At 38.6% G+C, this 226,216-nt stretch overlaps 6 protein-coding genes across 6 annotated transcripts; 2 read left to right on the forward strand and 4 right to left on the reverse strand.

Moving 5' to 3' along the window:
* Positions 1 to 19,113: 19,113 nt before the first annotated feature.
* On the forward strand, positions 19,114 to 21,588 carry LOC128711036 (uncharacterized). The gene has a single exon (XM_053805907.1). The coding sequence runs from the start codon at positions 19,114 to 19,116 to the stop codon at positions 21,586 to 21,588; it is 2,475 nt and encodes an 824-aa protein (XP_053661882.1).
* A 5,687-nt stretch (positions 21,589 to 27,275) lies between these two features.
* On the reverse strand, positions 27,276 to 29,766 carry LOC128711047 (uncharacterized). Its single transcript, XM_053805917.1, has 2 exons — positions 27,903 to 29,766; positions 27,276 to 27,280 (listed from the first exon to the last, which is right to left on the reverse strand). Exons 1-2 carry the CDS (start codon positions 29,764 to 29,766, stop codon positions 27,276 to 27,278), a joined length of 1,869 nt encoding a protein of 622 aa, XP_053661892.1.
* Positions 29,767 to 55,086: 25,320 nt separating this feature from the next.
* On the reverse strand, positions 55,087 to 155,128 carry LOC128708094 (uncharacterized). Its single transcript, XM_053803056.1, has 9 exons — positions 155,068 to 155,128; positions 73,769 to 73,878; positions 73,422 to 73,517; positions 72,174 to 72,309; positions 71,957 to 72,090; positions 71,523 to 71,694; positions 70,463 to 70,898; positions 69,637 to 69,851; positions 55,087 to 55,277 (listed from the first exon to the last, which is right to left on the reverse strand). Exons 1-9 carry the CDS (start codon positions 155,126 to 155,128, stop codon positions 55,087 to 55,089), a joined length of 1,551 nt encoding a protein of 516 aa, XP_053659031.1.
* Positions 155,129 to 202,333: 47,205 nt separating this feature from the next.
* Positions 202,334 to 204,360, reverse strand: LOC128714687 (uncharacterized). The gene is made up of 4 exons (XM_053809565.1): positions 204,232 to 204,360; positions 203,945 to 204,155; positions 203,537 to 203,885; positions 202,334 to 203,324 (listed from the first exon to the last, which is right to left on the reverse strand). The coding sequence occupies exons 1-4, from the start codon at positions 204,358 to 204,360 to the stop codon at positions 202,334 to 202,336; spliced, it is 1,680 nt and encodes a 559-aa protein (XP_053665540.1).
* A 9,343-nt stretch (positions 204,361 to 213,703) lies between these two features.
* On the reverse strand, positions 213,704 to 215,761 carry LOC128711058 (uncharacterized). Its single transcript, XM_053805928.1, has 2 exons — positions 215,501 to 215,761; positions 213,704 to 215,419 (listed from the first exon to the last, which is right to left on the reverse strand). The coding sequence occupies exons 1-2, from the start codon at positions 215,759 to 215,761 to the stop codon at positions 213,704 to 213,706; spliced, it is 1,977 nt and encodes a 658-aa protein (XP_053661903.1).
* A 999-nt stretch (positions 215,762 to 216,760) lies between these two features.
* LOC128712963 (uncharacterized) lies at positions 216,761 to 217,278 on the forward strand. The gene is made up of 3 exons (XM_053807832.1): positions 216,761 to 216,869; positions 216,962 to 217,085; positions 217,167 to 217,278. The coding sequence occupies exons 1-3, from the start codon at positions 216,761 to 216,763 to the stop codon at positions 217,276 to 217,278; spliced, it is 345 nt and encodes a 114-aa protein (XP_053663807.1).
* Positions 217,279 to 226,216: the final 8,938 nt, after the last annotated feature.

Below are 226,216 nucleotides of genomic sequence, written 5' to 3' on the forward strand. Positions count from 1 at the left end.
TGGTCCAGAAGGTTGGTAATAGAATTATCACAATCTGGGAAAGGATATGAATGTTGATATGAGCCGGAACTTTAATCGTAGCACAATGATGATTTACAGAGTATTTTTAATTTAAAGAAAGTTTCTATTAGAGTTTGGCTCAATGTTAATATACCCAAATCATTACAAATATGACTTATTAACCATGGCATAAGTTTGATCAGCCTAGGCATCACTTTCCTGCAGCACGATTCACAACTCTAACCTGAAGTATTACAGCCTGGCCGTTCCTTCTAAATAAAAAAAAAACTCTAACCAAGCTAAAGCCAGGATTCCTGACACAAGCTTAGAGATCTTTGAGTGGTCAGCGTATTTTTTTAGTGTCTCATAGATGCCATCTAATCTATTGTTGTCGGTCAACTTCAAGAAAATTCCAAACAATTCTACAACATTAACATGCGGCAATGTGTTACTCCTGAAGACATCGCGATGAACACGTGAATATGTAATCAATAATATCGCTCCTTATTGAAGTAATACAAATTAATGGCTCTCATGCTTTCCACTAACAGCTTCAGAATGCATTTTAATTACTTTAATTATATTATTAATTTCCGGGGCGGCCCGGTGGCCTAATGGTAGCGGCGCCGGTCTTCACACGAACGGACCGGACCAAAATCCCATCCGGGCCAATCCCCCGTAGCAAAGACTGACTATCCGGCCACATGGTAAAATAAGTCGATACTGCCAGGCCGTTCTAACGAAAAAAAAAAATATACGTATATATATATATTATTAATTTTTATAAAATTAGCTTTTTGTTGCAGTTTAAACACAAATTGATCAAAATTTCATGGGGTGCTATTGCTCAGTTTACACGATTATCACGTTGGAGATTTAAAAAACTTTAGAAATACGTTAATTAAACAGTTGTAAAACAAATTTAAATATGATTTTAATCGGAAAACTGCACAATTGGTTAGGTAATTCCAATAATTTTGTCAAAAAATGTAGAGGTGCTATGCTTTTTCGCTCTAAACAGATTGCTTTAAATGATTTAATCCTTAATTCGCTTCAAATTATTTTTTTACAATAAAAATTAAATGAAATCAATCTAAAAATTACAGAAACACACACTCACATTTTTATCTAGTTACTTGATGAATGTTTTCAGGAGAAATTTCAATACATGTTTGCAAAAGTATAGGTGCAGAGACACAAACAATCCGCTTCACATTTAGCACAGTTTTGATGTGACAATAAAATTAGTGCTGGTATGAGCCTTGTTGTATTATTTCTTAAATGTTATTGCAATCAAAATAGATCGCCAGCTGTAGGCTCCGTAATAACGATAAAAATACATGAACGATGAGACCGGAACATTTTTCTTTTACGTTAGACACATACAGTTACGATAGTTACATGTAGGAAAGATAGTAAGATTTTTGTGTTTATGCTGCTGATAAAGTGGCCGTTAACGGTTTGTATCTGCTTATATCCAAATAGCTTTGACCTGTTCCGCTATTTGTTGGTTACACATAAGCACTAAAGATTGCAGTTTGACATTAGCGTTACAAGACATTTTCGTTTGTTGTTTTCTTATCTGTTTTTGTTTGTTTGTTTACTAAAAATAGCAACTATCCTTCATCCTATGGATGTACAACCTATTGAACCGAATTTGATCAGGCAAAGCTCTTGTTACATGCCATTCCAGTGCCTTACGCTTAGAGTAATTAATCAGTTTTTAAACCTCCTTTCTCGGACATTGAATTGAAATGGATCCATTCATCTCGCAACACTCGGGTTACATTCACGCCTAGCTAATAATAGTTTCTTTTAAAGACCATACTTAACTCAACAGTTTGTGCAACTTCATTCATATATGACATCGTTGATAATAGAAGCAAAAATAGAAACAAACATGATTCTCTTAATTGGTTAGCCGTAGGAATAGCTTTTTTCCTGACTGTATCTTATCTGAGATCACATAACAGTACACAGTTACACATCGATTCCTATCCGCATTGCAATTACATTTTACGTTACACTTTCCACTGAGTCTGGATGCTCTAAATCTGGATTGCAAGCTAGTGGTTTTGCACTAACATAGTGTTTGGAAAATGCATGCCGATTTGTAATACTCAGCCAGTCTCAGTATCATGAACTAAATAAAAAAAATCCTTGGCAACTGCTGCTACACATACACATAATTTTTTGCTTAACTGGTATTGCGGCATATACACAGAAACATACAGGGACAAGTAATTCTGCACCGTTGCATATGCGATTGAATTGTTTCTATAATTTCCTTGATCAAAGATGCGACATTTTGGTTGTAACAATAATAATAATAATATTAATAATTTTACTCAAGCAATTTTACCTGTCCTATAGTAAGACTTTGAATTATGCATGTAATAATTGTTTTTTTGTTCGATTATGTATGCACTTTGGGAATGAAGAGTACAATCAAATCTGGGTGTTTTTTTAAGTCCAAATGATTCTCCTTTGTTTTTAATCATACTACAGTCATTTCCCGAGTTACGCAATTTCGAGATACGCGGATATCAAAATTTTGACAGTTTGTGTAATTTTGTGTGCGCTATTAATTTTTTTATTTGTCAAATTTCAAGCTTTAACCAAATACGTATCTTTTTAGTATTATAAATATTAGTTTTTGTAAAAATTTTCTCTGATTTGTCGAAATAAACGAAATATTATTGTGCTTCGTAACGTGAAAAAAAGAATTCGATCACTACTTAATATAAACGATTTCATAAAGGGTATTAGAGTTATGCGAAAATTCAAGTTACGCGAATTTCTCTGGCACGCAATATTCGCGTAACTCGCGAAAAGACTGTATTTCAAACTATTCCATGCAACAGCTTTTCTTTAACATATTCATTCACCGTGATCATTGTTTTTACGTCGCTGTACTTCTATGCTTACTTATTTATGGGGTTTATGATTCTCTCGTGTTTTGGTTTCTTTGTTTTTATTTTTTGCAATGCGCCGTTGACCGTTTGATTTATTCGCAAAATGTATCTCATAATATATAAAATGAATTGTCATCAATTACGCATTCACTCGGGCCTCGGGCGCAACATGTCCATGATTATGTGGCATCTTTCCCAGTTGCCACCGATGTACACCTTTCTTTTTATATGCAACTGATCGATGTAAAATTCGAGTGAAAGTCTTATGTTTTGCTTGCAATGTATAATAAGTATAATGTATGTATATCTGTATAATATACTGTTTTTGTCATACTTTTTTTCTCACGCTCTGCACAAATTCCACTTTCGTTTTTGCTGCAGTATTATATCTCACAAGCAGGATTTCAAATATGCATACTAAACTTTACAGTTACCTTTTTCCAGCCCCCAAACAGGACCCCTACTTTATAGAATAAATATTTACTATCTCTTAATCATTAGTAAATTAACTCCTTCTATTTCGCTGTTTGTAACGGTTGTGTTAATGTGTGGGGTACGCGGTTGTGTATTTCTGTTTTTAATATTCGCTTCAAGTATTCCAGCACAGATGATACAGAAAAAAACTTATGTTGTGTTTGCGGATCGAATCATGAAGACGTGATTGAGAAAATCAATCAATTTTACGAAAATATTGAGTAACAGGGATAGTTTGTTGAGAGCAAAATTTTCTTCAGGTCCTTTTACTGATAATTCAACAAACTATTTATGCTTTTGTTCTTGTGTTAAAGTAAAATACATCTGATTGTTGTTGTGTTACAAGAAGGTTTCATAATATTTGAACTTAGAAGAAACCGTAGGTGAAATCACGAAGTACGCGACAACAGCAGCAATAATCTGTGGAAAGGAGAAGGACAGAAAAGTTAGAGTTAGAATTGGTTTTTGATGTAGAATTATTTAATTTTTAGAGTTAAAACATACATAACAGATGTGACCATTGTATTGATCGAGAGAAATTTATTACCTTTTGTTAGCATATGTCTATTTTTAAGATTAATTATATTTATTCTTTTCTTCAGTCCTTGCTACGTCAGTCCTAGTCAGGATAGTCAGTCCTTGCTACGGGGGATTGGCCCGGATGGGATTTTGGTCCGGTCCGTTCGTGTGAAGACCGGCGCCGCTATCATCATGCCACCGGGCCGCCCCATATTTATTCTAATTTTATTTAAAAAATAATGTTATTTGAGTACTATCCATTGTCTTTTGACATGGGCAATGATTGCTGTTTTTCTGCCAAATTTTGAATTTTTAGTCGATAATAATTGTCCAGCAGTTATGAATCGAAAACTTTTTACTAGTTTTCGCTATAAGTATGCTTTACAATAAAATTTTTACACAAGCAAGATTTTTGCAATTTTTTCCACCTTTCTGGAAAAATTTGAACTTGAGATAAAATCGAACTATCGATACTCACTATTAAAAAAACATATAATGAGTTTGGGATGGCTTGTTGGTGTACTGGGAGCCGCACTGGTTTTCACACGACAGTTTAAAATTCTATCCGGAAGATGGGATCCCTCATTCGCAAGAATGACTATCCAATTATGTGTACATAAATTCACCTAAATCTCTTGCTGGTATTGTGCCGGTAAAGAAGGAGAAAACAGGTTTCTAAACAGTTTTTAACTAAAACAGTATGGTCAAGTACGGCCGTGATGGAAAATTGCAGACTCGTGTCTAGTCCCATATTCCGACTGTTTTTCATCCAATTGAATTCAATTCACTTTAAAGGTATTAGATGGGACTGATACCGTTCTTTACTGATGGTGAAGCAGCAGTTTCTAATAGATGACACTCATCTGTTCCATGTGCAGAGCATAACATTTTGCGAGTGAATATTGCGCGATGATGTCGATTGAGCCTACTCATTGGACTTGCCAGTGGACTGTTCTTGAGATTTTCATAACAGATCTACTTTTCGTCACCAATTACAATACGATGAACGTGTAGTGAACGTAAAAGCCGGTTTACACAATCATGTCTTTTGCACAAATCGGTTTGCACCAGCGATTTGTGCCAAATGAACTAAACAACTTGGTCGTGTTTACACGCTCATACCATTTCCGCATACTGGTCAGCAAATGCAAATGTGTACAAATTGAAAAACTGTGATCTAAACTAGTGTTGTGCCCAATAATTTTTTTTTGCGAAAAGTCATTAATATCAGTTTATAACGAGGAGTCATTCAAATCAGGAGTTGACTTTTAACAGATTCATGAATCTGAATCTGATTTACCCAACATTAATCTAAATTTCAGAAAAGAAAAAAATCACCGGGCAGATTTGTTAATTTGTTAATTTCATTGGTATGGTATGGCGAACGAATATTGGTTTATTTTTAATGCAAGTACATTGTGTGACAACGTTTTGAACATGTTTTATTCTTCAATTGATGCTTTTCAAGTGAAATACCATTTATAAATTAAGTTCCTGTAACCAATAAAATGATGAGTTAATTTTGAATTCATAAACGACAATTTGTTTGACGATATTGTCCACAGAATTAGGACAAACAAAATATAAACAAGTAATAAAAATACATGAAAAACATTTTACTCGTCACTAACAGTGTGTTATCAACGTCAAATCCAGTATGACTAAACTGAAAATGAGGGAAATCTTAAGACGCTACGGAGACTTTGGTTTTGAGTGACTTTATGAGCTAAAGGAGTGATTGACAAGGTTTGAGAAAAAGTCTCGAGAAAAAAACGCTCATAGCCCCGTAGTTTAAGATTTTAAATAAATTTAATGCATTGAAAAAGCCATATATAAACCATAAAATCAACTTGTTGCGTAACAAACCCAGCACATTCTTTTTTTGTGTCCGGCACGGATACAGGTACGGAATATAATACGCCGACAATAATTACAAATTACTATCTTTTAATGATATTGGCAGCTGTATTTTTTTAAATATCAAGGTACCTGACATTTAACTTTAAACTTTTGTTATAATTAGGAACATTACATTGATTGGGGGCAGCAAACGAAGAACGTTACAGCGGCACTTGTCGGGTCTATTTCTGGCATAATTCATACACTTTACCTTTACCTTTATACACTAAACAGATTTTTCATGGCCCCCACACGGCGGATCAGCCGCCTACTCTGCCTACCTCTAGATCTACCACTGGTACCAAGTCCATACTAGAAGTTTAGAGTCTTCAAGTTTTTTTGGAGCTCAGTTGCACATTTTGTTACCAGTATTAAATGTATATGTATCGGCCTAGTACACCCGGGATAAGGTGACATTTCACTCTTTGGAAAAGGAAATATCTTTAAACGAATGTGAATTGTATCGTAGATTAAGTTACCTTTAATGTACGCTAACTATAAGCAAGCAAGTATATGCAATACAGCATGGTCGTTTTTCTTGAATAAAAAAAATGTATTTGTATAAAACTGGCGTCATTTTTGGCTGAAAAGTCTACAACCATATTTGTAGAATTTCTGCATTAGAATTTAAAAATTCTAAATTAAAACCAGATTTGTATACTACCAACATTTTCGATAAATATTAAAATGTTCCTAACCCACTAGTTGAAGTCTCATATATACCGTGGCAATTTAGATCTTATATCATCAAAGCCGCATGCTAACTCGGAAAGGATTTCTATAGAGCCTCAGGAAACCGATTTAAAATCAATAATCTTTTGCTATTTCGTACGTACCTCCTCCCTAAGGCATTGCTTTTAACCTCACACCATGCGAATGTGAACGTTGCTAGTCATAATCAACATGTGAGTCACTCGTTTAAAAAACCCCGTTTTTATGCTTTTAGTGCTCACCTACTGTGAAGGGAATGCCATTTATCATCCTTATAAGGCCTGCTGATGATTGCCGGAACCAACGTCATAGACGTTCTTTTCGTTTTCGTGATCTTGTTTGCCTCGATCAATATCGTCTATCTCTTTCGTTAGTTCTTTTCTTTTCCTTCTAACTCAGCTCTCTCACCTTCCAGCCCGATGTTACGGGTTGCTTAACCCGATATCGTAAAAAAGAAGCGTGTTGCTATCGTAATAATAAGAACAACCAGCTATGATATAGTACTTACGATTTTTTTTATACTGTCAACTTTCCACTCCTTACTTGGTTTGTCTCATTTTATTTTCTTACTCCACATTTTATCTCATTGTGGAATACTTACGCTGGGCAATACAAACGCTTCAATAAGTGATGAAAGGATTGCATACCGTGGCAAAAAGCTTAATAAAACAAATAATCTGCCGCATTGTTCATGCTTATGCTTTGGAGTATAAGGAAAAAAATCCACCATCACTTTCTATATACAGACGTACAGGCGATAAACGGGCATATCAAATTTATTGCTTCTGAAAACGATATCTTGTAGTATATACCGACTACAGTAGAGCTGATATTAAATGGACGATTGTTCAATGATTGAAGATCTGGATGTGATTGTTTTTCTTAAGATTGTCAGTAGCAATGGTCTGTGGCAAGAACAAGTGCTCAAACAATTGTAATGCTCTCATTGGATAAGTTTAATATATCTTAACAGGTAATGAATATTCCATATTGATAAGATGAGCCATACTTAAAAAGAATGCGTTAAGATAAAATAGTACTCAACAAAAATTAAAATTACAGTTGTACTCTGAATATATATATTTGTTATACTACTACTTTCTTTTTTTATGAAGTGTGCAATATGCATTATTTAGCAAATCTTAAAGCCATATTAAAGCCATAAGTATTAAAATATAGGTGCACAATTACATCCCGAACGATTAGTCCAGATTTTTGAAGTCCAGTAAAGACAACCATTGATTATCTTCATTTATGAAATTCAACTGTTAATCTGCTGTTCTCTTTGCACGGTGTTTTCACGTAATACATGGTGTGTGTTCTGTATTAAATTTCATAGAAAGCAATGACTTAATAAACATTAGAAATGCATTTTTCATATTAAGATCTTATTCTGACGATTCGATGGCATAGGACGGATTTCGTTACGTACGCATAACAATAAAAAGGCCTGTTTTCTCGTTTATCCACATCAACGTAGAAACGCTTGCCACATATTGAGGGCAACAAGCGACATGTCGAAAATGTGGCATGGCTGTGCCTCATGGTATGACATGTGTAAAAAATGGAATGCAAAGGCATAAAAGTCTAACATCAAAGATCGACTACATACAAATGCAAGTATTACTGCTGCAGATAGCGAAAATAGTGTGATAGAAGTAGCAAAACGCAGATAAACACTACACCACCATCTCCACAACCCGGTAGTCTAGATAGAATCCTGACATCAATTCGACTTTAAACAAGGCGAAATCACCAACACTACAAAGAAACACAAAGCAGATATGACAGAGTCTTGATCACTGTCTGCAAAAAGATCAACCGACAAAAAATTAACCGATTGCATTGGAATAGTCACGAAGAAAGGAAGATTGCGATACACGAACTGGCTAGCTTCAGACGCAGGGATTTAAAAAGGTAGAAGAGAAAGTGCTTAAGTGATTTTTATTAGCAAAATAGAAAAATGAACTTCTTCTTTAACAGCACAACACCCAAGAGGTCTAGACCTGTCATTTTTGGCTTTCTTTGACTTTATTTACTCGTAGCTGGATAGTCAGTCCCGCGTACGGGTCCGGATTGGTCCGGATGGGATTCTGGTCTGGTTCGTTCATGTGAAGACCGGCGCCGCTACCATCATGCCACCGAGCCGCCCCAAGAAAAATGAACACTAACATCAATATATCATATTCGATCGCCGCCATAAATATTGCATACATCTCTAACTGACAAAAAGTGAAAGCCTGATGATTACTGCTCAAAAAATAGATTTAGACGTTATTTGCACTAAACGAAAACTATCATACGAAAGTATCACAGGTTACAACCATTAGACACTTGGAGTATTCTTAAAAAAGAGGTCGATTTCACATATGTCATATCTAATACGGCTTTTAGATTAGACAGAATATATAGTTATAGGTGGTATAATTACATTATATGTAATATAATGAAATGTCATACCCGTACCACATAACCATGCCCAACTGACAGCTACACTAATGAGGTAGATCACGGTCTAAGCCAGTTTTTTTGTATGCGTTTTGACGTTTCCAGGCTTATCCGCTTACAGCTCGCCATACAAATGGTAAGCCAAGTTAAGCCTAGGAAAGAAGGATTAGATTGGTTTCTCAATGAAAGTACCCTAGTACCCAAAACCCAAACTCGACAAATGTCAAAACAAAGAATTTTGCTAGCTGGTCTGAGCCAGGTTAGGCCATGTTTCCCGTGTGCGAAAAAGGTAAACAAATTTTTTTAACGAAAACAACTAAAAAAAGATTATTTTAATAATCAGACTTGTATATTATTTCATTGCATTGAAATTATAATTAAATTACTAAACTTATCGATATCGATACTAAATCGATTTTCCTCAAATTGTAGTTTACAAAAATGATCCCTTGTGTCATTCTTTATGTCAAAATGCTATGTCCTTTATGAATCCGTACAGAATGATACAGCCCGGTACCTGGATGATTTGACAGATACAGGCTTAAAGCTTAACCTTTCTAACTTTTGGGATGATCTACCCCAATGTCAGTTGGATGAGCCGCGCAAGGCCCTAGAAAGTCACTCCGAATCTGATCTTCAAAGAATAAAGAGCTGATTTAGAAAAAGGGACCCCTACGACTTATTATTATATATTTCAAATTAAGCATCAGTCATTGACCCGGTAGTGTATCGGAATCGGCGCAGGTCTCTTGTCCTAAATCCCACTCGGACCAATCCCCACCGTACGCAGAAGTGACTTTCTGGCTTCGGGTAAATAAAGTCAAAGAAAGGGAGAAATGACAGGTCTAGACCTCTTGGGTGTTGTGCCCATAAAAGAAGGAATGAAATTCTAAAAAATGATTCATAAGACAATGGAGCTTGGAGCTTGGAGGGCTTGAAGAAATTATGGTTGCATCAGATGCACTATATATAAGTTTTTGCAGGTAATACCAACACTGTTGCTAATTGTAAGCCTTTTGTTTTAAATTTGTATATTCAAAAACCGTAGTGAATGGCGAACAGTCGGCCTTGCCTCTTATATAACTAACTTATTAGGCTAAGAGAAACAGAACAGTGACATGGATATCGCAGAACAAATTACTTAATTAAACACTAGTCCCAGTCGAAGCAGAACAATTTTTTATTAAACCTAGAACCCATAGCAGCCATAGGATCATTATCACTATATGTACGTCTGCCTTGGTCACTTTTCAAAAGTCTATAGCGTTTTAGAGTGCGATCAGGTACATTGGAATTGACTTTACTCAGTAGTTCCGGAGAATCGGTCTTTCCTACGAGAATTTTTCATAAGGTATATTGCGTACTTGCACGACGAGTATCGAGACCAAAAATCAAGCACCGCGTTTGATGACAAGGATGAACGGCGACGCTACGCCAAGGTGTGTGGTATAAAATGAGACACGTCAACTTTTTTTTAACCGTATCTATCTTTTTTGACCACAAAACAAACGACGGGCACCAAACTGCTGAACAGATTTCAAGATAAGATCTTACAAGTGTTTTATACAAAGAGATTAGAATGTTGGTCAGAGAACTCTCTCGACTTCGAATAAAACCAAACATTTTATAAGCATTATCGATGATTTCGTTATGGTACAGACGTTTGTACAAGTTTACGGTCAAGTGTAACTCTTTTGTCCTTAATGGCATTGCAGTGCTGCAATTTTATGCATTATATACTGTAGTTGAAAACAAAGGGAAAGTTAGAACGATGAAACGACATCGATAATTCTTAGACTTTTTCTCCGAGACTTTTTGAGTTAGCTCAATCCAGCAAAAAAAAATCGTTTCTCCAAGACATTTGTGCGCTCATTTGTTTGTTTATATACCACTTGTGGGTGTTTATTTTGTTTATGTATGCAGTTAATATTAGTTTTATTTGAAGTTTGAAATGACTTGTTTTTGTGGATTAAACTTGTATTTATGAACAAATGACAACAGAACACCAGTCAAAATAGAGCCACTTCAAACATCGGTAAATAGGAAGCCGTTTTTTATATATGGACTTTTCATGGCATTTCATCGAAAAGTCTCGGAGAAAAAGTCTCCGAGATAATTGTCACCGTCTAATTGCACGGTAATTGCATGGTTACAGTAAGAAAAAGCTTTAGATCATCCGCATATAACAAACATTCAGATTCCCTGACTACAGTGGTAACGTCATTAATAAACAGAGACAGTAAGGGGCCCAAATGCTGCCCTGTGGAACACCTGAAGAACTCATGAACTCCATGGATATATTACAGGGTCTGGCGATAAATAATAAACAGCGTGTCCAACTTATTGAATCGCGCAAGCGAATAAGAAAAAACGGTGAGATTGATAGTGAAATCCAAAACACTCGCAAAAACTGGATATGGAATCGCGCGCACAATTTAGAGAATGTCAATTCGGTCAGGCGCACATACGGATTCAAGAGTTGAGATATAAAATGAAATTTTTGAAGATTAAATTAGATAAAAACTAAACACAATTATTTATCATTATTTAACATAATTTTTAACTTTTATTCTGCACATCATTTGTTTACAGGGTCTGGCGATAGATAATAAGTGGCGTGCCAAACTTATTGAATCGCGCAAGCGAATAAGAAAAAAACGGTGAGATTGACAGTGAAACACAAAATACACACTTCTTAGAGGATAACATCCACAAACACTATCCTTAAAGCAGATTTAGGAATCTCATTTAAGATTTAAGAGAATCCCAGTTGTGCAGGCTTCGCCAACAGTAGCCGGTGATTCACTCGATCAAAAACGGTTTTGAGATCAGTGTATATGACATCTATTTGGAATCCAAAGGCAAATGTAGCATGACTTTTATATACGAATTCAACAAGATTTGTGGTAACACTACGTCTTGGGAAGAAACCATGTTGACGTGTTGAGATCAACAAGCGGCAGTGGTCTAAGAGCGAGTTATGAACAATAACTTCAAAGATCTTGGTACCTGCCGGGAATGTAGTAATTCCACGGCAGGTTTCAACAGATCTCTTACCATCGTTGTTGTGTACAGGAATCATCAGGGACGATTTCTACGCAGCAGAAAGCGTACGATGGTCGAAAGAAAGTGTGAAGATACGAGCCAAAATTCCAGCCAAAGCATCACTGCAGTTGGTATGCCATCAGGCTGTACTGTAAGATGGTTTGACTTCTTTTTTTTTTTTGCTTGTAGTACGGAGTTTCTGGGTACGTTAATGTCGCGTACATCGATATCAAGAGCATCGACGGGCACGTTGTTAAGAGATACAATGATTTGTTGGCAGCATCGGTAGCGAAGGCTCTGATTCATGGTCAGCAAGTAAATTGCAACAGTCTTCAGTTAATCAATACCAGTGAACAAGAATAACAGTAAACTTCTCTAGATCATTAGCTAACATCGTTAAAATACCAGCCTTTAAGGACTAGGTACCCGCACTAGCTCAGCCAGTGCACAACGGGAGATAAAAATATTTTTCAAAACTATTTGTGTTATCGATCTGTTGGTCTGTCTGTATAGGGTAGACAATAGGTATAATATACAAAAATGTACAATACGAGATCCTTGCATCAAGAGCCTGAATGAACATTCAACTTATACGTTTTAATTATATGTGTTCGACGAGTGAAAAAGTCAGCCATTTGTGAAATGTAAAAAAATCCAACTTAGCAGTAAAAAATTATTGCACTCCTTGAAATAGAAAAGAAAATCAAAGGATACTCAATTCAATAAACCATTCAAACCCAAAAAGAGAGCTTGAATATCTTACAACCGAAGAATGTTTTAATTGACAGCAGGAAACTTATAAAAAGCGTTCGTAAATGTACGAGCTATGTTTAAAAAGATTTGGTTTATCTCCTTTAATAGTAATCGATAAAAGATGGCAATTTCCAAAAAAGAAACAAAATTTATCCCGAAATCAATTAATAACCCACTGTGTATTGGAGGGAATTCAAACTGCTAGGCACGAAAATGTATTGAAATTTGAAATACGACAGTGACGATATCTCTCACAGCTGCTGACATTTCTATACTCCTTGTGGCTAGTGGTTTATTTCGACGAACTGAAGGAGAGTCCTTGTGCTGTATTTTTAAGTGGTGCTAGTTTCACACAACAGGACTGGGGAAAATCCCATCCGGACCCCGTAGGATCAATCAATCCAATCCGGACCATACGCAGGACTGGTTATCCAGCTACGGGTAAATCAGGCAACAATAAAATTGCTTTTTAAGGTTGTTGTGCCGCTAGTAGAAGTTAAAGCTAGGATGCTACTCTGCGTGGTCTGTTACTCTCGATTATTGTCTTGTATAGCATTGTTGTTCAGCTAAAAAACCGTCCACCCGAAGGTTTTTAAAAGTAATCTTACAAAACTAAACTAAAATAATAGGAAAATTTCATATCTTGCAATAAGTACGAATGGGGGGAGAAATTGTGATTCATAATGGCTGAACTAAATGATGCATATTGATTCATATTTATCAGATGCACTTATGCAAAAGGAAGGAATGATTTTAAATAATAAATAGGGTCAGAAGCTTTCTGACGATTATAAACAAAATTGCTTAGGTTATCTATGTACAATTTATAAACATGCAAGCTATTTCGCCAGAAACAAGTGATAAAATCTCTTTAAAATAAAATACCTGAGAGCCATCGGGAATGGTATTATAGGCACTTTTTCCTACTTGTAAGCTAAACCTTTAGTTACACTTTGGCTCTTACCGACAGCAGGTTCGTCTTTCTATCGAGCAACCGTGGTTTGTAATTGTTAAGTATAAATTATAAAGGAAATGACTAATTTATGGTTTTGGGTGGTTGCATGCCTTCAATATAATATCGCCATATTTAATCAAAAGTAGCCACACCGTGTTCAAAACGACACGTCAAGGATTGAGGTGTGACGTTAATTCCACACAGGCACGAAAGTGCCTGGCATCTTCCGAAACCTTTTAATATACGATTTCCCTCTCATTGGGTTTCTTTCCCTTTCTGAGCCAAGACTCAGCGAGGTTCCCTGCTATGTTGGTGCACCTAGGATTGCGTCGTTATCGGTTGTATTATGTCTCGAATGCACGGAACTGCAAACGTTCCACTCTTGACTAGCTGCTGGCCGGTTTGATGTTGTAAGCAGGGTACTAAAAGCGCAGTTAATAACATTTATTCATGAGACTTATTTATATTAATAACCAATGGTTCTCGCTAGCAGGCATCAGTTTGATGCTAGTTTGCATTTAAATGAAGCGTTGAACGCGTATATATTTCGAAATATTTGCTTGCACGTACGTTCATCGAAAACCATCATAAACGGAAACCACATGGATTGACGTGGGTGCATGCGTAGACTTGTGTTTATTGTCAACAATTTATTACGGCAGGGCTACGAAAATGTTATGCATGCGAGATGAGGAAAATGACACACCGAACGGTGGCTTCTACAAGTGTATGAAACAATGTGCGCGAATAATGTAATTAAAAAGTATTGTGCTACTGATACCAAAAAGGTTCAACATTCCAAATCTTTTATAATTAACTAGCATAAGTGTTATATATATATCTGGTAGAGTGCTTACTGTTCGGTTGATAGCGTCAGGTAAATATGGTTCATTGTACAACTTAGATTGTAGGATAACAATAAACTTAATGTACTGCAACACTGTGTTCACATGGAAGCAAAATGACAATACACGAAATTTTTTAATACAAAATAGGTCTGGGCTAGCGTTGTAGTCAATCTCCCCTGCGTAGTTGACAGCTGAGTCGTTGGAGGAAGATTTGAATGGAAAATTATAATTTTTAATGTTAAATTGTGGAAATATTTATGTAAATTCTTGTACAAAATAATTTTGGAAAATCTTTTTCTTCAACAGGCTGTAGTTCTGTTGGCAGTGTAGTAGCGATATCCCATTGATACGGGGATGGATGCAAAGGATGGATGGATCATCTTTAAAAGAATGACATAGACTCTCCATTCCTTACCCAAACTCTTGGGAGGATGGATGATATGGCAAAATTGTGGGGAAGGAGAATAGTCAGTGAATGCTCTCCATGTCAAGGGTGATTGGCTCTCGCTTTCGTTCTGGATTGCTACTGGATTTTTAACAAATAGGATGCGTACACCCACCGACGAGACTGGGGATTAGGGCACAGGCCTTGCAAGCCACAATACAAACGTAATGTATGGAAACCAAAAAGATTTGAATTGAAATAACAGGAAACGACACTCGCTACGAACAAGGGCTATGGATTGGGAATTCAGAAGTGAAACTGCATCCCTTGCATCACTAGAAAGTAACTTCAAACTTTCGAAAGGAGTAAAAGCCCGCAGCTTCGGAGTATTAATTTTAGAAGTTAATCAGATGTTAGAAAGTAAGGCATTTGAAAACTTAATTTCAAATCATTCACGACAGTGTAAAATGCGACTATTTCACATCTTTGAGTGTTCATACAATGGCATCGTTGGAAAGTATGAACTTGTGTTTCACCTGATGTTGATGTTGCTCTATTTGCAATATATTCGATTCTATAATTTAATTGTTGAAATATTCAAGATGTTTATTAAGCATTATGAAAAGACATAACTGTGGTGTAGGGAATATATAGGTATTCTTGTCTAAATGCTTTAAATAAATAATATATCGAAATTAGGAAAATGAGTTCTGAAATGGACCACGTCAGCAAGACGTGTTTAAAAATGATAAAAATTGATAAAAAAAAAGATAAATAAAAATTAAAAATGTAGAATTGACTTTGGTTACAGTTAAAAAAGGCTTCGAATCAGCGTTAAGTATCATTTTTGTTGTTGCACTTTTGATATAGTTTCCGAAACTGACCCTCTCAAACACCCAAACAATGGATGATAGGGAAAAGGGATGTATGTAAAATACGAGAATACGAGTCTCTAAATACAGCAGATGCGTTTGCGAACGGCGGATAAAGTCAATGCTGTGAACGAACGCGAACCAGACGTGAACTTGTGGTCACGGTTTTGTATTGTGTGGTATACAAAGATATCTGTTAACCTATGTCTAGAAGTATGCAGGCAAACAGGAAGAAATTCTGGTATGTTGTTAGCAAAAATTAAGTTGCACACATAAGGAATTTTACACAAACATGACAATAAACGTTTATATTTTAAACCTAGCGCCATTCTACCGGAAATAGACACGAATGTTTTTTTAAATGTGTTGACGAACGTGGGAGAGTGTGAGGAAGGAGGAACAATAATGTGCATCGGTGTAGTATACTCTGCTAAGGAAGATGGGAATTTAATTAATTTAATACAACAATAGTCATGCAATATCTTCGAGTTGGTTGGTTTGCTCGAGATAAAAGCGCGTATTGCAAAAGAACAAAACAAAAATTTATAATGTTATCATAGATACGAAATGAATACAGAAAGAGAAAAAGCGCTCTTAAATAGTGCATGGGTGTATGAAATGCAGGTTATTTATATGCAGCACAAGTTTATAAATGCAATTGGATGTTTGAAATTTGTGTGCAATTTTTAGGAAGTACAGCTTGCTGCATTGACATGGTTGTCAGAATGGGCAGATCAAAGATAGTTCAAAATGTTTGGTTTCATGTTTCAACATCTATGAATAATTCTTGTCTGACTATATATAGTCTCTTGTCCGTAAAAACTGACCATTTTTTAAATACGATTTTAAGCACAGTTCTAGACTTTGATAGTTTTACTCGTATGTGAAAAAAATGACCATCTACTGACCGTTTTTACTAAAACCGAACCGTGTATAGAAATCCCCTTTTATTGATCTGTTTGCTACTGTTTATTTGCTTGTTAAGAGAGCTCATTTACATGGTTCTGTATCGATTGTCAAAGCATCTTGTCCAATAATAAAACAGTTCTTCTTAAATTTATCGTTTCTTATTACACGCTGTCAGTAATGTAAAGTAATGTGTCAGTAGATTTCTAATCCCAATCTATTCTTTTTTCCTATTCTTTTTTTGTAAGGGTTAGGATTTTAGTAAAATAAGTTAATTTTTGCACATTCTTAAAGGTAATCAATTAAAACGGAAAAAGATCATGAAACAGTTCCCAATATTACTGCAATTAATTTCATGAAAAAGTTTGGGTCTATTCTATTTGTATTTTCTAACCGTAACTGAACCGAATCGTAGCATGGCTATTCGGCCTGGCGATCTAGCTAAAAAAGGATGGAAACCACAAAAAAAATTTGAGCAATTGTGTGCGGATTTTATTGGATAGGAATGTAGTCAAAACTCAAACAACATCCTATGATCAAATAAAATATTAGTACAATACTGTCGTGATTGTTACAAGGTTGGCAAAATAAATTTTATCTTATCTATCGGCCGGGTCCAACACAAAGACATCAGATATGAGATTTTCTTATTTCCTCTCCTTATTTCTCTCTTAAAAGAAATTTCTTTCGAGACTTTGGATCCGGAGAAAGTATTGAGTCAATATTGTTATCTAATAAGCACGGTGTTTTTTCAGCATACAATGCTAAGCAGTCGGTAAACATATGTCTCACTGTGACTTGAACACCACAGCTTAAACATGTTGGAGGAGGGTCTTTGCCCAATCGATAGCTGTGTGTTAATCTTGAGTGAGCTATTCGTAATATAGAAAGGATTTGTTGGTTCTTTTGGCAAGGATGGTTTTCCAAAGGAAGGACATTTTGATTGATCTTAGAAATCGGTTCAACTCGTTTTACCAACACTTTTGCCATGAATTATAGATTTGGAGCACCATTTGATTGCATTTCATAAATGCATATTTATTGCATTTTTGGAGATGCACCAAAGATATCCGATGATGGTCAACATTATTGGATCTCCAGCCTTCGTTTGCTACTTTATCAGCTATCTCATTACCCGGTATTCTAACGGTTTGGTCCAACGGTGGTTTGGAATCCAGCAATAAGATACGTTATGGAGTTTGTAAGATGAGTATATAGCTTGTATGTGGGGGTCTTTTGCGCATCCTTGTTCTAAAGCTATTAGAACACTAGCACTGTCGGAGAAAATCACATATCAGTGTTTTCATGTGTTTCCTCCCTAACAACTAGACCCAAGGCAATTGCTTCAGCCGAAAAATTGAAGTATTATCTAGGAGCTTTATGGCACAGTTCGATTTTTCGGAGTGAATCTCGCAACCATGTGACAAACTAGTACTGGCCGTGTAAAGTACCAGCTTGTCAACTGTACACTTTCACTCGCGAGAACTTTGATACTATCGGACTTCGCGTTTCGGATTTTGGACCTAACAGTAGGAGATACATTGAGGCCTTACCGTGGGTTGGGGGACTCTCAATGATCGGAAATAAAAGACGACACGAGTATGACTTTACTGATGACAGTCCAGATTAAGTCTGCGTGCTGCCTACGGATTTTGGCTTTATTTTATATTATTATTTCTGGGTGTGACGTGTTTTGGGTTTGACGCCTTTGCGCCTTCTTTTGGCGGAGCCTACTTTCTCCTATCCTACTTTCTCACGCTAGAAGCGGAAGAGTTCTTGTTACAGTTTACACGAATGCGAACCCTGCAACGGGGCGAAATCGGTCGTCGGAAATAAAGGATCCGACAGTCGCCCGGATAAAGAGTGCGTAGAGAACAGCGAGAGAGAAAGAGGAAGAGAGAGTAAATGCGTAGCCGCACGCGGTTGCGTAAAAAAAGGTTAGTACAGGTTAGGACACAGGAGCCAGGCTAGCGAAGGCGGACCTTTTCTGAAGTTATTTTTTTATTTCATTTAATTTTCCCTATTTCATTATTCATCATTCTCTATTGACGTGAATTAGTGTGATAATAAAGAAATTACTATCTAAACGCATTTCGCGCTCAGTGTGCCTACAGCTTTGCCTTCAGAAAAGCGTGCATTTGTGCGTCTTAAGTACCGGGAAAACGTAAAAATCATGGGACCGAAAAAACGTGGTTGCCAAGCGTGTGGCGATAATAGTGAAGATACTCTTTACGTGCAGTGCGATGCGTGTGATAAGTGGTGGCACTTTACATGCGTTGGGATAACGGTACCTCTCGAATCCGTGCAAGAGTGTGCGTGGATATGCGACGGGTGCGTAAAAAAAGCACAAAAGGAACAATCCACACGGCAAGCGGTCGAGACCATGCCAGGTACATCGAAAGGAGTTGCTAAGGCGAAAACGAAAGTGGACATTGTAGGTGAGCAAGGGACGCGTTCGGCGATCTCGAAGCGGCCAGATCGTTTATCAATCGAAGGGGCCGACGAGTTGAGTACGCAGGACGGAGCTGACCACATGGCAAGGAAAGCCGTACCTAACCTCAACAATGACCCTGCCAGTGATGACGTGGCACGTCGGCTAGTCATGCTGAAGCAACGACAGGATTTGGAGAAAAGGCGTTTGGAACTGGAACTTCAGCTGAAATTCGTGTGTGAAGAAGAGGAGTTGTTAAGGGTTGGTAAAGTTGAGTTTTCGACTGTTTCACCCCAGTTTAATTCTTTTCAGCCGGAAGAGAGTGCGGCGAAAACCAGTAAAGAAGACTCAGATGTAACTCCTCGTCAAGCGGTCGCTAGGAAGAATGTCCCAAAAGAGCTCCCGACCTTCACAGGTGATCCGGCTGAGTGGCCGATATTTATTTCTCACTACGAGAATACCACCAGGCGATGTGGATACTCCAATTGGGAAAACATGCTGCGGCTGCAAAAGTGCTTGAAGGGACCTGCGTTGGAAGCGGTGAGCAGTCGTTTAATGTTGCCGGAATCGGTGCCGCAAGTTATCGAAAAGCTCCGGTCAAGATATGGTCGACCAGTGCACCTGAAAAAGACTCTAATAGCGAAGGTACGCAAGATCCCAGCTCCGCAGGTTGACAAGCTGGAGAGCATCATAGAGTACGGTGAGGCGGTGCAAAGTATGGTAGATCACATGGAGGCAGCAGGCGCTCGGGCACATTTGACAAATCCGATCCTATTGAAAGAGGTGGTCGGCAAGCTGCCGAACGACCAGCAGTTGCTTTGGGCACACCACATCCGAGGGGTGGATGAGGATTCATTGGACCTTGTGATGTTCAGTGATTATATGGAGAAACTGGCGGAAGATGCTGCTAGGTTGACGACAGTGGATTCTCCGTCAATGCGTGGGTCCCACAAGGGTAAAAGGAGCTATGTAAATACGCATTTGGAGGCAGACGGTAATGCGACGTCGATAGCAGCGGATAGAAGTTGTTTGTTTTGTCATGGAACGGGGTACGGATTGACCACGTGCTACAAGTTTAAAAATCTGCCAGTGAAGGACCGATGGCAAAAGGCACGAGAGTTGTCGGTGTGCTTCAGTTGTCTAGGGAAGCACAACTGGCGGAATTGTCGAAACAGAGCCGTTTGCGGGATCGGTGGTTGTACGTATCGACACCATGCGTTGTTGCACGATAAGGCGGAATCGAGTGGTGGCGCTGGAGAAGGGCGATCGGAAGGTGGAGTTGTTGCTGAGAGCAACCATCACCAATACACATCATCGACGGCGATATTCCGCATTGTACCAGTGACTTTGTATGGTCCGGCTAGGAACGTATCAACATTTGCCTTCCTGGATGAAGGATCGTCTGTGACGTTAATGGATGAGGACGTAGCGGTGCAGCTTGGTGTTGAGGGGGTGGTGGAACCACTTTGTATGAGATGGACCGGTAACACCCAGCGTATTGAAATGGGATCCAGGCGTGTCGACCTCAAGGTGGGACCGTCCGGATCATTGAAAAAGTTTGCCATGAACTCGGTACGAACGGTACCTAATCTGAACCTGCCAAAAAAGACGTTCCAGCTGGGTGTCGGAATGGGAAAGCATCTTCAACGTTTACCGCTACGACAATATCGGGAGGCGGAACCGAAACTGCTCATAGGGTTGGATAATCTGCGGTTGGCGGTCCCTCTCAGGACTAAAGAGGGAAAGGAAGGGGAACCTATCGCAGTGAAGACGCGCCTTGGATGGTGCATTTATGGAAAACCATTTAATGGTTTGAGCGAACAACTATTGCATATATGTGAGTGCAACAGTGAGGACAGCATCCATCAAGTGATGCGTAAGTTCTGCGAAACCGAGCAATTAGGGGTATCGCGCGTTGTGGAAGTTCATCCGGATGATCAACGCGCGCAAAAAATACTAGATGAAACCACTGTTCGTGTTGGAAACCATTTCGAGTCAGGATTACTATGGAAGACGGACAGTGTCGAGCTTCCTCCCAGCAGAGAAATGGCGCAACGTAGACACGTTTGCTTAGAAAGGCGCATGGAACGGGATAATGTTCTCAAAGAGCAAGTGCATCGACAGATTGGCGACCTCGCCAGCAAGGGATATATCCACAAGGCTTCGGAACAGGAGCTCGTGGATTGTGATGAGAAACGTGTATGGTATCTACCAATAGGAGTGGTTACAAATCCAAATAAACCAGGGAAGGTTCGGTTGATTTGGGACGCTGCAGCAAAGGCGCATGGGAAGTCGCTTAATGATCATCTGCTAAAGGGTCCGGACGATCTGTTGCTTTTGCCTGGAGTACTCTATCGGTTTCGGTTGTATGGGGTGGCCACCTGCGCGGACGTGAAAGAAATGTTTCTGCAGATAAGGATCCGTTAGGAGGATCGGCAAGCACAGCGTTTCTTGTGGCGGAATGATCCGTCAGCCGAGTTGGATACGTATGTGGTAGACGTCGTTACGTTTGGTTCTGCTTGTTCACCAGCAACAGCTCAGTATGTGAAGAACAGGAACGCCAGGGAGCATGCGACACGATTTCCAAGAGCGGCGGAGGGAATACTGCAGAGTACATATGTGGACGATTTCATTGATAGTTTTGAAACTGTGGAAGAAGCATGTCAAACATCGGTGCAGGTGAGAGAGATATTTCGAAACGGTGGTTTTGAGCTGCGAAATTGGACCTCCAACAGTATGAAAGTAATAAACCACCTTGGGGAGGCTAGTGCCGACGATATTAAACGCCTATCTTCGGACGGTGAGGCGGAACGTGTGCTGGGTATGCGCTGGAATTCGGTTTCTGATGAACTGGGTTTCTGCACTCGGGCATGCACAGCTGCATCAGATTTGTTAAGGTCGCATAAAGTACCAACAAAACGGGACGTATTACGGTGTGTAATGTCTTTGTACGATCCTCTTGGATTGCTTGCGACGTTTGTGATCCACGGCAAAATATTAATACAGGATTTATGGCGATCGGGAACACAGTGGGATGAAGAGGTGAATGATTTCCAATTAAGAGATTGGCGCAGGTGGATTGATTTATTTCCGGTGATTGCGCAAATTCGGATTCCTCGCGCGTACTTTACAGATGCAACGAGGACCTTGTACGACAGCGGTGAGTGGCACGTGTTCGTTGATGCCAGTCAACACGCATATGCTTGTGCGTTATATCTGCGAATAATCGACGCTACGGGTGAACCGCAATGTACGCTTATTGGTGGGAAAGCGAAGGTCGCACCGCTGAAACCACTATCGATCCCTAAACTGGAACTACAAGCTTGCGTGTTGGGCGCACGAATGTTACAGTTTATACAAAACCACCATCCACTCGGAATTAGACGGCGTGTGCTTTGGACGGATAGCACGGTTGCGTTATCATGGATAAGAGCAGATCCGAGGAATTATAAACCCTTCGTAGCCCACAGAGTAGGCGAGATATTAGAAATCACATCTCCGGAGGAGTGGCGGTGGGTGCCAACCGATTGTAATCCGGCAGATGAAGCCACGAAATGGAAAGGAAGGCTGAATTGTGATTGGGACAGCATCTGGTTCCAGGGACCGAACTTTCTGCTTCAACCCGAGGACGAGTGGCCGACACAACGAGGCAATAACAGCGATACGGTAGAGGAACAGCGTCGAATATACCTTCACGTGGAGGAATCAAACAACGAGATTCTACCTCTAAAGTTGGAGCGATTCAGCAGATTTGAGAAGCTGCAAAGGACCGTCGGTTGGATTGGATCAGGTATGTGGACAATTTGGAACGGAAGATGCAAGGCAAACCGGAACAAGGTGGAGTTCTAAGGCAGGAAGAACTCGTTAAGGCGAACAATATTCTATGGCGACAAACACAACTGCAATATTATGCAGACGAAGTTCGTGCGTTACGTGTTGATGATGGTGACTCAAAATCGGGAAGACGGGTTACTAAACAGAGTCCAATCTACAAACTATCACCATTCATGGATGAAGACGGCGTGTTACTAATGCGAGGAAGAGTAGGAGCAGCGGTGGGAGTCTCCTATTGCACCAAGTATCCTGTGATACTGCCCAGAACCTCCAAGCTTGGCGAACTGATAGTTGAACGATACCATCGAATATATCGTCATGCGAACAAGGAAACGATAGTGAATGAAGTACGGCAACACTATCAGATACCGAAGCTGAGAATGTTGGTGAACAGAATCGCCAGGAACTGTGTGGTTTGCAAGATACGGCGGTCATTACCACAAGTTCCACCTATGGCACCATTACCAAAAGAAAGGTTAACACCGTTTATTAGACCGTTTAGTTTCACGGGACTGGACTATTTCGGACCAGTCAAGGTAAAACGAGGAAGGACAAACGAAAAGCGATGGGTGGCTTTGTTCACGTGTTTGACAATACGTGCCATTCATTTAGAGGTGGTGCACAATTTGTCAACCGAATCGTGTGTTATGGCTGTCAGACGATTCGTGGCTAGACGAGGAGCACCGGTGGAGATCTTTAGCGACAACGGAACGAACTTCTTGGGGGCAAGTCGGCAACTGCGGAAGGAAATCGAGGAGCGCAATGAAAATCTGGCTACGACTTTCACCAACGCGCACACTCGTTGGACTTTCAACCCACCAGGGGCTCCACACATGGGCGGCGTGTGGGAGCGCATGGTGCGGTCGGTAAAGGCGGCGATCAGCACGGTGATGGAGATAAATAATAAGCCCGATGACGAGACGTTCGAGACGGTTCTGTTGGATGCTGAAGCAATGGTCAACTCGCGACCATTAACGTACATTCCCGTGGATCCGGAGAACCAGGAAGCGCTCACTCCGAATCATTTTTTGCTAGGTAGCTCTTCGGGCGTGAAGCAACGACCAGCGTTGCCTACGTGTTATAGTTCTGGATTGAAGAACAATTATAGGTTAGCGCAACACATATTGGACGGTATGTGGAGGAGATGGCTCAAAGAGTATTTACCAGTGATTACTAGGCAGAGTAAATGGTTTGACAACGTTCGTGAGCTAAAGTTCGTGCGCAAACTTTCCATGTTGTGCATGTGCGCAAACCTTATGTATTTTGCCTATGCGCGCGTTTTCTCCTAGTGTAAGGTGGTTTCCTGGTTTTTCGGGTCTTGTAACCTAACGCTTGTTTATGTTCAGTTATGCCAAATGTTTTGAAGGTTGAGCTGTGCGGTAGGTTATGTTCTTGTGAGGCCTTGGTGTCACATTTTGGGTTCGGGTTTGGTTCTTCTATTCGCCTAATTGGTATGCATGTTTATGTTTAACATATGTTAGCCGATATGCTATAACCAGCAGATTGGTTATGGATAGAACCGACCGTCCGTGGTTTGATTATTGTTGTGCATGTAGTTTAAGAAAATTTGAAAATTTGTTGGGAGTTAAGCCGAGGGTGTTTATGTATAGTCCAGTAAATTTTTGGTTGGATTTGATTCCACAGGCGGCTGGGAAGGGAAGTTCTGGGAAGTTTAAGAATTTTGGGAAGATGAAATCCGGCAAGGTTGAAAAAAGCTATATTAGCTGGTTATATTAGGGAGACTGAACGAAGATCTTTTTCGATACAACGAAGTGCTGAATTTTTTAGGTGTTGTGTGGTGGGAGAAAAGAAGTTGTCCACTTTCGCATAATAACGAGTTGATGGGGCTAGTAATGAAAGCTCCTGAAGGAATATTTAGAGGCTGTGTGGTTTGTAGGAGCTAGAAGCTTGTTGAAACTTTCTTCTTCTAGTGAAAAAAATTTCAGTACCGTATAAGATTGTTTGTAATAATCAACAGTTTAGTAAACGGAAGAGTATAGGTTTGGAAGCTCTAAATTGTCCTCATCCTAGTGTTTTGAATAATTTTGAATTTAAACTGTTTTAGTAGTTCTTTAATATTTTTAAAATGCAAATGGAAAGATAGAAAAGAATCAAAAGTAATTCCTTGGGTTTTGGCTTTTTTCCGGTTCTTGGTATTATTGTTGTGAGAATTTCACACGCAAACACTAGCTGTGATACGGAATTTTATATATTTTCTGCTTCACCAAAAAGACTGTGTGTCTCGGGCGCCGTTCTGTTTGCTACTGTTTATTCACTTGTCAAAGAGTTCAAATTACATTGCTCGGTATCGATTGTCCAAGGTGTCTAGTTCAGTTCTTAGTTTGAATTGTTTCATGAAACTTTTCTTCCTTCAATTATTGTAGATTATTCCCTTTCATTTTACACATTCCCGGCCACCAAAGAAGGAACTTCTTTATATTCTTAAAATCTAATTTTGTAAGTGTCGTGTTGCACCTACCTAGCACTCTTCGTCGGACAAAGTATTAGGATCAGGCAAAATTGCAATTCTAGCTGCCGCTCAAACGATTTCCTTTCCTGCACCTGTACGTAGTGTTACGACCCTAACTACACCGTCCTTTCCTGGTGGTAGGTGGTACCTGGCCATAAGGTAGGTGGTACATTATCTTCCTTGATGACTACCAATTGTCCTTCCTTTAGCTGAACCGGTTGAACCATTAAGTGTTTCGCGCGGGCCTGTTACTGTTGCAGGTATTCCGGATACCAACGCGACCAAATAGATTGGAAGTGTTTCTCTACCAAATCAAACTCCTTCAGTCTATTTGATGATACCTGCCTTCTATCAATTTGAGGAAGTGATGTCATATTTGATCCTACTAAAAAATGACCTGGGGTGAGTGGTTCCGTATCTGATGGGTCACTTGATAGTGGAACCAATGGTCGAGAATTTAAACACTGTTCGACCTGACTTAAAAGTGTGACCATACCTTCCTGAGTAAGGCTCGTGCCTCCTAACGTGCGAATAATGTGTTGTTTCGCTGATCGTACCGCAGCCTCCCACAGCCCGCCAAAGTGTGGTGCCCGAGGTGGAATAAATTTCCACTGAATTTCATCGTTGACACACCAGTTGAAGATCGCGTTGCGCTCGCGATCACTGCACTTAAGCATCTCATAGATACGATGAAGCTCGTGTGCAGCTCCCTTAAATGTGGTGGCGTTATCCGAATGGAGTTCTACGATTTTACCTCTGCGAGACACAAAACGCCTAAGTGCAGCCAGGAAAGCAGCAGTGGTGAGATCACTCACGAGTTCGATGTGGACCGCCCTGGTTGCAAAGCACACGAAAATAGCGATGTATGCTTTTGTGGCACTCCGGTTGCGCACAGTTGATTTGAGGAAAACCGGCCCACAGTAGTCGATGCCACTCACCGCGAATGGCCTTGTTGGTGAAACCCTTGAAACAGGAAGATCAGCTACGGACTGTTTCACTAGTGTGGGTTTGGCCCTGAAGCATCTGTGACATCGATGGAAAACAGATTTCGTCAGATTGCGTCCACCGATTATCCAGAACCGTTGACGCACTATGGATAGCAATAGTTGCGGGCCCGCATGTAAATATTTCTGGTGGTAGGTTTCTGCCAACAATGAAGACAGTTGGTGTTTGGAGGCGAGTAGAATTGGATGTTTCGCAGAATCTGGGAGTTGTGCGTTCCGAAGCCGGCCACCAAACACGCATGATTCCCGCCTGGTCGATGAAGGGCGATAACCATTTCAGCCTCGAATTACGCGGCACATCCTTGCCGCTTGCGATATGATGACGATCCTCCGAAAAAGAATCCTTCTGGGCTAAACGACACAACTGCAGCTCAGATTCCTGTAACTCCTGGTGCTGAATTCGGTCGTGGTTGCCATTGCAGTAACTTGCGGTTGTATAATTCGTTCTTCTTCATTGGAGTCGATTTCTTCTACTTCAAGGCTCTTGGGCCAATCTTTGACCTTGCTGCTAAGCCAGACTGGTCCATGCCACCACCGTTGACAAAATAGTAATTTATCAGGTAGTGAACCGCGCGATACATCGTCTGCCGGATTGTCCACGCCAGGAACATGATTCCAGCAGATTTTGGTTTCTGCTTGAATTTGTGCCACTCTGTTGGCAACGAATGGCTTCCAGCGTCGTGGTGGAGATTTTAGCCAGTATAAAGCTGTCATTGAGTCACTCCAACCGTAAGCTTCGTATGTCCCATTGAGAGCTCGATTGACCTTTCGGAACAGTTGTATTGCCAATTTTACCGCACACAGCTCTAGCCTGGGGATCGAATTGGTGTTGGACAATGATACAACCTTTGATTTTGCTGCCAAAAGCTGCACCGCGATCCCTGCATGAGTTTCTGCCTTGATGTAACAACAAGCACCGTAGGCCAGTTGTGAAGTATCTGCGAACACGTGCAGCTGCACTCTAATTGCTCCTTTGAGTGATGCGAATCGAGGAATGCATATTTCACCAAGCAAGTGTAATTTGGAATGAAACGCCGTCCATTCCCTTTGGAGATGTGATGGTAGCTCACTATCCCAGTCCCAAGGCTTTCCGTTTGCCTTCAAGGACCATAATTGCTGCATAAAGAGCTTGACGATGAGGATGGTTGGGCTGAGCAAGCCTAGTGGGTCGAAGATTTTGGCGATGTAGGACAAAGTTAATCTTTTTGTCAATACTGTCGCAGGAGGAGGCAGGCCAATCCGGAACCTAAACATATCCACCGCTGGTTCCCAAACTAGTCCTAACGTTGATACAAATTGAAGATCTTGCCACTCATGCGTCGGGAGAACTGCCAAATCTTCTGATGGAATGCCAATTAAAGATTCTGGAACGTTGGATGCCCATTTTTTTAAGGAAAAGCCAGCTGACTTGAGCATCCCTGTGATCTGCCTACGCATCTCGATTGCATCCGAAATTTCTTCTGTACCCGTTAATAAGTCGTCTACGTAGAAGTCGTTCAGTACTGCGTTAACTGCTAACGGGTACTGTGTTTGATGATCATGAGCTATTTGCTTCAGTGTTCTAGTTGCCAGGAACGGAGCGGACGCAGTTCCGTATGTAATCGTTTGTAGCTGGTAAGTTTGAATGGGCTCTGTTGGGTCTTCTCTGTATCTTATGCGAAGGTACCGTTGGTCGCGATCATCGTGTAGAATTTGACGGTACATTTTTTCGACGTCCGCTGATAGGGCGATGGAATGTGACCGAAAACGTACAATAATCGAAAACAGGTCGTCTTGGATCACCGGTCCCACCAATAATTTGTCATTTAAGGAAAATCCTGAGGAAGTTTTACAGGATGCATCAAACACTACTCTGACCTTAGTGGTTGTGCTCGTCTCCTTTACTACCGCATGATGAGGCAAATAGTAATGCTCATAGGTATCATCGACCGGTTCGGTAAGTCGCTTCATGTGACCTAAACGCTCGTACTCCTTCATGAATTTGCTGTATTCTTCCTTCATCACATGATTCGATCTTAACCTTCGTTCCACCGCAAGGAGCCGACGATCAGCAATCGCCTTTGATTCTCCTAAAACGATACTGGGATTATTATTTTGTGGCAAACAGACAACATACCTGCCGGATGCCTCTCTGGTTGTGGTGGTCACGAAATGCTTCTCACAGGCATCCTCTTCCGCAGATAAGGCAGTATCATCGCCAATTGTCTCGGTATCCCAGAAACGCTCCATAACCGATTCCAATGAAGGCGTTTCATTGGCAGCCAGATGACACAACTGTGAACCATGCGAAGCACCCGATGACGTGTTTCCAGCGATGACCCAACCGAATGACGTCTCCACTAGCCATGGTTTTCCTCTGCCGAGCGAACGTTTTCTACCGGAATGAAGCTCCCAGTACGTATCTCCGCCAATGATGATGTCGATCTTGTCAGGAACAAAGAACGATGGGTCTGCTAGTGGCAATTCCGGAAGCTTCCACGACGATGTATCAATGGGCGACGTTGGGATTTCCATAAATGGAGAATCCAAGATGAGTAGCTCCAGCTGAGAAGCATGTGTAAGGTTTCGGGATTCCACAGTTGCAAAGATTGATCCCTTCATCAACTGTAATGAATTGCCGATGCCCAGGATCGATACGTGAACCTTGTTCCGAGGTATCCCCAGAAGCTTCCGAGCCAGCGAATCACAGATGAAATTTGACATAGAGCCCGAATCGAGGAGAGCCCTTGCCTCATGACGGTTTCCGTAGCCATCTAGGATGTACAACCGCACCGTTTCCAAAAACACCATTCCATGGTTGTTTTGCACTGCCATAGCGATTGTTGAGTTGAAAGTAGGAGTATGTAGCAGTGTATGGTGACGCTGGTGACAGGTACGACATGTATAGTCCGACTTGCAAGCTTTTGCCTGATGGGAATCACTCAAGCAATTCCAACACAGCTGCTTTGATGCTACCATTTCCCGACGCTGTTGTACGTCCTTTCCAGAGAACACTGGACAGTTTGGAAGAAGGTGACTATCTACGCACTTTAAAGGACACTTGTAATTTGGCGTAATGGGAGATGATCGCGAAGACGCTGCGTTGGCGATCGATCGACGCGGTGGTGATGAGCGCAAGGTGCCGGCCACCTTTCTCGAACCATCGACTATATCACTCGCGAAATTGTTAGTCGACTTTAAGATTTGAATCCGGTCTTGTACAAAATGTACCACGTCCATGTACTTGTCCGTCGTAAAGTGCACTGAATGTTTCTCCCATGCTAGAAATGTGGCACGATCCAACTTCATAAGTAGCATGTTTGATAACGGCGTGTCCCATGAATCCACCGGTTGATTTAGTTTCACAAAACCGCTCACATACCGCAAAAATTCGTTCACTAAAGTGGTCAGACTATCCACACTCTCCGATTGCACGCCAGGAAGATGATGTAGTTTTCGGTAATACTCACGAACGAGTGCACGCGGATTGTCATACTGTTTGAGAAGCGCTGACCACGTAACCGAATAATTGTCCGCCGTCAACGGTGTATGTTCGAAAGGAACCGCCGCGTTCCCTTTCAATGACGACAATAAATATTCGAGCTTCGCAATCGACGGAAGATCCGGCAAAGCATCAATCATCGCAATGAAGCGATCACGAAACGATAGCCATTTCGTCTGATCTCCGTCGAACGTTGGCAATTCGACCTTCGGAAGGCGGATGTGTGGAGCGTTTGGCCTACCAAAAGCAAGAGTTGAAGAAGCCAAATCAGTGGTCACGTTTAGAGCACCTTCCTCCCTCCGATGCTTTCGAAAGAAAGATCTTAGTTTTCTGCACCGCTCTTCGACGCTGATCCTTTCCAGGATACATGCCTCGATCCCCTCGTTACCATCGTCGAGTTCCTCCAACTTCGCCACCGCGGCGAAGTAATCTGCCTTGTGCTTATCCAGGTCTTCTAAGGCCTCCGGGATTTGATCGACGTCGTCTCCGGCAAATTGGGCTTGAAAGCGTTCGAGGGCACTAATATTTTCCACTGCAATCCTCCTCTTCTACTGAACGGCTTTGATTTTTTTGTCCATGGCACAGTTAATTTACACACTCACGAAACGAACAAGCGAAGCCGATAAAAAAAAAAACGAAACAAACGAAGCGACGCTAACAACAAAATTTGGGCGCAAATTTTGTATTGCGATGGCGCACTATCGTCGGCCGTTGCCCCTGATGCAGGGCTATGCGCGATGGCGGTAGAACGACGCGAACGATGATTTGCTAAATGCTCTTGATGCAGAGCGTTTGACCGAGCTCCTGATGCAGAGCGATGGAAGAGAAAAAACTCCGTGAATCACGAATCCGGTTCGAAGGACCAAAAAATGTGAGAATTTCACACGCAAACACTAGCTGTGATACGGAATTTTATATATTTTCTGCTTCACCAAAAAGACTGTGTGTCTCGGGCGCCGTTCTGTTTGCTACTGTTTATTCACTTGTCAAAGAGTTCAAATTACATTGCTCGGTATCGATTGTCCAAGGTGTCTAGTTCAGTTCTTAGTTTGAAATATTTCATGAAACTTTTCTTCCTTCAATTATTGTAGATTATTCCCTTTCATTTTACACAATTGTATTATTCTAAGTACAGGCAGTCCCGAGATACGCGGTACCTCTTATACGCGGATTCGGAGATAAGCGGTTTTTGGAAATTTGATAGCTCAGTTCGTTTATAGCACAAAATCTAAGCAAAAAAGTGTAAAATTGGTCTAAAATAGCTTCCTTTGTCATATAAAACATTTGTTTTTAGCTTATTTTAATTTATTCTGTGAAAAAGTAGCCTGTTTTGCTAATTAAATTAAGTGCAGAGAAGGAAATCAACTATCTAACTTTGAAGTATAAACGATTTTACTACCAGATTCAACTTACGCGGAAATTCGAGATACGCGAATTTTTCCCGAGTTATAGCGGTCCTTTATAATAACGTATCTCGGGGACTGTATGTTAGGGGAATATGTAAAATTTTACATTTATTTGTAGAGGCCTAGAACCTTGTCAGACTACACCACTCTTGTAGTTTATTTATCCCTAACTGGAGTTGGTTGTTGGACTCAAAACATGTGGCTGCCGAAGTTATGAGGACAATTTCATCTGCATATATCACAGGTTTAATCATGAGGGGAATCGAAAGGGATAAGGATTTTTTTATTCAACAACAACGACCAGGCCGTATTGCATATTACTAAAGGAAAAAGGATTGAATGCTAATTAAAAACGAGTGAGAGATAGGATGGCCCCCTGTGGGATCCATTTTCTAAGGTATATTTTTGTAATGAATAAAATCCAATAATGACTAGAATCATACACTAAGTCCATTTTTTGGTTTCCAGGCTTATCCGCTTACAACTCCCCATACAAATAGCAAGCCAAGTTAATTTCTCGGACGATTGTGGCTAATCGACTGTTTTACTTATGCTTTTTCACTGTTCTATTAATTTTGGATGTAAATGATACATTTTGCTTGGTAGCAACTATCCAGTCACGAATAGCTTTAAAAAATCAACCGTCCCCAACGGACTTTCTTTTTTATACTTTATTAATCATTATCATTTCTTCCAATTAAAGTACGAAATTTTGTGTAAATGTAAAACAATAAAATCAAAATAACGAATAATTTTAATCGCAAAGGGATATACCGTTGCAACTCAAATGGTCGGTGTAACATTTCTTACCCTTATGACAAAGTGGTACTATTTCTCATGACGTCTCACTCACTCCATTCTGCTGTCTCCCTGTTCTGGGTCTTGGGTTTTGTGACATGGGATCGCAGTTTGTGTTTACTTTCGGTGGTATAGGATGTACGTGCGATGGCAAGCGAGAAAATTGCGAAAATATCGGACAAATCCTTACAAAAAGTAAGTATATTTGTATAAAAGATCAAAGTTAGGTCAACTCCCTGCTTATTGCAATGCATTTTTCCAGTTTTACATCCTTTTCGTGAAAATCCGAAGCAGAACGCCGCGGCGCCATTATCGGATACACCGTGAACACAACACTGAAGACCATGTAAACATGACCGTGTAAACAGTGCTTTTTGTGTTTTAAAACGAAGTGATAATTAAATGTGAATGGGAAAAGATATTAATAAGTAATGAATGAATCATGTATTTGTTACTGTAATTATTCCGGTATCCGAAAAAATTTGTAACCATATGTAAACAAACACGCGCACACACGCAAATGCACGCCACGCCGCTCGATTCAATTTGGGCTTCTTTTCGAAGTGACGTCATTGACCAACGAGCCTAGAAGAAGCCGAGAAGAAGTCCAACGGTTTTCATTTCCGCTTGGTTTGGTTCCGCTTGCGTCGACTTCTACCAGACAAGTACGCCGCTGCAAGAATCGAATCCGAGTCTCTGATGCAGTTAGGAGTATACCGGCCTTCCTGCAGCAGTTGGGCTAGTCCATTGCACATAGTCAAGAAGGCAGATGGTACCTGGATCCCTGTGGCGACTATCGAGCTCTCAACGCGAACTCTGTTTCTAACCGATATCCGCTTCCGTTTCTGCAGGATTTCACCATGCAGTTACAGGGAAAAACCATTTTTTTCCATTTCAGAAGGCATACCATCAGATAGCCGTCCATCCAGACGGCGATAAATCTTCCTTGTTTATTGTTTAAATTCACGATTATGCCATTCGGTCTATGCAACGCTGTGAAAATGTTCCAATGGATTATCCACAAAGTTTTAGGTGGTTTGCACTTTGTATTTCCATACATCGATCACATCATCGTTGCATCGACGTCTCCGGAGGAACATCGTGAGTATTTAAGACAGCCGTTTGAACGCCTAGAACGACACCGGTTAACCATCAACGTAGTGAATTGTGAGTTTTTTCCTATTGGAGATTTCCTTCCTTGGATATCGCGTTACACCCGAAGGGATCCGTCCACTAGTACTGAAGGAAGGAAGCCATTAACAAATTTCCAAGATCAGACACTGTCATGGGTCTTAAGAAGACGTTTCAACCCTCATGTTTCAGAATCACAAGGACCGCTCTTGGAAATGATTCCAGGTAATAAACGACACGACAAAACGTCGCTTACCTGGACACCGGCAACAGGCACCGCTTTCGAGGAATGTAAACGTCAGCTCGCCCAGGCCGCTCTACAGGCGCATCCTGTTCGAACTGCGGAGTTGTCTTTGTGGTAAGACGCACGTTCCATATAAATATGGACCATAAACCGCTGGTTTACGTATTCAAACAGTCACTGGACAAGGCATCTCCAAGCCAAGCTCGTCACATCGACTTTATAGGCCAGTTTTCCACGGACATCCGTCACATGGAAACGAAGGAAAATGTTGCTGCTTACCTGTTGTTGCGCATCGAAACAGTCCAAAAAGCTTCTATCCGCGATTATGGCGAATTGACAGAAGATCAGTCCCGTGATCTTGAACTTGCTGACGTTCTAAGCGGTTAAATCAGAACGGTACATCAACACATACTATTTCCTGGTAGCACTAAGGCACTGTATTGCGATTATCCAATCAGTATTACTCTTTCTTATATCATGAAACCCCACCGTCAACAACTATTCATGCTGTTCACGACATGAGTCATTCAAGAGCCACGTCTAGACTGATGACGGAAAGTTTCCTCTGGATAAATATTTACCGAGATTCCAGAGACTTCATGCGAAATTGTTTGGCTTGCCAAGCAACCAAAGTACATAGTCACACGCACAGCTCCGCACTGGACATCATTGGACCGTTCCCGCTAGTGATGTGATAATCGAATCCTTACAGAGAATCGAATTTTAAAATCCGAATTCTACATGGGGTTCGAATCCCTGAATCCCAATACCACTCTTACCAACACTATTCCCGATCAGCAAGGGATTTAGTTATTGTTTAACCATCATCGATCGCTTCACCGGTCTGTAGCTATCCCGATAGCTGATGATCTGCCCTGTCTAGCGACTGGGTATCTCGTTTCGGCGTTCCTGAGTTCATCACAATGGACCAAGGATGCCAGTTCGCATCAGCATTATTCATCCAGCTCATGCAGGCTCATGGTACTAAGCATCAGCGAACAACGACCTACCATTCGCAGGCCACCGGTATGATCATCGTTGTCATCGTACCCTCAAGGCAGCTATCTACTGTAAGGATACCACACACTGGGTCGATAACCTGCCTTTAATCCTACTACGGTTGCGACCCTCGTTCAAAGACGACATAAAGGTATCACCAGCAGAACTCGTTTATGGGAGCACGCTCCGGATTCCTGCAGAGTTCTTCCACAACATCCCAATTACGAATTGGCCGAGCACCACTGAATACACACAATCTTTAAGGGAGGCGATGTACAACATTCGACCAACAGAGACTTCCTGGCACAACAAGAGAGCAACATTCGTACATTCGGACTTGCGGACATGTACGCACGTTTTCGTCCGCAATGACATGGTTCGACCAGTGCTCATTCCACCGTATCTGGGGCCGTATAAGGTATTAGGGTGAACTGACAAATCTTTCACAGTTTTAAACAATGGTAGGTCCAACAACAATGCTGTACAGTATGCAACATTAACAACGTTATGCGGTTGTGTAAAAGCTATAGAAATATCCGTCCACGAGAATATGCTCAGAACATCAATAAAATACATCGAGAGTGAACAGCACGGTACCATGACCAAACGTTCCACATCTACAAATTTAGTGCGATTTGTCTCAGAGTGTGTGAAATATATGGACCAGGCCTTGCAAGTTGATTGTATCTACACCGACCTGAAGGCTGCCTTCGATAGTATATCACACGATATACTTTTGCGAAAACTCCAAAGGCTAGGCTTCTCAGAATCAATCCTAGTATGGCTTATCTCTTATCTCCGCAACCGTACATACAGTGTAAAATTAGGAAACCATACCCAGCGTCCATTTGTAGGCACATTAGATGTTCCTCAGGACAGCAACCTGGACTTGGTGTTTTTATTGTCATCAACAACGTATGCTCTCTACTGCCCGATAGTTCATACTTACTTTATGCTGATGATATCACACTATTTATGCCTGTGTCGACGTTCGATGATTGTTCTAAGTTACAATTTGCTGTTAACGTGTTCAAAGATTGGTGCGTCCTCAACTTTTTGTCACTGTGTACAGAAAAGTGCTTCGTTATGTTCTTTACAAGAACGAGTTCTCCTGTGATGTGTGACTTTATAAACAGTGTATGTATGAGCAAACCATAACGCCATTATTTTGGATCACAATTTCTACCATTTACGTGCATTTACGATTTCATATTACTACAAAGCTTTCTATATTTTTCTCGCCAAAAGTACAAGGTTCTCTGGTAATATTCTATCTGATCTGATCTGAACCTTGTACTTTTGGCGAGAAAAATATAGAAAGCTTTGTAGTAATATGAAATCGTAAATGCACGTAAATGGTAGAAATTGTGATCCAAAATAATGGCGTTATGGTTTTCTCATACATACACTGTTTATAAAGTCACACATCATTGGAGTTTCGTAAAGTTCAATTGTATGTTTTAGGCGAGGAACAAAACACGGTTGATTTCTGTCGTGAACTTATACTTAATGAAGTTTTTTGCAATTTACCATATATATCAATTTACCTGCATTCTTCGATCCAACAACATAAATTTCTATCGTTCGCTTGATTTTCACGTAGTAAGTTCGAAAAACCAATTTTAGGTCGGTTTTACGTGCGTTAAAGAAATGCAGAAATGGCCGAATTTCAGGCATGTTATGAACCTCTTCGGTCATCGCAAAGACACTTATGATCATTTCACATTTGCATTTACCCATTTACATCAGTATGAAACACACTCTGTCGGTATTCATATTCAGGCACAATTTGATAGTCAGTAGCAAGAGAAATAGAGAGATAGAGAAACAATTACACAAAGCTTTTTCTAATCGAATTTTTTCTCAAATAAATAAAGTTTTCCATATTAAAAACGATACCTCTTTCAGCACACACGAAATCACCAATACTGTTTTTGCAAGACTACGATGATGGTTTTCCAGGACAGAACCAATGTCGTACTACACCGAGAGATTGTGTTGGTTAAAACATTTTACCGTTAAAATATTTTGGAAACTTGAAATTATTACTACAACTGTACCACGGGAACATGGGAGTGTGGAACTTAACTATTAACAATAAAATTCTTATCAATAAACTATCTCTTGAAATTGTTGTGCCGATAAAGAAGAAGCATACAATAGAACACAATGAATGCTAGAAAAAAAAACTTTTAGCTTTTTTATACTCCTTTATAGATTCAATAATAGTTTCGACAAGGGAAGTCATTTTATCATCGTGAATTCTAGCCTAGAATAAATTGCGGAATAATATAAATAATATTCAGTTGGTCCGGTTTATTTGATTGTCCTACAAAGCTATATAGCACTAAAAACATTACCTGGTTTTTGTTAATCACCAGAGAGATATGCTTAAGTGAAATAAATAGTTTGATTTTTAATATTTAATGTCTTTCAGGCGCGAATGTGCGAATGTTCGAGCATTCATCCTACCAGGTTCTTTATATCTTGTGAACTAAATTCTTCTCAGACGTGGTCCAGGGCTTTAAACGTAACATCAGTTTTATCAGTCCTGGATTGAGTATCGCCTGCATATACTCGATTGGAAATAATATACGGGTTATGTGGAGGTCTTTTTGTGGTTAGATCAGATAGGAATTGATAATGATGTTTACCAAAGTTCATGTTCATGTTCATTTTAGTTCAACAAAAATGTATAAAAAGGTGAAAGCTGATGAAAAATTACAAATTTGAGATTACCATTTGCTTTAGAAAAGTGGTATGATTTTTCGATTTAAAATCTTTTCAGGCACCTTGTTAAAAGCAAACAAAGAAATGTCACAACGTTTATGATATAAATTTTTGCATTGCTCGAATAAAATATGAATTTCTAGTTCAAAGAAACACACGTGCTGAGGATTTAACTTTGAAATCAAATCAAATCAACACAACTTACAACCATGCACATGGATGTATACTAATGAAATAAAACTTTTGTACTCTGTGCACTTTAAAGGTGTAGGAGGACGTTGGTCTACTCTTGAAGAAACTTTTAAAATACAATTTTGATTCGAATTTTCATGGGAGCGCTTTTCATTCGTTTGTTCTTTCTCTAACCGTGACTTGTACAAGTGTTTGAGTTTTAAATATTTCAATTCTGAAAAATACATCGAATCGCGACTACATCGTTTCACTTGCGATTGCTTTGTTTGGTAGTTTTTTTTGCATTTTCGAACTGTAATCGATTGTTGGAAAAAATATTGGTGACAAGAGGGAAACGGTTTGAGCTGGAATACATTTACATAAATGCGTATGTAAATCATTGTGTTGCCGTGTGCAAATGCTTCCACATTGCGAGTAGTACCAGTAGCATTATTTTATTGATTTGTTACTTTTGCAATCATTCTGTCCATTATTTAACGTACGATGAGCTGCCAGTGGTAAATTGGTTGAATATTCAGATATTGAAAAAATAGTGAACATCCTGCTGGTTACACATATTTGGACACATGATTAAAAATTCACAGAGCTGTGATGGTTTTTGTTATAGAATTGTTAGAGGTAAGAAATTTTCACTATCATATATCAATAGTTGCTTGCAACTATGATCAACACAGTGACATTAAATATGATTCAAGTGTTACAGGTGCAGCTTTGCATGAAGTTCGATGTGAACGTGGGTAAGACGTGGACGTCCCGTGTGTGCCCAGCCTATCCGACAAGACGGCGATCAATGATTCATCAGGTGGATCTAGTGATAGGGTTTGGGGAGCGCATCCACGCTTCCGGTTAGTGTGACTCCGGTTCCGATTCCAGAAATAAAAGAACCGCCAGTTCCTCCCGGAAGCGTTTGGAATCGTACGGAACCGTCCGGAATCGTCCGGAACAGTTGGAACTGTCCGGAACGGTCGGAATCGTCCGGAACCATTGGAATCATTTGGATCTAATCGTCCGAAACCGTTGGAATCGTCTATAATCGTTGAAAGCACCGGAACCGTCCGTAACCATTGGAAACGTCGGAATTAGTGTTGGGCAATGAGCAGCTGAGGGCCTCACTCATTCTGCTCATCTGTGTGAGTGATTGAGCATTACTCTCTCTGTTAGATGAGGTACCTCTTTGAAGTTATATTTTTATGCCGAGAAAAGTCAAGATGTTCGCATTTATTAACGTTAGATAACAAAAGATTATTAGAACAAAGCTTCTAGCTAGCAAGTGATCGACAACCAACGCACGATTTGGTGTGGCTACTCGTAAACAAATGTAAGTAGATATGTAAGTAGACAAATGTGACCTGGTGTTAGTGCTCTGAGTAATACTCAAAAAAGAGGATTCACAACTGAGCCTCATCAAAAAGCCTCATCAAATCTCACGAAAGAGCCTCACAACTGAGCCTCAGAACGAATGAGGTGGTTTATGACACTACCTCACTCATTGAGCCAAAGAGGGCCATCTTTTTCTCAGCTCTCAAATGAGCCCCACAACTGAGCGTCACTAAAGCACAGGCAACTGACGACACCACCTCACACAATGAGCAAAATAAGGACCTCATTTCTCAGCTCATTCAATTGAGTATTTTGCTCAGCTCTGCTCATCAAAATGAGGTAGATGGTCACAACACTAGTCGGAATTATCGGAATCATTGGCTTCAGGCGGAATTGTCGGAATCATGGTCGATCTATACCGGCTGGGTACCCACAGATGCTCACGACTAAAATAAAAAAGTCATGTAAAAATAAAATAAAGGTTCCTGGCGTGGACTGATGGCACGGCACTGACTTGTATTGTATTGGTCAACTGATTTTTATGGACTATATCGTACTGATACGTACTACTATGGGCTTATTAGTACTTACTGCTAGGAAGAAAAGATTACGATCTCTAGTCACAAAAATACAATACTGTTAACTTGTACTATCACTTTAGTTGTTGATATCGAACTGATTTGCTTGATTATGTGTCTAGGTACATATATATTTACGAGTTTTCGTTCGAGACGAAGCGAAAAGGCAGGCAGTTTATTTTTGAAACTCGTTGCAGATTTACATTGTACTATTCTTACAGTATTAATTAGCATTAAAACAAAACTTAATGCTCCACACATTTGATATTCATAATTAAACGCCACTCACCAATACATCAGTAAATCTTCATAATTCCAACTAAAACAACTTCTCATAGAACAAAATAAGTGTTGTGCTTTTCTTTGTTTAATTTGGTATATCGTGACAGTTCTGTTAACAGTTTTTTTCAAACAAAAAAATTTTTTAGTTTATTTCCCGCTCAATGGAAAATTCTGAAAAAGTTGTCATAGACTTATGATAAAGCAACCTTTTTATAGATAAATACTTGTGTAATTAGTAGATTCGAAGACAACAGGAGTAACCCTGCTCCGAAACGATAAGATCGGTAAGCGCGAAGTATTTCGTTACGAACAGGGACATTCACGAAACAGCGATATAGAGAGAAGGATGGGCGTATGAGAGATCGGTGAATAAAATGCCGTTACACTTGGTGTAGATGAAAATTATGTAAAATATTTGCAATAAATAAAAGCGATATTTTTTATCATTTGAAAGAAAAGAGCTTCACTAGAAGTCAAATATAACCAAACCGGCTGAAAGTTGAAGCACAATCAAAACTGATTTAGAAACATAAATAGATAACTTCATTTTAGTCCCAGTATATCATTCGAATCAGATTAAGCATTAAAAAGATATTCGACTTTAAAGTTGTGGGCTACCCGGGTAGTCCGGTTGCCAGGAATAGGGGTATTGAGAAAAATAATCTAAATACAGTAATTAAACAATTAAAAAATACAAAACATACATTTCTAGGAAAAATACCGTGAATTTCACATATATTCCAAATTTTAAATAGCTACGATACGTATAAAAAAGTTATAAGCGAATAAAAACGCCTGGGCTACCCGGGTAGCCGGTTGCCAGGAATAGGGTTAAAACTTCAAAGGTCGAACGAAAAATAAATGTTTTCAAACACATACCACCGATTTTATATGAAATCAACTTAAAAGTAAACAATCACATTTCGGACAGATAAACGACTGCCCAAAGCAAATCGGAATCGTGCATGCTCGATTCCGATTTTGGGATTGTCGTTTATGTCTCAAATACGAAATAGCAGATAGACGACAAAACCGCTCGGCAGAATCGGTCTAATCAGGTCTAATAACCCTACTACTTAATTTAGATTTTTAATTTATATGTTTTTTTTTATGCTGAATCATCAGCATTAATTTAATAAAGAGACATATCATTAAATTTTGTCAGATAAAATGCAGTATTCTATTTAGGTTTAAAATATGAAAAGTAGAATTGTATTAGGTTCGTAAATAAGTTGCGCCTGATTTTTCATAATTTTTTTTCACATGTTTCATTTGTATTTTTAAAAACTGGAACAATTAAACTATTACCCATTATTCTGTATTACTTTGTTCCACCATTCCGGTAAATCACGGATTCCTTTTCGAAAAATTAATACGTCCTTGGACCCAATCCAAGTATCCAACCAGCTCTGTGTCTGTGTACGACGAGAACTGCTGGCCAGCCAACCCATGTGCCATGGATAGGTATAGATGAAAACCCAATGGTTCCATGTCCGGTGAGTACGGCAGGTGCGGTAGAACAATCCATTTAAGGGTATTGAGGTAGTTTTTACGGGCTGTGCAACATGTGGCCGAATGTTGTCATGCAGCAGAATCACTTTGTCGTGCATCGATGTTTATTGTAGTCATTTTTCACGCAATACTCGGCTTAAACGCATTAATTGTGTTCGCTAGCGTTCGCTGATGATTGTTTCTCCCAGTTTCAGAAGTTCGGAATAGATGATGCCGAGCTGGTCCAACCAAATACTCAGCAGATTTTTCGAATCATGGAGGTTTGGCCGAACTGACGATGTTGTGGTATGACTAGGGGGTCCCCATGATTTTTTACGTATTGGGTTACTAAACAGAATCCACTTCTCGTCTCCCGTCACGATTCTATACAGAAACCTCTTTCTATTGTATCACTGAACCAGCAATTCACACATGACGAGTCTACGTTCAATGTCTCGCGGCTTCAATTCGTGTGATATCCATGTGCCCTCCTTCTGTATCACGCTTTATGCATTCAGCCATGACGATATGGCCTGACGAGTTACGTCTAGGATGACTAAAAGCTGTTCTTGCGCTTAGTTGTGGTTTTCTTCCAGTAAAACCCTCAATTGTTCGTTGACGAACGTTTTGGGACTTCCTTCGTGTTGAATTCCTTCACGGAGAAATCACCACTTCGAAAGCGTCGAAACCACTCCTGACTCTTTGTTTCGCATCTCCGTAGACATTCACAAGTAGTATTGGATAATTCAGATTCAAATTAATGAATCTGAATCTTTATTCCAAAGATTTATGAACCATAAAATATCCTCCTGATGATTTAATAAATATATGTATAATATTATAATATAATTTTATAATAATAAATAATATTAATTATAAGACTGTCTCTGAACAGTTAGCGATTGTCGCAATTGCGACTGCGACTTTATCAAATTCTATATAAAAAAAATTGCGAAATGTCGCGATGTGTGCATTTTCTGCGACTTTGTGCGACTTCGACGCCATGACAGTTTATCTGTCGTCATAGGTGCAGTTGCCCGATATGCTGTCGATTCAAATGTTTAAATTCAAATTAATGCAGTTGTGAACCAATAAAATGGAATAAAGTAATATTTAATTAGAGTAAGTTTACGAGCTGGAATAAATTAAGCGATTGTATTTAATTTTTATTTATTGATTTTTACATTTTGGTACCATCCGGCGTTACCCGTCGTCGATCTTTCTTGATGTCACTGTTTTCAAACACCATCACTAGCCTCTCGTTTATTAACTCTCGTTCGGCGAAATAATAAATTCATTACACACGGTATATTCTTTTACAACTTAATCGCAACTTTCGCACACGGGAAACATGGTCTAATTTGGCTCAGACCAGCTAGCAAAATTCTTTGTTTTGACATTTGTCGAGCTGCTTTCATTGAAAACCAATCATATCTTTCTTTCCTAGGCTTAACTTGGCTTGTCATTTGTATGGCGAGCTGTAAGCGGAAATGCCAGGAAACGTCAAAACGCATACAAAAAAACTGGCTTAGAGTATGATTACGGCTACTGTTAGCTAAAATAATTAAATAAAGGTTTTAAAAAATCTTTATTTTCTTCGTCAAACTTCTAAAAAGATGCGAATCGTTCATCATGAAAGACTGTTCGAATATGGGATAAAAATAAATGCTGTCGCTGTTTAGTATATTGTTATAATACGGCAAGATTGTTCTTCATGAAATGAAACTGAAAAATATTGGTATGATTATTGGTAACGTGGCAAGCAGCTCATTTTTATACATTTTAATTGGCAGGATAATGAAGCAGCAGAGTAAGACATAATTCGTTAGCATAATTTGGCTATGAACTACTATGTTTCAACGTTAATTATTTATATTTGTATTTATGAAATAAGAGCAACGAACGTGCATATTACGTTGCGGAAGGTCATGTACATAATAGGATGTTTTTTTGCGGAAAATTAATTTTGTTACGCCTTTGCCTCTGTGAAGTTGCGAGTTGCCTTTCCGGGCGTGAAGAAAACCACATGTAGCAAAGTTTCAAACACAGGTAATTAATATTGTGACAGACCCTGGGGTTGTTCGCGTTGACCGAACTTTCAAGCTGGATCAAAAAGTTCACTTAGACCATACTACCATTCATTTCCATCATCACCCTGTTACCCGCTGTTATCCTCCTGCGCGCTGTTCCCAATCCCCGAGGGTTGGACAGGATTTATGAGAGTGATAAGTATTTCACTTTGTGCTTTTTTTCCTCCACAGGGGTCGACTCCTTTTAGTCGGCCCATCACTTTAGCCTTCTTTTCTCTCTCTCTCTCTCTCTCTCTCTCTCTCTCTCTTTTTCTTTGTTAACAGTATGCTATTTGTCAAAATGTCATTCAGTAGAACAACTGTTGCGGTCAGTTATGGCTGATTGTTTTTATTTTATTTTATGTCATTTTGTGTTCACTTTTGGGGCTGTGCAGGGGGGTGTTTGTAATATTTCCCTCTTGTGTTTCCGGCTGTTTCCGGCGAGCATTTTATCGCTCGTTTCATCGCATTTAAGTTCAAAACAGGTGCGGAAAACAGTACTCGCGATGTCAGATCGATAAGGTTTGCTGTATTTACTAACAATGATTGATGTGGTTACCTTTTCCAAATGCTCAACAAGCCAAAATGCAGCGTGCTGCATCTGGCGCGTGGACGGGTACATCGAATTAAAAAGTGACATAAAGGTTCAATGTATAATTCTTTGTTTTTTATTATGTAAAAGAACAGATATTGCAAAAATGTGTTCAGTTATGGTGTTTCAATAATTTGGAAATATTTTTTATACCTTGAACAGGAATTTGTAGTGACAGATGTTTCCATGTAAAATGTTGAAGCTATAATCAAATTTGGGTTCACGGTAGATTCTAAAGAAAAACGCGAAGAACAGTGTAATAAATATCTTACTAAATATAAACTAATTTTGGCTATGACAGGTGTTGGTCAATATTTGCGCATGGTTCTGGTTTTAACCATTATTGTTTTTGTGATTAGACTGTACCTTTGCAATAGGCTTGAAACCCTAGAATGTCTTCAACACGTAGTATGAATATCGATGAATGATTGTCCATGAATGACACCACGTTTTTAATAAAATTGTTGTCAGCAAATCAACATGCCAACGTGTTGCAAAAAAAATTAAATATTTCAAACAAGACAAATATTGTGCTTTGACGCCAAAAAATGTCAATGCTCCAAAGAAGGATGATCGAGTATGAGGGGTATAGGTATGAGAACCTAATTGTGACCCAGAGAACCTTCCAACCCATCAGTTTCGTTAACGTTTCCCGGACCTCGGAGTGATTTCGGATGGACCTGGAAATTCGGAGCGGAGTAGAAGTGGTGCGTAGAAATGGAATCCATTACACAGTGTAAATGAGGTTTTGCTCTCAAGAGAAATAAGATAAGCCTGGCGACGATGGGTAGATTTGGCAAACCTATGTTGAACTGAAAAAAGAAAAACGACTTGAGTGCGATGAGTTCCCGAAAATGAGCTTTGCGTCAAACGACAAAAAATTTTGGCATATAGACTTTAATGCTGTACCGTCGATGCGAAGGCCTGAGGCTGTTGTCACTATTTATTTAAGCAGACGTTGTTTTTTCCAACAAAGCTCAACTATGCAGGTGCTTAAGATCACAAACAAGTACCGGTACAGAAAGGTAGGAATGGCGACGGAAAGGTAGTGAAAACTAATCGAACGAGAAAAATGTCCTCTGTTGGGATGACCGTTTCGAGTACTTTCAGCGATAATGGCATGACTGCTTCAGAATCTCAACAGCCAATAGCTGTTAATACTGGTGCTGTCTCGGTTTTGTTGCGCGGAGGTTCCGGCTTGATTTTGCATTCCCAAGGTGCGAAATAAAAATACAAAGCAAATTTCTTTTATTCGTATTTTATTTTTATTTTCTTTTAATATTTTTTTAGTTTTATTTCTTTTAAACTTCGATGGTCGAACAAAGAAATTTTTGTCTAAAAACATTCAGCCGATTTTATTTGAAAACAACAAAAAAAGTAAACAAATCGGCCCTGTGACAGATAAACAACTGCCCAAAGCAAATCGGAATCATGCTCGATTCCGATTTTCGGATTGTCGTCTATCTATCAAGCGCGGTTTAACAGATAGAGAACAAAATCGTTTGGCAGAATTGATCCGGTCTAATAACCCCAAAAGTTAGAAAGCTTAAGCTTTAAGCCTGTGTCTAATATTCCAGGTACCAGGCGTAACAAACGCGTGCTTAAAGCTCCGATTACATTATGTATTTTTGTGTGGTTTTTCCATGGTGAACTGTGTCAAAATCGGTTTGACAAATTCTACCAAGGCGTGGTAAAAAGAATTCGGTTCGTCCTATGTGTATTCTGTCAACCCATGGAGCAATTTATCGTCGAATGGAAATGCATTTTTAAATCATATCAAAATGAAAAATAAATGACGTTCAATGTAAATTTATTAATTTTGATAATAAATACATATAATTTTATTTGATAATCTCCTACAATTCTTCATTTTACATTATTACGTATGTATAGAAAAAATCAAACTGAATTCCAAGATTGCTATTATACATGTTTTCTGTCAAATATGGCAGTTTCAAGTTATTTTGACACATTCCACCATGAAAAAAAACCACGCAAAAGTACATAATGTAATCGGGGCTTAACGGGCACAAAAAATGTATCTTTCATACAAACACGCGTGACATCATTGATTTGTGGTATGGTATGGTATGGCGAAGGAATTAATACTTTTATTGTTATTTGCTCAATGTTCAATTAATCTCTTTATTCATCATATGAATGAATATATAATTAACTATATATTACAGTCGATACCCAAGGATTTCTCTGGAACGCATTATCCGCGTATCTCAGCTATCGGCTATACTTATTTCCACGTTACGAAGCACATTCAAAATTGATAATTATGCGTTTATTTGAAAAATTACAATAAAGTGTTTTGAAAATTAATTTTCAAAATAATGAAATTTAACGGATTTTTGAAATTTGCAGTTAAAAAATTTAAACTCCGTGAAATGTCAAATTTCTAAAATCGGCGTATTTCCGAATCCACGTAAGTTGAGAACCGCGTAAACCAAATTAACAGGAAGTTGACCGCACAGCACGAATACAGTTGAAAAACGCATAACGCGAAATGTCAGCTTCGTAACGATCACATACAGTATTAAATTCTCGGCACATAATTTAAAACGGATCAGAGGAGCCGAAACGACTATGACTTTCCTCTACGTCAAGTAACATCCTAACACGGATCCTTTTAGCTGGGACATATAGATTTAGTCTGGAGAGCAGCGTCGGCGAGTCAATTCGATAGTCAACCAGCCCAGCAACAAATAGTCTCTACGCATTACAGTTCCGCTGTTTTAGCGACTCCAGGCCAAGTAATGCGCAGCGTTCATCATAGTCCACTTGGACGTTCCGGGAGCGAAGTGCAAACCGCGTAAATTTACGCTGAAAAGACTCTAGACGCGCCAAGGGACGCGCGGCTGTAGGCCACCACACCACAGTTGCATATTCTACTACAGATCGAACAAGCGAACAGTATATCATCTTAGCAGAGACCGGATCGTTGATATCGCGCGGAAGTTTTTTGAGCAGGCCAATTAGCTGGTTACCCTTAGCAGCTGTATGTTCAAGCTGGTCATTGAAGTACTGGAAGAGTAATGGGTTGCGTTTTCTGGCAAATGTTACAACCGCACACTTATCGACGCAGAGCTTAAGGCCGTTCGTGAAGCACCAAGACTGAAACATACTCAATGCCTCCTGGAGAAGCAACTGGTCTGCATGGTTGAGGATAGGAAGAAACCGCTTTGCATCGTCAGCATACAATAGGTGGCTTCCTGGGGGAAGTACCCATTATACGTGGTTGATGTATATCACGAACAGTAGCGGGCCAAGATTGCTACCTTGTGGCACTCCGGAGCAAGCATTGATACGGCGCGAGGTGTGGATTCCCATCTTCACTTGGTAAGTTCGGTCGCTTAGATAGGACCGCATCCAGACCATCATTTGTTCAGGAAGACCCAGAACTTGAAGCTTGGCAAGTAGCAACGAATGCGGAATGTCGGTATACACAGCATCGACCTGGAGACCTGCATCAATGGACCTGTGGCAGACGCTATCAAATTCCAATAAGTTGGTGATAGTCGAGCGCTTGGGGACAAACCTGTGTTGAGCGGCACTAATGTAGTTTGAAGCGCCAGCAAGGAGTGGTTCGTACATTAAAAGCTCGAAGACCTTAACACAGGCGCAAAGCGAAGTGATGCCACGGTAGTTAGAAGCATTCGATAAATCGGCCTTTTTGAATACTGGAACTAGCCACGAAGTTTTTAAGCAAGGAGGATAGACACCCAATCGTAGCGATTCGTCAAAAATTGCAACCAATATGGGGACAACAGTTGCGGCGCAGTGTTTCAAGATTCTTTGGCGATGTGTTCGAGCATGAAGTATGAAGAAAGAGGATGAGCCACGAGCTTTCTGAGCTATTCGACGAACCGGACATGCTGACGGTGGTGAAAGTCGGCAGGATACGATGGCTAGGGCATGTAATGAGGATGCCGGACTCATGCCTTACCAAGAAGTTGTTCGATAACGACCCGGCACGAGGCGCAGGGGGGCAGAGCGAGCTCGTTGGCTAGATTAGGTGAAGCAAAACCTGTCGGAAATCGGGAGTCATGGATCATGGATGGATGGGAAGCTGCAGCCAGAGACCGAGTATCGTGGAAAATAATTGTTGACCGGGCCATGTCACCACGACGTGCTCCATCGTGACCAGGCCAACGAGAGAAAGGGAGAGAGAGAGAGAAACTAACTACTAAATCAAACCAACCCTAAATATAAAACGTCAAAGCACATTGAAATGAAAAAAAAAACCTGTCTACAAAACGTTTTTAATGTATTTATAGATGCCGCGAATCAATATTAGCTATATATCATTACTTATTATAAATAAATCTTGGAAGAATCGCCAAATCATCCACTTGTGTGTATTTTTGCTAGTAACAACTACAAATACCGGTAAGTTCAAACAAACATTCCCCACTTTATACATTATGTAACAATTATCAATAATCCAATAATTGAAGGAAACTTCGCTTGATTGTTTTCTAGTGCATAAAATATTGAATGCTTGATTTGAAAACAGACACGCCCGGTGGTATAATGGTAGCGGCGCCGGTCTTCACACGAACGGACCGGACCAACATCCCATCCGGACCAATCCCTCGTACGCAGGACTGACTATCCAGTTACGGGTAAATAAAGTCACAGAAAGCAAGAAATGACAGGACTAGTCCTCTAGAGGTTGTTGTGCCAATAAAGAAGAAGAAGATATCAAAACACATATGTTCTTTGATATGATATGAAAAATGATGTTTGGCTTTACATCCGATGCCACTCATAGACTTTCCATGCCCTAATCCGACGAATTAGTAAGGTTTTAATTACCCGAAGTTGAGCACTAAACCTGGCCCGGGGCTACTGTTGAGTCGTCTTTACGGTTTGACTAGCTCAGAGTTAGTAGCTGTATATGAGTGAAGGAGTAAAGTAACAGCGAATCAGGGTTAACATACACTTCCAGCAAGTATATCGTCACAAACTCGATGGGTTAAAATTGATGAAGCTAATGAACGTGATACAAGCTAAAAAAAATCAGAGTAAAAAAGAATCTAAACATTCCGCTAAAATTGTATATTCCTGATTGCGTAAATAGGAAAATATGGCAGTATCAGCGTCTATGTCATTCATCACACACATGGTTATTTAGCTAATTCTGATGGTTCAACTCACAGCTTCAGCAAAGGTAGAGTAATTCAATTTCGTGTCCTTGATTGTTAGGATACAGACGAACGTTTTATGGACGACTAAAACATCCCATCCCAATTAATCCCACATCGCAATTAACCAGTTTTGTTCAATCACACAGCTACGAATCATACCCATGTCAAATAAACTATTACCAGCTAATAGATCACCTGGTATATTCTTTGCCAACAGTTCGGATGATCGATTGTGCGTATTATCTTAAACAAGTTGGTATACATATTGGTATTTTTTCTCTCTTACTACCTATTAATTACTGGAAAGGTGAGAAGCTAGTAGTTGAAATGAAGTGTTATTAATGATGTATTTAAAATTTTAATCTTCCTTGTTTGTGATTAATGATGAATGGCATTAAAATCGATATGCTTTTAGCACCTAACATAGAATGTTTTTATCATCTATTGTTTTTCGAGCACCGAAACCGATGTGCCGATAAAGTAGTAGAAGAAGAGGACTATAAACGAAAAAATAATATTGAGCGATATTTAAGCACAATTTTGTGTTGTTTAAAACATTTATAGAGGTTTTATTAAACATTCAGTTAATATGTTCGCTCGCACTGAAAGCAGCTAAAACCATACAATATGATAGCACCAGGCGTTCGAACTATTTCATCACCTCAGCACACATGAAGGCGCTAGCTGCACTAAAAAACGATGGTTTGAACCATCGATCGAAATATGCCATATGATTTTTTGCCATTTCAATTAACTTTGAGCGATATTATGGTGTTTCGGAACTCGTATGTCTACGATCCAGTTTTTGGGTTTCCTTCCAAATTCACTCTTTCTGCATTCTTTTAATTGTACTTTCCATCTACTTTGGTTTTATCGATGGATCATCAACGACACGTGATGGATTGCTTGCGTTATATTAGCAGTAAGAGCGAGTGGAGTGGTATGAAAGGAAAACTCATTTTCACAAAATTAGAATTAAATCGACTGGATAGTGCGTGTGATGGTATTGCTATAAATGCTACGCGCTTTCCCTGCACTATGTTGGTACGGTAGATGACGAGAAAATAGGAGCAATAGAAGAATAGGAATAACGGTACCGGCTCGTGATTTCGGTCGGTAGGTGCTTGAAAGAGCTGCTACCCCTAAGGACACGTGTTGCGATTGGCCCGGCATAGAAGCGTGAAAGGCGGCGTGACGGTGATACCGTCTCAAGCACCCGTAATCAATTTAATTACACCCAGTATTCGCTGCGGTTTTTGATTCCGCTTTAGTAGATGGAAATTTATTCAGCGCTCCATATCGGCCATCGATTGCTTGCAGCAATTTTCGAATTATCCATGTTTCAAACAGCATGTTTTCAAAGAGTTTTTGTGGAGGGAGTTTTATACATTGAATGTGGAGAAAACAAAAAGACTATAACAGAATACAGAATGTAATTAAGTATCGGTTAAATATTAAGCAAAATTAAAATTGATTTCATTAAAACCTTCAAGGATTTAAAGAGCATAGTATAGCTAACACTGTTAATGAAAACAGAATCTCAACTGCGTGCAAATTTTGTTGGTTATATTAATCTTCCCTGAGTTAAACATGTATTTCAAATATGCAGAATGTAACAAGAGCTTGCTTCGTAAAACCTTTAGCGGTACGCAATTTGCAAGGAATTTCCCAGCGCTACGTAATACGTCAAAAACTGGCAAGCTGTTTGACACGGACTTTGTTATGCAATCTTTTTAAATAGCAGCTTATGGGTCGTCACGTTGCATGCCGTCTGTAACGAGAACAATTGTCCTCATGGGAGCAACTTTGCAGCCTTTATGTGTAGAACGTTTGTCACTGGTACCATTTACAGAAAGGAGACGCATTATTGTACATGAAGGGGTATATGCGCGATGAGGGAAGTTAGGGAACCTTTTTTTTCTTTTTTAGGCCGAGAGCTACTCAAGCGGAAAGTAAACATTATCATCCATTGTTGTTAAAAACACCGAGCACATATTTGCACGAATAGGTAGCCGGTTGGGAAAAGATCGTGCTTTTTTGTTTCATTATATGTTTCGCGCAATTATGCTTGTTGTTGTTTAATAGGAGTAAAAATCTGGTAATGAAGAAAGAATGCTGTTCACGACGATTGCTTAAAAGTATTTTAAATCATATTTCAACGATTGAGTAAAATAGTTCCGCTTTTATAAGAAGAACCAAAGTTTTATACCATAGTTTGCTGAAATTTTTTACACGACTACTCTCATGAAACGTCATGATGGTGTATTAAAACGTCGATTAATAACACAAATATATATGGGAACGAATTTTATCATTACACGATTTTTAAACCATTACCGAATCGTCAACTGAGTAATGGTTGGTAGTCATCAAATCAGCCGAGTGCAAGCATTTCAATGTAAACAGTGCCGTAGGTTGAAAATCCACTTGGCAATGTTTTTAATTGTTTCAAGGCTACATGATTTTCATTAATTACATGCTCTTAATTTGTACCGCTCTAATGTACCACTAACCATTATGGAGTCATCGCTTTTTCTCTCCGAAAAGGTTCATTTCACCTGGCATAAGATGAAGGCATGGATTGTTTGTGTGCTGGATTGTTTGTGTCTTGAAATAAACATAGAAGGTTGGAAAGTGGTTGGACAGTTTTTGTAATCGCATTATACCAACATTTTCAACTCTTTGGTCAATTTCTTTAAACAATGCGGCGTATGAAAAAAGGTTCGAAATGGTTCCAAAAACGTGGCAAGACAGTTGGAAGGAGTTCATTTTCAAAAATCCTGAAATACCTTCTACGACGTTCGAACGAATCATTGCTTGGGTCTTATCCATTTTTGTTTCCCATGGGAGCGGCAAACATGTAAGAGCTTAAGTGACAGTCCTTTCCGCTGGACCGGAAGTGACATTGGGAAATTTGGAAATACGATAACCGCACGTAATGAGTCACGAATGGGAACAAAGTTCTGTGTATGATGTGAAAGTAGAGAAAAAAGGAGCCCTTACTATGCATGTGTGATAAAATAAAAGGGGAAATATGCCCTCAAAAAGAATGTAGGGTGCTCAAGGAATGTTGGAGGAGCGAACAACTGGTAGAGCGGATATGAAACCTTTTTCCAATATCTGTGTTTTTGGTTGTTTTCATCTAGTCATTTTTTGTTGTATTGATTGCTTCATATTTTTCTGTAGGCTGTGGACTGCAACCACAATTGCGAATTGCCTTCTGGCGGGTTTGTTGGGTTAAGGATTCGTGTTGAACAATGGAAAATTAATTTTTCGAATCTAAAAGTCCAGTTTTTGAGCACAAGACCCAATGTTACTTTCGGGACTGTTTTTACAGCAAAGCGATTGTGCGGGGATACGATGGGTGCGGTGCTCCTTGATCTGACAACCATGCAACTGATTGCTTCAAATAGTTTTCCAACAATCAGCAATGCAAGTCTTTTAAATATTTTGAAGGTCGGCAGATTTGGAACATTGAAATCTCGGAACCTACCAAGCCGATAATGCAGAATCGGTAGAACTTCAAGTGTTTGGCAGTCACTGTGCTGAGTTTAGTTAAAGGGTTTAGAAAAATGTTATGTCGGGGAATAGTTTATACTGCGGGAAGGACATTGTGGTGTAGAATATCGAATTTCATGCGTAGTTTTTAGAGTGTTATTTGAATTTCCTTCATATGAACAAAGCATTAAACGAAGATGCTGGTAAAAAACACAAACATGGTTAAAGCAACACATATTGACGTTTCATCTGTCCAGACTGTTTAATTTTTAGTTAATCGAAAAACCTGCTCAAGTACAGAAAAAAACTAACCATCTTTGGCCATCCTATCGGCTTTTTCTTGTCTGAAACAGGTAAGCACGATAAAAAAGCAAGCTCTGAATAAATAAATTGAATTCACGCCAAGGGACTTCGGTGTGGATTTCTTAATGTTAGCACTCCATTCATTTATTTGAAATAGAACGAAAAACAAAAAATCTGCGATAATGAACTTTTTAAACGTGCAGGTTTGGCGGGCCTATAGGTATAAACAAGTAACTGCATCGAACTTTAGAAAGTATGATAATCGTGATTGATCATGGTGTTAATGAAACTGAAATAAATGGGTTTGTTTGTATTTTTTATCACCCTGTTAGGTTTCATTAGCATACACAGAAGAGGCAAATGTCGGCCTGTAGGCACAAATCCATAAAATCAAAAAAAAAAAATAGAGAAAATAGGGAACGACAGGCTAGTACCAATTGATCGTTCGTTTACTACAACACACTACATCGTTTAAACGGAATTGAGATAAACAGTTAATCTCTCGGTTGAAGATGTTCTTAACGGATACTTTAAGAAAAAATATTGAGAGGGTAAATCGGTACAACATGAATTAAGAACCATATGTGAAAAGAGGGGTTCTTAAATTTATTGATAGGACTGTATGGAATATACTTGTTTCAAAAACTCTTTAATATTAAAAAGTTTTTGTAATAATGGAAATAATTTTACCTAATTGTATGTGTTTAATAGTACGCTAATTTACCATATGATCAATAGTCTTCATTGTAATGGTGACAACAAAAAGATTATGTCAAGAATGAACATAATTCAAAATGATAGACTAAGAGTCTTAGAGGTAGCTAATTAGTTTATAATTATTCCAAACCGTTTTCTCGATGTTTAATCAATACGAACCAACAATGAAAAAATAATTGAATACAATATTAATTAATTTTCTTTTTTTCTTTCCATCACCTGCCAGTGAACGGAGGGGAGGTTTTGAAGCAAGTACGATTCAGAAGAACAATTCCGTTCTTGCAAGCCGGGTGCGATGCAGCTAATTGGTGGTGCAGATTGCCTTCACCCATGATCGATCCCATCATTAGTTGCAATCAAGTGCAATAAAATCGAGCAAGGTTACCACAAAGACCGCATCAGAAATTGTCACGGCAATCTTGTCGTAAGCCATTTCTGATGAACACAACGGTTTCCGAAATGGTGGTAGAGAAACTTGGCTTATATTGACACCGATCGGTATTGTTTGCTCGTAGCTAGTTCGAAATGATTGAATGTTTGAATGGAGAATTACGCTTTACTTCTCTTGCTTTCACCGTAGAGTTTCAGACGGCAGATGTAAAAAACTTAAACTCTTGTAGTAAAGAACATCATCGGGTTTAGTTGTCCTTATATTTGACTCAAGCATATAAATGTATAACGACGATTTATAATTCACTCCAACCTTACTGTTAAAAAGATTTAAACACTTGAGTGATAGTTTTAAATCGAACACAATGCAGCTTAAACGATGGAAAATTGAAATTCCAACTGATTGTTGTGATGTTGTGATTGTAAGTGAACTAATAACAAGTAAATTGGGCACAATTCTAAAGAGTTATAGCCGGCAGTGTTCGATTAACCGGCAGTAAAAGTGGATAGTTAAGTGACCTTCGAGGTTTGAATGGCAAAATTGACCTTTTGTATGTAGTATGTTAATTGAAGATGCTATTTTTTCGCTTACCTTTCTTTGAATTTGTTTTTGAAAACTTTTATGGTCATGTACCACAAATGAAGTTGTGTAGTTCTGCATCCGTGATTGACACGTATGTGTTTATTGGTGATCGGGAGCATGTTTCCTGAAAGTTGTTGATTGTAGGATGGTGATGGTATTATATATTTCTTTCACTTTTTAATGTTTGTTGTAGTCAACACTATTTCACTCACGCACTGGAATACCATTTTTCTTTATGTTTCAGGAGCTTTTCACAGCCTGATTTGTTTCATAGCGAACGTGGCGTACTATGCGCGTATCGTGTTACGATTGCAATTTGTCTTGTTTTCTGGACCACATAGGTGCTGGCGCGCACACACACTGTTTGTATATAAACTTCATGTGAAAATATATGTCGTACGCTTTTAGTACCACTGTTCAATTCTGTCTGGTTGAACAATGTATGGAAAACGCGAAAAATATTTTATACATACGCTTGTTACAGTTTACACACACAATTGCATACATCGATTCCCACACAAAAACACACTCGCGAAAGCAAACGGATACTGGCATCGGGGCGCGTAGGAAAACTGGAGCTAAATAGCGACATCGTCTGTGGTATCATGATCGCTCACTACAGGCGTATCCTAAGGGATATAGAAGGGATGCGAATTACACAAACTGTGGTCGGCAGCGGCGGAAAGCGATACTCAGGGCCAGCAAAGCACCGATTAGAGCTACGACCGAACGACTGCGCACGGGCACCGAATGGAAGCTGTTTTGTGCTGCGCCGGAATTTCCGAATGCGGCCATTCCGCTCATTGACGGCTGTGGTGATGTTTGATCATTCTGCTCAATATCGACTGAAAGTAGAATGAAAAGATAAAATAAAGTAACCTTATAGTGATTGTGATAATTTCGGAAGTTGTATGTATAATAACAGGTGGGAATGGCCGTCGAATTACGTAAATGGTAGTTGCGTCGATTTTGTACATGACAAGACCGTTAAAAATTCCTATCTGGACCGTAGCAACGATTCGCAGTACTCTAAACGTGTCGAAAATTAAGCTCAGTATGCCATGACCTACATGACCAAGTAGGTCGTTACCCCGAGAAGAAGATGATTAAGAGAAATACATAATCTGTTTTTTTGGTTATATCATATTGTATTGGAGTGAACAGTGTTTAAAGACGTGTGGAAAGAATATGCCTAATTGCTTGTTTAAGAATATAGATAATTTCAAATCAAATGAGGTAAGCTAAAAGAGATAATTTTTTTTCAAGTTAAAAAAATTTAAGATAAATCAAAGAGCAAATTGATACGCAACTCTGTAAGGTATGCTCTGCAAGAATACCAGAGTTCAAGGTTCATATAAAATTTATTCACTATCTATCTACAGTGGATATGCGCCTGAAATAATAGTTGTAAGACATTTCTTAAGTTTTATGAACGGTGCTATGTACTCGTCTATGTTCAAGAAAAGGCTCATGTTTTAAGGTGCTTTGCTATGGATATTTTGGAAGGCACTCCACTGATGAGTTCTGGGGACATTCTAGATTTATTATGAACCTTAAACATGTTCGAGGAACTTAAAAGATCGTTCAGAGAATCCATGAACTTTTCTTAATATTAAATTGCGTTAAATGAAGTGTTCAATGAAGTTTGATTCGAGAAAGATATTTTAAATCTAATATGATTATTACGGAAGCATATGCTTCCATTGGGCATCCAATATGCAGTTCCTAACTTGTAGTCTTGTACAATCGTAGTCTTAGACTTGCACTAGGGAGCATAAAATCTACTCACAACATGTCCCTAGAAAGGATGACCGCAGTGATGCCGCTGAAACTTCGTTTTGAGCTGCTCTCACTTCGTCTTTTAGTGTTTTCTTCAATAGTATGATAGCAAAACCCCTAAACGACATACAACCAAGTATGCCCGGGATTTTGCAAGGAGGAAATACCTTGTAAAATTTGTGTAAATGATAATGATAACAACAATGATAATACGGCAAAATCCGTAATATTGGATCATATTTAATTTAAATAATAAATACCGGAATAAGTAATTAAATTAAAAAAATAATATGATTTTGATATGCCATGATTTAAAACAACCCAAATTCCTAATTGTGTATCAAACATTACCAAGACTTAAATTCATAATTATTGTTTTTATTTTATTTCTTTATACCTTCAATGTGACTGGTTTTGCTGTAGTATCATAACTTCGCAATAATACTGGTATATATATTTTTTTATTTAGTTTCCTATACGATGGCTCTTGTCGTTTTATCAACACCGCTTGTGTTGAGTGTATTACAAATGGTACAAGGCATTTCCTTCTTGCAATTTGCCTAATCCCGGGCATGCTCGGTCATATAATGGTTAACCTGTAAGACTTGTTCATTCTTTTACAAGCTATTTCTCCTGTAACTTAAAATCAATATCTTTGCAGAGGGCATTAAGGCAATTCTCGTAATGGCTTGCACTAAATGGTAGTTCAAATTTGCGTTCTTATTTCCAATTGCTGATTACAGCTAAAAAACCTTATCGCGTTTTTTTCATTGCGCTTGCAAAATACTAGAAAACTATTACCGAACGAAATATTATTACTAAAAATTGGTATAATGAATCCATCTTTTATATTGATTATATTATACTGTACAAATGATAAAGGCAATAGGTATTGAGCGGATGTGTTAGGAGATAATAGATACTGCCAGGTCATAAATTCTCTTGTGTTGTGCAATTTTATTTTGCTCTTCCTTCATACGAGATAAGAGCTGAGTAAATAATTTTTTTTAGTATAATGGGTATCGCAGAAGAGTACGAAAAGCTCGAAAGCAAGATAAAAATAAAAACGAGAAACATAAAGATGATAAAATAGATAACATAGAGGGTATGTTTCGGGACCACGGCATTTAATATAACATGGTTTGCCGCGCTGTTCTACTGACGCTATATTGTTGTACCCAATGTTTTCTAATTGAATTTTCACAGACGGGAGCCGGTTTTCGAAATGAGCTACTTTTCAAAATGACCACCGAACCATTAGGGATAAGGCACGGTTTTAGAGGTAGTAACTTTTTTCCGCCAAAGGCATCAATGGTTTCCAACGCGCAGAGTATGATAGAAAAGGGAAGAGGTAAATTACGTAGGAAGTAAAAGAGCTTTGACAAATGGAAGCTATTAGGGGTTGATTATTTGCTTCACGGTCCTCCGGAAATGCGACAAATAAGGCGAAGAAAATGTGTTTTTTTCTGTTTTAGTTGTTGTGTAAAAAAGCTGAGCTACAATAAGTGATTAGTAGAATTTCATGTTTTTGTTGTTGCCCAAACACGTAAAGAAAGTGTTTATAGATGGTTGCGCATTAAACGGTTTAAGTTTCTATGAAAACAAATTCTGTTTTACAGGATTAGTTTATTGGATAAACGATAAGTTTGCAATAAACGACTTGGGAATACGACTCTAACGGTATAAGAATCATTCGATATAAGAAGTTTAATGCTAAATAAATCCTTTCTGTTGTTTATATGACAATAGAAACGTATATGTATGCGTACTAGAGGAACTTGGTCTTGAGTACCTATTTGTCAACACCAAGATATCGAAGCGTCATTATGGCGGATAGTATCGTTGGGGGTTTTATAGCATCTGCATGTGCTTTAGTAATAGTCGATATGGTAAATCTCACCCGCTTTAGCTCAGATCTTGTCGTTAGTGCTGTCACTACTAGCATGGTGTCTTAGAATAACACCGGGTAACTTAGTCCATAAAATATGTATACATAAATTACAAGAACAAGAACAGCAGCCATGAATAGCTCTAAGAGTGCGACAGATTTAAAACAAATGCCACTAAAATACCAGTTCAGCTCGTTTTACAATAATTGCGACGGAGGATAATATACCCTCAATGTACGGAATCAGTCGAAACTCGTCTTTTTATGCAGGAAATCCTGTTGCGCTTCTAAAGCAACTTATAAACCGTTGTCCTCATGAAACAGGCGTCCTGCTTCTGTGTTGTAACAGCTTGAGGGATAGGACTGAAAAAGGGTAAAATAAACGATGCAAAAAACGACAACACCGAAGACCATGCACCGACGCAAAGCGAAGTAAAGATAAATAAACAATGTTGAATGCCTTCGTTGTCTACTACAAAAGAGGATACTTCATTTCTTTGCTTGCCTTGACTCGCGCGCGGCAATTTTCCGTTCACCTTCCGTTAAACTTTTTTTGTTAATGATGTTGCTTTTGTTTTAGCTTTTGCTGCTAAAAAAATCCGTTAAAAAAAAGAATGGAGTGGAAATGCTAACTTGAATAACAATTTTTTCCTACTTATGTCATCAACTTTTCGTTTTCTCCCATGGGTTATTTTGACTACAGCTGGGGAATGGTCGTTAGAAAATCATAGACTAGAAAAATATTCTATCAAAAATGTGGTGTTTCTTACCACAGATTAGTGGCTGCACATAAAATACAATTTCAACGGATACCTCATATTCTTCTTCTTAATCGGTACAGCAACCTCAAGCTGCATTTCTGGCATTCTTTAACTTTATTTCCCCTTAGCTGAATCGTCAGTCCTGCGTTCAGAGGATTGATGCGGATGGGCTTTTGGACCGGTCATGTCGTATGAAGACCGACGCCGCTACCAATACACCACCGTCTCAAACGTAAGTCAATATATCCTCCATATTTTATCTAATAGTTCAATTTCACGTATACCAAAGAAAGGTTCACTTTTGCTGTGAAAAAGCTGTGAGAATAGATAAGCGAATACTTACAAACGCTTGTACAGCTCCAAATAAAAGATAGAAAGACGAAACCAGTGAATGCTTTAGCCGATAAGTTGTTCTGGATGTGTTGTTATTTTGTGTGTTCAATAATCGAATATGCGTCTGTAGCGCAAACTAATAGAATTGATAGGCTCGAAAGAATAAAAAAAATCATTCGTTTTGCCATACGACTGTTAACTAGACTTATCGACGCCCCAGCTTTTTTGTGATTGCTAAACATTTTTGTAGCAAGTAGAATTTTAAGGTCTCGTCATTGATAAGGTTTTTGCCATTGATTACCGTTCACGTTTGCCAATTTGCCAAATTTATCCAGCGACCTGTTGTTATTGATGTCTAAAACATTTAATACTTGCTTTAAGGTTGTCGATTTGTCCATTAAATGTTATACCACACTTCAATGTAGAATATAGGAAAGGACAGTAGGAATTAATTTTACGGTACATCAATGCCTGCATTATTAACAAATACTGGAGTGGGCAGTACAATTTTGTTTTTCAAAATTTACATACATATGAAATAAAATCAAAGTAAAAAATATATTGTTCCTTATTTCATGGTCGATCGGTGGACCACACTTTAGGCATGGATTCAATAGAAGATAGAAAAATGAAATTAGGAGAATTTCTGTTCTTACGAAGAGAAAACATGTGATGAGCAACACAATTGTTCGACTACAAACTAAGTTTGTTTCAAATGCATTGGCATTTATGAGTTAAAAATCACAAAAATGTGTTATCCCGTTTTAATTCAAGCTTTTATTCTTTGTTGGGGTTTCGTTCACTAGTTTTGTTATTTTTATACAGAGTCTGATGCGTTCACAATTTTATCCTAATTGGTTGGCTGGACGTGGTAGATTTTGTGTTCTTTCTTGCTAGTTTTTTAGTCGACGAAACTAAGGCAACGTCGACATATTAACGCCTCAGAGTTCACTGAGATCATAATCTCGTTTGCCATGTGTTACCAGTGGAACGGATTTCACGGCAACGGCAGTGCTTGTAGGTCACTTGGTTCCATTCGCGAGCATCCTGTTTAACCTCATTTTATCTCGCTTGACAGATTCCAAGTGCGTTTGTTTGTTAGAATTGAAACTATTCAAGAGAGTGACATACACTGGCTGGGATGAACCGTATACCGTATAAAATTGGTGAAAAGTTAGTGAGTGTTGTACAGAGCAACTAAGTAAATCCGGAAATAATGTCACCAAGTCTGATGATAATGGTTATCTTTCGGACCATACACATGGACGCTCATTCTCTATTCTTCTTTAGCTTTTCCATCTCGTGTCCTGCGCAGAGAGTGCACAAAGTTTGACCCAACATTGAGATGGATAAATTGCACTATGGAATGAGGAACATAGAAAAATCTAGTAAACAGATTTCCAAAGTAAAAGTAATTTTAACTACTTACGGAGACCACGCTATTTTTGGTCACAGTTTTGTAATTGGTGAAGTTGTTCTGAAGAGTATAACATTCAATTTAAACCGTGCATTTTCATACAATTGTATGATCTGCTCTTATATATAAAGTATAAGAAGATATATGTATTCCATTACCAAAACAATAAACATATCTTCAAACTAGAAAAAAGTTAGAAGTTCTCAGCTTGGACTTTTCATTTCAATAATTCGGGCTCTAATTATATCTTCTTTACTGTTTTCATAATGTATTGTCAGTGACTGTATAATCAATGTTACTACATTCTACAAAATATCATATCTTCCAGATGGTGTAGATGGTAGTGTCGCTGGTTATTGGTTCCAAAGCGTATCCTGGCCATTCTTCCGTAACAACGACTAACTTACTAACTTATGAATAGATATGCATAGCTAGTTGTTTGTACACCGACGAGATTTGACCGTGGTTTGTCTGAGTTTGGCCCATAGTGTATTTTACCGTTTTTGCACACCCTCGATAGTTGTACAACGAGATGGAGGACAGATGAGCAATTCCAGATGCTGCCATAGGTTGCTCAGCTGACATTACCAGAACGAAATAAATTTATTACATTCTGTAAGCTCCGGGCGCTGCAAAGGATAGCCCGACCAATTGTCATATTTGCCCTTTCGGGTTCGGTAGGACGTATTATGGTCGTTATTCGTTCTTGCGTTTATATTGCTTCTTAGGGTTTATTGTTTCCATATGATTATGCTGTAAGAACACAAAGCATCTAAAGACTGGTGATTAAATAGTATACCGGAAGATTCCCTAAGAAGGTCAACCAGTTCACTTTTTTTTGCTTCGTCGTCGGTTGTAAGCATAACTTAGATATAAAATGTTACAGAAAACGTGACAAAATATTGGCTTTCACTGTGACCCATATCGTGTTCGTTTTGAAGTAGAATAAGTGTTTATTGATTTTTATGCTTGAAATAAATTCCATCAATAAATCCACCTCTAACCATATCGTTACTGATAATTTTATTTTAATGGGAAATTAATGCCCATAGCATTGGGCATTTAAGTTATCGGAAATTAGAGAACCAGAAGGATACAAAATGAGTTACTATATTTTAACAAGGGGACTATGCTTATGGGAGAAGAGAGTAGAAGCAAGGATTAGGAGAGTCAAACAGTCGTCGAATGGTCGATATGGTCGAACAGTTATAATCGATAGTTGAACAGCTGAAGGCGAAAGTTGAATTCTTACCAATAAAGTTTGGCTATTATATACCTACAAAAACAACACACATTCACATCCATACAACATCTTAAGCTTCTTAAACGGCCTTAAGCTCTGTTGCAAAACTATATTACTGTTGGCAAAAGACAAATAGTTTAATGTTTAATGTTAATAAACATATAACGTATAAAGGATACACTGTTCAACCTGTCCAATCAACTATATGTTGATTTCATCTCCTGGTTACAAATGTAAAACGAAGAGACTAAATCCCTGCTTTGTTTAATGCATTATAGATTATCTTCTAGATTCGCATGTAACAATGGACATGAAACAACGCTAAACGAAGAAAAGCAAACAATGCACAAACGATTTTCATATCATTCACTCCGGCATTCATATCTTGACCCCGGCCAAGACAGCATACCGTCAGTTGTCTTAAAAAAACAACGATATGTTCCATTGGGAGGGCTGCTAGTGTATTGGTAGCGATACCGGTTATCACATGCATCACAGCTTTTCGATAAGATCAATTTCGCAATCCCTCGGTGTGACGAATCGGCCCCATACATTAGTAAAGGTATAATGTTTTCAAGCCAGCTAATTTTAGTAATTACAAACCGTTGGTAGTAAAGTAATTATTTTAAAGTAGGTATAAACGTTTACTAACGAATAGGTTGAATGAAAATGTGAAATTATCATATAGCAAATAAAAAAAACTTGCGAAACAGTCGTGATGTGTGTGAAACTATTTAAAAAAATATATTAGCAATAAGCAAAAACTGATACAGCTTAAGCTCTTATCGGTGGTTAATTTTTTATGTTGACCAACCAATAGAGAGTATCATACTTCACATCATGTACCAGCATCTTACTGAAGAAACTCGTAAAAGACATTGCATTGTAAGATAGAGAATGACATAAGGTATTGTTTTTGAGGTATCACAATTCATGGAAAAACTATTAAAGTTTAGTAACTTCAAAATTCTTAAATAACTAACTAAATAACTTAAATAATAATCATTTTGAAATTATTTGTATATCTGATTATTGAAATAACCCGAAATGATTATGTTGTAAAAAAAGCAAGTTGAATGCTCCGCTTTTTCTAATGCAACGTTTGAAGAAAAAAGCGAGTAAAAGCAAATAGCATTTGGATTTTTTTTACATTAAAATGATTACAAGGGTGTTGGACAATCTGGTTATGCAGCGTTTGTAAAAAAAAAAACTTATGAATATATAAAAGAAAAAAAAATGTTTATCTTGAGAGTTAAACCCTGGATCACAAACTTGCAAAGTGTTTGAGGGTTTCTTATGCTTGGAGCATACTGTTGCAAGAAAGTGCAGTCATCGTTCAAAACCATTCCCTAAACTTCCCTTCCCTCCTCTTACCTGTCTTAAGTAACATTAGTTCAAGGAAGAGGACTCTTATCCTACGTTTGTTTGCAAACTACATCATCCACATTGTTGGAAACAACAATGCTGCGATTGATGTAACAATCCTTTAATGTTCTTTGTAAAACTCTGTAAGTCATCCTTTCAATGAAGAGGAAACACTTCATGTTGTTAACTAGGATGTAAGTTATTTTAAATAAACGTTTTACAAAATCAGTAACCAACGTCAAACCAAGACATGACACATCAGATGTAAAAAATCAAAACAAATCAAAGCATTACACCCTTTCTTTTCTCCTGAAAGACTGCAATCAAAGAAGAAGCAAAACAGCAAACAAATGAAATCCATGCTTTAAGGACCGTTGCCGTTGCAAAGAAGGATACTTAAAATATAAAAATATAATATAGATACATAATTATATTATACATGCTACTTACAATAAATAATATTATATGTTATATGCTACTTTCGTATGTAAATGAACATTTTGTAAGTACACATGAAATAAACTAAATTTTGAAATATGTTAAACTTATGTGATTTTTTAAAATATGTTTTACATGTTGGAAATGTGTCCTCATCTGGTTCAGATCAGCTAGAAAAATGTTTTGACATTTGCCGAGCTGTTGTCGAGCAATTTAATTAGCGATATAATCAAACCTTGTGATTCTCAGACATATCTGGTTTGTCAGTTTGTATGTGGAGCCAACAGCGAATAAACCCGAAAGGCATAAAAAACTAGCGTAAAGTATGATTTCAGCCATTGTTTGATTATTAACATATGTGAAAAAAAGAAGTTCTCATCAAGTAGCCGTGGGTAACAGACTTGTTCTGTTTCTGATCCGAGTGCGAGATAACGGTCCTTTTTATCTACAGTGATAACGTAAAAAAAATCGATTGCGTGTGCGTGAACAGCTGAGAGTACGGCAGTGTCCAGAGAAGCGCACCTGGGCAATATGCCGCGCCAGAAAAGACCAAAAACTAAAGTGAAAGAGCAGTGTCGCACTAGCTCTTCCTACGTACAAAATGCTTTCGAAAATATCGCACGTTTCAACCACTAGCGACACAATGTTCACCGGCGAAGACGAAAGTCTAACTTCGAACACAGAGTCCGAAGAGTGCAACGACTTCATCGAAATTGTTTCTAAAAGAACGAAACGTTCTTTACAAAATCAAAACTAGAGGAATCTGTTACAGCATCCTCGATCACTGTACCGGCTACCTCTACAGCCACTAATACCAAGAAGGGTTCTTTGTCCTATAAAAAACTACCACCTGTCGTGGTTAAAAACATGCCTTTTGCCGCTCTTAAGTCAGCGCTTCTAAAGCATAACATCAATGTCCAGTACCAGATCAGCGGTATTGGCACAAAAGTGTTTGTTTCCTCGCCCGAGGACAGGTTCAAGTTAATCGTTCTGCTTGACGAAGCAAAAGCTGAGTATTTCACTCACGACACTAAAGATGAAAAACCATATAAAATGGTAATCCGCGGGCTTCCCCTAATGGACCCCGAAGAAATCAAGAAGGACCTCATGGTCAGACACAACGTACAAGTGTTGAAAGTATTTCGGATGAAGCGAAAAAATGAAGACAACCAAATTTACCCCACACAACTTTACCTAGTGTACATCCTACGTGGTACATGTATGTAAAGTGGAAATACGAGTAGGGCGTCCATGAGCGTGTGAGTGTTTGAGTGGCATGAGCGGGTGAGTGTTGAGAGGTATGAGTGATCGAGAGATGGATGGATGAGTATGTGTGTGAGAAGCGAGGATATAAGTGACATGCGCATGAGAAAAAGGGGTATTCAAATTTTGTACTTGATCGAATAAAGAAACATATTTTTTGTCTTACATGTACTATAGCCGGATTGGAATCAATTCGCTCTATACTGTCGGTGATGATCCGTTGGGAGCGATATAGGAACGGTCAAGTAGGTCCAATTCAATGATCTCGCTGCCAAAACTTCGGCCATGGCACACGGCATTGCAAAATAAATCCGAAGTGCGCCATTTTCGCTTCATTCCATACTACAGATTACTGTCCATCCTCAGATGAAACAACACATTACATTGCGCATTGTGTAAAATGCGCCAACTGCAACGGTGAACACCGTGCGGACGATAAAGCTTGCCCCCACCGAACCAAATACCAGCAAATTTGTCTGCAGGCTAGTATGCATGCTCGCAAGCAGCCTGTAAATCGTCAACTTCTTCTACCATCAGTGAAAACAGTACCATCTCTTCAGTCTGCAAAGGTTTTCCCAAGGCTGCATAGTTCCATGCCGCCCTCTGCTGCCCCCGTCAGTACCGCATGGCGCACTGTTTCAACCAGCGTTCAACCACTGTTCCCACAATTGAATCTAGCCCAACGGCTAGAAGCTGTTTGCGCGCCAACACCCATCGCTGCTCCAGATGAAGAGGCCTCCCTTTATGACCCGTCTACTCTAATGGTCATATTTAAGGACATGGCTACAAAACTTCGTCAGTGCCGCAATAAACAAGATCAAATATCTTTGCTTGCAGAATTTTTTATCAAGTATGCTTAAACTAAGAATTGGACATGGAATTCTCATTCAAATCGAGAAAAAAATCCCAGTATACGACTTCCTTCATCTGCACTGCATAGATGTATTGTTAGTTGTTGAAACCTACCTTAAACCTGCCGCAAGTTTCTCCATCCCAAACTACACCACTCATAGAATGGATGGTACCAATTCTGGCGGTGGAGGAGTAGCCATCATCATCCGGAGTAACATTCGTCACACTCTCCTGCCCCACTACAATACTAGTATTATCGAAGCACTAGGAATCAACATATCATCGTCGCGTCGATCGATTCAACTTATAGTAGCTTATTGCCCTAAGCAATGTACTGGTACAAATGGTCTCAATACAATCTTTCGGCAAGGCCTACAAACCATAACAAGCGTACGATCGAGATACATTCTCGGAGGCGATCTTAATGCGCGCCATGTCCTTTGGGGCAATACACGTAGCAATACTAATGGAAACCTGTTGGAAGATCTATTACAGCACGGCCGCTTCACTGTTGAGTTTCTTGATTGTCCAACGCACATTCCTTCGCGTGGTAGGGCTTCCACAATCGACATCTTCCTCACTAACATTATCATCACGAAACCTCTCACGATGAACGAATTGAACTCAGATCATTTTCCCGTTCTAACGGAGGTTGAAGCAAATACCACCAAAAACGCTCCCACCAAGCGTAAAAACTACTTAGATGCCGATTGGAACCTTTTTGGTTCAGTAGATGATCGGCATATTATATCAACTGTAGTCACGTCATTTGATGAAATCAACAATGCCACATCTCGATTGGAAGGTGCAATCAAAACCGCTGAAAGTGCAATCTGTTCCTGAAATTCAGCACAGGGGTGTTGTCTTCCGTTTAGACAATCAAGCACGCTCCATTATTAAACAACGCTGTGCCCTTCGAAGGCAGTACCAACGCACAAGTGATGTGAGCAATAACCATAAAGCTGCAACCCTAGCCAGAATTATAACAGCGCGCGTCACAGACTTGCAAAACAATAAGTTTGGGGTCCAAATGGCCAATCTCCATCCTCATTCATCATCGTTCTGGAAAGTTAAAAAAATACTTCGTCACAAACCAAGACCCATTCCTCCGTTGATGTCAAACTCATGCCTTCAACTGACCCCAGCAGAAAAAGCAAATGAGCTTTCAGAATAATTCGCAAAATCTCACCGTTTAGGCGATAACGTTCGCAGTCCTTACGAAAATGATGTTGCAGCAAGTATTCGTAACCTTGAGAGTAACCTATCATCCTTCCCCTCATCCAACCTTCTGAGGATCATATATCACCAGAGGAGATACATTCTACTGCAAAAGGTTTAGAAAAGTATGAAAGCCCCAGGTTTTGATGGCATTTTCAATATCCTACTTAAGCGTCTGACTGAGAAAGCATTTATTCTTCTAGCAAACATATTCAACAAATGTTCGGGATTAGGATATTTCCCCCAAACATGGAAATGTGCTAAAGTAATACCTGTCATCAAGCCTGGGAAGGACCCAACACAACCATCCAGCTACAGACCAATCATCCTTCTCTCAGCTCTTGGAAAACTTTTCGAGTCGCTTGTTCTCCGAAGACTAAAAGAAGTGTCAAATGAACTGAACGTTATCCCACCAACACAATTTGGGTTTCGTGAAGGTCACTCGACGACTCATCAACTTCTTAGTTTTGTGAAACACATTAATAATAATTATTATTATAATCATAATAAGCGAGAGAAAAAATCTTCCGCCGTTATTATCCTCGATGTCGAACAAGCATTCGATAATTCGTTTGGCATGAGGGGCTTATCCACAAGATGCCACGCTACAACATGCCTTTTTTTCTCATCAAGTTCCTGCTGAGCTACCTGAAACATAGGACATTCCGTGTAGTACTAGGATCCGTTTGCTCTGAAACCTCAACTGCTCCAGCGGGGGTTCCCCAGGGTAGCATACTCGGTCCTATGCTATACCTACTTTATGTAGCGGATATTCCTAAACTTCCCAACGGGAGTCAGCTTTTCATGTTTGCCGACGACACAGCGATCTCAGCAAAAGGTAGAACATTAGTTGAGTTGCGCAGCTCTGCACAACGTAGCCTTAACATCTTAAGCGACTGGAAAAGTAAGTGGAAAATTAAATTAAACGAAGGAAAGACACAAGCCATCATAATACCACACAAAATGCGACAAAATCTTTTAAAACCAGCTTCCCATTTTCTACAACTCGCCGGGTCTCCCATTCCATGGGTGCCGAGCATAAGGTACTTAGGTGTAATATTCAGTCAAAAACTTATATTTCGTGACCATGTTCATGACCTTGTTAGAAAGTGTGCAATATTGACAAAAATCTCTACCCATTGATTAATCGCAGGTCTAAATTATCAGTTGTAAATAAAATAGCAATTTAAAAACAAGTTTTCGTGGTTGCAACAACATATGCTATATCAGTGTGGCATACTTGTGCGAAAACAAACTTAAAAAAATCAGGTTGCCTTGAACAGGGTGCTTAGAATGGTCATTAAAGCTCCTCCTAGAACGAAGTTAGAAGATTTATATCAACTTAGTAATAGTAAGGCATTAAATCACATGATTGTCATTGCGAACAAAAAAGTAAAAATCAATACACTGTGTTACCGCCATAGTCATTTAAATGATATTTTTCGATTAAGCTAGGTTAAATTAGGTTTAGTGGTTTAGGTAATTTAGGATAAGGTTTAGCATAAAAAAAAAGCAATTAAACAAGAAACAAAAGGAGCTTCGTTATTAAACAATGGCCCTATGGCTATAAGCGGCCAACTTGCCAATCACATTTATTTCGCTGAAAAGCAACTTTTGCTGTAACTCGATATTCCACTAGCTATGTATATAAAGAAACATTATAAATAAATGAATAATATATATATGTTTGTGAAAGTCTAATGTTAACGAAAGTGTACTCTTTATAGTTTGAGCACGAATGGCTCACACATCTAGAAAAGTTTGCTGGTAGCTGGCACATCTAAAAATTTAAAAAACGGATATAGACAAAGCAGGAGAAGTATAAAAAAATACTATCAGCAAAAATATCCATTAATTGTTACGGGTACTGAACAAATATTCTACGGCATACGAATTTTCGAACTTTCTAAAGGCGTGTTATTCTCCGCTGAGAATTCGAGACATTGAAATTAATGCAGGTTCATGAATGGTAAACATTTCTCAACAGAAAGTGACAGAAAAGGTATGCATTCCACACTCCAAACCATGCATTACCACTCAGCACCAAATAATCACTTGGTAAGGATGAGAGCGATAATAAAAAACCGTCGGTGGTCGTCCTCGGTGGATATTTTCACTGGTGCTGGTAAAGATTGCGGTTTGCTTTTAGAAGATAGCAATCTTTTGTTTATTTCCCCTCAGCCTAACCGCTATCTGCACTGGCAACTTTGGCTGCTAGCGCTTGCTTTTGTTCAGGTGTTTATTGAGCTGGAAATAGCGATGCTTTAAGGTTGCAGGAGCGACCGAAGCATAAAAACCGAAATTCCGCCCTCGCTCAACCGTGTATAAGCGGAACAAACGAAAACAAAGTAACAGTACATGAAAAGTGCTTTCCAAGCGGTTCTGCTTGGATGTGTTAAAGCTACCAGCGGGCGATTGTCAACAGTACATTTCATTTAATAAGCAACCAGCAATGAAGTTGCGTTGGATACATTAGGAAGTAGGTGGTATTCGCCTTTCTCGGAGGGTTAATATGTGTGGTTTTTGTTGTTAGATATCGCTTACATTAAATAGCGATAGTTTAAGATAGTTTTTTGCTTTACATCGTTTATTCCAAGGATACGTTTTCTATGGATGTTTGCATTATTGGTCATGATTTGTTTCTTACGTTTGATCAACGAAGTCTTATAGTCAGCGTACTGTTCGCCCGGCTCTACGTGCGCTGGAATTGTTGCTAGGCAGGTGATCTCTATTCGGCCCAAGTTGTTCGTTAAAGCCTCAGTTATGCGGATTGACAGTTGACTGTAGGAGGCAAATACACGATGACTCTTGCGTTGTTCACCCTCATTGACGTGCCGCCGGTATTTGTGCTCGAACGAGGGACTGTAATTTAGCAAAAATATGTAAAGTAGATAATTTTATTTCAAATACTTTTTATAGGCAACCTAACTAAACATGTACGAATTAAGGTATCAATCTACCTATCAACATAAGATAAATTAAGATACATAACAAGCTATCTGGTAGATGCTACTAGCATACGTTTTTTTCTCTTCGTATACTACATCCGGACATATCAATTTGTTCAATATATTGATGCCCTCGTAGCTTCTCACTGACATCTATCATGCAGCTCTGGGATATTCTAGTTAGAAACATAATCGTTTACCATCATCGAACACGCAAGCGTCGTGCAAAGCCTTGACTGATAATTAATTAACTTTTTTTTCGGCTGTGGTTCCTCTAGGGTTACTCAGCAGCTTTTCGAAGGTGGGAGGCATCATCGTCCAGTAAAGCATAGTGAAAGTTATTGTGTCGTGTTTAGCTACTATTGAGAGGCTATAATCAGCTTACTTGGTAACAAAAAAGTTTGGGCATATGGCTCACTGGGGTATATGTTGTGTCTCCGTCGATGTGCAGAGAATCGACACTTGGAAACACTTTTACTGTGGATGCGAAATTGTTTAATGATTTTTTCCTCTTTTTTAACTCACCGATGCTTTCGGTAGCCATTATCATAGTGCTGTTGTTGCTGTTGTAGCTGCTTATTGTCGTAGTACTGGTTATAGTTATAGTTGTAGTCATTTCGCTGCCAAGTCTTTTTATCACTCTCCTCCACGATGATATCAGGCGTTCCAAGGCCAGGCCCAGTACCGAGCGAACCCAGCCCGGCCATACCGCCGAAACTTCCATAAGCGGACCCACCAAATGCCCCGTTCAGTAATCCGATCGTACTACCGCCACTTCGTTCCCGACCGGGATGGTGCATTTTTATACCATAGTTGTAGCCACTTTCGAAACTGTGATAGCCTAAGTTAGGTTGAATCTCGAAGCTACCCGTGTAGCCGCCGTTACCACCGCCGAGTCCACCACCCAGACCCATGGAGCTAGTGGATTTTGTCAGTTTGTCCTGGAAGTCGTTTTCAACCGCTACACCAGTTTAATTAAAAGAGAAAATCGAAATGGAAGAGTAAAAAACAAGGAACAAAAATCGCATATTAATTATAAATCAATTCCACTATTCAAAAAAAAAACAAAATAAAGTGTACAATACGTGTTTATTATAAAAAGGTTAATCTGTTAAGTATGTGGTGAGAATAATTACATGTAGTTTAATTGAAAGGTTTTAATCCCTGTTGTATTCATTTTGATTTAGATTGGACTAAAACGTGTTAAAAAAGACAGGCTTATTAAAATAAATTACCTATACATTTAGAACAAACTTATTGCGACAGTGTTGTACACGCGAAAATACGGTTTTATCTTTTTTTGCAAGATGACTTGCTAAACCATATAATAGCTTACTATTTTTATCGTGTAGCTATATCTCATCGTGCGTCTGTTTCAGCCAAAATTTTATTCATTACTTTGAATGTTTTGAATGACGCGTCATGATAATTATGGGATGCCCGAAAAAAAGTTACATCGTTTGTATTAGTTTATATTAGTTTAACATGACATTTTTGTTCATTAATTAATAACTGTGGTATTAAATGGACGAATTTATGACTTGTTTTACTGGATTTTATTTTAGTCACACTCTCTTGAAGTTACCTTTTGTTCGTTGCTTTAGCTCCTTTAAGCTGCCACTGCCGGATGAACTCGTACCAGAACCGATTACCTTCCCGTGGAAAAGAGTCGTTTGTTGTCCGAGGGCTTGTTGCACCTTTGAGCGATGACTGTTTTTTGAATTATGATGTAATTGCCGGACGTGCGCGTCATCCACCTGAGAGTTTGTCGCATGTTTGAATTTATGTATGAGAATAAAAATAAGTACAAAAAAAATTATGATGAATAATATTATGCTGATCCCATGGTATACCTGTGTCCCTTTACAAAACCCAGATCTGAACAATTGATTAACAGTGTTTAACTTGTGCAAGCGTCAAATAATCACCCAGAAATACATATAATTAAACTTGATACTACAAGAGCACTGTGAGCACAAGTTTGACTGAACATCATAGTTTTTCGGATATTCTTCTTACCTGTTTTCCATTGATCAACCACGTAATGTGCGGTGATGGGCGGGCTCTTGAAGTGGTACAGTTTGCAATGAGCATATCACCATAGTAAAGTTGTTTTTTGGCAAATTCGATTGTTGGTGGTCCTTTCTGTGGCACTACAAAATGAGCGAACATGAAAAAATATCATTTCAGTAGCTGACAGAGTAAACATCACCTTGCGGATGGGTGTGTTACTTACACATCACGTGCAGCATTTCATCGTTTGATGCTTTGGTGAAGATGGGCGTATCGGTCGAAACTTCACAATAGTACGAACCGGATGCATCATAGTCCACATTCTTTAGCGTTAGTGTAGAAGGAGTCACCTTTTTCCACTGCCAGTAGCCAAGTAAAAGAAAACGAAAGCGATGAAAGGCAAGAAATGTGCGAAGAGATGTGAATACGTTTAATTACATGCCAGCAACACCAGGAATTTGGTTAGAAGGAAGTTCATGCTTAAGCTATATGTTTTACGATGCGAATGGTTTATGATTCGGTGCCTAAGCGGTAAGCAAGGAGTTAATGGTTTTAGGCGCTAGGTGGGTAGCCGAAAGAAGCACACCTACTACTCCTACTACCACACCTAGATCGTGGTAATAAAATATATTTTGGCGATTTGGGCTCCCACGACACTCCGTAAACGTATTGACGTCGTTTTTTTTTTCTTCAACAAGCCTAGATTGCCAAGATTGCTAGTGACCCACCGGAATGCCTCGCTAGGTAGGCCCAGGACACCTGGACATGGGAATGCGATTTTTAATGGCACCCGGTAATGGCTTTGCAGCCAATGATTGTCGATAACCGTACAGAGACGGTGCTAAAAGGTCTTAAAAAGTATACGTTAAATATAGGTGTTTATTGAAATTTCCTTCTTTTCCACGTGGAATATTCTCTGCCACTGAAAATAAGGAAGTGCATAAAAACCGCATTGTGACTCATTAAAGAACGTTTTGTCGATTTATCGTTTGTCTGGTCGATTTATTTCAGTACATAAAAAGAAAAAAAATTGATATAACGAAAATTTGCAGAGTTTTGGAGAGAAAGGTGCTTATAAGTATTTTCAAAATTCATCATTCATGAAATTATTAGTAATAAATTTAACAACAAAAAAATTCATCGGGGCTACCCGTTTGTATTTGGTGGCACCAAATTTCGCACAACAGAACCGAGACAAAATTCCATCTCGACCATTCCCCGTAGCAAGGACTGACTATTCCGCTATTAGGGAAAAAATCTAGTAGGTCGTTCCAAGAACGACCAGAAGAAGGGTAAAGAAAATCAATACGGTTTTGCATTTTGTTGTCATACAAGTAATACGAAATTGAATAATTGGATACTATGGATAAACATGGATTGGATAAACCATGCATTGTCATTTTTGAGAAATCAGACGTGTTACAAAACATTGAAAGACAATAGTAATTACCAGTAGCTTCATAAAACTTACATCAATTTCGGCTCCAGGTATACTGTAATTTCGATACGGTGGGCTTCGTCCTTTAATATACTCAAAAATTTTGCTCTCTTCTTTGAGAAAGGTCACCTATGATAACAAGAACACAGTAAGATAAAACGAAAAAAAAAAAAGTTTTCAACGTTAATAAGCTTTTAAAGTTTATTGAATGATTGATAAACATTTTACTTAGTTTTGAAATATTGGGTTTATTTAAATTTCTTCCAGTTCTAAAAAAAAGGAAACAGACATGTTGAATCCCAAAAAAAAAATCATCGAAATGTAATTCCATCAGTTACAGTTAGGAAGTTCGATCGCACCAGAATGACGAAGTATCTTACCTTGTAAAGGATATCTGGTAAAACATCATTTTCGCAATAAAGTGCTACTGCACTTCCTCGCTCGACGTATTTTTTTACCACGAGCTGTACATTCACTGTTGATTGTCCCTCTGAAGGAAAAAAAAAGATGAAGAAGAAAAGCACAGGTGAAGAAATAAGTATACACGATCTTCTTAACGGTGTCCATAAATATTTGCGTTGCATGATAGTGTAAGTGTATTTATGGTTTATTGGTTCTGAGGTAGTGTAGAATACATTTTAGAGTGAATTATACAGGATTCTATGAACTATGGATGTAATACGGTTGAAATGAACGAATACAGAGAAAATTCGAACACTGAAAACAACCACAACGTTCACACAGCAAAGGATACCCATAACTGACAAAAAGAAGGACCTGTTTTCCTAAATGGACATTTTGGATTTTGGAGAGATTGGACAGCGACTTGTCGCAATTTGGTAGACGGGATATAGTGTCAAATCCAATTTTTGAAATGCTGCTGCTTAGACCCCGTGGAAATTATTATTACGCGGATATTATTTATTGACGATGGTTAGTCTTTCTATCTTTTCAACTGATAAACAAGATAGCAAGTAACGAGTATTATTCCAAAACTACTAAAATTTCGAACTAGAAATTGTAGTAAAACCTTTAGAGGATGGTAAGCTTCCTGAGAAAGAATTGTCAAAACATTCAACGCTAAAAAACTCGACACCGATGCTTCCCGAGTTTTTTTTCCATTTTCCACTCATGAACAACATTTAAACGATTTCGAAGCATTGGTTTGATTTGCGCATGTAAAATAGCATGCTGTCTTATTTTTCCCAGTTGTTTTTCAATGAGTCCATGGCGCGAATGTATGCTTCATTTAATTCGATTTCTGCTTGAACGGTAGATTGTTTGGATGATAAAGTTATGTTCCGGAAGGTCTCGAAGCATTACAAATGAACATATAGAGAACATGGGTTCGTAGAGAAATTTCAAAACGTCAAACGAATACGTCTTAACTGATAAGACAATACATTCCCATCCATCAACCGTGTCATACCACCCGCATTGCCTTAAGTACACATAAAGCACTAACCAACAATGTTCCAAATAACCTTAGGGGGAAGCCAATTTGAATTTCAGATGGCCATCTCTCAGAGATCTGGGGTTGTCGTTCGCCGTTCAAAGCCAAATTTGCCGTCACAAGCTTTACGCACAGCTGCCTGCTTTACATAATCTAAATATGTACGCCTTCCTGGGTCAGTGCGTGTAAAGACGTAAGGCCACGCTAGTTTGATGCAATCCGTATCCCCCGCTACCGTTTTGCTAGTAACGAGGGAGAGAATTAAATTCAATTCAAATGGTATAATTCTTCCGATCCAGAGTTGTGACGATGGTGAATGTAGTGTGTACACCCCGCTTGTCATTACCCTTGTGACCAGCCGACGTACGAATATGGGAGTTTGTGCCAAGGTGTTAAAATGAGAACGAAAGTGTGCAGAGAAATAGCAACAGAGAAAGACAGCGAACTCGTCGGTCGTCATCGATTTGACCAAAAAGGATAAACGCAAGTTGGTGTATGTGTAACGCGGAAGGGCTGACCGAGTCCGAATCGTAATGTCAGTACATGGCAATGCTGACGGTTGGACTTCGTCGTTCTGTTCCGTCTATACCAGCGTCAATCATTTACATATCTATCTATTATTCATTTACGGTTTATGGATGTGCAACCCGGCGGCTTTCGGTTATTCTTACGTATCAGCAGCACCACCAGCACAGACGAGTGTCGAAACAGAATGTGAGAAGCCGAGTGTTCCATGCTCCACGTCCTATAGCACCCTGGTCGTAAATCGGTTTCATCTGAAGCGCCCTATTGTAATTGTTTACATGTTTGTGAATTTTCCATCCATCATAGAGGATAGTGTAGGAAATGGAAATGATAGACTACAGAGAAATTTTGAAAACTTTCCGAATTTTGTCTCACACCAATAAAATAAACGGAGTCTAAGTGATGAAAAGTACGAGCAGCAAAAAATTGCGCTTGAATATTGCTACATTCGTTTTGTCGTTAATATATGTTTTTAACGTTTTATAATAAAGCATTAACCATTGACATAGAGAAAAAAAGGTACAATCTCTTTAACCACCAATCAAATTCAAAACCATGACAATCGCAATGACTGGTAGTTGAAGGGCGACTAGAGCACACCGTAGCGTCTACGATGTAGGTATTGTGAAAATTCATCGTATATGAGAGTAAGGAATAACGCATGTTGATTAAGATGGTTTAAAAGTTAAATTTGTTGTTACATCTTTTACCAATGATTATACACAACTAATTATCAAATCGACGATCATGTGAAAACAAAATTCAAAACATTATCGCAAAATATCACAGACGACATATAAACCAGTCAACGATTGCAGCACAGTTCCTTACCATTGATATTGACGCCCCATACTTGTTAGAGAGACTTTATTTATACGCCCCAGAACGGACACTTACGACTAACGAATTATTGAAAATTCCTTTTTTTATGTTTTGTAGTAAATGTTCGTGATATCTTGTGAAACTACTATTCAACCCTATGGACACGTTTGCTTCATGAACTTGATTATATTCAAACATTATCCAGATAAAACGATTGTGGCGCGCGCACACACCAACCAATCGCACCATCACCATAAATCGCATCATGCCGAACCGAATTTTTCAAAACCTTCACATAAACACGTTGACAATTTAACTGTCAATGACGAGCAACTGGTCTATCAGCTTCCAACCTTGGACAGGTAGGATCACAACACCATCCACGAACATGAACTACACTTGTAATGCCCATTGATCGCGATGGGCAAAACATTTAATGAGTTTAGCAGCCAGTACGACTTTCATATAATAAATTATATATTTAAAATTAACGGGTTACTTAGATGGACGAATAGGATAGCATAAAACGTACTTTAAATTGTTACAGGGTCTGGCGATAAATAATAAATGGCGTGCCCAACTTATTGAATCGCGCAAGCGAATAAGAAAAAAAGCGGTGAAATTGATAGTGAAATGCAAAACATTTTACGGTATCGTAAAAGCTGGATATGGAATCGTTTGCACAATTTAGTGAATGCCAATTCGCTGTTCTCTATCGCTCTTGTGCACGCGATTCCATTGTTTTGTATTTCACTATCAATCGCACCGTTTTTTCTTATTCGCTTGCGCGATTCAATAAGTTGGGCGCGCCGCTTATTATCTATCGCCATACCCTCTAAATTGTAAACTGTAAAATGTTTGTGATCTTTGTTCAGTTAAACATTTGTCCATTTAATGAATGAATAAATTAACAAATCATAATAAAACAAAGTCTGTACATGTCTGTAAAAAAGGTGTGAAACAATTACAACAAATGAAATGTTGCATTCATTTGTTAGACTGTCTCTACACAGTTAGCGATGGTCGCAATTGCGACTGCGACTTTGTCAAACTCTATACATGGGTCGTCACATCGCGACATTTCGCTACTCGCCAAATGCTGTTAAGACATAGCACGTATACTTGAGAGGAAATGAAGCAAACTATCAAATTAAATCAGCAGTTGAGTAAGCTGTTGACAAACATAACGAAAAAAAAAACAAAACAATAGCGATGAATGTAGAAGCAGTAAAAGAACGTTGTGGTATTTACACAATGTGTTTGTAGGTATATCTCGACCTAGAGCTATCTTATGTACGTGATGTTTATAATTTTTACAGTTTATTATTATATTGTATTTGTAGAACCAATTGTAGAATAAAAGGTTTTTAATTGCAACAGTAAATATGTTATCAAAGTTTAATTGATTTTTGTACTTGTATGTATTACTTGGTGCTACTCCTTTAATAATATGACATATAGCTTGTTTTGAATGTTAGTGTAACATCATTACTCATAGAGTAGATATTTTTGTCATGATAATTTTGTATTGAAGTTTGCTTCAATTTTAACGTATCACCTTGAAGAAAAATCATCGAGCTGATATTAATGATAGATTTTGAATGACAACCTGAATTACCCAGAAAAATTGGGTCGATAGTCTCGACGGTATGACAGAATATCTTATGGTTTGTACAAATCCTTAATGGAAGATCTTATCTTATGGAACTTTTTCCGGAATAATATTGGTGATGAGACTGTTACCTGGTGGTATCAGTTGCACTTGCAGGACTTATAATTCCTAGTACGAAACATTTCGGAATTCGGACTCGACATTTAAACTCCTAAATCTTATCAAACACATATTTAGCGCATTATTGACAGACACATGCGTTTGAATGATGTGCGCTAAATTTTTGTCCTTTTTCTAAATGGTAGATTTTTGTGAAACATATCAATAATTATAACACAAACCTGCGTAATATATAATTGATATCCATTGATAAGTATTTCAATAATAATAACGTTTTTTGTTACAGAATTTGTTTCAGAAATATTATTCCTTTTTCTAACCTTGCAGTCTGCACGCTACCTACAGAACAGCTCAATTGAATTATTGCAAGTGTATCATATCTAGCTTGTCCTACACTTAAACTATCACAATACGTATATTTGATTCTCTAATCATTCAGATGCAAGTGTTACTATCGAAAAGCAGTTACAGTGCAGATGCGTTCTGCTTGAGCAACTAACATTGATTTTCGGATGCACTTTTGCAGGCATATTAGGTTAGCAGTTGCAGAATGTTTTCTCAATAAGCTTTGCGGTACAATATTGATCCGGAAGCTCTTCCAGAAAATGTTTGTGCTCAACACGTACAATCACACAGTCGGCTGTGTCATATCGGAACGCATAACGCCAGGTTTTCTTCTGGGCAGTAGACCTGCTGTGCATCATTCAATCTCATGTGAAAGGATTTCCGTACATGTGGGAAAGACATTTGGCTTTTTGGTCGAACTTTTCACATCTAGCGAAATGCGTGTTTTTGTAAGCTCAATGTCTCGTAACTTTTACTCCTTGCACCGTGCGGTGCTGCGATGGAGTCTACCAACATGTGAAACTTTCCTTTTACGCAAGTCAGCCATGCACATCTTGAGCTCTTGTTTTAAGAAAATCCGTTAAACAGACCCGGTTCAAGACACTCCTTGGTACATGATCTTTTGCTCTGGATGAAGAATATGGGTCGTACAGGCAGTGGAAGAAAAAGAAAGAAATACAAGAACAAAAATACCGCAGAAAGCAGGCTGCACTACGACCAAAAGCAAGTCTCAGAGACGGAGTGAAAAGCCTCAGCTGTCGGTTATTGCTGTAGTTTTATTATTTGAGATTTTGTTGGCACCTTCCAGCAGCACCAGGATTCATGATAAGGATGCAAAAGCATCAAAGAAGATCAAGTTAAACAAGGAGTTTAAGGGAGGGGTGGGTTTGGAATTGTGAATAAAACGACTTTTTGGGGTTTTGGGAAGGATTCGTGCTAGTGGCGGCATGATGGAATGAAAGAACACTAAAATGTGTTTCCTTTGGTAAAAAGGCATCCCATGGTAAGTTAGACTAAAGCGAAACAACAAAACAAGGCCACAGCATAAGATATATAGAGAAAACGAGTTTGGCCATGAAGATTAGTCTGAGAATCGTGGAATCAGTGAGCCTTGAGGCAATGATGTAAAAATACTGAGCATGACGAACGGGTATCTCAGCCAATCTTTCACCACTTCATCCCATCTTCCCATCTAGAACACACTATGCTTTAAACAATCAAGGGTGGTTTTTCTTTCTGCTGTAAAGAATATGTTAGAGACAACTTTTCTACTTAACTTAAATGTTTTTCCTTACTTAATTTTAAAACTTGAAACTCGTTCGGTGTGGGTCTGTCACATTAAATTTTTAACCTTCAAGCTAAAAACTTACACAATTATCATACAGATTTATAGTCTCACTATAAGCTTAACGATACAATTGCTATCCAACTGTAAATCAACATTGTTCTCACAAAAAATTCGTGTGTCTTAAAAATCCATTACAAAAAACGAAAATAAGAATAGCGTTGAGGCACCCAACAAAAAAGGTAAATGTTATCATACTCTTCAAATCGTTCCTGTGCTAACTGTGAGAACGTCATATTTTAAAACATATAACCTATGATTTATTCTGCGATATGTGTTGTGCGATGGTTCGAGCAAGAGAGGAAAAAATACCCGGATGATGTCGATCGATATTTGCTTTGGCCGGAGAGACTGAGCAAGTAAAAATATTCTAACACATAATCTGGTATAATATTCCTACTATACTATTCTATTCCTAATATTATACTATTCCTAGTATAATATTGGTATTAATACTACACCAGTTATAACTTATATACTACTGTGTCCGAAAAATAAAGTGACTAGTGACGTTAAGTGATGTTTTTTTCTTAAATGGTATTTTTATTAGGCCAAATGAAGGTCATCACCTTCGAAGTAATCCCCTTCCGATGCAATGCACCTCTTCCACCTCTTCTCCCACTCCTCGGAGCAGGTGCAAAACGCGGATGCTGGGATGTCCTATTTGTAGTTCCGCCGTCGCTGCTGCTTCTATCTCCTCAATAGTGTCAAATCGATGTCCCCGAAGCGGCCGTTTTAGCTTGTTCAACAGCCAGAAGTCGGCTGGTGCCAAATCTGGTGAATACGGCGGTTGCGGAACAATATGAGTGCTAGTTGTTGGGAAAAACTTCCTCAAAATGATGGCCGTATGGGAGTGCGCATTATCGTGGTGCAAAAACCAGCTGTTGTTTTTCCACAAATCCGGCCGCTTTCGTCGGATGGAGGTTCGCAACCGCCGCATTACGCTTAGATAGTACTCTTTGGTCATCTTTTGGCCCTTCGGATGAAATTCCTTGTGAACCACTCCACGGTAATCAAAGAATACCGTCAGCTTGATTTTCGACCTGCTTTGGCGCCACTTCTTGGGCCTCGGCTAGTTCGGGAAACGGTACTCGCTGGACTGGTCCGTTGTTTCCGGGTCGTATGCGTAAATCCACGTTTCGTTGCCAGTTATAATCGATTTCAGCTCACCAGCGTAGTCTGCCAGCATCGTTTTGCAGACTTCGACGCGATTCCGCTTTTCGTGCAGGTTCAGGTATTTCGGCACCAGGTGAGACTTCACCTGCTTCAACCCCAAAACATCTTTCAGGATGGTCCGAGGCTTTGGAAATCCCAACACTTTCCGAAAGGTCTCATATCGTCAACCGACGATTGTTGACTACCAAATCCTTGATTTGGACGACGTGGGCGTCGTCGGTCGAGGTGGATGGCCCCGAACGGTTCTCGTCTTCGAACGTCTCACGGCCATTCTTGAAATCACTGTCCAATTTGTACACATTTTTCTTCGACATAGAATGTTTTCGCAGCGTTTATTTCATTGCGCAAACAAAATTTGATACATGCGCGCTGCTCCACAAACGTGGACTTGGTCAATATGGACAAAAAGACTTGGCGCAGCTCCGAAAACAAATTGTCACTCCAAGCCGGGTTGATGTTGTGACTTGAAACGTAGCAGATCTATCAAAAACATACATATTGACAAACGAAAAATAAAAACAAGGGGCTTCTTTTGGCGCGCGAAATTTGACCTCCAATGTTACCTTACTTTTCGGACACAGTAGTATACGTATATTTTTTCGTTAGAACGTTCGACCGTGCCGTGTTGCCTTATTTGTACTACGTAGCCAGTAGGTCAGTTCTTGCTACAGAGGAATGGTCCTTATGGGATTTTGTCTTCGACCTGTTGTGCGAAGACCAAGGCCACTACCAAATATTCCTCCAGACCGTGCACACAAAAACGTAATATTAAAACTAGAAAAATAGATGTTTTTTATTAAACCTTTACTCCTCTTAATCGGTGCTCATACCATTAAATGTATCCACGATTTTCCGTCAGTTGAACATTCAATTATATTTATTTTTTATTGAAATTATCTGATACCATGCCGACGAAATACTGATTACACAATGAACACAATGTAATGTCACCATTTGGGTTTACAACCATACTTCGTATGTTTGCCTATGAAGCGGAAAAAATCACACGCGAATACCATTCCAAATTAACCGCTTCCGAAAACCCGGGACCCTTGCTTTCCTGCTTTTGATAGCTTGTTTTTTACTTCTGTCAGTACACTGGTGCCAATGTTGCTCTCTTACTTTATAATCCCATTAGACGGTCGGAAGAGATGTAATTTTCGCCCTGAAATAACAAGCACCCTCTAACATTCAATAAGCACTCGGAGTTTTCACGAGCGAAATAGAATGCAAACAGCATTAGTACGAAGAATTTAGCCGCAAAGCAAAAAAAAAAGATCGTTGCCAATAAAACATAAAACACATCCGCGATTTTCACAATCCCCGAGCGAGAAGAAAATTATGTTGCTATGAAATTGGCTGCCTACTTTTGCTGATTTTGTGAATCGTGAAAATGGGTTGAGTTTTGTATGTGCGGCCTCATCGTGGATACCAGAAAACCAGAGTGTTGATAACGTTTATTTGCATACAGAAAGCGCAACAGGCCACCGTATAGCACAGGTTTGGAAATGGGCTCATGAACGGAATGCGAATATCTAAAAACGGTGAAAATCTTTCATAATGATTTTTGATTCCTTATTTTATAAAATTCTAACAATCATACTATTACAATTTATAATAACCATTACATTCATAATATTATTCCATTGCGATCTAACTGCTGTTTTCAAATAAATTATCAATCTTGTTTTTGTCCATATTGTGATCCTCGTCATTATTATAAGAAACTAGGGGGAGGGGTGGAGGGGGCTGTCAAGGGGGTTGAAACCTACAATGGTGATTTTAAGTTCGAAGAAAGGAGCACACCAGATGGTCGAAATGCTTGCGCGCGAAATAGGTGCGGCTACAATCACTGTAAAGCATGCATTGCATGAAGATCTTCGCTATGCGTCCTACAAACGCCGCAGGGGTCAGTTTTTGACGCAAAAAGACCGTGAGAAGCGTCTGGCACACGTTCTTTTCTTACGAAAAAAAAAAATTTTCCGGACCAGAAACTGAACGTTTTAAACAACAAACGACTATTGCGCTGCCGCCGTTCCACGGATGCAGCAAACAATGCTTTCACAGACGGTCATGGTGTTCGGGTGCGTGTCATCGGAAGGGGATGTGATGCCATCCCATTTATTTGAGCAGGGCCTGAGGCTGAACGCGGACGGCTATTTGTAGCTGCTGGCCACAGTATTTTTTACAGTCAACATGGTAAGCTAAACTTCGCTAAAAAATTTTTTTTCTTATTTGTTTATTTTAAAAATCTTAATTCAATCCCCACTGGAACTGTCAAATTTATTGTGCACACCATATAGTAATAGCACGGCTCCAAATGTGTTATCTTTGTGCTATAATTATGGATTGTTTTTCAATTCATTAAAATTTGACTTTTTCGGCCAAGTACATCCGGGATAAGGTTAACTTTCACTGTTTGGAGAAGGAAATGTCTTCAAACGAAAATGATAAATATAATATTAGATTAAGCTACCTTTTGTTATAAGCAATACGGCCTGGCCGTTCTTTTTGAATAAAAAAAGTCCTACAAAAATATATTAAATTGACTCTTCAGAACAATCTATTTACTATAGATCGTTTATCGCTTTTCGCTACGGCTCGCGATTCGCTACGGTTGCACCATGTAGCTAGATAGTCAGTCCTGGTCCTGGGCTTGGTTTAGGCCAGGTCTCGGCTACCAATAAGTCACAGGGTCACCGTTCAATATTCATATACGGCTAATTAAACTTTTAAGACATTAGCGGAATTTTGGGCTAATATTCTTTAAGCATCCTTTCGTCGAAGTTTCAACTGCACTCCTAGTAGTAAGCAACGTGTGTGAGACAATTAATCGAGTAGCTTTAGACAATTGCGGTCAGTTATTGTAAGTCAATGACATTTAAGTAACCTAAGCATTTTCCGAGCTTGGTTGGTAATCGTTTGATAGTGAGTATATCAGTGAGATGCACAATCTATCCTTAAGTACTTGGAGTTCAGTTCAGTTTGTTGGTATACATGAATGGTATTGGTAATTGGTACATTCATTTAAAACAAAAATAAAGTGGCCCTAAACTACCGCTTTGAGGTATACTGGATGGGGTGGTATTTATTTATTTATTTATTTCCTCCAATGTGAAGGCATTTGCCATATTATCAACATAATATTGAGTTTGTTCTACAAATTTTACAAGGCATTTCCTCCTTGCAAATAGCCAAATCCCGGGCATATTTGGTTCACTGGAAGGGGTGTTTAAGAAATATAATTATTAGACCTATTAGTCCTAAGAAGTACTTGTTGTTGAGTGAATTGGAACTCAACCAAGAAAAAAAGGATTGGCAAGCAGTTTGGTATGATTTACAATGTTTATTAGGTCAGTTCGCGTTATGAGAGACATAACGAGAGATGTATTTTCGTTTTTGTGAAGCATTTCGTTTCCATTGAAATGTTCTGTTCCGGACTGCGCGGACGTTCCCCGAATGTGCAATGCGAACGTGCTGTCTCTATTGGTACAAACGATTGCCACACAAAAGTTAACCATACTACGAGTAAGATATGTGCACAAATTATGTTGACATTTGGAATTCAGGTTCAGGCGTTTTAAGACAGTTATTAGAATCTGTATAATTCTCTTTTCAGTACCTTTTTCTTAGTATCAAATTTTATGTCCGATCCTAATGAGCGTTATATACACATGGTGGGATTAAAAAATAGATACTTTTGTAATATTCGGGGTACATTATATGATTTGCTCAACCATTGGTGTATCGAATTAGCGCTGGTATTGCTGGAGTGGTTGGTTTGTACCGAAAAGCATATATAGAAATGTTGTTTATAAATGTTCTCACAGGTGTGTCTAACCGAGTTGAAATTTAAAATCACCCCTTAACCTGCATTAGTACATGAGTTACTGGGTGTCTCCATATTTAACTGTTTCTTTTAAATTTCATTTCTTCCTCAATAAATCGAAGAGGCCACTGGGACAAGACGATCTTGTAGTATAAGGGAGAATATTTTGTAGGCGGTATTCAACACCGTAAAACCCCTGTGATTGGTGTACTCTAGCCTATCTTCCTTCATGTATGTGAGGTAGATGATACAAAGATTCCAATCACAAGGCATCGATTCACTATCCCATACCTCAGTAATAATTTGATGAATTGCGTTTTCTAGTACTGCTCCTCCATTTTTTATCAGTTCGGTTACTATTCCGTTGGTGCGTGGTGCCTTGTTATTCTTGAGATAACGGATGGCCTTTCGGGTTTTGTCAATGCTAGGTGGCAGTAGCATGATATCATCTGCTAGTGGAGCCTCTAGCTACTCGTTGAACTAAACGTTTGATAATTCATCAAAACACTAAGAACAACACGCGAGGACCTCTGGGTGATAACTGAACAGATCTCTATCCTTATTTTGATAGCAGGTCAGAGCAGGCAGGTCTTTAGGTCTGAAGTAATTTCGGTGATCTGCTGAGGCGATCTCTTGGTAAAACTTTCTTCCGGGTCTGTAACGCACTCTGATTTCTTGAAGTTCCCGCACCCGCTGTTCCTCCCAGAGTAGTATTTTGGTGCCGTAAACTTTTGTTTTCCCCCTTCTTCCCGCGGTTCGCGTGTATTTTTCTGCGTTTGCCTACGTGCTATGCCGCTGCTGCATTGTGCGGTATGCGCAGTTTTTACGTTCGGTCACTTGTATACATTCTTCGTGGAACCAGCCAGATCTAGTGTTGCCCCGTCGTGATGGGATAGTGGCATTGGCACAGTTGATCATATTCGTTTTTAGAGCGTTCCACCTTTCGCTCGTAGTTGTGTATGCATTTTAGGGAGGCTCTCTGGTAGCAGAGCTTCTCCTATGGCGGTTGCAAAAGCCTGTTGGACATTGGCTTTTGCAACCTTTAGGGAGTCCGTGTTGAGTCGAACCTGCGTGTTTACTTCACCCCCGGCGCGGGGGCGAGCGATTCTGCAATGTGTCACTATGTAACACCCAGCAGTGTTCGGAATCGATGTTGCCATCTCGATATGTTCTGACATTCAACAGGCTCGATTGTCTTCGGCGTCTTATCAACTCGTGGTCGATCTGATTGCTGGTGGCTCCATCCGGGGACACCGTAGGATACAGGTGTCATTGTGGATATCCCGACGTGCAAATTTTGTACTTCCAACAACCAGATTGTTTGCTGTTGTAAACTGGTCAAATTTACTATCATTGTCCGTACTGAGCTCATAATCACAGTAATATAATGGAGACCTACCGAAAGTCACTAAGCAATTGCAATGAAAGCTGTAAACTGTTAAGTTGAAGCATTTTCGAAAATAAATAAATAACTTAAGAATTATTTTTTGGTAAACAAAGCATTATAATTAATTTGAAACAATACAACCAGGTTGATTAACAAGATAACAAAGGATTCTTTATTTTTATTTAATACCTTTGAAACATACGAAATATGAACCCATATAGCCGAACTGGTAAGAAATTAATTGATATAATTCACAATATCTTACCTCACGTTCGGGGAACTAGTTTCAAAGTTTTTTATACATTTTTTAACGCGTTTAGTGCTACTCATCTTTTTAACAACCCTTTGGCCTACCAGAACTCGTTGTAAATCAACGGCGAGCCTATTGATGTAGTATGCATTTATTTATGCTATCCATGCTTTTAAAATTGGTTTTAAAACGTTTAACAACATTTTCTCTACCTGTGGTACATGCTTAGTGAAAGCTTTCACTTAATTTACCGTTTAATTAAGCGGTAAATTAAGTGATTATTAGCATGCCTCAAAGACTCAATGTAAACATGTCAAAACTGCGGCTTCCCTTCATTTACTGTTAAATTTCCCGGTAAATTAAGGGCGATTTAAGCGTAATTTAACGAATTTTGTCTCATTGGGCCGTATGCGACAGCTATTTCGACTCGATTTCGATCGTCAACTTTGCGTCAATTTGTTGGATCGAATTTTGTTTACAACCTTCACGGTTTGAAAAACAAGTTGCATTTTCAAATAATTTACACTATTATGGTATTCAATTTAAGTTGATAGTTTTTCCCTGTTAATGGATTTCCATTAGCTGGTGGGAGTATCCACCATCTGCACCGTTTTTATCACATTCTTTTTGATTACTTCCCAGGTGGCGATTTTCACGCACCTCTTCCTACTATGGTACCCTGTGTTGATGATTGGTAAAAAGCTAGAAAACTGCACGATGTAGCAGGCTATAATAGGTAATGGTAAAGGACCAGGAGAACGACCTTACATATGAACTTGTATCAGTGACTCTGGTGCGAAACTGAGCAAGGTAGGTTGTTTGAGCAGATAGCGTTCAATAAACAGCTTATAATTAAGCAATTATAGCTCACATCGAGCAGCCAAACCAGGTCAGCAAAAGTTCATGGACGATCTCACGTCTAAACGTGACTGAACGAGATCCTTCCCTAGTTCGTGACATTCGATCGTAAGCAGGATGACGAAGGATGGCACTTATACTGGTACCAGCGGTGTGCGTAATTACTTTGCACCGAAGGATAAAAGTCTATTGGATATCTCCAAAAAAGAGGTCATAATCTTCTTAACTGATTATTCGTTGCTATCCGTTATAATATGGTTAAATTTTCTGGCTGGCTACCTCGACTAGCAAACGCTTCGTTGTCGCTACAGGTATCGTGCATCCGTGTTATTAATTGACAACCGTTTATGCTTATACACATCGTTGCATTTTGCAGGACGCAGGAAACATGAAACAAAGTGTCATTATTGTTAGCTTTTCAAACAGGAATATACGTTAAAAGTTTTATGAGTAGGAAGCGATGTATGATTATAAATTGCCTGAAAAAAACTATGTTTTTACATAATTTCTAATTCTCATCCTTCCACCTATAAAAAATTGTTTGTTATGTACAATCAATCAACAGAACTCATAAAAAATCAGAACAACTTCGTATTCGAGTTGGATGACTCGGTAGATATCACTGATAGGTGTTTACTCACAAACAGTTAATTAGATTCGTGTATTGGAGAGTCCAGCAGAGGTTTATGCTCTGTTTCGCCTTGGTTAGAAAATATCATGGGAATGGTCCTTCTGTCAGACTAGCATCATTATTTTATTTTGCCCCCTTCTATTTAGATTTTATCGTTTAACAGTTGGAAGCTAATAACTTTTGGCAGTTGAATTAGTTCCAGTCCTCTGAATCTTTTATATTTTCATCAGAAGATTGAAGAACGTCAAAGGAGGGTAACTTTATATTACAGACAGAAGTTTTCGGCAGGCCTCCTGGCTGTCGTCTTATTGACAAGCTATTATTGAATCCTATATTATTTTAAACCCTTCAGAACGATTTTTTTCCCTGTGAAAAATCAGAGCACATCAACTATTACGCCCAACGCAAACAGAATGACGTGTCCAGTTAAAAGGGAAAATCGCTCCCACTGGAGACCAGCGGTACGAAGTAAATCTTTATTATCATCAAGTATTGGACAACTTCTAAGGTACAGACCGCAGATATCTCCATTGACTTGTTAGCTCATGGAGTCTCATTCCATTGTTCCTTCGGGTTTTGTATGATGGAACTCGTTCTGTTTAAAGCAGCAAAGGTTGGTGTTCGCATTTACGAACTCGTTGATATATTAAACATCCCGAAATATCCCACGATACCTGAGTTAGGCTTGCCTCTCCGGGATACGTCAAATCAGGAGCCCGAAAAAGGGATCATGTACCAGCACAAAATTGTACCGATTGTTCCAGTGTTGCCAACGAACCAGTAACACACTGGAGAGTTCGTTTGATGAGGTGCCTCTGAAGTAACCGATGCGATCCCAAAACAGATCGCTAATTAGATTTGGAAAATTTTGTCCCTGCATACAGAACACATACTATTCGTTACTTTGATTGTAACGTGTTGAACCGGGTGGCGATGATTTGGTCGTATTTCAGTTCTGGTCAACCAGTAACGCCTGAACAATATCCCAACAGGTTTGCTGATCGAAATACTAAAGCATACCATTCAAATTGGCCAGTTACATTATGCTGCCAACCTTCGCAAGCAGCAGCTCAACGATGTCAAGCTGATAGATAGTGGCTGGATGTACAGCGACGTGCTCATGTTACAACTCATCATTCTTCTGTTCAGTCGACCCACAGGGTTCATAATGAAGATATTGAGCGTGTCGATTGAAGCGCTCTGTTGCAAAGACATCGACCTACATGAGATATTAATTATTCACCACAGCACGTTCCCATGTTTCCCCACGCATATAACGTCTCGAACTAATTTCTGGTTGGTAAAACTGGTAATTGCAACTGCAAAACAGTACAAATGGAGATGAGCGTTTGATTCTCGAACTTTTTATGTATGAGCTATGGTCGAAAGAAGTAGTTGTTTTCAAACTCCTACCTTTCTCCAAATCATGCTTATTGAGAATCGGAAAGAACGAAGCATTTGGCTCGGCAGCTAAGGATAACATTCTGTTCATACCCCTCCAATGCACAGCGGCACTACGGTAAAGTTTTCCTAATCCCAACCGGATTAGGTTTGTCGACAGCAATGAAAACAACCGAGATTAAGGGTACGACTCGTAACCCTCGCGGTGTCCAACAAAACAATCATGCGGTTTTGATGTACCGTTCTGTCCGCAACTTTTGTTAGTGTAAGCAATTGTAATTAAACCGGTTTTACTAGGAAACTGTTTTTCAATAATTTAGAGATATTAACCTGCCAAAGTACCAAAATCATCTTTGGCAAAAGAACGATTTATCCCGTGTTAAGGATATCATTTTTTATGTAATGCCTTTATGCAAACATTCGATCGAAACAACAATCTCAATTCATGTATAAATCACTTTATAAATAAAAAAAATGTACACCTACCGGAACGCTGTATGAGTAAACAACCTTTTTCATACGCTGTTATCATCGTGCCCTACGCGATTTCGCCTGTTGCGTTTGAAAATGTACCACTGGTGGAGGCAAAAGTACACTGGTTTTGGTATGCTAATGCGCTTCGGTAATCAAGGGGTTTAGGGAAGGGGAAATGGAAGTAACAAATGGTCATACCATGTATACGAAAAAGCATGAATTGCTATCCACAGCAATGTGCTGGAAAACCTCTCGGCGGATTCGTACTTGAGTAACAAAAGGATATAGACACTGTACCGCGTAGTTCAAAAATCTCCAAAAAGTTGTTCATGGTGTTCATGTTCAAGAGAAAGAATAAGAGAGAGAGAGAGAGATAAAGAAAAAGAAAGAGACATAGAGAAAAAGAGGGAAAATCAGAGAGATATAAGAAATAAACGAGAGAAACTGAAAGTAGAACTTTTCAGTACAAGAACAGCGCATGACAATGACAATCATTAGGACGACGTCGCTTACGATATCAAGCATACTGATGTACAAAAATGTATAAGCTTGGCTGAACGAGTTTTTAAAACAGCTTCGAAGACAGCTTAAAGGGAAATGCTGGAAGAAAATACTGTACAATTGTAAGTTCATCTTTCGCCTCTGAAATTAATAGGACAACCCTGCTTGTATCGGTACTGGGCGAAGCTGCGCTCGATTATGATAGAATAGAAACTACATTATAGCACATGCAAGAGATGCTGCCAACCTGATGCGCCTCAAGTTATTCAAATGGAGTATCATTGTTTGTGCAATAGGTCGAATTGAAGATAGGAGCTTGATTCTTCAACGATACAAAATGGTAAACCGTCACACCGTCAGCTGGAATTGTAGCCAAATACAAATATAAATATCTTTTTATCTCATGCCAGCAAAAACTTTACCATGGAAGGGTTCACCAATATGGTTATCCGCCGACTGCATTTGTCTTGTAGTTGTGCGGATAGGAAGCTTTTCTTCACTCGCTAGTAACCAGTCCTCCAGTCAGACGCTGCTGTACGTACCGACTGTAGTATCCGACGATGGCAAACACCTCGTACGAAAAAAACACATTTGTCACGACACCGTGTTTCGTGTGTTTTGTTCCTAGTAGTGCCTTTAGCTTGGAAAACCATGTAGAGGTGTATGAAACTAGAAGAAAAACGAAAGAGCCAAGCACAGTCTGATACGGTTGACACAAGGCTACGTAGAAGAAACGTGTCTTCGGCAATAAGGAGCTGGTTTGGGGTGAATTAAAATTAGATTTAAAATCACCGAGTGTGTGCTGGTTGTGGGACATCTATGAAACGCACCTTTGGTTGTAGTATGATCGCCTTGATGATTCGGGTGCGGTGTTTTGGACAACATGTTGATTTACTCGCTGATTCCCAGTTCATACCAGCTTGGACAAGTGATTAAACAAATGTACACAATCGAGTTCAACAGACTTTAAATAGGTTATATCTTTGATTTCGGACAGTAGAAACGTATGTAGAAATATTTGTCTTTGAAATTTGAGCAAACTCATTGTAACGTACGTTGTTTAATGCTAGGAATACAAAAAAAAGAATTCTGTTTAAACAAACAAACAAAACGACTTTATGATACATTTCAGCAAAGGTTATATCGTTTGAGGTTTTAATTGAATTTTTTCGAAGCTTGGAGTTTTAGCAACTCGTGGAATCAGGTAAAAATCAATATACCGATAAAAAACGACGTTAAATCGTACACATAACCCCATGATGATTTCGACACCCTAATTTCCAATATTCTAACGTGTTTTCTTAAAGCAACGTGCTAAACATTACTCAGAATTTTTCTGAATCCTGGAAAACCATTAACTTTAATTTCTACCAGTTATTCTTAACACTACTTACGAGAATTTGTCTTTATTATTATTATTCATTTACTATATAATAATATAGTAATACTAATTATAATACTACACAAACGATTTTTAAGCCTAATGATAATTAAACGATCGTCGAGCTTCCAAACTTTCCAGTCTCAAAGCACGGCATCAGGAATCGTATCCAGGTAGGCCAGAGTTCTCCAGGAAGTTTGCATAAAGCAAATTTGGTAAAGGATCTCTGAACCTGTCCGATACAATAGATGTTAATCCTTCCAGAGAGTGTCCTGATTGCTTTGCAGTATTCCAGCCTGGAATTGACCAAATCGATGACCTAATCGATATGATGGCGAAAGGTGAAGCCACAATCAAGCCGGACGCTAAGATCCTTGGCAAGAAAAATTCGATCAAGTGTGCAATAATAGATTTTGATGGTTACGTTGGTATGTAATAATTGGAATTTTGTGTGTGTTTCAAAAGCAATGTTTCCTTGTTACACCATTATTATAGCAATGTTACACCATTATTCTGCTTGAATTAAAAATACACAGTTTTTAGGCGGAAATGTTGTATTCTAGACATATAATATATGAAAATAGTGGTCAGTCCCAGGCACATCAAATATGTTTGTTGTTTCCTTAGGTGTGCAACAATGTGCAATTTACACTACTGCGCGAAAAATGACAACACTCGCTCTTTTAATGTCATCTGTTTGATTGATCGGGGAAAACCTTTATGAAAACGGTAAGGTGTAAGATTACCCTTGTTGCTATATTCTGTACTATCAGATAATCACCTGTTTTGTTTGATGACACATGTTGCTTCTAATACTTCAAGCAAGATGAGCTTTAAACATTGAGTTGATTCGTGGTATTGTTATAAAACAAATAAAAACAATGTTTGATGATAAATTTGAAATTTGGCATAGGGAAGTTTCTCTTTCTATCGGTAACAACAACCTCAAGAGGTCTAGGCCTGCCGTTTCTGACTTTCTGTGACTTTATTTACCCGCAGCTGGATAGTCAGTCCTGCGTGGGGATTGGTCCGGATGGAATTTTGGTCCGGTCCGTTCGTGTGAAGATCGGTACCATCATGCCATCGGGATGCCAGAAAACAAAGGGCAGGTACAGTATTTAAATAAGAATATAAAATATTCAGAGTTATCCAATATTCATAACAAACATTTAAGAGATCTAATAAATCTTTCAAAAATAGATAAAAAAGAACGTTACTTAATAGCGTATCTAGTATCAAGTGAGCACTTTCAAGCAAATATATCAGTTAAATTCATAATTTTCCATAACTCAATCAATTAATTTACATATAACCATTGTAATTCCATAAATGACTAGTATTTGGGCATCTGATTTTCCCTTACATATTCTATATAACATGAAAACAAATGCAAGTGGAATTCTCTCTCTCTCTCTTTTTGCGTAACGACCTTCTAGATCATACCTCCCATTTCTGGCTATCAAGACTCAATTTTACTACGTAGCCGGATAGGGAATGCTAGGGAGGATTAGTCCGGATGAGATTATGGACCAATCATGTCGTGCAAAGACCGGCGCCGCAACCAAAACACTACCGGCCGCCCATTGTTAAAAAATAGTTAAAATATAAAAATGATTAATGAAATACAGTGTGAGTTGCGTGTGTGTAATATACCGAAATATAGGAAACTGTTGTGCATTAAAACAAAAGGGATTTTAAATTATAAGCTTAGAGACAATTAAAACAAAGTGAACTGAAATGCTTCCATAAAACATACACAGCAAGCTTGTCGTATGTATGAAAGCTAGTAAACATGATAAAAAAATGGTTGATAATACCATGTACCATGGTTTGTTATTTCTACTAAAGGTTGCTAACATTGAATAATCCGCCTGTTGAGACCATCACTTTAACGACAAAGGAAAAGTAAGAGTTAGTGTCGTACAGCAGCAATGTATGGAAGAGTTTAAGAAAAGAAAGACGTAGTTCATCTCGTGGGAAATGTAATTTAGCTGCCTTTTCATTAGGCTTAGATTGATACACTTCGTAATCCGATAGCATTTCCTTCAACTGTGAAGAGCGAGAGAACAAGAGGTGCTATTCTTTGGGAAAAAACAACCATATGCCCACGGGAGAGTGTCAGCTCGGAGACCATGGAACAAGATGTGTAATAAATAATGCTAATATTATCTGTCAAACAAGTTGACGCCAAGGAAATCGATTTTATCCTTCACACACTACCGCCTATCGTTTCGTTACCGGGAGCATCATAGGAGAGCTAGAGAGTTCCGCTTCTGCATCATGTTTCTTGATCGAAGTATCACGATTTTCACGAAAGCTTGAGTTTTTCCAGCACCGGCGGCCTCCTTCATGTTGTGGATCTCCTGCTCCGTTTTGCTAAGCTCTCGAGCAAATCGGCTTGATATCTGTCGCCGTCGCTTATATCTCACTCTTACATTATTTCCCTATCGCCTAAATCTTCCATCGCTACGTTCCGTCACCTCCTTAGCTTTCGGCGAGTTTATTCAGGATTCATCTTTTACACACTCTCTTGACACATGCCTGTATTTGATAATGTCATCGTAAAGCGTCAGCATGGCACGGATATTCGGGTATCTAAAGCTTGAGTAGCTGTATAATTCTATTCAGCTGCGATCACGCGATTCGCACCGGCAGCAAAAGCGGACCGACTGGCAGGAAACTTTTTTCTTTCTGCTCAAACTCAACTAGATAGAGTGTGCTGCTTTGCCCTTGTATTTGTTGGTTTGATTTCCGGCTAGCTTATTTAGAGTTTTGTTTTGTGCCCTACTCAGTATGCGGCGTGTGCTGGACAGCTTTCATTTCAGCTCCGCTCACGTTCGTTGAGCGAATATGTTTGAACTTGGAAAAAGTGGCATAATAAACCAGTTTGGTGAAATAAAACGAAATATAAAGGAAACAGGAAGGCATAGCCAGAAACGCAAAACACACAGGCGAAATAATAAACTCAAATCTCATCATGATGCTGGGAACGGGAAATTAGCTTCGCCGTGGAGCGTGAACCAGCCAAAGACAACGATGCCTTTGACGCTTGTGTGCGGTTGGTCCTTTTGATTAATGGAGCTGCTGTTTTGGCTACGGTTTTCGGTGCAAAATGGAAAAAGGGGAGGAAAAAAGTTTTTATTGAGGGGAGGTGAAAATGAATGGTACCACGCTTTGGTGACTTTGAAGAAATAAAAATCCAACAAGTAAAACGCGTCCAGTCCGGTTCACTATCCCATGCATGATGTTGTCCTAAATGCTTGGGTGTTTAATATAACTTCTATTCGCCATTTTTTCTGTTCCAACACACAACAATTTCTACCCTTGTGTTGTTTTAAATCTTTCTTGACCGTAGCGCCTATGGACAAAATGAAACCAAAGTACCAACACGACTGTCGATGTTGTACACGTTGGATTATATGCGTCGTAAAGCCGTTTAATCTAAGACGGAAAGTGGCCGGAAGCGAAGGAGGGGTGCAAACATCAGAATAAAAATAATACATTACAGCATACCAAACCGTCCGTGACAGGACAACTTTTGCTATTAGGAACAGCAAGCAAGTGCAACATGTTTCGTGAATGTGATTCATGTTATTCTAATTTCTTATCGCACAATTCTCCAATCATCATTTACACTTATTGATTTAAAATAATAAAAGTGATTTTTTCAAAACTTTGTACCTATACTGTAACTACTGATTAATTGAGGTTTTTGCATCATGAAAATAATGCGTAAACTGAAATTAAAATAAAGCCTTACAACTGAAGAAATTGTACGTAAATAATTTGGCAGAAAAATTTACTAGGGTGTATCAATAGTGTTGCAATTAACCAGCATACGCACGATTGGAACTTATTGAAGTTGTTTGGAAGGGGCATATTTAGTTGTTTCATCAAAATATGATAGATAACTCGTTTCTCTTTTAAGAAAGAACGATAAACACCATTACACATAGTTCATTAAACGAAATAAGTTTCTTTGTTAATGTACTATTTTACCTACAATGGTGGTATGGTTTCTTTTGTAGTGATATCGTGTACCAATAGTGGTGCTATTTTTTGTACATCACTTTATCACTAACACTTTTCCATGAGCGTTGTGGCAATGATCCAAAATCGTTCTACTTTTTTCCTAGCTCTGGGGGTCAATTTCTCCTTGAAATGACAAGAAACGTGAGACAGTTTCATCTCGTAAATCCTATCCCGTCCACTGATTTGTGTATTACGTACATTCCTAGTAGCATATTGTCGCTTCATTTTGTTCTACAGGAGTTTTCTGTGCAATTGCTATTACGACCTCTATAGGTACATGCCTGTTTTTGGTAACTATAGTAACTATGGACAATATTACCTAAAAACCATGAAATTACACCCAAAGCCCGAATATTTCTAAAAATTTACTTTTTTTTCGCATATTCGAGACAGTTTCATACGATCTTATAGATTTTCCCGCCAGTTATAGCCTTAAGAAAAAGATTACTATCCTTATTTTTTTATTATCGGTAGAACGGCCGGGCCGTATATATTACTAGTAGTTCAACAATGACTTTTCTTACGAAATCTTAAGAAATTCTGCATAATGTTGCAACCTGTTTGAAAACGTTGGATATTCAAAACATTATAACACAGAATGAGGCCGCTTGTGTTTTTAACGATATTTTTTTTGTGGAAAAGATATTTTATTCCACTAACACCACAATTGGTTTACTTTCCATGCTTTATTTCTTTTCTATTAAAAGTTTGGTTAAATGTTAACCGTAGTTTCAATGACCAAGTAAGCAAACGAACAATACTTTATCAACTTAAAACTTCAATAACTGTGGTTGTGCGGTGTACGGTGCGGTAAATCACCGCTACGAAAGCGTCGAAACCCCTCCAGGGTTTCACACCTTGTTTCGTTTAGAGCAGCATCTTCGTAAATATTCACAAGATCTCGATGCGCTCCGGCTGCCGTTTTCTTCGATTGAAACAGTAACAGCAACTCCTCTCGCATATGGCACTTACTCGGCTCAAAATGAGACATTTTCAGTAAATAAGTACTATTACTCGCACGAAACAATCACTCATATGCTTACACAATTTGTTTGTGTTATTCCCGAACATGATTTATGAGGTTTTGAAATCGTCTAAATCGCACTTGCCCATCGATTTCAAAACGGCCGTTATCTACTTGCGGTTCGAATAAAAATAATATATTTTCTTATTTTGTATTATGCTTTAGCGGTAACTATAACTGTTAGTACATTAAGATAGTTAAGTTAAAGTTTCGCGATAGTAAATTTTTCCCCTACTAAATGTGCGGGATACTCAATCGAGCATAAGGAGAAAAATACAAGAATAAAATATCTTCTATGCACACGTTGATGCTGAAGATGATAAATAGTTGTAAGTGACAGTTGTATTCCAAAATAATTTTCGCTGCATAGAAATATGAGACCCAATGCGAGAAACTTGATAATTAAATTGGTTATTTATTAACAATGAGAAAAGATCAATAAAGGATCTGTTGCTGGTAAATATTTTACCTTTTGGTTGCTACTTTACCTTTTTTACTTGTTGGTAAAACTTGGTAAACAAACTTGGTACTTGGTAAAACTTTGTTTTTATTATTTTTTTATATTACCCTCTAACTATTCCTTGAACGCTTTTCTGACTAGAACGTTAGTTCTATCTATCACAATACCAGAGGGTGTCACAGCACAACGAAACATTATGGGAAATGGAAACGTATTGAGCGTTTGACCAAAAGTCAACTAGCTCACATATTGTCTCAACGGCCCTGTCCGGTTCCATTAGTAAATTGCGATCGGTGACCACTGTTTCCACCCTGCAGAAAATGAGCATGGAAGAAGCTTGGAGAAAAACAAACACTGCCATGCTTGCGTCATAAGTATCGTGGCACAGTTAGTAACAGCTACCACAGATGATAGAGCAAACGCAAACTTCCGTTGAAAATTGTTCTCTTCTTTCCCCTTCACATACTGGGTCGATCGTTACAAGGCACATTGCTCCCGAAAAGTCAAATCGGTAAAGTAAAGCTCACACCATTGCTCTGATGAATGCACGACTGAACCCTTCCTTGAACGATGACAGGATACCTTTACCAGTGCGATTTGTGCAGGGTAGGAAGAGGAAACACTGTGCCTAGTATGTTTGCGCAAAACGAACGGCACCCGCTCGTGGCCCGTAGATCGGATTATTGGTGCTTTTATTAGTATCAAATTTTCTGATTAATAAATTACTAACTTGGCTAGGTAAATATTTGATGATCCCGTCAGGAGTGCTTGGACGGAGCTCTTTGCCTTTTGGATCAATGTTAATGTATGTCTCCGTTTCTCACCTTGCGGCTGAGTGGGCTTTATGGAAGCCGCTCAGCAAAACCATATCCATTGTACTCTTATACCAGCTTTTCTGCTACCTATTACTGGTTTCTTTGCAACAACAAACAATTAGCTGAGATAGATACAGTGACGAAATGTATCATGCAAGATGTCGACAACTATTAGTATAAGGATTTTAAGCATTGAAAATGCTTTTTGTCTCGGTACAATGCAAGAAGAATACACTAATTTTGCGTTTGATACACGTAATCTTTTTTGTTCTTTACAACAGTTCACTACAGTATTAGGCAGGTTCAATTGCAAAAATTGTAACTTTTCTAAATAATGTCATCCTGCGACAATAATCTCTATTTTGTGTCACTGGTAGTTTATTCATGCTCAGTAACAAGTAATTCTGCGAAAAAATTACTGGCAATTTCGCACCTTTGTTGTTATTCCTCTACAGCAAGGAATATCTGAATTAATGGCCCGCAAGGAACTAGCCAATTGCCCATCAGCTAATTAATTTAATGCGGTAATTTAAAAAAAAATGCGGCTCGCGGGCTGTCAAGTTAGGATACGAATGCTCCAAAGGATCTCTATTCAAAAGCCAGTGAACATAAATTAGTGGTATGCTGAATTTTGAAGTTGATAGCGTCTAGCGAATCGAAAATGCTTGAAATTGTCATTTAGGCTGGTGTTAAAATAATTATCAATCATTATAAAAAAATATCGCATAACCCTAACAACCCCCATCCACCCACATCAGTAATTTCTGAAATTTTATCACAACTCCCTTACCCTCCCCATCCGCCGGAATACTGTTTTTAATTAGGGGCCCAACTTCCATTCTGCTCATTCGCCTCCAAGGGGATACAGCCATTGGTTCTGAGTTATAGGAAGGATTGTCTAACGTCTATTTATTTATTTTATTCTTTCGGCACACAACACATAATAGTTTAGCATCCCACCATGTACTGGTATAAATTAGTTGGTTTCTTTTGGCAATACTTTCATTAATGAGTTTTTAACTTATAAATTATCACTGTTGCATCTGATTCATGAGTGAGTGGATTGTAGCCGTGAAGAGTTATAATTCGTTACTTTAATAATTCATTCGTGATTTTAGTATTTGTGACTATGTTTAATTTCAAATATCAACTATTACAACTCTTGGGCGAAATTGCAATTAATACTCTCGTTGGTATGATTTCATTATTGCCGTTCCAGTCACTCATTCATTATTGCACATTATTTACAACACTTTCGTTCACACATCAAATCACATTCACATCACACAGGCGTTTCGTGTGACGCAACTTTTGTGTTTTGAGTAACCATGAAAAATAATGAATTTCGCGTGATGATTGCTTTTTGAAGAAGAAAAATACAGTCGAAGCCAAAAATTTACTTGACGAAGAGTTTTTGGACACTGCTTCACCAACATCTACCATCAAATATTGGTATGATAAATTTAAACGTGGTGAAATAAGCAGTGAGGACGGAATAACAGTGGACGCCCAAAAGAGGAGATTAAAAACGAAAACATTAAAAAAATCACAATATTTAAATATTTAAAAGCAACCGTAATGTGAAATGATCGAGATAGCTGACACCCTAAACTTAGGAACGTGTTGTACATATCGATCACGAATATTTGTATATGAGAAAGTTCTGAGCAAAATGGGTGCCGCGCGAGCTAACATTTGACCAAAAACAACAACGAGTTGATGATTCGGAGCAGTGTTTTTTTGCTGTTTGAGCGAAATAAATCCGAGTTTTTGCGTCAGTAAGTTACCATTGATGAGATTTGGTTTCACCACTACACTCCAAAGTCCGAGACTCCAAAAGTCAGACGAGTCATCCGAGTGGACTGAACGCAATAAACCTGCTTCAAAGCGTGGAAAACGCAACAATCAGCTGGCAAGGTTATGGCGTCAGGTTTTTGAGATTCGCAAGGAATAATCTTGATCGACTATCTTAAGAATCTTATTAACAGCGGCTACTATATCAATTTATTGGAGCGTTTGAAGGACGAAATCGCCAAAAAAAGGCCACATTTGAGGAAAAACAATGTTTTGTTTCGTCAAGACAATGCACCGTTCCACAAATCAGTGAAAACAATGAAAAAAAAAATGAATTGAGCTACGAATTGCTTATCCTCCCACCGTATTCCCTAGATCTGGCTCCGACTATGAGATCTGGTGACTATTTCCTTTTCTCAGATCTCAAAAGGACGCTCTCTGCGAAGAAATTTCCTTCGGATGAAGAGGTGATCGCGGTAATTGTGGTAATTTTTTAGGCAAAGGACAAATACTACTACAAAAATGGTATCGCAAAATTGAATTGAGATTTGAGACCGGTATAATCGGTGTATCACCTTTGAAGGGATCTATGGTGAATAAAAAAAATTTTTAAACCATTGTGTTTTACTATCATAGGCAAAACAATGATCAGCCAACCTGTTGTTTGGTATTGAACCTGTCGTGTGAAATGTCCAATAGGACAAGAAAGGAAAACAATATTTAAACAACAATAGCAGCAGACCATTGTTGAATGATGATTTGAAAGAGAGGAAAAGGTTTTGCAATTCTTAAAAGCTATAAATATGTACAGAGAAATTTAATAAAACAACAATTGTACCAATTAATACAATGAGAAGTTTAAGGAATCTATATATATATATATATATATATATATATATATATATATATATATATATATATATATATATATATATATATATATATATATATATATATATATATGAAAATATATGAAAAGCATTCTACACACAAAGCTGTATCGATCGGTCTGTTTCTAACATTCTATTATCTTTTTTTTATTCAAGAAGAACGGCAGAAATTGCTTTTTTCTGTGACCGTGCGCATCGTTGCATGCTCCGTTGCTATTGTGCAAGGTCATTCGATTTTTTTTCCTTTTCAAGCCAAACATTACAGCTTCTTGTGCGTATTAACACTTGTGGGCGAGATGGTATGTGCAAGCAACAGTCTACGTTAAGGAGGCATAACAACGGACACACAATACCATTATGATACTACACGTTGTAGACTGGAGCTGTGGAATAGAAATGGTATTGATGATGAAGATGATGATGATGATGACGATTGTTGTTGTTTTTAGGATTCGTTTTCATTACACCCACGTTCAGGGTTAGAGAGACCTGATCTAACTTCGGTGGTTGGGTCCAGAGAATGATGTAATGAAAATTTTATGCTCCAAATGACACAAGAGCAAAAGCCCAAAAAGTAATGCACGTACAGCAACCCGAACACAAAATACGTCACGGCAATGGTGAACAGGTTCGATACGAAAGCTGTTACTCCCAAAGGAAATGTTGTATAAGCCGGAACATAGTCCGTCAAGCGAAGAACTCAAAGAGGGAAAACCGATCTATACGTGCTCTACACCATCCAGTTGACCAGCACCGACAACAGAGCCATCGATAGTGTGTTCTCGTATTATTTTTTGTTTCGTTAGTGCGATAGTTTACGCTGTCGATTATACGCCTAAATGCCGTCATCATTGCTGACCAATGTTCTAGAATAGGGTCGATGTTGAATAGAGCGGGCTAATGATTTCTCGACTGTTAATGTCATTCTCTTTCTCTGCATATATGTACTGTGCGTCCTTTTACTCCCCTAAACCTATACATCTATCACGCTGAGAGCCAAAGTTTTAGGATCAACAGGCAAGTACTATTCCTGCACACGCATGCCCCTACCATGGGAAGGAACAAACATGTGTTAGCAGTGATGTAAATATGTCACCATATTTTTGGATTTGTTCTGTTTTATTATTTGGCGATATCTTTTAGGAAAATAAATACATGTTTTGTTCAAAGTTCAATCAAAAGTTCACTAACATATTCGTTGTTCAGGAATAGTTCGTTGTTACAATGACAAAAAACGGTTTTAAGCTATGAGCTTACAATGAATTTTAATCGAATTTAGATGTTTCGATGCCACATCCACAAACGTCAAAATGCTTAATTGGTTTTATTTTCACCTGCAAAAAATAGAAATAATATTGTATAAATGCGATCGTAGTCGGAGTGCGATAAAGCAGCTCAATCGACGTCCAACCCAGGACTAATGAACTAGAAGGTTATTATTAGTTTATTTCATGGGACTGGAATAGAATCGGCTATTATGAGTTGCTTCTGAGTAGCCAAACACTACATTAATATCACTACAGTCAACAACTGATCTATTTTAAAATTTATATGTATTTGTTAGAGATGCCTAGAATGAAGTGGTTTGTGTTCCACCCAAGTATCAACAGACGTCAACAACTTAGCAAGTTGTAATGCATATACTGCGGATTACCAAGTATCAAGTGATTATTCTGATTGATGATTCTGACATTACAAGTGGTAATAAATAAGTGTAAAAAAATATTCAGCAAAATTATTACTTAAATATTTCATACATTTTTATCATAAATGACACGCACCTTACACCTAACTAGAACAAATACATATATAAAATACTTAATGCTAGTAGCGGATCAATCCCCTTGGAGGCCCTCGGCGGAATTATAGTTGGGGCCCCATATTAAAAAGAGTTAGACAAAGTCGCAGTCGCAATTGCGACAATCGCCAACTGTGTATGAGCAGTCTTAGTAGAAATTGTAGATTTTTCCTGAAACCTAAAATATCCGTCGGAGTTCTTCAATATTCATGAAGCATTAATGAAAAGAATCGTAGAAAAATAGTACAAAATGCTTGAGTATCCTGGTTTTATATCAGAATGAATTTGTAACCGTAAGGTGTGCACTACAGAATGTTCAAAGAAATAGAAACCCATAAACAAATCAACCGGTAAGCAGCCTGCGGGGTAAACGAATATCGGCATCCCTTGCTATATGATATTTCGCACAATTTCTATTTTAAGCATCGAGCGTGTAACAATATGTAGAAATGAAATCTGTAATCTTTTTCAGTGTTGTGCCCATGGATTTATCTCTCTCTCTCTCCCTATCTATCTCTTTCTCTCTCTTTCTCTCTCTCTCTCTCTCTCTCCTGTGTATTCTAAAAATATTTCATGCGTCGCCACCGTATATACATTAGAATGAAATATTGTGGAAATGAAAAAGAAAAGCAAAACGCCGGTTAGAACGTTCGATGAAGATCCCATCCAAAACTCAGGAGCAGCTATTTTCATTATTTGCGCATTTCCATCTAAAAAAGGAACTATTGGAAAACAATCATTGTTGCGGGATGGGGATGAGATGAAGTAAAGGTGAAAGGTCAATATTTTTGCTAGCGCGAATTATTCACGAATGAACCGAGGCCGATTCACTTAAAGGTAAATATGCATAACGCTACAGCGACAAAACGATTGCCCACACCACCATCAGCGATGTTAAGTTGGTAATAACAAAGCCTTTTACCGCACACGTCAAGCCGTAAAAAACTGCCATAAATTTACATCGTGCTTACTCAGCGAGTCGGTTTTACCATTTGAGCCTGTTATGTTCGTGAAACTGCGCGACTGAACGAAATGCCCAAACTAAACTGCACACTGTTGCGTCAAATGTTTTCCATGGGCCCGGGCCATGCGACACGGTTGCGACACTCGGTGCGAATGGAACCTACGGTGGACCATTGTTCAAGGCTCTTAATAGTTTAGTGATTTATGCATGGCTGTTGTTTGTTCCTGCCTTTATGAAGATGTGTACACATGACGGGTGAGAGGTTCACTCGTCATCTTTATTCAAGCAATCTTAGCTTAATGTGTGCTGCTATTCATAAAATTTTATTAAAGGCTTCAATACGATTTGTGCTTCGATTTGCTCATATATCAAAATTCGCTGTTGCAACAGTTACGAAATGTACATAATAGTTCAATTGAATAACTAAATCATGAACGAAATTGTCATGCCATTAATACCTGTTTCTGACTAGTAAGTAACTAAGTATTATAGGTAACTTGGTCAATCAAAATGCTTAGGCATACCCAAATCACAATAAAAAATAATGCTAGGAATTAGCTTTTCATCAATGAACAACTAAAATATTTCTGTCCATTCTTCATGGGTGATCATTTATCCTTCGCTAAAAAAAAAGTGCGTCAATTGGGTTTACAATCCTCAAACCATCAGGGTTTACCGTTTGACGGATTCGATGTTGATTTCACCACTATGTTCAAGGTTGGAGGAGCTTTAATTTTTTCATTTAGTTTATGGCGTTCCTTGTTAAAGTACGGAACATAAATCACTCGAAACCCTGAATTTGTATACTTGGTCTTTAGCGACTTAACGAAGATAAATTCAGCGATCAGAGCAACATTAGAAAAAAAAAATCGACATTAAAGAAAACAGATAAACCAATTCGTCTCGGCGGCAACAAGCGCAAAGTTTTCCAGTCGAAGCAAAAAGGCGAGCATTGATCTTACGAGGAAAGCGAGGAAAAAAAATGTTTTCCGAAAGTGGATGAAGATGGAGTGTAGAGTGTTTGAAACCAGCAGTAGGTAAAAATAAAAAAAGCAATTTATATTCATAGAGCAAGTGGGTGCGCATCGGCTGTCATTCGGAGATAAAACACGTGTCTGAATAGTAAGAAGATGAGAGGGAAAAACTGAACCTCATCGGTAAAAATGCGAACGAACGTAAAGAAGTCAAAAACCACGGATCTTTGGAGAGAGAAGGTGGTGACAATCTTTGATGAAAACAAAAATAAAAAAAGTTCCTTCTATACTTAATGCAAAACCACTTCTCGATTTAAGCCATTTTTTTGCTTTCATTTTTTTTAGGAATACTGCAAAATTGGGACGAACGGTAGCGGAAGATTTGGTCGATAATAAGGGCATTAGGTGAAAAAAGTTAATTAGTATTTTATGATAAAAGGAAGTTTTAATCGATGCTTCTTTGCGTTCAAGTGGATCAGTATTTCAATTTTAACACTCTTGGTTGTAAACATGTAAACATGTAAGTACAAGTAGATTAGTCGTAGACCATTTTGTATAATTTTTTTTTTAATCGATGCAATTCTTCTTATGTATGAGTGGCAGTTCATGATGATTGCGTACTTCATCGCTGATCGTTACGTAGCTGCACAATGGTCGTAAACTGTAGTATACTTCTTTTTTTTAAATATCGGTACCCGATATTTAAAAAATAATCGGTTGTATTTTGTAATTTTTGTATTAAAAGAGATGCTTTTACATTGAAGCGGTACCTCGCTGTGTAATTTACAATTCCACGAAATAAATGCTTACACGCATAACAAATTTGTTTTACATTTTACGTACACGGTCGCGCAGAACGTATATAATTTAAAAACGCGGAACGTGCCAAAATTACATCAAAAACATCACAAACGGCACCGAATTTCTGACACATAACAAGACACGTATCAGAGGAAACAAAACATGTCGGATATTCCTCTATGTCAAGTAGCTTTCTAATACAGGTTTAGTCGAGAGAATAACACGGGCGAGTTGATCGAGTTCATAGTAAAGGTGTCTAGCAATAAAAAGAAATACATTTACGCGTTACAATTACGTTGATTCAACGGTTCCAGGCCAAGTAAAGCGCAGCAGTCATTAAAATTCACCTGGATTCATTAGAAACTGAGAGGCTTTCCACTGGACGGACTCTAGTGGACAAACTGTCATAGATGAATGTACCATTAGTATGAGTGCTTTCAATATATCGATGTCTTCAAACATCGACATAAACGCTATAGCAAGTTATTAGTTATTTGTTGTTCATCCCGTGCATTAAATTGACCCAACCCAATACTCAAAATTAGAAATGGATAATTTTCTTTACAAGAGTAGATTTACTGGAGCAGAAGCTGATGACCAATGTTGATTGCTGCACGCAAAAGAGAATGTAGCAAGAAGTAAAAAAAAATATATAGTATTCCTCTGTAATTTATCTCCCTTTAAAACATATAAATTCGGTATGACCTCTCAACACTAGATCGTAAACTGTGAGTTATGATAAACCAAATTGGTTCAAAATTTCCAGAAAAGCAAACAAGAAGCTTATGCGTAAATTAAGCGAAATTGGTTTGTGTTTAGTTAACCACCGCAGATTCTAGACTGCTGAAAAATGGACTGATCGGTACAATAAACGGAATGTAATGGCAACCAAATTTATGAGTAAAAACAGAGATGTTTTAATGCTAATTAACCTTTGGCGCGGTTACAGCGAGTGATATATTTTCAGTTAATGTGACAACTTTCATTGGCGAGAAGAATTATTAGGCGAAAGGCATTGTGAAAGGCAAACTTGACGCAATAAAGAATTCCCGTCATTACTTAACACAATATAAAACAATTTAAGCAAGAAGTGGAAAATATAGAAAACATTTTCAATTAGAATTAACAGTTAGGGATCGGTAAAATTAAGTAAATGTATTTCTTTTTATTGCTAGACACCTTTACTATGAACTCGATCAACTCGCCCGTGTTATTCTCTCGACTAATAATAAAGGCGCATTCCTAAGCAGAGAAAACATTGCATTGGATTACTCAGTGGCTGGTCCTCAATGACGCAAAATTAACCCAGAGCTGAACAGTCCGTTTTAAACATGGTGATGGCATGGTCCAGTTTCTGTCGAGGGTCGTTTATGCCTGCTGTAAATTGTGCTAAACGGACTGTCCAATTTATTCAACTTGGCCCGCTTTTGTTTGCTCCATGAAATAAAACATTATGACATTCGAAAATTTGACTTTAATTTACCACACCCCGTTTATAATAATGGCTCTATATCCTGACAATAGTCCCTTCCAGGTGTTTCGAAATATAAAAGAACTATGCAAATGCAAAGCATCACGAGATAATGTTTCGACATTTCACCGCCCTATGTTTATTCGACGAACTGCTAGCGAGTTGTATCAGTAATGGGTGAGAAACCGGAGTTAAGATCACGTCAGTAGAGTGACGTGGGTTGCTTTTGGCATTTTCGCTAATGTCAACCGTTGACTTTGCTGATTAGAGCGGAGTATGGCAAGGGTAACCAGGTTGATTTGCATCGAGCGTGGGTCGTCGATTGTTAGCTAAATTTAGAAGCTACTAATTCGGTTTTCCATATATTTCAAATTGGGTTGTTTCACAGAAGCTTATAAAAGAATATATATAACATTTCACAGGCAGTTCACTAGATGAAAGTAAGAAACGTGTGTAGAAAATGTTGTTGACAGTGTTCTCTGAATAATTGGTGCTTTATGATTGTTTGTTTGTCAATATTTAGCTAAAAATTTTAGTGAATTAAAAAAACACTTAGTGCCATAAGTTACATCCATAAGCCATTTCATTTCGATGGTGGCTCACATGAAATATTGTAACTAGTTAATACACTAGTTAATACATTTAATATAAATATAACTGATAAAAACTCCCATAACATTACTGTCGTTGCCTTTGTTACGAAATACGATACGCAACAGCCACTTCTATACGGTTTCCTCTAGAACACTCATTGTATCGATGTGAGGCGTGAAAAACAATTAGCCGCTCCCTGTAAAAGAATACCCTCCAATACATGGTCGTAATGGTGTCGTCAGCATTGAAGATCAGTTTCAACTGTTGCATTGTTGGCATATTGAGGCAAGCAACAAAGTGAGAATCTATTTCTAGCTCAATACTATATAAGAGCTTAACAAAAAAAGAGCCCCAAGGTGCAAACGAGTTGTAACGACATTGTTCTGTTACTACCACTGCTTTCGGTCGACAAACATAATACATCGTTATGGTAGGAAACAGTTAAGGTAGGGAAACTATCCCTTGGATGACATGGCAATGGTTAGACATATTAAGGCGTGTTACGAGTAGAGCGGTTTCGTGGTATCCGCAAAACCATAATCCTGCGGCTATGCAACTGGATAGATAAATCCACCAGGCGTCTCCACCGATAGAACCAGACGCCCTCACTAGGAAGCGTTTGATTATTGTCATCTTCGGGTTCGGGTGCGGTTAGCAGGAGAAAACAAAAATAAACATGAAAATGAAAAGACGTCGCATCAAAACCGTAAAGCATGAAGGTAGAAGGTAAATTGTAAATGTGAGAAATTGCGATTCGTTTAAAGTGCTTAATGTGGTTGTTTTGTTGAATATTCATTTTATAATTAGCAAGATTTGCTCAAAGTATTAAGATTAGCACAGAATATACGATATAAAACAATTGTTACTACATTTTTCGAATCGTCCATTTGGTACATTTAAATAACCTCTTAGAAGGAGATCCATAAGTTTTATTGGAAACAGCAGACTTGATTTTTTTTTATATTTGTAGTTTTTTCTTTTCACTAACATTATCAAGTGTTCATACAAAAGAATAAATCATAAACATGTAAGGAAAAGTTTGTTCTACATAGAAAATTCAAATTCTATAGTGGTTGAAGTAAATAATTTTCTGTCACATTTGTTTTCTGGTGCACCGATGAGGTGTAAATTTTGAGTATGGAAGTTACCGCATCGTATACGATCATATGGCATTATGTTAGCATTAAGTATTTTATCTATGTATTAGTTCTAGTTAGGTGTAAGGTGCGTGTCATTCATAATAAAACTAGTCGATAAGCAACCACCAGAGTGTGCAGACTCGATAACTTGGACATACTAGTTTTTTCACAAAAAAAACCTTGGAGAAAGCTGAAGATACTGAGAGTTCGAATATGATTTTGGTCACAAATTCTTTCTCAAACCGCTTAGCCACGCTGCGCCGGGGGTCAACCAGAGAGGTTTTATTATATAGGATAATGCTTTCTGTAAAATTGCAAATCACTTTCGAGGCAAAGAGCCATCCACTATTTCTATCGTAGCTTTCCTATTTCATGTTACAATCATGCGGAGGGTAAAGCTCTTGGAAAAGCTATAATGGTTTGGACAGGGATCTAGAAGCAAGGCGAAATGAGGTAGACGTGGTATGGATTGTAAAATACTTTTAAATCTTTTTAAATTCTTGACCTGCTCGCTAGATGTCTTGTGACGTGGGTTCTTCAGGTAAGTCTCCACTACAACACAAGATCAGATTGCTACAATTGAGAACTGCGTTAACGGAAAATATACCATAAAATATATAACGCACCAAACCGCGGCAGAAAATGGAGTAAAAACCAATGGCAGAAGGATAAAAATTGGAATGGGCTATGGAATGGGGGTCTTACTTTTCAACTTTTCTGAACTTTCCTAGAATTTCACATCTAAACAGCACAGTGCACCCAATTCCAAACTCCGCGGTTACCCCTTGTTCCGCGCGCAATGCGAAACAAAGTACTTGGCTGAATAAAAACAACTACAGCAAAAAAGAGGGAAAGGCATGTAGAGTGAGGCAGGGATGTTTTTCAATCCAACGCTAGAAACGAATATTTGTGATAAAAGTTTGAGAAAATTTTTCGACCCCAGACGTACGAAAGTCGCCGGACGATGGACAAGAAACTGCAACTCTATGATAGGAAAAAAAACATAGTAGGAATGGTGCAATAACGCTGTGTGCGTGGACGAATCGGGTGAGTGTATGGCATAGGATTTGCAAAGTGAAAGGCGAAGGGTTAAGATCACTTGAGAAAATATTCGACCGCTTTCTATGATAGTGAAGCTAATGTGCAATAGCAGCGTGTTAGGGGGAAAAGGCACTAGAGGCCAACAAAAATGAATATGTAAAGAAACGCTTTACGGTACAAAAACTGAAAATGTTCCTATCTCACAATACTCAAAAAAACGCCAGGAAAACTTTGGTCTGGAAATTACTCGTCAACTTCTGGAGAAACTTGAGCAAATATACGTGCACATACATACACAACATATATACGCACAATGTGTGCGTTATATATGTGCGTTGTGCGTTGCATAGCCGCACATACACACGTACGCTTATACTCACCTCTACTGCCAGCACTAACACCAGCGCGTGCGAATAAAATTCATTTAAAGAAGGGTAATTTATTCGGGCATGGTAGTCCTCAGTCCCGAGCATTTAAAAGCTGACCGGAAGGTGCCTTGTAAAATAACGTTTGCACAACGCAGCCGCCCCAGCTGACTGTTGAACGTATCCTCTAGGAGCAACCCGCTGGGATGAGAGAGAGCGTTGAATAAATGGTAGATAGAAACCCAGGCGCAAGGTGGCAACTTGAGAGCGCAACTGGAAAAATGTTTTCGCCCATAAAAAGAAAAACTTTTTCTTCGCAACCTTTCGCCGTTTCCAACCTTTCTACCTATCCACTTCCGAACTTCTTGGCCCTTTACTTTTCGGTCATTCTTGCCGTCATTTCTTTTCTTTATCACTTTCCTCAATGGCGTCATGGTTGTGAAAAACCCACAGCAGTTAGTTCCCATCTATGCACAAGCGATGATGACGATGAAATATAGCGAAAGTAGAGACAGTAGTAGAGACAACTAGAATTCTTTTAGAAATCCAACAGCAAACTACAACAACGTTAAACCATAGTGGATGCGCGACACGGTTCTTGCTACGAAAAACTCATTGTCTAGCAAATGACATCCGAATTTCACTGCCTGATAACGACATTCCAAATCTTCTAAATCGGTAGATGAGGAAGGTATCAGGAAGGGGATGTGGTGGCAAGACAGATCGTTGGGAAATAAGGTGTGCAATTTCTATGTTTTGACTATATTTACTTTGCCATCTAATTAGAACAACCATCAAGTGCGTTATTAATCACATATTAATAGATTTACCCCTTGGAGATATAGTTTGAACGCCTTGCATCTTATTATAGCCCTGAATACATCTGATCATTTAACTGGTTTAGTTTATCTACTGCTATTTATTATCTAAATTATCATCACCCATAGTAATCACTCCATTGGGTTATTAGCATTCCGATGGGTATAATTTTTTTCTGGAATCATATTTAACCAGCTTTAACCAGTTTGAGATTATTTACGGGAGTAAGAGGTTTTAAATGTAGAATTGAAAGAAACCTGGAATATCGAAAATAGTAAACAAACTAAAGCTAAAATATGAAACACCACAAGGAAACAAAACAGAACAAAATACATGAAGTTAAATCGGGGCTAGGTTTTCCTCCGGGGCCAACTGTGGATTACTTAGAAGTGTTTAATAGTGTTTTTTGTTTGAATAAAGCCTACATCAGAATTTTGTATACAGTCAATACCCGTGTTAATTTTTTTTTAAATGTCATTTTTTTTAATTCACGTATCTCCAAATCCGCGTAAGGCGAGAGTGTACTTTACAGTTAGTTTAGTTTTAGTGTACTTTGGAACATACATAATAATTTACTTGCAATATTCTTTAGTTTATCAGTTTCTTTAATCGTACTGGCTTGCGATTCGAACGCAGTGGTATGGGCATCGAAGCATGGTTCAATGCACGAGGTTCAATACAGACAGCACGAGATTCGAATTTGGGTGGAAACAGGTGTGTCTGAGTCGGTTGATATATTATAAGATTATACCTCAGCACGTAAAAGATAGTAAAAATGGAGCATTATTATATTTTTTGTATTAAATTCGGTACACTATATATCAACATGAGAGTGTGTATCAACCGGAATGATGCACGTTGTAGTGTAAACTATGCTTAATCTCCACTCACAGGGACTGCCACCCAGTGATGTGTGCGTTCGGTTGACACACTCGAGGATAGGGATTTTAGCACCACACCGAACGTGCGGAAGTTGAGCCATTCTCCTTCCTTAAGTTATTTTATTTATGATTGTAACTTGTGTTTTGTAATTCCGTATCTTATAAATTGTATTATGTTCAAAAATACTACACTATATCTAGTTAGTATCACTATATCTAGGATCCAACCTATCTGAATACTTATTTGGTAGTTTGATTAATTTATATTGAAATAATACTAGGTGGCTCACGTGCGCCTGTGGTACACTTGCCCCAAATTTTGCTATGCATGATCAAAATAGAATTATTGATCCGGAGATGCAAAAACTCACTTATCACGAAAAATAATCTCAGCGGTCCGATGGAGGTCACACATCGTAATTGTTTTCATTGTCAGTTGCACACTAGTACACAATGAACGATAACAGCAAAAGGCACCTATACCAAACAGGTGACCTGTTTTTGAAGAGTGCTTTTAGTGCCTAGTGAGCGCATAAAAATGATGGATGAGGTGATTGAGCATAAACATGGCAAATAAATAGGCCCCGGTACGATGGTTGAAAAGGTTTCGCAAAAGCTATCAAGCGAGAAATGATGATGAACGATGCTGAAGAGGTAGTGTTTGATGCTTCCCGATGTTTGGTTGCTGTGAGCAATCTAGCTCACATTTCTAGCCCACATGTCATTCGAAGCCCACATTTTGGTGGTCGAGATGTCGGTTCCCAGTCAGCTGTACAGTAAAAATGTGTGATATTTTTACCCTGGTCACTAACATATTTTTTTTATTTTACAATAAGGTAAGGCATAATAAGAATATGATTGACTGCATAGCGTCTTCATATTTTCGCAATCATGAAACGAGAAAAAATTTAACCATACCATATCATAGAGTACGTTGTCATGGAAGGTAGTTACTACAATGAAATACTACTTGCCAACAGTTGAAAAAACAAAAGTCAACTTGAACTTATCGATCAAAGTATACTGCACATCTAATGATAAACGTGTCGGAAATCGTTTGATAGATCATGTCATTAAATCGTGCATGAAGATGTCGTTCCAAGATACTTGTTGGACGATTCAACAATTTGCCTGAGGCTATAAAACCGTTTCCTGTGTGATGGCCGTGTCCATAATTTTCGTAATGGATCATGTTTCGGGTGATCAGAGTGAGCATATCAAAATGGTATCGTTTAACCAGTCTTCGAACTTGTTCAGCTTACAACTGTCCAAGTTGTTATAACCTCCGGTCTATAGTCGGTTCTGCATGGAGGACATCTGCCCGACTGCTGTACCTCTTGCCACCAAATCACCCTCCAAAAGGTACGTCATCATATTTTTACGATCGTTTCGATAAACGTAAGCTTGCAACATCGGGGAAAACGGCTGCAAAAAATGAAAAACAAATAAAATAAAAGCACATTGAAGTGGCTGAAGCAGCTACTCTGAGTTTTGCTGAAATCTGAATCTTTTACCCACTTGAGACCGCCACGAAAGGTAATTTGTAGCACACGGTAAAGATTGCATGTTTAAAGGACCATTACATACCATGGAATTGGAATGGTTTCATTTGTTATCGGCGTCTGAGATCGATAACTGTCGACAGAAAGCTGTCGGGCTTGGTGCAGTTGTTTAATCGTGTTATTAGTAGCAATTACTCAGAATACGTTGTACATGACATTACTTGTATCTGATAATATAATTGCCCTGCAAAGAGGACGAAAAATGATTTTTAACAAAGAGAGAGGGTACACTACTGTGTAAGAACAAAGTGACATTTGATGTCAAACTGCACGCGTCAAAGAAATCACCGTACTATTATTTATTATTTTGTCAATAGTTGTATCTTTGACAACCCTGCCAAGTTTCGCGTCAAAAAATTCATTCGCATGAGAGATGCGATTTATTTTGTAAGCTGCTACACGTTTATATCTCGTTATTCGCGATGTCCATATTTGTGGAGCAAAGAATTTGCATAGAATTTTGTTTGCTTTACCATCTTTATGGTGCGAATTCATTGAGAATGGCGCAGAAAGCTTTTGGTGATGCAGCAATGTTGATTAAAACGATTACAAGTGGTATAGTAAGTTCCAAAATGGCCGCAAATGTGTCGAAAACGAAGAACGTACTGGGAGATCAACCTCAACCGACGAAGCACACGTCCAAGCAATTAAGGATTCGGCGACGATTAGAGACCTTGCCGATGATATTGGAATATCGAAAGGATCAGTAAATACAATGTTAAAGGATGTTTTGGGCATGAAACGCATGAACTATCGAGTGGTACTAAAATTGATTAACTGTTTTGAAAAAAAAAAACATTGTAATGTGTGAAACAATGCTATCTGACTGCATTGGCAAGACGAAATGCATTATCACTGGAGACGAGACTTGGATTTATGTTTCCGACCTCGAAACTACTGATCAAGTAAATACCGTACCAGGAATGAGCCGAGACCAAAAATCGCACCAAAGTTGCTCAAAAATCAAGGTCATGTTGCATATTTTCTTCGATTATCGTGGTGTTCTGCATTATGAGTTTCTTCTCCCGGGTCAAACAGTCAACCAGGAATATTATAAGAACGTAATGCGACGTTATCGTGACGCTATCCGCCAAAAGAGGCCCGTATTGGGGAAAACAACTTTTGGTTTCTGCACCACCCCACACTGCACTTGTGCTCCATGCGAAAAATTTTGCGAAAAAATCAAACCCATGTCGTTCCACATCCACCGTATTCTTCTCACTTGACACCATGCGACTTCTGGCTGTTTAACAAGCGTAAAATACCGATTCGGGGATACCGTTTTGTGACGATCGAACAGATCTAAGCCACAGCGAGGAGGAACTTAAAGCCACCCCTGAAAAAGATTATAACCGTTTCGAAGATTGGAAAATTCGTTGGCAGAGGTGCATTGTAGCAGGAAGGGATTACTTTGAAGGAGGCGAAATTGATTTGCCCCAATAAGAGAGTTTTTCAAATAAATGCAATGTCATCTTTTTTTTTAAACACAGTAGTAGTTGTTCTTCTTCTGGATATTGCATTATGTTTGCTAACTCGGAATGCATGCGTTATGCGAGGGATTAGTGAGTAGCTCCGAAGCTCATCAATCGCATGCATCTTCATATTGGACGCACTGGTACCAATATTGTTCACTCGTCGATTTCATCTACCATTCAAACGGCTTCCAGGGGTTTCGATTCCTCGAAGGTATAAATATTGAAATTCAATCAGTTCTAGTGCCAGCTTGCTGCGAAATTACTCTCACTCTTTTGCTCAGGAAAGAAAAAAAATCAAAACTTACCATCGATTTTTCGATTACGATTGCCGGGACCTACAATCCTGAATCCCTCAAGAAAAAAACATAACATCGTTGAAAACCGAAGGTGATACATGGCCGCAGCGCTGTTGTTTTGATATGTACGGGGTATGTACGGGGTATGTTTTTCGCTTTCATATACATTTTTTTATGTAGTTCGCTACGCTCCAGGAACTAGATATGATTTTCCCATTCATGTCTGCTCACCCGTGTTAGCTCTGGCTGTGTTCGTGTTTCTGGAGTCTTTTAGTTTGTTTGTTTGCATTCTGTTCGTATTTCTGCCACCAACTCCAAAAGCACAGCCGAGAACCATTCGAACACAAGGCCTTCCGAGCTGAACCGTACAAGCTGCTGCTGGGTAGATTTTCCGATACATGCACGCACGCGTTCGTATGTCTTCCACGATTCAACAGCGTCCGGTAATGTGATTTCATTTTGATGAAAATTAATTTTGCCTTCCTTATGTTCTTCTTACACCCTCCCACGCAAATATCCTATTCGAATCCGTCGAAACCAATGCGACCGAACAAGCGTACTGGGGTATGCGACGATTCGGGAATCGACTTCTGGCATGTTGGCACCTTCTCCACGAGGGTGAGGTTGATTCCAGTTGTCCTGTGTCGGCACTACAGCATGGCAGATGGTCCGCAAGAGCATGGAAATATTAAAGCTGGATGTAGAAAATCTGCTCTAGAACAAAATTTTGCATAAGGCAACAAATATGTAGAGCGAACGATATGTCGCATGATAAAAAACTCTCCTACCACGATATGATATCACCATCATACGATAGTGAGCATATCATAAAAACTAGTGGGATTTTCAAGACATCGTGCTGTATAGAACTTATTACTTTTAAAAAAACTTTGTCCGGGGGAATTGTTTTTGAATTTTATGTTTTTACAATAAACTTGAAGGTAGAATTGTACCAAGAAACCAGAAACGTGATCTTCTTGCGGTTCATTGAAAAGAACGCGTGAACTGCGCGAACTTCGTAAAAAAGAGTGAACGGTTTTTTTGTTAATGCTTGACTGTGACAAAAAGTTATGTAATATAAAAATGAGGAAAAATTGAACTAGTTCACTATCGCATTTTGTCATATTGAAAAAAAAACTGAACTAGTTTGATGATCAAACCGTGCACCGATTCCCATGTTAAAATGAGTAAGAATTGAACTACTTCGCTCAAAGAACTGTATGTCGCACTTTGCCACCCAAAAATCAAAATGAACTAGTTGGCACGCAAAAATGGATGGTTTCAGCCATACAAAAAATATTAATAATTGAATTAGTTCTCTCAAAGTACCGTATGCCGGATTTAGACTTATAAAAATGAGAATGAACTGAACAAATTCTCTTAAAAAATGGGAATGAACATGTAGCGGATCACGATTCTTTCTATTTTAAATAGAACTGAGTTGGGCAGCCCGGTCCAGGCCAATCCCCCGTAGTAAGGAGTTACTATCTGGCTACGTGGTAACATAAGTCGATACGGCCAAACCGTTCTAATGAAAAACAACAATAGCACTGAGTCGTTCTAATCCACAACAAAGAACCGTAATGGGCAACTTTAGTTGTAGGCGAATGTCACTTTTGCTCTATTCACATAGTGTTTAAAATATTGTTAAATGTTTAAATGCATATATTATTTGTTATATTTTATCTCATGAATGATCTATATGAGAGGCACGTATAAAATGGGCAAGTTACTGAGACTCTTTGGTAATTATGTTTAAATCTAATTTGATTGCAATGCGAACAGGTAATCCCTACTGCTTTTTTGAAACCCACTTAACAATGATTGAAAACTCTTCTTTTTCTTTTAAGAAGTTAAACATGTATAATCATAAAAATCACAAAAAGGTAAGGTTAAGAGCGTAACATTTTTTTTGAATTCTATTATAACTCTTTAACTAACCAAAATGATGCAAAACTCCAAGTGGAAACTCTTCGTTCGGATTCAGCTTTCAGTCTACGGTACAATTCTTGAGGTAATGGAAAAAATGAGGGTACAGCATGCTTGAACGTTAATGTACAGCTATGTTTTCCATGTAGCATAATGAACACTGCGTTCTGTTCCACAAGAGTACTTTGTCAGGTACGAGTCTGTGCACGTGCCACTTAAATACTACCTTGAGTCTTATTTTTCGACTCAAACGTGTAGAGTCTTTTCAAATTCTTCAAACTGAAGCTGGTGCCATTCACAATTTCCCACGACATATTGGTTTATTCATTAGGCCATTTCGGTGTCAAGTCACGGAAGGAAGTGGTTTGCTTAATATGTTTAGCTCCACGACAAGTTCACACAAGTGTGAATGTTCTACGCTACGTTTCCAGCAACCCTTACCAATGTTTTTCTTTTATTTTGTCTTTTACGCTTGTAACCTTTCAGTATCCGTTCTTCTCCAATTTAGCGAGAATATCATAACCAAGACAAGAATGAAATTAATGTGTAATGAAGAGCATATGTAGAGGCGAGGTCGCTGATAATAACTGGTAAACCGGCAGGCAGAGTACGTGAATGGGCTAAATGAATGATGGGTGTTTTTTTTTTTTCGGGGAAAACCGTGTACCGAAGTTGCCTTTGATGTCGTCGGCCGTAGTCAACCGTTTCTTTAAAAAAAGATCCTCATTGATAAGCAGGTATCACTCGTCAATTTACCGCTAATTAGATCCCAGTAATTTGTAGTTTTATCTGTAACTCATTGCAGTAAGCAAATACTTTCCATAATAATAATCCATAAATTCCATAATAGCCATAATAGAATTTTAATCCATCTTTGAATAGAAATCTTCTATTGACTGCGGCATTCAAGCTGCCGTATAAAAGAGAATTTGTAAAGAAGTGTAAAGAAATTAAGAAAATTAAAGCAAAACTCGTTGTTTCGAGATAACACGAGACAAAACGTTGGAAATATATAAAGTATCATTTACCTTGTTACAAAAATAAGTGGTTTTTGTACATTTGTTTCGGTGGGTTGTGGATTCCTGTATGTAACTTGAACAAGGAACACTTAACCAACAATCGTTATTTCGAGCCACAAAAACATTGTAATACTCGCACAAAAATACATTAAGCCATAAAAGACTTGAAGACTAATTTTTTTATCAATCTTTTTTTGAATTACTAGATTTTTTGAAATGTTATTCAGCAATTATCTGTAGTATACCTATCGCAAATAATCGTAACAGCGTTTAACAAATCATCATCATGAAATCAATAAAATAAAAGCTTTGGCATTTGTCTTAAAGCCACCGCACAATTACTGTAGCAGATCCATTATCTAGTTTTTCAGAAAACCATGGCGCGATTCAACAAACTGCCCGATCTGCTACGTACGGCGATGTTACGATGCGATGTAACGTAATTTATAAAGTTGCCAAGGCTAATGTTGCTCGCGAATATTTGGGGGATCAGACACTAATTCCTGTAAAAGAAACATTTTCGTCTGCTGCATTCGAGCGGAAGTAGGATAAAAGCAAGTAAAAAGAACCATAAATACTACTGTTCCCAAGTGCTTACGGGACCATCTCAAAACTGGATCTAAGCACAGACTTGCTCGTAAGGCGAAACGCGTCCGGGGTTTTGAGTGGGAGGTTAATTTCCCGAAAATGTTAGCAAATAAAATAATTATCTAATCCTGACTAGAAGCGGGCATCGACTATGCTGGTGGCTGGGATGCGATAAATAACCAAGCATAACACGTACAGAAAATGTCCCATTGGACGTGGGTGTTAGGTTGTTCGAGGTAATTAACAGTGGTCTCAAAGGAAAACAAAATAATTTTGCGACAGTACCTCAGACTAGACCGTAACAGCAGAATACAAGTAGGTACGCAGTAATTATTGGTGACAACCGCCGCACGCTAGTTAGAGATGAGTATGATGCCGAAGAGTTTTTAATATACACCAATATCGATTTGCAAGTAAATAAGAATGTGGTATATGCAGCTCACTGAAAATAGCCATATAGAATTGTGAATGTTATTTTAAGTAATATTACTTTTTGTTAAACTATTCCAGCAACTTCGCATGTACAATTATACGTAGTTTTCTTATTTTTGTTAATTTTTTTGCTTTTGTAATGTCACGCCAATACGTCAAAATAAAAATATTACACAAAAAAATATGAGGAAATCGCTATATTTGTAGTGGCATATTATTCTTATGGGAAATTAGTAATTTAAGTTTTCCAAATCTCTGGAGAGAAGTTTTAGACACCACTTTGTATTTTGCCGATCAAATCAAAACAATTTTTGCATAGAGCATGCTTGAACCAAATAATCCCACTGTTGGTTTTAAATAGCTTTCACCAAACTCGCGATTCGTGGTTCCACCGGAATCATTCGTCCAATGTTGAGGTTTTCTATGTATCATAGATACGAGTTGCAAATTAAATTTAAACCACGCCCGGCATGCACTACGAGGTTTTGAACGATATGGGTACTTGTGCGATTCGGAGTGGATCAGACGATTACGTGAGGGTCTTCTGACCATAGCTAAAATATTTCAGCTTATGAACATCATTCCGCACTCCAAGGTCAGCTATACAATCACCGGAATTTTTTATTAGAAGGTTCATGCGAATGTGCTCTTAGATTATGCTTATCCTTTTACTACAATACTTACGCTCTCCTCACTTTAACAGCTTTAGTATAACCACCAGAAAGTGAAGATTCCACCAAACTCCCGGAATGTAGCGAATGGTGTAGCCGTTATTTATTGCAGTTATTTACGGTGCACGGTGCAGCTTTGCCGGGTAGCATGTGTGCCTAGGTGAGTGCTCTCTGGTCCAAATGACCATCAGCGTTAAGGCTGAGTAAGAACGGAAACCATGACGGTAGGCTTAACTCTCCTTTCCTTCTTCACTTCCTCTTTCGCTTCTACCTGCTGAATTTAGTTAACGGACACGTAATGGGCTGAGAAATAAATTTAAATTTAGCTAAATTAACTGCCCTGGGATCAATCGGACCAGCGAATAGGCCGATACCTGTAAGCGGTCGTAATTACTCGCCAGTCCGTGCTCTTCCTGCTATGATACTATTTATTTCCTGCCCTGCAGCAGTAGCTCTACCTCCATAATCCTAATTGCGGAATGTTAATAAAGATGATGTGCGGTAAGACGTCATATCTCCACTACATATTGCGAAGAATGTTCCGAACGCGCGTTGTAGCTTAGAGGAACGCTGTGTAATTTTCAGATAATTCCTGATTCCGCTACACAGATACGCTATCCTAACCGATTTGCCGGTGGCACTATTATCAGTAACCGTTCCTCGATCCTTGTTAACTGCATCGTACCAGTTGATTACTTAATATGCTGCTCGACATGTTGCTAGTCTGCAGATTAAGTAATATTGTTTTTCGGTTCAACTCTCAGTTTATTGCAATATTCCGGAAAAATTAGAAGTTGGTTGATTGATGTGATAATCCACAACAGTTTTTGAAGTATAAAATTAAATAATAAATAGTTATTCACCTCTAGCAAGGGGTATTAATGATATATTCTCCTATATTTCAGGTACTTTGATTTGTACATTAACAGTCTGTTCAAAACGCTTTCAAGATTGTATTGTGTTTTGAAAGATAAGTAACTACTCTCATCACGTACGTACAAATCAGGCTTTGATGTGTTGACAGGTTGAGCAAAAAAAAATGGCTGGCGGATGTGTTCATTAAGAAACACGCTGAACCATTAATGGATTCGTTCAATTCAATTCGTTCGTATTTTTTGAGTAGCAGACGAACCCACCCTATGTCGAGCTCTTGACAAGCGTCCGAATTACTTTTCGTGACGTGTGATGTACGAAATACGAGAGGCTCTGATGGGTGAAAGCCTGTTGCCCGATTCTTCGAGCTTTTTTGTCTTTTCCTCCTAAAAACACCTCACCTCACAGATTTGCAACGAATGTGAGTCACTTCTGTCAGAAACATCAGTGCCGCTGGTTGCCTGTACCGCTGGTGTCTGAAATTGGATAAATAATACCGAAATGATGACAGAAAGTAAAGGCTCTTGTTGCTCGATTCGTTATCCACCCACTCATTTACCACAGTACGGGTTCAGGTTTCCAATGTGTGAGTGTCCTACAATGGGAGCCTCCTTAAATAGCACTAAATGGTCAGTTATTTGACACTAATTGATAGAGTCACTGTATGTGTCCGGCAGGACGAACGAGCTGTTCCCTTGGGGCAAGATGACATCCTCGGTCTCTACATAGGCCATCAAGTTGATTGATCGATGGAAGCTGCCAAGAGTGCATCTGGAGGGAGAAAATGAATTTTGGGCTCACGCTTCCTACCTGTTGAAGTACCCTCGATGATAGATGCCCTCATGGAGTACCTAGATGAGAGGGTATTGAGCCACTTAAAAGCTCTTCGACTGGAAATGTTTGTATGAGTGTGGGGCTCTTGAGGTGGGGGAGTGTAGGGTAGAAAACACCACAATACTCCTGAACGTTTAGTGCTTCTTTTTATTCCATTGTATCCACGCAAAAGATTTCTTGAAAAAAAAGACTAGCAATTCTATGATCTTAGCAGCATGTTCCATATCAGCACCGTGCGACGTTTTTTACGATCAGCAATAAAATTTTGGTTTTAGCTTAAAATTATGTGGCGTACGGCACTGCGCAAGACGAATCAACAATAAAAAGACTCGCAAACTCTGCGTTCGTAAAAGGTACACTCGAAGCGTCTGGCAATCACGTGAGCAAGTCGTAAAACTGCCATGAGTGCGTTCAGTTTCAGCACAAACCTGACAACTAAAGACCTTCGCTAGAACTTCTTCCAGGCTTCACGTTCAAGGAGAGGCTTCATGTCGCGTGGAGCAATCGGAGCAATGTTCTCTTTTAGTTTATCATGAGAGGCTTGCGCATTGAACCCAACAGTAGGTCCATTGGGGGCTTTTATTATTAACGCATTCTTTAGTGAGCTCCATTAATTAAACTATTTTCTAGTGGCGTAACGATATTTCTTTTCTGCAATGGCGAGCCAACTATGCGTGTGTTGGAAAACTTTGTTTTGTACTTATTCATTTTTTTTACAAAGTAGCTATAAACAGGAATGTCGCCCCATAGGAAATATTTTATATTGTGATGGCTATGATTTATTGATTAATTGATATAGTGTATCGTTAAGTGAGATTAACTGATAGCCAATTTCTTTACAAATATATTGTATGCAATAAACCTCGTATAAGCGAATTATACAACAATTCATCAAGTAACAACCTTTAAATTGAAGCTTTTAAGCAGACCAATTTACTACCAAACATCATCGTCTTATAGGTTACACTTAAATAATTTCACAAACATAAAAAAACAACTATTTTGCGTATGTAGTCATTTATGTTGAAGAGTATAGTCCGTAAATACAATTTTAACGATTAGTAGAAGAATATGGAAAATTATTCATCCACGATAAAATGCTTCTTGGTTCGGTAGTAGGAAACAGAGAAGGTTGTTTGAGCGGAAACCCCTTTCGATTTGATCTTCGTTCCCATCTCTAGAGAAAATTCGGAAATTCGTATAGACCAGGAATGCATTGAGGAAATCAGGGATAAATCTGACAGAGTTCCCCAGCAAAACCCACCGTATGGATTGAATAGAATTTTGATCAGAAGGTTGAAAGAGATACTCATATCTATATTGGTGAACTAGAGAGGAAACTCGTAACTGAAACTTACACAAGGACGGCATGTATGTATGTATGTATGTATGTTTGAGAAACATTTTGAAAAGAGAGCAGGAGGCGTAACATGGGAAATTGTGGGTTTGGTTGCGGAACAAATTGACCATGACACAGGTGGTTGCAAATGAAGAATTGTGGAAGAAAATGTTGCTGGAAACGAAAAACCAATGGGATGGTTTCACCAGTTCCGGAGAAACATGACTCACGTATGGATGATGGTGGTGGTAAGTGGATGGTTGATAAAAAATTAAGGATTTGCTACTGTTTTGCCCGGCACGGCAACCATTCTATCTCTTTTCACGCTTTTCATTCACATTCTACTCTCCTCTCGTCATCCGCATTAATTCTTCGCTGCCAGGTGTAGGAAAGGACAATCATGATTCACCACACAATTTGAAAAGAGATTGCTTGTGACAGTCCGACCAGAACCCTAGTCCTTTGCATTTTTACCTGTACTGAATCCTACCAAAGGCGAAGCTTTCCTGTATCAGAAGATTAGAAAACCAACATTTTGGGAAGGCTATTTTATCGAAGGGTATTGATTTTAGTTTTTCACGTCAGGTATTGATTGTTAAATCCAGTATTTGTGTTGTATGTGCTCTTCCATGTTGCTTTATATTTTGCACTTTAACAGTTTTGATAGTTATTTGTAATTTGTACTTTGCCAAAATCTAAAATATCAATTATATATATATATTTTTTTTTTTCGTTAGAACGGCCTGGCCGTATCGACTTATTTTACCACGTAGCCGGATAGTCAGTCCTTGCTACGGAGGATTGGCCCGGATGGGATTTTGGTCCGGTCCGTTCGTGTGAAGACCGGCGCCGCTACCATCATGCCACCGGGCCGCCCCATATCAATTATATTTTCTTGTTATTCAAAAATGATTTAATGAATACATTAAAACATAAAAAAGGTGGTAATTATTGAACAATGCTGTACAATAAGTCCTTGAAAGCGCTGAATATTTATTCTCTTCATGCACTGTATTCTCACTTGTCCTCGCTGAAAACCAACTTCTGTCTGTTTATCTGTTAATAAAAAAGGGAACCACGCCAACAAAAACAAAACCTAAGAGGAAAATAGAGAATGGTTTTTGATGGCAATATGGAGACCAACAACAACAAAAGATTTTATCGGTACAGGGTTTTGGCATTAGCAGTCACCGAAGAGACTTTTCCAATACACTTCTCCACTCAAAAATAAAATGGACCGAACCAGGGTTTAGATTTCCTGTGCAAAAAGCATTGAACTTGTTCATTCTATCGCACCAATCCAGGTCAGTGAAAGTAAACTGGTGACCCTTTGGGAGATAGGTAACGGCAAGGTCAGTTTCGGTTCTTCGAGCAAATTGACTTCCTTTCACATCGGTACTCTGGACTCCAGACAAAAAACGAAGGGAAATTTGTGGTCTATCGAATCAGTCCTCAACGGTCGCACGGTCGTTACACGGTTGTCATTTTTATCCTTCCCGACACTTCCTGTTACCGCTTCATTTACTTGATTCGCCTCTGAGTGAGAAATGTTTTTCTAAACGTCCAAAGAATTACGATAGTAGGTTGTTTGTCCTCGATCCTTTTTGTCATCCCACCATTTTGCTACAGCTTGTGCCCAATTCCACAATGCCAATTTCAAATCAACCCTTTTAAATCGATGTGTCGATTTGTGAAAGGTGATGTGATTACCAACACTGGCCAAGACGTCAAGATTGTGTGAGACGAGTCTGCGAGAAGCCAAAATGGAATGGCTGTAATGATGATTTTCATTTGGAGTTGGAATCACTAAGGTGATTTGTTTTGTTTTCTTTTCACATTTTTTGTTTGATTATCTCGCATTTCAGTGCGGTTCGAAATTGACCTTTTGATCATTATATCATCCAACATCGCAAAGCAGATTTTCTTATTCCCTTTCGTTTCAATTTAAATTCAATTTTTAATTTCAATTTAATTCTTTTAATTTATTTTATATTTAATTTAATTTTAAATTTTCATTTAATTTCAATTTAAATGTAAAAATTTTCAACAACACCATCCAAAGCGATATCGTCTAGTCGCTTGATTCGTGAATGTCAGTGGCAACTCTTTTGAGGCTGAAGAACATCAGCTAATGAGCAGAATGACTTAGGAACCAATTGAGTTCCTGTGGTGTAAAAAATGCATCTATACTTTGTGCACAATAAAAATACTTAACAAACACAATTTTTCAGTTGCGGAATAATGGCAGAACCATACTTTTAACAAATACAGTAAAATTGATTTCAATAATGACTTATTCTTCGCCTTTTTCATGACTTTCATCTTTACTTTAAATTATTCTTTGCCGTATTATCAGATGCATGAGCTAAGGAGAGTACAAATTTCCCAAGGAATTTCTTCCTGATCTTTTTACTTGTTTCTTCCATGCTCGGTTAAACAAATACAATTGATTAGATCAAATATATGCAATTGTACATTTACTAATGATTTCAAATTCTTTGCATCGACGAAATGGTCAAAATACTAGAAACTGGAAGTGACACACAGATGAATCAAGGTAACAAAAAGGACGATATTGGAACGTAATTTGTAAATATAATGCAACTGTTTATGCAAAGTAAGATCATCCAACATAATCCAAGCTACGATATGATTTTTAATGCAAAATTGTTCAAAATTGTTGTTACCTTTTTTATAATTACTTCTATGTTTACACTTGTGGAAATAAGTATAAAGACACCCACCCACCCTTTCCCTTTCCACTCGCGTAACTGAATGAATGTTTTGCTTAAAGTATTCATGAAGGACACCTTACAACGAATAAACTCATTTCGTTGAAAGAATAATGAGTAGTTTCGTGAGTAGTTTTAGTTTCATAAATAATGTTTTGTAGTCGTAGTTTTGTAGTTATCTGATCATGATTTTAAATCCCAATGTAGTTTTCTACATTCATAAAAACTTATTGCAGACTACAAAACATGGAATCGATAATGTTATTCCAAATATTTGGCTTCATTTGAAATCATCTTATCGTATTGTCTTTGTGAGTTGAGTCGTTGTTTTATGCATTTTTGAACACTTTTAGTTTAACATACAATTTTTTTATGAGACTAAAAGCATTTCATAGGCTTATGCCATAGTTGCCTAATTATCGCACGCTGAAATTATTGTGCTAACGCAAATCGATTCAGTTGAAAGTTGCTCATCCGCACAAGGTATCATAACGTCTTTTAAAATTACAGTATACTTTCGACTGTTAATCCTGGTGAAAATTAAAAATACCTCGTTTTTGAAAGGTTACATAATCCGGTTCTTATCATCACTATATGTACTAGTATTGTATGCACTAAGAATAATCGGCATACGAATAATCAAAGATCTCTGACAGTTCAACAAAGCCAGTTTATTTTTCGTCACTGAATAACATTCATGCGCAGTCTACTTGAACAAAGTTCTGATGTATTTCTGCAAAGTACCCATCTTATAGTCTTAAACTGTACAATAGCTGGTATTATAAGGCGTATCAATAAATTATAATCTAAATACATCACCATAAAAATTGGCTTGAAATAATTTCTTTCATCACAAAAAAGTACAAGCCTCAGTTGTCATTTGAACGGAGTAATCAGTAATCCCAAATATCTGCTTCGCATCACGAATTGTAAAAGATTACCTATGTCGATAAAGCGAAACAATCGTTAACAGTTTTAAAATATTAAGTTATAATAACGCATCAAACAAATGTTGGTGAAAGTTTACTGCAACGATTTATATGTTTTTCGCAAGGTGATAATCTGCCATAGTTAAAAATTGCAAGGAAACCGTTATCGTCAATTTCGACCTTCCACCCTCGTCCATTTGATTGAGGTGAGTGTCATTGGTGAAACGCGTGAACTATACGTTTCAGTACCATTCAATCACACCCTTTTCAATATGGTTTTGATGGATGTTTGACAATTCGGTTTAGTATGTCATATGGCAAGCAACGATTGACGTTGCAGTGATTTTTCAGAGATCTATTTGACATGACAGTTTGGATCGATGACAGTGCTGATGATTATATAGGCATTCAAATAACCTCCCGAAAAACCAAGAGGTACAAATTAATGATATCAGTCTTGCAATACATATATTTATAATTCTCGATCACTCAAGAGCTTAGACAAACTGCAAAGAATTTATAGAAGTATTAAGTATTACATAGCTAGTAGATGACAGCATTAAGATAAATTCTGATTTGTTCTGAAGCTGATGAAGAAGCAAAAGCATAGACCATCATAACTTATTTGAATACAGCCCAAACTTTAGCAATTATTCATCGAACGTCACAATCGTTGACGTCAAAGTACACAAGCAGAATACATCGATTTTATCCATCCATGATAAATCTCTAAAATCTATTCAATAATAAAAAAATCTAAGTACCGTGATTCTTCAAACCATTCTCATTGACAATTGTTTTTCTTTACTCGTTGTTACATTTCCTATTGCTGTTAGTTTTCGTTACCTTTAATTTTTGCTTTAATACAATTATGGTATTCATTGTTATCAGTCACCACTACTAACACCTGAAGAAATCATGCTTAGAAGGACACATGGGTTTACCGAGACCTGTTGAAATTAAGATTAGCAACATCATACCTTTCAAATTGGTCCAGTATGCTTTCATGCCATTCATGTTAAACTATGTGTTATAATTAAAACCATTGTTAGTCACACACATTAAAAAAAATACTTAAAACAGAAACAAGCAGAATTCGTAAAACAACTGAATTTCGCGCTTATTTGATATCTCCACCATTAGTTCAGTTAAGGTTAAGTGGTGTATGAAAATTTTAATAAGAGCATTACTAAGAAGCGTTCATAAAAAATACTCCTAAAATAAAGCCTATATCTCAATGGTCTTTGTGGCTGATCAGCAGGATATTCTATAATACCAATCTCACCGACTCTGGCACTATCCGGTGGTTGGGTAATTTGTTTCCTTTTTTCCGTCGATGGGGAATCATTCACCCTGTTTAGAACTCTTTCTTCTTTAACACAGCGTCAAAACCCTCGGAAACGCGAACGTTTCTCGACATAATCTCGTCCAAACATCGGTTTCGGTCGCGGTCGTAAAATCTTCATTCATTCCGACTAATTCTGGTGCGGAGAAGGTGATAAAAATTGCCGTAAGCCTGCCAGTCTAATTGCGCATCCCATCCTGGCATCCTAATCAAGGATAAACCAGTGTTTCAGCTAGGCGTCGGGTGATACCAAGGCTGATTTTGATTTACGGAATGGTGAGGAAGTGACCAAAATCAGAGAGATAACCATTAGCTTTAAACCTTTTTGCTGGCATTAACGTGCACTGAGGTTTTTTGCGAACATTTTATTTATAATTAATTTTATTGACAGCAATATTTTGAAATAACACTTTAATCAGACGTATGTAAACAAACTTGTTTCATATTTAATATTTGTTATTAATGGTTACGACTGGTTAAAAAAATGTTTACCTATTTCTTAGCATTGAAATAATCTTCTTCTTATTCATTTCGTCGTTATCTTCCACAACTTTACATTTATTGTTGTTTAATGTAATAAATATTTGATTTCCTCATTTATGAGTGAAATGTATAAATTCCGTTTTTTCTTTCGTAATATCATCACCTGCCGGAAAATAATGCGTTGTCATTCTAGACACATTGTCAAATTCCTATCGATTGTCTCCCATTGCTCCGGAAACTTACAGAATATTAAGTACTTTCAGTTTGAACTCAATCTTTTGCATGGTGGCAGGCTGCTGGTTTACTGCTGTGATTGCATCTCGCTACTTACAACCAAAACTGCCCTCTTATAGTTTTGCAGTTAGAGGCATTAGCAACAAACATGGAAAAACTGGTCGAAAGGATAGATAAGAGCTGATAAAGAATTACGACCAGAAAACTGTTTTCACTTTCTGACTTTAATTTATGGTACGTGATATGTGGTGCGCTTGTTCTAGTGAACGGTTTCAGGATGGAATGAACAAGGTTGAGTGAATATTACCATTACCAATTTATCCCACGGTTTTCAATGCTGTGTGGGGTGGTAGGAAATGGATGCCCACGAGAATTGTTCACCTTGTGTAGAGCGGAAGAGTTTCAACAGAAATACCATACAAGAAGGTCAAAGCGCACCAGAAAACTTTAAATTTATCCTTCTAATTCCTGCCTGTGTCTGTACTTCTCACATCTTCACGCTCGTTTTTCTGCCCTTTCCTGTGCTATTCTATTGGAAACACTCCAAACACTCGGCAGGCATTAAGCGCCATTTGTAGACATTTGTAAGCTAAATTAAGCAACATACACTTTGCACAACGATGGGGAGGTTCAGGAAGCATGGTTTGAGCCTAATGGACTTTCTCTGCTTCTCTGCCGGATGCGGATAGGAACGAGGCTTTGGAGAGCGATTGTGAGATTGCGGTTGTAACGAAATGCCTAAATCGGATACGCTCATGCCTTGAGGAGAGAGCAGTCAAAAGAGGAAAACTGCAAGGCCCAAAGATCCGGGCCTCAGGTCGACAGAATTATTAATTACCTCGTATGTTCCAAGGGCTCGAATGTATTCGGTGCATCGTTTTGCACAAGTGCAGGTAAGGACGGGAACCCATATATATGTGATTCTTTATGAAGCGAACTTCTTTACGCTTTGGAGCTCCGTAAAGTTTAAACTTGTTGAATCATAATGCACAACACCAAGGGCAGGGTGCTTTAAAGCAGCTTTAATTTGTTGCGTGAAGCTATGTATACAGCATAATGAGATGAAACAATAACATTGATCTAGTTTTTGAGATATAAATTTTTCAAAGGTAAAATTAGATTTAAAAAAGGATCTTAGCAAATTCACACATTCAATCATTAGCTGTAATCAAAGTTTGAAAGGTAAAAATTATAATTTTTGAATACTTTCAAGTATGAATTTATGTCTTAATTTTATAAACTTAGACATTTTTAAAATATGATATACAAACACTTACATTATTATGAAAACTTATTTCTTTTTCTGGATTATTTAGGTCACTTCTAATAATCATAATTCAAGTAACTTTTGCTTTCTATGGAAGGCTCAGAAACTATTCTGATCAATTTCATGTACGAGCGATGTTTGGAATATATAGAGATTTAAACATTGAAGAGTCCCCTCGAAGCTTCCGAAAAACTTGTCCAGCTATGTTCTTACTGATACTAAGTAAAAGTTTCTGCACAGGTCGAGCTAATATACAATCTCCAGAAGACATTCCAAAGATGTTGATAGCATTCGATTTTATTCATCACATTTTTATAACATCATCTTCACAATTTATTGTCTCTACGTGTGAAATAATAAAAATAATCAAATTATATGCTTGTGATATCTTGTTAAAGAATATGAATCGGGTGACAAAATACTCTTACCTTTCCTAAATGAAATGAGATGATCAGATGATGAGATGAAATTGTGTCAGCACCTACTCATTCATTGCTTTGTTTTATGTCTTAATGTTATGTAAAATTGCATTGCATGAACAGAAACTTCTACAACACCAGCTGAATCTTCAGCACCAGCAGAAAACTTCATCGACGCGTTTTACAAAAGTTTTTTTTCGCTTATATACCAACTGCTGATACATCTAAAACGAATTCTCGTTACTCTTACTCAAGATAGAAGGTGGAAAATTGTACATTTCAAGGAAACATATTGCAATTTTTTTTTGTCAAACCGAAACACCGTTCAAACGTCAATTTAATGTATTTACATTATTTCTTTAATTTACACCATTTATCTTTCCCATCTCAGCCGTTTCCAAACATCTAATTGGATGATAAAAAATGTTCATATTTTTAGAGAACACCGGTTTCGATGTCGTTCTGCGAAACCATCGCTAAAGCCAATTTTAAAACGCCCTCACCCCATTGCTACGATCCATATCCGTTCCATCAGGGTGGAAATTCATACATTTGAGCAGATTTTATAAATAATTTCAACCAGATTCAATTTTCTAGCGAACTAAAGAGCTAGCGAGAACGCGTAGCGGTGTTGTTTCGCTCACCACATATCAAAAATGGCAGTCTTCACACGCACACTCCTTAAAAAAAAACACACATACACAACGAAGTTCGAATGGTGTGAGTATATTCGTTAGTAAGCTCGTGAGCTAACATGGCAAGTTGAGCGGCTATCGAGTCGATGAATAGCGGATAAATGAGGTTGCAACAGCTATCACGAAGACGGATTGTTACTGTTAATTCTCCAACAAATACGCAGTAATGAACCGCGTTTGGAATGAAGAAACAACAACACCAACAGCAAAAAAACATCAAGCTCTCCTCAAGTTCTGAGTGAAAACAAATTTAAAGCGTGGTTTTTAGGGCAATGGTGGGCATTTTCAGGGACGTAGAAAACCCGACACTCCATCATGATACTTTATGGAAGAGAAAAATATATATAAAATGGTATTTCTTTTGCATTTCAACGTTATTGGTACTGCGTAATGATAAACCTCGTACTATTCTCAAAAGAATAACATTCAAAAACAACACAGAGACCTAGCTTCTTATGGTTTGTGCAGATCAGGGGCACCAAAATACAGTCGACAAGGGGATTTCTAAATGGGATACAGGCTCTGGATCCTGCATAACCTTCCTATCATCATTATCCCTTTTTGTTTTCCCTCTTACTATGCAAAATCAATAAAGATCGTGCTACGAATGAAATTGTCTGTTCTTCATTTCGAACGAATACACGATTGTACCATTTCAAGAAGCTGCTTTAACAGCCTACAACTCTGATAGCCCATTTGAAGGAATGCTTACGGGTTCTACTGTCATGGGAACGATCAGGTTTCCGTGTTATTACACAGCTGGTACTTTGTTTTAAAAAAAATTTACACACTAAACAATACCATTTTCTTAATTTCGTAAACAACCTCAGCCTGCATTACGAACTTACCAGATAATATTTCCCTTCTTTTTATATTTCAAACCCCAAATATGAAAGATTATGTTTCCAAAATAGGATCGTCACATATTATAAAATTTTGGTACTGTTTAGTTATTTCTGAAATAATAAAGTTATTGTATTTAGTTATGAAGCTATTAGTAATTCATCCATTATAATTGATGATTAAAGTAACCAGCAGCCCTAAAATTGTTTCCCATTTCCCATTTTATATATTGTATAGATCATCTAGCACAATATGTCTTTTTAATGTGTGTTCACATAAGTCTCACTATAAAAAAATGTTTTTTTTTCGAACGGATCTTTTCAAAATGGTGCTTTACAGGATTCGCAGTAAAAAATTTAATATTTTTGATTTGGTTTGCCATTTTGCAGAACCATTTTGTGTATCGCCTTTTTTTAACAACAGTGTGAAAATTGTATGTATTTTTCGCTTCAATTTTTATCTCTCACATTCACCGACGCTAGAAAAGCCATACGTGTATTATTGCCCATAAAACCGCAGACTACGAAAGGCGTCATAAAGCAACGAGGGTATGGGAAATGCGTAGCATAAACGCTCGCCGTTCACTTTCGCGAGTGTGACTAGATAAACAATTTGATTAAAACGCCCACAACATGCGCTAAATGAGGAATCAGTTACGTTGAATTGAGGTGTTTAAAGCAAAGCAGCATTTTGGAGTAATAATTGATGGTTTGTATTCCTTAAATAGAATTTTCTACTATGGCGAAACTTTCTTCCAAGTGGCATCTACATATATTTAATATTAATAAAATAAACTTATGCATTTCAAGTAAGTTGATCATATATAGGATGATTGATTTCCCTATGAAGAAACAACAAAAGGAGCATCAGTCGTTCAAGCTAAAAGCTTACTTAAAATGCTTGTATATACTTTCCAAGCTAGATCTTTCACGCAAGTTTCGTATGACGTTCACAAACAATACGATCGCTTGGTTGAAATGGAAATGTAAAAAAAAACCAACACCATTCCAGAATCCTTCATGAGCCCTTTCAACCATGTCAAGGGGCTACAAAGAGCAACACCACAGCCACTTCAACAGCAAAAGCAAAACGAAAAACAGCGGAAAATGCTTCTTAAATCGAGAAGGTGGAAGCAACGGTATAATGTTTACCCATACTCCGCGCATTTAATCAATTGCGGCTTGGTGGGTTTTGTATTTTACCCCATCTAGCCCTTTAAATTCGTTGCCACTTTCCTCACCAACCCAGGAGCATCCCCAATAGTTGAACTCCAAGCAGCTGCAGGACGATTAAATTTCTTGCCCCAGTGCAGATAGGGAATTATTTTACTTCGGTAAAAAGTAAAACAGCGAGTCCCTATAGGGTTTCCGTCATTTCGGAGCCTATTCAAAATACATCAACTGTTCATGAGTTGACTGTCTGGTTGCTGCTCCTTTGTTTCTCGCGCTGAAACTGCACATTTTATTCAAACATCAAAAGCGAGATTGGTTTAAAAATACCTACATCCATATTGAAACATGCAAATCATATATGTATGCACAACGACAAACGTTTCCAGATTACCGCTATTTTGTGCACAATGCTATGGCTATGCTACATAAAACCTTGTTGATTTGTTAACATAAACGTTGTGTTGGAACGCTCCTGCTCTCCAGGAAATCTTTCACATTGTTATCCAGATTTATATTTTTGTGTAGAACAAATCCAAGATATTATAACTTTCGCTCGAATTAGGACCGGATTTGGATTTTCACCTGAATTTTGATGTTCATCGTTACATGGAAAGAGTATAAAATTGGGTTCCTTCTAATTGGCGAAAATTGGGTTCCTTATTATTTGGGAAAATATATCTTCAAAAACTGTGATATTAGTTAGTTACCAGATATTGCGCCATCTGCACCAGCCATGGACATAACACTATATCTTATTGTGTTTGTTAATGATGTCATTTCGGCTTTACCTAACTGCCCTATGTTAATGCATGATAATGATAAAAAAAAATTATCCCGTCGACGAAGTGAGATTCGGTCTACAGCTTCATAATCATCTATGTATGTTCAACTTGGGTTGTGCCATTTACATGTTATCAGTTAATGTAAATAAACGTTCTGTTTTATCGATTTCACGTGGTAAGACCACAATTCTGTTCAAAATCGGATATACCACAATTACAAACTTTTAACTCTTCCTGGATCTGAAGTCGTGCAAGATCTTGGTGTCATTCTGAACTCTAGCCTTAGTTTAGACCACCATGTTAACGCCATCTTTAGCAAAGCTAATAGGACATTAGGATTAATTTAAAAGATTCCAGCAGTATATTGATGATCCTTCGTGTTTACGTTATTTTTATTGTTGCCTTGTGCTCCTACACAAAATCGTAGAGTTTTTACTGTGGATTGGTCTCATAGACTGTTATGTTCGCTGAACATTTATGTATTACGTAAAATATTAAGATTTCGATAATTTTTAACCATTTTTAACCATTTTTTTTAATGTTAACATTTAGCCAGTGACCGATTGTCAATGATGTTTAAAACTTTTAATGCCTGTGACGACATTAAACCTCGATTTATGCATTAGTCTGTACAGTCGGTCGGTCGGTTAGTCGGTCTTTAAGTGAGCATCATATAAGTTATAAAACTCAAAATAAAATAGTATAAGTTATAGCTATTTTGCTTTGTTTGATGGGTACGGAAGCCAGAAGCAATAAAATGTTATAAAAACAATAATAATAAAAATATAAATTATAGTGATAATCTTATTTCTTTTATAAATAAGATTATCACTATAATTTATATTTTTATTATTATTGTTTTTATAACATTTTATTGCTTCTGGGTTTTTTGTCAATTTTTCTTATTATTATAATTATTATTACTATTCTCAGGTCCGCAAGTAAATCCAAGGTCCATAAGGTTCGCAAGCCGTACCGCACCCGCCGTACTCACCGGATCTGGTACCTTCGGATTTTCATCTATCCATGGCACATGGGTTGGCTGACCTTCAGTTCTCGTCGTACGAACAGATCCAGAACTGTTTGCATACCTCGATTAGGTCAAAAGGCGTAGCTTTTTTCCGAAAAGAAATCCGCAATTTACCCGAAAGTTGGTACAAATTCATACAGAATCATGAGCAATTCTATGATTGGCCCATTTTTAACAAATAAATGTGAAAAATGTAAAAAATACATGATGGCCCCTATTTCCTGGCGAATATTAATATTGGTGCAGATCATACCATAAGTTAAGTGTATTAGCTTAAGCTTTTAGCCTGTATCTATCCTGTACAAAAAAAAATTAGCACCAGAACGTTCAGTTCAGCTCTTTTTAGGATATTCTTGCTAATATACTGCTGGTCTCGATTGAACAGATTACAAATGCATTTTATAATCTGTTCAATCGAGACCAGCAGTATATTACCAGGAATATCCTAAAAGTAGCTGAACTGAACGTTCTGGTGCTAAAATCTTTTTTTTTTAGGTATAAACTCAAACATAGAATCAAATCCAATGACTTCTAGGCAAGTACAGACAAACTGTAAATGACCATGAAAAACGGTCCTGGACAATAGACGTATATCTCTCCGACATTGCTTCTACGCATTTCAGTCAATTGCATCATTACTATATGCATTACATTAGCTTCAAAAGTAACCTTATTGCTCCCAACTATTAGGGTTTCCAACGAAGCTAAACCCGCTACTGTAAGTAAGACAAAAAAAAGTAAAGAATATCGAAAAAGAGATTTTAAAGCGAGTGTTAACAAAACATGCTTCACCCAATTAAAAGTTTGATTGTTGTGGACAAGAAAAATAATTTTATTATGCGAAGTAATTCGCAAAAACATCATATTCGCAACAAATTTCCATGCTTAGTTTTAAACACATTTTTAAAAACCACTTCCTATCATATGCAGAATTTGGTTATCCGTAGGCGCTTTTGCCGTCAAAAAGATACCTTTGGTTTTTGGTTTGATATAAATATCCCTTTATGCTTTGATGCAATCCGTTTTTTCTGTATCTTTTTCATTTTTTTCATTTTAAACAAGCTCACGCTCCGACCTTTCGTAAACAGGCAGCGAGCCTAACAAACTCTCAAGCGTGTGTGCGTACTGCTACCGTTGTACATCGCGACGATTAACCCTTTTCGATTTTTATTGTTTTTATTTATTCATCGGCACTGTTAATCAACTTGGAATCGTTCGTCCCATCATGTGCTGGAATACGCAAACAACCCTATCATCGCACCAAATGGAGAACCATTCAATACGGTACGGTTCAAGTAACATCGTACGCTACCGAAATACGGCAATAAATGATCCACGATCACGGAAAGCGAAGAAATCACTTAAAATAGTATCAATCGGAATGGCTATTGTGAGCGTAATGGTACCAAACCCTAACCATAGCTAAAGGAAAATTCGTGCGCACAAAAAAAAATCCAAAACAAACAACAAATGAACCCATCCAAATTCCGTCCAAGTTCCACACAGCTAGATGGTGCGATTTCAATATATACGGTACGTAATAGACTTAAATCAATAAGTGTATTAAAACATCAATTTCCAAAATGGATACTTGTTGCTTGTCGTTGGCTCATATTGACCGTGATTCCAATTGATTTGTCTATCGTTCATTTAGCGCTTGTTTTTACACGCCTGCCTGTTCAGTTGTTCAGATCCATGCGTCTCGTTTTTACTTCCTATAAAACCAATCATCTATATCCCAATTTCTGATACAAACCCTGTTTGTAGGTTCTTTGTTTTTTTTTTTGTATTTCATTTTGAAGCGATTTACCATTTACTTATAGCTAAAGTGCGTGTGTGTGATATTTTTTGCGATATTCTTAATGCAACAATAACTGCTCATATGTGGCAACAGCAGCAACAGTTAGTAGCATAGATAAAAGGCAAAAGAGTGTAAAATTAAAATTAACTCGAACCGAAACAAAAATAAGACCAACAAGTTGAAACAATTTTCGTGACAGTATAATCATGAATATGGTGATGGTGAATATCCCGATGGTGAATGAAACAACAACAAAAATAACAACAAACGGAACGAAAACGAACTAACATTGCCAACCTATTTTCGCACGTAAGTTCCGATGCGTACAAATTTTTGCAGCATCAGCAAACAATGCCCTGCTTTTTTGTCTGAAAAAGAAGTAGACAAGGCGATTGGAAGGAATGAACAAGCGGTGTAAAAGTTGTAATTGTTTTTATTCGTGCCGTTTTTTGCCAGCGCTCTTGGAATCCATAATCTAATGAAAAAAAGGTGACCATATGAGTTTTTTTTCTAGCAGTGGGAGAGATTTTTCGTTTTTGCTACCACCAGTAGGGAAAAATTTAGTACATTCCATGTTCGTTTTATATTGTCGTTAAACAATTATGAGGGTTCACCTAACAATCCAACACTTGTTATAATAATTCTATTGTATCTGGATTATAAATAAGTTCGTGTAGATTTGTGTGAAATTGAAAGCTTTATTATGAAGAATGTATAACTCATTCAATTTCCACCGTATTTTCCATCGTTGTTTATTACATTTTCCCATCTTTTTGCAAATTATGGTATTCTATTGAAAACAGAGGAAAAAACAGGGTGTTTTGGACGCTATCCATTCATCGATGCATTGTTTTTATTCGAAATAATTGGGGAACTGCTGCTCAGATAGGCAGTGGTCGATCAGGAAAGATCGAGAGGTGCAATGTCTGGGCTGTACGGCGGATGGTGTATGACATTCCATTTCAGCGTTTCTACATATTTTTTAACCGGCGCTGCCACATGCAGTCAACCATTATGATGCAGTAAAAAGAGTTTACTTTCTCAGACCAACTCGGTGGCATGATGGTAGCGGCGCCGGTCTTCACACGAACGGATCAGATCAAAATCCCATCAGGACCAAAGACCCATACGCAGGACTCACTATGTCGCTACAGGTAAATAATGTCAAAGAAAGCCAAAAGAAGCCTCTTGAGGTTATTGTGCCGACGAAATAGAAGAATAACATGATTTTGTCGAGTCTATCGGCGTATTGCGGTCGTTTTTCTTTGAAGGCTTGGCTAAAACGCATCAATTATCGTCTCTAGACATCTCCTGTGATTGTTTCGATTGGTTATAGCATCTCGTAGTAAACCACACCCAGCTGATCTCACCAAATACACAACATGACCTTCGCTTCATGAATATCCGGCCTGGGAGACGATGGTCCGGCATAGCCTGGGTGCCCATATGCAGCACGACGTTTCAGATTGTCGTAATGACCTATTTTATCCCATTTATTTTTTTCCCCAACCCATTTTTCATCACAATCACATTCAGTCACAATACGATGTAAAAAAACCCTTCCCGTTTTGACGTTAGAGTGATTGAAACGAGTAAGGAAACTGGATTGCTGGCCGTAAGGTTCAATCTTAGCAACGGAGTAGTACCGTTGATCGTCAACTGCCATTGAGAGTTAAACAGAAGATCAGGGCTAACCCTAACGTTTCGGACTATGAACTGGTCAACAATCTGAAAGCTTACCGCTTTACGGTACGACGAATCAGACTCCGAGAAGGATTTAAGTGTATCCGAGCAAGTCAACATCCCAATCGAAACTTCAAATATTGCTAGATAACAATTGCTAGAAACCGGTCTCGGAAGCTTTACGATCAGGTGCTCTTGGTGCTGAGACGAAACCTCATGGATGTCTTGATGGAGGATGAAACCTATGTGAAAGCCGATTTAAAACATATATTGGGCGATAAGTTCTATAAACCAGAGCGCGGCATAATTCCTAAAAGAGTATAAATTTGTTTTCGCTGATATATTTGCAAAAAATAAAATCAAGATTGGGCATGGTATCTGCTCCTGTGGCAAAAGGCTAATGTTTTTTCACGAATAAGAACATGAATTCGGATTTGTGTAAGAAAGAGTGTCTCAACAAACGGATTTTACCGTTTATAAAGTCTCATGTTGGTTAGATCTAGCCAGTTGCCACTATAGCAAAGGACTGTTTACAATGATGCCACGATAACGGAGTGAAGTTTATCGCAAAACACCTGAATCCTCCAAATTGCCCGCAGTTCCGTCCAATAGAAAGATATTGGGCGAAAATGAAATAGAAATTAAAGAAAGAGGAAGCGGTCACAAAGGATATTGGGCGAATGAAGAATTGGTGGAATTTACCGGCCAAACCGGCGACTGAAACAAATGTGCGCAGGTTGATGAGGTAGTATTAACAGTAATGTCCATGACTCATGTTCAACATGAGGTAGTATTAACAGTAATGTCCGAGAATTCCTTAGCAAAAATGACGAATGATTTTTTTACATATTTTTTATAATAAATTACGTTATTATCATTGTTTTATTGCTAGAGAGTGTTTCAATAATGGAATGATGGAAAACAAGATGCACGCGTTATAAAATGCCCCATTTCTAAATGAACCAAGCATTAACATATTTAAAATCTGTTTCAAAACGCAACAAGACTCAGATTCAAAATTTAAAAGCAAAAATATATCTCGATTTTGTATCTTTACTGCCTCTGGAGCGATTAGCTGTACCAGTGTACCGGAGTCCTACAAATCCCTTTTAGTCATCTCGACACCTCGATGAGGGAGGAAACGAAGAACATTCCAACAGGTCTTCGCTGGAGGACCATTTACATCATTTTTGACAATAAGTACGGCAAGCTTAATAATAACCAGTATTTTACAGACGGATCCCCTTCAGAGGTGGTTACGAACTTTGATATATTTAACACATGCATTAAAGCCATGCTTAATCTATGAGCTGGCTGCTATTTTTTACGTTCTATTATTAATAGGTGTGAGCCCTCCGGGTCAGTATTTCATATTCACAAACAGTCTTAGTGCTGTTGAATCACTGAAATCTGTCGAGACTATAAAAAGCTCTGATTACTTTATCCGAAAAATCTTGGATATACAAAGCGTTTCGAATATCGCTTATTTGGCTGCCTGCTCATTGCGGTATCCCCGGAAATTAAAAGGTTGATCTCTTGGCCAAACGAAGTGCCTCTGAGGGATGTTTTTTTGAGAGTTCGGAAGTTTTTTTGAGAGAGCATGAGGAATGATGATCAGCTCGGGAGGTTCTTGTATTTAAACTCACCACAGGTTAAACTCACCCGGCGTGCCTGGTATCACAGGCTCCCGGTAGGTAGTGCTTTAATTCCGATTATGTCTAGACTTATTTCGAACCATTATGTCATCAATGCGCACCTTCAACGTATAGGCATGGTCAATTTCAAGGTTTGTAGTTGTAGCGTTTTTTATTCCATGACATCGACCAGATCCTCTGGTGAGGTACTCGATGCTGCAAGATCCGAGCTTCTAGCAGCCTTTCGGGGATCAGGAAGATCCCCTGCTGTACTAAAACGCGACATTCTGGATCAGAAGAACTACGTGTACGGACGAAATCTGTTCGACTTCAAAGAAATCGAAATCACCCTACGATTCCTGCCCACTCCCCTTTCTGTAGGGAATACGCACTATCGTCCCCTTCAATGTTTTTTTTGTTCTGTGTTTTTGTTCTCGTTTATACACAAAAAATTAGCACTACTGTTGCGTGTTATTGGTGACACTACAATACTTTGGTAACTACTTATCCGGGGTGGAGAGCAGTAGGACAATACCTGCCACATATAGGGCCAATCGTATTATTGCCAGATATTAAAGGAGACCAAAATTAGACATCAGATTTCAGTATAAAAATATTATAAATTTGGGCATCTCATCAGCAATCTGAAACTACAAGTATGAACGACAGCCCGTTGGGATTAGAGATGGCGCTAATAGCTCATCAAGGTCTTGGGCCAGCTACATGAGGCCACTAGAACACTCACGATCGAGTGTCGTCGTTTGGCAAAACATTATTCCAACCTTGCTGGTAGAATTATAGACGCCAACACTTCAGCTCAATTATTTTGTTGTGGATTCTAAAATTTTCCTTTTCTGATAAAAAAGCGGACGTTTAAAGTTGGTGGCATTGACGACACTTACACAGTAAAACTTGGTCATCGAAAACAGTTTATATAAATTTTAAAAAAATGACGCAAATCGTCAGCGGCCTAGTTTATGTTGACAAACTGTCGTTAAACGATAAGCGATAAACATATCGGAATGTTGAACATGGTAGAATGAAGTGAAATATATGTAATGAAATATACATAATTGTAAAAAATTTAGCAAACAGGTCATTCAAGCACAAAACATTAGTAAATTAGTAAATCTTTTTTTAGCGTCCTCTTTCTGTTTTCTTTATCTTTAATGTCCAGCATATTCAATCGAAATTTTTTAATGACTTATGAACTAATTGTAATGAATTGTTGAAAGAATACCTGTTGAGAAATTCTAGTAAATGGTTAAATTCTGGGTACCGATTTACAAAACGTATAGAATAGAATAGACATAATTGTACCAGGCTGCATATGCTTTTAATACAAGTGACTGGGCGTTTCGGCAACCGTTTAAGCAGTCCACATACATATAGTACATCGTCCTTTTAGAACAAATTTTTCGTACATTTTTATGAGTTTCACATCTGTTTATTACAGAACTGAAACAACTTGATGACTACGCAAAAAAAGAAAAGAAATAATTCAAACGTGCGATGGGAACAAATCGAAAAGCACCAGCAAATGGAATCTAAACGAAACTGGAGTAAAACACAGACACGCACCGGCACTGATACTAGTGGCCATTGGGTAAGGCTACCATCGTGATGGGTACTGCTTGAATGCAATAACAATGCCGGGGAAGGCACGCACCGACGCATGAATGCATTGGAACGTGCCCGCCGTGAGTCGAATAACATTTCTACCGAGCTTTCGCTTTACTTCGCCCCTGAGCTCGCAAACTTCTTCCAGGCTTAAGTCGTTCTTTAAGCTTCGTTTTCCAACCGACGGTTGATCCGCTAGGCTTTGCAAAGTATTCAACCCCACATTGGGGGGCGGTTGATCTAATGGTATCTCGCAACATGACCGAGCAGTTCACCCGATGCGTAATCTAATTCAACCGAACGTGACCGATAAAGACCGCACCGGTCCAGTGGTTATAGTTCCGTTTTCTACCAAAATTATCAATTCTTGCTATCGTTCTGCTGCTGTGTATATGTTTATGTATACATAAAATCACGCTCCTGCCTCAGCAAAGAAATAACAAACCAAGCGACCCGAAAAATAGTCCCGGGAAGAAATAAAGTTGAATAATCGGACAACGGTTTTCGGTACTCGTTTAAACTAATGGCAGCCACTTTAGTGGCGTCTATTTTTGTATGGGGTGCTTCCTGTTGCAAACATTCACACATATAAACGATAAGGAGAATCTACACTGTCCCATCGAGTCATCAAACGATGCCAGATATTTTTAAATTAAATTTTAAAATTTTATTGTTGTGAATTCGCGAATGAATTTAAGAGAGTCAAACTCCAACGGCCATTGGTCAGAAAAAACCATGAGGTTATCTAACATCACAATCCCTAAGTCACAGCTAATCAAGGTTTTGATAGTCATTTCACAAATGCTCTTCCAGATTTGCTTTGATGCGTTCCGTTGCTTCGTTTTCATTCCGCAGTAGAATGTGAAGCGAAACCCTGGATTGCGTTCCGATCGGGGAATGGAGATGGATAGGAATGTATTGCATCGCTGCCTTACGGTCTTACTTTTAGGCTGACCGAATCCCATGGATTAACCCAAATCCGGCTACCAACAATGTAAGACTTTACCCTGTGCAAACGGAAACAACATACACCGAAGTCGTAGGAAACACATCCAACCCGTCAGATCCCCATTTTCCGTCTGCCGAAGCTCTTCAAACGGTGCTTCAATCTGGAGGATTTTTTGGCAAGCCCGCACTTGAGCTGGTTTGTTTTTGTGCGGCTTCTCGAGTCGCGCGTGCTGTTCTAATTACTGCTATTCTACAACGGACGTGTCCGACGAAATGCGTGCCAAACACCCCCAACAAAAAAGGTTACCTGTTTTGGTAGCCAAAAATGAATTCTCAGAAGGTGAAATTTTCTATTCTGTGGACTGTTTGAAATCTAGAAGCTGAGAGTTGTTGAATGGTTGGAGGTGGGAAACAAAATAGTTTTGCCGGTCTTGCTAGGTTTCCGAGAATTACTTCATTTTATTTCCCCCTTCTGTTCATTGCCTTGTGCTCTGTATAGCTGATAGCGATAATCGAAAATTCTGCATTGCACCCTGTGCTGGCACAATTTTCTAATGGTTTGACACTTGAGCTAAAGTTTTGATACGCTTAGTATAACTTATCATAAAAACCAAAGTATCGAAAATTAAGCATTGCTACGGAAATTCTGTAATTATGAATCTTTTTTCCTCGTAGTATACATTATTACGGAAAGCATTCGTTAAACACGATTTGTAATTTTGTTTTTTAATTGAAGAAAACGAAGAAGTAATGCAGGACATCTGCTTCATAAAAACGGATTTATAAAGAACGTCAAACTTAACAAAACAAAACAAAGAATATGAAAAGAATTGTGTGAAGATTTATGATGTTTATTTCTGGTTCATTTTCTGTTAGTAACATCTTGGATAGAAGTTCCCCCCCAGACAGACAGAATGTTGGGCGTACATGGGTAGGTGCTTATAACATTCTGTTTGGGAGTTTACACTTTTCTTCGTTGAAACGCGTATATTTTCAGGTTTTATTGTTAAAATTCGTATTTTTTGCTAATTTTGTTGCACCTCTTCTCAAAACATAACATAACACCAATAACCGACATTATACGTATTTCAACACAGAAATGTACAAAATCCCGTACCTACCTAACCGGGTAGGTGATTATATAAGTAAGGGTGTATTTTTGGTCATTGAAATAAAGGTTAAAGATGCTGTTGGATGCTATTAAAGATTAAGGCCGTTCCTAGACATACGTATGGCGAACCATAAAGGATGTCATAAACATCCTATTCGCATGGGAAAAATCTCTCTCCCAAAGACAGAGTTATGGGTGGACTTAAGTCAAGTAAGTACGCTTGGGGAAAGCGGAAGATTGGCTAAGGGAAAGAAAACGTACTTTTAATTAAATTTCTGACACTTTCAAATTTTGACAGTTACAGGGGAAGCATATGATGGGTGGAGTGACGTTGAAGGTGAAAAGGAAAGGAGTTTGCCCAACAGTTTGTCATCATTGTAAGCATTGACGGAGGAAAGGGTTCACCTAAAGAATTGGAGAATTGCTTTCAGCCCAGAAACGGTCGATTTGCGATCTAAAAATCCCTCGCACACATCCCTTTCGTAAAACATTTTAGCCAGCTATTGCTGCTCTCTTCACAGAAAGAAAGTAATATTTTTCTAGCATTTTGTGAACCGTGCTTTCTTTGGTCGTTTTTGCATAACACTTAGCCCAGCCAATTACACACACTACTCACGCAAAAATAAAAGGTGAGACATTTCTTTAAAAATGGATTTATGTCTTTTTGAAACGTTATACTCTTCTTTAGATTTAAGTTTTATGGACACGGAATAGCTTCATTCTTTTTTCCAACGCGGCTCAAAACAAACTTTTTAAATTTTCATGAGTACTAGTTGGTCATTGCGTTCCGCAACATATTAGGTTTAGAAAATTTCAGGGTGACAAATGTCAAGGGGTTTCCCCAATATTATGACTACCAACATGGAAACTCGTTTTTTTTTTTTGTTAACAATTCAGGAATATTTATTGTACCTTATTATATTCCCGTTCCCCTTTTCCTGTCCCCGTTCCCGTCAGGAGCTGGGTGACAAGGGTTATGTGTCTCCGCAACATTACATTTAAATTTCGCATTAACAGTAAACGCATTAACGCATCATTTGTGTTAAATGCTTACACCCCTGTGTCACCTTTTTCCCGTATCTGCGCATACTAACGACCAGAGGTAGTCGCTTCTGAGATGGACGCTTCGTCACTTGCTGTCAAAGGCTCGCGTAGACCTTGGTTCGAGACTGTAACCCCCCTGGCAGCTCGTCTACACGCCTGCTCCATTTCTCGTTTACGAATGCGACGCCGGATGATGTCAGCCTCCGAAGGCGGCGCCCGGCTTCTTCGGCTCCGACCGGGAGGGACTGGTGGAATCGTCCCGGAACGTATCCGTTCCCGCCAAGCCCGCTGCATGAAGATTCGGCGATCGTACCTCTGTCGAATGGTGCCTGGAGACGGAGGACGCCCTCGATTAAGACGTGGAATGGGAGGGGGTGCCGTTCCAGCTGCCTCGGCTTCAGTTGCCGCCCGGAGCACTTCGTCCTCTCGTGCTCGCTCTGCTTCCGCAACTGCTGTCGCCAACCGGATATCGGCTCGAGCTGCCGCGCGTTGTCGAGATTTTCGTCCTCGAGCCGCTCGCACACGATTCGCTCGTGTTCGTGCATGAGACGCTGCCTCATCTCCACCCTCGTCAACGATCTCCGACGAGGAAGGTGCTCGAGCGTTCAGTAGCGCCTCATCCTCGCGCCATATCTCCTGAAGGAGCTTCGTGATCCTTCTGGCCGCTTCTTGGATGGAGCTCCATTGGGCCGGGCTCTCCAACAGCTTCATGCCCAGATTGTCCGGATGGAGAGGGTCATCTGAGCCGAACCCAAGGAACTCCTCACGGATTTCCGCGAATACTGCGCACTCGAAGAGGACATGAGCCACCGACTCAACCGAACCTGGGCACCGAGGACACTCTGGGGTGAAGACAAAACCGCAGACATGTAGATACTCACGGAAGAATCCGTGTCCCGTGAGAATCTGTGAGAGGTGGAAATCCACCTCTCCATGTCGCCGTCCCACCCACTGGTGCAGGTCGGGAATCATCCGATGGGCCCATTTCATGTATCGACTGGCCGTAGGTGCTTCTGCCGCCAGGTCCCACGACCGCTGCCACTCCTGTATCGAGGCCAGGCGCTCCGACACTGGAACCTCCTTTCTGCTGGTGCCAGGGGCAGCTAGGAGCCTCCTGTAGCACCTTGCGTCTTCTCGTATCAGCAATCTGTACGGCAAGAGGCCTGCCAATACGACGCCGGTCTCGTACGCCACTGAAACGAAGGAGCTGGTGACGCCCCGTGCGAGCGGCTTCTGCACTTGGGCCAGCTTCCGTCGGCACCACTGGAACTCCGTTGCTCCCGACCAGACAGGGGCTGCATAGCGTACGATCGACTCCGCAACTGCTGCCATCAGTCGACGTTTCGCCACCTGGGGACCACTGTGGTTCCTTATGACCGAGATCACCACACCAACCACACGGAGGGCTTTCGACATCGCTGTCTCAACGTGTGGTTTCCACGACAGATGGTCGTGGAGTCGAACCCCGAGGTACCGTATCGACTGCTGTGTCCGGCAAACGGTGTCACCAACACGGAACGGGACCTCCAGCCGACCTCGACGAAGACTGGAGATGAGGACACCCTCCGTTTTCTCCGGCGCCAGTTGTAGATGGTGGCGGCTCATCCATGCCGCTACGCTGTCTACCGCTTCCTCAACAACCGATGCGGCTTCCTCAGGAGTGCAGCCCTCGGCAAGTACCGCGATGTCATCCGCGAAGCCGATGATGCTTGCTCCTTCCGGAAGCTCAACCCGAAGCACGCCGTCATACATGACGTTCCACAGCGTGGGGCCCAGGATGGACCCCTGTGGAACGCCCGCCGTTACTTGACGTGTGATGGGTCCGTCTGTGGTGTCGTACACGAGCTTTCGGTTGGTGAAGTAGTCTTGCAGGAGACGCCTCAGTTTCACCGGAACTCCCTTATCGCGAAGTGCCTCCGTAATCGACTGCCAGCTGGCGGTGTTAAATGCGTTGCGGACGTCAAGCGCAACGACCAGGAGGCAGCGCTTGTCCCGGTCGTTTGTTCGGCCGAACGCCATTGCGCGACGTCCCGCGTCCACCACCTGCTGGATAGCCTGCACCGTCGAACGGCCCCTGCGAAAACCGTACTGGTTGTCCGCCAGCTTCGGTTCCTCCGGATCCTCCAGGACGTCAATGATGCGGTTCAATATAACCCGCTCGAACACCTTTCCGGGATTGTTCAGCAGCAGAATCGGCCGGACGGAAGTTGGCAGCCCCGGCCGCTTTCCCGGTTTGGGCACAAGAGCCAAATTTTGCTGCTTCCACTCCTCCGGGAAACGCCCCGAATCGAGACACTCCTGAAACACCGCACAAAACGTCTCCGGATGCTTCTGAATGGCCACCTTCAAAGCGGCATTCGGCAGCCCATCCAGACCTGGAGCCTTCCTGGGATGCAGTCCACTCGCGATGTCCAAGAGCTCCTGCGTGCTGACCGGTCTCACGTGCTCCTCCTCGCGATTGTCCTCCTCAACGACGAGCTCTGACCAATCCACAGGTTGGTGGTCCGGGAACAAGGTGGCCACGATACCCTGCAGCACTATCGGATCCCGCTCTTGCGCCGTCCTGCTGCCCCGCAGCCTGCCGAGCACCTGTCGAAACCACTGTCCGGTCTCATCATCTGCCAAGGCCTGCATCATGTCCGCAAAGTGCTGGTTCTTGCTGCGTTTGATTTCTGCCGCGAGTGCCGTCCTCACTTGGAGGTACTCCTCACCTGCGGCGACTTTCCCTGCGGCGTCAGTGGTGGCATCAAAACGCTCCCTGGCCAGACGACAGTTCTCGATCTGTAGCTCGATGTCCGGTGTCCACCAGTACGCGGGCTTCCCGGAGTGGCCTTGCGAAGGGTATACTCTCGACATTATTCCGTCACAAGCCAGCGACAGCACCTCCTCCAGACTCCCGGCGTTGGTGACCCTATCAGCGAACTGGGTCGCCTCAAGCGCGAGCACGAAAAGTCGAGGGCAGAACTGGCGCGTCCGCCACCGAGTGCCAGCATCTCGCACAGATGACAGTTGCTGACGTTGCTGCTGGTGTCTCATTTGACGCCGCTGAGCCACCCCTACAGCATACCGAATATAAACATGATCACTGTAAGAATACCGGCTCAAGATCCTCCAGCGACTTTCAAGATCTGAAGAAGTCCACTGCCCGGCAATCTCGGGGCTTGCGAAGGTCACGTCCACAATGCTTGGACGAGCAACGCCGCTTCCTGTGAACGTGGGGGCCATTCCGCTGTTAAGGATTTCCAACCCCAAACCGATGACCATCTGGAGCAGGAGCTCCCCCTTCACGTTAATACGCGAGCTACCCCAGTCGCTGTGCCACGCATTGAAGTCTCCGGCGAGGACCACACGCTTGTGACCACGAGCCATCACGTCAATCCACTCCAACCGAGGGCGATACATATGCGCAAATGATCGCGATTCCGTTCACCAAGGAACATGGAAACTCGTGACATTGCGGTACTGTTTTTGTCGACTAAAAATTACATGTTGTTTTGTTATATGCTAAAAATTAATTTATCGAAAACCAATATAGTAAACGATAGTGCGTAGCTTAATAATTTGCTGAATGAAAACTATGCCGTGACCTTGGCCTTCAAAGTCGCATCCTGAATGCTTTCAGTAAGAATGTATATTAACTATTCGGCAATGGATACTAAAAGTTACATATAACCATTGATCTGACATCTGGCGCCATGTTAAAACTACTTTGTCATAGCGGTTAATAACTCCTGAACCTTGGTCGGTTGTCAAGAAATAAAGATTACGAGATAACGGGATATATTACTGAACGACAGCCATTCAGGCATTGGTATTCCGAATACTCACTAAATCAGTTGTAAACCATCTCGCGTAATAATAAGAATAATCTATTAAGTTGCGGAGCCACGAGCGATACGGATTCCCTCAAAACCCCAGGCACTCTTGAATGGATTGCATGCTGAGGAAAACCTGGCTCATCTACAGAAGTTTCAACAATTTTTAAGACTTTATTACACAGATCCGGACAGTCTACTCGGCAAAAAGCAAAAAAAAAAACCTGTTGCTTCTGCCGGTGGTATGGCGAACGAATATTGGATTAATTTGTTGTGCATGTACTCTTTTTAGTAATAGTACAATAATAGTACAATCACAACATTCTGCCGTGCGGTAAGATGTTTTTTTTTATCTCTGCACCGGAACACTATGTGACAAAATTTGTGAACATGTTTCACTCCTCAACTTTGTTGCTTCGAAGTACGGTTGAATTCTCTAGACTTAGGACTTAGAAATTAGCAATTGGTTATTCGATCATCCAAGAAAAGTGTGAAGTTTCTGAAGTGTTGTGTGATATATCAAATGTGGTCCTAGCGATATCTGAATGACAAGTTCCTTATTTAAAGTTTGAAGTGTAGTTTAGGATACACAGTTCGCCAATGACCTAGATATGAACGATATCGGCTCGGCGATGGTCCGAACAAGTCCAACCATTTTTGTATGTATTTTGACGTTTCAGGCTTATCCGCGTAAAGCTTCCCATTTGGCAAGCCAAGTGACGCCAAGGAAAACGGAATTAGATTGTTTTCCTAATGAAAGGTTCGGTCAGCTGCTCGAACAATGTCAAAACAAACCATCGTGCTACCATGTCAAAACTGTGTTTCCCGTATGCTAAAATGTAAACAACTTTTTTTTTTTGCAAAAACTACTGAAACAAGATATTTTTATAAAAAGATTTATACATTGTTTTAAATGAATTGAAATGAGAATTAAATTTTTAAACTCAAATAAATTTTTATCTCATATTGGTTCCGCATAAATGATCCCTTTTGTCAACCTTTGTGTTAAAATGCTTTGTTCTTTACGAATCTGTACATAATGACTGGTACCTGGAGTATTTGACAGATACAGGCTGAAATCTTAAATATTCTATCTTATGGTCTAATTTGCCCCATAGATGGAACGATTAAATATCATGCCATTCAACTTTAATTGGATTTCATAGCGTTTATCGGGACTACTTTTTCTGAGGCACTTCAATATCACAGGACGTTTTTTGCATTTTCTGGCATTCTTCAATCTTTACTGACCTGTTAAACATTTAATCGTGAGCATCGGCAAACAAATTTGATAAGATATGGTACCGATCCAGTCGTACTACAATATGTCACAAAACCGATACCGTTTCTACTGTACCACCACTAAAAAACCCTGGAATAGTGATTTAAAATGTAAGATAAAGGCCTGACATACCTTGACATTTTTGTTGAAAACTGATGAAAATGTCATGGGCAACTATTATAAGAGTAGAATAATAATAAGTTGCAATCTCACGTTGTAATTCTTTTCAATATTTTCGCTGTTTATGAGAAGTATGAGTTTTTAAGCGATTAGAAATATTTTCTTGAATTAGAATTCAGAATAAATCATAAAATTTTAAATAAATGTTTCGACATGCCTATTCAATGCATCGTAGAGAGAATATAAGTACTTTAGTCATCTTTATGAGATAATGGAAATTTGCAATGTATAAATGCGTATCGTTTCTTGCCGTATTCAATCCATTTTTTCAATCGGTGGCCATAATCGCTATAAAATCTTAGAGTCAGTTGAATTGAAATTTGAATCAATTGCTCTTTACATGTTAAATATGCCAAATGTGCCGAATTATCACAAATACATTGGGAAATACTACTGTGCCCAAAAAATAAAGTAACTTAAAAAAGTACTTAAAAAACGCTCTATTAAAAACGTTACAATGCTCCTCTGCCAACGAATTTTCCAATCTTCGAAACAGTTATTATAATCATTTTCAGGGATGGTTTTAAGTTCAGTCCTTATTGTGGTGTAGCATATCTACTTAATCTGTTAGATCGTCTCAAAACGTTATAGATTAGTCAGATAGCATTGTTTCACATACTTCAACGTGACGCCTTTTTTCAATACAATACAACGATTTCGGTACCGGCCGAGACTTCACGCGTTTCAGGCCCAAAACATCCTTCAAAATTGTATTTACAGATCCTTTCGATATTCCAATATCATCAGCGAATCATCCTCTAGCCGTAAATCGACAATTATTTAACACCGAATCCTTAATTGTTTGGACGTGTGCTTCGTCGGCTGAGGTTGATGATCTCCCAGCACGTTGACAGGGAAGTCAAAGTCAAAGATACAACTATTGACAAAAAAATCAACTTTCTGCCATCAGCCAATTCTTTCGACACGCGCAGTTCGATATCAAATCACCTTAATCACATTAACTTTTCGACACAGTAGTATTATTATATTAACTTAATATCAATACAGTTCATTTATATTGTTTCGGGAAAAAGATCATGATTTTTCACTATTACCTACGACAGGCAGCAACCTTCAACTAGACGCCATGGCAGCTGACAGGCCTCCAACCAGTCTCAGTACTATACTCTCGTTAAAAAAACACTTCTAGGAAAGAGAGCTTATCAAGTCAAATAGATAATTTTATCGTCACTTTGTTTCATTCAACTCTTGCTGCTTTTTATGCCGCAAATGGACAGCACTCTAGCTTTGCAATTGTCGTTAACGCGCTGTTGCTCGTACAGTTTGTTAGGACCGATCCTGTACTTACTCTCGCAACAGGTTAGAGCTGTCGTACCAACCCGTACCGACTAGCGAATGACCTGACTGGGCTATGGTCCAACTTTTCAAAAGCATCCAGAACTATACTCGCACAAGCATTTGCCATTACTCACAACAACCGTACACCAATGCTATAAAAAAGTGTATATATATTTCCACACCGTAAACAGCAGCCAGAGCATTCAACGAGCGAAAAATTGTTGCTCCCGGAAAAGGTTATGTATACTTGCTCATCTCGCATTCCCATAATGCACTGTTCTGCACGATTTACGCTGCAAGTGGCTAGAATTTTCTCCCTACTATAATCTTTTTTTTCTTTTTAATCAGGCTCTGAGACACCAGTCTGAAACACATTGACATTTAAGTATAAGTTTAAATTAAATTTCAATTTGTTTTAGTGTTAAGAGTTTCATCAACGCAATGTATTGTACTTGCATCCGTACTTAAAATTTGGTGTACCAAACGTTTTTCATAACATATTAATGCACTTTTTTCATAAACACACAAATTCAAACGATCGCACTGATATTTCACTTAACACAGACCATAATACTATTTAAGACACATACGATTCACTAAACAGCTCTTGAAAAAGTAAACTAGTGAATGGTTAGGTAAACGAACGGCACTAATAACTTCACATTGTTTTCTTAAATCACAAACTTATTCCGAAATCACAAGACTCAAGTTTCACAAGACTCATTTGCTCATGATTGAAGTAGTTGATTGATGGTTAGCGTCGGATAGACATGATCACTGAAAAAGGTAATAATCAGAATAATTTTGAAGCATACAACTAAATTTGCATACATCTGTAGAAACTTTGTGATAAGTTCCATATGATTTCAAGTATAGCGAAACACTTACCTGGTCAAATCGGTATACTGTCCGCATTGAATAACAGCAGACAGTACCAATGAACAATTGATCAAATCATAATAATCCATTTTCAAATCATCCATAAAATGACTTTTGATTTTGAAGCTTTAAGTATTTGTAATAGCTGTTGTGGGCAGACATTGGTTATTGCTATTAATTCATATCGTTCATATTCATCATATTGTGAGCAATATTGTATTTCTAGCCTTTTTATGCGGTGTCGATTACTGAGTTTATATTATAATATTGAGTTATACTATTTATAATATTATAAATAACATGTTTAGGAGAAGTTTTACATTACCAACTAAAATTATATTAAACAACCGCAATAGCACGGGAAAAGTCTTTGAACTCATTCCAAAATATAAAGTCCCTTGTACGTAGTATATGTGTTTGATATTTTCTAGAGCAATATTTATCATAACCGACGTAGAAAACATTTGATGTGGGTCAAAAAATTTAACCAATGAAAAAAAAAATTGTAGTATGATCAAACTTCCGAAGAATATATATTTAAAAGCCTCATCTTAACACTAACACGTGATGAAACGGGATAAAGTGACGCGAGAGAAAACTGCGGGTAAAAACAAAGAAAAACTGATACTTGTGGGGAAAATTCTTCTTTTCTTACCATTATCACCACCATTAGAGGTTGAGATATGCTCCATGATTTTCGCAGACAGCTCCAACAAAAAGAAAGACAAAACCGTTCGATGGATTTCTTATAGCAAATGGAAAGAAACCGTTTCTCTCTGGCACGGAGAACAATATGATAGAAATTGGGTAACGTTGATTTTTTTTTCGCAAAACATATTTCAAGCGCGTGCGCGCGCGTATGTGTGTGCGGGTATATGTGTGAATGATACGCGTAACAATTCCATTTTCCACTTGGAGGATGAGCTCAAAAAACAAACAGGAACAAAACTTCCACTGTTGCTCGTAGGATATCTCGTCACAATGTTGTGCCCAGAAGCGTTGTTTCCGGGGCAAGTAGGACATTATGAAGCGCGGGAAAGGGTGCAGGGATGGAAAAATGTTGCTTTTCTAGAATCGGAAAAGTTACAATCGTTCGCTTTTGCCATCACTGCATTACTTAGCACGTCGGCCCCAAGAATGTGGAAAAAGAACAACTGCCGGTTCGATTGTGGAAAGTTTGCTAAAACAACGTCTTTTACCCTTCAAAACCTCCATGCTTTCTTCTCCTGCTTCTTCCTTCGGTTAACACATCATCTCATTTACGATACCTTCACTAAACCCGTTCCGCAGCTTATCTCCACCTCCTGCTTCCCCATTCCAGTTGTTTGTTCCTCATTACTAAAATCGTGATAATCATAACAGTCTGCGCGACAAGCACCACTGATTGATAGGTACTGGATGATAAATGAGTATGATTAACAAGTAAACTTTCTTCCCTTTCCTTCACCTTGTTCACCTTCAACCTACCACCTCCGGCGAGCACAACATCGGTCCGAGCGACATTGCTGCATAGTAGCCTCAGTTTTAAAATAAACCTCCCGCAGCAACCATCAATGTTGACAACAATGTGGTGCTTGATAGTACGCACAAGAGCGGGGTGGGGTGGGTACGGTCCAATAGTGACAATCGTTAGCAAAATGGTGGTGGTGATAACGATCATCCCCATAGGACAATGGCATCAACACGGCATAAGTAAATACGAATTCCAACCGGAACGAGTTTCTTTGTTTTGTTTTGTTTGTGTCATGCAAAGATTTTTTTCGGAAAATCCAAGAAATCCTGTTACTTCCACGGCTCAATCTGCCAAGACATTTAAGCTAGCGTTAGAAAACAATATCAGCTAGTTGATAACAGTGATTTCTAGTTATTAGTTTCTATATCTCAAGAAACTGGTGCGCATTTTTTTTTTTTTCAAAGTAACTTATTTTGCAGTTAAAAGTAAATTTTCGAAAGCAAACAATTAAATTAGGTGGAACAATATTGAATTTACATACGCTAATCTTAATCTTCTTCCAAGTAGCACTCGATCTCTTTACAGTTAAAGAATCACCAAACTCGGCGTTGGTTGAGGCAACGATTAAAAAAGGATAAAAATTATGTTAACAGTATTGACATTCTTCTCGGGTGGATTTCAGTGGGGGAATCGTTGTCGAGTATATGTGCACGCCACTACCCGTACTCTCACCAACTACATAAACGAACGGACTGATGATCAACAAAATATTCCACCCCGTCAAAGGTAACAATGGCATGTCTAACGAGCAAAGGGATAAGGGAAGCACCTAACCGCTTCTTTCTTTGTGTTTGAGCCTACACCAGCTTGGCTCTAGTGGAGCTTGCGAACACACCTTCGCTCTTGCAGGGAACGACCTGCGGAACTTGCGGGAACACCTGAACCGCAAGATAAACTAATGGAAGAATACACGTCACACCTCTCAGCTGTCCTGTCCATGGTGGATGAGGCAATGGAAGGATCCGTTGGTTAGACAGCGCCAAAGAAAACGATGCTAAGATAAGTACGACGAACCGCTGATAAGGACATGAACTGTAGCACGACGCCACCATTATATTATACAAGGTACAATCGATTGTCTAACGAAGGGAACGTCAGTCAGACACGTCACATGCATCACCCGCGTCACTGTTCTGCCCACAGCTCCGCGCTTATCATACTCTAACCCTTCAAGCGATCATCGGTTCAGGGTTGTTTTTTCCCCTACCATATGTGTACACGGTGCTTTACAGTATTGCTGTCTCCAGATTGAAGGCATTTTTATCACTCGTTCAGGAGTCGACCAAAGAAGAAAAAAAAACAAAAAATAAATACACACTCACCATCAAGCGCAAAACCAGAAGCCTCTATGTTGCTATCGAGGAAGAGAAAATGAAAGTTGACTCCTACGGATTTCCAAGAGGTGACCAAGGCAGCAAACAAAAAAACTTGCTAGAACCATAGCGACCGAGGGAAAAAACGGAAGAACGATAAGACGTACCACTGTATCCTTAGAACACCACTCAAGAAAAGACTCTTTGCTGTGAGTTCAACTGTTGAAAATGGGGAAAATGATTGCAGGGACCCGTTCGGGACGAAGGCGCGAGTGAATGAAAGATAACACAGAAGGATGCTATTCTCACGTATGCTTATGTATGTATTTGTTAGGATGTGATTGTATGTGTGTGTGTGTTTTGTATGTGGGATGAGTCTCACCACTGGCATGCTGACCGCTCACCACAGAATCGAAATAACCTCGAGGGACTTTTGGGGAAGGTAAACCTTGCACCCTGGTCCGTAACCTCCATCTTCAGTTATTTATTTTCCCATCTCCATTTTATTCTTCCCACACCAGGATGGACTGGACCGAATGGTGGTGAGCGGACAGAGCAGCACGATGGTAAACACATAACGGATAAGCAGTGTGCTTTTGCTCAACGCAGAACTTTTTTTTTTGCTGATGTACTTACTCGTTTGCCCGAAAATGATGGCGATAATCAATAGCAAAAATGTTATCCAAATTCTATCCATTATTATGCGACCTGAAAGTTGGTAGTTAACAAGCGTTACGTACTCGGTTACGCAGCTACCTGCAAGCGTTACCCTTTCTCAGTCCCTTTTGGTATATGTACTTGCAAAAGGAGCAACACAGCAAGGATGTTACTGAAATACCGTCGGAGATTTTACACTTACACAAACACACACACGCGCGTACACTTGCACTTTTTACACAAATGTTTCACTGTAATTTGGAAGGAAAAAACTGATCCTACTGATTGACGGCAGCAAGTGTGAACTTTAGGAGGTTTGACACAAACAATTGTTGCATTAAGACACCCCACTCTTTGCACTGGTACAAAATTATTCTAGTGCCAAGAAACTTATCTCACCGATTCAGTAACACAATATCCGTATGATAGTTGGACGTTTGATAGAAGAGCTAGTTGAGGATGATTGTGCCTATCTTGTGTCTAAGTAGAAGTGGCATGGACACATAATGTAGCACAACTTAAAATTACACTAAGTTTTCTGAGACGTCAATTGTCCAGGAAACGTAGAATCTGAACAGAACTCTATTCAAAGCACACTTCTGAGCACACACTTGCTTGTTACTTCGCACACAAACACGCACTTTTCACTTTGTTAATGGTTTTTCACTCAAACCGGTACATTAGGGCAAAACAAAAAAGTTTTAACTCAAGTTTTGATTTGCCACCAGAAAAAAGGTGCAGTCTTTGATGCACTGTTCAAAATGGACTTTTGGTATCAACTGGTGCAGCAGCAACTGTCTTGACAAAAAAAAGATTGAAAGGCGCGTGAAAGTGGTACAATACAAATAAATTCACAACAACAAAAATGTTTCATGCAACAATTCTATATAAACCTCGAGAAACACTAGCTACACCGGATTTTTTCTTTCTTGACAGCGTATTACACATCATAACAAATGTAAGGTGTAAGCGCAACGCTATCGTTAGATTCTTTCAGAAGTATTCTGGATTCTTAGTAATGAACGTTACAGTCCTTTCTCATGCTTCTTTCATGCAATGTTAAACGATTTCTTTGAAGCACGTCCTGTTTTAGTTCTTGCCGAGGCCAAGGTGAGGTTATGATGCCTTGGTTTTAGGACGGTTCTGATAATTAAAGGCCAAATGAGAATGTTTTTGTGAAATTGCCCCAGCGACCTCCTGCCTTAAAATCAATCTTAAGCACACGGTTCCATGCGGAGCCATTATGCGAATAGTTCGCGAACGCTACTTCCATCAATGGTGCCACGTCATAATGCCTCAGCATACTTGCGTGTATGTTGCTCTTGATATTTTTTTTCTGCTAACCAAAGTATTGGAAAACTTTTTTTTCCTCCTCTTGGATAAAATACCACTGACCGTCTATGCCTAACTTTGTGTTGTACCATACCTTGAAACTTTTCAAACTTTTGAAGCTTGTATCATAGTGCGAAATTTCCGATTTTAAAATTGGTTGTGTAACTAGTCAATGCGTAACAATGCAATTTTGTAATATTTATTATTTTATTTTAATTACACGAACTAAGTCTTGATACAGTAAAATAGTAAAATGATGACAGCTATTGCGCTTTATGGAAAATAGGCCTTACTTGGTAAGTAACAATTGTAGTACATTATTAAATTTAAATTGAAACACACTAGAAATAGCTCTGGCCTCCAAAGAAGTCGAGAAATCTCGAAACTGACGATCTCTACTATGGCAACTCTAATTGTAGAGTATAATCGGTACACTTAAACGGTTCGGTTACACTTTTTTAAATATGCAGACAAGCGCATGTACAACCAGCGAAACATAATGAAATCACTCATTTTTTCTTACTATTATTTTGATTAGTCAGCAAGTAAACTTGTAACAAACATAAAAATCAAATAAATGACATAAATGTTGAAGTTCACATCACATCACTGATATGAATATGATACCAAACTATCCTACATAGTAGTGTTTGTTGACCGTAGTTTTAACTATTTCTTTTTATATGTAATGCATTTACAAATGAAAAATTTTAATTGTGGCTGTTTTTAATATTGCGAATGAATATAAAAATAAAAACATTCTGCAAGCTGATGATGATCGCTGATCTGTTTGATGGACGACTTGAACTTCTTTTCTTTCCGTCGTATCTCACTTATGGTATCTACATGATCACCAGTTTTGCAATAAATAATAACTAAACGTTAGGAATACACACGCACACGCAAACTGTTGCATTTTATCACACTGGCTATCCACTAAGGGTTTTAGGAAAACCCAAAACTAGCAAGTTTTATTCTTTTGCACGGGCTCGCGTGCAGATACTAGGACAGGGGCTAAACCGATTCTTTCGGCATGGATGTGGTGCACACTCACTTTGCCGATGATCTGGTGCAGGATGGGATTAGCTGGTAGGGGAGGGGACTTGTCCCCAAACCAGGAGCGGGTGCAGTGCTTTTGAAAGTCGAGTGCAAAGATAACGAACGCCCTAGATTAAATTTGATCGGGTGTAGCTGCTGCTGGTAGGTGCTACTACGGTTTCTTCGACCACTTCTGCGACAGGGTGCTCGCTCGGGTACGGGCGTTACGATCTAAACCATCGAACAACTCTGTCCTTACTGAGCAGCTAGTAGGTTACCAGTTGTTGGCAGCCGATACCTTCACCCAAACGCAAGGTGCATGTACGCTGTTCGGTTGAAACGTCTGGTGGAAGGAGCTCTGGGGGTACTCACAACCCACTACTCCGCCCCCACGCAAGCAAAACCGTGCATAAAATGAGTTCTCTTCCAATTTCCGCTCATGCCGTGGGTAAGTGGCAGGTACCGCACGGAACAAAATAAATACCACTCACGGTAAAATTGGTTCTGGAATTTCCAGTGAGTTCTGCGCTGTTCTCACTGAGGGTTAGATATTTTTCTTCCAGGCGCTCGTGATGTTTTCTCGCCAAACGGAACCAGTATGCTTCGGGTTCAAATGAAAGCTCACACAGTTCAGAGCGACAACTGTTTTATCACCCCTTTCAGCAAACACTAACAGAAACTGTTGCATAGGAGAATTTTTTTGATACCGCAAAGCTACATGTTGCTTGTCAAATAACTTCAAGGCAAATAAGTGAAAAATTGGGGGCGGCATTGTAGGGCATTGGTAGCGGTGGGTCTTGGACATAACATCATCATCATCACATTTTAAAACATCATAGGTCAAATATTACTAGTGGTCATGGTTTATGAAAGCCGCATAAATAGACAAAATATTAATTAAAAAAAACTAACAAACATAATGCAATAAACAATTTTGTTTTAATACCTTAATAGACGATCAGAAGTTTTCGTTTCGAATTTCATAGATGAAAACGCGGATTTCAAAATATTAAATGAAGCATTACTAGCAGTTAAGGGCAAAAGTAGTAATAAGACAAACAAACTGCCTTAATGACGAAGGCGGTGATTCCTAGCGTAACTTAAAAAACAAAATAATGTCAACACATTTGTACGGTTAAAAGACCGTTTGTTTGATATTCTTTCGCCACGATTGTTGCTTTGGCTACTTTCACCTCATTAAACCTTTCTAGAGGGTAAAGGTGCAAAATTCCCCAAAGGGTAGCTTGACCCTCCCAATCGATAAAAAAAATACTTAAATGATTCCGAATGCTCAGCTTTCAAACCAATCCCAAACTTTTTAACCTTGGGACTAGTGCAGTTGATTTTTTTGGCTGGGAAGATTTTGAGCCTCAAACTCAAGAGTTAACTGTCAAAAATAATTCCAAATATCCGCTTAAATGAAGCTCCCGGAAGCGCAACCCGTTAAACGGGCAACGAGAGTTCGAAATTCACACAATTTTCTATGCTTCGCTTCATTATCTATGCATCGTATTTCGCGCTGCACAATTTCTTTTTTACATTCCTTCAGGTATCCAACGTAAAGCAAACCCCCGTTCAGGACTACGAACTGTGATAACTTAAAAAAAGTGATATATTTATTTTTTCATTCAAATCAAAACAGTAAGGATAATCGTGCGGTGTGGCGATGGTGTGGGAAAAAAAGTTTCCTTATGGGTCCTGGGACAGGTGACGGTTCGAATTCGAGGGCGATACTTTTCTTGGTGTTGCTTTCACACTGTCCTTTTTATCGTTCGTATGTGGTTACAAAATGATCCTTTACCCTGTCAGCTTGTTAGTGGATGACGATGACCCTTTTTGAACGTACTTTGTATTTCTGTTATTAGTCCTTTTTTACGCATACATTCAAATTTACCCTGCATGTAAGTCCAATCTTCGAAAAGGCTAAATAACAAATATAATTACAAAACCTTGGAATATTTGCTTCTGTTTTAGTTTGATTTTATTTCAATGCACACCTGTTCAGTTTCTCCCTTTCGGCCTTGATGAATAGCTTTTCTGTTTAGTTGAACTGTGTTTGTTTTGTTGGTGTTCTTGTTCTTCTTCCTATTCTTCTCGTGGATCCCTCTTCCACACTACCGATAATAGCTAATCTTGATGCATGGAACCATTCCCTTCCTTACATGCACTTTGAACCCAGCTGTCACCGAAGCATTCGTTTTCCCACGCCACAAGTTCGTGTCGCTTTATATCGCGCAGCAATATGGCAGTGGTTACCGGGTGCTGCAATCAGACCGATTTATTATCCCTTTCGCCTGCTAGCTGTGTCTTTAATTATTAAATTTGTTTCGTTACTTCTTTTTCAAGGACGGAATCTTAAACAATGTTGGGTTCCCTCATTCACAAAAACTTCTTTTTATTCTTGATCTCCATCCTTGAATGGCCTTTTGTAGATGGTCCGAGCACTAGCGAACCGGGAAACTGGCATTTAGTGTTAGGTCATGACCAGACGTCATGCACGAATGACAGACGAGCCAGGCGCGGAAATAGTGTAGTATATGTATCTTCTCTTTTTTGCACGCTTAGGTTTAATTTTCCTCTCGGCGTGCGTGCGAACTATATATTTTGAAAGCGCTCCGAACGCGTATACAGACGAATGTTCCATCTCACCAACACAGATTCACCTGGCTGCGTCAGTCGAGCATTCGTACTAAATTTGCCTGCCTGGAAACGACAGTTTAACTGTTTAAGTTTTCATTTCTCGCTCCAACTCATTTTCATCAGTTTCCTGCTTCCGGGTTTTCTCGGTAGGAGCTCTTTCCGCTCACAACCATTCTCTCATTCACCTTCACATACACACATGCACAAAAGGATAAAATGCATTGGTGATCGTCTATTCCCAGATTCTGTGTTTTTTAACGACCACAGCTGTATTGTGAGATGTCACTCATTTATGTTGTTCATTCTTGTTGTTATTGTCTTTTGCGTGTTTTTTTTTAGCAAATTCTAGCTTCCTGTTACTAGTCGTCTTTCGCTCTGTAGAAAACGCCACTTTTCCCCATTTGGTTCAATATTAGCTCCAACACTAGGTGGGTGAGTAAGCAATAGAACTTCAAAAACCGAAAAGAAACGAGACAGAATGTCCATTTGTGAGAGTCATAAAACAGGAAGTCATACTCAGCGCTACTGTTGCGCTGCTCAATCTGTTGATCGGGAAAACCCGGGATAAAGTGCAGTCAGAACGGTGCAGGAATGCACGGGGGCCGTCGAAAGAGAGCATGGTTCAATAAATACAGCGTAGGAGGTATGACCGGAACGGTCACTCACACAGTCCGTCCAGTTGGGTCGAGTAATGGAATTGGAAACGAGCGTCAGGTGGGTGGTTTTTCGTCCCAGGACAGCAACGAGATAGGGCAGGGTGTGGGCGCCTGCGCATAGACAACCAACCGTTTGACATGCCGTAGGTAGGTGTACGACTGGAAGTTTTTCCGAACCCTCACGACCTATTCTTACCACCAAACCGAGGCATTGCCATCGCCACTGTTTCAACCCTGTTGCTCAGCGCAAATCCGGCGTCATACCGACCAGCAGCGAGTCTTAAACAGCTGTTAAGGCTGTATTGGTGACCCTGTTTCATCGCATTTTATCTACTCATTCATCCCTCACCCGAGTATTAGGCTAGAGAGCCTGCTTGAATTGGGTACAATCTGACGTTGTGAAGGCGCCCAGCCGATGCCCTGGTGGTATGTAAAACATCGAGATGGTTACTTTTGTTGAAATTGATGCCAGAAAAAGCAGTATTTTTCTAGAAAGGAATCCTTTTATATTAAATAAATTGTCCATGTTGGTTATGGATCCAACAATAATCATTTCGGATTTTGTACAAAGCTTGACAGCATGGTGTTTTGTAGTGATTGTAGTCGATTTATTAACGAGTTTTTTTATATCCTGGTGTTCCTGTAGTTAGGAATAAATCTCTCTGTAATAATCCATCGAAAAATGTACTTAAACAATCATGTACATTATGGTTGCATTAAAGTTAAGGTCACTTTAAATGATGAATACAATAAAAAACAAATAAAAATAGAAAGAATTCATTCGATTGTACTAAATACGATGCTTAAGATGCTCGGGGTCACTTCACACACAGTTAACTACATCACACCATTTCTTATGATCTTCTACTCAATGCGCTACTTCAACGCGTAATGTAAAGAGTTCGTGTAAGTGTTACCCTGGGAGATAATGGTTTTTCATTTTTTACACGTTTTTATCCTTAGTGTCCAATTTGCGTAGCATACATGGCAATAAGAGTGTGGATTCTCCACACTTTTGATGAGCAATACTTAGGGTTAATAGATTTTTAATGCTTTGTGAAGGGCTTTCTTTTCGCTGGAGCAGAAATGGTGGAGGTTGGATGAAGTGTAACGTAGCAGCATTAAACAAGATCAGTGAACGATGTTCTTCACAATGTGCCCTTTGAAATAACTGTGTTGGCGTCAAGTAAATACAGTAATATTACATTGATTTAAAATCTTATGTTAAAAACATGTACCGTTTTGTTGTTGCTTCTTCCATGCATCGAAAAAAAACATTATATTATGTTCTAATATTCGCCTGTCCAACTGTGATCGTGTGTCGCTTGTCGCTATTCAGTCGCTCTCCTTCTTTGCAAATACTTTTCACCAACACCCACATTGACGAAATGTTTAGCTTTGGTCATTGTTTCAAATAGCTCAGTATATTTGTTAAACTTCTGATTTCCTAATTTCTTCACCGAACTTAGCAAAAACGAGTGAGAAAGTGTGACGACGTGATTGAACGAGTCTTGATGGCATTGTATTCGTGCCCACTTACCATCGAATTACCGATGCAAAAACGAATTAGGTTTACTTTGTTTGAAGTACAAATTCTGTTTTATTATCAGGAATAAAAAAAACCTCGCATTTTTTGCGAAATTGAAACCCTTAATAAGAAAAATTGGTAACTCATTCAATTTCCAAATTATTTTCCATCGTTGATTCTTACTTTTTCACATATTTTTTGGAAAATTACCACTGGCATCGGGAAAAAAGAAGGTTCCGTTAATCGTTCGCTATCCATTAATCGATCCATTTTTTCACTTCTCCATAATTGGAGAAGTGCAACAATACGGACTGGCCGTTGCTCTAGGATAAAAAAAAAATGGAGAAGTACTATTCGGCTAGGCCATGTTCTATCGATCAGAAGAGATAATAATCAGAAGGTGCAATGTCTTGGCTGCAAACCGGGTGAGGTAGGACATCTCATTTCAGCGTTTTGAAATATGTTTTAACCGGTGCTGCATCATGTGGTCGAGCATTATCACACTATAAAATGAGTTTGTCGTGTCTATCGGCGTATTGCGGTCGTTTTTCTTTGAATTTTTGGCTCAAGCGCATCAATTGTCAGCTGTAAACATCTCCTGTGATCGCTTCTTTCGGTTGTAGTAGCTCGTAGTATACCACACCCAGCTGATCCAAATGCACAACATGACATGAACACAACATGGATGGCTCCTTATTCGTGAAGAAGTGTGATATAAGAATACTGATCCATAACCAGAAAAAGTATCGAACAAATGGATCGAGGATGATCGTAAGGCACGTGCTACAATGGGTCATTGTATGGAGTACAATCAGGTCAACCTAGTGAAAGTTGGAATATCGGCGAATATCGGCGGGGACATGGAGCCACATTTAATGGAAATAGAAAGTTTGATTGACCACCTCCTATACCTTCTACCACCACCTATAACAGCGGATGTGTTGCTTCCGGAAGAGTTGTGTATTGCCCTGATTCACAATAGCTTGCCGGAGACGATGGGCTAGTGACGTCGTTTGAAATTCGCAGGATTCTGATTTACAGGGTTTACACAGCATCAGTCACCGTAAATTCACAGAATGTCGTCATCAGCCATCACCTTGCCACCGTAAACCCAACAATGGCATTAAGAACTTTGAGTCGGTCTCCGTAGCTATCTTATTTGGCAGTATCGTTTTCTCTTGATTTTGGGCTATAAAATTGTCGCCAGAAAAGGATCCACATGTTTTTACATTAAATAATTGTTGTGATTTCGTTTTAAATTGGCTAACTTATATTTTTAAGTTTAAAATTACAAAATACTGCTTTTTATTTTATTCAGCGCAGGCATGCAAAGAGTATCGATTGTAATATTATCTCATTAGTTTTGAACTCTATAGTATATCTGAGGTTATTAAAGTTTTAAGTTTGCCAAAAAATAATCAAAAATTCTATTTTGTAATATTAACCATTAAAAATATAATTTTTAACAAAGTATTTAATTTTGTAGGCCAAATAAGATATTTACTGTGATCGATTCAAAGTTCTCAATGCCATTGTTGGGTTTACGTTGCGGAATTGTGGGTTTACGGTGGCAAAGGAGGTTACGGTATATGGTGGTTTACGGTTCATGACGCCATTTAGTGGATTTACGATGACCGATTGGCTTTGTAAACCCTGTTAAATAACTAAACCCCCCTGTAAACCCTGTAAAACTAGTTAAATTAAAGTTACTCGAGAAAAGTGAGCGAAGAAAAAAACGTTCAGGTAACAAGAATAGTGAACAAAAGGCCATGAAAGGTTTGGTAAAACAAAACCTCGTGTCCATTCCAACCAGGCTCACGCGTTATGGCCAGATTGACCCTTTCCTCAGAGCGCAAGTTGCATTTAACAACTCTCAGTATCTGTTTGACTATCTTGTTCCGTTATCAACTTTTCGTACACGTCTTCGTGATCCCTCTTCCTTATCCTTCCCTTAATGTTAGTTATTAAGTCAATGTGACTTAGCCTTTAAGGCAGACTTATGTTATTAATAAATACATAAAAAATAAAACAAGAAATTTTTAAAGGAAAAGAACATTGGGTTAAATCAGTCGATTAGCAGCAATAGGAACATCCTTCAGGTTCGCGCGAGTAGCTTGACCCTCTGCGTTGCTGACGGTATATAAACAAAGCGCAACGAGAAGATTTTTTGTCAATGGAAGGATTGAAAAACATCCTAATGGCTAAACGGTTTATTGTTTTACAACAAAAATTACAAATTTTAGTTATTATCAAATGTTGTTCCTATTCAAACTAAATTTAAAAAAAAAATATTAGTTTCAAAACTTTGCAAAAATCATAAAAAGATGCTGTTTTTTGCCTGTACATTTTTGTAGAACTTCATAATCATTTAACTCTGTAATTTTTCTAGTTATTCTAAAAAGCAATTTCACATAAGTACAACACTGTAAATAATTAAAATTATAAGTCTCTTATTTGTCAAGGAATTGTTTTTCAAAATTCAAAAATTCCCATGAAAAAATATTCCAATCCTTAGGTTAAAGTGTTGTCAATACTTTGCAATTTTCGGTTTGTAAATAAGTAATAAATTAAGTACAATTAAATGCAGAACATGCAACACCCGAATTACATACCGGTAATGTTTTTCAGCGGGACTTCACAGTACGATGCGGAGGTCGGATAGCCCGCGGCCCCGGCACACCCAACTTTTTCGCGTCAAATAATGAGATACACATATATGAGAAACCGTAACAAAATGTGGGACGCAGTCAAACAACCATGGTACAAATTCAGCAATATTGAAATAGTAATTTAATTTCATAATAATCTAAATTTTATACATACTTACTTACTTACTTATTCGGCGCCAGTAACGCTTCGCGGTCTTGGCCTGCTGCAGGAGTACCCTAAACCGCTCACGGTCGGGCGCCTCCGTCTGCCAATCCATTATCCCGGCCTTTCTGGCGGACGGATCAACGCCATCACTCCAGTTTGTGCCTACCACGCCTCCTCTGTCCATGTGGACGACCTAAAAGGACTTTACGGGTTGAGTCGTCCGGTATCATTTTTATCACGTGACCAGCCCACCGGAGCCTGACGAGTCGAATCCGCTGTACGACAGTAAGTTCGCCGTACAGCTCATAGAGCTCGTCATTGTAGTGGCTCCTTCATTGTCCTTCCATACATACGGGTCCAAAAATCATTCAAATGACGGGTCCAGTGAAATAGATTCAAAAAATGTGGAAACATCTCATAACATTTTGGGAAACGCAAAAAAAATCGCGAGATACTTCGTATAACACTACTACGTAGATGCAAAAATCAATCCAAGAGGGCAAGTTACGATCTGTTTCTTTTCCACGACTATGATGCATTAAATGTTAAATCCACAAGCGTAGTAACGCCTGGTTCATAAAAAAATATAAATTTTTCATAAAAATTAATAATTTCATAACAATTTCATGAATAGTCAGATTTTCACTACCGTAATCATTTCTAGGCACGTTGTTCACCCATTCAATCTGCAACTTGTAGTTCTTTTCCATAAGAAGACGGAACCAGAACGGAGAAAAATTTGCATTTTTAATTATCATCGAAACGAACGTCTCGGTTGTTGCTCCACACCGCCGGTAGCTCAAGTTAAACTTGACGAAGGACCAGCATATGCATATCATGGACGATGTCTTGCAATGAGTTTTAGCTGATTTTTGGTGGGGCTTTTTTCCAATCTTGTTACGAAGGAAATGTTCGTCAGAAACACACTGAAACACTGAAACCCACTCTTTTATGCGAAGAGCGGAAAACCTCCGATGGAAATGAGCGGGAGGATTCGCGGAGGTAATATGCAAATCGATGTAATTATTTGGACAACCTACCCTATAACGAGTTTCCTACATGATAAGCTATGGTAAGATCTTGACAAGATTTAGCTATATCAAAGTACGAAGATCTGTTTGGACGACAAAAATGAAGTGCACGGTTGTTGGTTTGAAACATAATTTCAGAAATAGCGGTCTGTTTTATTAATGATTATTGTATGTCCTTATACTAAGTTACCGAATTATATTCATTAGTTTCTGATCATATTGCGTACAATATAAAATTACTCATGAATGTTATGTGTTATTAAGGTAATAATATTTTTTCCTAACTACACGTTTACTTTACTATACAATTCTCCTTCTTTTCTTTAACGGGTACAACAACCTCTAGAGGTCCTGCCATTTCTGGCTTTCTGTGACAATATTTACCTGCAACGGGACAGTCAGCTCTGCATACGGGGGATTCCTGAGGGTTCGGAAGGGATTTTGTTCCGGTCCATTCGTGTGAAGACCGGCGCAGCTACCATCATGGCCCCGGGCCGCCCCTACTACACAATTACGTCTAGAAATCATAATTCATACAAGCATCCACGCAAAAATTGTACTATTTTTAATTTTTAAATAGCTTTTATTATTTACTTGTGAATTGTTTCTAAATGATGTTTTAACGTGTGATTAAAATTAGCTTCTAAAAATTTGCACAAACCAGCAAAAAATGCACTTGTCAAAAGCATCACATGGCTACGATATTGGATATTGGAATTCCAAAACTTTTTTTCTGTCATCGCAAACCGACATCTACTTAACAATGCTTGGCCAAGTTAGCATTTTTTAACTCGTTTCCATTCTGGCACAAATTCAAATCAGCCACATAGTGCCAAATAATGTTCAACTTTCCAATCGACGGACGTCCAAAGAGACGGTAACAATGTTTTTGCTTTTACATTCCACGTAGCAAGTTATCGATGAAGTATTGATTTGCTAATGTTTCAACGCTTTTATCATTGCCAATCCAAAAAAACATAAATTTGAAGGAGTATTAGAAATATTAATTCAAAACGGCGAGAAGTGAACACCTTCAACTTAAAAAAAAAAAAAAATATTTGAAAACGTAATTATGAGAATGAGCGGCCTGGTGGCAAGATGGTAGCGGCGCCGGTCTTCACACGAACAGCCCGGACCAAAATCCCGTTCGGATCAATCCCTTAATGACCAGTTAGTGCCTGTAGCAAGGACTTGACTATTTGGCTCCGTGGTAAAATAAGTCGATACGATTTATTTCCGTCAAACAAAGGTCAGGTCAGGCGTCAGGTTTGTCCAGACACGATTGGATGGTCTGGGAACCAAAGATTATAGCGACGCCTGCTGTCAAACTGTATGTGTAGTTTGGCAATGATAGGTTGCATTGATTCTATTGCTGACGTAAATGTCTTAACGGACCATCTGGCATAGGTTTTGAGGCATGATGAGTTGTTAGTCCGTAAGCGTATCGGCGAATCGGGCAGTTCCCTGGGTGTAGTGCCTCCTGCATGCGAGCGGGTTTCCCTGGCAAGGAAGTGGGTTGCCTATGAAGCTTCTCTCCTCCGACAATCCAAAAGAAAGGATGCATAAATTCTCGGTAGCGAAATTGACTCGGTAGACCATTACTCTCCAATATTATAAATAAAGATTGGTAAAAGGGGATATTCTATTTTTGATGCCCATCCAATAGCCTTTACTAACCTAGCCTAGCCTAACCTGGATACGTACTGCATTCAGCACTGATGTTAATTCGAAGATTTAATTCACGAATGAGTTTACCCATTTTAACTAAACTCAAAATTTAGTTATGTTATTATTATCCTCTTTGCGGCGAATGTAAACTTACTCGCAGAGGTTGGGGCTAAAAATTTAAGTAAGAATTAGTTATAATATATCATTGAGGATATTTGAATTATTTCATTCATTAGTCAAACTTCACTTACTTATGCATTCTTAATCAGTATGCACAGCACGGAGTTTTTTAGCCCCGATTCGTAGCCCGGGAACAGCATATGACAAATCTAGATAAGAACATGCCGAAACGTTTGCAATAGAAGAACAAAAGATGACAAATAAACTGAATTTGAAAAAAAAATTAATTGGAAACATTTATGGTAATTTTTTTTGTCGAAAGTATTTTTTTTTTTTGTTTTTCGTATTGTTGTGATTTTATAGTTAAGTGGTGTAATTTTTAATTAAATTAAAAGAATATTGTAAATTAAACAAAGTATAGCCTGCATTTATACTTGCATATTTGTGTTATGGCAACACATAATGGCACTTTCGAGCTATGACAACGTGGCAGCAGCATAAAAACGTTTAGGAACACATAGTGACATCACATGGTATAACAACGTGACAGCCACTAGAGAATATTAGTAGATATTCAGATAATCATAAAGTCTTAGAAGCGATCTTTTTTTCGATAGAACGACCTGGCCGTATCGACTTATTTTACTATGTAGTCGGATAGCCAATTCTTGCTACGGATTGGCGATTAGTCCGGAGAGGATTTCGGTCCGAAGCGATTACCGCGAAGCAGCCTACAAACGCAAACGTGAATAAAGAGTCAAACCACAGGCGACTCATCAGAACACCTCAACGTTGCACAGTCAACAAACAAACTACTAGCGATTCAACCCAACATCACACGTCATCGACCAAAACATCATCGACGCGAGTAGATCACTGGCGACTCAACCCGACACCTCAGCGAATTCGTAAGAACCACAACCCAAACCCACGCAGTCAACTTCGATAGAACGGAATAGAAGAATGTTAATTATAAGATTTAATGCGAGAGTTTAGTCCTAGTTAAATAGATGTTAAACTTAAACAGAAACAGATAGGCTTGGAAAATCTTTTTTTTATTATTAACCACAAAGCGACTGAATAATGTATCAATATACTCACTATTTACGAATGTTTTTGGCTTGTTTGTTAAGTATTGCTATTTACGTGATATTACACACTCATATCTAATTACTATATACATCTTCCTTCCTCAATTATTCCTTAATCACATCCTTAAACGTCGTAGTTCATATCGTGCCAACTTATCCCATTTTCGTTTCTTTTTTTTTATTCAACAAGAACGGCCAGGCCGTATTGCTTACAACTAAAGGTGGCTTAATCAAAGATACAATTCTCATTCGTTTGAAGACATTTCCTTCTCCAAACAGTGAAAGGTCACCTTATCCCAGGTGTACTCGGCCGGTTTCTTCACTTTACATAACAATTCTATTGAACACAACATACACAACACAACAACCTGCCATTTCTGGCTTTCTTTGATTTTGTTTACACATAACTGGATAGTCAATCCTGTGTACGGGGGATTGGTCCGGATTGGATTTTGGTCCGGTCCGTTCGTGTGAAGACCGGTGCCGCTACCATCATGGCTCCAGGCCGCCCCAATCATTTTCACCGTCGGCGTGTAAATCCACTGGACTGTCATTACTGACACCATCATCATCATTAGCATTGCATTACCATTTTTGTCATTGTCATAATTTCATTACATCTATTTATCATACATATTGTCGCAAATAGCATTCTTCCGGGAAGCACACATAGTAGCAGAAGGTGCAAAAGTAGGATGCTTGAAAAAGCGCATAAAAAGCGCCAGATTCTTGCCAGATCCATACGAACAATTTATAACAAAATTGATGGATGAAGTAATTGCTTCAAACTTTTCGCTAACTAATAGGTAGCTGTACCCGTATACGTCCGTTACACTACACGAACAAAAGTTGCACGCCATCTACTAACAAAAAAGAAAAATAATGAAAATAGAATGTTGGGCACATTCAAACAGACTCACATATTAAAACATTTACTCAGTCACGTACTTGATGCTTCTCTTCCTAGGAAACGTCCTTTAGTGTTTACCTGTGCTACGAAGTACGAAGCCTGAACCAATGCCACCCAAACACTGGCCGAAAAAGGTACAATCTGATAACTGACCACGGATTTATTTTTTCCATTAACGGAAGAACGGCCGGGCTGTATTTATTATACTGAAACACTTATTACTAGAATATATACTAACATATTTTTTTCACATCTGTGAAAATATTTGATGCACACTTCCTGCGTAAATGAAATACAATCGTGTTGAGTTTTTTATCAATTTCGATCATAAGGAATAACCAAGCCATGTTGGTAGCCATATACAGCTAAGGAAAAATAAATTCCATTTAGCCTTACAGTTGGCTTACCTTACCGTTTACTCAAGTAAACAGATAAACAACATGAAGCGTCTAGAAAGAGAAAACTGAAAAATATGCCTTTTGGACCAGTGCAAAATATTATCTCATCTAAATACAGGAACCGATTCCAAAAATGACATGGGTTATGTCGAGACATGGCTAGGCGGCGCGATACGAAAGTGTTAGGAGTGAGTTATGGGCCAAGTGAAATTCGTTTTAAATATACATTTGATGCGAACAAAGTACAGGATGTAGAAAAGATGAAAAAACACCTTTTAGCCGAGGATAAGCACTTGAACTGAGGCAACGAGTTTGAATGAGTGGATAAAGGTTGGTTTGCTTTGTTGTTAGCATGCAAAGAAGCAGGAGGTTCATGGGGTAGAAACCTAAAGAGTGGTTGACCGGAGACGATGAAAGTGTTCTCATTGTGTGAAGAAGGGTGCATTAAAAAGACGGAAGACATGAAAACAAGGTGTTAGAAAAGCCGCCAAGGTTGATGGAGAATGGAGTGTGCGTACGTCATGGGGAAAATTCGCAAATGTGTTTCATTGCAGTGGATACTGGAAGAAATTTTTCGAATGCAAAGGGGGAAAAACCGGATGCTAAGATAAAACCTTTAAAATAAAAGAATAGCGTTTTACGAACGATGCAAAAGAAGAAAATGCTTCAGTCAAAATGAATGCTGCAGACAGTGATTTTTTGTCATCGTTTTATCCAAAAAATAATCAACGGAATGGTTCAACTAAACCTAAACTAAGCGAAGGGTCATTTATTGTTCTATTATGCACCGACTGGGGCATCCTGGCTGTGAGTCAGTCATTATTTTGGTGGTCATTTTCATTGTATATGCCAAATATTTTCAATGCATAGGCCTAATTTCATTTAGTATCTTAGTCATTGTGTGCCTAATCCTGATCGGTATTATAATGATGCGGTGGCGGATCTAACGGTAGGCGGAGTAGGCGGCCGGCTAGGCCCCGCCGTGTTGGAGCCCCCGGAATAGGAAATAAAAGGAAAAAACTGTATGAATTGAGCCAGAAATGAGCCCGAAAAGCGTCGCTAACCCTAAGGGTTAGCGTTAGCGGTTAGCGGTTCCTATTCTAACACCTAGAGGGGCCCCTTGTGATACACTTCGGGGCCTCTAGAGAAAGTAGCATACTACTTGCATACTACTAAATTAGTGTATGACCCCCCGATGCTTTTTTATTAGGGGCCCCGAATATCTTTCCGCCCAGGGCCCCCTACGGTATTGATCCGCCATCGCTGTGATGTGATAATTTCCAATTATTTTTTTACCAGTTTCATCGTCCATTAAAAGACATCCATGAGATTTGGTCAGCACCTGGTCGTAAAGCTTCCGAGCCCGGTTTCTGTTTGCTTATTGGCATTGTTTGGCATTGTTTGTTGCTTGAAGTTTTTTTTGTAGTAGAATAATATAATTGATTGCTGCGTTATTTAGTACAGTATACAATTATTTGATAATTATGTAATGGGTTCGAATCTGTCTTTCCTTGTCATTTCTAACAAATCTTTGAGCTTATCGTTGTTGATTTCAGTTACCTGTTTAGGCGTTGTGATGGGAGTTGCGCGGGGAAAAAGTTTTGATATAAAAACCTGCATTAGGTGTAAAGAGAAACATAGAAAAAATGGTAAGAAACAAAACAAAACCTAAGCCTAATCCTATTCAAAGTTCTAATCCTAGTTAATCTTAACCTATCTTATTTATTGTTTTGCAAATCGTTGTATATAATGATCTGTTTTGGCTCTTCTGTTGGAGATTAGGTACCATTTTTTAATAGTAATAAGGGATTTTCCGGATAGGATATGGAAATGTGGGTAGGAGTGATTTCTTTTAATGTTGTCTGATATCATCAATTGGAGTTCATTATATTCCTAACGTTGTAATTCAAGGTTAGTTTTGTTAGATAATGTTGAATGGTGTTTATATTACAGTCTTTGTGAATTAAATGCGTCCTAAGCCAAGGTGAAACATTTAGTATGGTTTTGTGGTACTTATTTTGACATATTAGAAGTTTCTTTTTGTGAGTTTTGACACAATTCATCCAAACTGGGGAGGCATACGTTAAAATAGATCTTATCAAAACAATGTAGAGCATTAGCTTGTTTATTAAATCCAATTTAGATTTCCTGTTTATGAAACAATAAAGGGTTCGGAATATTGTTTCGCATTTGATAATTTTGTTCTCTGCTGTTGTGCTGTTTAAATGTAATTCTCTTATCTAGTATTACTCCAAGGTATGTAACATTACTTTTCCACGGTATATGTGAGTTGTTTATTTGTAGCTGTGTATTTGACATTTTGTGATTCTTGCGGAAACGCGTGAAAAACAGAGCTTCCGATTTGCCCCCATTTAGTTTTAGTTTCCACTTTTTACCTGTTTTAAGTACCTTTGGAGGGCGGAATTAAGTGTCCTAATTATTGTTTTTGGTCTTTCTCCAAATGAACCGATTGCCACATCATCGGCATACAAATATTGCAGTTTTTCATTTTTGGTATGTCAGACATGTAAACGTTGAACAAAATAGGCGATAGTACGCTTCATTGCAGCACACCGGCTACCGGGGTGTATGGATCTGAGGTGCTATTTGAAATATGGACAGCATTTTTCCTTTTAGTTAAGAAACTTTGAATGATATGTATAATATATTTAGGAAATTTAGATTAAATTAATTTATAAATCAGAGCGTTATGCTTGATAGTGTCAAAAGCTTTTTCTGAATCTAATAGTACTCATCCTGAAGAATTTTTCTAACTAGTGTTTAAAATTACGTCATTTTTACGCCTGTTTAGTTGTTTTTTATAAGAAGACTTATAGGTCGGTAATTGGCAGCTAGGCTACCATCCTTTCCTGGTTTTGCAATTGCAAGAACTTTAGACATTTTCCACTTTGTTGGGAAATATCCCAGTTTGAGACAACTATTGAAGATTAAAATCTCTAGGATTCATGAATCTTGAGGATTCCGGAGGCCTTTTCGTCCCGTATTTATTGACTATTTCAAGAACGATGGTGGTTCACGTACCATCTCTAATTCGGAACCATTTAGGTCCTCAGTCACTTGTTGGAGGTTAAAAAAAAAACAAAACAGTTGGAGCACGATGTAAACAACGTCCAACACGTGCTTTTTAGCACCCATTTCTGGGCGAAAAAGTACACTATTTCCTTTGCTTGTATATGTGTATGTGTTCTGATTCCTAGCTCCCGAAATACGTCCGTTAGCTATCGTGTGTACACGTTGCTTGTGTGTACACGTTGCTTGAAGTCTCGATTGTGTTCGGAAACACGTAAATCCTCAGAGTACCGCAGAGCGGTCAGCGTTCAAATTGTTGGCCAGATCATAGTCCAAGACGTTAGAGTTAGTCCTTATCTTCTATATGACTTTCAATCGCAGTTGACGATTAACGGTTCCACTCCGTGGCTTAGTTTGAACCTTACGGACAATCGTCTGAGTCTCCTTACACGTTTTAAACACTCGCACAACAATCGATTTAGGCAAACTTAACTGTTTCGCCAGCTCCCGAGTTGACACTGGTGGATTATGCAGATGACTGTGCACAATCAAATTTCGCTTCTTCACTTGCATGTCGAATATCACGGTTGATGAATGAAGAAATTGCGTTAAAATTTGACAAAGTGCAGTGTTTACTTCTGTCAACAAAACGCTATCCAAAAGTTTCCATTTTTGATCGCTGGTAGAGCTATTATAATTGAAACAAAGTGAGCCATTCTAAATTTCGAGCCCATTTCTAAATGAATTAAGCCTTAGGTGTACCAATTTGTCGTTTGGTGTACTGGGTGTACACGGTGTTCTTCTCCTTCGTTTTCTGAATATAACGAACTCCGGTTTAAGACCAACCATTTATGAACTTATTAACTCCTTTGATCGTTGTTTGTCGGTGTATTTAACTGAAATTTACATCAGGTGCTCTGGAAACCTCGAGCTCCAAAAGCGGTATAAAACGAACAATTTCTTAAGACTATAATTTATTGCTGAAATTTTTTTTGAATGATAATTGTTCTGATCTTTCTGTCTCCAACCATCGTTCGGAACGGACGCATATTTTGCACCCTCCGCAACAGAACAAATAGCTTACAAATTATCGAGTTCCAATGCCGAAAGGGTCAGTGACTACTCGCTCCAAATGTAACCGACAACAACTAGCAGTAATGTTGTGTGCCGAATAAAAGCGTTGATAGTGGAATAGTGCGTACGAGTGTAGCGCACCAGTTACCTGTGTAGTATCGTGTTTATCATGTTATCCCTTTCCTTTGTTGTCCGTACCGTTCCGTCTCACTTACTTGTAGGTAAGTCAAAAAGTTACGTCGTTTCAATGTCTCGTTAAAAAAAAAAAAAATCTGTAAAAAAAATAATAATTTTAACAAAAGTCCCGTTCCGGTCTCTTTGACCATAAAGGCCAGGATGGAAGTCGAAATGACAGATGAAAGTCTTCCAACGATAGGTTCACTCCGGTGGCCCATAAGAAAAGAAAGTCGGCCAACCAGGAGGATGTTATGATAAATCATAAATCCGCTGCGACGGCAGTTTTGACGTCCCCGGATGGTGGGCAGAGGCACCGCAGTTACGCGATCTCGCATCGGGGTGAATAACGGGTGTTCATGATGCCCGGTAAAAAAGAGCTGGACATGCTAGCAATGAGGTAGATCATCCCAAAAGTTAGAAAGCTTAAGCTTAAGCCGGTATGTGTCAAATAATCGAGCAGATTTCGAGCGGCGAATCGGTAACTGGTTGCATCAATCACATATGGACATAGATTTTTGACATAAAGAATGACATTAGGTATTCTGTACCGAGATTTTCAGGATATTTTTTTTTTATTTTAGTTTAAAATTGTATCTACATTTTTTATATACATAGATACTTATAATAATTAACCTTATTTATATCTCAGTCAATTGAGCCGTCTCAACAAGAAAAGCCGGTTCAAAAACCTTTATGAGCATATTAATCCTACTCGGTATTTACATGTCTTTCAAAAGATTGGTTCAAGCATGTTCAAACCGTTTTTTATACTCATACTTATGGGAATACGTAAATACAAGCTAAGAAATTTCCTCAAGTATCGTGAGTCAAAAACAATTTTATGTGATTTATAAAGGATGAAATTCCTTTATTTCAACATTAAAAAAAACATTCAACTAAAAAAATTATCGATTGTTGAGTCGAGCGAAGAACTCAAGAATTCAATCCGATGCTGACAACTAACCCGTCACCCGTCACGCCACATGTTAAAAAAAATCAAAGGATTATATCTCATTCGCTCTTTCGTTCTCATTCGTTTAAATACTGTGATTAAAGAAACATCCTTTTTGTGATCCTAGCGACAACATGTAAGTAAAAGCAATTAGGTTGTTAATGTATTGTTAAACACGTTGGTAGCTATGGCTATTATGTTTGATAGCCAAAAGTATATAAGTTATATGTAAATCAAATGACTGACTTTCAAGAAAATACCCGGCAACTAACGTGTTAAGCATAGATTTGAAATTTTCGATAATTGATACATTACATAGCATAGCATCACATAGCATTGATACATAGCACTCTCAAGCATCCCATTTTCCAAAACTGACATTCCAAATGGTGCAGGTAATTAAGATCTCTGTTTATTCTTAACAGCACATGCTTAATTTTAAAGCAGTCGGTGAATCTCGAATCTAACAGAATGCCAGGGTCTTTTATATAAAATTCCATGTACAACGGTAAACCGCAATGGGTTTAATTAAAGTAAAGGACTACAAAATGTTAGTTACTCTAGATCGCTTAGTTTGGGTTCCGTGTAAAAATGTATAAATGCACGAAACAGCTCCATGAAGTAGAAAGTAATACATCACCATATTTTTTAAAAGGATAAAAGCTACGAGGGTGAGCTAAATTAAATGAGCTTGCGCATCACAACGCAACAACAAACGGTATGTTCATCTGTATGCTATTATAATCGAGAGAAATAATCGGAGGACGCAAACTTCGGTTCAGTTTCAAAGCATAATTTATGTTTCGTGTTATTTTCAAGGCAATATTTAAGTGATGTTTAGATTTTATAAACTGTGAACTGGAAAACTGCAAGTAAATTGAAATAATAATTTACCTTTTTTGATAAAATTTTTTTAACTGATTTTTTTATAAAAATAATTATTGTTAAACACCAGAACACCAGAAATTAAAAAAAAAGTATTAATTATGCGTATTTATGTATTTTTTTTTTCCTTTTTTAACATCCTAAGCCTATGGGAAATATGGCCTAACCTAGTTTAAACCTGCTAGAAAAATGCTTTGTTTTGATATTTGTCGAGCAGCTGTCGAGCACTTTCATAAGCAAAACAATCTAACCATCGATTCCCAGGCTTATCTGGCTTGGCAGTTTGTATGGGAAGCTGTAAGCTTATAAGCCTGGAAACGTCAAAACGCATACAAAAAACTGGCTTATCCCGTGATCTACCCCAATAACATCGTCCCTACATAAAAAGTATTCGGCAGTGTCGGACGTACTTTTGCGTCCGCCCAAATAGAATCCGGGTCGTCGTAAACGACCGAATGCAGGCGAACGCCATTGCAGCGAATCCTGCCTTTACGGAGGACTACCGGGTGTATATTCCCGGTAGTATAGTTGAAGTATCTGGTGTGGTGGAAGATCTCGACATTCCATCCGAGGACCTCCTGAAATACAGAATGGGCGTTTTCGTTCTTTTGTCACACCAGCGGTGAAAGTTACTGAGGTCTCTTCCATCGTAGATGGCAAGAAGTTGTATAAGGAAACCCGTTCAAAACGAGTCACTTTCGAGGGAACGATACTACCGGGTTTCCTCGCGTATGAGGGGCTTCGTGTCCCCATTGCAAGACCCTTTGTCTCCAGGGTACCTACCTACGAGAAATGTAACCAGATCGGTCACTCAAAGGAGTTCTAAAGCAAAAGGACCAAATGTGTCAAGTGCCAGGGTCAGCACTTGCCCTCGGAATGCACCGCAGCGCCATTCAAATGCGCTCAGTGCAATCTGCACTGGCACGAACTTAAATCGTGCCCGGTGTACAAGAGGGCACAGGCTGAGCTTAAAAAAGCTCAATATCTGCAGGCACGTGGTTCCTATGCTTCGGTTCTGATGGGATCATCAAGGGAAAACGCTATCCGTCTTCTGGAGGAGGATACTACTTCCCCCAGTACGGAGACAGCGCGCCCAACGATCTTGGAGGTGGTTGTTAGAGTGAAGAGGAAGATGATTCGTCGTCGCAGGAAGGCTCCAAAGAAGGCTACTCCTCCCATGGAGAAAATATCTTCCTCTCTAAGAGTGAAGAAAAATTATCTTAAACTGAAGCTACTAGGGTTTCAGGGCCTTTGGCGCATTAAAGTGCAATAGACCCGTCTCTATGTTCAGTGTCGCTTGCACTGAATACTACGAGGAAGATTATCCAGAACCCCAATCACTTGCCGATTGAAGTGGTCTTGACTGGTAGGAATCGTCAAGATGATAATGATCCCGTTAAATGCGACCTGACAAGGAATATTAACTGGACGAGATACAGCGAACTTATGTCAGCTTCGCTGCCATCTGTAATAACCAGTTTTGATCCATTAATAGAATATAAAAAAAAAACTCGTTGACTATATAAACGAGTGTGACCTTGAAGTCCAAACAAAGAGACCCCACCAAGCAAGGTCCTTTAGCAAACCTTCTACTGCTGGGTGGGACAGAGACTGCCAAGCTGCATTCGTAGCGAAGAGGGAGGCATTTGGCCAATTTAGACGTCATGGTTCCAATGTCCTATACGAACAGTATAAAGCATTGGAACGATCATGCAGAAATCTGCTTAAAGCAAAAAAGAGGCTTTTGGCGCACTGACGGATTTTCGCGAGACTGGCTCTATCAATTTGCTGAAAAAGTCTGTCCAGATTTCGTTCCTGCGCAAAAATTTGAACAGCATGCGCCTTGCAGTGAGACAAGCATGGCTTTCACTAGCTTTACTTTCTAGCAAAAATCTTCTCCAGGTCAGGACAATGTTACAAGCAAGTTGCTTCAAAACATGCCTTACGTGGCGAAGAAGAGATTATTGAGTATCTTCAACAAGGTGTTGGAAATCAATGTCGTCCGGCAAGAATGAAGAGAAGTGGGAGTAGTCGCAATTTTGAAGCTTGCCAACCCGGCATCAGAGCACGGGTCATATAGACATAGGTCTATATCTTTGTTTTTATATATTATTTATATCTTATCTTTAAATCTTTGCTTTCGTGCTTGCGTAAACTATTCGAGAGGATGATTCTTTTTCAATTGGACAACTGGTTGGAAGCTAATGGCCTATTGTCCCGTACTCAATTTGGGTTTCGTAAAGGTATGGATAAAAACGATTGCTTAGCGCTTCTTGTCACTGAAATAGAGTTGGTGCATACTCGTAAAGAGATGTTGACCTCTACATTTTTGGATATCAAGAGAGATTTCGATTCAGTATCCGTGAATATACTGGGTCAAAAACTTCAAAACGCGGGGTTAAGTCCAAAAAGGCAATGAATTTCGATAACTATCTGGTTCAAACAAGACGGATCAGTTATTTCGGACTTCCACAAGGGTCCTGTTTGAGCCCCATTTTGTACAATTTTTATGTGAACGACATAGATTCTTGCCTGGAGCCAAATTGCACCTTACGGCTATTGGCAGACGATGGTGTTGTCTCAGTCACTAGCAACAACATCGCAGGTCTCCAAAGTCCTTTGCAAACCACGCTTGACAATTTGGGCAAATAACCTAGGTATCGAGTTTTCTCCAGAGAAGACTGAAATGCTTGTTTTTTCGTACCATTACGACACACCGAAAAACAGGCTTGCCAACGTGTACAAACCAAATTTTGACATATTTTATATGGAAAAAAGATCACAATTGCCCAAACTTTTAGATACCTAGGCATTTGGTTTGATAGTAAAAATGTATGGAGGTCACATGTAGAACAACTGGTAATCAAATGTGCCAAAAGAATCTACTTCCTCCGAACAGTCACAGGATTCTGGTGTGGTGCACTCCCATTAGATCTCCTGCGGCTGTACAAGACAACGATTTAACCCGTCTTGGAATACGGATGCATCTGCTACCATTGGGCAGCCAAGACGCATATTTTAAAATTGGAACGTATACAATATCGTTGTCTTAGAATTGCGCTGGGCAGTATGAAGTCCACTCATACAATGTCTTTAGAAGTGATGTCCGGAGTGATGCTGCTAAAACTAAGATTTTTGCAGCTACCGCTTAGCCTTTCATTTCGTTTCACAGTATCTAATCCTCTAGTAATTGATAATTTCAAAGCGCTACAAGAAGCAGGTTCTAAATGCAAAATCATGAAAGTATTTCATGATTTTGAATCTTTACAGGCGAACTCTAGTGCCATAAGAGCAATTAACAGCGCCAGTTTACCGGAGTCCTACAATTCCCTTTAAGTAATCGACACCTCGATGAGGGAGGAAACGAAGAACATCCCAAATGAACTTCGCTGGAGGACCATTTACAGCATTTTTGTCGATAAGTGTGGCCAACTTAATAACAACCAGTATTTTACAGATGGATACCTTTCGGAGGTGGTCACGAACTTTGATACATTTAACACATGCATTGAGGCCATGCTTAATCTATGAGCTGGCTGCTATTTTTTACGTTCTATTATTGGGGTAGATCACGCTCTAAGCCAATTTTTTGTATGCGTTTTGACGTTTCCAGGCTTATCCGCTTACAGCACGCCATACAAATGGCAAGCCAAGTTAAGCCTAGGAAAGAAGGATTAGATTGGTTTCTCAATGAAAGTACCCAAGTACCCAAAACCCAAACTCAACAAATGTCAAAACAAAGAATTTTGCTAGCTGGTCTGAGCCAGGTTAGGCCATGTTTCCCGTGTGCGAAAAAGGTAAACATTTTTTTTTAACGAAAACAACTGGAAAAGGATTATTTTAATAATCAGACTTATATATTATTTCAAACGAATTGAATTTAAAATTAAATTTCTAAACTATAATCGATTTTTCTCAATTTGTAGTTTACAAAAATGATCCCTTGTGTCATTCTTTATGTCAAAATGCTATGTCCTTTACGAATCTGTACAGAATGATACAGCCCGGTACCTGGATTATTTGGCAGATGCAGGCTTAAAGCTTAAGCTTTCTAACTTTTGGGATGATCTACCCCATTACTAGGTGCGAGTCCTCCGGGTCAGTTTTTCATATTCACAAACAGTGTCAGCGCTGTTGAAGCACTGAAATCTGTCAAGACTATGAAAAGCTCTGATTACTTTATCCGAAAAATCTTGGATATACTAAGCTCTCTGTTTAACAAAGCGTTTCGAATATCGCTTATCTGGTTGCCTGCTCATTGCGGTATCTCCGGAAATGAAAAGGGCGATCTTTGGGCCAAACGAGGTGCCTAGGAGAGCAACTTTTTTGAGAGGTCGATTCCCCCTCACGAGTTTCTTCGCACCCACATTTCACATTTTTGCAGCCAAACTTAGGCCTAGAGTAGGCCTAAGGCACTGCTCGACACAGATTTTAGATCGACTAATTTTGGATCAAGTGATCCTCTGATCAAAATGATTAAAGTTTACAACACGCTAGGAAATAATGTCGATTTCAATTTAAATGTGAACAACTTTAAGACCTTTTGCATAGTTTAGTTTGACAATAATACAATGTTATTTATTTCCTTGTGCAATTACTGTAACTATCTACGTTTTCGTTCTTTTTTATCATCTTCATGAAGACTTTTGTAATATGTTACTATTGTTATTGTCATTGTTATGTAGGCTTGATAGCTGGATAACTTAATTAATAAATATGAAATATGAAATATGAAACTTCCCTTTTCAATGTCTACTATGATCCCAGCGCTAACAATGCAATTTTCGATGAGTACTGGGGTTTTATCATTGGAAGTTATTTTTTAAGTGTCCAAACATAAAAAAACAAATCCAAACTGTATCCACGGGCGATTTGGAATTGTTTTTTAAATAGTTTTTCTTGGGTATCAGTTGCCACGCGTTCCTCAACAGTTTTTTACCGGTAATTTTAAGAGATTTTTAAAATAAATTTCCTTTCACTCGGTGATGTAGTGGAAGCGTTGCCAAATCCAGTAACAACTACGAACAAAATATTCTGCCCTTTTTGATTGAGTACAGATTTTCACGAGTTACCACATGTCGTTTTCACCTGAGTTTATATTGAATTATAAACACTATAAAAATGTATTATACCCGAGCTACCGGGTGTCTGGAGAAGTAGAATTTTGTAGAATCAAGTTCCAATGGTCAAGATACCATCAAATGCAAACCGGCAAAATATGTAATATCGCCATAAACTTCAGGAAACATCTTTTGAATGGAAGGATCAGTTAAATAATCGGTACAAGGTAGCCCGCAATTTTTTTACATTTTCTCACAGTTTTTTGATAGCATCCCAGCTATTTTTGAATCCGTCATGAGGTTTTCTAACTCCAGCCTATCAATGCTTGAATGACAATGCGAATTTTTTGTACCGTATATATGGAAGGACAATGGAAGAGCTGCTACAATGACGAGTTCTATGTGCAGTACGGCGAACATACTGTCGTACAGCGGATTAAAACTGATAAGTCAATAAGTAAGACGTACGCTCCATGAAGAAACATTAAAAATATATGACAAACCGGGGAAAAAATCGGGACAAATTCAAAAATATATGGAAAGCAGTCAAAAAATTATGAGACGCATTCAAAAATTGATGGGACGCTATAAAAAAATTCTGACCGATCCAAAAATGGCTGGAAAACTGTCAAAACATTGCAGGATATAATTATACACCCAAAATAATGTTCCGAATTTAAAGTATATTACCTTCAGATGCATCCAAGTCATCCGATATCTCAAAGAACTTCATTATTATTATTATTATTATTATTATTATTACTATTATTATTATTATTATTATTATTATTATTATTATTATTATTATTATTATTATTATTATTATTATTATTATTATTATTATTATTATTATTATTATTATTATTATCATTGTTGTTGTTGTTGTTGTTGTTGTTGTTGTTGTTGTTGTTGTTGTTGTTGTTGAATTGACGTATGTCTAATTGAACATAGATTACAAACATTATATGTTACATTTTACATTTTATGTTTACTTTAACAATCTTAAATAAATACTATCCTATCCTATTCGTCTACGTAAGTAACCCGTTTGTTTTAAATACAATTGTGCTTATATGAAAGTCATACTAGTTGCAGAACTCATTAAATGTTTTGCATAAAGCGATCAATGGGGCATTATAAGTGTAGTTGCAAGCCTAGTAAACCTGCGCTGTACCAACTCTAGTCTATTAGTCCAAACTGCGGAATGTGGCGTCCAGGCTACAGTATTAAATTCTAATATTCTGCATAATAGCGAAGCGTAGACTGCATTTAGGCACACAAGGTCACTGAAGTGTTTTGCATTTCTGATTACGAAACCTAACATTCGATTTGCCTTATCTATCACAGTTTTGTAGTGTTCAGTAAGTGTTAGTTTACAGTTAAGGATAGTTCCAAGATCCCGAATTTCAGTTTTTCGTGCCAGTTCGTTGTTGTCAAGAGTGTAGTTATGTAATACTGGGTTCTTCTTACGGTTAAAACTCACAATGCTACATTTATGCAAAAAAAAAACTGCAATGAATTTAAACAGACATTTCTGGTTTTTCCTGATTAGTATTCATCAAGTTAATGAGTCTTGCATAGGTACGTATGCACCGGATGGGATTTTACGGGCGCTGGCATAGTGTTATAAAAAAAGGTAAAAATTTTGCTCGCATTTCATTTGTTAACGGTGAAATCTTTTGAAAATACCAAACGAACGCTTCAAGCGACTTACAATAAGTAAATTTCAGTTTATTTTCACTCATTACTTTTCAGAATTATACATTTTAGGATTGGGTTAGACAGCCCTGAAAGGCTGTGATATAAAAATTGAAAAGAAATTGCCTGGAGAGAAGTATTTTTTTTTTTTTTAGTTTGAACGGCCGGCCGTATCGACTTATTTTACCACGTAGCCGGATAGTCAGTCCTTGCTACGGGGGATTGGCCCGGATGAGATTTTGGTCCGGTCCGTTCGTGTGAAGACCGGCGCCGCTACCATCATGCCACCGGACCGCCCCACCTGGAGAGAAGTATCTTACATATAATAATCCTCTATAAGTAAACTAAAAAAATATATATCTTGTGATCTTCCCAACGGAATGGTCATTAAACAATAATAAACTATACCCTCAACTATCCTTACTTACATCTCCATGCCTATTATGCATGAGTGAAGAAGCTTACGATAATGTCACATGTTATTCTGCTCTAAAATCAACCATCTATTTGCGAGTAATTCAATCCGTGAAGATGGCTCCAGTGATGAAAATATGCGTTCAACCACTTCTGAACCAGTAGCGGATATAACATACACAAAATACACAGGATATGAAAACAAAACAAAAATTCGTACATACATACAGATCTGCTCCCAAGACCGTGCGAGGTAAACACGTTGATCGGCTGTCGTCTGCATAACCCGAACATCTTTGATTATCTGTTCGCCAGGCACCTATGGTCCGTGCTGGGCTCCATCATCACGTTATCCTTACCTCATCGCCCGAAGTGTGTTTGTACAACCTGACATTCTTTCGCTGCCTTTAGAAAGCTTGTATACCTGCAAAAGCATATCAATCACCTTCGGTGACAAGCTGCGTGTATGCGAACGTGCTATTTATTTGCAACGATCCCAAACATCCTAGATGTTTGTGTGTGCATGTGTGAGGAGTTGTGTTACTGTGTGTATATCAAGCATACCGATGGACGATGGTACTCCATGCATCGATTAGTCGAAGTTTGTGTTTGTGTATTGGAATTTGAAGCGTCGCTAAATAATGAACCTGGTGGGGTAAGCGCGAACCATAGCTAGATGGGTGATGGAAAAATAACACTTTAAAGCCGCATTTGCCCGTATCGTAGCAAAGTATCGATGTTTATGTCCTTATTATTCCATATATCATTCTCGTGTCCTTTTCACTCACGAAAAGGAAATGTCAGGAGTGGGATGCTATCGTCTGGTCCAAGGTGCTCCTCCCAACCGTGCCGAGATTGGAGGCCACGACGTAACCAAAGGAAATCGTTCCTCCAAGATGGCGCATAAAAATCAAGCCAACGTGACAATGATAGCACCTCAAATTGCAAAATCGATACAAGGTTGCAATAAACTTGCGCTCATTTGTTCCGGTTCCGGTCGGCACGAGGAAGCAGACTGAAACTTTGTAGTATCGTAGCATTCCAAGGCATCACAGCCAAGCTGCAATGCTGATCAGAAGAAAAAGACACTGAAAAACAAAAATAACAATCGAACACGCCATGCTTGAAACATTTTTACAAAGCAGTTCTACGAAAAAACATGAATAGGAAGTTTCACCATACCTCACTCAAAAATGTAATATGGAAACAGTGACAACATAGGACAGTCATTTTAGCGAAGCATATAGATGTACAGAATGTCTTGGAACGTGTTCGGCACAATGCAGGAAGCCTCAAGATGGTTGAACTGGCTAGAAGCTCTGTTTATGGTTATTGATGTGAGTTGGACTCTTTAAATACACCGAACTGGGTCAAAGAGCTAAGGGATGCGTGTTCGTGACCTGCCGCAAATAATGAGTCAATTTATACAATGTGCACTGTCATGCACGCAAGTTAAGCGTGGCACTATCAATAAATAGCTATGGAGCCGAAAACGTCCGACTTGTTTTTAAACTGCCGTTAATTATTTATCGAATTGACGGTATAAGGGAAAACGCTTTTACGTGTCTGAGAGCATGTAATTCGAACAGACTGCGCTAGATTTGTGGTGCTGGAAATAATTGAATTGATATGGCATATATTTTTCACTCAACTTTCCACCGTATCCGATCAATCATTTCAATTAGTGCATGAGGTGGAAAAATTATGGTGGTAAATTAATCTCATGCAGCATGCAACTGTTATTTTTTGCAACATTTTTGCGATATGAATATTATGTGGGAAGTTTTTTTAACACGTGTCTCGTGTTCGATGACATGTAAAATATCACAGAAAGCAGACAAATGTACTGATGCGGAATAATCATGCTAAAAAAATATTATTACTAATTTTAAAAAAGGTAACAAACTAGTATAGCCCAGGTTGAAATTTCATGCTCCTTAATTTTCAAATTGCATGTGTAGGCGCAATTCAAAAATTGTGTAGGCGCACAATTTTTTCGGTGGTACAGTGTGATTTCCGCATGATTTTATAGGTCAATTTTTTTTTAATTGTAGATGTACTCGACCGTTGATAGTTTTATTAATTTTCAATTAAATTTCTAAAGAGCATACAAGTGATTGATCATTTAATTGTTCGATCAATTCTATTAATTGTTTAAGCTTAAACAATGCCCAAGGAGTATATATTCATGAATCATTGTTGCAAACAATGACAAAATCAACATAAATGGTTACAGCTAGCTATTTAAAAACGGATAACTATTTTAGCGTTTAATAATAACACTAGTAAAGTCAAACTGTGGGATGCATTTGATTCTCATTCATTTTATTTTCTTCATCCTTCCATCCTTCATTCTAGGACAATGGCGAATCTAACGGTAGGCGGAGTAGCCGGCCGCTTAGGGCTCCGCCGTGTGGGGGTCCCGGAAAAAGCTCTTTAATATTCCGATTTCATGCCCAGTGTGTTCGATCACAATATTACCTGAAGGCTGTTAGTAACATAGCACCTTTATGTGTCGTTTAATCTTCCAAGGGCACCATTGGATGTATCAAAAGTAATAACAAGATATCGTAGAACTAACTTTGTTCGCGTCAATTGCTCGTTGACATATTCCTACACCGTCAGTTATCACACCGGTGCGTTTTGTTGTTTCACAAAGTGACCTGCTACCTTTCTTAACATCGATTTCTCTGGATTTAATAATCTAAAACCCCACTGCTCTGACAATGGTGTCATCAAAGAGAACGGGATAGTTCGATCGAATGGTGGTCCAGCAGATCAAGGCTACTGTTGCCGCACCACGCCAGGCCAGTTGATCGAGCCACAGTAAGTCCAATTGCGCCATGAGCTTAGCCGTTACCGTTCGGTGTGTGTTTCATCCGTGCGGTAGTTCCCGGTCAAAAAAGAGTACTGCAAAAAAAGCAAGCATTGCAAGTAATGAACTTCCCACTATTATGCCACTACCGTGTAGCATCGAAGGACAGGTGTAGTGTGCAACTTGTACGTTCCGAAAACCACAACCAGTTTTGCAGCATATTCGATAGACGTCTTCGTTTCAGGTCTACCCGGTCCCGGCAAAGTTGTCGCTTCCTCGCTAAAAGTCGCTTGTTCCTTCCATCAGTGGTGTCGTTCGGAGAAGTTGCAAACTCGCCAGCTAACTAACTGCTCAAATCCCCACGAACCATAGACTCCATCGGTCCTGATTTTGTAGTGACAACAGATGCTAATGGTAACCAACAACCCGCTTGAGTATCTAGCAGTGCTAATTCAGGCTCTTTTAGCATTGTTCTGGGATAAATACGGCATGCTGTCGTTTGGTTGACATAGTCGAAGTGCATTAGTCAAAATTATTACTTTGTATGTAATTTTGTTTGTCTATATATGAAACAATAAAAACAGAACATCCACAAACATAATGGAAACAGGCATGAAAGCTTATTTTACACGAACAAATATCACATCTCAAGTCTCCTTCTGTGTGTTTGTTTAATTTGTTTCATTCTGTCGAATTAAGAAAATACCCACGCACGTTTGCAAGAAGGGAACATACATAAGACTTTTTTACGGAATAAAACAGAGTAAGGCATCACGACACGTAATTTAAAAATGCTCCTGTTACAATTGCTGCAGTAGATATGATGAGCGTGTTATCGCTGGCAAATTGACGCTTTCCTATTTTTCAATTTTGTTATCCAGCAAAATGGCAAAAAATACGGTAGATAATTCCTGCTTTGGCGAATAAAAAAAGCATACACATGCGCACAGGCATACGCAGTCAAGGAAAGCGTTTTGCGGTCGTAAGGATCGCAACTATAATGGTACAAACAATGTAGCAATTTTTAATACATGGACATATATTTACTGCAAACTATGATTCTGACTACGACATCATTATTCTGACTGAATCTTGCCTTGATGAGTCTATTCCTTCGACGATGCTGTTTTATAATGATCGCTTTGTAGTATATCGAACCGATCGCTCCACTGCTAATAGTACCAAGATGAAAGGTAGGGGAGTTCTAATTGCCGTATTCACGAAACACGTTTCGACTCCTTGCACATCTCTCTAACAACACTGAGAGCGTGTGGATTCAGATGAGTGCTGATGTGGTAACTTTAATAATCGGTGCTGTTTATTTGCCTCCTGATCGCACAAACGATGTCGACACCATGAATAGCTTTTGCTCAACTCTTCGACAAGTAAGAGACAAATATGCTAATGAAAAGCTCATTCTCTTGGGTGATTTCAATCAGTTTCAGCTTGCTTGGAGCTTATCCTAGGACGGGGTGGTAATCAAACATAAATGGTTACAGCTAGCTATTTAAAAACGGATAACTATTTTAGCGTTTAATAATAACACTAGTAAAGTCAAACTGTGGGATGCATTTGATTCTCATTCATTTTATTTTCTTCATCCTTCCATCCTTCATTCTAGGACAATGGCGAATCTAACGGTAGGCGGAGTAGCCGGCCGCTTAGGGCTCCGCCGTGTGGGGGTCCCGGAAAAAGCTCTTTAATATTCCGATTTCATGCCCAGTGTGTTCGATCACAATATTACCTGAAGGCTGTTAGTAACATAGCACCTTTATGTGTCGTTTAATCTTCCAAGGGCACCATTGGATGTATCAAAAGTAATAACAAGATATCGTAGAACTAACTTTGTTCGCGTCAATTGCTCGTTGACATATTCCTACACCGTCAGTTATCACACCGGTGCGTTTTGTTGTTTCACAAAGTGACCTGCTACCTTTCTTAACATCGATTTCTCTGGATTTAATAATCTAAAACCCCACTGCTCTGACAATGGTGTCATCAAAGAGAACGGGATAGTTCGATCGAATGGTGGTCCAGCAGATCAAGGCTACTGTTGCCGCACCACGCCAGGCCAGTTGATCGAGCCACAGTAAGTCCAATTGCGCCATGAGCTTAGCCGTTACCGTTCGGTGTGTGTTTCATCCGTGCGGTAGTTCCCGGTCAAAAAAGAGTACTGCAAAAAAAGCAAGCATTGCAAGTAATGAACTTCCCACTATTATGCCACTACCGTGTAGCATCGAAGGACAGGTGTAGTGTGCAACTTGTACGTTCCGAAAACCACAACCAGTTTTGCAGCATATTCGATAGACGTCTTCGTTTCAGGTCTACCCGGTCCCGGCAAAGTTGTCGCTTCCTCGCTAAAAGTCGCTTGTTCCTTCCATCAGTGGTGTCGTTCGGAGAAGTTGCAAACTCGCCAGCTAACTAACTGCTCAAATCCCCACGAACCATAGACTCCATCGGTCCTGATTTTGTAGTGACAACAGATGCTAATGGTAACCAACAACCCGCTTGAGTATCTAGCAGTGCTAATTCAGGCTCTTTTAGCATTGTTCTGGGATAAATACGGCATGCTGTCGTTTGGTTGACATAGTCGAAGTGCATTAGTCAAAATTATTACTTTGTATGTAATTTTGTTTGTCTATATATGAAACAATAAAAACAGAACATCCACAAACATAATGGAAACAGGCATGAAAGCTTATTTTACACGAACAAATATCACATCTCAAGTCTCCTTCTGTGTGTTTGTTTAATTTGTTTCATTCTGTCGAATTAAGAAAATACCCACGCACGTTTGCAAGAAGGGAACATACATAAGACTTTTTTACGGAATAAAACAGAGTAAGGCATCACGACACGTAATTTAAAAATGCTCCTGTTACAATTGCTGCAGTAGATATGATGAGCGTGTTATCGCTGGCAAATTGACGCTTTCCTATTTTTCAATTTTGTTATCCAGCAAAATGGCAAAAAATACGGTAGATAATTCCTGCTTTGGCGAATAAAAAAAGCATACACATGCGCACAGGCATACGCAGTCAAGGAAAGCGTTTTGCGGTCGTAAGGATCGCAACTATAATGGTACAAACAATGTAGCAATTTTTAATACATGGACATATATTTACTGCAAACTATGATTCTGACTACGACATCATTATTCTGACTGAATCTTGCCTTGATGAGTCTATTCCTTCGACGATGCTGTTTTATAATGATCGCTTTGTAGTATATCGAACCGATCGCTCCACTGCTAATAGTACCAAGATGAAAGGTAGGGGAGTTCTAATTGCCGTATTCACGAAACACGTTTCGACTCCTTGCACATCTCTCTAACAACACTGAGAGCGTGTGGATTCAGATGAGTGCTGATGTGGTAACTTTAATAATCGGTGCTGTTTATTTGCCTCCTGATCGCACAAACGATGTCGACACCATGAATAGCTTTTGCTCAACTCTTCGACAAGTAAGAGACAAATATGCTAATGAAAAGCTCATTCTCTTGGGTGATTTCAATCAGTTTCAGCTTGCTTGGAGCTTATCCTAGGACGGGGTGGTAATCTTGGACTCATCGTTTTACCCGAATTTCACCCAGCGGCTCCACACTACGCGATGAATTCAACTATTCCAGTTTGAGTCCAATAATCAGCTATAAGAACTTAGTTGGCTCACTTCTGGATTTAATTTTGGTAGACGATGTCATTCCTAGTTACAATATAAAGCTGCTGCCTGAATTTGAGGCTTTTATTGCTCCCGATGACTACCATCCTGAGCATGATCTTCACATTGAGATTAATTCTACAAACACTAATTTAAATTATGCCTCGTAGAGTTCTACTACAAGCAATGTTCGGAACTGGAACTTCTGGAAGGCTGACTATGAGAGTCTCTGCGCCGCTCTTCATCCTTCAAGTCTTTACAAATCACTTTGGCTCGTTATATGCCAAAAACTACACAAGACATCTCTGAATCAGCTGCAGTTATCGCTTCATTACCAGATGCCGTTGACGTCCCTCTGTCTGCATTCTCCGAATCTGAAGTTTCTTCAGCAATAAATGAAGTGAAGCTTTCATACTCTGCTGGGTCGAACTTAATTTCCAGCGTTGTATTCATTCGTTGCAAAGATGCTCTAGTTCCAACCTTGACCACCATCTTCAACAAATCATTGCAGCTGAAATACTTCCCTGAACGATGTGTCTTTATGTGTCTTTATTAATAAATATGTTTTTATTTTTCCTGTCTACAAGAAGGCCTAGAGAAATAACATAGTGTATTGCAAGGGAATCTTCATGATATGTGCAGGGAGTAAAGTTCTGTAGATTGTCATCTCTCGGCATCTGTTAAGCGGTTTCATACACAACATATCTTCAGATCAGCATAGGTTTTTACCCAATCGCAGCATCGAAACCATCCTTCGTTCCCTGTTAAATTCCTGTTATCCTGCGCTTGGATGGTACAAGTTACAATGGTATACAAGTTGATGTTGCGTATACCGATTTCCATACTGCCTTCGATTTAGTGGACCACAATTTACTGCTTGCGAAGCTTCTAAGATACGGAGTCAACAAATCGTTAGTCTGGAGGCTTTCTAGCTATTTGTACATGTAAAATATTTGCGATATTTGTACGTGTAAAATAAGCTTTCATGCCTGTTTCCATTATGTTTGTGGATGTTCTGTTTTTATCGTTTCATATATAGACAAACAAAATTACATACAAAGTAATAATTTTGACTAATGCACTTCGACTATGTCAACCATGCGACAGCATGCCGTATTTATCCCAGAACAATGCTAAAAGAGCCTGAATTAGCACTGCTAGATACTCAAGCGGGTTGTTGGTTACCATTAGCATCTGTTGTCACTACAAAATCAGGACCGATGGAGTCTATGGTTCGTGGGGATTTGAGCAGTTAGTTAGCTGGCGAGTTTGCAACTTCTCCGAACGAAACCACTGATGGAAGGAACAAGCGACTTTTAGCGAGGAAGCGACAACTTTGCCGGGACCGGGTAGCCCTGAAACGAAGACGTCTATCGAATATGCTGCAAAACTGGGTGTGGTTTTCGGAACGTACAAGTTGCACACTACACCTGTCCTTCGATGCTACACGGTAGTGGCATAATAGTGGGAAGTTCATTACTTGCAATGCTTGCTTTTTTTGCAGTACTCTTTTTTGACCGGGAACTACCGCACGGATGAAACACACACCGAACGGTAACGGCTAAGCTCATGGCGCAATTGGACTTACTGTGGCTCGATCAACTGGCCTGGCGTGGTGGGGCAACAGTAGCCTTGATCTGCTGGACCACCATTCGATCGAACTATCCCGTTCTCTTTGATGACACCATTGTCAGAGCAGTGGGGTTTTAGATTATTAAATCCAGAGAAATCGATGTTAAGAAAGGTAGCAGGTCACTTTGTGAAACAACAAAACGCACCGGTGTGATAACTGACGGTGTAGGAATATGTCAACGAGCAATTGACGCGAACAAAGTCAGTTCTACGATATCTTGTTATTACTTTTGATACATCCAATGGTGCCCTTGGAAGATTAAACGACACATAAAGGTGCTATGTTACTAACAGCCTTCAGGTAATATTGTGATCGAACACACTGGGCATGAAATCGGAATATTAAAGAGCTTTTTCCGGGACCCCCACACGGCGGAGCCCTAAGCGGCCGGCTACTCCGCCTACCGTTAGATTCGCCTTTGTCCTAGAATAAAGGATGGAAGGATGAAGAAAATAAAATGAATGAGAATCAAATGCATCCCACAGTTTGACTTTACTAGTGTTATTATTAAACGCTAAAATAGTTATCCGTTTTTAAATAGCTAGCTGTAACCATTTATGTTGAATATGCCATTGTTTGCTATAATAATTAATTGAGAATTAATTGAAAATTTATTAAACTATCAACGGTCGACTACATCCACAATTAAAAAAAATTGACCAATAAAGTTATGCGGCAACAGGCAACAGTGTGATTGTTGCCGAAAAAAAAATGCCTAAATGCGGCTACAAGTATGCAATGGGAAAATTAAGGAGCATAAAATTTCAACCTGGACTATATTAGTTTTTTACCCCAATAACTTAACAAAATGTTAAGAATAAATGATGACCCAATGTTCTTTCTCTACTGTTAGAACAAAAGAGCGTTTATCGAAAGCTACATCGATTGAAATGGTCATAAAGAATAAAATTCTCAACATTTTGACAGACAATCGAGAGGTGGATTTCAAGAGTCCTTGAGTGAAGGACATCGATGTGCATAAATCACAAGAATAACCAGTGCTGTTCAATTAATAGCAAAGTGGAGGCAATAAATGTGCTCCTTTAGGAAAACAAGACCCAGAAAGTACTTACGTGACTCGATTAAATCCAGAAAGAACTACGCAAGTAAAACTAAAAAAAAAAGATATATCGGACCCAAACAGTCATTGCCCAAACACTTGCGTAGATATATGTCAGTCATAGTTATTGTTAGGTTGATGAAAAGCAGAGAAATTGAAGCAGCCGTTCTTTCACTACCTTTATTTGCGGTGATAATAGGAGAAGGGATCAAAATAAATGGGATTGTATTGAGCATAACAAAGATATAATGAAAATCAGGAGCGGAAATGAAGGAACTCATAGAAAAATGGTTAAGATTGCTCGATTCCTATCTTTGGCACGGAAGAAAAATCGCAGGACACATATGAACGCAAGTAAAACAAATAGATAAAATGCAGAGATTCAACTTTTGCGTTGATAGGTGGTAACATAGTAGACATATTCCCCGCCAAGTTACACATATCTTCTGTATTGTTTATTTTACCCCTTCTTCATGTCTGATTTCTTTGTAGATAATTTGATTCTGAGTGATGTATCCCCGAAAAAACGGTAAAATTGGCAACGTTTGTATTGATTTTTCTGCATTACGTGTTGTAGTATATTTCATTACGTTTTCGAATATAATCCAGGTGTATAGAATTTCAGCATCTGTTCTCATAGTTTCACCATTTACAGTGTTGTTAGAAACACTGTTATGACTTGAAAGTAGTATAGTATTTAAACTTAATATAATAAGAATAAGAGTGGGCGGCCCGGTGGCATGATGGTAGCAGCGCCGGTCTTCACACGAACGGACTGGACCAAAATCCCATCCGGGCCAATCCCCCGTAGCAAGGACTGACTATCCGGCTACGTGGTAAAATAAGTCGATACGGCCAGGCCGTTCTAACGGAAAAAAAAATAAGAATAAGAGTGCAACACAAAGTCATTACATTTAAGTTTTACATCTTAAGATTATTATAAGTCAGTTCAGTTCAATTCTATTTACTCAATTTGTATCTTCCAATTAAATTGAATGTGTTTAGTGAATGTGTATGTTGTACTTCAATATGCTAGTCATGTATCGCTTTTGTAGAAAAGTTGTAGGAAAATAACTATTATAACCCTGAATAGTCGATGGTTTTTTGGTTACTTATTTGCTGTCGCTCTTTAACGCAAGGATTCTCCTGGACCATACATTAAAGCGGATCTTCGGATCCTCGGGTTTCTGCTGTCAATAAATTATTTCTAAATATAAAATACGGCTCAGCTTTAGATGATTCGCAACCAAATAGTGACTGTTAACAAGAAACATGAGCTGAGTTTGACAGAAATATCTATTCCTTTATAGATCAATAATTGGCCATGTTGAATGTCTTTGGCTAAAATCTACCTACGCGATTTGGGAGAAAATAACCAACTAAAAACCCATCGTAGTGATAGTGATACAGCCATAACATGAACGATGGAATGTACAAATAAATGTATAACTGATCTTAAAAAAAAATTGATTATTATTATATAACGACGGCCCTTCGCCGTCTTATCTCTAAAATTGCTATTGTTCCCCTTTTATTTGTTCTCGGAAAAAATACCGAACGAAAATTAGTTTTTCCATGATATATTTTATAGAAAAATAAAAATTCGAAATTATAAAAATTTATAATTTATTTAACGAAATTATAAGAACTATATGATATAAAGCTGAGATTATATATGATTATATTATTTGTTAGTAGGAAGTAATACAATGTTATTTGAAGAAAATTGACACATACAATTGACACGTCATAAACAATGGTTGAGTCGTATTGCTCGCAAATTGCTTTATATTATATGTACTTTGCATGTCTAAATGTGTACATCGTACAAATTATGGTTATGAATATTTTAATTTATTCTATGGCATGTTTGTAAGTATAGGACTGTGATAGAAAATATAAATAGTCAAAATTACGAATATCATTTAAAGAAATTACTTTTCGTCTGACTGACCAGGCATCATACAATATCTCTGTCGATCTTCCCAAGGTAAATCTGAAACGCATACCGTTATTCTCCATTTCCTATCGCGTCGATGTTATTCAGATGTGTTTGGTGGCCACCAAAGCAATGTAGCAAAATCTTCCGTCAAGCCTTTCGTTAGTTGCTTTACCTAAGGTGACCCAGGTAGCAGTTTGTCTTTCAGTCACATTAAAGAATTTGTTTGCTAGAACAAATGGCCTCGTGGGGTTTACTTATTCTCGTGAGCAAGAGTGCAACCGACTCTCTACATCCCTGAAGCATGGAACCTATCGCCACCTTAGCTGGCAAAAACAAAAATAGGTTACGGGTTGTCTGAAGGACCTGAATTTCTTATTCACGTATACCGTGCGCCTTATATAGTCTAACATACAAAAGAAATAAAAAAGAACCCTACTGCCTACGTATGCACGCAACCCACAAGGAGGCATCCATAGGATGGGTATTTCTTTGCTAGCGGCGACAGCATCCGCGTGAAATGAGGCGTTTTTTATGTCGTACTCACACACTAACGCGCACACTCAACCAGTTACTAGCAGACACAGAAATGCCCTTCGTTTCCCGGGATAGTGTAATTAATCTTCAGCGAGATGAACGAGTATGAATTAAATTTATTGCCTTTCATAAATCTTCGTAGCATGTACTCGCACAAGACGCCAATTCGCTTTCGTAGCCCCATTTTAAGAGGTCATAGATTGGCGAATAGAACGAACAGCTGTGAAAGTATAAAAATTAAAAATGAAAGTATTAGTAGCCTAAAAGAGGCTAGTTTCAATCCAATTTAGTTTTTACTGCTTTCATTCAATTAGCCTGCTTCATTTCTATCTTCAACAAAACAACGCATGTAATTGATACTAATCATCTATGATGATGTGTTGATTTTTTGTTACACCTATGCAAAACAAAACAACGAAAGTATGGGATACTAATTAAAATATTTCATTGCTTGTTGTACATTTGTTCATGCAACAAAAGTTTTGTTTTAATTATTGTTAAATTGTAATCGTGAATAAAAAAAAATCTTCGAAACCTTAAATCGTCTATTAATATAACCTATAGGAATATTCACCAATTTGCAAACAAATTTTAAATTGCCATTGAATATAGCAAAAATACTTGGGGCGGTCCGGTGGCATGATGGTAGCGGCGCCGGTCTTCACACGAACGGACCGGACCAAAATCCCATCCGGACCAATCCCCCGTAGCAAGGATTGACTATCCGGCTACGTGGTAAAATAAGTCGATACGGCCAGGCCGTTCTAACGAAAAAAAAAAAAAATATATATATAGTTATAGGTGGTATAATTACATTATATGTAAGATAATGTAATGTCATACCCGAACCACACAACCTTGCCCAACTGACAGTTACGCCAATGTCAGTTGGATGAGCCGCGCAAGGCTCTAAAACAGGCACTCCTCATCTGATCTCAAAGGAATAAAGAGCTAGTTTAATAAAAGGGACCCCCACGACTTATTATTGGCGCAGCCGGTAGTCGTTGATTAGGAAATATAACAGTGCTAGTAAGTGATAACAAGCTTACACAGTTTGCCCGAATTTGCAGCTACTACCAGATAGGGCTACATATTCATCTCCATACGATTAAAAAGTGCGGACGATTTGTGGCAACGCCGTTTCCAGCTCAGCGACAGGACCATCCTCTTCCCTTTCTCTTTAACCTGCAGTGGATTGAGGTTAGGTACCACACGTGTTGTTTCACACACGTACGCACAGGTAAGCAAATTTTGTTTTTTATCTTTTGTGTGTCAGTGACAAAGTAGAAAAAACGTTTGCTACTGTGCAACGAATAAATTTTTTATTTATTCGTATTCGTAAATTAAGTGACTTAAAAAGTGCTTAATGTTGATGGGAATACATTCCTAGCGAAACGTGGTTATCCCTATACATGGATTGGAGAAATACCGTTACAGAAAGTGCATCAGATTCAGATTCGTTATCTCACGATTCGGATAATCTCTCTCACATACCAATAAAAGCAGATCTTCCAATTGGTAATTTACACATAGAAAATAATCGTGCCATGGAACAAATACAATCTCAAATCGAACAGCTTACGCACCTTGTTCAGACACTTGCCGTAACGCAGGAGCGTCAAACGCAACAAATCCTATCGTTGTCATCTACGAACAAGGATGATTCAAGCAACGGTACTGCTGTGGGCGTTGACCCTACCTTATCGATAAACGCATTTTACAAAATACCGGATACCATAAAAGCGATACCGGTATTTGAAGGGAATAAGAAACATTTATTCTCGTGGATTAAAACCGCTGAAAATGCTCTGAATATTTTTCAAGATAACGTTCATCCAGCTATCTTCCGAATGTATGAGGAAGCTGTTATAAATAAAGTGCAGGGTCGTGCAAGGGACATAATTTGTCTCGAGGGCACCCCACACGAATTTAATGAGGTGAAAGAAATTCTATTAAATGGATTAAGTGATAAATTTGATTTGTCAACTCATATGAGCCAGCTATGGCAAAATAAAATGAATAGCACTTCCAATATTAGAAGTTATTATCTCCAAACAAAAGAGCTTATTCAAAAAATTAAAATGTTGGCCAAAAGGAACGAAAAATATAAAGGCAGTTGGTCTGCAATTAACAGTTTTATAGATGAAACAAGCTTAGCTGCATTCATTGCTGGACTTTCTCACCCTTATTTTGGATATGTGCAGGCAGCACGTGTTGAAGATTTAGAAGAAGCATATTCGTTTTTATGCAAATTTAAATCTAACGAATCTACAGCACTTAACATGCAATCAAGAAAAATGGTAGAAACAAACACAAAATTTTCGAAATCTTCTCAAGAGCGTTTGCCAACTTATTCAAACACATTCCGCAAAGAGATAAATCAGTCTCCGCGATCAGGTTATAATAAGCAAAACACTAATAGCACGCCACCTTTATCCTCTAATTATCCTGTTCCTATGGAAACTGAGACTAGCAGAAGTAAACTAACATTGAACAGAAAAGGGTTCAATTCGAATGAAACGTTCGATTCAAACAAACCTCAAACGTCAGAAATCGACGACGATGATGTTTTGGTAAATTTTTGGGAGGCTGTAAAAACAAAAGCACCGAATTAAATTTTCTACCATACATAATAGGGACACATCCTGATACCACAAATCAATTTAAATTGCTTATAGACACTGGTGCTAACAAAAATATTCTAAGAAGCGGTATTCTTACTTCAGTACTACAAACTAATACTGTTATCAAAAATATAGTTGGAAACCATAACGTAACTCAAAAAGGAATTATTAATTTAATAGGAAAAAATTTTCCTGAGCAACTCTATTACGAAATGAATTTCCATGATTTTTTTGATGGAATTATTGGATCAGAATATTTAGCTAAATGTAGAGCATTGATTGATTATGACAAAGAAATAATTTACTTTGGAGGTAGAATTGTTCCATTCCTAAAATATTTTCCTTCTCCAAAATATTTTCACCATGTTGTCTCTATTAACACGTTAGAAAATGGTGATTGGTTTGTTCCTTCTTATTCAAAACTATGTGATAATATCATAATTGAACCAGGGCTTTATAATTCAAATGGAAATAAGTCTACGGTCAACATTTTAAGCCAATCCCGAATTAGCCCAAAATTATTACAGACCTTTCATCTGAAAGTTAATAATTTCGAAACAATAAGTCCCATTGCGTTGAAAAATACTGATCAACTTGATAAACAATCCATAAACATGCTTATACGTTCGCAACATTTAACACCATTTGAGAAAGATAATCTTTTAAATGTTATTTTGAAAAATCAGCAAGTACTTCTCAAGCACAATGAAAAACTTTCTTCAACTACCGTAATAAAGCACAGAATATTAACCAAAAACGAAGAGCCAACGTACACAAAAACGTACCGATTTCCTAACCATTTCAAAAAAGACGTTGAAGAACAGATTAATGAGTTACTTGATAATGGTATAATTGTACCTTCTAACAGTCCATACTCGTCACCCATTTGGGTTGTACCGAAAAAATCCGACGCATCACAAGTGCGAAAAGTTCGAGTTGTGATAGATTACCGCAAATTAAATGAGAAAACTATCAATGATAAGTTTCCTATTCCTCAGATAGAGGAAATCTTAGATTGTTTGGGAAAATCTGAATATTTTACGACGCTTGATCTAAAATCTGGATTCCACCAAATAGAAATGGATCCCATACATCGCGAAAAAACGGCCTTCTCGACAGCCCAAGGTCACTTTGAGTTCACGAGAATGCCGTTTGGGTTAAAAAACGCGCCTGCAACGTTTCAACGTGCTATGAATCACGTATTAGCAGGATACATTGGTTCAATTTGTTTTGTCTACTTGGATGATATTATTGTAATTGGTTCTAACTTAACTTCACATTTGGATAACTTAGATAAAGTTTTAAAAAGATTAGCGTCATTCAATCTAAAAATCCAAGTAGACAAGTGTGAATTCCTCAAACGAGAAACTGAATTCTTAGGGCATATAATAACTCAGCATGGTATAAAGCCTAATCCCGATAAAATAAAAAAAATCCTTGAGTGGAAATTGCCTTCAAATCAAAAAGAAATTAAACAGTTTCTTGGCCTAACTGGCTACTATCGTAGATTTGTTAAAGATTATGCGAAGATAACAAGACCTCTTTCAAAATACTTAAAACAAGGAGCAACAATATTGCACGTAGATAATGATTATGAGAAGGCTTTCACACAACTTAAACAAATAATTGCTTCTGATCAAGTTCTTGTTTATCCAAACTTTGAATTACCATTCATATTGACTACCGACGCTAGCAATTTTGCATTGGGGGCAGTTTTGTCACAAATTCAAGACAATTGTGAAAGACCTATAGCATTTGCTAGTAGAACCTTAAATAGTACTGAGTCAAATTATCCTGCAACTGAGAAAGAGGCCCTCGCAATAATTTGGGCAGTTAAAAAGTTCAAGCCTTATCTCTACGGACAAAAATTCACTTTGATAACGGATCACAAACCACTTACTTTTATAAAAACCTCTTTCAAGAACTCAAAAATACTAAATTGGCGTTTAGAACTAGAAAGCTTTGATTATGAAGTCAAATACAAAGAGGGCAAAACTAACGTCGTTGCCGACGCATTGAGTAGGAGACCCAATGACTCAAACTGTTTGCAAGAAATTAATACTTCCTCTATTTCAGATTCACAAAACAGCATAGAATTTGAAAAAAGCGATAATGCAAGCAAAGACTCAACCATTCATTCAGCTGTAAAATCAAACGATTATTACATTCACTACACGGCTAGGCCTATAAATTATTACAGCAACCAATTAATATTTAAATTAGGGGATGCGAACTCAATTATACAAGAAACCCCATTTCCTAATATTGTTAGAACAATAATCACGGAAGATAAATTCGATACGAATAATATTAGGCAACACTTAACCACGTATCATAATGGTAAACAAACAGCGATTCTCGCCCCAGAAAACATAATGCAAATATTACAAGAAACCCTATGTAACCACCAATTCACAAAAGGTCATTTTGTTATTACTACAAATATCTTAGAAGATGTTAAAATCCCCGAAAAACAGAACTTTCTTGTAACATCAGAGCACGATAGGGCACATAGAGGAATATGTGAAGTAGAAAATCAACTGCGACGATCATATTTTTTTCCATGCATGCTAAAAAGGATTCGTGATTATATTAATAGCTGCGAGATTTGTAACTGTAACAAGTACGATAGGAAACCTTATAACATTAAGATTTCGCCCAGACCGATTACCGAGAAACCATTAGATCGCATCCATATGGATATTTACATTATAAATAAGTGCAGTTTCTTATCTATCATAGATTCATTCACAAAACATTTGCAAATGCTTTACTTGAAAAACAAGAATTTAGTGCAAGTTCAAAGAAAATTGGCTTCGTATTTTTCAACCTTTGGATTGCCAAAAGAAATTATAACGGACCACGAGACCACCTTTATGTCCGTTCAACTCAAAAGTTATCTATCATCGCTGGGAGTTTTGCTGAAATATGCGTCATGTTCTGAATCGAATGGGCAAATCGAAAAAACACACTGCACAATAACAGAGATTATAAATACGAACAAGTATAAATACGAAAGAGCGGATACTAAAACGCTAACAAGGATTGCTGTCACTCTATACAATAATAGTGTACACTCAGCAACGAAATTTACACCAAACGAATTATTGTTCAACAACATGAACAACAGAGATCCGGAACAAATTTCTAGAAAAGCACGAATATTATTTTCTGAGGCGTTTCATAACATGCAAAAAGCGGCCGACCACCAAACCAAAAATAATAATTTAAAAAGTGCTCCACCAGAACTGGACGAAAACCAAGCAGTGTTTGTTAAACCCAATATTCGAACAAAAATGCAACCAAGAGCAAGAAAAGTAATTATTCAACACGTTGCAGATAGAACTTTTGAAAATTCCAGAGGTGTTAAAAGACATAAAAGAAAAATTAAGAGGTTGAAATAAGCTGGAGTCATAGTGAAATGAAGTGTTATTTTTTTGTTTTTCTTTTGTAATTTTTTTGGTGTTTCGTGAGTGAATTTTTTTTTGATAGGTGCAGTTAGATAGTTTAAGATAGTTTTAATTGTACATATTATAACGTTTTGAAAACAAAAAAATCCCTCTAATTTTAAACTTAAATCGAACGAGGACGTCCGAGCTACACCCCCCGGAGAAGTTATAGGTGGTATAATTACATTATATGTAAGATAATGTAATGTCATACCCGAACCACACAACCTTGCCCAACTGACAGTTACGCCAATGTCAGTTGGATGAGCCGCGCAAGGCTCTAAAACAGGCACTCCTCATCTGATCTCAAAGGAATAAAGAGCTAGTTTAATAAAAGGGACCCCCACGACTTATTATTATATATATATATATATAGCAAAAATACTCCTATGGAAGATTTTCTGCCCGGAGAAAAATAATATTAAGATTAATGTAAAAATATTGTATATCTTGCCCAGGTCATATATCATTCGCTCTTTCTCTTTCCTTCTTTCTCCCTCTTTCTCTCTCTCTCTCTCTCTCTTTATCTATCCATCTCTCTCTTCTTGACGTAACCACCTTCTAGGTAATACATGCTATGTCTGGCTTACTAGACTTAATATTATCACGTAGCCGGATAGTCAGATAGTTCTTGCTAAGGGGGATTGGTCCGGATGGGATTTTGGTCCGGTCCTGTTGTGTGAAGACCGCCGCCGCTACCAATACACTACCGACCTCAAGCGATAGTGCAATTTGATTCTTTGCGCATTGAACTAAAGTTGACTTTAAATGAAATAAAAGAACAATTTTTACAACCGCTTTATGAGACCAAATATCTAATTAACAAAGTTCCCTTTTAGATCAGAGTTGAATTCCTGATATATGTTCATAATTGTTCGGCAAGTAGCTTATTGATACACTTGAGAAAGGTTTGTGACATTACCCCTTATCAGTTTATTTAAGCAAACAGTGCGTAGACCCTTGTAACGATTGAGTTATCGATAAGCTCATTGAGCGGCTCATTGATAAGCACTTTTTACAACTTCGCACGTTGAAGCTCTGCACCCGCCAATTCTCGTAATTCGCGACGAAGAACCTTTCCGCTGAGGTTCTTCGGTATAGCGTCAATAAAGCGAACTCCACCATGCAGCCGTTTTGCTGCTGACGTTCGATCAAATACATACTTCACTATGTCTGTTTCAGTGATGGCAGCTCCGGCCTCATCTGGCTGCCGTACAACAAATGCCAACGGGAGCTCGCCCGCTGCGTTATCCGGTACACCGATTACAGCAGCATCAAGTACAGCTGAATGAGTAAGCAGAACTGCCTCAATTTCCGCTGGAGGCACTTGGTAGCCTTTGTACTTAATCAGCTCCTTCAATCGATCGACAACGAAAAACTCACCATCCTCATCATAATATCCAACATCACCAGAGTGCAGCCAACCGTCTGCGTCGATCGTGTGCCGCGTTGCCTGGTCATCGCCAATATACCCCTTCATCACCTGCGTGCCACGGAAACATAGCTCTCCACGCTCATTTGGTCCGAGGATTCGGCCAGTGGTTGGGTCGATTATCTTTACCTGTGTCCCTATTTGGACACGACCAACGCTTCCTGGTTTGTGATCGTCTCCGCTCTGGATAAGAGTGGCTAGCGTAAGCTCGCTCATACCATAGCCTTGGCGAACGTGACTTATATGAGGCAACCGTCGCAGTAGTAGCTGCTCCGTCTCACGTGAAAGTGGAGCAGCTCCACAAATGATTGTTTGAACGCTGCTAAGGTCATAGCTTTCGACGAGCGGATGTTTCGCCAGAAACAGCACAATGGGTGGCACTGTCAACAGTGTATTACAACCATAAGTTTCAATGCAACCAAGATAAAGAAAGGCTTCGAACTTGGGCAATGAAACCATGCGCTCCTTAATGCACAGCACATTTATGAGGCTTAGGCAACCAAATGCGTGAAACCAGGGCAACACACAAAGCACCACCATAGGATCCTGCGCTTTCGTTAACGATGACGCTTCCCTGCGATCAGAAACAGAAAACGAAATGGTGATACTAATTTTAGTTTTAACTGTTACGTTACTTGGAAATTGAAGGTATGAGATACAGTACCAGATACCTGCCACATTTGTTTTTTTTTTTTTTGGTAATTAAATATTATTAACTGGCCCATGGCAATTAATAACGATCCCCTGCACATCAAAAGTGTTCCTAAGCTTCAAAAAAATACCTACTCTGTCAATGCCACGCTGGCCATCACGTTCGCCTGCGTCAGTTGCACACCCTTGGGTAGTCCTGTCGTACCGGATGAGCACATGATCAATGCTACGTGCTCATATACGTTCGTAGGTGAAATATTAAACACAAACGGATTAACAAAGGAAACTGGGGCAAGAAAATGTTCCATTAGTGTGTAAGCTACACTTGAAGACACATTTTCACAAAGATTCTCATCCCCAAACAATACAAGTCTTTCTATAAAGTCGCTACACTGCTTGGCAGCTGCAACTACCCGGTCGGCAGAAAAGGGTGACAGAAATACGACACGAGGCCGTGACAAATTGAAAGCGTGCACGAACTCACCTAAAACAAAAAAAAACTATTTAATTTATACGGAAAATCGTGCACAATGTACCACGTACGTTCGGAATAGGTGAGGTTGATAGGAGCAACTGTGGCACCTAGCAGAAATGAACCAATCAGTACTACCGGGAATTCCATCCGGTTTTCGGATACTAGACCAATTACATCACCGCTACGTATGCCAACCTCCCGACGTAAACACTCAGCAACTCGGGCGCCCTGCTCCAGCAGCTCCATGTACGTAACTTCAGTTCCATAGACACCATCGATCTACAATCACCAAAGTAAAGGATTTAAAAAACCTGCTGAACTAGTGATCCTCAGAAATGCTTGACGGAAAACACACCAAAGCTATATCCGAACCGTTCTGCAACAACTTTCGTCGTACGAACGTGCCCAACGATGCACAACCAGCAGTAATGTCAGATTTGTGCGGCTGACCGCTTACGATAAATTGACTGTCCTTAATCGACATACTTCGAAGCGTGCTCTCAAACAACTGTCGCCAATGTAAAAAGGCTTACACTTGGTGTCTGCAATATTGTTTTACGACAGTACTCCTCATATCAGATGCGGTCGCTATCAAATGCACCCGTACGATGACAAACTGAATCAATCGATTATCCCCCCTATCCAGTTTAAGCTTACGCCCAGCCCGCGAGCATGTGCTGTACATCGCTTAAATGCGAGTGTTTATCTTGCACTGGTGTTACTAAAACGCTTTGATCTGGTTTGCTTTTATCGCCAAAAACGACCTTCAATGGTTTGCTTAGTGGTGTTATTTGCGTTATTATTATTTATAAAGATTTTTTCTAGAATATATCAATTTATAAAATGTTCAAACAAATGTACAAAACAAGTTTACATTGTTAACTTTCTATGTAGTTAATCGACAAAATAAGCACCAACGCCCATTGGGATGACCATTTTTATTAAAAAAAGAAAACCTTATTTATTGATGTGGAAATTATTAACACAAATTCATCTACAGTTACGAAAATTGTCATTTTTCAAAAATATCAGTCATCCGCATCTTAACAACTCAGCTTAGTTGTATTTCGCCGAAAATAATTCTTAGGTCAGCGACCTTTATATAGGAAACAAACACTTTGAATCACGCAGCAGCAGGCCACAAAGCTCTACTTCATTGCTAACGCCATCTGTTTACCAGAATTTAAGCTTTGCAAAAGCACACGCAACTCCGTCGTCTCCGTTAGCACCTTGCTAGTTTTTGAATAAGCTTTAACATCAACATAAACTTTCATACCGCTGCGTTTTCGAACCAAATCGATTTTTAACTAAATTTTTAACAAAACGAACCATTTTATAAACAGAGAAAGTAATCAATCAAATCAATCAGTGAAATTATGCTGTATTTTTTGTGGGCTTGTACATTAACGTTAATAGTTGTAATCAGCGGCGGCCAGTTCCTGATGAAACAATAGCCCGTACAAAAACACAACGCGAACACCAAAACTATGTGAACACCAATTATTAACACATTGTTTAGATCAGCGGTCGATAAAGTCCGGCCCGCGGGCAAAATGCGGCCCGCGGCAGCAATCAATTCGGCCCGCGATAGGATTTGCCTAATTTTGAAATATGGGAAGAAACCATTCGTTAGCAAAATATTAAGCTTTATTTTTATTTTATCTTTAATATATCTTTAAGTATGATTTTTTGATTTTTCATACCGTCGTACTCTTCCAACATTCTTGATCATACTTCTATCAAAAAAAAATAAATAAACATAATAATATCAAAACGTCACTACTTAACAAATGTTACCGCAACATTTTAGCGATGCAGATTTCATTCATATAGTTACACATTGTTATTTTCTATATGTACAACATTTGTCGAAGTGCTTTTTCATCAGAAATCAGTTGTCAATTTGTTTGCTTTCTACAGGCACTGAACATCGAGCAAGAAATGTCAAATCGTACGTTTTTCTCTATAAATTTTTGGCTGTAGGCGCTGTTGTACTATCCACAGAGTATCACCAATAAATTGTGCGGCATTGGGGGATGGAGTCATCTAGAAGCGCAATTGCCTTTGTTTTGTTGTTTTGACTGGTCATACTTTCACGTACTCTGTTGCTAAATGAAATTGATAAAGTGAAAATTATCGACATCGTAATCTCTAAAATATTGATATTGTGTAGAACTCGTGACGAAAAAACAATCAGTCTTTGACTACTAGTAACTTGCGAAAAATATCTTTGTACGTTGTTTTAGATTCTATTTTTTCAGTTTTAAGCAAATCTGAGCATGTCATCCTCTCAAAAGAAAAGATAGAATGACTTGGAACATCGTTCGTTCAAGCAAGAATGGAACATGCAGTATTTTGTGATCGAATATAATGCCGAAATAACTGGTTCACTCTGCAACGAAACTATAGCTGTGGCTAAAGTGTACAACAAATGACGCTACTATCAAACTAAACATGGTGGTCAATATTCAAAATGATCTGAGAATGAAAGGAAGCAGAAATTAGAGTCTTTGAAGAGGAATATAACAACGCAGCGCAAATTATTTGCTAACATTAAAAATAAAAATGAACCAGTGACAAAAATTAGCTCACACGCTAGTTTCTCCAGAGGCTTCGAAGTGTATCACAAAGGGCCCCTCTAGCATACGGAGAAGGATGAAGCGACGCTTTTCTGGTCCATTTCTGGCATAATACATACAGTTTTTCTTACTAAACAGCTCTCTGGGCCTCCCACACGCCGGGGCTCTAAGAAGCCGCCTACTCCGCCTACCTTAGATCCGCCACTGTTTCGGCACGCACCGTTTTGAGACGAGTGAAAGATATCAGTAATAACATCATCGCTCAATTGAAATGTAAAGTAGAAAGATTTGATAGGCTAGCTATGGACAAGTCGACTGATGTCACAGACACTGCTTATTTTTATAACACGTGTTTATAGTATATAGTTATAGTTTATAGTGCAGATGCTTATTTTTATAACACGTGTTTATAGTAAATTGTAGGTTACTGAGGAAATGTTATCCCTCGAAAGTATTCATGGAAAAACAACAGAAGAGAACATATTTCTGAAGATTGTAAAACCTGTTAAGGATTATGGTGAAGATTGTGATAAATTAAAATCTGTCACAACTGATGGTGGCAGAAATATGTGTGGAAAGTACAATGGCTTGTTGGGACACATATTTAACCGTCAATTCCGTGCGTACTGGCAGGAAATTGAAGCAGAGTATACAGAACCACCTTATCATACAACAGTGAGATGATTGGGTGATGGAAAAGTTCTACTCGAATTTTTTGAACTTAAAAGATAAAATACTCCGTTGTGGGAGAAAATATTTGATGCGCAAATAAATAACGGCCGTATTTTCATAAGTTTATTTTGACTCGAGGTATTTTTGTTTGTAGAAATTGGGTCAATCAAAATATTGGCCATTAATATTTATTACTTTCTTCCACCTTTCGGGTAAATCGCGGATTCCTTTTCGAAAAAATGATACGTAACTGCAGGTCAGCCAATCCATGTGCCATGGATCGGAACAGATGGAAATCCGATGGTGCCAGATCCGGTAAATAAGAAATCCGGCGGGTGCGGAAAAACATCCCATTAAAGGGTATTAAGTTGGTTTTTCACAGACTGCGCAACAAGTAGTCGAGCATTGTCATGCAGCAGAATAACTTTGTCGTGGCGTGATGAGTCTTCTGGCCGTTTTTCACGCAGTGCTCGGCTTAAACTCATCAATTGTTTCCGGAAGCTTTCACCAGTGATTGTTTCACCCGGTTTCAAAAGTTCATAGTAGATGACGCCGAGCCGGTCCCACCAAATACTCAGCTTAGCTTTCGAGCTATGGATGTTCGGCCGAGCTGATGATGTTTGGGTATGACCGGGAGATCCCCATGTTTTTTTTTTGCGTTTAGGATTGCTGAACAAAATTCACTTCTTGTCTCCCGTCAAGATTCTGTGCAGTAACCCCTTTCTGTTGTGCCACTGGACCAGCAATTGACACATGAAGAGTCTGCGTTCAATGTCCCGCGGCTTCAACTCGTATTGTATCCATTTGCTCTCCTTCTGTATCATGCCTAACGCGTTCAACCGTGATGATATGGCCTGACGAGTTACACCAAACACGGCTGCAAGCTCTTCTTGCGTTTGGCAGTGATTTTCCTCCAGTAAAGCCGTCAATTCTTCGTCGGCGAACGTTTGAGGCCTTCGCGTTGAGCATCCTTCACGGTGAAATCACCGCTTCGAAAGCGTCGAAACCAATCCCGACACCTTGTTTCGTTTAGAGTAGCATCGCCGTAAACACTCAAAAGCTCTCGATGCGCTTCGGCTGCTCCCGCATATGGCGCTTATCCAGCTCAAAATCAGACATTTTCATAAACTAGGATCTTTTATTCACACGAAATAATCACTAATCTGTTTACACAGTTTGATTATGTCATTCCCGAACGTGATTTATGATGTTTGTAAACGTCAAAATCGCGCCACAGTCCACAGTGACCCCATCAATTTCAAAACGGTCGTTATTTATTTGCGGACCTCACAACCCTTGTTATATAATGAAGAATGGCAATGGAATGCTAGTTCGTAACAGATATTGTAGGACACAAAAAATTGTCTCTTTTTAAAACTCAAGTAGCAAATAATTTATTAATTTTACCTGTTACCAAAAATTACAGTTGTCTGTATCCATAACTACATTTCCAAAAACCTTCGCTACAGCCTTATTGACAGAACTTAATAAACAGTTGCAGTAACGTTTTTCTGATCAATATTCAGATAAAAAAATCTTTGTCTCTTTCAAAATTCTTTCAATGCAAATAATAAGGATGTTCTATCTGAACTCCAGATAGAAGTAATTGATTTACAAAACAATTACAGTCTGAAAACTAAATTTAACGATTTAAATCTCATAACTTTATATCAGCTGCTACCCCAACAGTATAATAACTTAAAATTATTTTCTTAAAGCTATATTTCAATGTTTGGCAGCACATGTGCTGAAAATAAAACCATCCACATAACTTCATAACCATTTACGAAATCCTGTGCAAATATTGAACCTCGCTTGAAGAAAATAATTGCTGAGAAAAACAATATCATCAATCGCATTGATTGATATAATTTACCAATAATTTTGTATCTAAGATTTTATAACGGAATTGTTCGAGTGAACTAATAAAAAAATGTATTCTCCTGGCCCGTGACTCTCGATCATTTTCAAAATTTGGCCCTTTACCTAATAAGTTTACCGCTACCGACCGCTACCGACCGTTTAGATCATATCTTCATAATCAAAAGAATAGCGTTCGGTCTAAAAGTTTACTAAGTTTGCTTCTAAGGGAAGTTTACACACATCCGCTGAATCCTGACGGCACATCAGCTTTTTTTTTGCAACGGTGCTTGTATGGCCGTCTTGGAAGTCAGCAAGTGGAAGTGTTTTATGTGATCTGGGTAGTGGCGTGATTAGTAAATTTATTAGGCAGTATAAGTGTATCTTTTTGCACCTGTCGATGGAATACGATGGAAGTATTAACCCGCTTAGGCCGAGAATGTAACAGGCAGCAAAATCGTCCCGCTGTAGCGTGAGCAGTAGAGCGCGATAGTTGTTTTGTCATACTGGGTCAATGCAGCATTTTAGCAGCAATGGCCATTTTATTAAAATCACGTAAAACTTATAGGTTAGTGTGCAAATTTTAATCGTCTAGTTGTAGATTTATGTTCGAGGCAAGTTCAATATTTAATTGTTAATGTTATGTTACAATGATATAATTGAATATTTAAAAAAATAGCACAACGACCACAGGGTTAAGAAAATTTCATATTTTTTTTGGAAACCGTTGTGGGGAAAGGGGGGAGATGTCGACGAAATGTAACGTAACTAACGAAGGGGGGTTGCGTCCAGTGTTACGTTTTATTATAATAGGGAAGGGGGGAAATTATCAATTTTTGCGTTACGCAATAATTAAATGAGCCCTTCCTTACTACATTCTAAAGCACTGCGGGGAAATTTTGCAATTATACATCAGTTAGAAAAATAAATTACATCGAATGTATGAATGGAATGATTAGTTATTACAGTATGAAAGTAATGAATTTTGTACGACAAAATAAGAAATAACAAAACAAAAAACAAAAACAAAAAAAATAGCAATAGAAGTCACGTACCATGCGAAGCGTAAAACCCCGGGTACAGCGTTGTATTAAAGTGTAAAATATGTTTGATGATGTCTATGGTATGGTTGACCGAATCATATTCTTTTACGCTATCAAAAGTATTTATTTTTATTACAGAAATTCATAAAGCGACATTTGGCTATATTAGTTTGTATGTTTTGAAGAAAACCTTTCATTTTCGTTGATAAAGAAAATGTAATTAAAACTCTCTTCGGAATTTCATCTTAACGAAAAGCATAATGCGTGCTTTTTAAATTTTTAAAACTTATCAATTAAACTGAAATTAGATAACTAATATTTTGGGAAACAATCAGGGGCCCAGTTTGGTCCCAACGCTTGGGACCCCGAGATGGATAAATCCGCCACTGGTTGTAGTCGTCACCACTGTTTGTAATCCCTCTCTTTTACGAGGTTTTAAAAGGTAAAATTAAATATATATTAAAAAAATAATAAATCTAGAAAACGATAAAAAAAAACACTTACTTAAATTATCTGAAAACCTACGAAAATGATTCATGTAAGATATTAGCTGACCTCGACAAACCAAGTTTTGCCCTATTCAAAACTTTTCTAAACATACAAATTTCGTACTTCGTAAATCGTCCTTTTGAATGTTTAGTCTACAATTAACTTAATGTCATATTAATTTCAAAAAGTATTAATAGCATTTGTGATGGATTGAAGAACATAGATGAATGCTATGTTCATAAGGTTGCTGATTACGAATGACACATTTCGGTGTCCTCATTCTTTGGCGATAACATAAATATTAAACAGTTTTCACACAATCAATGATGAAGGTCATTTAACGTCTGGTTCAAGCATCAGGAGTGATTTGATGGATTGAAGCAGATTTAAATACAAAATATTCTTGTTTTCATTATCGGCCACATATTCAGCTGCTTAATAAGAATAGGCACGAATGTCTTTTTAATTGTTGTTGTTACTTTAGAACCGTTCAACCATTGCACTAGACTTTGATTTGTTCTGCCATATAGCAACAAGAACGGTTTAGTGTTTACAACTTATTTGTTTCTTGTGTCTGCTTTTCTAACTTACATATTTCTAACGGTTTACCGTTAATGTACTGGTACTGGTAAGCCAATTGCATCGACCTTTACATGTGGGTTTCATGAATTATTGTTGTGTTTTGCTTAAAGTTTGGTTTTAACAAATAATGAATTCTTCAATGATTCGTTGAACAAAGATTGCAATGGGCTCGATCACGGTAAAGTGATATTGCAACATGACAATGCACCGGCGCACTAGGCAAAAGTCGTAGAGGAGACCAAAAAAATTCAACTGGGAGATTCTATTACATCCGCGGTACTCCCCAGACCTGGCGCCTTCAGATTATCACCTATTTGTTTCTAGGGACCATGAACTTTCAGAGAAGCGCGTCTCCGAACATAAAGATTTCCAAAAATGGGTCGACGAATGGTTATCATCGAACAGTTTAGCCCGAACAGTTTTATTGGAATGGGATTCACAATATGCCTGAGAGATGGGAGAAATGTACAAAAACAAACGTGTACTACTTTGAATAAATAATATTTTATAGTTTGTTTTCGAGGAAATATATTTATAGTTTCCGTAAAAAACCGGACTTTTTAAACGTTTACATCATTTTTGCGTTTCTAAAGTGTAATGCTTTTATCTAATATTAATAATCTATATCTAACAATCTTTTATTTTGTATCTTAAAATTTATATTGTTTAATTTTACCCTTAGATCAGATAGATAGATATTTTACCCTTAGATTGTGTTTCGTGAATAAAGGATGACGGAAGTTCTAGCAAGTTTTAGTAAAACTTTGTTTAGTTAATCAAAACAATTAATCTCCAATGGACTGCTTCAGTTTTCATGCTCTTACAGCGTTTCTTGGTCCAAATTAACATTTTCGCCGTTGATCTCAACAACGTCGCTTTCAATGTCAACATGGTCCTATCCTTATCCGCTTATAACACTTATATATCCGCCCGCACGGACACATTGAACATTGAAAGAAAAAAATATAAGCTCACAGGAGAGAAACAACTCGCGAGAGTGTGCCACGCACTTTGAAAGGGGAACAGGAGAGCGCGATCGTTCATCGGAAACTTAACCATCAAACGAGCCCGTTTTTCGATCCACTATTCGATATGGAATCTCACTAACAATGTTACAAAAAATACTCAAATTTTGCCGGACGGGTTCCTAGTTCACATATCATTTTCTACAGGAAGAATACTATGTATGCAATTTTCTTCAAATGAGTACCGAACAAATTAATCAACCTTCGATATAAAATTTTACTAAATTTGTTCAAAAATAGGTATGAGTATTTACAATACAAGCAATATTAATCAACGGTAACCTGTCACAAATCAGATCGATTCAACCGATCCAAACATGATGTCTATTAGATTCAATAGAACAGTGCTGACATCATTAAAATATAGGTGACATTATTAAAACACATTGACATGAAACATAGGATTCAAGAGAACTTTATTGCATTCAGTTATTAATGTTTAATTAATATTTTTCATCATAGCTAAAAATTGTCAGTCTTTACAACCCATTATTACAATCCAATCGACTTCAAAGTTCTTCATTGAAAAACAAAAACAAAAACAACAGTAGTAAAACAAAATCCTTGTTTTACTCTATTCTTCATTCTGACAAATATATTCCTTATAAAAATGCCTGTTTTTGTAAAAAGTGGACTTTTGTGAAAAGAGCCAATCAGATTTGAAATACCAATAACACAAACTGCACTATTAAGGAAATACAGTGTAACTTATTGCAATTTCCAATCAAAGTCTTGCATGACGAGCACTTAAAATCCAGGGTTTTCTTTTCCGAGCTGCTCGAAACTATGGTCTGTAATAGAATTTTCCGAAGCAGCACAGATGCCACCAGAGAACCAACCGCTAATGAGTTTGTGAAGCAGGATATTATTTTAGAATTGGAGGTCAAAAACATTCTAAGATTCTATACTTTCTAATAAAGCACATGTAAGCACTTAATGATGCAAATAAAAAATAGCAGCCGAAGTAATCAACAGATATTTTTAAACTGTAGAAAATATGAGATACTGTATCCTTCTGTAATAAAAAATATCATCCTGACGACGCAGCGAGTCCACAAAAGTATAACGTCATGAAAGATTTCAAACACGTGTATATGTTTCTCATAACCTATCATCATCATGTGTATGATAAAAAAATATAAAATAAACAAGTCAATTCAAAACTAATGAATGTAGCTTATAATACGAGAGATTTAGGCGAAACCAATCATTTTTATTGTTTTATTTAAATTTCCTAACTTTTAATGAATGTCCATCAAACTAACCCCCAGGAATTGGGTAAGGCGGGAAATTTTTTTCTATAAACTAATAAAAAAATAAATAATTGATTCATACAAACTATTCTTGAAACAGGAAATCATAGTAGCAAACGGTAACAAATTGTGACTTTGCGCCTGGTGTAGGAAGAAATTTTTTTTTATGAGATTGGGGAATGAATGACAAAAGTGATCAAAATGGAATCTAGGTGGATCCTACTGAATCAGGCTGTAGGTGTACTGATGCTGGTCTCGACCAGCGATTGCACCTGTATTTCATATATATTTTTTTGTTTTTGGTAGAATAAAGCATCGTACTGATTATATCTTGAAACTGATGCTATATGGACGGTCGTTATAGTGTGGAATACGGGGCAGTGGGTAAGGAGCCTTTACGCCAAGTCGAACGTGGGAGGGAATGCGACGAACCGGTCGGAACTTCTGAGCATTCGACACGATAGGCGGGCGGCTAGGATTTCCGAGGTCGACCGGACGCTTCGCTGCTTGTGCCTTCAGGAACTCGATCTGCTGCCGCAACGCTTCCTTCTCCAGCTTTTCGTCCTCCTGCGACTTCAGAAATTGATGGTAGTGTGGACGGGCAGCCGGACTACCGTCGCCGAGCAACTGCGCCACCAGAGACTCGTCCTTCAGTGCATGTTCCGAGTTGAGGAAGCTCTCGATCTGGCCCTTGGCCGCTATACCGGCACCTAGATGATCGGCGGGATACAAATTGGGGACATCTTGTAGTTTAAATTTTGGCCGAAAGTCGAGAGGATTAGGATTAACAATGCTACCGGTAGTGCCGAGCGTGTGCGGGTGTAGGTGTGCGTGTGACTGCCCCGGGTGCGGAATCGTCTGCTGTTGGTGGTGTTGAAGGTGATGCGGCAGATGATGTGTCGACTGGGGAAGTTTGTGGTGTGGTGAAGTGTTCTTGGTCAGTGTACCTGGCAGTTTGTGTCCAATGTTAGTAAACGTGCCACCTTCGCTTGTGAGCTTGATGTTTTTTACGTCAAAATCGGTGGCGAATTTGTTTCCCAAATTGGCCGAACCGACTCCGGTAGCTCCAGCATTCCCAAGCTTCGGGAATTTGCTTTTACTAGGTAATGGCTCTGCCGAATTTTCGAAGCTTTCCTCGGCACCATAGTGACCCTTGCCGAAGTAGGAACCGAATTTGTAATTCTCTTCACTATCGAGTTCGTATGGTGCTCGGCCAGCCGCATTGACATTACCTATTAGTCCCTCGCCAAAGTGTTTGAGCGTGTTGAGCGTTGATTTTACCAGTGGCGGCGGTTCGGCAAAGTTAAATTTGTTCTTGGATGTACTTGGGCCACCCTGCTGTTGTTTGTTGCCCGCACCGAAACTGCCACTGTCGAAGCTTCCCAGTCCGGTAAAGTGGTTACTGGTGGATGCAAGAGATGCGCTGCCGAACGTGTCATCGTCAATTGACACCTTCGGTTTCTGTTTGCCCTTGCCGGCGAGCGCCCCTATTCCTCCGTCCTCATACTTGAACGGCACCTTCTTAACCTTGCCCTCGAAACCGAACGAGCTTCCGGCGACCGAAGGAAACGTGCTACTAGACCCTCGGTGTTTGCCCGATGCTCCTAATTTGGTCTTTCCAGCGGCATGTCCAAGGCTAGCATATACGTCGTATTCCGTCGAGTCGTCCAAGTGAGCCAGTTTGCCGGCCGCCTTACTACTGCTCGGAGTCGGATGCGAAATTGAAAATTTGCTGGAAATTGCCGAGGACGTTTTCGTCTTGCCGCCTAGCCCAGCAATTGAGGTCGAATCTTGCAGATGCGCATTTCCGCTAGTCGTCAGCTTAGGTTTGCCAAAATCACCATTCAAAAAATCGAACGCCCCACTGCTTGGTTTTCTGTCTTTGTTGCTGGCGTTGGTCGTGGGAAGAATTGAGGTCTTTTTGTGATTCTTAAAGTTGTTGAAACTGGACTCTTCGTCCGAGCTCGATCCTTCCAGCACACCACCATCGGAACCGCTGTTAGAGAGTTTCGTGCTGCCAAACGTGTACTCAGAAAATGACTGCCAAATAGAGAAAGCGACATTTGTTTGTGATCAGTTTCGAAATGGATCATTTGGAATACATCTTAACCATTCGCTTACCGTCAGCTTGTCGCCATCTGATTTAAAGTTTCCAGGCACCCCACCAGCGCCGATACTGCCCAAAATGGGATATGAATCGCTTACCGTATACAAGTCTTTGCCGTTCGGCTTGAACTTGCTCTCCGACCCTTCGCTGTCATCTGTCAACGGGCTGATTGTGGTAGTTGTAGAACCCCGACGATAAAGCGGCCGCCGACGTTCGACTCCTTCGACCGATGTCATCACCACCAAAACTACTAACAATACTACTGATATATTCATTGTCATGGACAACACCTAGGAAAGAAAAAAAGCTAGAATACATTTATTTCTAGTTTAGTTTTGTCAAATATGCTTAAAATTTTGAAACATTGTAATTTGTACATTTGTAAAAGGTACATATAAAATGTTTGTCAAGTAACAAAACGAATTGATTAATATCTAGTATTTGTATATTTTAATATTTGTAAGTTATTAATATCTAGTCGCGTCTAGTTATATTAATATCTAGTTTATGTATGATCGGTAAACGCAGTATGAAAATGTTAAATAAACAAATTAATCAATCGTGCAACAGAACCGTGAAATGAAAAACACGAAAGCAGAAAGGGGAAAAACCTAATTTAGCTACCCACATCCGTTTAAAGTAAACCTTGCATTGAATTCATTCTGCGAACAGATCATACATTTGCTCGTCACAAACTAGTCAAACCAATCTAACAAAGGGTGTGTTCTGATCTTGCTCCGTTATCAACTGACACGATTTTCAGTGCAATTCATAATCAAAACAAAATTACGACGTACACAAAAACAACCAGTTGTAAGCCCATGTTTTTTAAACATAGGATGCCGATGTAAACCGAACACATTTGTCCGGAATATAACGCACAGCTGTTGTATGATGACTCGGTAAACAATACGGACTAGTCGTTCTTGATGGAAATAAATATGACTTAACGAAAAAAAACAGGTTCACGTCGGCTCGTCGTTGTTCGAATCTTTTAAATGCTCCTTACAACCGACCCGTGTTGATTAAAATGATCATCCATTTACTCTTCGCTCTTTTACTCGGAATCTTTCCCTTTTTTCTAGCGATGCCCTCATGAACTTCAGGGTTCTTGTCAGCTGTATTCCATGACCATTTGTTCCTGGTGGTGGCTCCAGAGTAATCACATCGTTTCAAACCATCGGTGGCTAAAGAACGATTCGACTTACAGCAGAAAAAAGGTGGCTACATATACTTTCTGAGAAATTTTACAATCAACTATCAAACAAACCATCATGAAACCGGCAATCAACCATTTAGTGCTAGTTGTGTACGTTGTGTTTGTCGCCTTAGCTCCAATCTCGCAAGCATATGTCTATATAATTCCTAACGCCAAAAGTCCAGGTGAGTACAAAATTATATTATTATCGGTTTAATCCGTCGTAAACAACATTTTTCTAACCAAATCTGTACTCTCTCAAATATAAATTATAAAGAAAAAGAAGGTCACTGCTATGATGAAACATTAAAGATATCGGTTCCCGTTAATGAAGTCCGACAACGTCCAGAGCGATGTGAAACGATGAGCTGCGGGAATGATTACTCGCTTCATGTTGCGGGGTAGGTAGCTCAGATTGAATCCCCACTGAAATTCCTACAAAAAATTTAGCGAATAAGTAATCATTTTCATCGACATTTTAGATGCGGAGTAATATCGGCAGCCCCTGGAATGACCATTACTAAGACGAATTATTCGAAGCCGTACCCAGATTGCTGTCCCCATCTGGTATTGAGTGCAGAGAATTTAGTCTAAATATTAAGAGAGAACATGTGCACTGCAGCTTACTCGACACGATTATTATGTTTTATTTTCTGAGCAACAGACAAAAGTGAGAAAAAAAACAAAGCTAATAAATGCACAAAATACACTATCAAATAAATAAATAAAAAGGATACACAAAATCACAAACGGTATGCAATACTTTCTTATTAACCTCAAAATAATGAAAAGTAACTTAAGCATTTTTGTAAGACTTCGTATAGGTACGTTTATCTTAAGGATTTAATTGCAACCTGAACATAAGAGTATAAACCTCAATTCGCCAAAGTAGAAGTAGAATTTATACTCCGTCTTATCGGCAAACGATTTTGTTTTTATAAAGCTCTGTACATCACCAGACCATGCTTGTGTATCAACGCTGATAAGGGTTAAATTCCGAGTAATCGGAAATATTCTAACACTCATAGCATTACCCACATCAACACCAACAAAAGTATACAGTAACGATTAGTAAAACAAAACAAATCAATTAACGCAACACAGCTTGCTGAACCATACATATTCTGCTCATACATTTTACAAATGTGCTTCTAGGTGTAACGTACTATTGAGTCATGTCTGCAAATTCTGGCTTACTAGACTTATTTTACCACGTAGAAGGGTGGTCAGTACATGCTACGGGAGATAGGTTCGGATGGGAATTCGCCTAAGTTCTGTCATGTAAACATGTATTGCATTATGTTATTTGATCTTAGCAAACAATGTTTCAGATTAATGGCTTTAATTGCAAATAATATTTAGACCAACATATGCAATTTGACTCTTGGATTTTGGTCGCAAAAATGTTGTTTTCTTGCGCGGGTTCAATTTTAAACTCTTGCTTAAAATCCAATAAAATTCAACATATAACTGTAGGTATATTTTTGAATAATCGCTTCGCTTGACTTAACATGATCCATGATCCAATTTAAAAAATCAGTTATGTAAAACATGAAGACAATATAAAAGTATCTTTAAAACGCCAACGACCAAACACTATGCGATACCTTCAGAACATTATATATAATGCATATTTTATGCTTTTTACTAAGATTAAAACATGCTCTAGGAATCCCGTGATTAAACCGGAATATGTAACCTCAATAATAATATTATCTAAGAGACCTTAAGTTCATTAGGTTTTGTGTTTTATTGGAGTTTTGGTTATAAGTTATTTTTTAATTTCAGTTGTAGCGACTCAAATATTAAAGAGTTGTGTATAATTTAAAGTTTGATAGCTAACAAATTAAGATTTTTTCTTTTACATGCTTGAATGGCCTGGCAATGTTGTTGAGTTGCGTGTTAAATGCTAGAAATTAGCCTCACGCATATATTTTGTCAAATGAAAGATGTCTGCAACTTTTTTTTATTAAAATGTTAATCTTTTTGAAGTACATACGCGGCAGATAAAATTCCTTATCCATCAATCAAGTAATCCTTTCAATCGGTTCATCATTTTCCATCGGTAGCCAGGTCGGTTAATTAAAACACATTGTAAAACTACAACTCTATCTACGACCTCACATCATAAACCATCGAAATGGCGCTTCAGATGTAACAATTGTTTGTCCGTTTTACCGAGCAATTTCCATAAAACCGCGCAAGTGCGCTAAAAATAACACTTTCTGCAATGTGTTGCTGATAATCCGTTGTAAAGGCACCCACCGCAAGGGCAGTTGTAGAAATGGAAAGTTTTATACCAGCGTCGAGTTGTCGCACCTCGCACCCCACGAACGACTCGAGGAGTAAACAGCTTTCCACCGGCGTGCACAGCAATCCCAAAGTAATGGGGATCGCTACCGACCTAGAAAAAAAACCTCTGGCGTCCCCCGTGGCAAGGCAAACTAGGGAACAGTGGGGCATCCGGGGATGGTGGTGGCTGATGTTGAAAGAAAAACCCACCCCGGGGATGATGTAGGAGACGCGCATTCGGCACTTTCTTCTTTATCCGATCACCGTGGTTCCGATTTCTAGCAATTTATCGTCTCTTCAGCAACACAACAGCAATCAATCCAGCCCGCACAGTACATGTGATAAGCATCTGCGTTCGATTTTCCTCAAATTTTATTTTTTTTTGTCTGATGTCTCTATCGACATCGTTTTGAAAACGTTTTCCATTCCACATGTATTTGGGTCCTCACAGTGCTTATAGCGGTAGATAAATGCAATTACATCGGAATCTGTGAGCTTTCCCAATCGCCGGAAACCAAAACGATGTTCTCTGTCAAGACCTTATTTTTCAAAGTTTACCAATTCACAACAATGGTTTCTTAACGAATTATTACACTGATTGAAACAAATGTAAGTGAAATAATATTTCATATTAAAAATATACGGCCTGCTCGTTCTCAAAGAAATTGAAAAGATATATCAAATCATTATATCAAAAGATATATCAATCAGCAAAATTATTAAAACCAGTTTTCCATAACTAGTTTCTGGTGATATACCAACTAATTATTCGCTGGTATTCGCCGAACACGTTACAAAATTAGTAGAAAATCATGCGCATGATTTACTTTCGCTAAGATGAATATTTGTTATCGATTGTCGATATTGCTTAATCGTCATCATATTTGCATGGTATGGCAGTATGCTATAAACTGATGAGCTATAAAATAGCAAACAACTCTCATCTTTGCGGCTGTACACGATCATCAGCTTTTCAACAGTCGTAAAGTTAGTTGCAGTAATAAGTTTTTTTACGAGCATCGATTTGGTTTTCGGAGATTTAGTTGTGTAGACGTATTTCATTAGTTTCATTTATATATTATGCAACAGCCACTGCGCGGAGGCTACAAACGAGACCGGATGATTTGCATTGGCAATTAAACGAAAAAAGATATTTCAGTGTGTCGATTGTTTCAAAATCATCTAAGAGATCATTTACATCAGTATTCCTAATATATTGGATTGTTATCTTAGTCTGAAAAATCGCTTATATTCGAATTTATTTTTTATCCCGTCAATTAATTGTTTACAGCAGAAGTCAAAATCAAAAACAAAATATGCTAATCAAAAATCGATAATGAAATGAAAATAAAACAATATTTATAGTTCAGTGAAAGCAAAAAACTCAAAATAAATTCCTATTAAAACAATTTTAAACTTTAAAAACTTATACGTTTCGTTTCAATGACTCCCTAGACTAACATTACTACCCGGACAACTTGTGTTGTATCATAATGAAAGAGAGCTTCAGATCAATGTATTTTTAATAAATTCCTGATCTTCGCTACTAAGCTACAAAAATGACACCGCTGTTCACATATGATATACAATTTATATTTTGATTATTTTTTTCACCTATCAACGAATAGTTCAATAAAGTTCATAATGTGAATAGTTTTGTACAATTATACAACATTTAGTAATTTCAACAAATTTGGGACTCGTGCCAGAATCTGTCGATTTGCGGAATGTTTCGATTTTCTGGTTCCACATGAAGAAAAATGCTGCTGCCCAAATTTCGTACTAGCGTAATACGCTAAATGCGTTCATAATACGATTTTTTTATTTTGATTGTTACGGCTAAAGGTCTTATGGTCTAATAAGACGAACTCCTGCATAAAAAATGAATACAATTTCCATGCTGCAGTGTACAAGAGCCACCCAACAATTAGGGTGGTCGTTCAATTGGGAGGCCCACCCCACATATTCACCAAACTTGGCACCTTCAGACCACTTATTTGTATCGATGTTTGTATCGTACTTGCCGAACACCGCTTCAATTCATACTAAGACGTTAGAAAATGGCTCAAAGTATGGTTTGTGTCCTAAGACGAACAATTTTGTTGGCAAGGTATTCATAATTGCCACAAACATGGGTAAAATATGTGTCTAGTGATCGAGAAAATCGAGAAATGAGCGTTCGAAATTTAGAATAAACAGGTTTCTTACTTGTAGACCTTATATTCTGAGTGAACCAGTTACCAGTTCGTAGATACTTTTATTTTCCTGTTGAACTTAATCCAACTGAATTAAAACGTTATCACTAATGTCTAAAAAATATCACTTTAACAGAAAAGCTTTAAAGATTATACACAGTTTTTTAACATCTCAAAGACTGATTTACCATGGCAGTCTGTAGTAAATTGCACTATGGTTGATTGAAGGTTTGCTAGTAAGCGACAGCTTAGTGCGGACGAGAACGAAGTCTAGTGAAAAGTTTAAAATTTTGCAAAAAAGGGAGAATTTGTATCATCAGTATTGCTCACTCACAACCGCATTGCACTAATTGAGTCCTTAAACAGCAACGGTTCAGCGTAGCCACTGTCCTCCTCTTGTTTAATTTCTTTAAACTTCACAAAGCACCTGATTGATCCTGCTTTTTTGTCGGACCCTATCACGATATACGGCAACAGTCACTCACTTTGTTGCAATTGAATTACTTCCGCACAGCGATGTGCCTGTTAATACACTCCGGTGGTTGTTTCAAACTGACGATTACACTTTTGAGACCTGCACTGCATGGGATGGTATTCTGTCCGAAACTAAGCAATTTCCAGCATTTCCGATCGGTTTTATAGCCTTTCTCCTCTGGGGCTTACCCAATCAGCCAACCCCATGATTTCCTATACTGGCAGGCAAACCATAGTTACCATTTCTGCCCGATTTCTTCCAGCCTCTTCCACAACAATGCTCCTACTCTTTTCGCTCCTATTCCCTTCGCGGGATCGCGTTCCCGCTCTAGCAGATATTTAACAAACCGTGTGTTGATTGAAGATTGTGGAGCTACTTTAAACTTTTGAAGCTCCAATTGCCATTGCCATATCTTACACCTCTTTCATCGCCTTCCTCTCTTTATTTTGATTTTTTTTTTTGTTGCTTTTTTCACTCATAGTCTGCCCAACGCGGTTTTTACTATCTCTACCCTGTCTTTCCTCGTCATGTTTTATGTACCACCTTTGTAACACACTCTCTTCCATCCTTACAGTTTAGCAACCACCCTAAGCAACCTAACCTACTGGCAGTTCATCTCTTTCCATTTCCTTTCGCCGACAGAATTATACGCTAATACACGAACCAGACGCCACTGGTGGCGATTCCAGTCAAGATATGTATTCGAGCACGCTTCCACTATTACCGGTTTTGTATCAAAGGTAACCAACCTGCTCTTTTTTAAAGCCTATGGAAAGCACGACTCGTTTGCACGTGCCACAGCTAGTTCCCAAAAGCTCCCGCGTATGGGTATGGTCGAACAGAAGAAGCGGTATATCATATGACTGCAAAAACTCTCGACACCCAAATTCTTAAACGGTCCAGATTTAGATATTGTGTAAAAAGCATAAGCAATTGGCGCAAGTTCATGGTAAGTAGGAAGGGAAAACACGATAGGCAATCCTAGCCTGGGACTTGTTCAGACATGACCGACTACTACACTATGTGATGGGCCAAGCAGCTCCAAACATTAAAAACACCCCTGCGACCAGAGAAATGCGACCAAACTACTATCATAGATACTATCTCCTAAGATGATATGACGATTTTCCATACGCGCGCGATCGTATGTAAGTAATGACGAGAAATCTGTCATTTCGTTTCCTCGTTTCCATATCTATGAACAAGTTGTAGTTGGTCCATATTTAAATGACATGTAACAGCCCTACTGACGACTTCCCCTATACATCACAAATGTTTTGCGATTCTGGTAATCTTGCATTATATGTTAATCTACATTGTCGTTTTAGGATATACGTATCGGATTTTTTTCATTATTATATTTCCCTGAGAAGGAATTCAATACCTATGGAGCAAACAACGGTAATATTAAAAAATTTCTAGAGTTTACCGCCTTTTAATCGTTATTCAAAGGGAGTGTGAAATAAATGATGACATTATTTGTCATAGTCAAACAATTGAAAAATAACATACTAAGCCTTCCATAGTTTTAAGAATATTTTTTAAAGACAAAACATAATAAAAACTGACATAAATTCATTTAGTGTTGTAATTCTAATTCTCATGTAGAGACATGAACAGTTATATAAATATTACTTAATTAAACATCAACAGTTCAGGATTGCCCAGTAGGTGGTATCTGTAAGGAAAATAATCAATACAACAGGATAGCATTGCATCATTGATAGCATGATGATGTTCACTGCACTGTCTCGCCGTCTCAACTAAACCCTTACAAATAAGACGCCAAAATACCTTACAACCCCTTTATGGCAATTGAAAAACTCGAACTAGTTTCTTTAGGTTTACGTGTGACGGCTAACCCGTATTGCTAGCGCGAACTAGTTACAGTCGACGAGTTCAGGGAGCAAAAAGAAAACCAGTTTGACAAACCTCTTACAGGAAATAGTTACGCACAGAAAGTAGCAATCAAGCAGGAACTAGGAAACGATTTGCAGATGCATAACTGACATATATCTGGATACATACTGTGTCGGCATCGACAGGAGAATACTAGACGCCTGTGAAATGAAAACTTTTATTTATCAATTTTTTCTCAATGCACCTAATTCGCTTATGAAGGTAATCGGCAAATTTGACAGTTATCTTTTTGCAGCAACCGAAACTACTCTGCGCAGTTGAATAGTATTTTGTTGTTTGTTCATTCGCGAATTAGATCGGTATTACGTAACGTTCCCGTTTGTTCGTTTAATTTAAATTCAACAGATCTTACCTAAGGGGTTTCTTTTCCTGTTTAGCTCACTAATCGAACAACGCCTTTTTTGTGACAAGAAACATACAATGTTGGAGTCCTCGTCAAATAGCATATAAAGCATATGAAAGCATATCAAACTAAAAGATAATAAAACAAGTCAAAACTTTTGTCGTTTTAAGTAGTCACTTAACATATAAGTACTTCAATGCATAACAGTATAATTGAAGAGCATAGACATTTTTAAGTTGCTCTGTTTTTTATCAGGTTTAATATTCTAATCAAATAGTTCTTTTACTTTTGGTTATAGGCATAAATAGACCTAACTAGAAATTTACAGTCCTAATTTCTTTAAATTTGAAATGCTTCCATGCATAAGAGGTATCCTCTATTTTAAGCATAACCAAAAAAACTACATAACCATCACACCACCAAGTGTGGCCAAAGGCGGATCTTCCTATAAGCGGAGTGAGCAACCGCGAGGGACCCGACCTGCAAGGGGCCCCTAGTTAGAGCTGCATAATTAACTTCCAGAAAGCATTAAATTTCAATTTCATGTTTCGAAATGTTTCTGCACATATCAACAGTGCACAATAAGGATACATCTAAAACGTAGATACCATTACTAACATTAGGGATAAGTTTTAATGGGTGAAATTTTGTGTAAACACATAAATAGTCCCTCGTATACTCAAAATCGTTAGACGAATTTACTAGTGACAAAGTGAATATTTGTTTGTTGAAATCAACAGAGATGCATATAAAATAGCATGGGAACTATAATAGCCTTTTCAAACGGGGCGCATTCTTAGAATTTACGATAAATCTCAAGCAATGCGCATCAATCTTTCTGTCAAACGGCCCGATTTGACCAATATTTCTGTCAAAATAATGCACTCCTTATGTCAAAAAGAATTTTAGTCTATCAATGCATAGCGATATAGCATATCAACGCAACGCATATTATCATAAATCTGAGGGCATCCTTGGTGCAATCAAAACGATCAATCGGCGCTTTGCGTTTTGGTGCAACAAATCGTGATAACTTATTGATTTTCAACAAAAAGGCGTTTGATTAGTGTTTTTATCAATAGAAAACGTGAATTGAAGCCAAAATTATTGCAAAAAACAAAAATCGAAATTGCAAAATTTTATCACGTTTTAGCGGTGCTAGTACCGTAGTAGAATGCATCCGAAAAGCACTGCGTCGAAATGTTGTGTGGACAAGTGTTTGTGACTTGTAAATTCAGTGGTGATGTTGAGACAAGGTATCTGGCCACAATTATGATCTCTGTCTTCAGTCAGGTGCTAATTTCTCGGTGCTAGTTATTTTGGGACAAAATATAGCCTATAAAATACATTGCGAAAATCATAATTTAGACGACCTACTTGATTTTGCACTTTTTACACATAGATTTATCAATCTGGAAATTTATCGCAAATCTTATATTTATCTTTATTATAAGTAAATCTAGTATTTGTCATATTTAGTAGCGACGTCGGTCTTCACGCGAAAGTTCAGGTTGATAAACCCTTCGGAACGATCCTCTTAACTATCCAACTACTGGTAAATAAAGTCAAAGAAAACCAGAAATGGCAGGCCTAGACCTCTCAAGATTGTTGTACCGCTAAAGAAGAAAAAAGAATGTCCATTTTTAATGCGGCAGAAACACGGTTATAAAAACACATTGTTTGCAATTAAAGTAATTCAGAAAAAAATCGAGACATTAAACAACATTAGACTAAACACCACTGAGTTTTTGAAGATTCTCATTTGCATATATAATTAAAGGCTAATTAATAAAATAGATCAACCGAGCATGCCCAAACATGGATAAGGGAATAGACAAGGAGGAAATACTTTGGGGAATTTGTACTCTATACAGTTATTATGGGACTGATACTATGGATAAGAGCCGTTATAGTTATAATCAGTAAAATAAATAAATAAATGATAATATAGATAATTAATAAATGATTAAACTGTTTTTTTTTTTTGTTTTCTTGTATTACTGATATTATATTGCATAAATTATGGGAGATGGTTTGGGACCCCATAAGCCCCTAAAAGCGTAACTCCGTCCGGAACCGTCCCTGTGTGTGTCTGTGTATAAAAAAATAGTGACGCCCCTATATAACATGCATTTATGTTTTTAAACGTACAATTTTGACAAGATTAAGTAACTAATTCAGGACAAATGCGGATAAATATGAATCAAATATTCAATGAAATCCTATAAAGTTCAATTTAAAAAAATCAAAAGCTTTGCGAAAAACATGCTACAATCGTGGAAGTCGTGGAACCATCGTAGAAACAGC

The sequence above is a fragment of the Anopheles marshallii genome, chromosome X (assembly GCF_943734725.1).
Source record: "Anopheles marshallii chromosome X, idAnoMarsDA_429_01, whole genome shotgun sequence".
NCBI classification, from domain to species: Eukaryota; Metazoa; Arthropoda; class Insecta; order Diptera; family Culicidae; genus Anopheles; species Anopheles marshallii.

What these genes read in the sequence shown, in the direction of transcription:
- LOC128714687 (XM_053809565.1), bottom strand. Translation starts at nt 204,360, where the DNA reads ATGTCGATTAAGGACAGTCAATTTATCGTAAGCGGTCAGCCGCACAAA. An exon ending in ACGGTTCGGATATAGCTTTG is followed by an intron (nt 204,156 to 204,231) that starts GTGTGTTTTCCG and finishes TGGTGATTGTAG; the next exon opens with ATCGATGGTGTCTATGGAAC. An exon ending in GCCAGCGTGGCATTGACAGA is followed by an intron (nt 203,325 to 203,536) that starts GTAGGTATTTTT and finishes TTCTGATCGCAG; the next exon opens with GGAAGCGTCATCGTTAACGA.
- LOC128711047 (XM_053805917.1), bottom strand. Translation starts at nt 29,766, where the DNA reads ATGCTACTTATGAAGTTGGATCGTGCCACATTTCTAGCATGGGAGAAA.
- LOC128711036 (XM_053805907.1), top strand. Translation starts at nt 19,114, where the DNA reads ATGCCAGGTACATCGAAAGGAGTTGCTAAGGCGAAAACGAAAGTGGAC.
- LOC128712963 (XM_053807832.1), top strand. Translation starts at nt 216,761, where the DNA reads ATGAAACCGGCAATCAACCATTTAGTGCTAGTTGTGTACGTTGTGTTT. An exon ending in TCCTAACGCCAAAAGTCCAG is followed by an intron (nt 216,870 to 216,961) that starts GTGAGTACAAAA and finishes TAAATTATAAAG; the next exon opens with AAAAAGAAGGTCACTGCTAT. An exon ending in TACTCGCTTCATGTTGCGGG is followed by an intron (nt 217,086 to 217,166) that starts GTAGGTAGCTCA and finishes TCGACATTTTAG; the next exon opens with ATGCGGAGTAATATCGGCAG.
- LOC128711058 (XM_053805928.1), bottom strand. Translation starts at nt 215,761, where the DNA reads ATGAATATATCAGTAGTATTGTTAGTAGTTTTGGTGGTGATGACATCG. An exon ending in CAGATGGCGACAAGCTGACG is followed by an intron (nt 215,420 to 215,500) that starts GTAAGCGAATGG and finishes TCTATTTGGCAG; the next exon opens with TCATTTTCTGAGTACACGTT.
- LOC128708094 (XM_053803056.1), bottom strand. Translation starts at nt 155,128, where the DNA reads ATGGATAGAATTTGGATAACATTTTTGCTATTGATTATCGCCATCATT. An exon ending in GGTTGATCAATGGAAAACAG is followed by an intron (nt 71,695 to 71,956) that starts GTAAGAAGAATA and finishes ACAAACTCTCAG; the next exon opens with GTGGATGACGCGCACGTCCG. An exon ending in GCTAAAGCAACGAACAAAAG is followed by an intron (nt 70,899 to 71,522) that starts GTAACTTCAAGA and finishes AAACTGGTGTAG; the next exon opens with CGGTTGAAAACGACTTCCAG.